The following is a 265,654-nucleotide window of genomic DNA, read 5'->3' as shown; positions in this document are numbered from 1 at the left end:
CCGCGGTGTCTACCGCGAACTTAGACTTTACCGGCGGGAGGCGGACTCCAGGAAGGTTACGCCGCGAACCGAGTCAGCCCCATCTAAGTCAACGTGGGATGTTGGGCCAACGTTGTTCTAACGTTTCCAACCGCGGCCAAACGTTCCACATGTTTTGGGGGGGTAGACTCGACGGTGATCTCAAGCGCCCTTCCCTCCACGCTGCCGGCGAAGTTTTTCCCGACACGTGGCGGAGCAGAGAGCGCCGAGCTCGCCAGGGAGTTTCGCCGCTGTCCGACCGTCATCATCACCACCACCACAGCTTCTCGTTATATCCTTGATTTATTTATGGTGACTTGCTCATATTTTCTATATTTTACACTTTTAGCGTTGCAACTTGCTTACCTGACCCTACTGGGTATGTGACAAGAAAGCTTCATAGTTAATCGGATTTATCCAGGATAAATATTATTCTGTTCGGTAGGGCAATGTTTACATTTCGACCAGGTGGCATTGTCGTTAGCGTACGTATTTGCTTTGCCATCAGAAAAAAATTCTAAGTTGAAATCCCTTTCGGGGTGGGAGGGGAGGTTTAATAAAGCAAGTATCGCTTTGTAGGACGTTAGCAGTGCTGGTCTGATTGTGACTGGCCCCGGCATGGCAATGTGGAATGTCCACAGTGCAAGTCGTTAATGGAGAATCGCCGTCACCCCATTGCTCACGACCACGGAAACGCATCACCTTTTGTGATTCTTTTATTTCAAAAGATTAAAATAACATTCGCCCTCTCCACTTTCCAACAAAAAAAAGAAAACCTGAAGGCGATGCACGGCTACCTTGAGAGGGGCATGGAAATGCAATGGATGAAAGGAGGGGACCTTGAAAAAGTTGGATTTTTCCAGCACCGTTGTGTTCATGTACCGAATAAAAAAGTGTGCCAAGAAACGAAGATACAATTTGCTCCGAACAGCAGAAACATCTGCACATGCGGACCACCAGGTTCCAGCTCTCTGAATACCCATCCTGCTCACCTACTCGTAAAAATTAAACCTTTCCCGTTATGAGACGCCTGCAAGTTGCAGCGTGGGTGTCCCGTTCACCGCCAAACCTCGGAACGCGCAACTGGCGAGCGATAATTTTAGAGAAGCATAGCGCCGCTGCTTTTCAAGACACTGCACTCACCCGCAGAGAACCGCGACACGACCGCCACTCTACGATAGCCGGCGACAAACTGTGCCACACGCCCCTTCCCGCGTGTCCTTTTACTTACGATTTCGTTCCAATGACGTAAACGCACGTCATCGAAAAAAGAAACACCGATGACGTACACATACGAGGGGAGTGCCAAATATACGCACGTACGTCATCGGGAACGGGGTGAAGCCATTAAACACATCCGAGGGGCAACCCAGACGAGTCGGTGGGCCACACGAGCATCCCTCCTTCACCTCGGTGCGGCCGCAAGCCTGACATTGTGTGTGGGCGCTAATCGGGACCCCACGCATCACCCCCCTAGCGACACGCCGAGACCAAGAGGCATCGCGAGGAAGGGCTCAACGGGACTCACGCGGCCCACAGGTCACCCACCACCAAGCCGCAGTGGTGGTTCTTAACCTGGGGTGCAAACACCTCCTGGGGGTGCGAGATGCTCTTTCTGGTGGTGTGTGAAACATGGTCAGATTTTTTCAAAAGGTAAATCATCATTAAAAACACGAATTACGCGCGGGCACGCAAGCGCAACTACTTAGTTTGATCAAACCTGTGTGTATTAACATTATACATTTGTTTTTACGATTGAGAACCAAAGGGGTGCAGGCTGCAGAAAAAGTTAAGAACCGGTGACTTAAGACGCTGGTAAAGGTGCAGCCTTCCCCCTACCTATATCACTGCTGGCAGGATAGGAGGCCTCATTGTTTTTTTAAAAATTCTTTATTAGGATAGGAGGCCCTCCGTCGTCAGAGGGAGGCTCTGGAGCACCGCCCCCCCCCCCCCCACCTTGTGGATATATTCTGGCCTACTCTTCTACTCAGGCAAGAGGTCTTGGAAGAGAAGGTAGTACACCCACACTTTACCCCACTAAAACATGGTGAATCCATTTATGCTGTTGGGTGGACAGATCTTGATGGGGGGGGGTGCAGATTTTAATAAACTCGCGCTAATCGTTTCAAACTGCCGTGCCGAGAGACTGAATCGAAGCGGCAACCTCTGGATTGAAAGTCTGGTCGATGGCCACAGCAACACGACGGGTGTGGTGGTATAGGCATGTTGCTACCAGTGAATCGCACCACGGGTACACGATGGGGAAAATCACCCACTAAAGCTGCTCAGACACGGACGAACGCAGCACAGGCAGTGCGTCAAAGGAACCCTCTGCTTATCTGAACTCGGTCGTTTCGGCTGTCACATCCGGGTAGCTTCGAGCACTGCCGCTAAAGTATATACAGACAGAAAAAGGATGCTCTAATTTACAAGTTCGGCACTGTTAAAGGCAAACAAAAGGTTCAAAACATCACGATTTATTTTTATTGTTGGTTTAAAGTTCGCAGTAAATGGATAGGAGAGCATTCTGTGACGGCGATGAGCAAGAATATTTATACACGGCACGATACTTAATTTAAGATGCGCGCGGCAGTTTCCGGGGCGGGGTAGGGCGGGGGTCAAACGGTCGCGGCAACCTCAACACGTTAAAAAACAAAACCACCTCGGGCCCCCGTGTGAACGTTCGTTCGCTCGTCGACAAGAGGTCGGAGGAGCGAGAGACCATCCCCCCCTCCCCCACCGTGTCACGGCAAGGACTCGCCGAACGCCAACGGTGGCGGTCGACGGGGGGGAAAAGCGAAGAGGGAGGAGGGGAGGGCTGCAGGCCACGAAGTCGGGCGGGAGCAGAGGCGGCGATGTGCCCCCCCCCCCCACCCTCTCCCTGATGTGCGTGGGTCCGCTTTATCTTCCTCGACTTCCGCCTGGAAAAGAAATTAAAAGATTCAGATGAGTAAAATATTAACGAAAACGATTAAAACTAAAAACAATTTTGTGTTATTGTTCCGGGTAAGGACCCGCTGAGCTATTATCGCGCTTTTTCAGAAGCGACCTGGCCACAAATGATAATGAAGCGGCTTATCACGTGGACATTTACAGCAGCCAAATACACGTTGATTCTAAAATCTGGAGGGAAAAACTGGAGGGCCCGGATAACAAAAATTCACGCCACCACGGGGAGAGACACCGCAAACTCCAAATATACAGCAGGCATCAGGGTCAGGATCGAACCCACGACCTCCTGTATACCAGGCCAGGACTAAAACTGCTCAGTAGATCGGAAACAGTGCAAGACAAACCTCAACTCATTTTAGCTTTAGTTTTATTCTAGTGTCATATACAAAAGATCCCCTCTTAACGAACACCCGTTAACGACTAATCGCTTAACGACGGGCCTCCAGAGCCCACTGTGTAGTGTACAGTAGTGTAGTATATAGTGTAGTGTATAGTGTAGAGCGTAGTGTATAGTAGTGTAGTGTATAGTGTAGTGCGTAGTGTATAGTAGTGTAGTGTAGAGCGTAGTGTATAGTGTAGTGTAGAGCGTAGTGTATAGTGTACAGCGTAGTGTAGAGTGTAGTGTAGAGCGTAGTGTAGAGCGTAGTGTATAGTGTAGAGCGTAGTGTATAGTAGTGTATAGTGTAGTGCGTAGTGTATAGTAGTGTAGTGTAGAGCGTAGTGTAGAGCGTAGTGTATAGTGTAGTGTAGAGCGTAGTGTATAGTGTAGTGTAGAGCGTAGTGTATAGTATAGTGTAGTGTATAGTGTAGAGCGTAGTGTATAGCGTAGTGTATAGTGTAGAGTATAGTAGTGTAGTGTATAGTGTAGTGTAGAGCGTAGTGTATAGTGTAGAGCGTAGTGTTTAGTAGTGTAGAGTGTAGTGTAAAGTGTAGTGTATAGTGTAGAGCGTAGTGTATAGTAGTGTAGTGTATAGTGTACAGCGTAGTGTAGAGCGTAGTGTATAGTGTAGAGCGTAGTGTATAGTGTAGTGTATAGCAGTGTAGTGCCCCCATAGAGCCCAATGTGTTCGCTTAGCGACCATTCCCCTGTTAACAATGGGCTGTTTTAGGTACAGTTATTATAAATTAAACGCATTGATTAACCATGTTTATTTTTTATACTATTGTGTTTATAATGTTGTCAGTATCTTTATGCATTAATATCCATTGTTTAACTATTAAAAAGAATGTTTTTTGGGTGACAAAGGGTTAACTTTCGATGCTATCAGAACGAATTAAGGCCTTGAACGTGCATTTCCTACACTCGCTCAACGACCAAAATCACTTAACGACCGGTTTCGTGGAACCGATAAGCGTCATTAAGAGGGGATTCTACTGCACGTGCGTACAACAATTCTCAAGATGTATCCACCATTAGGAATCGTGGGGGCAGTTGATCTCCTCCTACGGAGGTGGCAACTGGCCCCAGGAGTGCCTCATCTTCCCACAATGCAATGCGCCAGCAATATTTTCTATTTATTTAAAAATGAGTTTATTTCTTAGTCAACGCGTTTTGATTGTTAAAGGGTGTTTTGTCTGTTACTCGGGAACAACTATTAGTGTAACTTCATATGCCCGCTTAAAAAAACATGGTCGTGAAACAAGTGCAGTCTCACACTCTCATCGTCTTCCTTTCATACAGCTGATGATGCCGAGCAACGGCTACAATCTCACATTCAGGTGGTCAGCACAGATAACCGCGTCAGGAGCCAGCGGAGTAGTACATCATCGCCGTGATGCCTCCTTCCTATTTGTGGATCGGTGCACTGCGCCGTTATACGTTGTACGGCCTGTTCTGGATAACCACAGTAGCACACTACTTCAGTTTTTGAGCATCAGCTATCCGCATCTGCCATAGTTTGTGTGGATGCAGTTTAGGGTGGACCACGAGCTTCGTGGAAGATCAAACTCGGGGAATCTTCTGCGTTGGGTCTTTCACTCCGATGATGCGCTCTGCCCTATTTTGTATGCCTACGAGGAAGGGAAGTTGCCGGAAACGTCGCCTCTGATACTCTGATATACAGCAATACAGCAGTTTGCGTCGGGGATGAGTTTCCTCAAAGGTGCGACGACGAATATTGAAACGGCAATAAAAGCGATTTACGAGGTGGTAGGCGGAGGCGAAGGCTGAGAAGCGACGTGAGTGTGGGGGTCGAGGTGAAGCAAATCGGGTAGCGGTGTTAATAATCAAGCGATGGCGAATTTGAGAAACGGCGTAAAATGCGGAAGACGTAAATCGGTGTATTGCTGTATTTCTCGTTTCAGGGTTACGCAGTTAGCGACAAAGGTGCTTTGCAAAGAGAATACATCAACGGCAACAACCAGTGCCACGAAAGAGCGCTCCGAGCACACGGTTGGCGTGGTCACGGGCCTTACGCGGCGCCGACTTGCCACCGGCGTTTATTAACCTTCATCATATCAGCGCCGAAAGTGTTTATCAACGAGAGCTTCGAGCTTTCGTATTTTTTTTTAGTTCACGGCGTCTCAACAAAAGCCGTCGAGAGCACGATGGTGACTACGACGACCGTCGACCGGAGCGCGACCACGAGCGGCCAACCGAAGCCGCAACCGTTACGCACGGCCTCTTGCACGACGGGACGCGGGACGGGGACGAGTGCAGCGGCGGGTCCACACAACGGCGCAGCACTGCACCGAGCGCTGCCGCTACAACGCGAGCGAGCGTGTACAGCGCGCGCTCGCGTACGACGGACGTCGAAACTTCGCCCGTCACAACTTACCCCGGAACCCTCGGCCGCCCCCGAATCCACCGCGTCCGCCGCCACGGAAGCCTCCGCCACCGCCACCACGGCCTCGCCCGCGGAAGCCACCTGCTAGCGACGAACACGACGGGCGGAGAGGGGGGGGGGGGCGGAAACGGCAAAGCCGCGCGACGCGGTGATGATCGCATGCGGCACCCCAAAGGCACTCCGACAACGACAGCGGCTTGCGTTGCTGCTCCGGAGACCGGGAGAACGATGAGCGACGTTCGGTCGCGCCGCATTGATTTCTCACTTAACAGTGGGCCGCGTTAAGGCTGCTGCAGTCATCCACCCGGCAGCAGCTGTGATGGAGGGCCATTGCCCGGAATGTTGCCCAATTGATATATGTAATGTTCCTCTCCCTCTTATTGGATATCAGGATCTCTCCGAGTTTGTGGACATTTTTTTATCTCGTCTTAGAACTTATTCATACACTGCCGTTTATTCTGGTATTTGCGAATTCAGCAAATGGCTTTCAGTGTTTGTTGTTCCATCGCCATTGCTCACGGGACACAGTAACCACGGGACACAGTAACCACGGGACACAGTAACCACGGGACACAGTAACCACGGGACACAGTAACCATGGGACACAGTAACCATGGGACACAGTAACCATGCTAGGAGTAACAGCAGAGTGATAAGGAGGTGGACCGAGTGCCCTGTAAATGCAAATCCCCGTGCCTCCGATTATCACGGTTGGCTACGCATGGTGTGAAAGAAGTTCAACATACATACAGTCTGTTCTCCTATAACATGGCCATAGTTGCGTTCCTGAAGAACACCGCATTATGGAAAAATTGCGTTATAATAAACAATATATATTGGTTAAAGCACGGTCCGCGATAATACGCGAGATGCGTACACAGGCCGAGCAAAGACTGAGGGGCGTGGGTGGCATCTAGAAGCATCCAGCAGCATCCCGCCCTGTGTGACGTGACGCCGAGGCAGCCCTGCAAACCGCTTATTCCGACTAGCGCTGCGACGTAGTTCCGTTCACTCAATTGCGTTCTATGCAATCCGCATTATAAAAAAAAAAACACGTGTTCCCAAATACATTAAATCGTGTTATATCCAATTCACCTTACAGGAGGAACAGACTGTACACACACACACATACGAATCGTTATCATTGAGAAGCAGATCGATAAAAAAATGAAACACCACGACGCGAGTGTGAAGCGACAGTCGCCGGAGTGAAGGTCCCGACTCTCACCTCCTCCTCGGCCTCCTCCCCGACCGCCTCTGAAGCCTCGGCCACTGCCGGCACCTCCCCGCGCTCCGCGCTCGCCCCCCGGTCGCGGGAGGAAGCGCTGCAGAGGCAGCAGCTTGGCCGGATCGATGAAGAGCTATCAGAGCGAGGGGGGTGGAGGGGGAAGGGGACGACACACACACGCCGGCACGCGTCACGGCACGTCACCTGCCACAGTGGGGCGCATGCCGCCACGTGGATTCCCATAGCAGGCGCTATCGGGCATCGTCAGGGTGCCTTGGTGCCGACATGTTAACTACATCGGCCGGTATACAGGAGTTTGTGTGGTTCGATCCCGACCCTGACGCCTGTCGTATATTTGGAGTTTGCGCGCCTCTCTCCCCGTGGTTGCGTGAATTTTTCTCCGGGTCTTCCGGATTTTCCCTTCACATTTAGAATCAATGTGCATTTATAGTATTTGGGCGACATACATTTCCACGTGATAAGCCACTTCGTTGAGCTATCATTTGTGGCCAGGTCAGTGTGGCATTACCCGGTAAAATGAAAAAATAGTTTGGCACGTTCTAGTTTTGCCGCGATACGATGCAAATTTACTCGGCGTTCCGCTGATTGCGATGTCAGTTCTGTATAACTTGGTAATTGTGCACGTCACTTTTAGATGCGTACACATCATTACTGTAGTGTTGTTTTGTGCCTCGCCGTACATCCGTTTGGAAGAGTAAAGACTGCTTCAAAGTGCTCCGAGCAACTGTTCGCTCAGTGCAAGCCTGGCACGATGTCTTATATCCATTGCAAAGTTATATTTAACGCTTATAATGCACGTGCTGTAAGTTCCACCGAAATAAGTCTAAACTACGAAATTGAGGATTTTGTATAATGACACTGCCTTCGACATTACAATTTTACAAATGGTTAAAAAATACAAAAACATGCGTGTTCTAAATAAACAAAAGACCAGCTTTTCAGATCCGTACAACAATTGTGGAAAATACATGAATGAGCATGTGGGCACGACTCTCAAATGACTCAGCACGAGACGGCGCCGGAAGGATTGAACGCTCACCTTCTGAAGCTTGTTGAAGGAATTTGCCTTCATGTTCTGCGACAGTTTGACGGAGAAATACTGCAGCGCAAATTAAGGAAGACAACGACAAAGATCCCCCGTGTAGCCTTAACAGACTATTGGGGCAAGCGCTGTCAGCGAGTAACTTGCGAAGGCAGGCACGGCACACGAGGGGGTGGGTGGCCAGCACCCACGCCCGACCGCCTTTGTCTCCCCCAGTGCTGATCATTACACAGCTCCAGGTATTCATTCAAGGCCGAGTTGACCCAGGGGAGGCCCAAGACCGATGAAAATAAACCGCGATTATTGTTTGCGAGCAGGAAACGAACACGGGTCGTCGGGTTTGTGGCAGTGTGCTAACCACTGCACGATCTCTCCCCGCCGGATTAAGGAACACCACACATACACAAACATCCTCGACAGCGCACTCTGTGTTGGCTATGTGAACCACTTCGCAATGAGTCATCCACACACACAAAAATATACGGATAAGCCACTGCATGTATAGTTAAGACGGTGAGGCTCGCTTAAATGCCTTGGAACTCAAAGCGCCTTGCACCGCACATCTCATCTCAATCATTGCAATGCCCAGTTTTTTTTTTTCCTCTTTGAGCACGAGAGGTTCCTCGTTGATCGATGGCCTCTGTCCCTGTACCGGTAGCGCAAGAGCGGTCGCAGCGTGGGCCAGCGAGCGCAGGCGTCAGTCGGCCGACGGCAATGGAACACGACAAATCAAATAAAGGATACGAAATCCCGCAGCTGCCCGAAGATCTCGTCCACCTTGCCCACTTGCTCCTTGTTCTCCAGGTAGATGGGGGCGTTGAAGTAGGGCACCTTGTTCTCGTGCGTGGTGCACTTGACGACAAGGTCATCTTCACACGGGTGCATATAATGTCCCACTTCTGTTCGGGCAAAGGAAGCATTTTTGGTAAATACGCGGGGGGGGGGGGGTTGGCAGGGGGGCGAGAGCGGCAACACTTCTCCCCGATACGTAGTTAGCATAAAGATTGCAGCGCCCGAAGGAATTGTGGAATGGATGTAAATTTTGGTTGTTGTCTTTGGAGCTCGTACTGCCCGCGGCGTGGGATACGCAGCCGGGGTGGAGGGGTGGAGGTGGGGGGTGGGGGAGCAGGCATGACGACAGCACGACGCACGGCCCCGGCTAAACGCTGTGGGATACGGGTGACGTCTTTGTGCGCGGTGACGTCACCTTGCGTGTCAGCCAGCCAGGCAAACTTTTTTTCTAAAACAGCATGATTCCGTTGAGTTTATCTACGATTGTTTAATTTATGTGTGCTATTTATTTGTGTTTTCTGCCTTTGCCCGGCAGCTCGAGAGGGGTGGAGACATATGACGGAGCTTCATAACTCATTGGGCTCTTCCAGCTTTCATCAAATGTTTAATGACCACAACATTAAAAGCATGTTTAATTACAATTATGAGATATGCCTTACAATATAAGAATCAGTGCACCAGTTTAAGCCTCTCAAATAGCAGCGGAACCGAACGAACGCAAGGTTAATTTGTGTCCGTATGAACCATCGACGTACCAATAACCTCCTCGGGTGGTCCCTGGTCATAGTTGTTGAATCCTCCACGACCCCTCCCTCTGAATCCTCCACCTCCCCCTCGTCCACCAAAGCCACCGCCACCGCCTCTCCCTCGGTAGCCACCTCCACCGCCCCGGTCTCCGAAGCCCCCACGTCCTCCCCGGCCACCCTGCCATCCACGAGTTGCCATCTCGCTGACGGGAAACAAATACAAAACAGAATGGCTTTGCAACGTCACCCAGGCACACGTTTTAAGGGAGCGCGTGAGCATTTAGTGTTTTACATTTGAACGGCGGGTTAACCTCGTTAATAATCATCATCTTCAGCGAGATGGCTCCACGAAGTTGTTGCATTACGTTCCGTAGGAACCTGTTTTAAAAGAGACCATGTGCGATGGCCCTTCTTCATAGCGCATACAAATTATGTGCCACAGGAAAATTATAAGCCCTAAAAATTTTGTGGCACGTAAAATAACGTGCCATGAGGATGGTCCATTGCCCAGAACGTCGTCGGTTACGTGTTTTTCCTTTGGGGCCACAATGGCACCAATGGACTTGTTTATTTTCTTTCACGTGTTGCGCACCACACATTTCATTTCACCCAAAATGTTTAGAATGATCTTCCAGAAGACATCTCTCTTCATTTCAGAGCAGCGAGCTCATAATCTTCCTCTTCCTGGAGGGGCCACTCAATAGTGAATACCGTCTGTTCCCGATTATTAAAAAACGCTTCTTTTCAACATCGTTCTAAAGTTTAGGGCGCGTCTTTACTTTCAGGAGCGTCTTCATAGTCCAGAGCATACGCCATCAATAGGGCGCTCGCACAAATCCAACCGGTTGTTGTGAACTGAATGATGTCGACGTTGTTGCTAACAGTCGACGTGGTGGCAATGCACGCCTGGAGACCAAGCACTCTCTAGGCGAGGGTTGGTGGACCACAACGAGATTCGTGAACACCCCCCAACCTCCGCTGGCCCGCGAAGTTCATGCGGAAACGGCAGCGCAGCGTGCGGTGGGGTTTATGAAGCCGTCTGTGTGGATTTGTTTTTTTGTTGTTAGTGGCACCCCTAGGAAGCGTGCTGCTGGACTTTCTCCGGTCACCTCCCACACACAAAGCAAAAAGTTGCAATGAACGGGGGTCCCCGCTCCCTGCCCTGTTAGGTGGGGAGTGCTCTTGCCACCAACATCTGGTTAAATCTTGATTTGAAGCTTTCGTGACTGCAGGTATCCATGCTCTCCGGTTCTTTCGGTGAAGTCACGTAGATAGGGAAACATTATAAAAGACAACACGACGTCTCGGTCTTAATCCGGCAGGCTCCGTTTCACGCGACTCCGCTGGTGCAACTCGCGAGGTCAAAACAAGGGACGCCACGGTGGCCATGAGATGTTAACTACCTCGCCTGGTACGCGGGAGGTTCGTGGGTTCGATCCCGACCCTGACGCCTGCTGCTGCTGTATATTTGGAGTTTGCGTGTTTCTCTTCTCGTGGTCACGTTAATTTTTTTTGTCTCCGCGTCCTCCGTTTTTTTTTCCTCCACATTTAGAATCAACAACATGCGTTAAGAGTGTTTGGCTGCTATAGATGTCCACGTGATAAGCCACTTCGTTGAGCTATCATTTATGATGGCCAGGTCGCTTCTGAAAAGAGCTAACATAGCTCAATGGGCCTAACCTGGTAAAATAAAGTAAGTTTAGTTTAGAGTCCATACTCTTTGGTTCTTTCGGTCAAGTCACGGAGGTAGGAAAAATAAAACCTACCTAACGTGATGACCAAAGAGTACGGATTCCTGCAGTCACCAAAAGTCTTCCTGCTTTAAAGAAATCCTGATATGAATCTCGGAATCCAACTGGTCGATGGCCCGAACCATGTTTGCAGTATTACCCGGAGACGCAGAACGGAGTTCCCTTGCCTCCACTTTAATTGCTCATTTCAATTATTTGGTAATAAACCTCCCCCCGGATGCGTCGTGACCCCTGCCTGAAAACGAATCTGGGCGAGGCTTCCTGGACAAAGCCAAGGGGCATTCACGAGTCAACGTTGCGGGGCGAATAACCCCAGGAATAACAACACCAGCGGTGAGCGATGTACAGGGTGGTCCAGATGTCTTGTGATCCCACAATTAATTGACCCCAAAACTTTACTTTACCCGCCCCCCCCACCGCCTCCTCCTTTGCATATTCATTTGTTTTTCAACCTTTAACGAAAATGGTTTCTTGAGAAGTCTACGGAGTGGTCGGGTCACAAGACATCTAGACGGCATTGTACTGATTGATCATCACTGCTGGAAACACTCGACACAACTAAAGGATCCCCCCCGTATCGCCTTTAACAGACTGTAGGGGCAAGTGCTGTTAGCGAGCACCTATGAAGGCCGGCACGGCGCACGATGGGCGGTGGGTGGCCAAGCACCACCGCCCGGCCGCCTTTGTATCCCCCAATGGTAAGGTATGCACACAAGTACAGTACCCATTTATGGCCGAGTCCACCCAGGTTCCTGTTCATATTAATCATCACTGGCGTCGGTGGTGGCCGTGAGCGGGAATCGAACCCGGGCCGGGATCCCAGCTCAACTCATCTTCACCAAGCCCGCACCGAGACGCACAACAACCAAACGAATCTACGACCGGATAATCCAGCAGTGGATCGAGACTGGTTGGTATGCATTTTAATTCATTCGAGGAAAACAAATAAAGTTTAAATTGTTAAAGACGATTACAGCTCCTTAATAACGAACTCACCCACACGTGGACAGGCCCGCGTCTCCCCCACGTGCTCCCCGACTCGCGAGCTTTCGCTACCGCCGCAGCCCCCGGGGCAGCTCCGGCGCCTTTTCGCTTCTCCCCAAACCATGAGACGCACGCGGAGCTGCCCTGAGGGCGACTCGCGTTTGTCGAAGTGGAAATGGCGCGTCCTGATTGGTTCTCCCCTATGCTTCCCGTGGGGCACCGCGCGGCCACGTGTGGCAATCGAGCCTGGAGCTGGTGCCTGGACACACTGCCTGGAGCTGGTGCCTGGACACACTGCCTTGAGCTAGTGCCTGGACACACTGACTAGAGCTGGTGCCTGGACACACTGACTGGAGCTGGTGCCTGGACACACTGACTAGAGCTGGTGCCTGGGCACGCTGGAGCTGGTGCCTGGACACACTGGAGCTGGTGCCTGGACACACTGACTGGAGCTGGTGCCTGGAAACACTGACTAGAGCTGGTGCCTGGACACACTGACTGGAGCTGGTGCCTGGACACACTGACTGGAGCTGGTGCCTGGACACACTGACTAGAGCTGGTGCCTGGACACACTGACTAGAGCTGGTGCCTGGGCAGACTGCCTTGAGCTAGTGCCTGGACACACTGACTAGAGCTGGTGCCTGGGCACGCTGGAGCTGGTGCCTGGACACACTGGAGCTGGTGCCTGGACACACTGACTGGAGCTGGTGCCTGGAAACACTGACTAGAGCTGGTGCCTGGACACACTGACTGGAGCTGGTGCCTGGACACACTGACTGGAGCTGGTGCCTGGACACACTGACTAGAGCTGGTGCCTGGACACACTGACTAGAGCTGGTGCCTGGGCACACTGCCTTGAGCTAGTGCCTGGACACACTGACTAGAGCTGGTGCCTGGGCACACTGCCTTGAGCTAGTGCCTGGACACACTGACTAGAGCTGGTGCCTGGGCACACTGCCTTGAGCTAGTGCCTGGACACACTGACTGGTGCTACTGCCTGGACACACTGACTGGAGCTACTGCCTGGACACTGGAGCTCGTGCCTGGACACACTGCCTGGAGCTACTGCCTGGACACACTTAACTGGACACACAAAACACCATCTTAAAAGGCGGGGGGGGGGGGTGTCTCTCTCTAGAGCTCCCTCTATTAGAGCCCCATTCGCGAGCGTGTTCTGCACTTTGGTGACCGCTCGTGGAATTGCGTCTCGGCACGGGGGCACGCGCGCCTCACTGCCCGTGTCCACCAGGGGGCGCCAGTGCCGCTCCTACTCCCAACTTAACACACACCCCCCCACCTCCCCAGCAGAGTTCTGTTCTTGCGCCTGACGGCATTGAGAGCAGCGATGTGTTCAAGGAACTAAATGCCAATGTCGCGTGGTCTGCTCGCCACGACGACAGAGGGCCTCGGGGTGGGGCAAACGAGTTCGTGTACCAATTCCTCATGCTCTGCGGGAGATCCGAATTGACTCGTGATGAGATGCCGATCAAGAGTGGAGTCTTTGTCCCGTGACCTGATGCTCACAGCAATTTGAAAAGGGGAAACAAAAATAAAACAACAACAACAACCATACACTGATTGTGAAGACTCTTACAGTAGGAGTCCGCATTGGAATGTTTAGGCAATCAGTGGATTTGAACAGTGCTGACGTGTTTGGTGCTCGGTTTGCAGAGGGACAGACATATATTTGACCTCCCTCGCCCGATACACGATTGTATTTCTCCCGCATGGCATACGGAATTATTTCAAGGGAATCAGCCAGTCTAATGCATTTCTCGAGCCACGTTTATGTTGTTTTGCTACCTGAGCCGCGCCGACCTTCATATGCGCTCGCTAACAGCACTTGCCCCCAAAAGTATGTTAAGGCTATACGGGTGATCTTTGTCTTTGGGCGTATTTCCCCGATATCCCCCGTCTCCTGAAGCGAGAATTTTCTCCACGACCTCGCCAAACCACGAGTGACCTCTGTTTTGGCACGATCATGCTTTTTACCTTACGGCGCTGGCGACGTTCAAACTGCTGGGATAATGAAGCCTCCTGTAGCCAAGTCAAGACTCGTTCGCGTGCATCTCATCTGATGCGTTGGTTTACCGTCAAGACAAAGCAACGGACACGGTTCACGATGTTCGTCGGAGTCCCCCACCCCTCAAAGGGGCTTCAAGCCATGGGGGAAAAAACAAATGCCGAGACGCAGATTCGTGGCATTAAAAACAAATGAGTGTGAGGTTCTACTTCCCCGAACCCAAACCTTGGGGGGCAATGGATCCGCGTTCACGGCGTGCCCCACTGCCCCCCACCCCAGGGAAGCTGATGCTCCATCAGCGGTGATAGATTTTTTGCGAGCTCCAACTCCACGAATCTGGGTCTCAAACGTACCACGCGCCAAATAATAATAATAAAAACATTCTCCGGCAAAAACCTTTAATCCAGAAGCAATAAACCTAAACTCCAATCCCTAACTCACCTCTTAAACCGTAAACTCAACCTCAACCTTAACCCCTAAATCCAGCCTCCAGGTCTAACTCGAAAACCCATCCATAACTCTAAACCCTTAACCTAAACTCCATCTTCTTAGTTTTTTCGGTAAAGTCACGTTGAAGAGAAACAACAAAATAACAAAATATATATAAAACAATAAAAAATTCTCACGACGTTTCGACCATAACTCAAACGGTCATCATCAGGTGTGTCGGTTTGCATAAATTTATTTTGAAAACGGCATATTTATTTATATATATATAAATAACGTTTGCGTCACGCGCAACGATGGCAGTTTGCCAGGACTAGTCCATCTATTTTTTTGAAAAGAGGAGGGGGGAGACGAAATTTGTTTTTATGTATGCTGTCTGAAAGGCACTGTAAGCGTGAACAATCAATCAAGAACTGAAATGATTTATCAAATCTTTCCAATGATTGCTAAGATAGAATCCATCTTCTCGGTTGAAATTGTCTCTGTGTTTGTATATGTGGATAGCCTCATGAACGAATCTCTCATGGAAGCCAGATGGCTTACAAAGAACCTCCGTCTTGGAAAAGTCAATGGCATGTGAGCCTACTGAATTAGAACAATGATCTGCTACGGCCGAGGTGTTGGTCCTACCGTGTTTAAGGTCTGCTTTATGTTCACGAATGCGGTCCGAGATATGGCGTTTGGTTTCTCCAATGTAACTACTACCACAGAGGCAACTTAGTTTGTAGACACCAGGGTATTGTATGTCCGGAATCACATCTTTTACAGACGGAACCAGATCACGGATTTTATGTAATGTGTTGAAACGGACCTGGATCTTGTGTTTATTCAAGATTTTGGAGATCTTTTTTGTGATCCCAGCAATGTAGGGTAAAGTGATGGTTTTGAAAGGCTCCTCAAGAGGGTTCTTCTTCATGGTTTGAGTGATAGCTTTGCGGATTGTATAGTCGGAGTAACCATTAGCCCTAAGAGCTTGGTGTACGTGCTTGAGTTCACTGCTTATGTGTTCCTGGTCGGATATGCATTGGGCTCTATGATACAGAGTCTTGATGAGAGAATTCTTCTGTGATGGATGGTGGTGGGAATCCGGTTTCAGATAAGCATCCGTATGGGTAGCTTTCCTGTAGACAGAGTGGCTCATTGAACCATCAGGTCTCTTTTTAATTAGGACATCCAAAAAAGGTATCTTGCCATCTATTTCGACTTCCATGGTAAATCTGATGGCTGGGTGTATGGAATTGATGTGGTCGAAGAATTTGTCTAGAGCAGGCCGGCCATGTGGCCAGATGACAAAAGTGTCATCCACGTACCTCTTCCATAAGGTTGGGCGCAGAGTGGCAGTCTGGATGGCGTCAGTCTCAAATTTCTCCATGAAAATGTTAGCTATAACTGGAGAAAGGGGGGAGCCCATTGGGGTGCCCTCAGTTTGTTTGTAGAAAGTTCCATTCCAAGTGAAGTATGTATTGGTTAAACAGTGTCTCACCAGGGGGGGTACCTCAGTGTTTAGTCCTTGATGAACCAAGTCTTCAATGATTGCAATGGTGTCAGGTACAGGAACCTTGGTGAATAAGGAAACTACATCAAAACTGACAAGCAGGTCGTCTGGGGACAGGGAAATACCCTTGATTGTTGATACCAGGTGAGTAGAATTTTGTACCGCAGAGGTGGTCTTTCCAGTGAAAGGACGCAGGATTTCAGACAAAAAACGAGCTAGTTTGTAGGTGGGGGAGCTGATAGTAGAGACTATGGGACGAAGAGGTGTATCAACTTTATGTATTTTTGGTAAGCCGTATAATCTTGGTGGCCTGGCAGCAGAAGGTTTCAACGAAAACTGTTTAGATTGATCAATTAATGCGGTTGAATCAGAAATTATTTTGTTGGTTTGTGTGACGAGGCTGTTGGTGGGATCTCTTTTTATTTTTGTATAACTACCATCGTCGAGTAATTCTTTAATTTTGTTGTTGTATTCTATTTTATCCATGATAACAGTAGCATTGCCTTTGTCAGCTGAGAGAACTACAATATCATTCCTCTTTTTTAATTTATATAATTCAAAACGCTCATCTTTGCTGAGGTTGCTAGCTGGCATCTTAGCGTTTTTGAGGGTTGCAGCGATTTCAGATCTTGCTACGTCTGCAGCGATGTGACCCAGGCCCCTGAGAGCAACGTCTACTTGGGCAATTATATCATTAACTGGTATGTGTTTAGGTGTGACTGCAAAGTTTAGACCTTTAGCTAAAACGGATTTCAGACCATCGGAAATAGAACTGTTACTGCGATTAATTACGACTTTATTAACGTCTAACTTTTTGGTGTGTGGGTCCGGTCTTTTGTTTAAGAGGAGGTTAAATTTGGAAATCAGGTTTTCCTTACATTTGGTCGACATAGTAGCAGCTGAAGAGGCAGTCATATTGTCTACATGTTCCCAATCCGATGTGGACATTATTGCCGTCAATGATAAGTGTGATTTGTAGAGTGTCTTGTCTAACTGATCTAGTTCTGTGCGTATAAGTCTGATTTTTTCTGAGATAAGAGCTAAGCTAGTTTTGAAAAGAATTCGTTTCGCATTAGAAGAAGTTACAGTAGCAGAGGTGAGTGTAAATGCGATTGGTATTACCCCAGAGTCGCGGCATCTCTTCAGGAAGGTGAGAGACTCGATCAGCTGAGCTTTCTTATCCCGGAGTTTGTTGAAAGATCTTAAAGTTATGTGAAAACCCTCCCCGTAGAGGCGATTAAATTTTGATTTAAAGCTTTCGTGACTGCAGTAATTCATATTCTTAGTTTTTTCGGTAAAGTCACGTTGAAGAGAAACAACAAAATAACAAAATATATATAAAACAATAAAAAATTCTCACGACGTTTCGACCATAACTCAAACGGTCATCATCAGGTGTGTCGTAGCAGATCATTGTTCTAATTCAGTAGGCTCACATGCCATTGACTTTTCCAAGACGGAGGTTCTTTGTAAGCCATCTGGCTTCCATGAGAGATTCGTTCATGAGGCTATCCACATATACAAACACAGAGACAATTTCAACCGAGAAGATGGATTCTATCTTAGCAATCATTGGAAAGATTTGATAAATCATTTCAGTTCTTGATTGATTGTTCACGCTTACAGTGCCTTTCAGACAGCATACATAAAAACAAATTTCGTCTCCCCCCTCCTCTTTTCAAAAAAAAATAGATGGACTAGTCCTGGCAAACTGCCATCGTTGCGCGTGACGCAAACGTTATTTATATATATATAAATAAATATGCCGTTTTCAAAATAAATTTATGCAAACCGACACACCTGATGATGACCGTTTGAGTTATGGTCGAAACGTCGTGAGAATTTTTTATTGTTTTATATATATTTTGTTATTTTGTTGTTTCTCTTCAACGTGACTTTACCGAAAAAACTAAGAATATGAATTACTGCAGTCACGAAAGCTTTAAATCAAAATCTAAACTCCATCCTTAACCCCTACCTCTAACCCCTAAACCCAACTCTTAACCGTAATCCCTTACACGAAATGAACACTAAAGGACACTCCTAAAAAAATGGAGACTTGGTGAGTTTTTTTTTGTCTGTGAGTAATTACATTTATGTAAAGTATATTCACGTTAAAGAAATCGCAGCCCTTCATATTTCATCATTAGACACCCAACGGGGTCTGTGATTGGACGACAGTCTGCTCTAGGATTCCATTTTTTGCGTGTATAGTTTGCTGTCCTTCCCCCTGCACCTCCGATAAGCACGGTTGGCTACGTACGGCGCGAAAGAAGTTGAACACGTAGGAGGCTTTCGCGACCAATATCCACAATAGAGGGTTTTTTGGGTTAGCGTAAATATATAAATGTGTCGTTAAACCCGCCACCAGCCGACACAGCCAACTAGTAAGGGTTGTCACGTAAACAGAACATGCCAATTCGTCACTAGTGCAGCACACCGGTGTGTTGGAGAGCCAAGCCACCACATCTACGTCCTCTATATAAGGAACAAAACAGGTGGGTTTTCTCCCCAAATCTGGCTGTCGCCTGATGAAGCTAGTTGCAATTACTGGCGAAATGTCGTACTCAGATTGTAAATGTTATGGCGAAAGAAGTTCAACGTACGTTTAAAAGAAAAAAGCTGCCGCGACAGTAGTGCCAGTGACTCACTTTCTTCCCCCCACCCCCCTTCCTTCACACAAAGTAAAGCGTGGCCGGTGCTGCCAGGGTGGCCCTTGGCACAAGCAAATTAAGCAAAAGCTTAGGCACCCAAGCAACTCAATGGACCCCGAATTCACGAATCGCAATACACGTTAATCAAAAGCAAATGAATCGTCGCTTGAGTTGAACAGATGGGATTATGGGATGTGTAATAGAGTTACTTTTAATTCTAAGTGTGCGTAGCCAGCCATGTTTATCGGAGGTGCGGGGGAAGGACAACAAACTAAACACAAAAAGCAGTTCCCAAGAAATTAGTTTCAATCGAGATTTCAAAGTGCATAGCTTCAGTGGCTTCCTCATAAAATAATAAAAGTGGAGGGACATGTAGGGAGGGGGCATATTGTCTGCCTATATTGTCCCTGCACTGGGAGAGAACCATGCGTTTAAAGGGGGAAACACTCTATCCCAGTGGTTCGTAACCTTGGGTGCACGTATTTTTTATGGGGTGCGAGATGCCCTTTCTGGGTGTGCGAGGCACGGCCAGATTTGTATTGGAAGGCAAATAATCGAAAACACAAATGAAAGCACGGGCACGTAAGTTACAACTACTTTGTTTCGTCAAACCTATGAAGGCTGCAGTAAAGTCTTCTTGGTTCTTTCGGTAAAGTCACGTAGAAGGGAAATAATAAAATAGTAAAAAATTAAACATAATTAAATTAAAATTATCACGACGTTGCGGCCACAACACAAGCAGCCGTCTTCAGGTGAAAAAACAGAACTGTCGGAAAGACAGCGCTGCAATGAGCGCAGTTCTGTTTTTTTCACCTGAAGACGGCTGCTTGTGTTGTGGCCGAAACGTCGTGAGAATTGTATTTTATTATGTTTATTATTTTATTATTTCCCTTCTACGTGACTTTACCGAAAGAACCAAGAAGATGAATCGCTGCAGTAAAGGTTAAGAACCACCGTATAGATAGAACAGACGGGAATCCACATTCGCTATATCGCGTCCTCCTGGCGAGCCAGGTTGTGGCAGGCAACTAAACGACGCCCACGACGAAGAACCAACATCTTTGCGTGATCCACCAATCCTCGCCTCCACAGTGCTGTATTACAGGCTACGTGCAATAGCCACCCACCAGCGCCCGGCACTGTATGAGACGCACAATGTAATGTTGTTTTCGCACGGTATTTTTTTCTGCTCACGGCGCTAATTCGCCATGCTACCGAGTTTGTGAATGGCCGGAGATGCGTTGTTGGTGCCGATTAATGGCCACGCGTGAGAAGTTCTGGGCTGGGTGGGGGGCTGGGTGGGGGGGGTAATTTCAAAAGCTTTGGTGGGGGGGGGTTAACCTGGTTCTCCTCCTGTCCGTGGGAGCTCCACGCTACTCGCACCCCCCCCCCAACTCACTGCACCCCCCCCCCCAACTCACTGCCAGTTCCTAGCTCGTCCATCACGAACATCTTGGTGGAGACTGACGGGCAGTTGGTTGTGGGCCCGCGCGGTGCTGTTCAGATGACCGTGCGACGTGGAGATGCGACCGCCGACACGTGGTGGTGATGGTGGTGACGGTGATGGTGACGCATCTGCCTGAGGCGGCCGAACCAAGGCAGCCAGAGGGCCCGGTCAGGTCCGGCTGTGTCTTGATGCCAGGCCGGGCTGCACCGCCTGGGTTCAGCTACAGAGTGGTATGGCTAGCTGGGTGGAAGGCGTAGGAGCTGGGGAAGGTGTGTGGGGGGTGGAGGTGGGGTGGTCTTGTCTCGGAGTTTGGTGAGAAGACAATGTCAAATCACTTTCAGAGCGAGTGAAGAGACGGCTGCGACGGAACAGGATTATTTCCATGACGGACTGGTACGTTTCATCCCTCGGACTTTCGCATGGCGTTGCAGTGATTAAAGCATGTGGGGGTACGTGTCCTTCGTGTAAGGCGGGAGCACCGGCTGTTAACTGAACTGTATGGATGACAATTTGTTTTGATTGGACGGAGTGAAGTAATCGATTGAAGCGACAGAGTGAGTTTTCTCGCCAGTGGTGGGGTTAGGCAAACAAGCAAACGCAACAAAAGCGGAGGAATCCCAAGTAGCTTAAGGGGCCCCCGGATTCGTGGAGAGATTAAAAAAAAACTAGTGAGTAAAATATCAGCCTCGAACTCAGATCCTAATTAAAAATAAATATATAAAACGCTCACTATTTTAATATAACTATTTTAAACATCGCTGTAATGGGTCAATTAGTGTAATTATATCACAGCTGTGGTTTAACTCGGGCTGTGTTGGCAGGCAGTATGGCGCTCCGTTTCAGCCAGGATAGGCGGAAACACTTGTTCCGGGAATGATTTTGGCATTCCACGTCCGACTCGCAGCGTTATTTAACAATAATTTGCATAGTATTGTGAGAATATTGGCTACAATGCACGATTAGGAATTACGGCAACAGTATTCGCTCGCAGTCTCGAAGGGAGAACGACTCAGTCGCGTGAGAAGGCAGCAGCAGCAGCGGCCCCCTTGTATCCTAGTGGTAGTGCCTTACGCCGACAATTCTAACTGAACAATGAAGCGCTGTTAGCACCGCCACTGTTTGCTCGCGTCCCGTTCAGGCGATTGGCACTTCTCGCAGTCATCATCGTCATGGTCTATCCATAAATACGCCGCTTGATTGCAGAGGTTCACGGTTCGAATCGCAGCGGCCGCCCTGGTTATCACTGCAAGTGTATTAACCACATATATAAATAATCTACGCACCTTCTGCTTCACTCGCAGTGTGCGTTAAAGATTCACGTGGCGTCATTTGCAAAAGTCAGCATCAACGCGATGGTCCAAATTTGCCCAGCGCAAGGAGAAACACCCCCTCCACCATCCCGTGTTGTCGTCAAGGGCACGACACGGCACGGCCGTGTTCCCTAGCGCAGCTCCTCAACAGCATGGATGAGGCGAGGGTGGTGCTGGCCTCGTTGCGTCCAACGGCTGTGGATAAGTCAGCCGGTGTGAGAGCTACTAGGATCGGCCAATGGATGGCATTGTATGGAATCAAACGCCTCGGGACCCCAAGTAGCTCAAGGGGCCCTCGGGTTAATGAGAAGAATAAGTAGAAACCGCGGTGGAAGCCCTGTCATTCCGACCTTTGTCTGAATCCCTCTGCTCTCGTCTCGCTACGGCTCTCTGCTTTGTCTGCACCCCTCCCCCCACCCCCCGTCTCGCTGCGCGGACGCGATCTATCCGCGGCCGATGCATCGTCGGTCGTCTCGCGCGGAGTGTTACAGTGCATCGAGCAGCCCATGCCCCTGGAAAATCCGTTTCTGCTTTCGGGGTACCCCGGTGCGAGGCGATGCGCCCGCCACCACCAGAGACTGCCAACGGGCACGCGCAATGCCCCGCTTCTCGAAGCAAGCACCGTGTCGGACGGAGACTTTTTGTTTGTTGTATAAATAAACCGCCAGACTTAGCGTACCTCGAATCCTTTCTCATCCAGAGCTAAACCGGGAACATCTCCAATTAATGAGTGGAGGGTGGAGGGGGTAACGCGCAGGAGGCCCCAACGCAGCGATCTCACCCCACCCCGCATGGCGCTCGCGTCACAGTCAGAGGTGGGGCTTGGCAATGCGGAAACTCAGCAAAGGCTCAGGGGGCCCAAGTGGCCCAGGGAGGTTGTGGCGATGGGGAGTAGTGGTGGAGGTTAGGAGGGGGCGGGAGGTGGGGGCGCTAAGGTCGGATTCAAGACAAATATAGCCGCGGCACCAATTCCGATCCTCGGAATAAATAATATAGCTCATCGTTGTAATTGTCATCATCAACAACAGCCATGGACGATCCAGCCATGTTTGATGAAGGATGCCCCAAAGCCGCCACAACCTCTCTGAAATATAATTGTGACGGGCGCATTTTTAAATAACTGTCATCGTAATTGGCCAACTGTGATGTGGCTGTACATTGTTGTGGCCTGTCCATCGTAGAATGACTGTGGTCACGGTACGCAGCCAAATATAAGTTCTGCTTCGGGTTACGCAATGGAGCCGGCGGCGTCACTGATAATGAATCAATAATTAATAATAATGATTAATCATAATTCATCGTCCACCCCGCGTCCACACTCCTCGCACTGCTCGCGTCTGGCCCTGCGATGAGTTCGCACCTCCGATTAGCGCAGTTGGCTACGTGCGATGCGAAAGAAGTTCAAAGTACAGTAAAAAAAAGTGTCTCTGCGGTTAGAACCCCCACAACAGCACCGGACAATACGTTCCCTGGTGGCTCACAGGTTCAGAGAGACACCGGGCGCACAGCCAAATAGAATGGGTTCCACGGTGGCGAGATGTTAACTCCCTCACCTGGTATGCAGGAGATCGTGGGTTCGATCCCAACCATGACGACTGCTGCTGTATATTTGGAGTTTGCGGTGTGTCTCTCTCCCCGTGGTCGCGTAGATTTTTCTCTGGTCCTCCGGTTTCCCCCTCCCCGCCCCCCCCCCCCCCCCCCAAACATTTAGAATCAACATCACGCGTTAAGAGTATTTTGGCTGCTATGAATGTCCACAAGACGAACCACTTCGTTGAGCTGTCATGTTGTGACAGCCAGGTCGCTTCTGAAAAAGAGCTACATCGCCGCTCAGTGGGGCCTTACCTGGTCAATATAAAACAACAACAAAGTGCAGCCGCCTGGCTACACGCGCGGGCGTGATTTGCGACTTCCAAGCCGTGCTCAGGAAAATCCTAGAAGCGCACACTCAATTCTCCCTCCTGCATGTCGGCGTTTCACACACACACACACAAACAGGAGGATGTAAATCAGACAAATAAGCTGACAACACGCCTCCTCCATGTCATCAGCTGCACCGTCCTTCACCGGCATTCATTCGAGCAAGCCCCGATTCCTGCCGATGAGAGACTGCGTGTCGAAACCGGTCCAGAGTTTTTGCTCGTCTTGAATTAGTGTTGACGAAATTATGCGCACACCCAGGAGGGCGTGTGGCTGATGGATTGTGCAAGAGAATGTTTATTTATTTATTATATAGATGGAGAGACGGATCATAGGTGAAGCAGGCAACACGTTATACGGAAAACGTGTCGCTTCGAAACACAGGCCAACAGTAATGAATACGCTTCAATATACCCACAAACTCCTTGATACAACGTTAGCAACATCCATGTTGTATATATAGATGGAGAGACGGATTATGGGTGAAGCAGACATGTTGTCTGCAGACGTGTTGTCTGCTTCACCGCTTTCGTTATACGTAAAACGCGTCGCTTTAGAGAGACAGGCCAACCGTAAGAAATACGCTTCAACATACACCCACGAACTCCACGATACCACGTTCACAAAAATCTACGTCCAAAAAAGCGCATCGACCGACCGAGACCCCTCTTTTTCATCGACGGAATTCCCCCCTCCCCCCCCCAAATAAAACGTTAAAGCGAGAAAAACACACAAGCACACAGACACACACACACACGACACAGCCACGGGGTGATGAGCGGGGGGTGTTGACACCACTCCCGGAGGGAGAGTTATTAAACTTTTTGTGTCCCGGGGGGAGGTCGATCACGTGGTAACCGTTACCAAGTCGAGCGACGTCCTCTGCTGATTGAGGCTGCTCTCTGATTAGACGTGATTAGAGGCGATCAGGGGCGATTAAGGGGCCGCGTCTTCGCGTTCCCTCTCTCAGGGCGGCCCCCGGCGTTCATCCGCAGTCGAGGGCGTCGGACGAAACCCACCGAACGAGTGGCTTCATGATTATTTTTTCGTTTGTTTTTAATGATCGTCGTCATCATTGCAAATACTCTTCGACACTTTAAGCGGACCCGTTTGCTGCTGGGTTTATGGGCCGCATTCACGTGGGCGATTCGTCGGCGACTCGTTAAGGGCGAGCGAGCGAGCTCTGTAATTCGACAACCGAGCGTCGCCTTCAGCGGCCGTTCGTCTCGAGGCAATTGTTAAAGTGGCAGACGGCTGAATTACCCGCAAGTCATTACTATTTCAGCGTGCGGATTGGAACAGGTCACACGCGCGCACAAAGATAAAGAATTCCACCACCCCACCGGTATAGACTTTTTACAGACGTTTGGGACAAGTGCTGTTCGTAGCGAGTAGCAACCGATGAAGGCCGGCACGGCACACGACGAGGTGGACGGCGAGCACCGCGCCCGGCCGCCTTTGCCTCAGCTACTCGTTCGAGGCTGAGTCGACACAGGAGACGCCCGGGACCGAATCATCGATAATCGTCGCGCGCGCACGCGTGGCTTCTCCCAGTACAGGGGGCTGTTGGGGCGACCGCGCGCAAGGAGCTGGAGGTGGCTGCAGACGGGCACCGTGGGGAGGGTGGTGGCGGTGGGGACCAGGGTCAGGGTGGAGGGCTGGGACTGACAGGTGGTGTCACTTGTGACCCCCCCCACGCCACGCCAAGCCGGGAGTCCCGTGCCTAGCCACCGCGTAACGGAGAGGCGAGCAGGCGGAGTGGTAACCGCTGGGGAGTGTGGTGGTGGTGGTGGGGAAGGGGGTGGACTCCTCGGCATGACGGCTTCTCCGGCGGCACCGCGCAGCCCCGGTGCGCGTGGTCTCGCGGGGTGGCCCGAGCCGGCGGGGATCGCGCCGCCACCGCCGCCCTGCAGCAGCAGCAGCGGCGGTGGCTTCGGCGGCATCGACAGCTCCCTGTCGACGCCGGACTGCAACGCGCTGCGTGCCAAAGCGGAGCATTCGTTCTTCCTCTATTACTACTACAGGATGGAGGACGAGGCCGTGCTGGACCGAGGCGCCTTGTGCCGCAAGCACACCGTGGACGAGGAGGACGTGGAAGGTGAGCGGCGGCGCGCGTGTCCGATGAAGCGCGGTCGGCTGGGTTCGGTGCGAATGAAGTTCAGCGCACGTGTCGCGTCGTGTCCACCTTGGATCGCCGACCCAGCAGCGTGGCCTTGCTGAAAGGGGGTTGGGTTCGAGGAGGAGGTTGAGGGGGGGGGGCGTGACATGACACGGTCATTGTGAGAAAACAAATTAACTTTAAACAAGTGTGAGATGAATACAAATGAATGCGTAAAGACACGAGCTACTTGTTGACATTCGGCCACTCTGCCCGAGCGATCGCTCCGCGCTTTGTGCAGGACCACGAATCGCTGCGGCGCTCACCACTCCATTCCACCGTTCTCTTGCGTGATGTCCGTACCCCCTCCTCCAACTATTGCAGACAATTGATCATATCACCATCGAATGACTTGACATTACATGTTTTTGTTTGTCGCGTATATGTACAATCCTACAATTGTATACCAGTTCTTGAGAACTGCCTTTTTTGTGTTTAGTTTGTTGCCCTTACCCAGCACCTCCGATAAGCACCGTTTGCTACGTACGGTGGGGAAGAAGTTCATACATAGTACACAGCACATACAAGAGGGCCACCGTGCAAGTCTTCCAGAACCGTCTGCACGAAGCACACATGCCGAGCGAGTACTCTGTGCACACGCTCGTGTGCGGATTGTTTGAAGCCCATGGGTATGCGGCCAGCACGAGTCTTCTGTTATGATGGAGTTTTATTATAATTTACAGATATACAGCTATTATTGATTTTATTTTACCAGGTAAGGCCCACTGAGCTACGTAGCTCAGAAGTGACCTGGCCACAAATGATAACCCAAGGGAGTGGCTTCTCATCACGTGGAAATTTAGAGCAGCCCAAAACTGGAGGACCCAGAGAAAAATTCACGCGACCACGGTGAGAGAGAGAGAGACGCACACTCCAAATATACAGCAGCAGGCGTCAGGGTCGGGATCTAACCCACGAACCTCCTGCATAGCCAGGCGAGGTAGTTAACATCTCATAGCCACCGTGATGATGATGAGAGAGAGAGCGAGAGAAAGACACACAGACTCCAAATATACAGCAGCCGTCAGGGTCGAGATTGAACCCACGACCTCCTGCATACCAGGCGATGTAGTTAACATCTCGCCCCCTCCCCCACATATGGCCGTGTGGGTGCGGGTGGGAGGTCTGGGCATGGAGGTATGACTCGATGGGGCTGTAAAGCAGCACGTGGCTACTGCCTTCCACATTCTAAAGCTCTGTACTTATTTGTTCTATGCTGTTTTTCTGAACCCGTACGCTTAGCCACTCGGGGTTCCCCCATTTGTTCTGCTCTTCTGCTTTCGTTCATAAATGTATATACAGTATATATATATTTATTACATTCACACGATTTCACAAATGCACACAAATAGATTATTCGGGCGGGTCAGATAAACTATCCAGCTTTCCACGTGCATTGAAGCTCACTCACCCAGCCTGGCCACTTTGATTAATTCGCGATGGTGACTCGGATTACACTCCAATCGCCGTACGCATGATATATTTACGTAATTGGAATTGTAAATATTTTGTCTATTGTAATCCAGTTATTAGCTCTTAACTGTTGGTCTCAGGTGTGGAATACGTGTGAATGTAATTAGAGTGTCATTTATACAATTATTGAATTGTCTTGCTGGTTGGAGGTACGTGGACTGGGGCGGTGGAGGGAGGGGGTGGGGGGTTGGGGTGGGTTGAAGAGGGGGGTTGGGTACACGCAGAGAACAATGCTTGGATCCACTGTGTCAGAGCATGGCCTCACACTCAAAGGACATCTTATCGACGCATCATCGCCTGTAAGATAGAGTACAGGATACAACCTGATCGGGAAACTAGATGGCTCAACTCGGGATACGGGTGGCAGCCACTCAGACGCGAGCCCTGAGCTTGGTGGCAGGAAATTGCCACCTCGGTGTGAGTCACCGCCTGGATTCAACTCGGCATAATAAAAGCCAGGGATTGTCAGCGTTACGCACCTCCACTAGCGCACGAGCTTCGCCCGTCAATAGTCAGCCTATATTATTGTACAAGGGGCCGTCCATAAATGACGTCACGCACCTAGGGTGGGGGGGAGGGGGTCAGACATTTGTGACGATGTGTGACGAGGGGGAGGGGGGGGGGTTTGAGAAATGTGACGTCACATCAAAATGCGCAACTTTAAATAAATATGGACAACACGTTCTGCTTAATTAGACTTTTAAATGAATGTTTTCTCGTACAAAATCAGAGTGCAGCGCCACATTAAATACGCACTACAATGACAATAGTTTAAAGCGATTTGAAGCATGTTTTATATATATTTGGGGGGGGGGGCAGAGCTTTGTGACGTCATTTGAGGGGGGGTCTGACTTTTTGTGACGCCGTGTGACGAGGGGGGGGGGGGTCAAAATCGTCCAAAATCGCGTGACGTCATTTATGGACGTCCCCCAATATGTTTCTATGATCTTATGAACAGGTGGTATACAAGTGTATTGGAGCAAAACAAGGCGGAATGGTTGCGGACGCCTGTCCAAAATAATTCCCGGAACAGCGTTCCGGACCGCTCCGGTTGAAATTAAGCCCTGGCAACAGCACAGTGCCGAGACCAACCGGTCTGAGCTGGCTGCTGGTGCTGTACAAAATTTGGGTGACAAGTCCCCTTTGCATAATCTACTCCTTTAGCTGAGAGACATTCCGTATCTATCCCTCCTGGAATAGAGATACCCTCTTAGCTCGGAGTCAGAACCTTAAACGATCTGGACGCAGTCCCATCAGTGAGCTCCTCCGGCAGGCGAGGCTTCGTTGGCTGGGTCACGTAGCCCGCATGCCCAGCCACACCGCATGCCCAAGCAGCTTCTTCTTGGCCGGATAGAGGGAGCTGAATGAGCGCGGCACGGGTTGGAGAAGAGATGGACCGATGCTGTACAGAAGGATGTGGAGCTGAGTTGGACTTGGGGGCTGTCCATAAATGACGTCACGCACCTAGGGGGGAGGGGGGGTCAGACATTTGTGACGATGTGTGACGAGGGGGGGAGGGGTTTGAGAAATGTGACGTCACATCAAAATGCGCAACTTTAAATAAATACAGACAACACGTTCTAGTTAATTAAATATACTTTTTTAAATAAATGTTTTCTCCTACAACATCAGCGTGCAGCGCCACATTAAATACGCACTACAATGACAATAGTTTAAAGCGATTTGAAGCACGTTTTATTTTGGGGGAGGGGAGGCAGAGCTTTGTGACGTCATATTTGAGGGGAGGTCTGACTTTTTGTGACGCCGCGTGACGAGGGGGGAGGGGTCAAAAAACGTCCAAAATCACGTGACGTCATTTATGGACGGCACCCTTACCTAAGGCCGGTTACCAGCGGTTTCAAGATCGGCCTCTGTGGGGAGTGGGGGGGGGGGGCTTGTGAAGGACGCTCCTTGGGCATACTCTTTGGTTCTATTGGGTAAAGTCAAGTAGGTGAAAATAAAATAACAAAAGACGTTTCGGCCACAACACAAGCGGCCTTCATCAGGTGAAGGGACGAGACTGTCTGGAGGACAGCGCTGATGAAGGCCGCTTGTGTTGTGGCCGAAACGTCTTTTGTTATTTTATTTTCACCTACGTGACTTTACCCAATAGAACCAAAGAGTATGGATCCTAGCAGTCACGAAAGCTTTAAATCTAGAATTGAGCTCCTTGGGCAGTTGGGAGGTAGCAGTCGCTCTTCAGCAACAACGGAGGGCGGAGGAGCGGCGCTCTCAACAAACGGGCGGAGGCGCAGGGCGGAAGAAGCGCAGCGAGGTGGCGCAGTGGGGAGCGTCTGGGAAAATCCCTGTAGGCTTTACCACCTGTGTCACCACTAGGTGGCAAGAACAGGCTTCAAATGTTTCGTGGGAGGGAGAAAAAAAAAACAGACGCGGCACGTTCGTCAGCAGAACTGTGTGGCCCTCAAAGTAAAACATACGCAGGCGACGTTTCGGGTAATGCGCCTTCTTCATTGCACTTGTGCTGTGGGGAATTGCGTTGAGTTGTTGATGTTAGTGGTGTTTGTGCATCACCCTTGGGTGTGCTGCGATTGGGCGAAGCTACGATATATCGTATATCGTAAGATATCGTACATCGTAAGATATGTCGTGAGATATACGATATATCGCATGATATTATAGTTCACGATAATCGTATCGTCCGTTTTTTACAGGATGTCTTGATATCGCAATTATAGAAGGTTGCTTTATTTGTCATCAATAAATAAATACAATTTCTTGACACTACAGGATATTAGTAGCGAACAAATAAACTCAATGATTACCGCTCGTTTTAACGAGAGCATTACATTATTGCTGTGCGAAATAACTGACGGCACGGGACAATTTATGGTAAATTTGATGTCATAATTTTCGTAGTTTATGTAATTAAATGCTTTCGTATGATTGACAGCATGAGCCCTAAATGCTTTACAGATTTGTAATTAGAGTAAAATCGCAGTGGTTAGAATACTTAAGGGACGGCCAATATTGGGGAACTATTGTCGGATAACTTTTAAGCGGTCTTTACCCAATAAATAAACTAACGTTGGCCCAACATTGGTATGTAGTCAGATCAACGTTGCCCCAACGTTGGGCCAATGTCGGGACGTAGTCGGACCAACGTTGACCCAACGTTAGGCCAATATTGGGACGTAGTCGGTCCAACATTAACCCAACGTTCGGCCAACGTTGGGTCAACGTTGGCCTGTTTACTTGAGTACCCGTGAATCAAAGTACAAAGACAAGACGGTAACATGCAAAGTGCACTTGCAAAGTGACAGGCAACCGATATCCCAATAATCATCTTCGCATCGCGAAACCTTATCTCGTATCGTACCGCACCATTGCAATTGCATATCGCGGTGACCATCGGTCAAACGTATCCAAGCAGTAAGTAAGAGCATTTGATATTGTGCACTCTTATTAAGTCCAGTACATCACGAATTTGCAGTGCGTGATGGGCCCAACAATCAACAGACCGTTTAACACGTAGGCTTTCGGAACCAGTTACATCCATAATATATTCTAGATTTGAAGCTTTCGTGACTGCAAGGATTCATGCTCTTTGTTTTTTTTTTCGGTAAAGTCACGTAGGTAAAATAAAAATAAAATAAAAGAAAACAACTAAATGTTTAATTTAATTGTTTTATTTTAAAATAAAATAAGAGAAAACTACATTTTTTATTTAGTTATTTTATTTTTATTTTACCTACGTGATTTTACAAAAAAAAAACAAAGAGTATGAATCCATAATATATATTTTTTGGGGTGTTAGATCGCGTAAATATAAATGTGTCGTTAAACCCGCCACCACCCGACACAGCCAATTAGTCAGGTCGGTCACGTGAACAGAACGTGGCCAATTCGTTACTAGTTCTCAGATTGTAAATGTTATGGATTTGCTCTCCAACACACCGGTGCGCTGTACTAGTAACGAATCGACACGTTCTGCTTACGTGACAAACCTTACTAGCGCAACAGACCGTCTCGCTAGCTTTCATTCTGCACTCTCCATCTGTGGCTCACTCGAAGCTCAATGTCTCGTGAAATGGAGTGAGTTACGAGACGGATGTTGCTGATCCGCGCATTCGTTTCAGCTGGAGCTCTCCGAGGCTGAGCTCCGGAAAATATACCCCCCACCCCCCGGAGGTTCTGATGTTTTTTGGGAACATCTGGGGAAAAAAAAATATTTCACGATAAAAAGTAACCCTTCTGGTTAACACAGAGTGATCATTAAGCGTCGTTAATAAGAACACACATCACCGACTTTGTTATTGATTTCGTTAAGCCCTAGTTAATACGCGATGACTAACGCACCTCGCTTGAAGTCTACGCTAATGGCATCGCGGATTTGAGAGAGAGAGAGGTGGGGAAAAATCGTGTCAATTACCGTCGGAATCCTTCAGTGATGCAGGTGGCATTTCGCTAGTTCTGTGGCAGCATTACGCAATTTCTTCACACACAACCCCATCCCACCCCCACATAATTACGCTAAATATTTAACTGCTAATGATGGATGGACACATCTGCTTTGTTTTGACATTTATTCTAAGGCATTATTCAAGTCTCAGATAGTGCTGCCTCTTGAGCATCGGTGCCTTAAAAGGCTGAGAAACACTGACACAGAATATCCGGTCTTGTCCATCAGGTCACAGTGTCTACGTGGTCCTGTCCATCAGGTCACAGTGTCTATGTAGTCCTGTCCATCAGGTCACGGTGTTTATGTAGTATTGTCCATCAGGACACGGTGTCTATGTAGTACTGTCCATCAGGTCACAGTGTCTATGTGGTCCTGTCCATCAGGTCACAGTGTCTATGTAGTCCTGTCCATCAGGTCACGGTGTTTATGTAGTACTGTCCATCAGGTCACGGTGTCTATGTAGTACTGTCCATCAGGTCACGGTGTCTATGTGGTCCTGTCCATCAGGTCACAGTGTCTATGTAGTCCTGTCCATCAGGTCACGGTGTTTATGTAGTACTGTCCATCAGGTCACGGTGTCTATGTAGTCCTGTCCATCAGGTCACGGTGTCTATGTAGTCCTGTCCATCAGGTCACGGTGTTTATGTAGTACTGTCCATCAGGTCACAGTGTCTACGTGGTCCTGTCCATCAGGTCACGGTGTCTACGTAGTCCTGTCCATCAGGTCACAGTGTCTATGTAGTCCTGTCCATCAGGTCACGGTGTCTACGTAGTCCTGTCCATCAGGTCACAGTGTCTATGTAGTCCTGTCCATCAGGTCACGGTGTCTACGTAGTCCTGTCCATCAGGTCACAGTGTCTATGTAGTCCTGTCCATCAGGTCACGGTGTCAACGTGGTCCTGTCCATCAGGTCACAGTGTCTATGTAGTCCTGTCCATCAGGTCACAGTGTCTATGTAGTCCTGTCCATCAGGTCACAGTGTCTACGTGGTCCTGTCCATCAGGTCACGGTGTCTATGTAGTCCTGTCCATCAGGTCACGGTGTCTATGTAGTCCTGTCCATCAGGTCACAGTGTCTACGTAGTCCTGTCCATCAGGTCACGGTGTCTTCGTGGTCCTGTCCATCAGGTCACAGTGTCTATGTAGTCCTGTCCATCAGGTCACGGTGTCTACGTAGTCCTGTCCATCAGGTCACAGTGTCTATGTAGTCCTGTCCATCAGGTCACGGTGTCTACGTGGTCCTGTCCATCAGGTCACAGTGTCTATGTAGTCCTGTCCATCAGGTCACAGTGTCTATGTACTCCTGTCTATCAATTTACGGTGTCTACGTAGTCCTGTCCATCAGGTCACAGTGTCTATGTAGTCCTGTCTATCAATTCACGGTGTCTACGTAGTCCTGTCCATCAGGTCACGGTGTCTACGTAGTCCTGTCCATCAGGTCATGGTGTTTATGTAGTCCTGTCCATCAGGTCACAGTGTCTATGTAGTCCTGTCCATCAGGTCACGGTGTCTATGTAGTCCTGTCCATCAGGTCACAGTGTCTATGTAGTCCTGTCCATCAGTTCACAGTGTCCACGTAGTCCTGTCCATCAGGTCATAGTGTCTATGTAGTCCTGTCCATCAGGTCACGGTGTCTATGTAGTCCTGTCCATCAGGTCACAGTGTCTATGTAGTCCTGTCCATCAGGTCACGGTGTCTACGTAGTCCTGTCCATCAGGTCACAGTGTCTATGTAGTCCTGTCCATCAGGTCACGGTGTCTACGTAGTCCTGTCCATCAGGTCACAGTGTCTATGTAGTCCTGTCCATCAGGTCACGGTGTCAACGTGGTCCTGTCCATCAGGTCACAGTGTCTATGTAGTCCTGTCCATCAGGTCACAGTGTCTATGTAGTCCTGTCCATCAGGTCACAGTGTCTACGTGGTCCTGTCCATCAGGTCACGGTGTCTATGTAGTCCTGTCCATCAGGTCACGGTGTCTATGTAGTCCTGTCCATCAGGTCACAGTGTCTACGTAGTCCTGTCCATCAGGTCACGGTGTCTTCGTGGTCCTGTCCATCAGGTCACAGTGTCTATGTAGTCCTGTCCATCAGGTCACGGTGTCTACGTAGTCCTGTCCATCAGGTCACAGTGTCTATGTAGTCCTGTCCATCAGGTCACGGTGTCTACGTGGTCCTGTCCATCAGGTCACAGTGTCTATGTAGTCCTGTCCATCAGGTCACAGTGTCTATGTACTCCTGTCTATCAATTTACGGTGTCTACGTAGTCCTGTCCATCAGGTCACAGTGTCTATGTAGTCCTGTCTATCAATTCACGGTGTCTACGTAGTCCTGTCCATCAGGTCACGGTGTCTACGTAGTCCTGTCCATCAGGTCATGGTGTTTATGTAGTCCTGTCCATCAGGTCACAGTGTCTATGTAGTCCTGTCCATCAGGTCACGGTGTCTATGTAGTCCTGTCCATCAGGTCACAGTGTCTATGTAGTCCTGTCCATCAGTTCACAGTGTCCACGTAGTCCTGTCCATCAGGTCATAGTGTCTATGTAGTCCTGTCCATCAGGTCACGGTGTCTATGTAGTCCTGTCCATCAGGTCACAGTGTCTATGTAGTCCTGTCCATCAGGTCACGGTGTCTATGTAGTCCTGTCTATCAGGTCACGGTGTCTACGTGGTCCTGTCCATCAGGTCACGGTGTATATGGAGTCCTGCCCATTAGGTCACGGTGTCTACGTAGTCCTGTCCATCAGGTCACAGTGTCTACGTGATCCTGTCCATCAGGTCACGGTGTCTATGTAGTCCTGTCCATCAGGTCACAGTGTCTACGTGGTCCTGTCAATCAGGTCACAGTGTCTATGTAGTCCTGTCCATCAGGTCACGGTGTCTACGTAGTCCTGTCCATCAGGTCACGGTGTCTACGTAGTCCTGTCCATCAGGTCACGGTGTCTACGTAGACCTGTCCATCAGGTCACAGTGTCTACGTGGTCCTGTCCATCAGGTCACAGTGTCGACGTAGTCCTGTCCATCAGAAGAGATACAGTCAAGTGACATGGACGTAGTGAAATATGATTAATGTAAACGGTTGAGATGTGAGAAGACAGATGCAGGAAATCTAGAGATGGACCGACATTAATCGTGCGCGCGTGCGCGCGCGTGCGCGCGTGTTTGTGTATTTTGTTTTCAAATGTCAATTCGCTTGCAAAGTTGCTTCGGACTTCAATTCCACCTGATGTTCCATACACCCCGTATTTGTCTTCCTTAACCCCTGTGGGCCCTTTAACATTCTCGGAGTACGGTTGGACGGGGGGTGCCGAAGCTTACACTGGCTCTGCCAGCGAACATCGCCCATCGTCGCCACCACTGCCCCCGTCTTTCAGGTCACCACGCGGTGTACATCGGGGTGCACGTGCCCTGCGGCCAGCACAGACGACGGCGGCGCCGGCGAAGGACGAGCCGAGACGCCGACGCCTCGATCCCGGCCGTCGCCTCCGAGACGCACGCGAACGGCGTCCCGCCGACCCTCCACGGCGTGACGGCTGCCCTCGCGTCTCCCGCGCAACAGCGGCTCCATCAGCACGAGGCGGCCGCCGTGAGGACGAGCGTGACCCCGTCGCCGGAGGGTCCCGCGGGGCCTCCGCCGCTGCCATCGCCGCCGGCGCAGGCCCACGACGGCGGCGGAGTCGGCGCGGCCTTCCCCAGGAACGGTGACGTCTCGCGGCCGCTGAGCGTCTCGGAGGAGTACCGCCGGACGGGTGAGGACGGCACCGCAGCCGCGATGGGCACGTGGCAGGGGGGCGAAGGGCGGGGTCTCTCTCGGGCGTCGCTCGCGAAAGTTGTTGCCGGGTTCGCGTTGGGCGGGGATTCAATCGCGGCGCAGGGCATTGACCGTGGTAGTTATTTTGAGCTCAGGACATTACGTAAAACGTGTTCAACGATCATAATAGAGTAAGATTTGTCAAGTAAACAGAAGATTTTTTTATTGAAAGCTTTCGTGACTGCAGGGATTCATATTCTTGGTTCTTTCGGTAAAGTCACGTCGAAGGGGAACAATACAATAATACAAATATAAAACAGTACAATTCTCGCGACGTTTCAACACAAGCAATCATCATCAGGTGTGAAAACCATAGCAAGAAAATTTGCATCTTGACTTTACCGAAAGAACCAAGAATAAAAACAGAACATGCCAATTCGTTACGAGTACAGCACACGGGTGTGTGTTGGAGAGTAAATCCACAACATTTACAATTTGAGTAGTACGACGTTTCGCCAATGATTACAACTAGCATCATAAGACGACAGTCAGATTTCTGTTCAACGTTGCTCGGGTATATCAGTCACCATCTGCCGGATGAAGGGCTCCTCGAGCTGCCGCCACCACCACCACCACAACACCACGATCCACTCGGCACCTCGCACACATGCCAATTTCATCAGCTCCATCTGCCCGGCGGCGTCCCGTTATCTTCGTTATCTCCGTGTACGCCGTGCGAAGTGGTTGGTCGCTGAAGCCAACAATGGACCGCTTCGAATGCTCCTCCCGGTGCCGCGATCCATCGCCCCCCCCCGCCCCCCCCCCTAATCATCCCCCTGCCTAACCCTTGCGAAACTGCACACGAACGAATGCGCGTACGGCGCTTCGTATAACGCGCGCGGTGGCATTCTTAGTTTATCCCCACGATTGAAAATCACAGGCAACGCCGTTGTCAACGGGCAGTGCCGTTGACAACAACAACAAAAAGCCATCACGAGCACCTGCGAATCGTCGCTTTGCGCGCAAAGCGTCTTGCATATCGGTTCGGCGTCGCTGCGATCATCTGTTTATCGCACCCGCGTGTTTGTGTGTGTGTGCGCCCTGTCTCCGCACGGACGTACGGACAAAAGTGACCACCAATTCCCGCACTGGCCCACAGCGGGAATCCGCACAGGCTGAGCGGCATTATTTTTATATCTGCGTGAGTGCGTGCAGTGCAGTGCACCCATTGAGAGCCACGCACACACACACACAGAGAGGCAAGCAGTGGTGCGTGTGCGGTCGACGGTTTTAATGAAGGAAGACACTGCCTCCTGGTTTTTAATTGAGACGCCCTGGCACCATGAGAGAGAGGGAGAGTGAGAGAGAGGGGGCCACATCGAGGGCAGTGTGAGACGAGAGATGCGTTTTAATGACTGCCCCCATTCAGCTCAACGATATAAAAGTTGCTCAGAGGGGTGTGCAAGGGCCCCCTCGCTTACTACGGCAATCGCCCCGCGTCGTAGGTGCGTCGAACTGCAGCAGTGATCACCCAATGCCTTCGCCACAAGGTCAGTGACCAGGCTTGTCTCCTTCCCCTCCCTCGGCGTCTGAGTTTCTTCTTTAAAGGCCGCAAATTAGAACGGATTTGCTGAACCACGAGTTTATTATTTTAAATTGTTGTTGTTGTTGTGTTCTTATTATTCCGTCAGTTCACCTGGGAAAGTTTCAATGGGTCTCATGGCTCTTTCAGGAAGGTCCTACGAAGTCAAACAATTGTTTTATTGTAAACATGAATTTCAGTATCTTATGAAATTTAAATGTTTTTTGTTTTGTTTTTGTTATCAGAAGTATGCTCAATATTACAATTCTGGGACACATTTTACGATTCAGGCGAATATTTTCGAAAATAATGAATGCTCATGTTTTGTAAACATTGACCAACAGCACAGACCTCACGATGCGCGTCTATAGTTTGCATAACAACACACGACACCTCAAATGCACAATTAAGTGATTGTTGATTACAAAAAAACGAATGATTATAATCCATTTGTGAATCAACTGCTGGACGAAAGCCTCCCCAGGTTGCGTTAGTGATTTGGAGGCTGTTCGTCTCTACTTCACCACGCGGGTCAGCGTTGGTTGGCAAAGGCGTGAAAGGGTTGTGAGGCAGCACGAGTTCAGATGTCCCGAATGTTGGCTCTGGCTGAGAATCGAAGCCTGGTTTCCAGGCTCAGACTGCAGTATGTGCACCACCACCACCACCACAGTGCCACTGCTCCCCGCTTGCCTGTAAGCTCGGCGGTTCCTTCACCGGCACCGATGATTCCAGCGAAGCTGACTCTGCTGATGAGACACTTGTGTGGCGATACCGGCCCGGAGTTTTGGTTGTCTTGAAATCAATGCTGCTGGCATTATGCACTCCCATAAGGTTCGTGCGTCTGTCTGGTCGACGTTGTAAAAATAATGCTTTTATAATGATGATGTTATATGGAAAGACGGACACGGGAAAGGAGATGTATTATCTGCTTATTTATGTCGTAATATATATCAATAGGTTGCACTAATACTGAACGAGAGATGCTCTCTAAGAGCTCGCTCTAGCTCTGCAAAGCACCCTCTTAGTGGAGGCCTCTTCTGCCGGCAGTGGCGCGAGCGAGCCATTGCAGGGGCTGCTCCTTTACCACACTTCAGTTACAGAGGCGAAAACTCTTTATGCCCACACGATAAGGCGCCTCGCTGAGCTATCATTTGTGTGGCCACGTCGCTTCTGAGAAAGAGCCATAGAGCTCAGTTGGCCCTACCTGATAAAATAAGAAAATAGTTTTTAGTATTAGTTCACACTGGTGGTCAGTAGTGACTGGGTAGTCTGCTGGTCAGTAGTGAGTGACTGGGTGGTCAGTAGAGAGTGACTGGGTAGTCTGGTGGTTAGTAGTGAGTGACTGGGTAGTCTGGTGGTCAGTAGTGAGTGACTGGGTAGTCTGGTGGTCAGTAGTGAGTGACTGGGTAGTCTGGTGGTCAGTAGTGAGTGACTGGGTAGTATGGTGGTCAGTAGTGAGTGACTGGGTAGTCTGATGGTCAGTGGTGAGTGACTGGGTAGTCTGGTGGTCAGTAGTGAGTGACTGGGTAGTCTGCTGGTCAGTGGTGAGTGACTGGGTAGTCTGGTGATCAGTAGAGAGTGACTGGGTAGTCTGGTGGTCAGTAGTGAGTGACTAGGTAGTCTGATGGTCAGTAGTGAGTGACTGGGTAGTCTGGTGGTTAGTAGTGAGTGACTGGGTAGTCTGATGGTCAGTGGTGAGTGACTGGGTAGTCTGGTGGTCAGTAGTGAGTGACCGGCTAGTCTGGTGGTCAGTGGTGAGTGACTGGGTAGTCTGGTGGTCAGTAGAGAGTGACTGGGTAGTCTGGTGATCAGTAGTGAGTGACTGGGTAGTCTGCTGGTCAGTGGTGAGTGACTGGGTAGTCTGATGGTCAGTGGTGAGTGACTGGGTAGTCTGATGGTCAGTGGTGAGTGACTGGGTAGTCTGGTGGTCAGTGGTGAGTGACTGGGTAGTCTGGTGGTCAGTAGTGAGTGACTGGGTAGTCTGCTGGTCAGTAGTGAGTGACTGGGTAGTCTGGTGGTCAGTAGTGAGTGACTGGGTAGTCTGATGGTCAGTAGTGAGTGACTGGGTAGTCTGGTGGTCAGTAGTGAGTGACTGGGTAGTCTGATGGTCAGTAGTGAGTGACTGGGTAGTCTGGTGGTTAGTAGTGAGTGACTGGGTAGTCTGATGGTCAGTAGTGAGTGACTGGGTAGTCTGGTGGTCAGTGGTGAGTGACTGGGTAGTCTGATGGTCAGTGGTGAGTGACTGGGTAGTCTGGTGGTCAGTAGTGAGTGACTGAGTAGTCTGATGGTCAGTGGTGAGTGACTGGGTAGTCTGGTGGTCAGTGGTGAGTGACTGGGTAGTCTGATGGTCAGTGGTGAGTGACTGGGTAGTCTGATGGTCAGTGGTGAGTGACTGGGTAGTCTGATGGTCAGTGGTGAGTGACTGGGTAGTCTGGTGGTCAGTGGTGAGTGACTGGGTAGTCTGATGGTCAGTGGTGAGTGACTGGGTAGTCTGGTGGTCAGTAGTGAGTGGCTGGGCAGTCTGATGGTCAGTAGTGAGTGACTGGGTAGTCTGGTGGTCAGTAGAGAGTGACTGGGTAGTCTGGTGGTCAGTGGTGAGTGACTGGGTAGTCTGATGGTCAGTGGTGAGTGACTGGGTAGTCTGATGGTCAGTGGTGAGTGACTGGGTAGTCTGGTGGTCAGTAGTGAGTGGCTGGGCAGTCTGTGTGCTCAGTACTCAGTGATTTACTGCCAACGCTCCAGCAAGCTTGAAACACAGCTCGTGAAAAAAAGTAATAACTGTTGGGAAGTTTTGGCGGCGACATCGCTGGGATCGCTATAGACCTGAACACTCTCAGCCAGTGGCGCAGTGACGACAATTATCAGGTCAGGGGATGCCGCAGTCGGTCAGCTTGGGGCCCCCCAAATGTTTGACTTGTCTCGCACGGTGGCACCTGGGCTAGGATCCGTGTGCGGCTCCTCTTGTCTCATCACGCCGTCCTTACTCTCACGGTCTCGAACATTTAACGCTGTAGGGGCGCTCCGTCTTCGCCAATTGTTGTTGTTTGGATTTAAACTTTAGTGACTGCTATTGTTGTTGTTTGGATTTAAACTTTAGTGACTGCAGGAATTAATATTGTTTAGTTCTTTCGGTAAAGTCACGTAGATCGAAAAATTATAATAAAAAAGTGAAAACAAATAAAAAATAAAAATAAAAAATGCAAATAAAAACAAAAACCACGACGTTTCGATCGCAACACAAGCGGTCATCATCAGGAAAAGGAGGGTTAGCCTCTAAAGGCAAACTGTTTATAAAGGTTTAGAGATGGGTTGCTGTTGGGCTAAGCCCATCTCGAAACCTTTATAAACAGTTTGCCTTTAGAGGCTAACCCCCCTTTTCCTGATGATGACCGCTTGTGTTGCGATCGAAACGTCGTGGTTTCTGTTTTCATTCTCATTTACAGTTTTTCATTATTATTAACTTTATTTTATTATTATTTTTCTATCTACGTGACTTTACCGAAAGAACCAAAGAATATTGTTGTTGTTGTTGAAAAAAAAATCTCATGGTGGTTGTCAAGGGCGGCCCCAACTCGTAGCTTTGGAGGAGGGGGGGTGCGCCCGAAACGTCGTGATTTATTTTATTTTATACCTAAGTGACTTTCCCGAAAGAACCAAAGAGTATGGATTCCTGCAGTCACGAAAGCTTCAAATCAAGAAGAACAACAACAACAACAAAATCCCCGTAAGCGCCGCACAATGGAGCGCGGAATCCCGGAATGTCATTCATTCATTCATCCGCGAGGACATTGATTTGGTGTTCACGCCAGTTGTAATTTTTTTTATCAATCAAAGCACGAGGCTATCGCCAAGGCGCCGCATGTCACCGGCGTGGTCGGCGAGGAGTTACGTAATTGTTTATTTTTGTTATTAATAAAAGCCGCCGCTTTCGATTTCACTCTCCCGGTGCGGCATTTTGAAACGATGGGGGCGAGTCTCTGAAATCTCGAGCCACCACCGCCACCACCACCCAGCATCCTCCACCGCGGCCTCCGTCCACCCAGCGGTGTCGTCAGGGTCCCAGGTTGTGGAGAAATGGAACTGAGTGAGGAAGCACGGCGCTGATTGCCTTGTCTGAAATGTTGCTGCAGATCAAATTTATTTAATTGGGATTATATTCATATAGAGTAGAGATATATGTCACGGACAGACGGACTGATAAATAGACGCACTGATGAACGGACGCATTGATGAACGGACGCACTGGTGAACGGATGGACTGATGAACGGATGGACTGATGAACGGATGGACTGGTGAATCGACGAATTGATGAACGAACGCACTGATGAACGGACGCACTGATGAACGGATGCACTGATGAATCAACGCAGTGATGAACGGACGCACTGGTGAACGAATGCACTGATGAATCGATGGACTGATGAACGGACGCACTGATGAACGGACAGACGGATGAACGGACGCACTGATGAACGGATCGACTGATGAATAGTCGGACTGATGAACAGACTGACTGATGAACGGATCGACGGAGGGACGATAGACGGACAAAAAAAGAACAGCTTTATGTGTTTAGTTGATCGTCCTTTCATCGCACCTCCGATTAGCACGCTTGGCTACGTACTGTGCGAAAGAAGTTCAACATACACAGCATAGTTGGCTACGTACGGTGCGAAAGAAGTTCAACATTCGCACACGCATAGCACGATTAGTTACGTACGGGGAGATAGAAGTTCAACATATACGTAAATAATCACCCCACACTATACAACACTTAGCAGGACCCTCCTCAAAGCAAGAGAGAGAGAGAGTAACGAGACTGTGTGAGGCTTTTCTGAGTAAACAAGCGTCATGGTAAGTAAATAAGAAGGAGACTCGATTGGTAGCTCCTTCAGAGCAGAGAGAGAGAGAGTTCAATTAATTCAGTTTAATTTATTTGGTATAGCCCTGTGAGCCATTCGGCTCTTGAATCGGGTGCAACCGCAACAAACGAAAACATGAACAATAAACAACTTAAAGTGACTACGCGCAACTGTAAAATCCAGGAAAAAACAGCAAAGTCTTCCAGAAAAAGCACCCTATATCAATGCTGTGTGCAAAAATCCCAGTGGGATGCAAGTCAAACATATAACAACCATAAGACAATTTAGATTAAAGTTATCAGTCTAACTCTGTACTACAACAAACAAAATATGGCTAAACCAAAACGTTTTCGAAATCACCAAAATAAAGCTATTAAAACAATGCAACAGTGATCATAGGAACTGTGATTCAAATTTAACAATAAACGATATACATAACATGTACTACCAAACTTTTCAGCCATAGCTGGCAGCATGCGTCACTCCATAACATATTCTTGGTTCTTTCGGTAAAGTCACGTAGAAGGGAAACAATAAAATAATAAAAATATTAAAAATAAAATTCTCACGACGTTTCGATTGCAACACAAGCAATCATCATCAGGTGTGAAAACCACAACAGTAGGAGAATCAAACATTTTCAATGCACCTTTTAAGATCAGCACACTATAATGTGTGGCCACTGTATAAAACGTATCCTATTGTACTCATTATTGTACTAATTATTTGGCAATGCTGCTGCTGCTTGCGTTGGCAGTGGTACACACAAGCACAGAAAACAACAACAAACTCAAAATCAGAATAATTATTTCACAGATGTCCAATAGGCGCGGGGCAGAACAACAACAAACAGAACGAAATCACGATAGGAGTGCAAAGTACAAGAAAGATAATAAAAAAATCACTTTAAAAAAGCAACACAAACTATTTTTGTTTTTAAATCTTACACGGTCGTCAATGCATGCGGTTTTTTTTTGTATCCACGTGCTCTTAAGGAGGGCCCATCGCGCGAAACGTCGCCTATGATATATTTATTTATTTGTCTCTCCTCTTTCAAGTCCTTGCGCGGCGACGTTGATGAATGCGCTGCGGGGCGAAGGGGAGGGGGGGTCCGTACGGAACGTGCGTGCGCGTGCGTGCGCGTGCGTGCGTGCGCGTGCGTGCGCGTGCGTGCGCGCGCTCACGCACGAACGCGCGCGCGGCGCGCGCCGAACCCCGAGCCCCCCCACGTGCCTCGTGCTGCTGACGTCGGCGTGGAGGCCGTGACGACGACGTCGTTGTCCGGTGGCCGCCGATCGCATCGAGCCCGCGACGTGAAAGCGCTCACGGGTGAACAAACAGGTTACAAACCACCACCGCCGCCGTCGTCACGCATATACGTGTTGAACTTCTTTAGCGCCGTACGTGGCCAGCCGTGCTATGTGTGTGCGCGTGTTGAACTTCTTTAGCGCCGTACGTAGCCAGCCGTGCTATGTGTGTGCGCGTGTTGAACTTCTTTAGCGCCGTACGTAGCCAGCCGTGCTATGTGTGTGCGCGTGTTGAACTTCTTTAGCGCCGTACGTAGCCAGCCGTGCTATGTGTGTGCGCGTGTTGAACTTCTTTAGCGCCGTACGTAGCCAGCCGTGCTATGTGCGTGCGCGTGTTGCACTTCTTTAGCGCCGTACGTAGCAAGCCATGCTATGTGTGGGTGTGTACGTTGAAGTTGTTTCGCACAGTACGTAGACAACCGTGCTATGCGCGTACGTACGTTCAACTTCTTTCGCGCCGTACGTAGCCAGCCGTGCTAATCGGAGGTACGGGCGGAAGGACAACAAACTAAAGACACTAAAAAAGAAGTTCTAAAGTAATGAGTTTTCAATCTGGACAATTATAAAAAAAAAGTGGCACAGCTAACAGTTTCTACCTAATATCGGAAGGGAAGAGTGTTCCAGACGGCCGCAGAAGCGCATCTGACAGCGCCGCGATGCGATGCGTTGACAGCCGTCTTTGCTCGAGGGCTGAGCCAAAAGTCACCGCGGCTCAACGAGGATGAGCGGAGTTCGCCGGCAAAGGTCGCACGTCAACGCTCAACGTGCCAGCCCGGCTGCATCAGCGGCAACGCAAACCGCGCCTTGAGCGCAACGCTCTGAAACTTTTACTGGAGACGTTCGGCCAAACTTGCTTAGATCCTTGAAGGGAAGATTCCCCCCCCCCCCACACACGTCCCAGACCGATGCCAGGTCCCCCCTCGCAAAAAAATATGTTTTAACCTCAAGGGTTTAAACAAAAAAAAAGTACCTGCTCACATAAAGGTGAAATAAATAAAAATGGGGCCAAACGTTTCCCAGACGTTGGGAGCCGCTCTCGGGAGAACAACAGCGGGCGGCTCTCTGATACGTTCGTGGGTCGTACCGGCGCGATGCCCGACGTTTCGCTCCGGGTGCTGGGAGCTACTTCAGTTCCAGTGAAGTTCCCGAAGAAGCTACCAGAACGTGGGAAATAAACGTCGGACATCGCACCGCACAAACGCACGGTGCCATTATCTTCCAACCCGCATGGCTGTTGCGTGGCAATATCATTGGCCTCACAAAGCGGCCGAACAGAACAATGTATCACCTGTGTTGTTGCTGCAAGGCAAAGACACAGATCTCCCCGTATAGCCTTAACAGACTGTTGGGGTAAGTGCTGTTAGCGAGCACCTATGAAGGCCGGCACGGCACACGACGGGGTTGGGTGGCCAGCACCACGCCCGGTCGCCTTCGTCTCCCCAGTGGCGACGTTTACACACCGCACCAGGCACTCATTTGATGCCGAGTCGACCTAGGGGAGGCCCAGGACCGGTTCGGATAGTCGTAACTGGGTGTTGGCCTGTAAGGTTCGTGAGCGCAGCCGCGCCAACCACTGCGCCCACCGCTCCCCGCGTCGCTGCGTGAGGCTCATGCTTCCTGACTCTCGCCTTGGTCGTGGTGGGCAGAAATGCTGGAGGCAGACAAATCCTGGACGAAACCGGATGCTGCTGCATTGGAGTTGCTCGGGTCGATTAAAAATAAAACGAAAAATGTGTCCTGAGCTGACATTGGCTGGAGCGAGCTGGGTCCCCCCCGTGTCTCGGTCGGATTTATTTATTTTTGTCCGCGTGCGCGATGCGACTCGCGTGGGACGCAGGTAAACAACTTGGTGCGATCGCGGGGCCAAGAGCGGCGGCCTTGATTGTCGGGGAGCCGCGTGGGACTCGGCTCGCGTTAGTTCGCGTCTGTGGGTGCCACCCCGGCTCTGGCGCAAGGGTTCAGAAACGCCGTGTTCGTTAACGATCGAACGAAATTTGCGCCGAAACAAACAAACAAACAAATTGAAAAGTTGCGCAAAGATGCGCGGAGAGACGCGCGCTCGGATTTGACATTGAGAGACAGGAGAGGGAAACACGCGTGGATGGTGACATCGTCCATACGGTGAAGGAAAGTCTTCAGATGGGGCTTGGGCAGGACGCAACGCTACGAGGAGGGACGGCGATGGTGATGATGGTGATGATGATGGTGATGATGATGGTGGTGGTGGTGATGATGGTGATGATGATGATGGTGGTGATGATGATGATGGTGGTGATGGTGATGATGGTGGTGATGATGATGATGGTGGTGATGGTGATGGTGATGATAATGATGGTAATGATGATGGTGATGATAATGATGGTGATGATGGTGACTGATGAGCAAGAATAATCACGGAGGCCGCAGCCGAGGGATGGAATGCGTTCCAGAGGAACGTCGTCTGCGAGTGGTGTCCCACCGATTCCGGGGCTCTTCTTCCAATCAACCCAGACTGACAAACGTGTGGGGGGTGGGGATGTATGGCCAAACAACCGTAATAACTTACATGGTACGTGGAGGGAGAGAGAGAGAGAGGCATTCATCCAGAAGTGAATGGACAAAGTGATTAACATTTCTTATGATCATTATGATTGTTGTAGTTGATGCCAGTGCAGCAGCAGGAGCACGTGTCTGCTTCCTCGGTCGATATCGACGTGAAACAGCGTAAGGGAACACGATGCCACGGCTTGCGATCGCGTTGTTTTCGCGGGGCGGTGTGCATCGCGGCTTGCCCCCCTTGCAATCATCAACTCCGAGCGGGACGACCAACTCGGGGTTATCAATAACCACGCGGACGACCAAAACACGAATTCCATCACGAGTGCTCGCCGTCGCCTTCATTAAAATCCTGTTAATACCGAGTAATTATTACAGGGTTTTAGAGGAAGGGGGGGGGAAGTGGGGTTCGAATCAGCGTGACGCCGACAACCCAAAAAAAACGCAGATGCGGTGTTCTTTGCCATTGAGGGGCGCGTTTAAAGGCTCAGCGGTGAGCTCGGCGGCGGAGGGGGCTGCCGTTGTGTGCGATGCCGCGCGTTCTCCGGATCGTCAGGTGCTCCGGAAAGTAAAGTTTCACAAAGCTGGTCTCACAAAGACGAAGTCCACCACCCCCCCCCCCCCCCCCCCCCCGTATGGAACTTGAACAGAACTGTTGGGGCAAGTGCTGTTCGCGAGCACCAGCGAAAAGCCGGCACGGCACGCGAAGGGGCGCGGGTGGGTGGTCAGCACCATGCTTTGTCTCCCCGAGGGCCGACGTTTACACAGCGCGCCAGCTACTAATTAAAGGCTAAGTCGACCGAGGGGAGGCCCAGGACAAGATTGGCCGCGAGCGGGAATCGAGCTCGGGTTGTTGGGTTCGTAGCGCAGTGCGCTAACCGCACGTACGGACGTATTGGATTATAATTATCGGACGCACCCAACGGCTTTGGCTTAACAAACACAGGTGACGAAAGCGAGGCCGATGTAACGCTGGAGAATGTGGCGGTTTACCTGTGGCACATTTCGCGCGCACCCCCATTCGCAGTGAACACGCTTTGCCGGAGAACGGGCCGATTACGCCAGGGCCCCTCGCGAATTTGTCATCGACCTCCACTTGGCAATGTTCAGGAGGAGCTACGAGACAGGCAGAGTATGGTTTTATATGAAATGGGTCTAGGATCGTGATAATTATCACCGCATTCATCATCATCAGCTGTAATCTATCCACCATCGAATGAAAGCATCTCCAAATTATCACCACCACCACCATCCACGACCCACGTGACACAATCCATCCGGCATCTGAACATGAACCGATCGATCATCGCTCCATCTCCTCCACGGGGGGCGTCCACTTTGACGCCTTCCACCCCTTTGGCTGCCGCTCCGTTATCGCTCTTGACCATCGACACCCACCCACCCATCGCCCCCTTCTCGTTAACGACGCCTCCTCTGTCCCAGGCCGCTCACCCCTCTCCACTTTACGTTTCTTGAAGTGCGGGCGCTGTCATGAACCCTGCGCGTGTCTCTCTCTAATCCACGTGCTCCGTCCTTCTTTCCGTCTTCCCAAGTGTGCGACTCTCCACGCGTCTTCACAGTCACAGTATCCTATATAATATACTTTTTTATTGATAGTTTCTGATATTGTAAATCTTTGTTTGAGCACGTCGTCAGCAAGTTTGTTTTAGACCCTCTAAAATTGGTTTACCATATTTATGATATAACGGTAATGAATTGCACCCGCAACATTTACTGCTGTTAATATTACAACCGGGATCCTCTGTGAAAGAAAAAAGAACCCGTGCTACTCAGTCGAGACATTCGGTGGGTTAATTTAGAACGAGATGGGCTGCCGTCACAAGGACACGCGCACGCAAAACCCTCCTCCCGGTGGCTGACGACGTTGGCAAGAGCGCTTGACGCCGTGACTCAATGAGAAAGGTTGCGAATTCAAATCCCTGTTCGTGAGCCGACTTCCCATCGCATCCCTCTGGTGCCGCTAAAACGAGCATCAACATTGTGTGCGCAAGTCAACAGTCGTTTGCCTTACGGGCCCACACATCCATGGTAATGTGGAATTTCCACCGCTAGCTCGGCACCCCCAACCGACAAGAGATGAACTCCGCTGCAGGCAACGGGGAGACAACTTTGACCTTTTGACAACGGATGCCAAATCCCCATCGTGCTACACGGGCGAAGCGATCGTCGCCCGTCGGAGTTAAACTCCCATTGTTGGAGCGTCGTGGAGGGCTTCACAGTGAACCGCTGTGAATTGTTTTTAGCAATTTAATTGAACCTCGTCAACAAGTTATGCTATCTTAGACCCCGCGAGAGACCTCAACGCCAGCTTCCACAATGGGACAATTGTGGAAGCGCGCTTGAGCCGAGCCTCGTTCAGCCAAGCTGCGTGGCACCGACTGTTTAGGCCACCGCTGCTGCCGCTGCCGCTGCGTGACGGGCACAGCAATGAGAGCGGAGTGCTCGAGGTGACCTCTCCTACGTCACCAGGGTGGCGTGATGCGAACCGAGCGAAGTTTTTCGCTCGTGGATTCGCATCGCCCTGGCTACTTGGCTTAGGACACGGGCGAATTCATTTCCTTTTTTTAACCTCCTTTGGCATAGAAAGTCCTCCCCCCCAACCACCACCACTACACCCCCCCCCCCGTCTCTCTGAGTGCCGGCGCGGGGATGAAACGGTGAAATCATGATTTTTGCATAATTTGATTCTCGTTCCTCGGATGGATAACTACGTTCGTGCCCTCCGTGAGTTTGAGCGGGGGGAGGCCGCGCGCGGGGCCTCCCCCAGCTCACGGGGAAGCAGCCGTGTCAGGCCCTGCCGTTACAAACAAAAAAAAAGCCACCCTTCGAGATGTCAGCAAGACGTCTCCTCTCTTTCTCTCTCGAGTCGCGGACGGCGGGACGCGAGAGGGTTAACAAACCTGGGTACGCCGTGTCCCCCGCGCGCGCATTGTTCGTGCCGATCGCTCATTGGGGTTTGGCGTCACTTAATCACTGTCACCGAACACACAACAGCTCTGCTGTTCACACTATGGCCTTGTTATGTTCGCGTAAATCTCGCCCTTTATTGGATGTTCCCAAAACGTGGCCTGCGTGGCGAAAATCGGCCGTGGCGCTTAGTCCACTGCTGGGGCCTGCGGGGGGAGGGGGGGGGGTCGATGCATAAATCAAGTTTGCGTGCCTCCGTGTGGCCACATAAATTATGTGCTCGACAAACAACACCTTAATCATAGCATCGCGATTGTGTGATGATTTTGATTTAGGTAATAGACTCATCGCACGATTGACATTCTCAATTAAATGCTGTTGTTAGAATCATGAGCTGTTTTTTTGTTGTTTTAACGTTGACGAGGATCACAGTTTGAAGCTGACATTCGATGCAGCCCCCAATTTTTTCGCTCACGAATCCGAGGCCTCTTTGAGCTACTTGAGGCCCTACGCATTTGCTAGTTTGTTTATTCCCTGCACCACCGCTGACTAAAACCCCCTGCTCAGCACAGTGTTCTTCATTGCAAGGCCCACGGGCCACTGGCGAGCCCCTGGTGACCTGTCAGTGCGGCCCCTGACGTGGGGCCCCCGACAACACACAACACGTAACAATACCCCCCCCCCCCCCCCATCATCATCGTCGTGCTGCTGTCAAACCCCCAATGGTTTCAAATGGTGTGGCGGCCCTCACACTGATGATGTCTTGTCGCCCCTAGCAGTGGAGTGACTCTAACTGTGTGGAGCTTTGAGTGTTCTCTCCTCAATGAGAGTGGGGGTGTTCCCCTGTCTCTCCAGTTTCCTCCCACACTTGAAATGGAATTGCATAAAATATCCCAACGCTGGACCCTCTTTTGACAAAAATAAACCTTGAAACGTTCTCGGCTAAAGAGCATTATCATATTAATATTGTTGTCATTTAGACAGCTCTTGCGTCTGGAGTTTGTATTTAATTTTTTTAACCTTGGCATGCTTTGGAAACCGTCGGACCAACGTTGGGCCAACGTTCCTTGTTTGCTGGGTCTCCAGTGATCATGCAACGTTGGGCCAACGTTGATATGTAGCTAGAACCGAGGGACCAAAGTTGACCCAAATTTGGCCCAACTTTCCAGTGAACATTGCACTTTTAGCCAACGTTAGTTGAGAGATGTGAAGTCTACTGTGGTGGCGAAATGTTAATTACCTCGCCTGGCATGCAGGAGGTTATTGGTTCGATCCCGACCCTGACACATGCTGCTGTATATTTGGAGTTTGCGTGTCTCTCTCATCATCATCACAGTGGCTATGAGATGTTAACTACCTCGCCTGGTATGCAGGAGGTTATTGGTTCGATGCCGACCCTGACACCTGCTGCTGTATATTTGGAGTTTGCGTGTCTCTCTCATCATCATCACAGTGGCTATGAGATGTTAACTACCTCGCCTGGTATGCAGGAGGTTATTGGTTCGATCCCGACCCTGACGCCTGCTGCTGTATATTTGGAGTTTGCGTGTCTCTCTCATCATCATCATCATCACAGTGGCTATGAGATGTTAACTACCTCGCCTGGTATGCAGGAGGTTATTGGTTCGATCCCGACCCTGACACCTGCTGCTGTATATTTGGAGTTTGCGTGTCTCTCTCATCATCATCACAGTGGCTATGAGATGTTAACTACCTCGCCTGGTATGCAGGAGGTTATTGGTTCGATCCCGACCCTGACGCCTGCTGCTGTATATTTGGAGTTTGCGTGTCTCTCTCATCATCATCACAGTGGCTATGAGATGTTAACTACCTCGCCTGGTATGCAGGGGGTTATTGGTTCGATCCCGACCCTGACACCTGCTGCTGTATATTTTGAGCTTGCACGTTTCTCTCTCCCCGTGGTGACGTGGATTTTTATCCGGGTCCTCCGGTTTTTCCATCCGCATTTAAAATCAACATCACGCGTTTCGCGCATCTGACTGCTATACATTCGCACATGACACGCCACTTTGTCGCTTCTGAAAGAAAAAAAAGAACTGTATAGTTCTGTGGGGCCTTGCCTTGTAAAGTAAAAAAAAAACTTTAGTTGAGTGTAACGTGCACTGAGAAGAAGGTTCAAGGAGGTGGGAGTTGGTGGGAAGGTCACCCACCCACTCGGCGGTGCACAAGACGTGCGCACGTGCGCCCTGTGGAGTCACAGGGATCGAATCACGGCCCTCGGCAGTCAGTGGGCGGCGGCTCGTAACAGGGCCATTAAGGCTTCTTGCGCAGGCTCGCGGAACTTTGTTTACTCAGCAGTTCATTAGTATGCGGCGTGGCGTGCTCGCCGCGCTAACGGAACCAATACCGGCCACTTAAGGACCCCGTTAAGTGGGTGTAATTGCCAGGTATTTACAACCAACGAGCGCTATTTGGATTTTTTAAAGTTGTTTTAGTACTCGAGGGCTATATAGTTGAGGTGCCGCTTGAGTTAAAGGATCTTGAGGTGGGGGGGGGAGTTTAGGGGTCACAGTGCGAATGCCGTAAAGTCGAGCAATGCCCAGCCCGGTTGAGTCGTCAAGGTCAGAGCGGGACCCCAGCCATGCGCTGGCCAATGAGGTTCAATGTCAGGCTAAGATATGAGCTGAACGTTGGCAACACACGTGAAGCAACGTTGTTGTCCCCCCCCCCTCCCCGATAATAGACGTTGCACAAACTTTCCCGGTAGGGTCGTGGCCACCGTAGGTGACTGGAGGTCGCGATTCTCGTGCCGCATGAGCAACGAGAGAGCGGTTCGACACGGGAATCGGGCTAAGGAGCAGAGGCAGCAGACCGGGCGGAGGAGACCGGGGGTGAAATGGAAGGATGTGGCCCAATGAGATATGGACTGAGATATGGGGACAGTCGTGGATGTGATGTTAGAGAGAGAGAGATCACGTGTAGAGAGAGAGAGAGAAACATGAGAAGCCACTCCTTGCAAATAGGGAGTTTTGGCTTTGAAGATGTAAGCCTGTGGGTATCTATGTAAGTTTCTGCACCACGCAGCTGGTATGTGAATCTACAGGTCTATATGTAAGTCTGTGGGTCTCTATGTAAGTTTCTGCACCACGCAGCTGGTATGTGAATCTACAGGTCTATATGTAAGTCTGTGGGTCTCTATGTAAGTTTCTGCACCACGCAGCTGGTATGTGAATCTACAGGTCTATATGTAAGTCTCGGGGTCTCTATGTAAGTCTATGGGTCTCTATGTAAGTCTCTGCATCACGCAGCTGGTATGCCTGACCAGACTGTAGGGGCAAGTGCTGTTAGCAAAGTAGCAGTACCTATGAAGGCCGGCACGGGACACGAAGGGGGTGGGTAGCCAACGCCACGCCCGGCCGCCTTTGTCTCCCCAGTGGCGATGTTTACTACACACCGCACCAGGGTACTCTTGACGCCGAGGACCGGTTCAGAGAATCGTCACCGATTGTTGGCCGGGCGAGCGAGCCACTACACTCTCGCTCCCCCCGCACTCGCACGCGCGCGGGGTTCGGACACGCGCCGTGTTGATCCGGCGGCGGGCGGCTTGTGTCGGCGTCGGGGTGATCTTGGTCCGCGTAAAACCACGAGCCGCTTGGACGAGAGGCGAATGGGAGCGTGACGCGTAGCCTCTGCCGCGGCAGAAAAAGAACGTCGTAGAAGGTGGTGAGGTCACGCGAGACCCCCCCTCCTCCTCGCCCCCCCTCCCTCCTCGCCCCCCCCTCCTCGCCCCCCCCTCCCTCCTCGCCCCCCCCCCCCTCCTCGCCCCCCCTCCCTCCTCGCCCCCCCTCCCTCCTCGCCCCCCCCTCCCTCCTCGCCCCCCCTCCCTCCTCGCCCCCCCTCTCTCCTCGCCCCCCTCTCTCCCTCCCTCCTCGCCCCCCCTCTCTCCCTCGTTGCCCCCCCTCCCTCCTCGCCCCCCTCTCTCCCTCTCTCCTCGCCCCCCCTCCCTCCTCGCCCCCCCTCTCTCCCTCGTTGCCCCCCTCTCTCCCTCCTCGCCCCCCCTCCCTCCTCGCCCCCCTCTCCCTCCTCGCCCCCCCTCTCTCTTCGCCCCCCCTCCCTCCTCCCCCTCCCCTCTCCTCGCCCCCCTCCCTCCCCCCACCTGGGCACGAGTGGAACGCTAATCGCAGGTGGAGTGCGCTCGCACCCTGTGAAAGCCGTCAGCGGTTTAGACGAGAATGGTGATGGCTCTCGCTCGGGCCTGGACTGCACCCAGCTGGAGGTGACCGGCGCCTCGACAGCCACCGCCCGGGCGCTCGCTCGTCCGCTCGTCCGCTCGTCCGCGTCGTCACCCGCCGCGGCCTCCGTCCACCCGACCACCCCTCGTCGCTCCCTAGCCAATGACCCCACAGCAGCCGCCGTTCGCCACCGCGTGACGGCGACGTCTCCCCCACGGCGCCTGTGCCAGGCCAGGTGCACTTTTGTGGGCCACGCGATAAGTGCCGCGGGGCTCGCTGACGGGAGGTCACCGGGGCCAAGAGAGCCGGGCGCCACTTGGGGGGGGGTTGACTGACCGAGATGACCGGAGCAGATGCGTCGACCTGTTGCGGTGCCCCCCCCCCTCCTCTCGTCTCGAGCTCCACCATCTGGACGCGCAGTGGGGTCCTCACCGCCCCCCCCCCCCCCACCAAGGCACGCTCGTGGTTGTTCACGCTGCGTATCGGCGCATTTTGTCCTGCTCGCTATCCATGCTGCAGCCTGTGCCCCCCCCCCCAACACCACCCCAAACCCCCCCCCAACACCTCCCTGTCCACGGGGGGGGTCGACTAAGATGTTGTGAACCCGTGACTTCCATCCTCACATCAGTGGTGATTTTTTTTTTATATAAACGCTCAAACTCTACCGTCATCGAGGCTTAAGTGGCTCAATCTTAGCCGGAGCTGTACGGGGCTGAGCTCTGGAAAATAACCCCCCCCCGCCTTGATTCTCCCGCCGCCTACCACTCTCAAAGTAACTACTAGACTATTATACACTACAACACTATACACTACTATACACTACTACACTATACACTACTATACACTACTACACTATACACTACCATAAACTACTACACTATACACTACTACACTATACACTACCATAAACTACTACACTATACACTACTACACTATACACTACTACACTATACACTACCATAAACTACTACACTATACACTACTACACTATACACTACCATAAACTACTACACTATACACTACTACACTATACACTACTACACTATACACTACGACACAATACACTACTATTCACTACACTATACACTACTACACTATACACTACTACACTTTACACTACCATAAACTACTACACTATACACTACTATTCACTACACTATACACTACTACACTATACACTACCATAAACTACTACACTACACACTACTACACTATACACTACTATACACTATACACTACTAGACTCTAGCTCTTCCTGTGAAATTCCCAGACGTTCCAAGACCAGCCGTGCGACAGAGTCCTGCCAGCAGCGTGTCCTGAGCCGGCCCAGGGATCTAAATAACCACGATTCTGAAATAAATAAAGATTCTTATCACCGTCATCACCATCATCACCACCACCACCACTAGTCCCATCCTCTCTCGTACTCTGCAGGCCCCGTGTCATGCCACGGAAGTCGTCTGCTAACGAGTGTGTCGGGTGTCCAGAGGCTGGCCCCAGTGTGCACGTGCTCCAGCAGCCTCTTCGGGAGCTCTCAGGCGGTAATCGTCGTTGTAATTTAGTGGAGGCAGTAAACAAAAACAGAGAACGGGGAGTTCAAGCTGAAGGTACTAACAGCCCCCCGTGCGGTCCCTGTAACCGCAGCTCGTTCGCCTAAACGTCCGGCCGTTACTGCTCCTCCATGCGTTGCGGCATAAGCGAGCATTATAGTGTCCGTAAGACTTCGTTAAAGGGTTACTTTGCATTTTATAGCCTTTATCGGCGGGGCGACGGAGGGGGAATTGCAACTCGTTGTTTTACATAGCTGGGCGTGTAACTCATTCTACACAGCTCCCCCCCCCACCCCAATAAAATCTCAAGGCTTGGAGTCAAAGGGCAGAGAAGCCCTGTCACAGATGAGCCGCTGCGCTGACTTTGACTGCTGTTGGGGATCTCCTACCCAGTTTTTTTTTCTCCACTGGCTCACCCCAGCCGAGCCACTACGTTCGCCCTCACGGTACGGGGGGTAGTGGTGGGGGGTGGGGGGGGGGGTGAGCGGGGGGGGGGGGCAGTTTCCACTGGCTCACAATGTCGTGTCGGGCCGAAACCAAACCGCGCCTCGCTGGCCTCACGAGACACGGGGGCCAAGCAGGGCCAGGGCTAATGGCGCGTTCGGTGCATGTTCAGAGTGCCGAGCCGAAACCAAACCGCGCCTCGCTGGCCTCACGAGACACGGGGGCCAAGCAGGGCCAGGGCTAATGGCGCGTTCGGTGCATGTTCAGCGTGCCGGGCCGAAACCAAACCGCGCCTCGCTGGCCTCACGAGACACGGGGGCCAAGCAGGGCCAGGGCTAATGGCGCGTTCGGTGCATGTTCAGCGTGCCGGGCCGAAACCAAACCGCGCCTCGCTGGCCTCACGAGACACGGGGGCCAAGCAGGGCCAGGGCATGTTCAGCACAGCTACGAGGGCACGGAGCCGCCGACGCGGCGGTGTCATCCGCACGCGTCTCGTCACGTTCGTTGAGGGTGTGACGTCGGCAGGCACGGCTCTGCAGCGGGAAAGCAAAGAGCCGCGCCGGACTGGCTCGGCCAAGGCCTCCCGAGCGACCGCTCGGATGTTGCTCGTGGAAGACAAAGTGATTTTGCCCGGCTCGTTGCTTTGCTTGCGATTCATGGCCGTCGCTCGGATTCCCCCGTCAGCTGTCACGCGACGTACATTGGCCCTCCCGCCGCCGAGCAGATAGAGAACGGGGGGGCCTCGGTGTTGTCACGGTTACGCACAAAGGTTGTTTGTGCTCTCAGTCAAGACCGAAAAGAGACGCAAAAAAACTCCCCCCGCGACGAGACGACTCTAGGAATGTGATGAGCTATCATGTTCGGTTATTTGCAATTACTCAGGTTTTGTGTTTTTTCAAACTTGGAGCGTTGTGGTGAATTCGATTTCTTGATTGTTCCTTGCCAGTAGATCTCTTTATAACTCATCAGTGCTGCATACACACATACCAAGATTGCGTCTGATCACAATTCCGTCCTGTAGATTTGTTAATTGTGGGTGTATTTTGTACACTGGTAAAATACCTTACATCAAAAGTACCCTTTTAGAGAGAGAGAGATCATTTTACATCCCGTGACAACACATTAAAGGGGATGGCTTTTCTAGAGGTTATTACATCGAGATACGCATCTCGACACGGATGTCTGAGATCACTTCGTCGAGATGGATACATTTCTGAGATGGTTGTGCATCTCTACAACAGCTATCTGCGACAGCTGTTAACAGCAGCAGCAGCAGTCGTATCTCCATCCACACTTAATTAGCAGTACTAATTTGCAAAAAAAAAGATATACAATCTCGCATGCTTGGTGAATTTTATTTACCGCGTGCTGCGGATTATTGCGGTTGTTATTTCTCTTGTTTTATTAAGCAAAAGTTGTGAGTCCGTATTGCCAATCGTAGGTGTGCGTGCGTGCATGACACACACACAGTGTAACACAGAGAGCGTAACACACACACGCACAGAGTGACACACACACGCAGCGTTTAGACTTGCATACCTTTATTGTCAGCCACCAGTTTTTATTTTGGGCGGGGGAAGGTAGCGTCTTTACTTTCAGGAGCGTTTCATAATCCGGAGAATCCGCTCCGAGAAGATCGTCACGCTGCGACCCAGTCGATAATATAATCGGCCCTCTTGCTCATCAATGCGAGTGGACTGTATTCCTTCAAGCGTCCAGGTTATATCGTTTTTTTGTGTTGTTTAATATTTACACAACGCGTTTTTCCAGGAGACGTAACAACATCTGGTTGACGGGGGGCGGCGAAGAGTCAGTGCTCGCATGGCAATTGTCAAATCATACTTTATAAATCACACCAAGTGCCCATTGAGATTAAGACCAATTATCAAGGCGGATAAGGTTGGCCGAAAGGCAGGGATATAATCGGTGCTATTTATAGCTAATGAATTGGGGGCCTATAGGAGGAGTGACCGGTCTCTCTGCAGTGGTGAAAGGTGGCGTAAGTTAATGATTGTCCAGGTAAGCCTGGTGCTGTGTACGCAGCGTCATGGGCCATATAAACTGCGGCTTAAAAAGGGGCAGCCGCTAAAACAGCTGGGGGCTGAATCGAGCGGAGCGCGACGCGGGGGGAAGACTGCGCCTCGAACTCAAATCACAGCTGGCGGCTCCGCACACCTGACAGCAACATTTTTTTATATATATATAAACCATTTATTTCCGTTGCACTTTAACAACAAAAGAAAAAGGCTCTTTTTGTTGTTGTTTTTGTTGCAAAGACCAGGTTTTTCTCACCACCATCACCCCCACCACCTCGTACGCAGGTGTTTTGCTCAAAAATTAAGATAATTAATTACGAATGTTGCCGTCACTGTCGAACGTGTCTGTCCCGTGACTCATTAGCCAGTTGGTTCAAAACGTTGCACCATCACGGCTGACAAGAAGGGGAGGCAGCAGACACCGAGCGATTTAGCCGAAGCGGTTTTGGTCATTCGCGTTATTGAGGAGGGTTGAGGGCACCGCTTCCAACGCGGTCTCACGCGGCCAGTTTCATCCGAGGTGCGGCCGGGCAGACCCTTGGAGAGGGCTCAGGGGGTGGGCGAGACACCAAATCTTCTCTCTTGAAACAAACAAGCAAACCCCAATGTCAGAGGTCAAAGTCCCGCTGGAGGATGTGGAGAAGCAGCAGCAGCAGGAGGAGGAGGGCAGCGGCGGCGGCTACGGGCGCGGGACGAGAGAGGAGGAGGAGGCGGCGACGAGGCCTCGCGTGAGCCGCAGCATCTTCGTGTCCACAGTGACCCCGGGGGTGGAGCGCGCCCGCCTCTTCCTAAGCGACGAGGGCGATGGAGCGCCCCCGCCGCAGCTCTTCACCGAGCTGGACGAGCTGCGCCCCAGCCACGACGGCCAGGACATGGAGTGGAAGGAGACGGCCAGGTGAGTGAAACTTCGCGGTGCGCCGCGGTTGAGGGAAATTTCTCGGTGCGCCGGGGTTGACGGCAACTTCTCGGTGCGCCGCGGTTGAGGGCAACTTCTCGGTGCGCCGCGGTTGAGGGCAACTTATCGGTGCGCCGGGGTTGAAGGCAACTTCTCGGTGCGCTGGGGTTGAGGGCAACTTCTCGGTGCGCTGGGGTTGAGGGCAACTTCTCGGTGCGCTGGGGTTGAGGGCAACTTCTCGGTGCGCCGGGGTTGAGGGCAACTTCTCGGTGCGCCGGGGTTGAAGGCAACTTCTCGGTGCGCCGGGGTTGAGGGCAACTTCTCGGTGCGCCGGGGTTGAGGGAAACTTCTCGGTGCGCCGCGGTTGAGGGCAACTCCCCGGCACACGCGAATCCAACCCCTCCTCCCCCCCTCCCCCCCCCCCACTTTGCACTGAAACCACGAAGTTCAAAATGTAACCCTTGGCGCCGATTTAAATGGATGTTATCTCATGAGGGATTCTCAATCAAGGTGGCACTGGGGCACAGAGGCTCATAAAGCGAGAGGGACTACAGGCACGGAGATTTGCTTCGGAACTTCAAATCCGCGCCCCCCCCCCCCCCCCAAAATACTTAAATTTTCATTCGCCCCACCGTCACTCCCGTTTATCGGTGTTTCTTCCGCAAAAAACCCCACACAAACGGTAGTTTTTAACTCTTTATTGTCGTGTCTGTGCCGCTTGTGTAGATTTTTTTTAGTTTGTTTTACCAAGCACTGATTTATTGACCCTTAATCCTTTCGACACCCCCAGTAAAATGCCACACGCCCGCCCCACCACCACCACCACCACCCCCACCCCTCCTCTCACTTCGCCCCGTGCTGAGCGAAGTTTATCCCCCGTCGAGATGTGCGAGAGAGAGAGAGAGAGGCGGGCGTTTCTCTCCGAACCGCGAGAGTCTCATCGGTCAAACGAGTGGGCGCGGAGTGACCCTCAAGTAAAAAAACAACAACAACAATATATAGCTTTGGCAGGCGCTGGCACGCGACGCGTTTCCTGCTTCTCGACCGCAACCAAACCAGCCGTGGGCTTCGGCTGGTGACGGCTCCAGCCAAAACACCGCCCGCGTGCGTGCGCGCGCGCGCGTGCGTGCGTGGTAGTCAACATCGTGGAGAGCGGTGGCGTAGCGGTTCCCGCTCACGGCCAACACCCAGCGAAGATTATCTGAACCGGTCCTGGGCCTCCCCTAGGTCGACTCGGCATCAAATGAGTACCTGGTGCGGTGTGTAAATATCGCCGCTGTGGGGGAGACAAAGGCGGCCGGGCGTGGTGCTGGCCGCCCACCCCCTCCGTGTACCGTTACCGGCCATCATAGGTGCTCGCTAACAGCACTTGCCCCCTACAGTCTGTTAAGGCTATACGGGGGATCTTTTATCTCTGTGGTCAACATCGCCACTTGCACCCCTTGCAAACTTCAAGTTTATTGATTTAACCCGTTCAGATCTCCAAAAGAGAGAGAGAGAGAGGAGACCAGGGTAGCAGGGTCAGTTTGCAAGTTTTGACCCAGGTCGTTAAAAGCAGACGCAAAACAAGAAAAAAGGTGACGAGAATAAGGCACGAGACGGCGACGTAGCAAGAGCATTGGCAGAGCTAAGGGCAAATGAAACCGATGGGGCCCTACCGAAGGAATGCAATCGTCTGGTGACGCTGTCGCCGTCTTGTCTCTTGCATCGTCCTCGTGTGGCTGCCTTTGACGACCCCACGCGGTAGCCCACAATGCAACGCGCCAGCAACATTTTAAGGAGAGAGAATAAAAGCACCCAGTAATTACTTTTAATATGGATTAGTTTAATTGGCAATAATAGTGTGTGTGTGTGCTGGGGGGCGGTTATCAGTGAAAGGGGTTGTCCGATAATATAATAAATAGCTGACTAATAGTCTGACTATTCATATGCTTAGCTGCAAAATGTTGATCCGGAAACAAATTTTACAATGACATTCTTATCTGGCCCCATGGTGTAAAGCGCGTGCTCCAACACGTATCTCTGTGGCCTATCGCTCATTAAATGTCTCCTTTAGCAGAATCAGAACATTTTTTTATCTTCGACTGTAGGAGGAATCCGATGAGCTATGAAGCTCTTTTTTTACAGATGTCCAGTCGCGGGACAGGTTAGCAATTAACGACGACAAACAGTCCACCACAACGATAAGAGTGTACATGCGTGGTTCAGATGTATTGTGACTCCCCCCCCCCACCACAATTAATTAACCCCTAACATTTGTTTATCTTTTGCATATTGACATACATAAATAAATATTACTTTTAAAATATACTTTGTAGAGAATTAAATGTGGGTCGCAAGACATCTGGACCGCCCTGTACAAAAGAGCAAATGTAAGCAAGTCATTAAAAACAAAGTACACAAGTAGAAATTGCATAAGCACATAAGTTCCTGCCGATGTGCGCGTGCACCACTGCCAACGCAGTCCCATCAAACAATCCCGACCCGACCACCCGAACGTGAAATTGTAGCTCGCTGCAATCTACATCGGCAGCCATACGACCAGAAGAAGAAGAATAAGACGACGGACATCTGATCATGATGATGATGATCATGACGACGAGGATGACGGTGATCATGTGACGTGCTAGGTGGGTGAAGTTCGAGGAGAAGGTGGAGGCGGGAGGCGAGCGATGGAGCAAGCCCCACGTGGCAACGCTGTCGCTGCACGCGCTCTTCGAGCTGCGCTCCTGCATCCAGGTCGGGGCCGTGCTGCTCGACCTGGAGGCGCTCACGCTGCCGCACATCGTGGGTGCGTGCCCCGCCTCTGCACTACCGCCGCTGCACACCGCTGCTGCACCACCATGCACTACCGCCGCTGCACTAGCTGCTGCACCACGATGCACTACCGCCACTCCGCTTCTGCACGACGCTGCACACCGCCTCTTCACGCAGCTGCACTGCACCACACAGCCTCTGCATCATTGCTTCACCCAGTCTCTGCATTACGCTGCACAGCCCCTACACGCCGCTGCATTCGCCCGCTGCACTCGCTGGATCTTTGTCTATTGTGCGAAAGGTAAAGCACGTGCGGTGTAGGGAGTGATGAGCGCGTGTGTGTGTGTGTGTGATCTTAGCGATAGTGCAGTGGTTAAACCAGCGACTCGAGTTCGATACCCTCTCACGGTCAATACCAGTGACGATTATTATCTGAACGGGTCTTGCGCCTCCCCTAGGTCGACTCAGCCTACAATGAGTACCTGGTGCGGTGTGTAACCATCGCCACTGGGCGTTGTGCTTGGCCACCCACCCACCTCGTGCGCCGTGCCGGCCTTCACAGGGCGCAACTCGCTAACAGCACCTGGCCCCAACAGTCTGTTGAGGCTGTACGGTGTCTTTGTGCTGTGTGTGTGTGTGCGTGTGCTGCGTGCAGACCTGATGATAGGAAGCCAAATCGCGAGCGGACAGCTGCGGAGCGAGCAGAGGGACAAGGTGACCCACGCGCTGCTGCGGCGACACCGCCACCAGACCAAGAAGTCCGGGCTGCGCTCCCTCGCGGACATTGGGAAGTCGGTCTCTGGCACGAGTGAGCTAAGCCCCACCGACGCATCTCTCACCCAACCCTCCCACCCCCCCCCCCCCCCCAGTAAACGTGCCAACGTTAGGTCAACGTTGGCACGCGGTTGGAAGCGTTGGACCCGACGTCGGCCCAACGTTCCGTATCTACTGGATCTCCGGCGTCGGGCGAACGTTCGCGTGCGGTTAGGGGTCATTCATTTAGTACGTACGCATTGAGGAGGGGGGGTGGTGGTTAACCCAAATTCGTACGCTTGCGTATGGGAGGTCTATTGACAATGTACGCATAGGAAAGGAGGGGGGGGGGGTGAAGCCACAATAATAATTTGTCTACATTGGCCTTCAAATGAGTTAAATAGTCCGGCGGTGGACTATCTGTTTGCTTAAACACGTTCATATTATTAATCCGTGATCGTTTTTGCGTGGATTAAATATCGGCCGTTCTATAGGATTCGGGGGAAGGGGGGGGGGGTGCGTCAGGTGTACGTACGCAGGTGGTTGGGTGGGGGTGTAAAAAGTTCGCGTGCGTACAGGGAGGGAGGGGTCAAGTTTTGACAGATTTCTGCGTACCTACTAAATGGATGGCCCCTTGGGACCGCTGAACCAAAGTTGGCCCAACGTTAGACCGGACGTTCCAGTAAACGTGGAACGTTGGGCTAATGTTGGTTGACGTTGGGATGGTACGTTGGGACTAACGTTAGTCCAACGTTGGGCTAACGTTGGGCTAACGTTGGCAGGCGCGCACCACGTACGCAACACAGCAGCACAGCCGCACCACTCGACAACAACAACAACAAGAGTGACGTACCCTCCGCCATCCGACACAGGCAAACAGATTGAATGTGCCTCGTGGTGCAAGACGTGCCAATCGATTAAAACGTTTCTTCATCAATCCGGTTTCGCCGAAAAGAGCAAGCAAAAAAGTAAGCAAAAGTATTCCAAAGCATTCCACGTTTCCACGTTTTGCTGACAATGACAACGAGCGCCGGTCATGGGGTCAGCCGGAGCTCTGACCTCGAGTGAATGGCCACGTGACTTAATTCACAAAAGAACGCGGATTGTGAATGAGATCATCGTCTCGTTGAAAGCTCGCGGAACGAAAATGAACAGCGGCAGGCAACTTCCATTCACACGGCGCCAGAAATCGCGCAGCCCCCGAAAAAAGTCTCGAAGCTTCGAAGGATCGGAAGAGTTCTAGGGGAGGGGGAGGAGAATGGGGGGGGGGAGTGAGGGGGAGGGGTGGGGGGAGGCTGTAGATGAGTGGGGTGTGAGTTCAAGAGGGCGGGTGAGGCTCTGCGGAGGAGTAAGTCGAGCGAAGAGGGCGAGTGGGTTTGTACGGACACCGGGGTCAAGGTCACTCCTCGGGGAGGCGGCGGAGGGTTGGGATTGGGGAGGGCGCCGCTCGTGCCCACGCGTGCCCCGTGCACGCCGAGTGGCTACGTGGTGGGCGCGCCCCGCACTGCACTCGCTCACAGAGTGCCTCGTGAGCAGTCCCCACGGGCAGTGGTTGGGGAGCGGAGCGAGTAGAGCGCGTGAGCCTGGGGGGTTGGTGGCTACCACCAGTGTCCACCACGGGCAGTGTCCACCACGGGCAGTGTCCACCACGGGCAGTGTCCACGCTGGACAGTGTCTACCCTGGGCAGTGTCCACCACGAGCAGTGTCTACCACGGGCAGTGTCTACCCAGGTCAGTGTCCACCACGAGCAGTGTCTACCACGAGCAGTGTCTACCACGGGGAGTGTCGACCACGGGCAGTGTCCACCACGGGCAGTGTCTACCCTGGTCAGTGTCCACCACGGGCAGTGTCCCACCCTGGACAGTGTCTACCCTGGTCATTGTCCACCACGGGCAGTGTCCACCACGGGCAGTGTCCACCATGGGCAGTGTCCACGCTGGGCAGTGTCCACCACGGGCAGTGTCCACCACGAGCCGTGTCCACCACGGGCAGTGTCCACCACGGGCAGTGTCTACCCTGGTCAGTGTCCACCACGGGCAGTGTCCACCACGAGCAGTGTCCATCACGGGCAGTGTCCACCACGGGCAGTGTCCCACCCTGGACAGTGTCCCCCACGGGCAGTGTCCACCCTGGGCAGTGTCCACCACGGGCAGTGTCCCACCATGTGCCGTGTCCACCACGAGCAGTGTCCAACACGGGCAGTGTCTACCACGAGCAGTGTCCACCACGAGCAGTGTCCACCACGGGCAGTGTCTACCCTGGTCAGTGTCTACCCTGGTCACTGTCCATCACGGGTAGTGTCTACTCTGGTCAGTGTCCACCACGGGCAGTATCCACCACGTGCAGTGTCCACCAAACGTACTGCGTTTCCCTTTTCCCCTCAATGACACCATTTTTCCCGTAATAAATACATAAATAAAAAAGCTATCACGATGACCTTATTATCATAGATATTTGTAATCTCGAGATAAGATTATTCGAGGAAATAATTGTAAGCAATTGGCACCCAGAGTGGTACCAATAACCCCTTTTTGGGGTTCAATTGATTTCGTGTTGTTACCCCTGGCTGGCAGACGTCGTGGCTTTCTGGTGGATATCCCGGGGTTTAATGATAAACAACGCCCACAAGAGCAGGCTGGTCACCTGCTGACCGTACTCCCACACACGGCTTAGCCATTACCACGTTTATAGTTAATCACCAGCGTGAGCCCCCGCCCCTCTGTAAAACTAAACTAAACTATTTTTTTTACTTTAGCGGGTGAGGCCCACTGAGCTACACGGCTCTTTTTCAGAAGCGATCTGGCTATCACGGATGATAGCGCAACGAAGTGGCTTATTCAATCGTGTGGGAATGCATAGCTGCCAATTTACTCTAAACGCGTGATGTTCATTGTAAATGTGGAGGGGAAACCCCGGAGGACCCGGAGAAAATCCACGTGACCACAGAGAGAGAGACGCGCAAAACTCCAAATATACAACAGGCGTCAGGGTCGGGACCGAACTCACAACCTGCTGTGTACCAGGCGAGGTAGTTCACATCTCACCACAGAGAGAGAGAGACACGCAAAACTCCAAATATGCAACAGGCGTCACGGTCGAGACCGAACTCACAACCTCCTGTATACCAGGCGAGGTAGTTCACATCTCACCACAGAGAGAGAGACACGCAAAACTCCAAATATACAACAGGCGTCAGGGTCGGGACCGAGCTCACAACTTCCTGTGTACCAGGCGAGGTAGTTCACATCTCACCACAGAGAGAGACACGCAAAACTCCAAATATGCAACAGGCGTCAGGGTCGGGATCGAACTCACAACCTGCTGTGTACCAGGCGAGGTTGTTAAAATCTCACCACCGTGGCACCCCTAATTTTGCTTACAGGAGAAAAGGCAACACCAACAAACGCCCCCTCCCCACCCCCCCTGCATAATTCAGATTAACTCAGATTGCATTTAAATGTACGTAACCGTGCTTCCCCCGCTTGGTGTACGTGCAATCGCCCGAGCCGTCCGCGTTCACGGATGCCGAAGAAATCACCACGAAAAGGCCGTAAACAAGACGTCGATGATCAGCCGGGCGTACAAACGGCGTGATGCAATTGCGGCCCTAAGCCACAATTTGCTCCAAGTCTCTCTCTCAATCGGCGTCGTGATACGGCACCGCCGTAAATGTTTATTACGATGCGCGTGCAGAGTAGATCGTCTCTAATGGGGGGGGGGGGGCGGGGGGGGGGTCGCTCTCGCGTTCACGCCAACAACGGGGGGATTCTCGTGGCAAAAGGCAAAGATCCACCGTGTAACCTTTACAGACTTTTGGGGGCAAGTGCTGTTTTGGGGCAAGCACCTACTATGAAGGCCGGCGCGTCGTCACACGAGGTGGTGGGTGACCAGCATCACGTCCGGCCGCCTTTGTCTCCCGAGTGGCGATGTTTACTACACACCGCGCCAGGTACTCATTTGAGTCTGAGTCGACTTAGGGGAGGGCTCAGGACCGGGTCAGATAATCGTCACTGCTGTTAGCCCTAAGCTGGGAATCGAACTCGGCTCGCCGGCTTCGTAGCGCAGCGCGCTCACCGCTACACAAACACAGCCCGGGTCACGGAGTTGTAAAGTGCGTGGGTAGACATGTACCAACACCCACACACCCACCCCCCGACTATCCCCCCTCCACGCCCAGCGAGGAGACGTGATGATCTGGGCCATGGCACGTGGTGATACAGGGATGGCGCGTGCCGCCACACTGACAAAATAACCCCCCCCCAAACCCACCCCCCAAACACCACCCCCCCACCGCCCCCCCAAACCCACCGCACACCCCCCAAACCCCACCCTTAACCCCCCCCCCCAAACCCACCCACACCCCTCCCCAACCCCACCCCACACCCCCCCAAGAAGTGGAATGAGCCAGAGGTGCGTTGGTGGACGCACCGCAAAACCCGCGCGCTGGGACCGGCGAAGTCGTTTTTCGAACCGATTTTGTCTTGGCGTGACGCTGCGATGGCGAGTGGAGCGCAAAGGACAGATACGAAACGCAACACATTCCTCAACAACAACAACGAAAACCCAAAGAATATTAATTCCTGCAGTCACGAAAGCTTTAAGTCAATAACAATCTCCAAAAAATAACAACAACAATGAATATTCTTAGTTCTTTCGGTAAAGTCACGTTAAAGGGAAACAAAAAAATAATAAATTATATATAAAACAATAAAAAATTCTCACGACGTTTCGACCATAACACAAACGGTCGTCTTCAGGTGTGTTGGTTTGCATAAATGTATTTTTAAACGGAGCATTTATTTATTTATTTATGGAAAAAAAACGTTAGCGCCACGCGCAGCGATTTGGCAGTTTACCCAGGACTAGTCCATCTATATTCTGAAAAGAGAAGGGGGGAGACGATTTTTTTATTATGTATGCTGTCTGAAAGCCACTGTAAGCGTGAACAATCAATTAAGACCTGAAATGGTTTATCAAATCTTATATATAATTTATTATTTTGTTGTTTCCCTTTAACGTGACTTTACCGAAAGAACTAAGAATATATGAATTACTGCAGTCACGAAAGCTTTAAATCAAAACAACAATGAAGTCGAGACATTGCCTGAAATGTCACCTATCAAACCACGTGTTTTCCCCTTGTAGGGCCAATGCCACTGACGGATGTTCAAACAGAAACCGCCGCAATCATTATTGGCTTTCGTGGGTTTAATTCAAACATTTACGTATTCACGTCTAAGTTGCATTTTCCACGGTAAGCGATCCCAGACGGCTCCTCTTCCACGATGGGGCCATCATTTATTTTAAGCCGCAGAACAAACTCCCTCGGGGCACCTGGTGACCTTTGAGGGCCTGTAACTTGAATGTGACCTTCAAAGGGAAGGTGCAACTCACAGATACCACCCCCGTGTCCTCGCGTTGCCCTGCTGTAAACACGGACACCGCAGTCCCGGTCCCTGTGAGCCACGCACTTTGTCCCAGTGCCCCCCCCCTCCCCCTTGTCCCGCTGCGTCCCTCCTTGTCCCACCATGTACCCCCTTGTCCCGCAATGTCCCTCCTTGTCCCACCATGTACCCCCTTGTCCCGCAATGTCCCTCCTTGTCCCACCATGTACCCCCTTGTCCCGCATTGTCCCACCATGTACCCCCTTGTCCCGCAATGTCCCTCCTTGTCCCACCATGTTCCCCCTTGTCCCGCAATGTCCCTCCTTGTCCCACCATGTACCCCCTTGTCCCGCAATGTCCCTCCTTGTCCCACCATGTACCCCCTTGTCCCGCATTGTCCCACCATGTACCCCCTTGTCCCGCAATGTCCCTCCTTGTCCCACCATGTACCCCCTTGTCCCGCTGTGTCCCTCCTTGTCCCACCATGTACCCCCTTGTCCCGCTGTGTCCCCCCCGTGACCCCCCCCCCCCCCACCTCCTCCACCCCTGGCGTGTCCCCACTTGTCCCTCGTCCCCCCCCATCCCCTCGTGTCCCACCGATCCCCGCCGTTCCTGTAACTCATCATTAGGGATGGCGGCCCACCGCCTCCACCCCCTCAAAAGGGGCGCAAGGGGGGGGGGTGGCCACCGCTCCGCCCAACCCTTGCCACGACACTGCCCTTGCCACGACACTGCCCTTGCCACGACACATCCCTTGCCACGACACATCCCTTGCCACGACACATCCCTTGCCACGACGCCTGCTGCAATGCCCCTCACAGTGCTGCCATCCCTGGCCCCTGATCGCCCACGTGGCATCGCTTTGCCTCCCCCCAGGGTCCCACTTGCAGGGCCGTGCTGCTTGGGTTCTGCCAATCCGTGCCTCGTAAAATCCCCCAAATGCCCTCTAATTATGATTTGTTCCCCTCTTGTATATTCTGCGTTTTTATTTCTACACACACGCTATATATATCCTGTATCGTTCATTGCACTCTGTTCCCACTGTGAGATCTGACGAGGCCCTGGCTGGTGAGACTGCTGCAGAGCGTGCCTCGAGATGTGACTTCACGCTATTACGCGATGATCGACGGAGTTGATCGATGATGAAGATTGGCGATTATACAGATGGTCGATGATGATGATGATGAAATGACGTTTGTCCCCTGCTGCTTCGCGGCATCTTCACACAGGCAGCCTCAACGGCAGTCCGCGGAAATCGACAGCAGCCGGCAACGGCAGCGAAATCCTGGAGATTCCTGGGAAGGACCAGGTGGGGGCCTGCACGCACCCACCCACCCATGCACCTACGAACCCAGCCACGCACCCACCCACCCACGCACCCACCCACGCACCCAGCCACGCACCCACGCACCCAGCCACGCACGCACGCACACACGAATACACAAACCCACGCACACACCCTCCCACCCACGCAACCACGCACCCACCCACCCACGCGCCCACCCACCCACGCACCCATCCACAAATCCACCCACGCACCTACGCACGCACATACGCACACATTCCACCTGCATAGAGGAAGATACTCCACCTGGAGGTGCTGTGGCAGGGATCTCTGGCGGAGTATTTGAGGAAACTCTCCACTCGATATCACTTCACCCACATCTCTCCACCCCCTTCTTCCTCGTGTCATCTCCCACGTCACACACCAACCCCGAGCCCTCTCACTCTCTCAATGTCCCACGTCCCACCCCAACCCCGAGCCCTCTCGCTCTCTCAATGTCCCACGTCTCACCCCAACCCCGAGCCCTCTCACTCTCTTAATGTCCCACGTCTCACCCTCACCCCGAGCCCTCTCACTATCTCAATGTCCCACGTCTCACCCTCACCCCGAGCCCTCTCACTCTCTCAATGTCCCACGTCTCACCCTAACCCCGAGCTCTCTCACTCTCTCAATGTCCCACGTCTCACCACAACCCCGAGCTCTGTCACTCTCTCAATGTCCCACGTCTCACCCCAACCCCAGCCCTCTCACTCTCTCAATGTCCCACGTCTCACCCTAACCCCGAGCCCTCTCACTCTCTCAATGTCCCACGTCTCATCCTCATCCCAGCCCTCTCACACTCTCAATGTCCCACGTCTCACCCCAACCCTCTCACTCTCTCAATGTCCCACGTCTCACCCCAACCCCGAGCTCTGTCACTCTCTCAATGTCCCACGTCTCACCCTAACCCCGAGCCCTCTCACTCTCTCAATGTCCCACGTCTCACCCTAACCTCGAGCTCTGTCACTCTCTCAATGTCCCACGTCTCACCCTAACCCCGAGCCCTCTCACTCTCTCAATGTCCCACGTCTCACCCTAACCCCGAGCTCTGTCACTCTCTCAATGTCCCACGTCTCACCCTAACCCCGAGCTCTCTCACTCTCTCAATGTCCCACGTCTCACCCTAACCCCGAGCCCTCTCACTCTCTCAATGTCCCATGTCTCACCCTAACCCCGAGCTCTGTCACTCTCTCAATGTCCCACGTCTCACACTCACCCCGAGCCCTCTCACTCTCTCAATGTCCCACGTCTCACCCTAACCCGAGCCCTCTCACTCTGTCAATGTCCCACGTCTCACACTCAACCCCGAGCCCTCTCACTCTGTCAATGTCCCACGTCTCACCCCAACCCCAGCCCTCTCACTCTCTCAATGTCCCACGTCTCACCCTAACCCGAGCCCTCTCACTCTCTCAATGTCCCACGTCTCACACTCAACCCCGAGCCCTCTCACTCTGTCAATGTCCCACGTCTCACACTCAACCCCGAGCCCTCTCACTCTCTCAATGTTCCACATCTCACCCTCACCCCGAGCCCTCTCACTCTCTCAATGTCCCACGTCTCACCCTAACCCGAGCCCTCTCACTCTCTCAATGTCCCACGTCTCACACTCAACCCCGAGCCCTCTCACTCTCTCAATGTCCCACGTCTCACCCTAACCCCGAGCTCTGTCACTCTCTCAATGTCCCACGTCTCACCCTAACCCCGAGCCCTCTCACTCTCTCAATGTCCCACGTCTCACCCTAACCCCGAGCTTTGTCACTCTCTCAATGTCCCACGTCTCACCCTAACCCCGAGCTCTCTCACTCTCTCAATGTCCCACGTCTCACCCTAACCCCGAGCCCTCTCACTCTCTCAATGTTCCACGTCTCACCCTAACCCCGAGCTCTGTCACTCTCTCAATGTCCCACGTTTCACACTCACCCCGAGCCCTCTCACACTCTCAATGTCCCATGTCTCGCCCTAACCCGAGCCCTCTCACTCTGTCAATGTCCCACGTCTCACACTCAACCCCGAGCCCTCTCACTCTGTCAATGTCCCACGTCTCACCCCAACCCCAGCCCTCTCACTCTCTCAATGTCCCACGTCTCACCCTAACCCGAGCCCTCTCACTCTCTCAATGTCCCACATCTCACACTCAACCCCGAGCCCTCTCACTCTCTCAATGTCCCACGTCTCACCCTCACCCCGAGCCCTCTCACTCTCTCAATGTCCCACGTCTCACCCTCACCCCGAGCCCTCTCACTCTCTCAATGTCCCACGTCTCACCCTAACCCCGAGCTCTGTCACTCTCTCAATGTCCCACGTCTCACCCTAACCCCGAGCTCTGTCACTCTCTCAATGTCCCACGTCTCACCCTAACCCCGAGCCCTCTCACTCTCTCAATGTCCCACGTCTCACCCTAACCCCGAGCCCTCTCACTCTCTCAATGTTCCACGTCTCACCCTAACCCCGAGCTCTGTCACTCTCTCAATGTCCCACGTCTCACACTCACCCCGAGCCCTCTCACACTCTCAATGTCCCACGTCTCACCCTAACCCGAGCCCTCTCACTCTCTCAATGTCCCACATCTCACACTCAACCCCGAGCCCTCTCACTCTCTCAATGTTCCACATCGCACCCTCACCCCGAGCCCTCTCACTCTCTCAATGTCCCACGTCTCACCCTAACCCGAGCCCTCTCACTCTCTCAATGTCCCACGTCTCACACTCAACCCCGAGCCCTCTCACTCTCTCAATGTCCCACATCTCACCCTAACCCCGAGCTCTGTCACTCTCTCAATGTCCCACGTCTCACCCTCACCCCGAGCCCTCTCACTCTCTCAATGTCCCACGTCTCACCCTAACCCCGAGCCCTCTCACTCTCTCAATGTCCCACGTTTCACCCTAACCCGAGCCCTCTCACTCTCTCAATGTCCCACGTCTCACACTCAACCCCGAGCCCTCTCACTCTCTCAATGTCCCACGTCTCACCCTAACCCCAGCCCTCTCACTCTCTCAATGTCCCACGTCTCACCCCAACCCCAGCCCTCTCACTCTCTCAATGTCCCACGTCTCACCCCAACCCCAGCCCTCTCACTCTCTCAATGTCCCACGTCTCACCCCAACCCCGAGCCCTCTCACTCTCTCATTGTCCCACGTCTCACACTCAACCCCGAGCCCTCTCACTCTCTCAATGTCCCACGTCTCACCCCAACCCCGAGCCCTCTCACTCTCTCAATGTCCCACGTCTCACCCCAACCCCGAGCCCTCTCACTCTCTCAATGTCCCACGTCTCACCCCAACCCCGAGCCCTCTCACTCTCTCATTGTCCCACGTCTCACACTCAACCCCGAGCCCTCTCACTCTCTCAATGTCCCACGTCTCACCCCAACCCCGAGCCCTCTCACTCTCTCAATGTCTCACGTCTCACCCTCACCCCGAGCCCTCTCACTCTCTCAATCTCCCATGGTCTCGGCCGGAACTTGTTTTTTTTACTCAATCTCATTTTAAAAAAATGAGATTAATCGGTTCTGTATTGTTACTGAAAAAACATGAACTAAAACACATTTTACATATTTTTGTAAATTTTCATTAGATATATACACGCCTCCACCCTTCCCTTCCTTCCCTTCCTCCCCACCTCCACGGATTTCCATGCCCACACCACCGGGACATTCACGCGTCGCTGGCCGCTGGTGGTGGCAGTCGCAGCAGTAGCAGCGACGATCACAACGCAGCTGCCAATCTCTGCGCGTTAATCGCCCCAGCACTGGATGGACGATCTCCCCCTGTTAATTACAACGAGAGTGATGATGGCGATGGCGATGATGGCGATGACGATGATGATGATTACAGGCACTCCTCTAATGACGAACGAGTTGGGTTCCAGAGGTCTATTCGTAAGTTGATTTGTTCGTAAGTCCAATTTTATTCCTGTCGATTCCAAGCACGTTGTACGGCGTGCACACAAACACGGTGGATGGCTTTAAAGGTTCTACAATGTAGATGCCACTGGTTCTTCACGTCCTGCAGATGTAGACGCCACTGGTTCTTCATGTTCTACAGATGTAGATGCCATTGGTTCTTCACGTTCTGTAGATGTAGACGCCACTGGTTCTTCACGTCCTGCAGATGTAGATGCCACTGGTTCTTCACGTCCTGCAGATGTAGATGCCACTGGTTCTTCACGTCCTGCAGATGTAGATGCCACTGGTTCTTCACGTCCTGCAGATGTAGATGCCACTGGTTCTTCACGTTCTGCAGATGTAGATGCCACTGGTTCTTCACGTTTTTCAGATGTAGATGCCACTGGTTCTTCATGTTCTGTAGACATAGATGCCACTGGTTCTTCACGTTCTGCAGATGTAGATGCCACTGGTTCTTCACGTTCTGCAGATGTAGATGCCACTGGTTCTTCATGTTCTGCAGATGTAGATGCCACTGGTTCTTCACGTTCTGCAGATGTAGATGCCACTGGTTCTTCACGTTCTGCAGATGTAGGTGCCACTGGTTCTTCACGTTCTGCAGATGTAGATCTCAATGGTTCTTCATGTTCTGTAGACGTAGATGCCACTGGTTATTCACGTCCTGAAGATGTAGATGCCGCTGGTTCTTCATGTTCTGTAGATGACACTGGTTCTTCACGTTCTGCAGATGTAGATGCCACTGGTTCTTCACGTTCTGCAGATGTAGATGCCACTGGTTCTTCATGTTCTGTAGACGTAGATGCCACTTGTTCTTCACGTCCTGCAGATGTAGATGCCATTGGTTCTTCATGTTCTGCAGATGTAGATGCCACTGGTTCTTCACGTTCTGCAGGTGTAGATGCCACTGGTTCTTCACGTTCTGCAGATGTAGGTGCCACTGGTTCTTCACGTTCTGCAGATATAGATGCCACTGGTTCTTCACGTCCTGAAGATGTAGATGCCACTGGTTCTTCATGTTCTGTAGACGTAGATGCCACTGGTTCTTCACGTCCTGCAGATGTAGACGCCACCACCGCCATCTATTGCGTGGCGGTTGAACTTACGACTCTCGATCCGAACAGGAAACTTGGACATACGGACCAGGTTTGTTCGTACTCTCTGAAAGTTCCTAAATAGAATGGTCACAAGTAGAGGAGTCCCTGCATATTAATGAACACAACGAACGCTCCCTGTGCCCGCCGCTGCAGATGAAAAACCGGTTCATCAAGAAGATTTCGCGCGACGCCGAGGCCTCCAACATCCTGGTGGGTGAGGTCGACTTCCTGGAGGCGCCTTTCGTGGCGTTCGTTCGGCTCCAGACGGCCACGACTCTCGGAGGGCTCACAGAGGTGCCCGTGCCCACCAGGTGAGACTCACAGAGGTGCCCGTGCCCACCAGGTAAGACTCACAGAGGTGCCCGTGCCCACCAGGTGAGACTCACAGAGGTGCCCGTGCCCACCAGGTGAGACTCACAGAGGTCCTCATTCCCCACCAGGTGAGACTCACAGACGTGCGCGTCACCCACCAGGTGAGACTCACAGAGGTGCTCGTCCCTCACCAGGTGAGACTCACAGAGGTGCTCGTCCCCCACCAGGTGAGACTCACAGAGGTGCTCGTCTCTCACCAGGTGAGACTCACAGAGGTGCTCATTCCCCACCAGGTGAGACTCACAGAGGTGCCCGTGCCCACCAGGTGAGACTCACAGAGGTACCCGTGCCCACCAGGTAAGACTCACAGAGGTGCCCGTGCCCACCAGGTGAGACTCACAGAGGTGCCCGTGCCCACCAGGTGAGACTCACAGAGGTGCCCGTGCCCACCAGGTGAGACTTACAGAGGTGCTCGTCTCCCACGAGGTGAATCCGAGCGGTGTTATTTGTTTGTTGTACGCATGCACGTTGAACTTCTTTCGCACAGTATGTAGCCAACCGTGCTCATCGTAGGTGCGAGGGACGGACAACGTGTGTCTGTGCGCTGTGGGGAGCGGTGGTGCAGCCGTTAGCGCTACGCTGCGCTACAAACCATGGTTACCCGGGTTCAATTCCCCCTCACGGCCAACACCAGTGGCGATTATCTGAACCGGTTCTGGGCCTCCCCTAGGGCGACTCAGCCTCAATTGAGTACCTGGTGCGGTGTGTAAACACCGCCCTTGAGGAGACAAAGGCGGCCACCCACCCTCTCGTGTGCCGTGCCGGTGCTGTTCGCTAACGGCACTTGCCCCGACAGTCCGTTAAGGCTACACGGCAGAGGATCTTTGTCTTTGTTTCGTGCTGCGCGTCGATTGAACGCGGGACGGCATCGCTGCGCTGAAGACGTTTTGCCAGACACGCGGTGCGGTGCGGTGATGTTCCCGCCTTTGTCCCCCCGTGTCAGGTTCCTGTTCGTGCTCATGGGACCCAAAGGCAGGGCCAAGGAATACCACGAGATCGGCAGGGCCATGGCCACGCTCATGTCCGACGAGGTGAGCGATCCCGCCGCTCGCGCGCGTTCGTGAAGCGGAACGGGCCGCGCGCGGGGGCCGTCTGCGGGCGAAGCGAGACGCAGCGTGGGGGGGGGGATGGGGGGGTCTGGATTTTGCTGACGGCAAGTGTGAGTGCATAGCTGTGTGTGTGTGCGCGTTGTGGGTGCCATCGAGTGGAGGGAATTAATTGAACGAGTCAATGGGTGGCTTTATTGAATGAGCTGGTGGCTTGGTGAATGAGCGGACGGGTGGGATGGGTGACCGGGTGGGCTGGCGAGTGAGTGGGTGCGCGAGTGGGTGCGCGAGTGGGTGAGCGAGTGGGTGAGCGAGTGGGTGAGCGAGTGGGTGAGCGAGTGGGTGAGCGAGTGGGTGAGCGAGTGGGTGAGCGAGTGGGTGAGCGAGTGGGTGAGCGAGTGGGTGAGCGAGTGAACGTGGCCGCTCTCCGCGCCATCCTCACCCTCCCCGCCCACTCCCAGCTGTTCCACGACGTGGTGTACAAGGCTCGTGACCGCAAGGACCTCCTCCTCGGCATCGACGAGTTCCTCGACGAGGTGATCGTGCTGCCCCCCGGGGAGTGGGACCCCACCATCCGTATCGAGCCCCCCAAGAACATCCCCTCTCCCGAGAAACGGTGACTGCCACACGGCCATGCAAACTCACCTACCCGCTCGCTCACTCACCTGCCGACTCACTCACCTGCCGACTCACTCACCTGCCGACTCACTCAACTGCCCACTCGCCTACCCGCTCATTCGCCGACCAGACCTTTCGCCTACCCGCTCACTCATTTGACCACTCACCTACCAGCTCACTCACCTTGTTGCTCGTTCACTCACCTGCCCACTCACCTATCAGCTCACTCACGTGCCCACTCGTCTACCCATTCGCTCACTCACCTATCCACTCGCTCTCCTACATCACTCACTCATTCACCTTCACTAACTCGCCTGCTAACTTACCTATCTGCTCACTCATTTACACCGTTCGCTCACTCACCTGACCACTCACACACCTGGCTACTCATCTATCCACTCACCTACCTGCCCACCCACCTACTTGCCCACTCGTCTGCTCGCATAATCACTCACTTACCCATTTGCTCGCTCACTCGTTTGCACACTCACTCACTCGCTGACTCACCAACTCACTCACTCACCGACCCACACACTCACTGTCAACCACTCGCTCGTGCGTCCACGCACTTACTACTCACTTGCTCACTCACTCACCGACATCCCACAGAAACATTCACTATCAGAGGCCTCACTCGTGTGTGTGTGATGTGTGTGTTGTTGTGAGTGTGTGTGATGTGTGTGTTGTTGTGAGTGTGCGTGATGTGTGTGTTGTTGTGAGTGTGTGATGTGTGTGGTGTATGTGTGTGTTGTGTGTGTGTGGTATGTGTGTGTTGTGTGTGTGTGGTGTGTGGTATGTGTGTGTTGTGTGTGTGTGGTGTGTGGTATGTGTGTGTTGTGTGTGTGTGGTGTGTGGTATGTGTGTGTTGTGTGTGTGTGGTGTGTGTTGTGTGTGTTGTGTGTGTGTGGTGTGTGGTATGTGTGTGTTGTGTGTGTGTGGTGTGTGGTATGTGTGTGTTGTGTGTGTGTGGTGTGTGTGATGTGTGTGTTGTGTCTGTGTGGTGTGTGTGATGTGTGTGTTGTTGTGAGTGTGTGGTGTGTGTGATGTTGTTGTGTGTGGTGTATGTGTGTTGTTGTTGTGTGTGGTGTATGTGTGTGTTGTTGTGAGTGTGTGGTGTATGGTGTATGTGTGTGTTGTTGTGAGTGTGTGGTGTATGGTGTATGTGTGTGTTGTTGTGAGTGTGTGGTGTATGGTGTATGTGTGTGTGTTGTGAGTGTGTGGTGTATGGTGTATGTGTGTGTGTTGTGAGTGTATGGTGTATGTGTGTGTTGTGAGTGTGTGGTGTATGGTGTATGTGTGTGTGTTGTGAGTGTGTGGTGTATGGTGTATGTGTGTGTGGTGTATGGTGTATGTGTGTGTGTTGTGAGTGTGGTGTATGTGTGTGTTGTTGTGAGTGTGTGGTGTATGTGTGTGTTGTTGTGAGTGTGTGGTGTATGTGTGTGTTGTTGTGAGTGTGTGGTGTATGTGTGTGTTGTGAGTGTGTGGTGTATGTGTGTGTTGTTGTTGTGTGTGATGTGTGTGTGATGTGTGTGGTGTGTGTGGTGTGTGTGTGTGGTGTGTGATGTGTGTTGTTGTGTGCGGTGTGTGGTGTGTGTGATGTGTGTGTTGATGTGTGTGGTGTGTGTGTGTGGTGTATGTGTGTGTTGTGTGTGTGTGGTGTGTGGTATGTGTGTGTTGTTGTGTCTGTGTGGTGTGTGTGATGTGTGTGTTGTTGTGAGTGTGTGGTGTGTGTGATGTGTGTGTTGTTGTGAGTGTGTGGTGTGTGTGTTGTTGTGTCTGTGTGGTGTGTGTGATGTGTGTGTTGTTGTGTCTGTGTAGTGTGTGTGATGTGTGTGTTGTGAGTGTGTGATGTGTGTTGTGAGTGTGTGGTGTATGGTGTATGTGTGTGGTGTATGGTGTATGTGTGTGTTGTGAGTGTGGTGTATGTGTGTGTTGTTGTGAGTGTAGTGTATGTGTGTGTTGTTGTGAGTGTGTGGTGTATGTGTGTGTTGTTGTGAGTGTGTGGTGTATGTGTGTGTTGTGAGTGTGTGGTGTATGTGTGTGTTGTGAGTGTGTGGTGTATGTGTGTGTTGTGTGTGTGTGGTGTGTGTGTGTGATGTGTGTGTTGTTGTGAGTGTGTGGTGTGTGTGGAGTGTGTTGTTGTGTGGTGTGTATGTGTGTGTTGTTGTGAGTGTGTGGTGTATGTGTGTGTTGTTGTGAGTGTGTGGTGTATGGTGTATGTGTGTGTTGTTGTGAGTGTGTGGTGTATGGTGTATGTGTGTTGTTGTGAGTGTGTGGTGTATGGTGTATGTGTGTGTGTTGTGAGTGTGTGGTGTATGGTGTATGTGTGTGTGGTGTATGGTGTATGTGTGTGTTGTGAGTGTGGTGTATGTGTGTGTTGTTGTGAGTGTGGTGTATGTGTGTGTTGTTGTGAGTGTGTGGTGTATGTGTGTGTTGTTGTGTGTGTGTGATGTGTGTGGTGTGTGTGTGTGATGTGTGTGGTGTGTGTGTGATTGGTGTGTGTGTGTGATGTGTGTGGTGTGTGTGTGTGTGATGTGTGTGGTGTGTGTGTGTGTTGTTGTGTGTTGTTGTGTGCGGTGTGGTGTATGTGTGTGCGGTGTGTGTGTGTGTGGTGTGTGTGTGATGTGTGTGTGTTGTTGTGTGCGGTGTGGCTGGAGAACTGTGGCACAGCGGTTAGCGCACCTCCCTTCGAACCCGGTCACCCGAGTTCGATTCCCGGACACGGCCAACAACGGTGACGAATTTTTTAACCGTACGTGGGCCTCCCCTAGGTCGACTCTGCCTTAAATGAGTACCTGGCGCAGTGTGTGTGTAAAACATCTCCACTGGGGAGATGAGGGCGGCAGGGGGTGTTGCTGGCCACCCATCCAGTCGTGTGCCGTGTTGGCCTTCATAGGTGCTCGCCAACAGCACTTGCCCCGATAGTCTGATCGGGCTAAACGGGGGTGATCTTTGTCAACACGGAGGGAGAGGGGGGGCAGGGGGGGAGAGGGGGGGTAGGGGGGGCAGGGGGGGCAGGGGGGGGAGAGGGGGGGCAGGGGGGGGAGAGGGGGGGTAGGGGGGCGAGAGGGGGGGTAGGGGGGCGAGAGGGGGGTAGGGGGGGGCAGGGGGGCGAGAGGGGGGGTAGGGGGGGCAGGGGGGGTAGGGGGGGAGAGGGGGGGTAGGGGGGCGAGAGGGGGGGGGGCTACCATTGTCCTTGTGTTTGGTGTGGCTGGGAGCGCCGCCACCCCTAACGCGCCTCCCCTTGAACCACCGTGACCCCTGGCAGGCGACGTCGACGGAGAGACCGCTACCTGCGACACCTGCACGGGCCTGAGGAAGGGTTCGTGAGAGGCCACGGGGGACAGTCGCTTGGCTTCTGTAAACTGTCCTGGCGGTGTCGGTTGCTTTCAGGAGGTGTGGGTTCTCGGTGGCGGTGGTGGCGTCGTGGTGGTGGCGGGTGCGGTGATGCGGCAAGGGGGCGGCGTCCCGTCAAGCCGAGACGGACGCCTCGCGGCGCGCTTCTTGAAAGCGGTGTTCGTGTTGCTTAACCGCCCTTCCCTCCTCCCCTGCTGGACTAACGCATGTGGCGGCGGTGGCGGCGGTGGCCGTGGTGCTGGTGGAGGAGGGGGGTGGCGAGTTTGGTGTTTCGTTGGAGAGCTTTTATTTGTTCTGACGCGGAACTCTTTTGTCTCTGCAAGGTTGGTGTTTTTTTGGTTTTCCCTTGGGAATTTGCGCTTCCCCCCCCCCTTTGTTGTTGTTGTTGTTGACGTGCGTGTGTGCGTGCACGCGCACGTACACACACGTGAAACCGTCCTGTGACAACCGCCGTCGTGGTCGACCCGCCGTGCGCGAGGGGACGCGACTCCACGGTTTGTTGTCACTCTGGCGGCTCATCGTTGACCCGACCATCGCCGTGCGGCGGAAGGTCGTCACCGGACCGCGCGGTAGACGGCAAAGGCGCAGCCCCTCCAATTGCCCTCTCGAGGCGCCGCTGGTGGAAGGGGGTCCTCCACTCCGAGCGCGCTCTAGGCAACTCCCTCCTCGAGGGTGTTTTTGGCCCAGGCATCTCGGAAGGGGCGGGGGTCGCCCACGCTTTACCCCACCGCACGCGACACCCCGCCGTTGAGACCGCACGCACGCACACACGTGTGTGTGTGTGTGTATACACACACACACGTGTGTGTGTATATACACAACACGCGCACGTGTGTGTGTGTGTATACACACACACACACACGCACGTGAACTCCCGTAACAACAGCCGTCTTTTGTCGACCCGCCGTGCGAGGAAACGCGACACCACATTTGTCACTCTCGTTCGTCGTTTACCCGACACGGCGGAGTGCGTCCCGGTCAAACGGAACGAGGAGAGTTGGCGGCAAACGCCGGCGGCGGTGGTGGGGGGTGGTGGCGGTTTCGCGTCGTCCCGGCGAGCGAACGTTTTGTGCGTCTCTCGCGCGTGCAGGAAGTCGCAACATTCCCTGGCGGAGGTGACGCGGATGAACGGGAGCAGCGGCGGCGGCGGTCACGGGGGAGGAGGAGGGGGAGGGGGAGGTCACGGCGGCGGCGGCGCTGGAGGTCACGGTGAAGCTCCGGGAGGTCACGGCAGCCACGGAGACGAACTGGAGAAGACCGGCAGGTGAGAGGCGCCCGCGAGGTTCGCGGTTCGAATCCATTGGGCCGCCGTGGTTATAACAACCGTGAGTGATGACCGCAGTGTGACCTGGGCACCTGGCTTGCAATCTGGCGCAAGTCTGCCGGCAGCAGGAGGCGTCGGGGACGTGGGGGGGGGGCATGGTCGCTGCTGTTGCTGCTGTGTGCGTGACGTCCGATCGAGTGCTCTGCGGTGTCATTTCCGAATTTGGCAAAAAAATGAAACTGATCGTTATTCTTTTGATAATCCGTGACCGTGACGCCGGTCTCGCGAACGACACCACGGGATCTTTGTTGACGTCCGCGGCGTTCGCCAGGTGGAGGGTGGCGCAGAGTGATGACCGGTGGGCTGGTGGTGGGGTGGGGTGCTCTGTGCCTCGGGCAGATTCTTTGGGGGGCTCTTCAAGGACATCAGGAGGAAGCTGCCGTGGTACATGAGCGACTTCTGCGACGCCTTCAACATCCAGTCACTGTCGGCCATCATCTTCCTCTACCTCGCCACCATCACCAACGCCATCACCTTCGGGGGCCTCTTGGGAGACGCCACCGAGAACATGCAGGTTCGGCACGCACGCTCGCACGCACACCACAGACGCCGACGCCACAAGCCAACACGTACACAAACCAACACACACCGACACACACGTACACACCGACACACACCGACACACACGTACACACCGACACACACCGACACCTCCAGACACACCGACAGACACCGACAGACACCGACAGACACGTACACACCGACAGACACGTACACACCGACACACACCGACACACACTGACACCGACAGACACCAACACACACCGACAGACACGTACACACCGACACACACCGACAGACACGTACACACACCGACATGCACCGACACCGACAGACACGTACACACCGACACACACCGACACATACCGACACCTCCAGACACGTACACACCGACACACACTGACACCGACACACACGTACACACCGACACACACACGTACACACCGACACACACCGACACACACTGACACCTCCAGACACGTACACACCGACACACACTGACACGTGCTGCGTGTGCCGTCCCCCCGGCAGGGCGTGCTCGAGAGCTTCCTGGGCACGGCGATCGCGGGCGGCGTCTTCTGCCTCTTCGCGGGGCAGCCGCTCACCATCCTGAGCAGCACGGGGCCCGTGCTCGTCTTCGAGAGGCTCCTCTTCAACTTCAGCAAGTGAGCTGGGCCGTGTGCACGTGTGTGGGAGGTGCGTGAGTCTGGGGGTGCGTGAGTCTGGGGGTGCGTGAGTCTGGGGGTGCGTGAGTCTGGGGTGCGTGAGTCTGGGGTGCGTGAGTCTGGGGGTGCGTGAGTTTGGGGGTGCGTGAGTCTGGGGGCGTGTGAGTCTGGGGGTGCGTGAGTCTGGGGGTGCGTGAGTCTGGGGTGCGTGAGTCTGGGGGTGCGTGAGTCTGGGGGTGCGTGAGTCTGGGGTGCGTGAGTCTGGGGGTGCGTGAGTCTGGGGGTGCGTGAGTCTGGGGGTGCGTGAGTCTGGGGGTGAGTGAGTCTGGGGGCGTGTGAGTCTGGGGGCGCGTGAGTCTGGGGGTGCGTGAGTCTGGGGGTGCGTGAGTCTGGGGGTGCGTGAGTCTGGGGGTGCGTGAGTCTGGGGGTGCGTGAGTCTGGGGGTGCGTGAGTCTGGGGGTGAGTGAGTCTGGGGGCGTGTGAGTCTGGGGGCGCGTGAGTCTGGGGGTGCGTGAGTCTGGGGGTGCGTGAGTCTGGGGGTGCGTGAGTCTGGGGTGCGTGAGTCTGGGGGTGCGTGAGTCTGGGGGTGCGTGAGTCTGGGGGTGCGTGAGTCTGGGGGTGCGTGAGTCTGGGGGTGAGTGAGTCTGGGGGTGCGTGAGTCTGGGGTGCGTGAGTCTGGGGGTAGGTTGCGCGAGTCTGCATTGCCCATGGCTGATGATGACGAGAACCTTTTTGAGTATTCGTGGCGTGAACAATTCGCCTGTGCGAGAGGGAAACACGAGGAATCCACGGACGCGATGGGACAAAATAAACAGCGCAAATTGCACGCGCGTGAGGCTGGATGTCGGGGGGAGGGGGGGGTAATCCGGAGGCTTCCCAAAAATGAAATTTATTGGGGGACGAACAAAAACTGAATAATCGAAGGGAAACGGCGAATGACAAAACCCCGCGTGCCGTGAAGGCGTCGACGGCGCCCCCTACTGGTGGCGAGCGGGGACGCCGAGGACCCTTGGACCGCTCCTGTAAGATAAATAAATAAAATTCGTTGAAACGTTTATTGCGTTTTATTTAGAATGTTAACGCACGCGTGGACCGAGGTTAATAACGATAATGACGTTTGCAACGCGCCAGATTTTGCAGGTAAGTCATCAACTGAAGAGGCGTGGCTGGCAAGCTCCTGCAGGGCTGCTCGAAAGCCCTGGACCCAGGCAGCGATAGACAGAGGCCTTTAGATGTTTACTGAAAGTCCGATTGCCTTTGATGTTGCGGATGTGCAAAGAAGATAAATATGTAGTGTAGTGTGTAGTAGTGTAGTGTGTAGTAGTGTAGTGTATAGTTGTGTGTAGTAGTGTGGTGTATAGTAGTGTAGTGTATAGTGTAGTGTATAGTAGTGTATATTTCGATTTAAAGCTTTCGTGACTGCAAGGATTCATCTTCTTTGGTTCCTTCGGTAAAGTAACGTAGAATGAGAATAAAATAATAAAATAACACAAAATAATAAAATAACACAATAAAATTCTCACGACGTTTATTCTCATTCTACGTGACTTTACCGAAAGAACCAAAGAAGATAGTAGTGTATAGTTGTGTGTAGTAGTGTAGTGTATAGTGTAGTGTATAGTTGTGTGTAGTAGTGTAGTGTATAGTGTAGTGTATAGTTGTGTGTAGTAGTGTAGCATGTAGTAGTGCAGTGTATAGTGCAGTGTGTAGTAGTGTATAGTTGTGTGTAGTAGTGTAGCGTGTAGTGTAGTGTGTATAGTGTAGTCAGTTTAAAGTAGTGAATTATTTGTCTTTTGTCAACGTGACACTTTTTTTGCTGATTGGCCATGTCGGGTGGTAGAGGGTTACGACACATTTATAAATAACGCGATCTAACCCAAAAACCTTTATTATGAATATAGTGTAATGTATAGTGTAGTGTATAGTGTAGTGTATAGTGTAGTGTATAGTGTAGTGTATAGTGTAGTGTATAGTGTAGTGTATAGTGTAGTGTATAGTGTAGTGTATAGTGACGTGCAATCTCCCTCTCACGCCGCTGCTGGTGGAAGGGGCCTCCACTGGAGCGAGCTCTCGACAGCGCCCTCTAGAGGGTGTTGTGGGTGCGCCAGTCTGGGGGGGAGGGACCCCTCCTGGCTGGACCAGACATCTTGGCGGAGCTGGATCGCATAGGGGGCCGTCCATAAATGACGTCACGCACATGGGGGGGGGTCTGACATTTGTGACGATGTGTGACGACGGGAGGGGGGGGGGTTAGAAATGTGACGTCACATCAAAATGCGCAACTTTAAATAAATATAGACAACACGTTCTACTTAATTAAATAGACTTTTTAATAAATGTTTTCTCCTACAACATCAGAGTGCAGCGCCACATTAAATACGCACTACAATGACAATAGTTTAAGGCGATTTGAAGCGTGTTTTTTTTTGGGGGGGAGGGGGGGCAGAGCTTTGTGACGTCATATTTGAGGGGGGGGGGTCTGACTTTTTGTGACGTCGTGTGACGAAGGGGGGGGTGGGTCAAAAATCTTCCAAAATCGCGTGACGTCATTTATGGACGGCCCCTAGGCAAGTAAGAAGTTTAATTCTGGTTTAACATAAGAGGGGCAGGCGGGGGGGGGGGGTGTGCTATATCCGTGTGTATGTTTAACTTCTTTCGCACTGTACGCAGCCAATCGTGCGAACCGGAGGTGCGATTAGCGCGGGCGGTAAGCATGGATAAAGATAGCTCAAGTGATCCAAATAAGTTTCGATTTAAAGCTTTCGTGACTGCAAGGATTCATCTTCTTTGGTTATTTCGGTAAAGTCACGTAGAATGAGAATAAAATAATAAATTGATAAAAGTGCCACTCCAGCGCTGTCCTACCAGACAGTCTCGTCCCTTCACCTGATGAAGGCCGCTTGTGTTGTGGCTGAAACGTCGTGAGAATATTATTGTGTTATTTTATTTTATCAATTTATTATTTTATTCTCATTCTACGTGACTTTACCGAAAGAACCAAAGAAGATGATCCAAATAAGCTTAACACGTAGGCTTTCGCGACCAATATAATCAATAATAGTTTTCTTTGGGGTTGGATCGTGTAAATATATTAACGCGATCTAACACAAAGAAACCTCTTATGGATGATCCGAATGAAACTATTAATAATAGCGATGACCACGTTGCGGCTACGTCTGCAGAGACAACAGCTTCGACTACCTGGAGTTCCGCCTGTGGATCGGCCTGTGGTCGGCATTCTTCTGCCTCGTCCTCGTCGCCACCGACGCCTCGTTCCTCGTCAAGTACTTCACGCGCTTCACCGAGGAGGGCTTCTCGGCGCTCATCTCCTTCATCTTCATCTACGACGCCTTCAAGAAGATGCTCAAGCTGGCCGACTACTACCCCATCGACCCCGACTACAGGCCCGAGTACGTCACCTCCTACGGCTGTACCTGCCTGCCACCAGTGCCAGGTGAGGTGGCCTGCCCCCTCCTCCCTCTCTCCTACATCCTCTCTCTCCCCCCCATCAGGTATCACCCTCCTCCTCCTCATCATTCCTTCTCCTGGTCACTCGGCAAACCAGTCACATGGCCACATGGTTACCGGGTCACAGGGTTACAGGGTCAAAATGGCTAAATGGTCACAGGGTCACACACCGCTACATTGCTATAGGGTCACATGGTCACACGTCCACATGGCTACAGGGTCACATGGCCGCACGGTTACAGGGCCCCCGCGTGACACCACATGGTGCTGGGGTGTAAGTGGTTGATGCTGTTGAGTGCCTGCGGACTCAACGACCCTCGTCACCTGCCATCGTCACCTGCCCCCTAACACCAGTTTCGAGTGATATCTGAAACAGCCCAGAACTGGTGCAGACATACACACCCACCACTGGTTTAGCTGTGGCCGGAAAATCAAACTCGGGTCGCTGGGTTCATGGTGCTGTGTGCGAGCCACTGCGCAACTGGTTAATGGACATTGTTTATCCAGGAGCTCCGGTTTACGCCGACAAGTGAACAGAATAAGAATCTAGTAATAGGTTTTACCCTTTTAACTGGCACAAAAACTGACACCTTTGTTCAAGGCATCATGTTTGCAATAACCACAACACAAGCAGTCAAAATGCAAACAAAAGAGACAACTCTGATAATAATATGCACTGTCCTTGAATTTGATTGGTCCACACCCGAGACGGCTTTTCTTAGAGCCTAGTCTCCACTGGTGTTGGACCAAAAGATGCCAAAAGGCGTACAACTCAAAAACAGCGCAAAGGAGGTCTCATAAAAGAATAAGAATATTTATTTGTCCTGGAGAAATCTGATGAGCTATAAAGCACCTCATGGAAAAAAAACAGTCCTACTATTCGGTGTGGCCTTTTGGGTATAATAGCAAATACATCTCAACAAATGCTATCGACGACGACGATGATATTAATGTGAGTAATATGAATTGAAGGCTGACAGAGATAAGATATTTGCCATTCGAAATGTATTGCTATAGAAGGACACTGCATCGAGGCTGGACCCAAAGAGTGACCAGTGTAGAGGTTAGATAAAGATCGCACGTAGACGAAGATCTGATTGCAGGCGGTGATGAGAAGGGAACTGGCACCTGTGGGATAGACAACAACAGGGAAATTAAAAGCGTGTTATTCTGGCACCCATTAAGAGATTGTGGTCACTACTTGAGTAAAATTGGCACAAGACAGAGGAGAGTGGAAACAAACGATGGAAGGTGCAGTGGACGCCTACGGGCTATCTGCCCATGGACCGCGACGACGCCGACGATGATGATGACTTGACGAGGCGACTGCCGAGTTGCCGGGCGAGGAGCATGTGGCTACGACAACAACAACAACAACAACGACGACAACGACGGCAACAACCGCCACCGTTGACCGTGACGCTCGTACCGCGCTCTGTGCCGCAGGGAACGCCACGGCTCTCGCAAACGACTCGGCCGCCACGACGCCCTACGACCTCGGCTACGCTCTCAACGTCACCCTGGTAATGTTAGAAATAAAAAAGATGTAAGAAAAAATGTTACAGATTTTTTTTGTTGTGTGCGTTATCATCATTCTTACTATTAATTAAAAAAAAAACATTTTTGTATTTATTTTTGCGGCGCTCGGATATAACGCAATCGAGCAAACAGAACTACGCCAAAGGGGGACCTTTTTTACAGTATCAAAGAGTGAAAAATTAAGAACAGGTTTTACCATTTCTGGCAATAAAACAGCAGGTGTTAAGATGTTCAAACACCAAAAAGTACTGCAATAACCACACACGGTACTTGTGGTGAACATGCAAACAAACATGCTCTGATTATAATATATGATGCGTTGCCTTTGGAACTGATTGGTCCACACCAGAGTCAGCCTCGTCTCACCACCAGTGTCAGACCATAGAACACGAAAAGGCGGACAGCACAAGGACAATGCACGATCAGAGTATATATATCTCGGGGTGAGCAGCTACAAAAGGGACCTTGTAGCCAGTATCAAAGTATGAAAAATAAGAATGGGGGTTTACCCTTTCTGGCAATGATGAAACAGAATCACGTCGCAGCGAGAGTAGGAATGAGCGGTTGTACGGCTGCCTCGGCGTAGCATCGCACAAGGCGGGGATGCTGCTGGATGCTTCTAGATGATACCCACCACCACGCGCCTCGGTCTTTGTTCAGCCTGCGTGTGCATCTCGCGCATTATCGCTCGCTGCGCTTTATCCTATATTATATTTTGTTTATTACGAGCTTTACTAGCCGGCTTCGCCTGGGACTTGGATTCTTGTCTTGGATTAATACATGGCCTACGCGGAGGGTTGGGGGGGGGGGGGGTGCGTGACGTCAGCAGGCATGCTGCGTGACGCTGCCACGTGCAGGTGACATCACAGAGATGTGACGTCACAGCTCGCTTGCCGTGCAAAATCTATGCATTATTGCGCCCCACCCCCCCCCCCCCCCCAAAAAAATACAAAAGTACATTGTTTTAATTTTTGCATAGTATACAGTCTGGAAAGTACCCACATGGCAAATTTCAAGTTTGTTGCATGTCGGGAAGTACGCTAAACATTTTGAACAGACACACATATTCACAAATTTCCCTTTAATATATATAGATAATGCGATTATTTCCTCACAACGCGGTGTTCTTCAGGAATGCAACTACCGCCGCATGATTGGAGAACGGAGACTGTACGCACAAAAAAAGTTTAACGATTTACAAATCTATCTTTTTTTTGTTTCCGACTCTCCGAAAAACCTCGACCGCGGGGACAGCCGCTGTTGGCGAACGCGACGTCGATGGCCGACGTGGATTGGGCCCACCTGGGCAAGAAAGCCTGCCTGAGGCTCGGGGGCTCGCTGTCCGGGCCCTCGTGCAAGTACGTGCCCGACATCTCGCTCACCTCCTTCATCCTCTTCCTGGGCACCTACTCCTGCTCCATGTCGCTCAAGAAGTTCAAGACCAGTCGCTACTTCCCGACCAAGGTACCCGCCCGCCGCCGGGGGAGACGGGGGGTGGTGTTGGTGGGGGGCGGGGGTGGGGTTGCTCAGCAGCGTATCAACTCGTAACCGTTACAACAGCGCCTGTTCGTTGCTGGGCCGCTTGGCTTTTCGTGGTCCCGTGTGCTCGGCAACTGTCGTGATGAAAAAAAAAACGAACGATTAATTCTCGTTTCTAGTTTAGTTTAATTTTTGCTTCTACTGCTGCGTTCCAAGCTTCACGCTCGTTCGTTGCGGGCGGGAGTTGCGCGTGGCCGAGGTGGGGGGGGGGGGGGGGAGCGACGGCGTCGTTCGGCGGGCGTGCGGTTTTGCCGTGGCTGCCTCCCGTTTGCTCCTCGCGCAATGGAGACGCCGAGCTCCGTCTCGCCCCCGCCACGGTCACCGCCGCGTTACGGCACGGCGGCTCCTGCGATCGCGACGATGATACGATAATGATGACGATGTTGATGATGATAACACCATGATGTCCGATTCATCGAGCCCAGAATTATTGCAGCGAGTCCCCAACGCAAGATGGGGTGTGGGAGGGGGGAGGAGCAACGGGCAATAAATAAATGCTGGATTGCCAGCGATGCCCACATTAATCCCGAAGGATTAATTTTATTTAAAAAAAAAAATCTGCCCGTCGGTGAGCGCTGGGGAACGCAGATAAAAGTCGCTCAGCTGTGGGAGGGCTGCCGTGCGACCTCCACCAGGGTCGGCGTTCGGCCGTCGGAGCAGCCGATAGCGACGTCGGTGAATCGGTCCTCGTCGTTCCTTGCCCTGCCCTCACCTCCCATGTTCCTCCCCCGCTCCCCCCGCTCCCCTTGCTCCCCTGCTTCCTCCCCCGCTCCCCCAACGCCAGATCCGAAATCTCGTGAGCGATTTTGCCATCGTGCTGGCCATCCTGATCTTCTGTGGCGTGGACGCCATGGTGGGCGTGGACACGCCAAAGCTCATTGTCCCCAAGGAGTTCAAGGTGACCCTTTGACCTGCGACCGCTCGGTCCGAGACTCTGAACTCGGCTCCGTCCACGTCTGCTGGCTGTGCGTCTCCTCCGCGCGGCCTACGTGGGAGGGTGGAGGGGGGCGCTGGCGGGCAGCGTGGATCTCGCCCTCCATCTCTCCCGAGCGCCCGACCCTCGCGCGTTGCCTCCGTCGCTGCGCTCAGCGCTTCGTTTCTCGCTCGAGATTCTTTCCCTTCTCGCAACTCTGCTCGAGGTCGCTCAGTCTGTGTCGGGCACTTACGCGCGAGCGCAAGAGATGACGCCTGTCCACAGTAACCCGATTGTTGTTATTATTATTGCACCCTATAATTCTACCAATGGGTTGACAGTAGAATCCCCTCTTAACGACGCTAATTGGTTCCACGCAACCGGTCGTTGATTGATTTTGGTCGTTGAGCGAGTGTAGGAAATACACGATAAAGGCTTTATTCGTTTTGATAGCATCGAAAGTTAACCCTTTGTCACCCAAAAAACATACTTTATAATACTTAAACAATGGATATTAATACATAAAGATACTAACAACATTATAAAAACATGTTAAAAGAAACATGTTTCTTAACTCCCTCGCCTGGTATGAAGGAGGTCGTGGGTACGATCCCGACCCTGACACCTGTATTTAGTATTTGGAGTTTGCGTGCCTCTCCCCGTGGTCGCGTGGATTTTTCTCCGAGTCCTCCGGTTTTTGCCTCCACATTTAGAACCGAAGCGCGTTTAGAGAATTTGGCTGCTATAAATTTCCACGTGATGATAAGCCACTTCGTTGAGCTATCATTAGTGACAGCCAGGCCACTTCGTTGAGCTATCATCTGTAGCCAGGTCACTTCTGAAGAAGAGCGCCACAGGTCAGTGGGCCTTACCTGGTGAAATAAAAAAGCTTAGTTTACCAGAGAGAGCTTTCGTTTGGCTCGTGTCCAATATTCACTGGGATGACGAACATCATGCTCCGCCTACGCCGGTTTATAATAAATTACAAGTCGGTTGTTGTTGTTGTTGTCGTTGCTGCTGCGCTCTGACCGCTTGTCCCCGATGTCCCCCGCGGTGCGTAGCCAACGAGCCCGCTGCGCGGATGGTTCGTGAAGCCGTTCGGCGGCAACCCCTGGTGGGTGTACATCATCTCGTCGGTGCCCGCGTTGCTCGTCACCATCCTCATCTTCATGGACCAGCAGATCACGGGTGTCATCATCAACCGCAAGGAGAACAAGCTGAAGGCACGTGGCGGGGGGGGGGGAGACGCGGTGGGGGAGACGCGGGGGGGGGGACGCAGGGGATGACGTGGGGGAGAGCCACGGGGGTAGGAGAGGAGGGAGACGTGGGGGGGTGGGGGGGGGGAGACGCGTGCCTCTGCCACGTAACGTCCGTGCAGCGGTTATTGGCGCCATGCGCTCTGAACCCCAGTTCGATTCCCGGCTAACATCAGTGGTCCTGCGTGGGTGCGGCCGTGCAGAAGGGGGCGGGGTACCACCTGGACCTGTTCTGGGTGGCGGTGCTCATGGCGCTGTGCTCCTTCATGGGGCTGCCCTGGTACGTGGCCGCCACCGTCCTCTCCATCGCCCACATCGACAGCCTCAAGATGGAGACCGAGACCTCGGCACCTGGCGAGCAGCCCAAGTTCCTCGGAGTGCGGTACGCCCAGTCGCCCCTCCTCACCCTCACCCATGCTCACCCATCCTCACCCATCCGCACACTCACCCATCCTCACCCTCACCCATCCTCACCCTCACCCATCCTCACCCATCCACACACTCACCCATCCTCACCCATCCACACACTCACCCATCCTCACCCTCACCCATCCTCACCCGCCCTCACCCATCCTCACCCTCACCCATCCTCACCCATCCTCACTCTCGCCCAGCTAGCCTCACTCACGCGGCCGTGCACGAGCGAGCCGCGGCACAGCAGGAGACATAACTCGTGACGATTACCGATGAAGCTCACTCACTGATGTAGCTCACTCACTGATGAAGCTCACTCACTGATGAAGCTCACTCACTGATGAAGCTCACTCACTGATGTAGCTCACTCACTGATGTAGCTCACTCACTGATGTAGCTCACTCACTGATGAAGCTCACTCACTGATGGAACTCACTCACTGATGACGCTCACTCACTGATGAAGCTCATTCACTGATGTAGCTCACTCACTGATGAAGCTCACTGATGTAGCTCACTGATGTAGCTCATGCACTGATTAAGCTCACTAACTGGTGTAGCTCACTCACTGATGGAGCTCACTCACTGATGACGCTCACTCACTGATGAAGCTCATTCACTGATGTAGCTCACTCACTGATGACGCTCACTAACTGGTGAAGCTCACTCACTGATGGAGCTCACTCACTGATGACACTCACTCACTGATGAAGCTCACTTACTGATGTAGCTCACTGATGTAGCTCATTCACTGATGAAGCTCACTAACTGGTGAAGCTCACTCACTGATGAAGCTCACTCACTGATGAAGCTCACTCACTGATGGAGCTCACTCACTGATGACACTCACTCACTGATGAAGCTCACTTACTGATGTAGCTCACTGATGTAGCTCATTCACTGATGAAGCTCACTAACTGGTGAAGCTCACTCACTGATGAAGCTCACTCACTGATGAAGCTCACTCACTGATGAAGCTCACTCACTGATGGAGCTCACTCACTGATGACGCTCACTCACTGATGGAGCTCACTCACTGATGACGCTCACTCACTGATGAAGCTCACTCACTGATGGAGCTCACTCACTGATGAAGCTCACTCACTGATGTAGCTCACTGATGAAGCTCACTCACTGATGAAGCTCACTTACTGATGAAGCTCACTCACTGATGTAGCTCACTGATGAAGCTCACTGATGAAGCTCACTCACTGATGTAGCTCACTGATGAAGCTCACTCACTGATGAAGCTCACTCACTGATGTAGCTCACTGATGAAGCTCACTTACTGATGAAGCTCACTCACTGATGTAGCTCACTGATGAAGCTCACTCACTGATGAAGCTCACTCACTGATGTAGCTCACTCACTGATGAAGCTCACTCACTGATGTAGCTCACTCACTGATGAAGCTCACTCACTGATGAAGCTCACTCACTGATGAAGCTCACTCACTGATGAAGCTCACTCACTGATGTAGCTCACTGATGTAGCTCACTCACTGATGAAGCTCACTCACTGATGTAGCTCACTCACTGATGAAGCTCACTCACTGATGAAGCTCACTCACTGGTGTAGCTCACTCACTGATGTAGCTCACTCACTGATGAAGCTGACTCACTGATGTAGCTCACTCACTGATGAAGCTCACTGATGTAGCTCACTCACTGATGAAGCTCACTCACTGATCTAGCTCACTCACTGATGTAGCTCACTCACTGATGAAGCTCACTCACTGATGTAGCTCACTGATGTAGCTCACTCACTGATGAAGCTCACTCACTGATGAAGCTCACTCCCTGATGAAGCTCACTCCCTGATGAAGCTCACTCACTGATGTAGCTCACTCACTGATGAAGCTCACTCACTGATGTAGCTCTCTAACTGATGTAGCTCACTAACTGATGTAGCTCACTAACCCACTGTTATGCGCAGTGAGCAGAGGGTCACTGGGGTTGTCGTCTTCCTGCTCACGGGGGTCTCCGTCTTCATGGCTCCAATCCTCAAGGTACCAGCAGCAGCGCCGGATTAAGCTAGTGCGGGGCCTGTAGCATATGTTATAAAGGGTCCCTAAATTAAAAAAAAAAACACCGCACAAATATTAAAACACGAATGTTTTACTTGCACAGTAAAGTAATTGTATTTTTTCATTTGCTATATAGCCAGATAATACGACAAATCGTTAACCTGAAACACCCAGTCGTTCATAAAAGTTGAAGGCAGTATAGTACTATAGTAATAGAGCAAGTGCAGAATCACTGAACCAGAATTGATAGCTTGAAAGCATTAAGCGTGGGGCCCTTGAAAGTGCGGGGCCCGTAGCCACAGATGTAGCTACTACAGGTGTAGCTACTACCACTGTACATGTGTAGCTACTACACATGTAGCTACTCGTGCTACATGTGTAGCAACTTTTGCTACCGGGAAAATCCGGCACTGACCAGCAGCACTTCCGCGTAGCCTCGCCGCGTCCTGAGGAGCACCTCCGAATAAGGGAGCATCCTCCCAAATCTCGTGTTACCACCCGGCACACGACAGTGGAATCCTGTGCCTCTGTTTTGCCGCTGTATATAAATTAAACGATAAACCATTAAAAAAAATGTAATTTACCAGGCAAGGCCCCACCGAGCTATGTAGCTCTCTTTTCAGAAGGGACCTGGCCCAACTTGATAAGCCGCTTCCGTTGAGCTACCTTGTGGTAATTGATAGCAGCCCTACATGTGGAGGGAAAAAGCGGAGGACCCGGAGACAAATCCACGCAACCATGGGGAGAACATGGCAGCCCGTATATGCGTCCGGAGCGGTGGTGCAACGGTTAGCGTGCCACACTACGAACCCCGGCGACCCCAGTTCAATTCCCTCTGTGCCAACACGGGTGACGGTCATCCGAACCGATCCTTGGCTTCCCATGTCGACTCGGTCTCAGATGAGCCCCTGGTGCGGTGTGTGAACATCGCCACTGGGGAGACAAAGGCGGCCGGGGGCGTGGTGCTGGCCTCCCACCTCCTCGTGTGCAGCGCAGGCCTTCAACGGTGCTCGCTGACGGCACTTGCGCCTGCAGTCTTTTAAGCCTATCGGGGGGAATCTTTGCCGGTAGTGGTTTAACGCACCGGCGCGCGATTCCCACTCGTGGTCAACATCGGTGGCGAATAATGTGAACCGGTCCCGGGCCTCCCGCAGGTAGATTCGGCCACGAACGAGTACGCGGTGCGGTGTCTAAACATCCCCCTCCCTCGTCCCTCCAAAGCATGGCGTGTGGACCCTGTGTGACCGTGGGGGGGGACCCCGTGTGACTGTGGGGGGGGGGGGACCCCGTGTGACCTTGGGGGGGGGACCCCGTGTGACCGTTGGGGGGGGGACCCCGTGTGACCGTGTGGGGGGGGGGGGAACCCCGTGTGACCTTGGGGGGGGGACCCCGTGTGACCTTGGGGGGGGGACCCCGTGTGACCGTGGGGGGGGGCACCCCGTGTGACCATGGGGGGGGGGGGGGGGGACCCCGTGTGACCCCGTGTGACCGTATCTCGTTGTGTTGCCCCTCCCCAAGTTCATCCCGATGCCCGTCCTCTACGGAGTCTTCCTCTACATGGGAGTGGCGTCTCTCAACGGAGTCCAGGTTCGTTGGCTCTCCGAGGATGTGCAGCCGCACGTGGGTGCCGGCGTGAGTCGGCGCTCACGGGAAAGCCCAGGGCAGTCTCTCTTTCCCACGAGAGAGATGGCAGTGCATCTACCCCCCTTCCCCCTCCTCCCTCCTGTTGTGACAGCCGGAGAATACCTGGGTGACAGAGACAAACGCGGTCATGCTGTCCCCCCCCACCCCCGCCACCTGTGAGCTCCACCTGTGTTTTTAAGTCGACCAAATTCGACTGGCAAACCCTCGTGGTATCTGTGGTGATTTACGCGATAACAACACGGGCTATTTGGTGATGCTGCAGCTGGCGGCGATGCACAGAGACAATTGACGAAGCTCAACGCATTCACCAAAAGCGCTGTGGCCTTCGCCGAAAGCGAGCGTTTAATACGAAATATTTCAGGCAATGTCCCCTGACCAGTGGTCCTGATAATTATCCGATTCGCTGCGGTTTCAATACCGTTTCCGCGCTATGTTTAGGTTCGGTTTGTTGTCCTTCCCCCCCCCCCCCCCCCGCACCTCCGGTTGGCTACGCACGGTGCCGAAAGAAGTTCAGACGTGTGGTTCCCATGCAGGTCTCCATATGAATCAACGTGTCCCCGCTGGCTCCTCGCACGTTTCACCAAGGGAGTCGATGGCACTGTTGCCCGCTTCAATGCGACTTTACTCTTACGCTCCCATCCCACCTCGTCGCTGGCATGTCTCTCCTTCGTTAAGATCGTAGAGCGTATAATGGCGCAGTGCCCCGATCCATAAGTGACGATGATGCCACTGCTCCGCCAACTCCTGTCCGCGGTTGTCTGGGTTTGACCACCTGAACGTGAAGTTGTAGCCGTTGCTCTGCAGCTGCGTCAGCAGCTGTACACAAAGAAGTCTACATCCTGCACCCCGCACGCTGCCCTCTCTGCCCAACACCATCACCACCACGCGCCCCTTCCCCCCCTGTCTGTCCCCGTCCCCGAAGTTCATGGACCGGATAAAGCTCTTCCTGATGCCTGCCAAGCACCAGCCGGACTTCATCTACCTGCGGCACGTCCCTCTGCGCCGGGTCCATCTCTTCTCCTTCGTCCAGATCCTGTGCCTCACGGTGCTGTGGATCCTCAAGTCCACCGTCGCTGCCATCATCTTCCCCGTCATGGTACGGCGATCACCTCGCGACCGCCGCGTCGCCCGTGAGCCACGAGGGGCCCCGGGGAACGCGGGGCCCCTCGTGTGTGGCCGAAGTATTGCAAACGAGTGCGGGGCGGGGGTGGGGGGGTGTTCCTGTTCCGCAGGGATGTTTTAACATCGCCAGTGGGGAGACAAAGGCGGTCGGGCGTGGTGCTGGCCACCCCCCACCACCTCGTGTGCCGTGCCGGTCTCTCACAGGTGCTCGCGAATAGCACTTTCCCCAGCAGTCCGTATGTTGGAGTTCGTGCCGTACACAGCCAACCGCGCAATACGAGGGGGGGGGGGGGTGGTCTTTGTGTATGTGTGTGTATATGGAGGGGGCTAAACGGGCACGGTACGGGCTAGAGAAGACATGGACAGATGTGGCGGTTACAGAAGGAATGTGGAGCTGGTTGGACTTGCCGATGACCGGTAGCCAGCGGTGTCAGGGTCGGCCTCTGTGGAGGAGGTTCGTGAAGGACGCGATTGTTGATTAGGAGGCAGTCGCCCTGGGCACCCCACCCCCCCCCCCCCCCCTCGTGTGCCGCGCGTGCCCCAAGAGTTGTTCAAGGCTACAAGGGGGGGACGGGGGGGGCGGGGGGATCTTTGTCTGCGTTTGCCCTGCGTGGGCTCTCACCGAGACGTGCGTGCACCCCTCTGCTAGATCCTGGCCCTGGTGGCCGTGCGCAAGGGCATGGACTACATCCTGTCTCAGCACGACCTGGGCTGGCTGGACGACGTCATGCCCGAGAAGGACAAGAAGAAGAAGGAGGACAAAGAGAAGAAGAAGAAGAAGAGCAGCAAGCCGGGCGAGGACAGCGACGACGACGAGGAGGAGGTGAGCTGTGGGGGACACCGATCCTGCAGGAGTGCAGCTCCGTTTGCTTGGTGCTTGTTTTTACTTGGTGCTTGTTTTTACTTGGGTGTGGAGCTCTACGGGCTTAAAGCAGACAAGGGGAGTTCAGCCCACGGGTCGTTAGCCCACGGGTCGTTATCCCCGGGAATCTGACCTCCGGCGTCTCTCCCCTAACGCCAAAGGCAGCGAATCGTCTTCGCCTGACAGCTACCACCACCCCCCCCCCCCACCCCCTCCTGTCGGCAGCAGGCGCAGCCCGGCGGGACGGAGGCGGAAGAGTCGGTGGTGAAGATCCAACTCGAGACTGCAGAGCTGCAGCCCTTCCTGCGGCAGCAAGGTAGGCTGGGACGACGGGCTCGCAGCGCACGCACGCACGCAGGCCCAAACTGGCACCTCTGTGGTCACAGGGTGGGTTTCGATTCGAGACTTGGTCATCTCCGCTTGGGATGTTGGTCATATTCCCCCGTTTCCTCCCATAGTTGCTAACAACAACAATACACAGCGTCACTGGTGACTTAACTTTCGTGACTGCAGGAATTCATATTCTTTGGTTCTTTCGGTAAAGTCACGTAGATGGATAGTGGCTATCAACGGTACCCATGGTTGAGGCTGGATTATGGACCGGGCCAGTACCCTGGGGGCCTCAGACTGCCAGGGGGGGCCTCCAAGCCTCAGGCTGCCAGGGCCCTCAGTGCGCACAGTGCAAGCTGACCACGAGGCCCCTGGATGATTATAGCGTGAGCTCACCACTTGGGTCCCTGGGCCCCTACGCACTTAAATCGTGAGTTGACAACTAGGGCCCCCGGGCCCCTGGGTGCTCACATCGTGAGTTGACCACTAGGGCCCCCGGGCCCCTGGGTGCTCAGTGTGAGTTGACCACTAGGGCCCCCGGGCCCCTCAGTGCACACATCGAGCGTAACACCTCGGGGCCCCTTGGTACATAGTGCATGCTTAAAACGAGAGCCTCTTGGAGAGTGCAGTGCTTCTGTACAACTGAGCCACTGGTTGGCATGCTACAATACGCTGTGACATGATACAATATTCACCAACAAGTCAGTTAATTCTGCTTAACAGGACAGTTTGAAGGGCGTCATTATGGCAAGCCGTTCGTTATTTGACTTGCCGTCACAAGCTATCCCTTTATTTTCGCTAGCTGCCCATTTTCCCTAGCTAGCTGCCCATATGATTCAGATTATTAGCAGAAATTAGTTAGCTAGCTGCCATTTTTTTGCCAGCCAGCTGCCCTTATAACCAAATTATCTGCACTAAAAAGCCAGCAAGTGAGACCGAGGGCTCGTCGTTTGTTGAGAGCTTAGTTAGCCGTTGACAAACAAGTTATTAAAATTTCGATTTAAAGCTTTCGTGACTGCAAGGATTCATCTTCTTTGGTTCTTTCCGTAAAGTCACGTAGAATGAGAATAAAATAATAAATTGATGAGACTGTCCTGACCAGACTCTCTGGTAGGACAGTCTCGTCCCTTCACCTGATGAAGGCCGCTTGTGTTGTGGCCGAAACGTCGTGAGAATATTATTGTGTTATTTTATTTTATCAATTTATTATTTTATTCTCATTCTACGTGACTTTACCGAAAGAACCAAAGAAGAAGTTATTAAAAATACACCGCGATTTTGTGAAACATTAAAAAAATATGCCAAAAGCCATATTTTTTCATACACTAACGCATATATAAGAGACCCAATCCATACTTAAAGATTAAGGAAAACCCCATTTCTTTTTTTCCCATAGACTGTGTACTTTTAGATCCACGTAAGTAGATAATGCTAACGTTGACATGCAAATTGCCTACCTCTGGAGCAGTTGGGCAATTCACAAGAATCAAATCAGCATTATGGCAAAGCACTTCCAGTGACATTAAGTCAGTGCTTATTGAAAGAGGAGCAGTCCCCTTCCAAAACCGCAGTGAAAAATACCCAGCTTCAGTCCGAGATAGAGCGCTTGGTGGAAAGACTAGAAGTTTCAACTTCTGAACTGTATATTGCCAAATGGGCAGAAGGTTTCTCGACAGTGGCTACTATACTCACCCTCAACAGGTTGTGTGCACTGTTCTGCATGCAAACTGTTCTCCAGCAAGCTCGATGGCTTTGGTGACTGTCAGCACTCTGAAAGAATAGGGGAACACGAAATGAGTGCAGAACACAGATCATGCGTGCTTGCCTTGCACCAGCGGACAAAGGGCAATGCTATAGATGCAGCAACTTGATGGGGAACTTAAAGACTGGAGGAACATTTTGAAAAGAGTTGTAGCAGTGATAAAGTTATTGGGTGAAAGAGGGCTTGCGTTTAGGGGAGATGGTGAACGGTTTGAGTCAACCCATAACGGTTATTTCCTTGGCATCCGAGAATTGCTATCACAATCTGATCCATTCTTAGCTTAACATATTAAACAGTGTCCTATTTGTCATCGACAATGTGAACAACTCATTGAGCTAATGGGTCAGAAAACTCGCCAAACCATAGCAGACGAGATTCAGTAATTGTGGACTCCACCCTGATGACGAACGCTTGTGTTGCGATCGAAATGTCGTAGTTTTTTTCTTATATTTTTGTTATTTTCTTTGAACCTATCTACGTGACTTTACCGAAAGAGCCAAAGAATATGAATTCCTGCAGTCACGAAAGCTTTAAGTGGTGCCATAGTGGAAAAGGTAAATGCACTTTCCGCTGCATAGCCATCAGAGCTGGACGTGAACTTAGCCAACGAACTCATCCAATTCAAGTCCTTCATGTCTGACTCTGAGGGTGAGAAGTGCCCAACTAAATTGCTTGAGACGTTGCAGGGCACTTAATCTGCAGTCAGTGTGTTCCCCAATGTTTTCGTGGCACTTCGGATTTTTCTAACTTTGCCGGCGACAAACTGCCAGGGTGAGCGGACATTTTCCCTTTTAGGCAGAATAAAGAATGAGCTGTGGGAGTAGCGCGTTACCAGACACGTCTCAGCTCATTGTCACTTGTGTCAGTAGAGTCAGAACTTGTCAGACAGCGAGATGTTGACGATCTAGTGGATGATTTTGCAAGGAGGAAGGCAAGAAAGACACCAATATAGGAAAGCGGGGGGGGGGGGGCCTCCAAAAGACACGTGACCAGGGGCCTCACGGGACCATGATCCGGCCCTGCCCATGGCCCACCCAAAACCACTTCCACTGTACAAACCATGGCAGCGGATGCCCGACGATGCACAAAATATTAAAAACTCTCCAGTAGCGGTGTGCCACTGTGGTCGTCCAGAACAGACCGCAGCAACGTATGACGACGCAGCGATCCGTACACAAATGCGAAGGAGACATCACGGCCGATACAGACACAAACGCTGCCGCCGCTCCTGACGCGGTCGTCCGGCTTGACCGCCTCAATGTGAAATTGTAGTCGTTGCTCTGCATGAGCGGCCGCAGGACAAGTAGAAGAAGATTGGGCACGATCTTCTCTCGAATTGCCGACCCATTCTAGTCGGCCAGTCGCGCCAGGCGGCGAGCGGCGACCGGGCACAGCCACGGCAGACGTCTTTTTGTCTCCCCCTCCCAAGGTGACGACGCCCCCACAATCACGGAGCGCCACACCACGTGTTGATGCGGCGGCGCACACGAGCCACTCCGGGACAGGTGAGGCCCGGAGGCTGCCCCCCAAACCCACACACCCCCACACCCCGACCGGGGGAATGCGGGGGTTGCTGTAGGCTTGGAGGTGACGGCACACAGGCACACAGCAACACCACAAATGGGTTGAGGATCTACATCGCGCGGAGATGTACGAGCGTTGCTCACTCGCATTCAGGTTTTTTTTCCTCCTCCGCATCCTCCCAATTACCCCTGCACACGACGCCAAACACCGCTTAAAATGGAGTTAGGCAAGTAGCCCAACAGCGGCATCTTCCTTGAAAATGCGCCTCGAGACTCGGCGAAGATTGTTCTGTAAATCAAAAGGGAATTCGTGTCATTTTTAACGTATTCTCCGGATGATAAGATGCTCCGGACAAAGTAAGACGGCACCCCAAGGTTGCAAAAGTCTGATCGCTCACACACAGCTACCTTATCACCCCCCCGCCCCACCACCACCATCATTTTATCTTTAAAAAATAAAGGGGGGGGGGGTGCATGTGGGGGGTGAAGAAACGTCTTTGAATGCGGAGAATGCGGTTTTCACAATGATTAACTCTGCGATGCTGGTGTGTGTGTGCTTCTTCCACAGGTAGTGTTCGTGCTGACGTGGCCACTCCGTCTCCTCCGCCACGCCGCCACCCGCGCGCCTCTCCCCCCCCCTCCCCGAAAACGACTGAAACGCGCTGCGCTTTAAGATACGGCTGTAATAAGCGAAAGTGCTGAAGCCAAGTCAATATAACCCCGTCGTTAAAACGCAGTCATTAATGTAAACGGAGACGATCGTTGTTCGCTAACACACACGGCCGTCGGAGTTTGGTGGAATTACGCGACGGACGTTTGGCGGAGAGATAAGCGCGCGGCGGCCGCGTTGGCCAACGCCACGCGCAACAAGATCCCTCGGCCGCACCATGCTGCTTCAGCTGCTTCAGCTGCAGCAGCTGCAGCAGCTGCTCAGGCCCTGCTGCTGCAACCATCTCACATCAGCTCCGACAGAGCCACCTACGCAACGTTGTACTTTTGCGTTTCAATTCTTCCTCCACGTGGCTATTTCCACGCCCCCCCCCACCCCGAGGAAGAGCCACGAGTTTCTGCGTACACTTTGGGAGAACCAAGCATTTCTACGCGAAGATTGGTGCTCGTGCGTGTGTTCGACGGCAGAGAAACGTTGCCGATTTTTTTTTGTTTTCCCTCTTTCCTGGGTCGTGCGATTTCTGCCGCAAACGCTGCGGTGAGTCGAGGAGCAGCGCGGCGCGTAGACGTTCGGGCGACGTTCAGGCGACGTTCGGGCGACGTTCCCACGCGATTACGTCGGCAAACGGCATTCGCCCTCCGAAGGAGGATGCGGTGCACACATTCGCCTTTAGGTACCGGCGACTTTATTTATTTACACTTAAAAAATAAATCATTCGCTCCGTTGTAGAACTGATTATATTTAAAAAAATATATATAGAATTTTTAGTTTAAAAAAATAAGCGGAAGTGCAGTTTGAAATGTTGCGTGCTCTGTTCGAAGAAAAAAAATGTGTTTTAAACAGTGCACCGTAAACCTGTAGAGCCATTCTTATTTTAGAATATTCACTTGAATTCACGAATCGCGCGCTAAGCATATTTTTATATCGGCTTAACGAAAACTTTTTTAGTCGTAAGCGAAATGATAACTTTAACACCACCAATTAAAATTTGCACACTGTAATACTATATACTCAAAAGTAGTCTGAATAAAATACACACTATAACGTCAGTTAAACCAGTGGCACTTCACATCAGTGTAAACACGTCATAGGCTTTCGCAACTCATGTTACATAATTTTTTTTAGGTCAGATGGCTTAAGTAAAATGTGTGTCTTACACCCTCCTCCACCTGACACAGACAATTAAGTTGTCACGTGAACAACCGTGCGACGTTACAACTGCTTCAGCAGCACAATGATCAGTGGTGTTGGGACAGCAATCTAACAACATTGAACAATTTTCACATTTCTAATGGAAACTTTAGCAGGTAGAGGCCACTGTGCTACGAGGTCTGTTTCAGGGGCAAGTTGGGTCACACACGATATCATCAGTCATCACACGTGGGAATTCATTGTCGTAATCAAAGTAAACTGAATACATACATGTTTCTGAATGTGGAGGGCAAAACCGGAGGACCCAGACAAAAACCCACGTGACCACAGCCAGAGAACATTCCAAATATACAACCGTCTTGCATAGCAGGCGAGGGAGATAACATATGCGTGGATTGCGAACGACACAGCTGGTGCTGCTGAACCACAAATAAATTTGCAGATTGATCGGCACGTGACCACTTTATGAATTGGCTATGTCGGGTGGTGGAGGGTGTACGCCACACACTTTACTTACCGCGGCCATCCGACCTAGACACCGATTATGAAATTTCCATCGGGGTTTATTTTCAGTGGCGCTCTGCGTGCCCCGAGTGGCCGGCTCGACGATGCACGCGCTCATTTCACGGTGCTCACTGGGTTCACGGTGGCGCAACAACGCTGCCAATCTTACGGGGAGTCGGGGGGGGGGGCAGACCTGGGATGAGAGGTGGGGGGGGGGCTTGTCGCCTCCCAACCCCCCTGCGAGACCTCGCCCTGGCCATGCCATGTGTACCGTGACAGACGGCCCAACTGTGCAACTGTAATAGTGGCACCGCTGGGCATAAAAGCAAACTAAAAAAACCGAAATAATTCCTCCACTGGGTCCCCACCCCCCTCCCCCTAATGGGGCCCGGGCACCGGCAGTGCACCGTTGCACGTGTGCCGTGCACAGCAGAGCGAGGGCAGGAAACGTGTTCACGCGGGATGACCTCGCCGCGTCAGTTGGGGCGGCGAGGACGTTCCAATCTTGACGTTCCGATGGGGCTGCAAGTCCCCCCCCCACCCACCCCGGTTCTTAAGTAGTTGTGGACTCCTCCGTGGGGGGGTGGGGGGGCGAGCGCAGACCGCGACGCGGGGGGGGGGGGGTGCTTACCGAACAAAAGGACGGCAGAGCGAACCGGAGGAGGCGCCACACTTGAATGGCGCAGCGTGCGCGCCCGAGCCGTGGTTGGTTGGCGTGGAACCGTCTCGGGATATCGCCGCTTGTTAAACACCGGTGACAAACAGAACAAATGGATTTCAAAATGACAGGTATTAGATTGTTTTTTTTTTCCATTTAACTTGTTGGAAAAACTGCGTATAAGAATAAAGAATTTAACAGTGCTTACACATTGTACATTGGCATTATATTTCTCTGCAGGTGAAATCAAATGGGTAAAAGGTGCGCCCCCTTGCAATTGCTTGCTCTCAAAGCCACTGCTGGCGGAAGTGGGCGATGGAATCAAACCGGTGACCTCCGTTTTGCAAGTCCAGTGGACTGACCATTTCATGACACTGCTGCGGTAGCTCCCACCCACACTATGTAGACCGTACTTGTGCCACGCTACACCACCAGTGTCACACGAGCAACAGCAGTGTCCCGCGCTACACCGCCAGCGTCGCAATAGCAACGCCAGCGTCCCATGGAACACACCGACAGCGTCGTGCGTCGCGTTCCACGGCGAAACTGCGGCGGTGGTGGTGGTGTGCCACGCGCAAAAAGGAAACACCAAGTGCGCAAACCTGAAGAGCAGCTCAACGTTTTTAATATTAGGATATGGAGGAGGAAAATAAAAAGTATACCCATCACTGCAACAGCCAGCATCCCACGCACGTGAAGGGAACAACAATGTGCAGGAACGCAGTTAACATAGTGGACTAAAAAGTACTGCCGAGTACTCAGAAGAGCAGGGATGAGATGGGGAACATCCAGTTTAAATGCTTTCAAGATTTGGAAATTCTGCGCTGCTGCAAAAAGTCGACCTTTCAAGAAATATTACAGGAGGGGGCGGGGGGGGGGTGTACACATTTCTACAGCGAACCATATCTTGAGTGCATGAAATAAATAAAAAAAATACAGACACCCACAATAACTCAGCATATTAGGAATGATTACAGTTCTCTTAATTAATTCCAATCAATTACCTTCTCAATTCATTACAATACAATTTCATATATTACGTATAATCCTCAGTCAAACCCATTTAATAATTATTAGAATAATAAAAAAAATACGCTATGAAATAATGACGATAAATGAACACTAAGTACAAAACAAATAAAGGAGAGTGATGTAACAGGGATTTGGAGCTCCGATTGGGGGGTTGTAGTCGTGTCCTACGCGCTTTGCACTCCCATCCCCCGAGACTACCTCCAGGACACGCGTTTCACTCCACAACTGGCACCATCTGCACCCCGCCCCCCCCCCCCAGGCGCGTAATCTTTTTCACGTCCGAGGTGGCAACCACGATCCGCCCCTAAACGTGGAACGTCGTCGGGAGCAGAGTCGGGGGGCCAGCGTTGGGCCAATCACACGACGACGTTGGCATGGTTTTACCGGGACTACCACCCCCATCTCTCCCCAGCATTTTACCAACAACTCATCCTGTTCCTTAATATTGTAATGGTTATTTTCAAACCAAACTGAAATAGTTACGCACGCAATGGGCGAGCATTGCACTGCGAGGGCCACTCGTCAGCTACACGGGAGGGGACATCGTTAAACAAAAAACAGCCACCAAATCCATTCTAATAGTTTGGCAAAAAAAATAGAAAAAAAATTACTAAATTCTGTATTTTTTTTATTTTATTGGCAGGCAGTAAGGTAATTATATTTCATCCAACAACAGGCTGCCTGGTTGAAGAAAAAAACACAATGACAAAGGCCTTGGGCTAAATACAACAATTTACACGGCAATACACACAACAAAAATACACTTACAAAATGAAGATAAAAACACCAACCGCTCCAACCCCTGAAGGATATCGACACTTCCGATTTAGAAAGAAATAAAATACATACAAGCGAAAATACAGGCAGAAAAAGACTAAAAGCTTATCCCTGATCTTCCTTGTGTTTTTCTTCGAAAGAAAATGAGTTCAAGTCACAAAACAAGAAAGGCAGGCAACCCCTTGACCGTAACAAACTTGAAGTTCATGCCTACACATGATCCTTGTCCTGTTTCAAACTCTGAAGCTGTATCAAGTTTACGAGGGATGGTTCGAGTTCTGCTCCGAATCTTCACGATTATAGCCAATGAACGGCTGCATGACAGGCCTCGGGCCACACACCCACAGGCCTCGGGCCACACACCCACAGGCCTCGGGCCACACACCCACAGGCCTCGGGCCACACACCCACAGGCCTCGCCAGATACCCACACAGGCACAGCCAGAGACCGACAAAAGCAGACCCAATAAGAGGCAAAGCTGACCAGACACAAACCACACCAGGCCTCATCTGAGACCCAAAGAGATCTCGCACACCAGAACCAGGAGACCTCACCACGCCCACAGATCTCACTAGGCAGCACCAGACCTCACCAGAGGACCAGGGGGGGGGGGCCCTAACCAGAGCCACAAACGATGGACGCCGACGACAACCTGACCTCAAGTGTTCCTGGGCAACTGCTGTATTCCAACAATCACATGCCGATCTCTCCTGAAAAAGCACAGCCACACCTCGCGCTATAGACTTGAGAGTTGAGGTATTTCATTCGCCGCTCGCAGTCTCTCCCTGCACGTCGTTTTAGCACACTGCGATCGGCTCCACGAGTCGAAATCTGTTATACAAAAAAAAGTGTTTGCTTTTATGTTATTCTTTAATAACTGCAGGAAGTTAGCACCATGTTTGTCAGGACACTCAAAAGTTATCTGAAAATGACTTCAACTTTTTTCAATTAGGAATTTTTTTGAAGTATTTTTTGTACAGTTTTTTTTCCCGTGTTAAAAGCAAAATGTCAGGAGGGCCAGAGCCGATTTTGCGAGAGCCTTTTTTTTTGCCCAATGAAAAGTTGCATAAACGCTTGAACCTCACCGAGGCTCTCCTTTCCTGTTTCACCTGCAGATTCTCGAGATAGCGGGGAGGGGGGGGAGTTCCTGCCTCAAGGAAACCAGCAACTATTCATCGCGATGGATAAATGCTTCAGTTTTAAAAAAGAGGGACCCCTTCCAAAAGATTCACAGAGTTGCTTAACTCACCACCCCTCGTCGTTTCCGACGATAGCATGATGCACATTTTTCGTAAATGTCTATTTTTACCACGTATTTAGAATTAAACATTCGTTCATTCTCGATAACGAATACAGTATGTGTGTTCAACTCAGGTGTGGAGAGAGCCAGAGAGTAAGTTGAACAATTACATCTTTCTATACAGTAGTCTGCAGATCCTGCAGTGGGGGGAAGAGAGGGAGGGAGGTTGCTTTTGAGCGGCAACGGAAGTAGCGCCCGACACAGATGACGAGACGTGCCAAATCGCACTCCCGCAAAAAAAAATTTCGCTTAGCGTTTTCAAGTTGTTACTTAAAATCAAGTGGAGAAAGTGCTTTCTTTAACAGAAAATTGTAAATTTACAATGGTAACCGGTTAAAGAATAATCGTCATTCTTATTATTATAAAGACAACTTGTCTAACAAATGCATCACTACCCTGTAAAAAAAAATCGTAAAAAAACACAAACGACACACGACAGAAGGCAGGAGCTCAATCGGCACTGCCTCTTACCCCCCCCGGCGGGGAAGGAAAGGGGGCTTGGGGGGGGGCACCCCCCCACGCTGACCACCAGTGCCGCCACTCTCACGCACCCCGCCCCCCCCCACCAACTGAACGTAAATTAAAATCGCTTTGTAATGAACGCAGTTCTTCTAGACAGTGTCGCGTAACTCCTCAAGTCAAAGTCCCTGTGATGTTGAGCACCAATAGCATCCAGCAAACTCGAGAAATCTTAGAAAATCCCAATACACGCTTTGCTTGTAACGCACACATGCACGCACAACACCCTAAATTAGCAACGTGTACGTGCCTGTTTTGCTTCAAAATCGTAAAATCCCTCGACAAAACATAGTTACAAAAAAAATCACAATACCATTATTACACGCAATTTTACATGTGTAAAAAAAACTCCACCTCACCGACGACAAAAAAGGAGTCTTCTAGGCTAAAGGTAAAACACGCACGCAAACCGCACACCCAATAAAAATGCACCGGATTGATGTAAACCAACTTCAAAAGTGACCGATCAGCACCAGTTTTGTCGCGTCACACTTTGCGATGACCGTTGACCGGTAGACGTCAATCGCCGTCGCCTACAGTAAATAAAAAAAATCATGAAAACAGACGCTTGGCAATCTCGGCCGATGATGATGATGCCGACGGTGACGACGGAGAGGTGAAGTAACACCCGCGGTTGACAGAGGTGGGGGGGGGGTAAGCGGGAGCCTGAACCTCGGAGGCACGAGGCAGCACCAGGGGCATGGGGGGGTTGGCAGCAATCGATGGGAGCGCACGGCCCCCCCCACCGCCTTCCCCCCCCCCCCCCAACACGGCTACACCCAACGCCTCGCTTGCATAGAACCACGAAAACGCGGCATTCCCGACTCCGCACGAGCACCGGCAAACGTAGCACCCCGTCCACGCCGTAACCCTCGGCCCCGTTAAGCACCGCTGCGTGGAACCGGGTTTAAAATGTCAACTCCGATGTGTGTTTTTAAGACATTTCACGTTTAAAGCAGGCCTTAATATTGGTTGCAGTTGTAGAATTTGTTCCGTTTCGTTCACTGGCAACAGCGTAACTTTGCGATTCAAAACGGGCGGTCGAAATAGATCGTCTGCTTACAGGAGAGGGGGAGATACTTTGCTAGAAGCCAAATCTTGTACCTGGCAGGCATGACCAGGAAGAGCCCCACTCTCTCTTTCTCTCATCACCCAGCAACCAGCTCCTAAATCCATCCACCAGCAGCGACGCCACCGCTCGCAACGGCAGCTTTGTAGGCGCAGCCACCACCACCATCACCAACAACACCCGTGGCCTCATTCGCATTCCCCACAGCATCTGTCTGCGTTTAATTGCTGGTGTATGTTTAAAAGGTATTGTTGTTTTGTAATTGGGACCGTACAGTAGTAAGTTTGCAATTATACACGTTTCCCAGTGAGTTTTTGGTGGAGGTTGTTAATCAGCTGGTGCGATTATTTCACGCCGGGTTTGTAATCTGCCGCGACGGAATCGTTGCATATCTTTCAGGAAGCCTGCGTGAGGGACGCTAAATGACCCAGATGGAGTCGCGAGACTTGAGGCTGCGGATGGCTCTTCCCAGGCCGCCTTCGCCTGCAAGGATTTCACTATTTTTCTCCCGTAATTCCGAAACATTTCCTCCACCCCACTCCACCCCTGCATTGTGGCGAAAGCCCAAAGTGAGAAGGCGTCTCCTCGATGTAAAAGAAACCGAATGTAAAAAATACATTAAAAAAACGCACAAAGCACCCGTGACGCGGTGACACCATCCCTCAGAAATAAAACACATTTTAAGTTTTTTTTACATTTTAAACAAATTTTGTTTTGTTTTGCACGACGCGTGCCAATGAGTTTCGTTGTTAGCTGCCGTTCCGAAGTCGATGTCGACTCCAGGCTAAAGCTGCCATTTTACGTTTTGCAAGAGATTCAGTTTTACAACCAGTAATTCAATACTTGTACAGCAAACCTGTGAGAAACTTGAGAGAATGTTTTTTTGTGTGTGTTTGTGCACGTGTGTATTTTTGTTTATCCTCTTAGATAAAAAAAAACGGCGACGAATCTGACGAGCCGGCGCGGACATCGGTGAAACTCGAGCGGACGCGTGCCGCCAGGGGGTGCCCCCCGCGGTGCCCCCCACACACCGCTCACACGAAGTGAGAGTAGTTCCCGGAGAGGTGCGTGCAGGGCTTGGAGTGCGCCGTCGTGACGGAGCAGGTGGCGTGCGAGAGCGCGCGCAGCGTGGGGATCCCCTCCTTGATCGCGTACGAGATCGGCGGCAAGTCCAGGAAGTCCATTACGTTTTCCTTCACCTCGGCCACCTTGGCCCTCTTCGCCGCCGCCGCCGACGACAACGAGGATGGGGAGGGCGCCCGGCTGACGGGGGTCTCGGCGGACGGTGCCGCCGGCACGTCGCCGGCGCCGCCGCCGCCCTCGGCCGCCAGGTGGTTGGCCGACTCCAGCTCGGCCATCTCCGCCGCTTCGCGTTTGGCTTTTTTGTCGGCCATCTTGGCCTCCCATAGTGCAAGGCCGTGCCGCGGCACATTGAGGCTCTTGTGCTGGTAAAAGACCAGGGAGATGCGTGTCGGGTGGCGGCGGTTCGGCTTCCTGAGCGGCGTTGTGGCGTGCAGCTCGCGTTTGGCGCACTCGATGAGCACCGAGCCGTGCGCGGGAGCGATGGCCACGCCGCCAATTTCCCGATCCAAAAAATTATGCTCGCTGTCCGACCACACCTCCTCCTGGTCGTCCTGGTGAGCGGCGCCCATCTGGGAGGCGGCACCCTGCGCTGCGTGCGCGCCGTCGCCCATTTTCTGGTGGCAGCCCTCGGCGACGCCCAATCCCTTGATGACCCCGTTGACCCTCTTCGTCGGTGCGGCCTCGTCCCTGCCGACCTTGAGCGGCGAGGACGCCACGTGGGGGGGCGGCGGCGGCGGCGGCAGCTCCGTCGTCGCGCCCTGCGGCTGCTGCAGGTGGTAGCCGCCGCCGGGCGCGTGGTGCGGGTGGTGCGAGTGGTGGGAATGCGGAGACGACGCCAGCTGCCCAGCCCACGGGGACACCGACGGGTGGTACGCCGCGGCTGCCGCGGCCGCCAGGTAGGCCTGCGCCCTCTCGTCGCCCAGGTCGTAGCCGCCCATCGCCGCCCTGGTCGGATCCTCGGCGTAGTGGGGCGAGACGGCGAACGGGGCGGCGCCGTAGAAAGCGGCGCCCTGGTACCCGTGGTAGCCCGGGGACGGCGCGGACGCTGCCGCGGGATAGGGGTAGTGCTGGTGCATGAGCGTGTGGATGGGCGGCAGGGTGGGCCGCGCCCCCATGAGCTGCGCTTGGTGGTGGGCGTGGTGGTACGAGGGGTGGTACGGAGGCAGGGCCGGGTCCGGCTGCGGCGACGGGTAGAGCCCCGCGTGCGGGTAGGGCGGTGTGGCCGGCGTGCCTTGGTAGTGCGGAGAGGCCAGCGCCGAGTGCGGGCTGGGCACCGGCGTGTGCGCGCCATAGCGCAGCGCGGCGTACTGCCCCAAGGGGTCCACCGCCGCGTGGTACAGGGGAGGCGTCACCGCCGCCAGCTGCTGAGGACCGTTGCCTGAATCGGACACCGCGGAGAAACAAATCGCCCTCAGCACTCAAGACTCACGGCCGCCAAACGGAGCCTCGGCGTGGTGATGAATCGACCCACCTAGTTTAGACCGCTTCGTCTCATCCACACCATCTTAAAACACTACACTGCAGGTCCCCCCCCACCAACACACTCATCGATTCCTCCACACATGCCGAGGAGACGTCTACATTACGGTTTCATCTCATCCACAAAGTATCCAAAATACCACATTTTACACAGGGTCACATCACTATCTCTTCCTGATTTTCTCGCGAATGCCCAACTTTGGACATTCCCTCCCCTCGTTTCTGTTCCCACATTCGCAGAACATCCAATTCAAGAAAAGTTTGAACTCCGGATCGACTCCGCATACAGCACACGTCAACTCGTTGGGGAATGAGGTGTGGGCAGATTATGTGAAAAGGAGATATGCGAACATCCGTAGATGACAGCTTACGCCGCGCGCAAATTGGTTACCTGACAATTACAAAAGCGCAAACTGCTTTCCACGCGGAGAAACGCAATCCTGCGGGCACTGGGTGTGGGCGGTCAATCGGTCAGGGCGGCGACGGTCGGGGATACGCGACGTTGCACCGTGTTTGTAAAGGGGAGAGGGTGTTGCAAACCAGAGAGGGCGGCCAACTGCAGCTGCTGCTGGATCTGGGAGTGGTGCTGCGGCGACGTGAAGGACTGCGCGTCGGCCATGCCGCCGCCATGCTTGGAGCCTCTTCCCGGCGTGGCCTGCGACCTTTCCGCCCTCGCGTCTCCCCCCGCCGCACCGGGAAGGCCGTGCGGCTGGACCGGCGATGCCGTCGTCGCCGTCGTCGCCGCCGCGGCCGCCGCTGCTGCGGCCGCCGCAGCTGCGGCCGCCGCTTGCTGCTTCTCTGCGGCGGCTCGCTTCGCCTCCGCTTTCTTTCTGCGACCGGACTTGACGGGCTCGGCGAGCATGCGGACCTCGCGCGGGAACGATCTCAGCACCTGCAATGGCGAGGCAGATGCGCACGCGCCAGGTATGTTACCCGTATGTTACCAGTGTGTGACCGTTGTTACCCGTTTGCTACCGTTGTTACCTGTTACTACCACCTGTGCACATCACTACGACCTGTGCACGTTACTACCACCTGTACACGTCACTACCACCTGTGCATGTTACTACCACCTGTGCATGTTACTACCACCTGTACACGTTACTACCACCTGTGCACGTCACTACCACCTGTGCATGTTACTACCACCTGTGCATGTTACTACCACCTGTACACGTTATTACCACCTGTACACGTCACTACCACCTGTGCACGTTACTACCACCTGTGCACGTTACTACCACCTGTGCACGTTACTACCACCTGTACACGTTACTACCACCTGTACACGTTACTACCACCTGTACACGTTACTACCACCTGTACACGTTACTACCACCTGTACACGTTACTACCACCTGTGCACGTTACTACCACCTGTACACGTTACTACCACCTGTACACGTCACTACCACCTGTGCACGTCACTACCACCTGTACACGTTACTACCACCTGTACACGTTACTACCACCTGTACACGTTACTACCACCTGTACACGTCACTACCACCTGTACACGTTATTACCACCTGTACACGTTATTACCACCTGTACACGTTACTACCACCTGTACACGTTACTACCACCTGTGCACGTCACTACCACCTGTGCACGTCACTACCACCTGTGCACGTTACCGCTATGTCACCGTCTTTACCTGTATGGCTCCAGTGCGAATGCGCTCGTCCAGGCTGTGGGGATCGCCGTGCTCGTCCAGCTCCGCCAGCTTGTAGAGCGGCAGCACGTGCAGCTGCTCGTCCTCCGGCACCACGCCGATCACCCGGTTGTCCTCCTTGGTCAGCGTGCAGACCTGTTGGCGTCGCGGGCACCGCAGGGCGTATGTGGCGATGTGCGTGGCGTTGTGTGTGGCGTGTGTGTATTACAAATAAAGACGCTAAAGCGCGCCCGTCCGGTTGACGGAGGACAAAAGGAACGCGCGCAAGCCAGCGGCACTTGACCCAAATATTGGAAATTTTAGAAATTCAATCAAGTTACACAACTGGAAAAAAACACACACCAGCGTCACCCGCCCCACCCTCCCATGAAACTACCACAATTCTACGATTGTCTGTGAAACGGCACTTTTGGGATAGTAGCCTTGCGCTGTAAGAATCGTGCAAATACAAATAGCAAGGTGGTCAGGATTGCTTTTACGGGGGGGGGGGGGGGGGGGTAGGGAGGATTGGGGGCGGTGGGGGTGACGCCGCCGGGAGTGGCAAGCGTACCACGGTGCTGCCGTTGGGCATGTTGTGCTGGTCGCGGTGAGCGTGGGCGCAGAAGTCGACGCAGGCCGTGACGCCCGAGAAGGGCCGCCCATCCTGCAAGCCGAGGCGGCAGTCGGGGGCGGATACCTCGTGCTCCACCTAACCAGCAGAGGGCGGCAGTGGTGTGTCGGCGTCGCGCCATGCCTTGCCGTATAAACGAAAGCTCCGATTGACCGATAGCGGTTAAAGGAGGGGGGGGGCGTGCAAAAAATCAGTGGGGGGGGGTGGACGGGGGGAGCCCCGACGTGGTCGACGTTAAACAAACGTTGAACAAATGTTGAAGGCTCAAGGGGAGGAGTAACGGTCACATCTGCTCTTGTCTATCGTGCACTCCGCCACAACTCTCACGCCCCGTGTACACGAGTAACGGCTGCGAAGTCCGTCGCCTGATCACTCTCTCGTTTTTGCACCAACATTTTTGACCCGACCAGGAAGATTTAGCGTTAGCGGGGCTGAGCCGTCGGCAGGGGGAAGGTCTCGGCCCCCTCCAGGGCCACCAACCCCCCACCCCCTTCCTCCACTGCTGCGGAGATATTTTTTTCAAACAATGGTTTTGTACAAAATCATTTGATCGGACTTCCTCCACGCTTGCTCATCCAGGTGTCGCTGCCTCCTTGAGGTCACTCAAAGTAATTTCCAACTTCATGAGCATCGAAGTGGTGCTCATCTTCTGTTTACAGCCCTGAACCATTGGTGTAGATAGGGGACGAGTCTACCCATAGGCCAACCACTGTTTGACTTTCCCAAAACGTGGTACTCGTTTTATCACCTTTAGGAGGACAATGGGCTGAGTCAACCCCCCAACCTGGATTTGAACTCGCGACCTTCCGATGTGTGAATTCACACGTTTCCCGTGTGCGTGTGTGCGCGTGACAAGGCTGCATTGGCTGGGTCATGTAGCCCGTATGCCCAGTCACCACATGCCCAAGCAGCTTCTGTTTGGCCGCATAGAGGGGGCTAAACAGGCACGACTGGAACCAGCGGTCCTCAAGATCGGCCTCTATGGAGGAGGCTCGTGAAGGACGCTACTGGGTAGTTAGAGGCAGTCGCCCTCCAGTAATAATGGACGGCAGAGGAACGACGCTCACAACAATGAGTGGAGCGCTGGGTGGCTAAAATATAGCACAGTAGGGGGTACAGCTGGTGCATCGGCCGGTTATTTCAGTCAGCCAACCCATGGCACCTGGGTCTGTCCCGAGACCTCCTGTCAGCGAGCCTTCGACACTTCACGTGGCCTCAAAGTGCACCTGGCCTGTGAGAGGCACCGTGGTGACGTCACCGTCACTTAGTGGCGAATGGCGGGTATTGGTGTGCGTGTGGGTGGCATGTGCAATACCTGGTTAGTGTAAGCGTCTGGGGCCAGCTGCTTGTACACCGGCCCCACACGGGTTGCCAGCTCCTGCAGGTAAGACTCCAGCTTCTCCTCCTATCGCCACAAAACACAGACCCCGGTGACCCACCCACGCCGACGCAGCTCGGCCTTCTTTTGCGAATGACAACAAGGGACCCTTTCAACGTCCGCTGTGCAAGCAGACGGTGCTTACATTTACGGTTTATGCACCCCGCAGCGTTAGAATCGGGGCAGCCGCTGGATTCAAACCGCGAACCGCCGCGACAAGCGGCGAACGCGCCACGGGCTGGGTCACATCACCGCGCCTGCGACCGGACGCAGGGCCAACAAAAAAAAACGCAGAGCGCCACAGCCCCCAGGGGGACGACGGGTGCTGGCACACGCACCTCCTTGGAACTGTCATCTCCGTTAAGCTTGAACTTGCGCGGGTACTTGCTGCGCGCAAACTTGCAGCCATTGTAGTACATGCTCCAGGAGCAGCCGAACGAGAAGGAGGCTCCGCAAGTCTCGGTGTCCAGGCCCTGGCAGGCGCAGGTTCGGCTACGGGCGGGGCCACGCGGAGGGGCAGACGCGACGAGTCCACACGAACCCACGCGCACGCACACACACACACGTGGGCACACGCGCACAACGAGCAACGAGACTCAAGTCAGTTTGTGGTGCCCAGCAGCGTCAGTTTGGTCAAACGTTTGTTTATTTAATCACCGTCGTAGTACGATTCGTAAATAGATTTTTGGGTTAGGCCACATCATAATCTGGTCACATTTATGTTGCAAGACCCTCCACCATCTGATGCAGCCGAGCAAATCGAAAAAGCAACTAATAGATGGTTATCGAATTGCTCTTAGGTCAACGCTCTTTGCAAATGAGACTTCTACACCTCCTGGTCCCTCTCTCTCTTCGAGTTCTCACCTGGGGTAAAACAAAATTATTAAAACTTGGGGAACTTTTAAGCAACGCGCGTTGCGTGACGATCGGTCTCACTCTTCGTTGAGGCTGCACCGCCGGCAGGTGGGCACGCCGTAGTTGTTGAGCGTCGAGGTGAGCTCGTTGTAGAGGAGGTCGGCGAGCCCCCGGTTCACGCCCTCCCACGCCATGATGGCCATGACGATGACGGCGTTCTCGCACCGGTGCCCGGCGCGCTCGCGCACGATGCACAGCAGCTTCTCCTCCTCGCTGGCACGCCGCAGGACCTGCCAGGCCCCCCCCCCCGCGCCACAGCCACCGCTCACTTACACAGGCCCCTTGCAGTGCACCGACGCTTGCTAATATACATACCTGCCACACTAGGCGCAGGACTTGGCAGGCCAGCGGTGTGATGGCACTCACGAATATAGACACATTGGTTGACATGTCGGATGATCCAAAACGGTTTTGTTTTGGATTGATTTTGAAATACAACGCGATACGAAGTGATGTCACTTTAATGATGTCATGTCCATGTTTCCCCCCGTTAATAGTGCTATCTATGCGATGACGCTTTGGCTTAAATTGTTAAGCTTTACAAAACATTTGCACTGGTATTATTGTTTTACGGATGACATTCTCTTTGGTTCTTTCGGTAAAGTCACATAGTAGGTATAAAATAAAATACATTTATTTGAATTAATTTATTTTATACCTACGTGACTTCACCGAATAAAATAAATTAAATCAAATAAATTTATTTTATTTTATACCTACTACGTGACTTTACCGAAAGAACCAAAGAGTATGGATCCCTGCAGTCAGGAAAACTTCAAATCTAGATTTTACTGATGACACTTCATGCAAACAATATATATGTTTTCAATTACTAAAGATTATCATCTAAGTTCGACAAAATACACTTAAAACTTAAGCAACACATCGCATGTCTCTCACTCTTCGATTGGCAAATAAATTCAATTGCCAAATCAAACCCTTAAAAAAATGCACCCTAGGGGGCGCAGTGGGGCAACCCTGAAGACGTTTTCACTAGCAATGAAAAAGCTCTGGGACTCTGCGTGCGCAATTCCGCGCAAGAAACTGCCGGAAGAGGTTTGTGTGTGCGAATACGCACGGCATACAGGAGGTCGTGGGTTGAATCCCAACCACGACGCTTGTAAATTTGGAGTTTGCATGTTCTCCCCGTGGTCGAGTGGATTTTTCTCTGGGTCCTGCGGTTGTTCTCTCCACATTTAGAAACATCCGATCAGTGTATTTGGATGCTTTGAATTTCCAGGTGATAAGCCACTTCGTTGAGCTATCATTTGTGGGCAGGTCGCTTCTGAAAAAGGAGCTTTATAGCTCAGTGGGCATTTATCTGGTAAAATGAAAATAATACATAGTTTATAAATAGTTTTATAGTTCACTCACCCACTTGGCGATGGGGCAGCCCTGGGAGCTTTTGCCTTCCTTCCCAGTGTACACCACCTTCTCTATCCGCACGGCTTTGCCCTTCTCACCGAACCTGCAGTGAGAACCGGCCATGTTCCCCAAACAGAAGTGCATTAGACGGTACCTGGCCACCGATGTGTTTCAAAATGGCAACTCAATCAATCCACCTCTATATTTTACACCGTTATTTGGAAATCCTGCTGCTGTCGCGACAGCCGTGGTGTACAAAAGCACAATTAACAAAAAAAATAACAACCTCACATTCACCTATATATAGCACCACGGTCTTGAAAAGGAAAATATATAGTGGGCGCAGTTGTAACACTGAGCCTCATAGCAACAAGGATCTGGGATTGATCCCCGACGCGGGCACCGTCTCTGCGTGCAGTTGGTACGTTCTTCTGCCCGTTCTGCGTGGGATTCCTCCGTGCTCTCCGGGTTCCTCCCATAGCTAAAAATAATCCCATGCAATGTAACTGGTGTGGGGCCAAAACATCCCAAATTCCACGGGACCATCGAGTGAGGCCCCCCGCACGGCTCTGACGCGCCGGTGGAAAAAAAAGGGGGGTAATTGGTGGGCCCGTACAAACACCGCGTGAGGCTTTGTGCCACTGACCTAGTCTCCATGAGGTGGCGTACGGCTGCCACCGTTGGGCCGGCTCCCAGGTGCGTGTAGTAGGGCCCTTCGTCCTTCTCGACGATTTGATCTGAAACATCGCGCATCGTCACACCGCGCTCAGATATTCGCCACACAGATTTCAACCATATACAACACCCCTCACCCACCCTCCTTTTTCTTAAACCATGCTCAATGCGTACTCCTTGAAATTAAATGTTTAAATACTCATTAGGTGTCTGAAAACACCTTAATATATAGGGGATGGCAGTGCTTGGGCAATTGTTACCTTCCCGTTTATCTGTGGCTCCACAACATTATAAGATGGAATTTGCATGAACGACGACGTTATGTATATAAAACAATCAAACCCAGCCATGCTTCCAGTCCCATACATATTTCCACACCCATATTTGCCGGGAGTATTTATGACCTTTGACCGACACACTAGAAAGGCAGCTTCAACCCTCCCATCATTTCACCATCACTGACACCCCCCACTACACCCCAGCCCCTCCACTACCCCCACCCCCTGCCCCGGGCCGACCACCCACATGTTCTTGACCCAATGTATACATGTACGGGGGACCGAGTTAACACCAGGCAGTGAAGCACAGGATCAAACTCGTAATGGGAGTATGTGTCAAAAAAGTTGAGATAATTTAACGACAGTTCCGTCAGCGGCACCAGACGGATGGGTTTGGTTGTACCGCCCGCAGACGGGAGTTCGCTGATCATGGTGTCCGCGAAGGATCGTACGGGGAAATTAATTCCATGAACTGGCCAGGTGGCTCAGCCGCAGAGCGAGCGGCTCGCAATCTGAAGGTCGCAGGTTCAAATCCTGGTTGGGGGTTGACTCATTCCATCACCTCTCCAGGGGGTCGATAAAATAAGAAGCCACTTTGTGGAGAATTCAACAGTGGTTGGCCCTCTGGAGAGACTCAACCAGAGCACAGAAGTGTGGAATTTCCACCACTGGCTCTGGGCTGTTAATGGGCGATATGAGCACCAATGCCTACATGCTCATTTCGCCTACCAACGCGGGATGGGGCGAACACAGTCCGGTGTGGGATGGCGTTCCTCACGTCCGGAGTCGGAGCGCATCAGCAACTGTCGTACGGACAACTGCCCAGATCGCAAAGAGCACAACGGGGCCTGAAATGGAGCCCTTGTGGAACACCACGCGCACTGCATACGCGAGCTCGATTAAAATTCTGAATTCTTCACAAGACCCAACGGGATACATAAGAAACATGCAATGGCATCCATTTATGGGCCTTCCCTAGATGCTCCAATAACTGGAAAGGCAAGGCAATGATGTCAAAGGCTGCAGAAACTACCTAAAATGGACAGTGTGGTAATTGTCTCTCGTAGGCCATGAGTCCAGACCAGATATTTTATCTGTCGGTAATACCTGAGGTGGCATAAAGTGATTGATGTGGCCAAAGTGAATTATGTGAACGCCACAATTAACATTATCCATCTTATGTGGTACTTAATCTCTACTCTGGCACGTGACCTACTTGTCCATATTCACAAGTATAACACTGTTCATGTTAACCAGAGCGGCCTGCGGAAGGTGGTGGTGTGGCTATAACCAGAGTGAAGTGTTTTAGATTTTAGCTTTGAAGATAAGCCAGCAGCCACACTTTGGACGTAAATGACAGATGACAAATCAGGCCATAGTCATTAACACAGCTTGATGCCAGAGGTGGCTTCTTGAATAATGGATATCCTCCGGCTGATTTAAAAGCACCTGCGAAAGCCAACGGCACCGTGGAAGGTTTGCTGATTGGCACCAGTTTAATTGGTGACAGGTCATTTAACACGGGTGGCAGGAAGGAAATTAGCTACGAATCAGCAGGGCTTGTAAACTTTTCAGGCCTTTTTTTGTTACTTTTCAGGAAGGTTGAGCAATTTCTGTGTCTGCGTGCTCCTGTGTCTGTTCAATCCCTACTGGATCTGTGCTGTCTCTGCTGTGAATGTCTGCTGTGTTCATGTCTTGTTTTGTCGATAGAGGGCACTGTGTGGAAATAACTGCCTTAAGAGCCACAGCTTCACCTTTACGCTAAGGAGATGGGTGTGTGCCCCGTGCCCACCTTCATCAGTGCTTGCTGACAGCACTTGCCCTAACAGTCCGTGAAAGTTATACTGGGGATCTTTGTCTTTGTGCCCCGAAACACACAATTCATCGTTAACCCCCCACCTCTGGAACTGCTTGGCTCCGGGCCAGATTCAGATTTCTTGAGGACAGAATGCCATGGGGTTTGGTCATGGCTCGGCTCGGATATGCCAATGGAAAAGAGGTATACGGCGGTCCAGCTATTATCTGCCATCGTCATTACACTCCACGATTTATGAATGCACGTGGTAGCTAAAAGGGACACTAATGGTTTCAGCCTGTGAACACATAGGTGTGTGTGCGGGGGTATGTGCGTTTGTGGGGAGAGGTGGTGCAGTGGTTAGCACGCAGCGCTACGAACCCGGCGACCCGAGTTGGATTCCTGCTCACGGCCAACACCCCGATTATCTGAATCGGTCCTGCACCTTCTCTAGGTCGACTCGGCCTCAAATCAGAACGTGGCGCTGTGTGTAAACATCGCCATTGGGGAGACAAAGGTGGCCGGGCGTAGTTGCTGGCCACTCAACCCCTCGTGTGCTGTGCCGGCCTTAATTAGGTGCTCGATAACAGCACTTGCCCCAGCAGTCTATTAATCCATTACGGGGTATCTTTGCCTTTGTGCGTTTGTGCACGTGTGCGAGCGTGCGTGCCTGTATGCGTGCGCACACGCGGCACGCGTGCGAACACGTTGTGCATACGCGCGCACGCACACAGAGAGAGGCTGGGCCTTGTCAAGCACCCAACTCTCCGTGGCGCGGCGCCCCGGGTGGGCGGCGTCGACCGAGTGACACACTTGGAGCCGTTCGCTCGCAGCGGCGGCAGCGCCAGAGAGAGACGCCGCGCGTCAGCAACGGACGACCGCCTACACTATACAGGCCCCAACTGCTCACACGGGTCCGGCACCCCACCCCCCCTGCCCTACCCTTGCAGGATCCTCCTGTGCCACCGTGGCCTTACGGGCCCCCTCGCCAGAGTCTACACTATCGTGGCCCTGTACGCCAAACCATTTTTTTTCATTTTACCAAGTAAAGGCCCCCACTGAGCTATGCATATCTTTTTCATAAGCGAACCTGGACCCAAACGAAGTGGCTTATTGAGTGAAAATGTACAGCAGCAGCCAAATACTCTGAAAGTATGTTTCCAAATGTTTAGGGAAAAGAAGCGGAAGACCTTGAGACGCCGACTCCTCCTGTGGACGGTGAGACTGACGCGGAAAGAGACGCTGCTGCTCGCAAGGTGCCCGCCGCCGTGTGAGCGCACGCTTTACTCCGTTTCTCCCACGGCGTCCCGTACTCACCCACGCAGCTGCACGGAGGAAAGTCCACCTGGCCCTTCTTGGTGGGCGTGTCCAGGATATTTTTGGTCGGCGTGTCCAGGTACTTGAGCGGGGATTCCAGGAAGCTGCTGAGGATGGATGGCGGCTGCTTGGCCGGAGTCGAGTTTCCCGACAGCGTGGCCCCCTTGTCCTCCTCCCCGTCCATCCCCACGGACGCGGCCAGGGTGGACAGCACCGTGATGGGCCCCGTGCTCTCCACCTTCACCTGGAGGCTCTGCCTCTGCAGGTAGGCCGCCAGGTGGGCTTTCACGGTCGAGGATGACGGCACGGACGACGACGGCGGCAGCGAAGATGACGACGGGGACGAAAAGGAAGCGCGCGTCGAACTGTGCGTCCCCAAATCGTTGCTCGCTCGGTGGCACATTTCGGCTGGCGTGGGTTCGGTTTTCAAACGCATGTTGTGCGGCATTGGCGTCTGGTTAGCCGGGAGATCGGCGGATGCGCGAACAGAGCCTGGGCGAGACGACTGTGGGTGGGAGACGTCCATCCGTTGCTGCTGCTGGTGCTGCTGCCGCTGCGACAAATGGTCCGACGACTCGGGGTCCTCGGCGATCTTTATCTCGAGCTGCCGGATGATCTCCTTCAGGTCGTCGTTGTTCGGTTCGTGCATGGAGGACTGCTGCTCTTTTCGGCTCGACATCGGCGAACCACTGCGAATAACTCTGTGCCCCAAGTCGTGGCCACTCGCACCTCGACTGGAGAAGCAAATCACTCCGTTGTCCGGCTGGGATGTTTTCATGGACGAGCCTCGTTTATCCTGCTGCTCTCCCGGCCCAGATGTTTGCTGAAAACCAATGCTGTTGCTGCGAGACAGGCCGCTTTTGTAACTTGAACTATGTTGCCCCTTGAGTGCTGCCTTGTCCCTGTGTCCCTGCGCGGGGTGCTCCTTCGACTGCATCTGTTGCAGACGATGCTGCTCGCTCCCGAGCACTTTCTGGAACAGCCCTTCCTCCCCGCCCTGCATGTGCTGCTGCAGAAGCCTCTCCAGCGCCTTCTGTTCCACCTCCGAGTGTTTGTACGGCTGCATCTGCTGCGGCATTGGCTGTTGGAAATGCATCTGCTTCTTGCTGCCATAGTATTGCCTGGCGGCCTGTGTGTCGGAAGCGTGCGCAAGCAGGGACAGGCTGCCCCGGGGATCCTGCGAACCTTCGCAGTGCTGCCCGTGCTGCCCGTAGCGCTCGCTCGCCGCCTGCGCCGCCGCCGAGTTCTTCGCGTCGCGCTCACCGTGCTGCGGGCGGGCGTGCATCACGTGCTGTCCCCCCTGAGGCTGCAGATGCGACTGCAGGATGCCGTGCTCCTCCGCTGGGTCGCTCGAGTTGCGTCGGGTTGTAATAGCACCTTGGAGAGTCCCTGATCGTTCGGCGTCGAGTCCCATAAACGTACGATGGCTTTTACCTTTGTCGGCGTCGAAGCACACGGACGCCACGTGATTCATAATGACGGAGCGGGCGCTGCTCTGGTTGCTGGTGGTCGCTTGCTCCGAGCACCTTTGTTTCGAGGCATCGCCTCGCAGCACCTCTTCGGACAGCTCTGAGAAGGGGCGGCCGCTCTGCTCCGAGTCTCCCTCCGCTCCCATCGACAGCGGCTGCCCGTGATAGGAAGCGACCGCCGGCTGGTGCAGGTCATTACGGGGCACGGGGGCGTCGTCTTCTTTGGCAACAGCGGCGGCTCCGTCGGAGGCCTGGCTGTGGGCACTCTGCTGCCACTTGCACTGCTGTGATTGGGCATCCTGAAGCAACTGCTGCTGCTGCAGAAGCAGTTGATTGTGTTGATGATGCGAATACTGCTGTGCCAGCTCATGGCTCTGCAAGAACTGCTGATGCTGCTCATGTCTCGTCTGCTGATTCTGCTGCGCCTGCTGCTGGTGCTGTGAAAGCTGCTGCTCTTGAGCAAGATGTTGGCTGTGAAGTTGCGAGTGCAGCTCTTGCTGATGGTTCATCAAGCTGTGATTCGGTTGCACCAGGAGGGGTGCGATGTGCGCATCGTTTAGAATTTTCTGTTGTAGGAGCGACTGCCCCTGCGGCGGCTGCCCGTGCATGGGCGCCAGCGCTTGGGACTGCTGCTGCTGGTGATTTTGCGCAGCCGCACCGTGCTGCGCCGATTTCTGCGAGTACTGTGCAGAAGCCTGGGCCTGCAGATGCTGCTTGTGCTTTTCCGCCGCTGCCGCCTCTTGATTCTGCTGCAGAGGCCCGGGCCACAACTCCGCCAACGTCTGCCTGGACGTGCCAACGCCGTTGCTCGCTTGCGAAGGAGACGCCGCTGCCGCTGCCGCCGCCTTCGCCGCCTTCGCCGCCTTGCCCGCTCGGCCCTTGCCTGCCGACTGCTTGGTCGCGGCGCCGGCCAACTGGGCTCCCGTGCCGTTGGACAACTCGGCGAGCGCCTTCACCGCCGTCGCCTGCTCGGGGCTCATCTGCTGCTGCAGGGCAAAGTCGAGGAAGCTCTGAAAGAAACCGGAGAGGTGAGCGTTTGGCCCTTTTTTGTTTTTGCTGCCGGCGAGCGCCAAGGCGGGAGAGCTGCACCTCTCCGCCGACACGCTGCCGCCAGACGCCGCCGCGGAGTTTCCGACGCCGCCGTTGCCGAGCGAAGCCTGGGCTGAGGGGCCCGGCGCGGCTCCGCTCGGCTCTGGAGTGGAGCAGCTGCCGCCAGCCTCGGGAGACCGCTCGCAGTCGTTCCCGCTCTCGGCGGCCGTCGTTAAATCGGGGCAGTCCGGGCCTTTGCAGTCGCAGTTTTCGGGCTTCCTCTCCGAGCACGCGGTGGCTTTGCAGTATCCCTGCTGGGCCGAGGCTGCTTCCGACAGGAAGAGCAGGGGGTTCGTGACGATGGGGCTGGGCGCCCGCTTGGCACTCTCATCCGGGCTGGGCGGGTACTCGCCCGTTCCGCCGTTCACCGCGGCGGCCTCGCCGCCTTCCGCCGCCAACGCGAGGCTGTCGGCCAACCTCAGCAGGTCCAGCTCCACGTCCTCCAACCGTGGCTTTTTGCTCGGCGGTATCGCCTGCGGGCACGAACCGTTTATGTGCCGCTTCACGCCATGGCAATTCTGTTCCGGCTCTGCGGGCTGCCCGTTCTCCACCACCACCTCCTTGCCCTGAGTGGAATCGTCCTGAGAGGAATCGTCCTGAGAGTTGTTCTCGTGCGGCAGGCCGTTGGGAGGCGGGGGCGCCGTCGGGGATGGCGAGCGAGAAGGGGCGGCGAGCGACGGCTCCTGGCCGGGTTTTGCGGCGGCGGTGGCGGCTGGCGGCGTGGAATCTTCAGCGTCACGGGCGCCATCGCTGGACTGCCCAGCGGGGTCCGGAGGTCGTGACTTCCTCGAGCCATTGACGGCCTTGCTCCTTGCAGCTGCCTACAAAAACACACCACAGACACGCACACACACACGTTGTAGATGTGCGGCCAAGCCAGAAAACACTGACAAATTATTGAAATATTAAAACGTTCCTAATTCGGCGACCCGAGTTGACTCTTGGTTGCGACTAATACCGTCGGTGGGCGATGTGTAAACCAAGTGCTGGGGGGCTCCACCTTCACCAACCCCCACGAACCAGTGTGGAGAAGTATAATCCAACAACCTCTATGACCGACACAGCGGAACGGGTCGAGGGGACATCCACCGAGGAGATGGAGCGATGAAATCAGCTCATCTGCAGGTGCTGGGTGGATGATTACATCGAAGGAGCAGGAGAGGCCTTTACCCAGCGGTGGTATTTATGGAGTACAGTTACTGTGTCGTGTTTCACAATGCAAACTAAAAAACATATATATAAAAAAAATGTTTGCCAGAGAAGGCCCCACTGAGCTATGTAGCTCTTTTTCGGAAGCTACCTGGTCGCATGTGACAGCTCAACAAAGTGGCCTAACACGTGGAAATGTATAGCAGCCCAAGTCTAAACGCATGTTTCTAAAATGTGGAGGGAAAAACCGGACTCCCCGGAGAAAAATACATGTGAGCACGGGGAGACCATGCAAACTCCAAATATACAGGCGTCAGGGTCAGGATCCATGACCTCCTGCATATCAGGCGAGGTAGTTAACATCTCATCACGCAAGTAATACCAGCGGAGAAGCAAGGCGAATGAAATTAAATGGCAGCACAGCTGGCAGAAGCAACGAGAACATGGTGGCGCACACGGTGAGTTCGGTCCGACTGTCAACCACCACGCTCCCACCGTAATCCACCAAACTCGGCAGCCTCACATGACCATCAACCACCACAACCACAGGGGCTCTCTCGCTCTGCAATGGCGCACGCGTCCACAAGGCCGCAGAGTCTAAACATCTCTCGGCTCGGTCATTAGACAATGCCGGCACCACCAACGTGGGTCACGAGACGCCTCTCGCAACTAAAATCCGGACACCACGACTAAGCGTTGGTAGGCCGGGATGATTGTGCAAAGCCGATTCTGCATCCCCCGGATTACAAGGCACATTTTGCGTTCCTCCGTATTTCAAAGCATTAGCTGGGGGGGGTTCCGTGTTATAATCCAGAGAATATGGTATTCTTCTCATATTTTAATCATTGCAATGAAATTGAAAGTTAAATTTGTTCCGACATCCCCACCCTTCCCACATCCACCCCAAAAGCGCAAGTTAATAAACAAGACACGAATTAACTAAACCTCTTTCCAGAAAGCTAATTTACAAAGAAATTTAAGTGGATGCCAAGTTCTCCCCACCCCCCACGCCGCCACCCCCACCCCCGGGCTCCCATCTGATGTCGGGGACAGCCAGTAAACTCAAGGAGATTCAATTCACACGCCGCTTGCGTCACAAGAATCGCGAGCACGGAGCAACACAATCGGACAAAAGCCCGGTCTAGACGGTGCACATTACAGCGCCGCGGGATGCATACTGAGCCAACGTTGTGCGCGGGAGACGTGACGACGCTCACTGCGAGAGGGCGCTGGGCCCCGGCCACCTGATCGGGGCTCCTGCCCGCCCCCCACCCTCGCAAGGTTCTGGAGAATATCCCTTCTCTCCCGAACGATGCGGGGGGGGGGGGGGCTGGCTCTTCCCACCTAAAAATGTCCCTTTCTCGCTCGCACTCAAATACTTTCAGCCTATTCATATTCTTGGTTCTTTCGGTAAAGTCATGTTGAAGGGAAACAATAATATATATAAAACAATGAAATTCTCACGACGTTTCGACTGTAACACAAGCAGTCATCATCAGGTGTGAAAAAAACCTGATGATGACTGCTTGTGTTGCAGTCGAAACGTCGTGAGAATTGTATTGTTTTAATATATATTTTATTATTTTATTGTTTCCCTTAAACGTGTATATATTTTATTATTTTATTGTTTCCCTTCAACGTGACTTTACCGAAAAAACCAAGAATATGAATCACTGCATTCACGAAAGCTTTAAATCAAAATTTACTTTCACCCTCTTCTCTTGCAAAAGTGGCTTCCGTAGACCGTCAAAACCCTGGTGTTGCTAAAACAATGCACCTGCTGAAAATCCATCTCAAAGCAGCACCCCCCCCCATCCCCCCCCCCGCTGCTTACTGCCAAATTTTACGAATTAATTACACAAGGTCCACTACAACCTCAACCCACTGTTTTCTTACCGGGAATTGTGATCCTACTCGCTGGGCTCGGGGTTGGCTGCCACCTGATTGGAGCACCCTGTCCCATCACACGTCCAACCCAGCGCAACCGGTTTTTCGCCCCCCCCCCATCCCTTAACCACAACAATCACGTCTGCATGGCTACCTCCTGTCCTGCGAAGATATTCCCAGCATCCGCCTCAAGACACCGGTCCTTAAATGCAAATAAAGAATTATTTACAAACTGCCTAGTTTAAAATCTATAAACATGGATATCACTCCCACCTAAACTGCCCTGTCCATTACACACCTGACCTACCCATCGCATCTAGTTTCCATAGTCCATCTAATACAAGCCCTGCTCAACAAATACACCTTCTGCAAACTCCTTCTCAAAGCCCCCTGGGGCAATATGGACATTATTGCCCAAGTACACAAAGTCCACTACCCACCTCAATCTTCTCTCCCTCCAACTGGGGACTCGTGATCAGACTGCAGGAGCCACTTTTGGTCTACACCCTCAAGCGCCAGGGCCGCACTCTCTACGTCTTCGGAGGCTGAGTGCCCATCTATCGCGCACTAAACCAACCCAAAGGCTCTTTTCATAGCCACCCACCTCTTCTAAACTGCTTGTGCGCCAGTGTTACCAAACCGTTCACGAAATAAACACTTTCTAAATGGGGCACATGTCCTGGGTTGTTGCGCGCCAATTCCTCCTGAGCGTGGACCGGGCTCTTCTCGTGGAATCGCAGCCGCGTGCGCGCTCTGCTCAGGAGTCGCGAGGGACGCGCGGTGGCTCGGGGTGCCGTCTGCTGCTGCTCTGTGCTCGGTTAAGATGTTTTCTTGTTCATGTTTTTTGTTTGTTGCGGTTGCACCAGATTCAAGAGCCGAATGGCTCGCAGGGCTATACCAAATAAATGAAACTGAAACGTTTCTCATGAATGCTAATAGCCTCATCTTAGGATAGCTCGCATCTTCTTCAGACCCTGGCAGTGTCTGGCCTAAATGCCTAAAAAAACTACCAAAATAGCTGCACGCCCCAAGCCAGAAAAGCTGTATCATGTGCCTACTCAAAGTTCTGCATGTTCATCTAACCCCCTGTTATTGACTTCAGGAATTATATTTTTTGACTCTGCAAACTCCGATCTGTGGTTTTAGTGACTACGTTAGGCAAGCACGGTCCATACTATTCCACTGCCTCCTTGTCTTTGTGTACCCGCAGGCCTCCGAGTCGCAACTCCCAAGTCGTTAAGCAGCCGACCAAAATCTCACCTGGGATGCAGTAGCGGCCACAAAAATTTAGTGCGCACTTAGATCTGGCAGGGAGGGGGGGCTTCATGAGATTTGATCTTTGTGGTAGGACAGTAGATAGGGAGAATGATTATCTGGATTTACTTTGTAGAGCTTGAGCAAGATTATAACTTTTGTGTGGCCGATGGGGGTGGGGAGGGATTTTCTCCCAAGTGCTTTTCTACCTGGATCTTTATCCTGTTTACCAAAGATTCTGGCAAATTACCTTGCCCCCCCCCGCCCCCACTAATCTGTGATACAGTGTATAATTACACTGTACATATATATTATTGTAATAATTGCTGCAGAAAGCAACTCGCACATAAAAGTACAAATGTGACCGTCAGATGTTAGAAACGTAAATATAAATAATAATAAAAACACAAGCACGAGGTTCAGGAAGCTCTTGGCACAGCCCTCTCTCTGCACGCGAGCCACCCTGACTAAGGAGACACTTAAGACGACATTACCGACAAACGGGACCACCCCTTTCCACACACACCACCCCCACCACAACATTGGTATGTTTACAGTGAAGGCCTAACAAAGCTGTCGCCGCCCTTCCTCGTCTGCATGAAACTGTGATTTACAATTGACAACAATGGCACCAACAAAAGCAGGGAGTTTTACCCGTCTCTCTGCGTGATCCGCCAACCCTCAGCCCCGACGCGTGAAAACCTGTTTCTGGTACAGATTTCTGTATTTGGCATGAGCAGGGTCGCCCCCCCCCCCCCCCAAATAAACATGGAACGTTGTTGGGCCAACGGTTCCAACCCACACGGCCAACGTTGGCACGTTCGCTGGATCAGGGCCACCGACAGCATCGCTCGTCTGCACGGTGGAAGCTACTTTCGTCTTCGGTTCAAACACAAAAATAATCCATGCGTCGCTGCGCCAGAGCGGGGCGGGAGGTGGGGGGGGGGGTATCTCGGCGGGCTGTTTACCAGCCGCGGCGTCCGCGACGCACGGGAGTGAAAGAGTCGATTCATTTCTCGCATCGGGTGCCCGCCGCCGCAAACGTCCGCTGCGCTCAAGACTACGACACAGCGATCGCGCGATTCATCCAGCGTGTGGTTTGTGTGTACGTCCACGCGCGTGAATGTTTATTCACGTGTACGCTGGATTCACATTCATGTGTAGCAGGTTTGTCCAAACTGCTTCCGCGCACGTGTGTACACGCCGCACACGGAGGCTTGCATAATGACCATAAATGACTTCATTCAAAACAAGGTGAGCCGAGCTACAACCAGGGGCGTCTGCAGCAATGTAAACAAATGTGTAACAATTGGCAATCTCTTGAGAAGTTTGTTGCACTTTACAACAGAGTAGAAAGTCAAATGGAATGTCTCCTAAAAACTACCACCACCTTTGCCACAATCACCACTGCGCCACCACCAACACACAACCACTGCTCACTCCTTTACAAGTAAAAACAAAGCGGGGCGAGTTTGGCGCATGCGGCACCACACGGAGTCGATGAACCCGGCTGTGAAAATCCGGCAACAAAACTTGAGCTGCCGATTGCTCCGGTATCAGCAGGCCGTTCAGAGTCGCTGTGTGTTTTTAAATGTCACGGCCAAGAGACAGCGGGCGGGCGGGCGAGCGAGAGAAGCGAGTGGGGTGTGACCGCGGGGACGAGCGGGGCCCGACGGCGCTCTCCCTCCCCCAGTCACGGTGACCTTGACGCGCCGGCCGCCTGCCGCCGCCGGGCGCAACTGTCACTGCCGCGAGGCTTCTCGACACCGCGAGCCACTCGCACGCACGCAGCAGTGGCAGCAACAACAACAGGCTTCACTCCCAGCAGTGGGTGTGACCACACCGCAGGGGGTGCGGGGGGGATAGGGGGTAGAGGGGGTGGGAGTGTGGGGACGGGGATGGTGAAAGAAGGGGGTTGGGGGGAGGAGGGATTGGGGGGGGGGATGGGCAGTCAGCAGGCATGGGGGGGGGGATGCACATGGACCAGGCTCTGCGCTATGTTTCTGCGGCGATGACACTGCATCAATGCGGTAGAAAAATGAACGACTGTCGGTGTCGCAAACGATGGGCGCCGGATATAATGATTTAAAGCGTAAAGCATGCAGACGTAAAAAGTAAAAAGAAATTAAACACGCACAAGGAAGCAGCCTTACCCAACGCGGCAATGCAAACATTGCCTCCCCTCAAACGAGGCGAGCGGGTTTCAAAGCGACGGCACTTTGCACTGTGCCCTCCCGCGGTGGTGGTGGTGGGGGGAAACACTCGTTTCTCATTCGCGAAGAGGACGAGGGTCGCCACCCGTCCCCCTGGTTTTCCCAGGATCGTCCCCCTCTCGTTAACGTGGCTGCCCGTCTTGGAAACATCCGCGAGTTTTTCCCCGGGACGCTATTGCGAGATCTTCGACCCAAGTTGCGTCCCACCTTTTTAGTACTTTATCAGGGAGCCGGGCAAGCCTGAAGTGGACACCTTCCCCCCCTCGGCAAGGTTCGACCTGACGGCAAAACAGAAAATTAAACGTCGGGCGATTTCCTCACACGAGGAAAACGTGCTCACTTTAAAAGTCAGCTGCAATTGCCACATGTGGCTTGTGAATCTTTGAAGCACAAAAACTGTGTGGAAAGTCAGCTGCTCCACCCTGGCACAAAAAAATGGGAAGGCCTGCCGCATGTCTCATGACAACAGCCCGACTTATCGACATGAACACCGATTTTCTCCCGGTTGTGTGTTCTATCCAATTCGTTATCCTACTTACCAACGCATTCTGATAGGAACGCGAGAGACCACAACTACAAGCAGCTCGGGACAACGGACCGGATGGGCCGGTCCGAAAGGAGGAGCACGAGGGGCCAGAGGTATTCCTCCCCCTCACCCGTCTCCCGGCCTGACCCACTCCCATGCCCTGCACCATGCGAGAGATTCCGATTTGTCCCAGTTCTTATTTTACACGCAAGCCATCAGAGGCTCACTCCCCCCACCACGCCCACTCCCCTAGGCTATGTGCCACAGCTACCACAAGCCCCCCCCCCCACTATGCAATCTGTTTAATTTGAGCCGTAATCCGAGAGACGCGGCAATAAGCTGGTCAGCCGATTAAAAAAAATACCATATGGAGCATTGCTGTGCCCCTCTTGTTTGAAAACCATATCATCATCGCCCGACGACACAGACGTGAATGATCGGAAGTGATGAAGCCTCGTTCGTCGGCAATCTGAGAGAGGTGTTTTTGTTGATGTTGGAATTGAGTTGAGGTGGAATATTGGGAGGAAACGACCTGGCGCGACAAGGGGCGCAGGGATCTATTTGCCACCGGCGGAGGGAGATTAGGTAACGAAACGCGGCTGAAATCACAACCTCGCGCACGCGCGCAAAACACGTGACTTGGCTCGCGCGTGTCAATTGTAAGCACACGCATGACCTGGCACTCAAATAACATACGGCCACACGCGCTGCTACGCAGCGGAGGGGGGGAAGGAAGGCTCGTCGGCCGACCACGAGTCGCCCCTCACGCCGACCGCGATTCAGGTACGACGGACAGATACCAACTTCAGCCAGTCTCGGATCATCGGCTCAGGTGGCAGAACGAGTGACTTACAATAGACTCACCTTCCGCCACAGGCAGGAATGCGGAATTTCCATCACTGGCTCAGCTGTAAAACAGGACACGAGCACCATGCCTCAATCCTTCGTCTGCCCAATACCACTGCAATGTACGCGAGCAGAATTTCTGCGACGAGGCGACGTTGGTGCAAGTTTATCAATTGCCAACGAACCATCAAAGCCGGGTGACCACTCTCGCCGGCCAGCCACGTGGGGTGCGACGCGGTTGGCCACACGGTCACGACGTGCAGGCGTGAGTGCTGCAATCTGGTTACAAGTCCTCGATTTTTATTTGTCGTTTACATTGCCTGCGATGGTGATGACAGAGAGGAACACTCCGAAGGAACCTGGGAGAATCTCCTCTGTGTTCACACGACAAGTCACACGTGGGATGCCGGGCCCCAACACCGACCACCCGTGCGCCGAGCTCCTGCTGCAGAGGCCCATCACCGCTAAGCTTCTCAACGCCTAACAGATGTCTGTCACTCTCCCTCTGCCACCCCTCCCAAGCACCATCCCCCACTCAACGTTGTGGATGGTAAACAGGAGTGAACACGGCGCAACCGAAGAGCAACAAGACTGAAAACACCTACATGTAACCGTGAGTCAATGCCCATCAAACATTAATGCAAAGTCAACATGAAAGCTATACAAAGCAATAAAACTCAACTGTGACACCAGCAGGGCAGCCTTGTCCGAAATGTTTACTTCTGAAGGGTATTTAAACAAGCTTAGCCGTCTGTCAAGCATTCTAACGGCCTTGGCAGTTGACGGACCTTTAAGACTCGGAAGCGGCCAGAGCTCGAGAAAATCAGAGCAGTTTCTGCAGTGGTCGACGTGAAATGCAGTTCCGGCTCCTCGCCGAGCTATTTTCTCAACGAGCGGAACGTGCAAGGCACGGCTGGGTTAACGCAGCCGTTCCCGTCCACGCGAGAGGCATAAGGCGCGGCTACCCTACCCGCCGGTAACGGCCGAGTGCAGATGTCCGTCGTTCGCCGAATGCGCCGAGCTCAAAATCGTTGGGTCATGCTCCACGGTGTCCATCCCAGGCCCTGCGGCCCTCAATTAAAGCGGCTCTCTGGTGGAAATGAGTCGAACGCAAACTCAAAGCTGTCGCGTGTTTTTCCCTTCCTTGATGGTGGGGTGGGGGTCGTTCTGCAAGGAAACGATAAGGGCGAATAACAACGCAAACGGAACAGTGTGGCCAGCCTGCTCAACATTCCCCTTTCACAACAAAATCAGGAAGTGACTCGGGGTGGTCTCAAACGTTGCGCAGCATTTCCCTGCATTTCACCCACTCCTCCCCCTCTCCCCACCGGTGTGAGCAAAGAAACATCGGTCATTAAAAGCAAATCCCGTGGAGCAATCGAACTATAATAGTAATTTAGGAAAATATAAAAAAGATGGTGTTGGGAGAATCCCACACAAGGGTGCCCACTCATTGGGGCCGCATACGAAGCGGATTGTAACGACAGGTTCAAGGGCGGTGGGAACGGCGCACAAAGCGCACGTTTGAGAAACCTTCAACTGTGCCGGGCAGGGCTGCTTGGGCGAGAGTTGCACCGGTCAGCTGTGTCCATACATTCCCGAAGCGACCAGTAGCAACCCCTCCTCGCTCATGCGCGCACACGCACGCACACATATGGAACACCATGCCCACAACAACACGGCTTATAAATAGCCAAACTTGTTTCGACAAGCCGGGCCTGCGGCGCCTGTTGCTGCAAGCGCCTGTTGCAGCGCGCCCCTGCCCCCTCCTTCAGCAAACACCCCGTTGTGAAACGCTTCGTTTGTACCGGGCCCTGACGACTCCCCTCCCCCCCCCTACACGTGGCCACGTGTTTTTTCCTTAAGTCCTTTTAAAAATACAACTCGACCGTGACGCGACCCGCACAGGTGCGGCGCGGTCCACCTCACCGCCGCGGCCAGCGCACAACGGTTCCAGGATCTGCCTCGTTCCTATCCGCGGCTTCCGGCTGTCGCAGCCCACGATGGGCGAGCCCGATGCGAACATTCTTGCACAGTGGGAACCGAATGCGGCTCTCACCAGGTGAGCGGGGGGCTCACCTGGTGAGCGGGGGGCTCACCTGGTGAGCGGGGGGATGAGCAGGTGAGCGGGGCTCACCAGGTGAACGGGAGGGCTCACCAGGTGAGCAGGAGGATTACAGCGTTACGTAGGGGTAAGTAGATGCAGCGCACAGGTGGAATCTCAATACATGCTCATTCTGTGTACACCACCACCAGCACCCGCTCCTCCGTTCTTAAAATAATTTGACACCATGTAGTCACCCCACTTTCAAATAGTAAGATAAAAACAAATGTAAAAAGTTAGCAAAGTTTGTCTTCTGTTTATATCGCCAGTTCGCCGTTTTTAAAGCCAGATTTAAATGAGGCACAGCGTTGGCCAATATCGTGGAACATGACGTCACAATGTCACATCTTTGTGTACCAATCTCAAGTCACTCGCGCAGACTTTATTTCAGCAAGCGAGGCCCCATTGAGCAAAGCAGCTCTCTTAGCGCTCCAACGGCGACAACCTCGGCCCAAGACCATCGGGCAGTGGCGGCAGTCACAGGCCATTGCAGCGTGTTGGCAATGTGCAAACGAACGAGCGTTAAAAGTAAAATTATTTAGGCAAAACTCACGCCAGAACTTACTGTAAACAGCATAAACGAGAAGAAACTCCCTTTCGGTGCGCGCGTGCCGACAGCCGCCAACTAAACAAAATGTTCACCGCGTTTGCCGGATCGGTTTTGCAAATCGTTTCCGACCCGCGAGTTTGGTTTCGTCAAAATAGGTTTGCGAAGGAGGCACGGGGGACACGGAGTCTGCAGCGAGCGAACGCGCCAAGACAAACGCGCAAAAACGCTCGGGCGAGCGCGCGATCTCGGGGCGGCGCAACCACCAACCGGGCGTGCGGCGCTCCCCTCGCTCGCAGTCGTCACCACCGTCCGTGGCGGAAGGGCTTCCCCGGTCTCACGCCGCCCACACGGGGAGATTCCCTACGTAACCGCTTGCTTCCGAGCCCTGCCAGCCAATCGCACGCTCGCCGTCGCTCACCTCGCTCGCCCGGCCTGCAAGCCTCACCCACGTCACTGACACACTGCTGAGTAAGGGGTCCTTCGCGCGCGGGCGATCCGACTGTGTGCGAGTATGAACTTTTTTCGTACCGTACGTAGCCAAGCGTGCTAATTGGAGGGCCGTGGCGCTTGTTAGCGAGTTATTGACGATGAAAAATAATATTTACACCCATGCACATTTTTTTTACGCTTTTTTTGCATTCTGACCACAAGTATTGTGGTTAATGCAGACATGATTCCTTGTAAAAGGTTTCAGTTTGGTGTCTTAACATCTTAACACAGCTGTTTTGTTGCCAGAGAAAAGGGGAAACCCTATTCTCAAATATAGGATCTCTTGCACGATTTCAATGCACGTTGAAAAAAGACCTCTCCCTCTAGCTCTCCATCTTGTCTCTTTAGTCTTTTCTCCGATTACTTTGATCGTTTCCTCCTTTATTACGCCCGGCGCTCCCGTGGTCCACTGTGTAAGGGTGCCTTATTCATCTAATTATCACGCAATTCGGTTAACGGTGGGTTTTATTCGGCAAACCGTGGGTTTTATTGCCAACGCTGTTGCATGCCCGGCACGATAGGCCCCCCCCCGGCGAGCCTCGCAGCCTCCCAACCCCCCCAACGGGGGCCCCCCGCGTTCCTCTCCACAAAAACAAACCATTGCATCGCATTTGTTTGGGCAATGGGTTGCGCGTGTGCGAGCCGTTGAGCGTGCAGCAGTACACGCGTGCGCGGTGCCCGGTGGACACACACTGCTGGTGCACGCTCCTCGCGCTCTGCTGGCCTGGCGTGCGCGTGGTGCATGCTGCGGCGAACGTTACTGGACATGCGTAACAAAACAAAAGAATGAGGAGCTTCGTGGCCGTTCAGATTCCTCCAGCGTTAAAGAGCAGTCGGCGTTTGCGCGCCCGGTTCGCACGGCGCGTCATGGGTGCACGCAATACGAGACTCGCTTCGTTGTGGTCACGCTGCACCGGCAGCTCTGTTTGTAGCACAGATAGAAGAGAGAAAAAAAAAACACTCGTAGCGTAGAGTCTAGCTTCTCTGCAATGAAGTAGGGCAATCACCTGAAACGTCTGCCCATTTTTTTTTTATTCTCTGTGCGCACGCACGTGTGCGCTCATCTACGAAAGTTAAATCCTATTATACGAATCGTACGACATTTATATTAACCGCCATGCACGCATTACGTGAGAACCCTATACGGGAAAAAAAAAACACACGCGCAGCTTAGATAAATAAACTAAAAGGGACCAAGTGTGGCAGTGGAATGATATTATTGCCTTAGAATCCTTTCCACCAAGCAAAAGCATACCGGTGATTATGAACATCATACGAAGGTAAACTTTGCTGTGCGCTTACCTGCGTTTGTCCGAATTCACGTAGGACCGAGTCATTATCGAATTCTTCCCAAAAGCGCGACCGCGCCACCAGCTGCCATTCAACAATCGTACGATCGCAGCCACAGTCGGAACGGTTGCTCACTCCGCGATGAATCGCAGGCGTGGGTAGGGCCCGGCGGAGGTGGCGTGCGAGCATATATATGCACGTTAGCACGTGCGTGTGGTGGGAAAGGGGTTAATGTTCCATCGCCGAGCCAAGTGGAGCCGCGCGGGCGGGCGGGCGGAGGGGCAGCTTCTCCGCTCGACGTTTCCTCGAAAGCAAAGGGAGGGGAGGCGCGCCGCTGACGTCACGCGGCGTAAGCGTAGACGCGCAAGCACGTGCGCGGCACGGGCCGCAGACGAGGACGGAGCGGTAGATCCTGGAGCGCAAGCGGGTTCTCCCCCCTCCCCCCCCCCCACCGCTGTACTACCCCCCACGTTGGGGGGGGGGGGGGGCATGGTTCATCCGCTCGCCGTTCCGCTCCAAGGCGAGGGCGGCACTCGAACAGTCGCCCTTGCACAACGCACCGTCAGCGTTTCGCGGCGCGCCGACGGAACAACACGGGGGGATGTTTGCGCGTTTTTTTGAGGAATTATATTGTTTTCGGTGTTTCTTTCAGCGCTTAAGTTGGGTAATTTTGCCGACGACTGCAAAACGGAGGAGCAGAAAATAAAAAAGTGTCAAGATTTTCCATAGGAGAGGCACCTTTATATACGCCAAGAAGGCAGTGGGGGGAGGGGGTTGCCACCTGTCCTGATTTTTCCAGAATCGTGCAGGTGGGTCTCCAGGGGAATCTGAAAATCTAAGTCTTGCCCTGACATTAAAAGCCGCCGTTTGTCAGTTGCATAATAATAACAATGACACTGCAACCACTCAACACAATGCCTTTAACATCCAGTTGTCCCTTCTGCCGGTATCGATATCCTTATTCCTCCGATGTCCCGTTGTCTTTATCTCAGTGGTGGTAATCCTACGCAGCACTTTGGTGGTCAAGGAGGTTGGGGAGGAGGGAAGGTCTCCGAGCACTGCCATGGCGATTCGTAACCACGCACGATTGCCATGGAATAATTGCCGGGGAGAAGTTGCCAGGAGACGCGGCAAGGCGGCGCCTGAAGACCTCGCAGAGCGACGCTACGGCGCGGCCAGCCCGATTATCCGGGCCTCACACGTCTCGTGCTGAAGTGAGAAAACCACAGGCTCCCCCCACCCCTCACCATCCCCCACCGCTTGAAGGTCCTTCAGCGTGCGTAGATGCGCATCGGTGAACGAGGCGCGTCTCCCGTACGTTTCGGCCAATGCCGAGCCTTGTGTTTCGCGATGGCGGGGAAGATCAATCATGGGAGGCATCGGTCACTGCCGGCCGTGCACGCTCCAGTCCGTGCGAGTCCAGCCCTGGCGTGCGGAGCGGCAGAATCACATCATTGACAAGTTACGTCATTTACGGTCGTCACGGTAACGACCCGATCGGCACGGGCTGAGAAGCTTTGCAAGGACTTGCGACAAGCATTGAACTAAACATGCTTAAAATAAACTCTCATCGTTTCAATACACCGGGTGGCAATACGTAGCTTGAAAGTCAAGATGGACTGTTATATAAAATAATGTATTTTAATATTATATTTAGTCTCTCTACGTGCCATATCCTCGTATCAATAAGAAAACCAATGCAATATTTCACAATTCTTCGCTATCAACGCTGGCAGAACCGACAGCTTTGTCGTCTTCTGCCTGCTAACGGAGAATTAAAAAAAAAACGCTTTTGTCCGCGAATTGTGCAGCACGACGCTGTCGAGGCAAAGGCTCCCCCCCGCCCAACCCGAACCACCACCCCCCTACCACGTTTAACCGTGCGCGGCTGCATCGATTCCCCGCGTCCGCAGCTGCAGCCGCCCCACCGCAGCCCCTGCAGCAGAGCACAGCCGCCCTCCCCCGGCACGGGCAGCCATTTTGTTGCAGCTCTCAGTGACAGCTCAGCCACTGCAGCTGTTGCCACCATTTTCTCTTTTCCCTTTCAGCGGAATGACACGATTTGTCGGCCGGCCCATCTAATGTGAGCGAGCGCACCTTTCTCCTCTCTCTCTCTCTGCCTGTTGACCTTCCCTCATTTCCCCTCCCTCCCACGTACAGCTAGCCGCCGCCAGCGGCGTCCCCTGATCTCAGCGGCGGGCGTAGCCGTGCCCCTGCTCGCCGTCTCTCGGACTCGCGCCCGCACTGGACGAGCCGGGCTCGCGCTTACGACGCATGCACGGGTTGCTGCAGCAAGTACCGAGCACAGGGCCAACACCCCCCCAACCACCACCACCCCCCGCTGAGCTCCTAATCCCAGACTATTTTGGATAAAAACCCGCCGAAGCCGGCGGCGTATTCCAACGCCTGCGCCGTGCGTCGGGACGGTCGGATACAAAATCCGCACGTGTGTATATATATATGTCACGCGGGCGCCGTCGCGCCTTGCGGAATCACGCATCAAAACGCTCTCCTCCGTGTGCGCGTCGTTTGAAAGAGCGGTCCAGAAGCAGAGTGCTTTTCGCATAAGAGGACTCGAGTTCGTGCGTGCGGTTGTAAGCGAGATACACTCCCCCCCCCCCCCCCCCACAGTGCGCAGCACACTGGGAACAATGGGCTCTGGGTCGATAAAATTGCAAGGCTAAAAAGAGGGGCCACGATAAAATATGCATTGCAAGTAATACCCCACAAATAGCAGCCGGTTGATAAGTGTTATAAAGAAAACGTTTGTTCCCAAGCCACATGCCGCATTGTACGTTCGTGCACAATGCTCACGTCGTGCGAAAGTTGCCACCTCAGACAGAACAACACCAGGACAGATAATGGGAAGAGGATGAGAGGAGCGCTGCACGTGGATGCGTCATGGCGTATCATTATTACGTGACCGAAATAGAAACAAAAAGTGACTTATCATGTCAATGGAAGGCTTTAAAGAGATTGCACAGGGCAGTGGGGAAGCTACCTCAAAGAGAAAGGGCGATCCTGGGAAAACCAGAACAGGTGGCAACCCTACGCTGTTGCTGCCGTTTAATTCTGACCGGTGCGTAAGCACATTTAAGCGCTCTCATAGACATGGTAATGATGCCGCGTTGTCCGAGTGCACTCGGGTGGACTCGAGCGGGTTGGTGACCATCAGCTTACCCAGGCCCTCTCCATGCCTCCCTATCGTACAGCCATGCTCTGATCTATAAACACATTACACTCTGATCTAGCCAGTGCGCAAATTATTCAACGTGCTGTCGCCTATTATAACAACAAAAAATCCCTCCTTTTAAGGCAGTGTTGTTGACGAATACGTTAACTGTTTATTTTTATTCATCAACTACACCTTCAGTTGTGTAGCTTAGCGATTAGCCGTTCAGAATTTTAGGCCTTTGGGGCCTTTGCTCTGCAACCCGAGATGTAAACAAAGATCCTCTCTGCAAACATCAACGGCTGCCACCCGACAACCCTCGTGGTCACGGCGGAGCACGACCGTGTTGTTCACACGATCCCGCGGTGCCAACCTTGGGGTGGCGGGGAACGACAGCGCACGCACGGTGCCAGTTCGGCCACGTGCCACGTCCACGGCAAATAAAAACACCACACAGCGCCGACGGTGCCCGACGGCTCCACCAAGAGAACGGCCGAACCTCGAGATACGTCCGTGCGATCTTACCGATGATGGTATTAGAAGCATGGACAACAGATGCGTGGATGGAATTAATAATCAAATAGAATCCTGATTTTATGAATGGCTTTCATAACGGACGGTGAAATGTTGTACGGAAAGGAAATTAACGCCCAACACGTGCACACGGACCAAGCGAGAGCCACGGCACAAGGGGCTGCCTTGCGTGCGTGCGGCAAAACCCGCGCAAGGCAGGGCCAACGCGACGGCCCGAACCTGCAGTTGTGATGCACGACAGACGGTGACGCGCGCCGCTGCAGAGGCCCGTATCTGCTAAGCAGGCTTTAAGCCGCGCTGCAATGACGGCGACGTCACTGCTGCTGCCTTCTGCAAAATGACAAAGCTGTTGCCATACTCGGTGCAAACGCTCGCGCTAAAATCAAACGGCGAGGGTGGAGGGAGGGGGCAGGACGCGTTGCGAGGAGGGATAATAATGGCTGACGAATGGAACCGGAGAGAGGAAAGGCAGCCGAGGAAGGGAATGCGATCGAGAGGAGGACCCGCCACGGAGAGGGAGCGGGTGATATCGGCTCGCGGAGCAGGAGCGAGATGGAAAACGTCCTAGAAATACGGCGACGGCTATGGAAGGAATTCAAGTAGCAGTCAATGGTTTACGATTAATATCATAATTGCTAATGTGCCTAGTCCCATGAAGTCATCACGAATAACCACATTTGTCCAGGCCCTTCCCATGCTTCCCATCGGAGAGAATTGCTCTGATCTATCAAGTGCGCAAATGATTCAATGTGCCGTCGCCTATTCTAAAAAAAAAAATCCTTTCATAAAACGCGACAAAAACGAGCACAAAGCTATAAAACGCAGGAGGCTTCTCTACAAAACGGGACTAAAATTTGTTCAAGAAGTACGAACTGCTGTGCGCGGACGCGAGTGGCCAGGTTGGGCAGAGAACTTGTGCCCCCCCCCCCCCCAGCGCTGGGGGGGGGGGTGGGCACGTTGCCCTGCACCCAGGAGGAATGCGGAACCCATGCCGGCTTTAAAACCCACAACCGGCAAGCTTTCCTTGTTGTTATTTCAGCAGTCACACGCACGATACGCACAAACGCAGAGAGAGAGACCCAGAGCAATCACGAACCAAGACAGGAGTCGAACTTAAGTATTTTGCGTTGAATAACAGCTAGGCTTCGGCAAGGTAAAAGGTAAAAACAACGAGCCTACCTTTACCCTATCTTTTACCTTACCACAATACAATCACTCTACCCTACCTTTTACCCTTCAGCAGGTAAGGTAAAAGGTCAAAAGCAACGAGCCTACCTTTACCCTACCTTTTACCCTTACCCCATACAAATTACCCGATTACAGGGCAATTACTGGTCTACCACACATGAAAAAGGTTTATAACAGGTAAATGCTAGGTAGAGCGCTTTATTCATATAAAATACTCTCGATTATTCCAATTTTACACGCTTTCTTTAAACTCACTCTGTTTTTGTTGCCGTTGTTGTCTCCTCAAATCTTGTAACTCAATTTTAACCCACTTCCCAATGTGGTTTCGACTGCAAACTTGGTATACTTATGTCTTACTGATGACAATACTACATTCTATCATTAAAAATACAATTATTTTTAAACAGATTTTTCATGTTATGTTTCGGCTTGGGTCTAATTGTCCACTGTCAACTGACCTTGGCTGTAATTGGCCACGGTCCCTTATGTTGTGGCAAGCTTCGGGGCCACTACCTGGAGTCGTGGGAGTTCTGCTATTACTTGTACGGTACATTTCATTAAAGCGTGTTTTTAAAAAAGTAAAAAAAAAATATTACTTATTAAATGGAGGCCACGGACTGCGCCACGGAGCTTTTAGCGGTAAACAAGGCACCGTATTTACCGGGTAATGCTTAGCGCTACCTTTACCCTCCCGGGTAATTCTTCCGAGCTACCTTTACCCTACCCTTTACCTTTTACCCCTTGGCGTGTCGACACCGTTACCCTTTACCTTCACCCTTTAACCCGGTAAAAAAGGTAAATTACCTTACCTTGCCGAGGCCTAATCGCAGCAGCCTGACGTGAAATGAAATGCTTCGCTTTAAAAATGGAGGGATCCACTTTTTATTTATTGCTAACGCTTCACAGCGGGTAAACACCGCGAGATGAAATGCGCCGTATGCACAGGTGCCCTGCAGGGATTGGCCAAACGAGCAGACGCAGATGAAACCGCTCCATCAGTAATGGTGCCGCAGCAGAGGAAGGAAAAAAACATCATCACACACAACACGGTGATCACAACAAAAGCGACCGAAATATAAAAACCGCCGCTGCTGCTGCAAATATCGTACAAAGCCCCCCCGGGTCCCGGCGTTCAGCACTTCTTGCCTTACCCTGAACGCGCTGGCGCTAACCGCGCGGACGGCGACAGTGCGCGGCGATCCGCTCCGCACCACGCAGCGGAGTCACGCGAGCGCTGCGCTGAGCATGAGGAGCGAAAGGGCAAACGAGCGAGCGAGCGTTGCCTTCCTCCTCCTAGCGACGCAAAACGTCTCCTCCACCCGGCATCCCACCCCGACGTCGCCACCTCCGTCTTCATCGTTCGCTCGGCGACCACGGCTCGACTGCGAGAGTGCGGCGGGGTGACATGGCCCGAGCGGTGATGGGACGCGGACGGCAGAGGAGGGGCCAGCGCGGAGCCACGTGGACGCCGGCACGTGGTGGCGTCGCGCGCCGCCGCTGCCCCGGCCGGAGCTAGCCGTGTGAACGAGCGCCGCGTTGGCGCACGTGGCCGGTTGAGGCCGCTCGATTCGCACGGGGCGCGATCGCCCCCCCCGTCGCTACCGCCTCCGCGCCACCGGCAGCGGGTGGCCGCCACATCTCCACGTTTCCCTGGAGCTGCCCCCCCCCCAAACTTTGTCGAGTGGGCGCAAGCGCCGAGAGCTTTAAACGTGACGGGCACGCGTGTGCGTGCCAAAAAAAAAACCAAAGCGCTATTTTTAAACGCGGACGCCATTACCGGTACACCGCATGAGTTGAAAGGAGTCAAGTAGAAGTCAAGTTCGGCGGGTTTGATTTGTCGCACTTGCATTACCACATTTGCAAATAAATCCCCGTGCATTCCGTTCGAATCCCAGGGAGAGCATCGCCACCGTGAGAAAAGTGACAAACGAAATCGTTAATTGAGAACACCGCGACGACGCTTGCAAAGCACCCCGTCGTGCATTTCGCATGCTTGGTGCATGCGAAATGCACGACCGAATTCAATGGCTCAACACGGTTCGTGCAAAGACATAGGGGTGCTTGTGCCTCACATGCACGAGGCGTGCATGCCTTAACGGCTGGACTGCTAAACCTTTGCACCGCAGCGCTGCTTTAGAACAGCTGGTGTGGCAAGGCTTGCAGTTCGCCGTGGTGGTGGTTGTTGCGAGATAACTCGGCCCTCCTCTTCCTCCACCATGGCTCGTGCTCCCTCCACCCTCCCTCACCGCCCCCTCCCCACACCCGCCGCCGACTCCCTTCAACAGCAGCCATTTTGTTTGACCGCAGAGCTGAGCGCAGCCTCCATTTTCTGTCTCTTGCTCCTAATCAATCAATCTCCTCTCCTGGCTTACACCCACACACGCGTGCATACAAACACGCACGCTGCCAGCCATGCAGCAAGGAGGGCCCATGCATGCAACAGTCCGGTGTTATTCTGGTTTTTATCAACGTAGTTATTCATGTTTATGCCAGAGCTATTTCTTCATAGTTTTATTAAAACAAAGTGTTTAGTTGTGTCTGTGAAGGAGGCAAAGCAGACTATAGCTTTGGTTTGACCTTTAAAACCCAATAAGAGCCACAATTTCACATTACGAATTTGTCCGGCCCGAGCTTGTAAGTATAGAAAGTAATGTTTCCAAATAAGTCTGCCAAGTTTTTATCGCGCTGAGTGTCAGGAAGGATACGAACGAGTCATTTCAGACTAATGAATTGCAAATACAGGCAGCTGATGACACTTAGGTGTAGGAGAAAAAGAAAAGAAACCGATAAATTTTGACCATTTTGAGAGCGAAGGAATCATTTTAACTGCAGACGTTTTGCTCTCACGCATAAGCGAATGTCGACGAAATTAAGGGCGTTAAATATATGTATTATAAATGAAGGGCGCTATATATTTTATAAATGAAGGAGGCTATATGTATTTTTATTAAAGAGGCGCGCGCGCACCGTGGCTGAAATGCGCGCCGCCAAGTTATACCAACTCATCACATTCCGAGCGGCACCTACGTCACCGCCGCAAGGCATTGTGGGACGCGTGTTTGCAAACACGGGCACGTGGGCCGCATGAGCGCCTCGCCAAGGACCAGCTCCTGTGTGCGCACGCTCGCAATCACGCGCCCGAGCGTGCAAGCGCCCTCAACTCGGTTGGGGCAAGAAGTTGACAAACACAAAACGTTGCATCGCACGACTTGCGTGACACGCACCGGGAAAACCCTGTACGTGTGCCGTTCCTTTAATGTTTGTTAGCAGGCAGAATTGAAATTGTGCCCGTGTTATTTGCATGATAATTATTTAGGCGATAATTTCTTCAACTCCGACACGCCGCCGCTTTCATTCGAGTGCAATTCCACGGTCCTCTCGGTGGAGCCTACGTCACCGCTAATCCGACGGGAATTGTGTTTTTAAAGTGCCGGCACGGGAGGGTAATTTAACAGGCGGCGCTAAACCGCGCCGCTCGCTCACAGCGTTGGTGTCGCACCTCCACAAATGCGCCAGCGTGGGGGGGAGGCGGGGGCTCTGTGGGACTCTGCGAAGACAAAAGGGGGTCTGGAAGTCTGGATCACAGTCTTCCCAACTGCAATCTTCGTACGAGTGCCTGGCCTCACACCACCGACTCCGCGTGGCAAAGGGGGATGCCACAGGTTCCACTACAATCTCTAAAAGCAAACACAGGCGGCTCCTTCCATCGTAAGGTTGTGAGGAGCGTATATACACGACCCAATAAGAACACATTCGAATTTAATCGGAGGCTTTTAACAATCAGTCAAACCAAGGTAACGTGCCAACGTTGGCATGTGGGTGGAACCGTTGGGCCAACGATGGCCCAACGCTCCATGTTTGCTGGGAAATACGTCTCCTTCACACATCTGTATATCCGCCTCAAAATGAAAAGTCTTTTACTTTGCACAAACCATTAACGCCCTTCTGGGAGTGCATAATTTTAGTCGCATTGATTAAGTACAAGAAAAGCTCTGGACAGGTTTCGACACAGCATCTCATCAGCAGCCAGTCTTGCTCGAATCAACGCTTGCAAACTGCAAGATGTTATTCGAGGCAAGGACCCTTCTATCAACGTGTGCCACACAACCCACTCATTTAACGAAGCGGACAAACAAGTCAACGGTAAACAGCTTGAAAAACAAGACTCCGTGAAAACTCGCACCGGTGTGACATCGCAAATGCAATCACGACCGCCGGTAACGGTCACGAGCGGCGGTCTTACCAGAGATCCCCGAGCAACGCTTCCCCACCCCGCCAGCGCAGCCCCTGCCTCTCCTCCACAGTGACTGGCCCCCCATCCTCCTCTACACTGTGACCTTGCCTTCTCGTCATCCTCCTGCTCATCCTCACAGTGATGTACCCCTCTCCGAAACAGTGAACCGCACTCTCCACCACCTCCTCAGTGAAATGCCCCTCTCCTCACAATGACATGCTATCTTCACCTCCTCAGTAATCCGCACTCTCTTCTCTTCCACCCTCCTTACATTGGCATGCCCCATTATCATCAGTGACCGGCCTCCATCTCGCGGTTCCGATTAAACATCAAAGAATGTATATATGGTCAAATAAGAGACAAAGTGTGATTAGGCCTGTCAAAACATTTACAACGGCGCTGTTAACGCGTCGGACGGACAGTGCGACGATCCGTCTGTCGCCGCTGTTGACGCCCGAGAGACGGGTTTCCCAAAAAACTCCTGGAAGCTCCCCCCAAAAGGGTCGATTAAATGCAAAGTTGCGGCGCTCAACAAATTCGAAGGCGGCCAAACTCCCACCAGAAGTCTCGCGCTCAACCACGTGGACGCGCTCACGTACCACACACGCTTGTTACGCGCTTGCGCAGACCCGGGGGTTTGTAAACACCGTCACCACGTGCGCGGGCGCCACGTGCCGCAGACCACGTGTCCGTGGCCACACGGCGCCGGAACCCTGCGCCGGACCCCGACCGCGCCGGCTGCACCAAACATGCCGAGTCCACTGGAGAGCCGCTCTACATTCGGTTACACGTGCCCGTCGACATTGCCACTTCCAACCGTCGTGCGTTTTTCGTCATTCTTTCGCCCCGTCCGCATAGACATAACCAATGACTCAAAGAGGAAGTAACGTTGCCTCCAGTTAAACTCCAATGCGGAGGAGCCAACTAAGACACCTGAGCTTTGAGCTTTCGCCACGGTGTAGCCAGGTTCTAGACATGCAGTCGTTCGTGTCCCAGGTCCAGAGTTGAAACGAAACCAACCGTGACGGGCGGCCCTGCCGGCCGCGTGTCACGACCCCCCCCCCCTTCCAAAAAACTCCAGGTGTAGCATCTGTCGGGCAGGTAATCAAGCGATAATAAAAGCAAGACGTCCCACCGCCACCTTCTTAATCCTTGCTGCCCCACCACCGGAACAAATGAGGTTTAAGCAATTGCGATTTCGGGTGAAGCTTTCAAAAGCGCGCTACTCGGCACCTGTAAAACACAGCGGGGCAGTGCCAGGTTGAAAGGGGTGGGCCCGGAGCCCCCTTAATTAGACCCCTGTGCCTCTAAGCAGGAAAAGAAGATCTCTGCTTCGCTTGACCACGTTTGTTCGGAGTATGAAGACACGTTGAGCTTTGACGCTGTTATCAAAGTTCGGGCCTATCTGGTTAAGAGCACAGCACGAACTGCGACTAGTTCTGTCCTAGGCTGGCCCTTCCACAAACCAGCAGCGCAAGAGGCTTGGGGAACGTAAAGGTGCGGCGCTTGCTCGCGAACCTGTGCGAGGAAAGAAGCAGAAAGAAGTAAAAAGAGAAGTGTTGTGGCCTGCAGTGTGGTGACAAACTGGGCGATTGAGCGGGAGGGCGAGTTAGTCCGTCAGCGAGCAGGTGATTGAGCGGGCGAGCAGGGGGCGAACAAGCAGCGTGGACGAGACGTAACAGTAAGTGTCTGGTAGTCGCGAGTCCTCAACAGGGGTGGGGGAATGCACGAAGGTCAATGTGGTGTTTACCGTAGGTTAGATTGTCGTCCCCACGCCGTTCGGCAACAACTACACCACTGTCCACAACAAAATAACCATCAAGAGGAAACACGCGATGGTCAACTCACGAAAGGAGGTGCAGGATTATCACCTGGAGTTGGGTTTTGACATCGCAATCTGACATTTTAGAACCTGTTAACCATCAATACAAGATGGGAATGGAGGCAGTGAAACCTCCAGCTTCGAAGAGGAAAAATCCAGGCAGGAAGGGAAATCTTCTAGCGCGGTCGCCCAAATCTCGCGCACGTGAGTTTTTCTCGCGTGCGCGCGCGGCTCGATGCCGGAGACACGGGCGGGTGACACCAGCCTCCCCCCCCCTCCCCAAAGGGGTAGCGGCAGCGCCAGTGTCCACCCAGCAAATGCATAAACGCACATGACCAAACACACCGTCATGTGACACACACGCACCGTCACGTGACACGTGCACCAAACACGCCGCCACGTGACATACAGGAACCAAACACACCGCCACGTGACACACGTGCCAAACACTGCCACGTGACACTCAACACGCTGCCACGTGATACGCAACACTGTCATGTGACATGGGCACCAAACACACCGTCACGTGACACACACACACACACCAAAACACACTACCACGTGACACGTGCCAAGCACTGCCACATGACACGCGCACCAAACACACCGTCACGTGACACACACACACCAAAACACACTACCACGTGACACGTGCCAAGCACTGCCACATGACACACGCACCAAACACACCGTCACGTGACACGTGCACCAAACATTCACACGACACACGCACACACACACTCATGACGTCTATACACGACCGCGTGACACTAAACCTAAACATTCATCCTATAAGGCTTTTAAGAAGATCTGGAGGCCCGAGGCACGCCAACTCGTGCGTACGTACACGGGAGGCTGATATGGCACGTCGACGCGCAATCGTTTCTCTTGCTCCCCCACCCAATCGCCCCCCCCCCTCCTCCTATCCACTCTGCCTGGACAATAACAGCAAGGGCCTGCTGTCAGGTGTAAGGGAGTTGACTGGGCACGACACGCACACGAAAGCACACGCACAAACACACGTGCGAATGTTGCGATTTTTATGATGTGCTACATTCGCCCGAACCTGGAGTAGGGGCAGGAGGATGGAGAGAAGGAGCAGGGCTGCTGCCAATTACATTTTCCTAGAAAAACCTCAGCCTTTGTTTGCTGCCTAATATCTAACTCTCCCCTACAGAATCATTAAAGGGGGTAGGCGGGTGGGGCCAGGTTGTCTTTCTTGAACCAAACAAATATTTCTTACTCACCGCCCACAACCCCCCCCCCCCCTCTGCTCCCCCACACTACACGTTCCTCTGTACAGCACAAAGAGGGGCTTGCATATTCATGCAACTGCAATCAGCTTCAGTTTTAGCTCAGCCCCCCCCCCTGCCCCACCCATCGCCCTCCCTCCCACCACCGCCGTCCGCTTGCCCCTGCCCAGCCCCCACAAACAACAAATAAATCTCTTCTTCCATACGAGCCCACACCTCCTTGTGGCCTCAACACGGAGGACCTCCCGCCATCCAGAGAGCACCCCATTCACATTCACCAGGTGTTAGAATAAGAGGCACCGACAAACACTCCCACTGTGCTCAGCAGTCTCTTGAAACACCGACAGGGTTCATATTCGAAACGTCGTGAGAATTTTTTATTTTTTTTATTGTTTTATATATATTTTGTTATTTTGTTGTTTCTCTTCAACGTGACTTTACCGAAAAAACTAAGAATATGAATTACTGCAGTCACGAAAGCTTTAAATCAAAATTTAAAAACCGACAGGGTTTCTTGCGATTCGGAGCCGACACCTCCTGAACGCGTTTATAAACACGTCTTCCTTTAAATGTATAAAATAGCCAGGCTGCCCCCTCCCCCGCCCCCAACCAGCCTCGGCTCCCTTCTCACAAGCGACGGCGTCCATCCCGAGATGCGATAGCAAAGGAGGAGCGGCGAAGCGATAACTGGGCTTAACAAAGTTTGCACGTCCCCCCCCCCACCCCCCCCCCAATGACCTCTCGGCATCCGTGCATCACGACCAAATAAACGCCGTTACGGGTCGGATAAAACACGATCCCTTGGGCGACGGCGACGCATGTATGAATTAGTGATGCGCGAATCGCAAGCATCCTACAGCCGTACTCATTGGCGCGGACGCAAGTTAAACAGGAACCAGCGCGGGGTTTCTGCGCCGTTCCGAAACGCTGCTTTGAAAAAGACGAGAATTAATCCCCATTATTATTGCCTTCCAGTTATCAAAACCCGAGGCTCATACCTCAGGGTCAGCCAAATTAAATATTAATCTGACCATGGTGACCTTTTGAACCCAAGAGCAATCGCATTTACACTCCCAAGGCAGTGGAAAACAAAGCAATGGCAGTTGGATTGTAAAGAAAAGACAAGCAGAGCTCCCCCCCCCCACCCCCCCCCACTAAAAACCAGTGCTGGCCCCCTTGCGCTTTTGCGTTAAATCTCGCACAGGGCGAGACACCGAGGTGCGCCCTGCGCAGCGCTGCGGGGAACACGTGAACCTCGCCGCCGGGTAGCCACAAAACGCACGCACAGGGGACTTCAGCGGGTGACAGCACGCGCACGTCACTCACGCGACGGCGCTCGGCGCCTCTGGACAATTCCCTTTAAGAGCAAGCTTTAAAGCACCAGGAACGCCGTTCGGACGGCTCGGATGACGTTGGGCGAGGCCATTATTACGCCGATTCTGCGTTAAACAATTTCACAATTTGCCCCTTCAGTAAAACGGCAGCCACCGGCGGGAATGTGGAGAAGAGCGCGCCAGCCGGTGCCGTCCCCTCGCCCCGAGGTTCACTTCCACGAGGCTCAGCTCCTCTCGGCACTTCCCGCTCGTTGCGCAAGTGCCGTTCCGGCAAGGAGCTGGAACCACGTGCGCCAGCGAGCGAGCGCAAGGAGCGCTGACGAAACTTTTGCGGCGCGGGCACGCGTGGTGCGGAAGCCATCGAGAAAGTGGGTTACCGGCACACCTCTTGCGATAGCACGGGGGTCATAATAAACTTGCAGTACGACCTAGCAGCCAGCCAAGCGCCGTGGGTTTGTGGCATTCACACACCGCGGTGGCGGCTCACACGATGGTCAAACGTCGCGCCTTGAACCGAGCGTACGCGCGTGGAGTCGCAACCCATCAGAGTTGGAAACGGATGGCACCGGCTCAAATTGATAGGAGCATATAAAAAGCACGCTCAAAACATCTGTGCAAACATCAGCAGCTGTCAGATAAGTGGCAAATGACAAACACTCGGCGGGGGGGGGGAGGCAGGGTTAGGAAAAACATATTCAAGGCGACCAAGCGTCACAAACTGCAACCCTGGATGCCGCAGGCTGAGAAAGTGTCCCACAAAACCAACACTCTTGCGGCCTCAACTTGTCACTCAAATGTCACACGAATTCAACTGTCACAATGCCCACATTATGTCATACCGCGCACATCCAAAAGTGCCACACAAACCACGCCATGCTGCCCCGACCAAAAATGTGCCAACAAAGACAAAACTGTGAAAAACTAAACCTGGGCAGCATCGCGACTTTAAAATCCCCAACGAGAGCCGACGTTACATTGCTGGCTCGCGCTTGCACGGCAGTTCACACCAAGAGCGCAGAGCGGTTCGCAGAGCTCCTCCCGGCAGCCGCCGCGGTGGTCATTTCGATAGAGAACTGGAATTCACTGCCCACGCGGCCCATCTCTCCTCGCCAAATGAGACTTTCCACTGCTCGACGAGAGCGGAATAATCCCACCCGACACAATCAACTGTCCTGCAGTGCAGCCCCGACTCGGTCAGCCATGTTGGAATGCATTTTTCTCAACACAAAGGCTCCCACAAGCAAAAAAAACCGATCCCCTCGCCCAGCAGTGGAGACGAGACTGTGGCGGCGGCCGGTCGCGACTCTTTTGTCGAACGATGACGAAAACGGCAGGAAAGAATTCCCCCCCCCCCCCCGCCACTTACTTTTGCGCGACGCCGCCTCATGTCAGGATCTTCGGCGCGGCCGCCTCCTTCTCGCTCGCTCCTCCGCGCACCTCTCCTCCCGTGGCCTCTCTCTCCGTTTTACTCTCCGTCTCTTCGCTTCTTTCTCTCTCTTCTCAGCTCCCCCCCCCCCCACTACTCTCTCTCTCTCTCTGCCCCTGCTCTCCCGTCAGTGCTAGAAAGCAGCCATCTTACTTCCCCCCCCCCCCGTCTCCGAGCCGGTCGCACAGTGCGCGCGTTCCCTCTCTCGCGGCGGGCGTTACGCGCGCGAGGTGACGCACGCACGCTCGCGCGCGTGCACCCCAGAGCTGTCCACAACTAGCCGCGTAGTCCGCAAGCAGTAGTGGCAGCAGCAGCGGCAGCAGCAGGCCCCCTTCGCAATTTATTCTCGACGCATTCCACGGTCGCGGCGTGCACTCACGACGAGTACTCGCATTTGCATGCGAGCGGCCGGGGCCGGCTCCGACGACTACGTATTTCCAGGATATTCGGTTCGCTCAGAGCCCAACAACTCGTGGCTACACCAGCACCCTGCTCTCGCTCTGCCCGCGCCTGCTAAACTGCAAATTACCCTGCCTCGACAGCCCAGGCTCCGTCTCTGCCCGAAACCTTTTTTAGGAAACAAAGGAGGTGGCTGCCGACTGCCCCCCACCCACCCTACAATCCCCCTCTATTCCCCCCCCCCTTCCCCCTCCTCAGTCAAACCCTCCATATAACCCACACCGCAAGCCGACCCTCCCCCCACCCCCAGGCACAGATCCCTCCACCCCTAACCCCACACCCAACCCGCGCACCATCCCCCAAAACCCCAATCCACACAACCCCCAGGCGCAGTGCTGGGGATAAGACCTGCCACGGATCACATGCGAGGCACATGGATGCTAAAGACAAAATCGTGACTTGTTGTTTAAAGGGGACGCCCCTCAATCTCCCGGCACCGACGTTCGCTCCCGCGAGTTAATCGCACCCCCCCCATCCCCAACCAATGTCCCAATCGAAAAACACAAAATGCTCAACTCTGCGGAACATTGTTCTTTAAACAAGGAGCAGAATTCACCTCAAATGTGTGATCATTATTATCCCTAGGGAGGATGAATACTTACAACAGTACACAAAAAACGCCAAACAATTAACTGTCCCCCCGCTGTATCTCCTACACAGCAGGTACTACCCCCAGTAAACACGGAGCATTATGGAGCCCGTGCCTCTCTATGCTGGCCAAACGTAGCCGGTGTCTCTCCAGGAGTGGTGGTTTGGAATCGGGAGCTAAACAAGCAAAGACAGAAGTAGTAAGAGAAGACTCACGGCCTCTCTCTCTCCAAGCGGCGAGCTTGAAGGGCTCAATCCACTCAATGACAAGCGACACGCGAGTCAGTGCCTACGCTGAGCTCAGCGGATATTTCGGTCCGACAAAATTTAGCTGAGAAAAAGACCCTCGGTGACATCACTGGCCAAGAGGCCGCCTTTGACGGGAGGCGTGGGAAGCAGCAGACCACATGCGCGCATGTCCCGTACCAGGTCTGTTTCACAGGCAAAGAGAGAGATCCCCCCCGTGTAGCCTTCACAGGCTCTTGGGGCGAGTGTTGTGAGCGAGTAGCACCTATGAAGGCCGGCACGGCGCAGGAGGGGGTGGCCAGCACCATCCCTGGTCGCCTTTGTCTCCCCAGTGGTGATGTTTTACACACCGCACCAGGTACTCGTGATGCTGAAGGCCCACCTTCACAAACACCTCTGAAACATGCGTATTGCTGAAATTCTCCGTAGGCCCATTATGCAATTCATCACCTTTCTATGAGACTCACCCCTTTAAAAACCGCATCGCTGATAGAGCCGTGCTCAACAGGATCAGGACTGACTCGTCTGTTTTGCCTCGAGCAGAGGGCTGGAAATGCTGAAGAGAGCTCCGTAAAAAGGGTTGTCTGGTCGTCTTTGCAAAGGAATCGCGAGACTTATTAAATGTCGGGCCAAGCTTAAGGGTTGCCACCCGGGGACAGGCGCCGCACGCTTGCTTCCGCGAGCGCTGCTCGACCCACGAAGCAACAAGCACGCGGCAACAGCTCATTCATCAGCGGGAGTGCCCGGGCACGTGGTACCGCACTCCCAATGCCAAACGCGCGGACCAATCGCGCGCAAGCCGCCCGCCGAAGTGCGCTTGATACCAACATACGTCGGCGGTGCACCCGCTCGCTCTCCAGGTGAAGCGAAAGTGTTCGCAGGCTGATAAATGAATTCCGTTTTTTCAGAGGAATTTTATATCCACAACTTGCCGAGCTGGAGCGCGTTCGCCGCCTGTCCCGGATGCATGCAGTCCGAGCCCAGCGGACACCCTGGTTAACACCCCGGGTGAATTAACCATAAATGCTGCAATGTAGTGGACGTAAAGTTTCGGTCTTGCAATTACATTTGAACAGAAATTTGCAAAATGTCAAAATTACGTGCCAAACTCCCTAAGGTCACTAATTTGGTAAAGCCACATTGCAACATCGCCTCCTACTGTGAAACTACTATAAGCTATACCCGTCTGTGAAGCGTAGTGCCTTCGTGAAAACCCTGCACTATAACAATGGCGCGAAGAACAAAGATGTACTCGTGATTATTCTTCCATGAATTTAAAACATCTTGTGCGGCACTGCCATTGACCAAATGCACCAAAGTCCCAACACATACACACCATGCGTGATAAAATCCGGATTTTGTATGCCGTAGGCAAAGGGGATACACGCTCCCACAACCCAATCCCCCCCCCAAGCCCCTCACCCCACTGCTGTGGGGATGGCCCATAACTCAAGACATCACATATGAATCCCAAATGACATATAGCCTACACAGACTGTTGGGAAAAGTGATATTAAAGAGCACCTATGAAGGCCAATACAACGCACGAGTCGGTGAGTGGTCAGCACCACGCCCGGCCACCTTTGTCTCCCCAGTGCTGATGTATTTTACACACCGCACCAGAAACCCACGAAAGGCTGAGTCGATCCAGGGAAGGCCCGGGACCAGTTCAGCTATTCGTCAATGGTGTTGGCCGTGATCGGGAACCGAACTCAAAGTTGCGCAGCGCGCTAACCGCTACACCCGTCGCTCCCCAAGCGCGCGCACGCAACACACGCACACGTGCCGTGTTTATGATGATGGAGCGAGGTTGCGGTCTGGCTTTCTGTAGTTTATATCTATGCAGTGCCTAGGCTATAGCTCAGAAAACCAACAAACCGTGACACAAAGCAAACAAGGGCGTTGATTATACGAGTAATCAACTAACACATGGTGATAACGTCATTCATCCAGCAAAAGATCAGTCCCAAAAAAAAAATTCAAGAGGGTGATGCATTGGGGATGTCGAGCCAATTCTCATGCAAGTGAATCGAAGTAAACGGTCAAATTGGAGCCCTGCAATAGGCCAACTGTCTTGCAAGAGGGTATTTGACCTCCTCTTTCACACTGGCAATATGTATTGGAAGAGGTAGAAGTACCAACATTTACGCCACCACACGCCAACTACCGATGGACTGACTCACTGATTCTCAAGATGCAGAGGTTGTAACAATCAAAGCTTTGCGCAGATGGATTAAAACATCAATTGCTGTACTACTTCCTCTCCATATTGCAGTCCAAGCACACACCACCCTCGTATTTCCAGGCCATCACCTATTCAAGTACCAACCAAAGCCCAAACCTGCTTAGCTTCTAAAATCTGACAAGGAGGAGCATGTTTATAATTACTTGGTAGTTAGGCCAATCATAGTGTATAAACATTACAATCATAATCTCTGTGCAGGCACGCGAGTTGAAATACATCTGCTGTAATTTCCGCTTTTTTTTGTTTTCTCCATAAATATTTTTGCCATTAGATGTTGATGCACGGTGTTATATAAATTACAAATATTAAAAATCACTCCATGAACCCAACATCGGCATGCTACTCTCACACCCCGCCTTGATGTCGTTTCATCTTGGATTGGTTCAAACTACTCTAGCTAAATATTGCCAAAACAGAATTCCTTATTGGCAAAACAGGCACTCAGACGATTATTCAAACAAATAACCTGACACCAATCTCCTGCCTGGATCCCTGTTCTGACGAACATTCTGTCACCAAATATCCGCAGAGACACGCAAACTGCAAAAGGGAGTTCACATGTTTTCTTGCCAACGACAACCACCTACCCATCATCAATTAAGACCTCAAGAATGTACCTCCCCCGCTCACTCAAGTTCTGATCCCCCTTCTGGGATCGCGCTGCCACCATCCTAGAATCTCACCCAGAATCGGAAGAATGCCGGCAAATAGAATGGAACAAACGTGGACGTCCACAAACACCTCAATCGAAACCCAAACATCCCACTCCTCCTGGCTTTGACATTATTCCTAGATGACGCTGGAGCAACCATCAACCGCATAAGAACATAAATAGGCCAACGTGCACATCTTCTTCATCAATGTAAAATTTGGACACTCCTACCTCTCTCTCTCCTCTCATCTGACTCAACTCCCTTCCACACGCTCTTCATTCCTCCACCCACTCATCTCCCTCTCTCGTCCAGGAGTCGGCAACAAAGATCAGCAATGCATGTGAATACGAGACGGTCCTTAAAGAGTCACATGTGGCTCAAAAGCCGCATGTTGCCAAACCCTGCTCTCCATTCCCTTCTACGTATTGTCCGTCCAGCAACTCAGGGCTTTCTAACGAAACCTTTGCTCAGAGGGAGGTCGCTCATTCTCTTTTGCTGCCCCCATAAGCTGGAACTCACTTTCTCCAGCCATCTGTGCCGTTGGCTCCCTGCTGTGATTCAGGTCTGGGCTAAAGACATTCCTTTCTCCTCACGCCTTTGACTGACTGCCTCTATTCAATAAATGCCCACCGTTCCTCTGCAGCATCTCAAGATATGGTCACATTTATAAGTTGCACAAATCCAAATTGTATCGTATTACAATGTATGGCCCTTTGTCAATCCTCTGCGAGATTAAGGTTTCCCTATGCCTTGTTGGTTACGGGGGTTGTTTGACCTTACTTCACCATGCTGGTTAGTGCGGGTAAAGAGGGCGCCCAGGAGGTCAGATATCACGTGCCAGTAACGTTAGCCGTGGTTAGGAATGAACGGAGCTCGCAGAGTTCATTGCACAGTGCGCGCCAACACAACGTGCCACCGCTCTGTTCCAAACTGTATTAAATATCAGTCAAGATGGAACAAAATAGCCGGATTAAACAAACTAAAAATTATCTCCAAAGACGCAAGTCCTCCCGGAAACTTCAGCCTCATTAACGTATTCTCTGGTTTGTAAGTCACGCTTTAAGTCTCTGTATTTTAAAGCAAAGGTCGCGGGTGCAACTTTTAAGCCATGTAACACGCAGTCTTCCGGAAGCTTTAATCAAGGTGTTCAAATTACTTTTCTGGAACACGGTTCCTTCATAGCATAGCGATACGTGACCACCTAGATGACGGAAGAAGCCAACGGCCGTCCAGAATCATCTACCAGAAGACATATCTGCCCCAAATAAAAGCGGCATATTCATAAATCATGTTCCAGAAAACTGCTCTCCAAAGCAATACTGTATTCTCCCGATTAAAAGATAGTATTTGGTGGTATCCACAGGCGTATGCAGCCAACCGTGCTACTTGAAAGGTGTGGGTGAAGAATTAAACACAAAAAGCAGTTCTAATCAAAGGTGCGGGGGAAGGACAACAAAACGTAAAACGTAGTTCTAAAGAAATAAGTTACCTTTGTAATTCGGAGAAGACGGTATATGCATATACACACGTAAATCATGTCCCATTGTAAGGTAGTGTTCATTTACGAATGTGGCGAGCGTATTCATGCTTAAAACTCCAAGGGTAAGTTACGTCAACCCGCTTTGCGCACGCGGAGCGCCCACGGGTCACAGCAAAGGCACGCGCGCAGAGGGGTCGGGGGGGGGGCTGACTGACGAGGACCAGCCACCCCAACTCTCACCTGTGAGCAGCGTCAGCCAGTCGCGCTTGTGAGCCGCACGCAACCTGCCTGGTCCTGCTCGTCTCCCGCACAGCTCCGGCCTCTGCAACCACAGACTGGAACAAAACAAAAAAGCTTCATTTCTGATTGCGTTTAACCGAGAGCGTGTGCGTTTTTTTTTAACCAGATCCTATCCAACTCGTAACGTTTTACTGTCGTGCGCGTGCTGGGTCACAGTGGCAAAGCCTGCGCGATAATTAAGGAGTTTTATCCAGAAATGTTTGATGTAACTCGTTGAACCTTGTACAGCGTGCAGAGGAGATGATTCTCATAATATTAAGACGTGATATAAATCCAGTTGTTATTTATCACCGAACTGCACCTGTAGAGTCAAGGTTCAGCTCCGCAATTTCTTGCTCGTGCCACTGCTGGTTACCGACAGCTCCCTGGTGGAAGCCATTGTGGCCTACTCTTCCACCACGTCCAGACGTATTGGATGTCCCGACACTTTCTCACTCGCGCAAATTACCAGATCTCATACCTCCATCTCCGGCTGTTACCGATTTACCCACCACATCGCCGGGTGGCATATCTTCGGCTGGCATATGCCAGTAATCCAGCACACCGTGAAGAAAACGCTTGGATAGCAGAGATTCGCGGCACTCCCAAACCTGCTGGGCCACGAGGTGGTAAGTACATTGCAGTACAGCAAGTGGGTTCATCAATTTGTTTGCGTCGGGCCGAGAAGTGATGTCCCCTCGGATACGCGGTGGGGTTTCTCCGGGTGTTACCGGACTCATCTCTCAAGACACTAAACACTCGTTTAAAGGAATCGGGCCAAACATCCTAGGGCAGGGTCCTCCTGGCAAACAGTCTTGGGACTCGGCAAGGCCTTCCTGGGTAAGTAAATGTTATTATTATTCAACTTATTATCATTAGGTTTCCCAGGGGTGAAAGGCAATGGAGGGTCACACAAAAAAATGTAACTGGTATTGCGTTAAAGTTTGTTGCCCTTCCCCTGCACCTCCGATAAGCAAGGTTGCCTACGTAGGGTGCGAAAGAAGTTCAACAAACATCGAACAAACATTCCATAGCTGCAAATCACACGTTTGGGTTTACAAACAGGAAAAATCGCTCCCCCCTACTGCGAAACACATAAGCCATTTTGTTGAGCTATAATGTGTGGCCAGGTCGCTTCTAAAGAAGAGCTATTATGAGCTCAATGGGTCTTACCATGGCAGGACCCTCCTGAAAATTAATCTCGCAACTCCGTGAGGCTCCGCCTGCAAGTTGCCGCGACAGTCATTTTTGTTTACGATACGATATTAACTTTCATAGTGACGATTACCACGTTAGTTTCCCATTACGATTGCAAATGCGTTTTTGCAAAACTTTGTTCGTGCAGGATTTTCGTTTTCTCGCGACAAGTTGTATTTGTTCCCATTGCTATTTCCGTCATTTGCTGCGTTTCATCCGTTTTTCCCATTTTGGGTGAGCCGAGGTGTACGCTTGCAAAATGAGCCTCTATCCCGGTCCCCAACGTTCTCACCCGGCTTACAAAACGATATATACAGGTAGTCCCCGACTTACGACGGAGATGCGTTACGACGACCCCATCGTAAGTCGAAAATATCGTAAGTCGGAGATGGCCTTGCCTACGCAGGCGTCTTAAAGAATGGTGATAATTTAGCAAAACAGGGAAATTTACAGTACCGTACTGTATAAACTATATACTGTATGTATTTTTTATTACAATACTGTATTGCACAGTAACATTTTAAGTAAAGAACAAGGTATACATTCTTAGCCTACCTATATGAACTGCAATTTCATAGAAAGTTTTTTTTTCAGGAAACAATCCTATCTGCGATTAAAAAAAAACTTTTAACATGCATTGACCGTATGTGTCGTATCGTGGTAACCCTAAAATTAAATCGCTAAAGCTACGTATCATACATGCACTGAACGTATCGTAACGTATCATATTCTACTGTGCTCACCAAGATTCTGTCCGTCGTGTGCATACTTGAACGATGTTAGGTTGCTGATGGCTACACATTAACTTAGTTGTCGGAAGAGGAGGATGGCGATGATAAAGTACAGTTATCGTACCTCGTACGCGCGAAATTAAATACAAATATTTTACAATGTTGTCATATCGCTATCGCCATCGTAAGATCGAAATATTGCAAGTCGGGGACTACCTGTATTTCAACTGGACAAATATCGTCGTATTCTTAGCTCTTTCGGTAAAGTCACGTTGAGCTAAGAATATGAATTAGCTAAGAATATGAATTACTGCAGTCACGAAAGCTTTAAATAAAAAAATATCGTCGTATCGCGCGATATAGCGTATATCGTAGAGGAAGTCTCACTGTTGAATTGTGGCGCAGCATCGCCCCCTGGTGGTATCCACACAACACAAAGACAAATATACCCCCCGCATAGCCTTGAACAGACCCCGTGGGGGGCAAATGTTATTTGCGAGCACCTATTAAAAACTCCACATGAAACGGGTGGGGTGGGAAACACCACGCACGGCCGCCTTTATCTCTCCCAGGTACAGCACTCGTTTAATGACCTAGGAGGGGCCCCCCAAATGCCCCCCCCTTGTTCAGATATTCGTCAGCGCGGACATCTCTAACCCCCCCCCCAAATTAAAGCGGCATATTCATAATCACATTCCGGAAGACTGTTCTCCAAAGCAACACTATTCTCCCGATTATAAAGACACTAAATTTTTTTTTTGGGGGGGGGGGGGTGGGGGGGCAAAACGACGCCAACATTTGGGGTACATCTTTTTGTACGCGTGTAGAAATTCTTTCACACACCGTACCGTATAGCCGACCGTGCTAATTGAACTCGCCGTGAGCTATAAACACTCCGCCACGTGTTTTTTTTACAGCATAGGCTAGGGCCGCAGGCCTGAGGATGGAAAGATAAAGCAGACAATGCCTCGCAACACGCGTTATCTCATATTCTTAGCTCTTTCGGTAAAGTCACGTTGAAGGGAAACAATAAAATATATATTTTAAAAAAGCATACATGTCAACCCATACCGGTTTACCTGTATTCCTGAACAGGGACAATTTTTATTTAAAGCTTTCGTGACTGCAGTAATTAATATTCTTAGTTCTTTCGGTAAAGTCACGTGACGACCGTTTGTGTTATGGTCGAAACGTCGTGAGATTTTTTATTATATATATTATTATTTTATTGTTTCCCTTCAACGTGACTTTACCGAAAGAACTAAGACTAGGGACAATTTTGTTTTCAGGTTCATAGGGCGTACAGCCGTTTCAATAGGGGGCAAACATTTTGTCGTCTGTTCGTGTTTTCTCCCTTGTGATGGGACTTTGTAGGATGAATGTTGAGATTTATAAGTGGGCACGGGGTGACCAATAAGGTCTGAACTGGTCTGTAGTAAGATAGGGCACTGATAAGGGGTTGACATGGTATGCAAAAGTATTCTTTACAAACACCATTGTGGGTTATTGGGAGTGCATAGTTCCAGAAGTCTCCACCGACGACGCTCGTGATTTTTTTTGGGCGCAAAACGGAACCATCAACGATGATCATCATCATCACCCAAGTCGCCCTTGAACCTCCTCCGCAGCCCGCAGTCTGCTGATGAGTCAGTGAATGTCGAAGTTTTGCTTGTGTTCAGGGCCGATGCCGTAATGTGTGCGGCTGTATGGGGCTCACATTGTACTACTCCTGGCTCTGCAGTGAGTGTGGAGTCTGTTGAATGTTCTCCCACAAGTTCTGCATAGGATTGTCCTCCGTTCTCCATACCAAAGTGTAAAAACAACTTCATAGCCAAACATCGAACCCATTGCGAGCTGACGAAATCGCCACGGTGGCTCGATGTCAACTACCTCGCCTGGTATACAGGAGGTCGTGGGTACGATCCAGACCCTGACGACTGCTGCTGTATATTTGGAGTTTACGTGTCTCTCATCATCATCACTGTGGCTATGAAATGTTAACTACCTCGCCTGGTATGCAGGAGGTTCGTGGGTACGACCCCGACCCTGACGCCTGCTGCTGTATATTTGGAGTTTGCAGTGCTTCTCATCATCACGGTGGCTATGAGATGTTAACTACCTCGCCTGGTATGCAGGAGGTTGTGGATTCGATCCCGACCCTGACGCCTGCTGCTGCTGTATATTTGAAGTTTGCGGTGTCTCTCTCACCGCAAACCCCCTCCACATTTAAAATCAACATCACGCGTCCAAGAGGAGTAATTAGGCTGCTCTAAATGTCCACGCGATGAGCCACAACTTCGCTGAGCTACCCTTTGTGGGCAAGGTCACCACCGTCTGGGAAATAAAACTGCTACATTTGCTCAATGGGCTTTACCTGGTAACATAGGGGAAAAATAAATTGTTTACCCACAAGTTACTCAATTGGCATTACAGTACAAAGACAACAGAATCAGCAACAACATCGCTTCAACCCGGGACCGCGAACACTTTTAACACCGCATGTGCCGTAAATAATAACAATAACCGATTGTAAATGTTGCGTATTTGATTGATCTCAAACAGACCGATGTTTGCTGTGCTAGTAACGAATTACGTGACAAACCTTCCAAAATTGTCCGTGTCGGGTGGTGGAGGGTTTAACGACACATTTATATATTTATACGCGCTCTTCCCCCCCCCCCCCAAATGAAACCCCCTGTATTACGGATACTACGACCTGCTTGGAACACGTTGAGTTAGGAGACCACGAGAGAATGAGCCACGTGGTTAATGAACCGAACCTGCACATCATGTCCCAGCCCAGGTTCCTCGAGCCTCGTGGATGGCCGCTCGGTCCCCTCCCTCCGCTGGGCCCCCTCCCTCCGCTGGGCCCCCTCCCTCCGCTGGGCCCCCTTGTTGTTGTTGGGGGGGGGGGGGGTTTGAGGGGTCCAAGATGTGTTGGGTCTCCGTGGTCCCGGGATCCAGCTGCTCGTAGCAGCGGTACCTCGGGTGAGTGATCCGGGGGGAAGAGGGGGTCTGGGGCTAGGGTGAGGGGTCTAGGGTGAGGGGTGAGGGGCCTGGGGTGAGGGGTCTGGGTGAGGGGTCTGGGGTGAGGGGTCTGGGTGAGGGGTCTGGGGTGAGGGGTTCGGGGTGAGGGTCTGGGGTGAGGGTCCCGGCGAGGGGACTAGGGTGAGGGGTCTGGGTGAGGGGTCTGGGGTGAGGGTCCCGGCGAGGGGACTAGGGTGATGGGTCTGGGGTGAGGGGTCTGGGGTGAGGGGTCTGGGGTGAGGGGTCTGGGTGAGGGGTCTGGGGTGAGGGGTCTGGGTGAGGGGTCTGGTGTGAGGGGTCTGGGTGAGGGGTCTGGGGTGAGGGGTCTGGGTGAGGGGTCTGGGGTGAGGGGTATGGGTGAGGGTCCCGGCGAGGGGTCTGGGGTGAGGGGTCTAGGGTGAGGGGTCTGGGTGAGGGTCCCGGCGAGGGGTCTAGGGTGAGGGGTCTAGGGTGAGGGGTCTGGGGTGAGGGGTCTGGGGTGAGGGGTCCGGGGTGAGGGTCCCGGCGAGGGGACTAGGGTGATGGGTCTGGGGTGAGGGGTCTGGGGTGAGGGGTCTGGGGTGAGGGGTCTGGGTGAGGGGTCTGGGGTGAGGGGTCTGGGGTGAGGGGTCTGGGTGAGGGGTCTGGGGTGAGGGGTCTGGGGTGAGGGGTCTGGGTGAGGGGTCTGGGGTGAGGGGTCTGGGTGAGGGGTCTGGGTGAGGGGTATGGGTGAGGGGTCTGGGTGAGGGTCCCGGCGAGGGGTCTGGGGTGAGGGGTCTAGGGTGAGGGGTCTGGGTGAGGGTCCCGGCGAGGGGTCTAGGGTGAGGGGTCTAGGGTGAGGGGTCTGGGGTGAGGGGTCTGGGGTGAGGGGTCTGGGGTGAGGGGTCTGGGGTGAGGGGTCTGGGGTGAGGGGTCTGGGGTGAGGGGTCCGGAGTGAGGGTCCCGGCGAGGGGACCGCCGCCCCGCGCTCCCCTCTGCGTGTGACGCAGCTTCAACGGGGATCTCGCTCCTCCATCGCCCCGGGTCCGCGGCCACCTCCCACCCCGCCGCCTCGCTCCGCTACTATTTACATCGCCATTAACATTATATTTACCATTGACGTTGACGACAAATAGTTGTTAATGTTGTTATTATTATTACACAAGCTGCTGCTGCTGTTGTTGTCGCCGCGGGAGAGAGGCGCCACGAGCTGGGCGAGGAGGCGGCGGCGGCGGCCGCGCCAACGCAGCGACACCCAGAGGCGCGTGCGGGGATGGCTGATGGGGGTGGAGGTGGTGATGGGGGTGGGGGTGGTGATGGGGGTGGTGATGGTGATGGGGGTGGTGATGGGGGTGGTGGTGGGGGTGGTGATGGTGATGGGGGTGGTGATGGGTGATGGGGGTGGGGGTGGTGATGGTGATGGGGGTGGTGATGGTGATGGGGGTGGAGGTGGTGATGGGGGTGGGGGTGGTGATGGGGGTGGTGATGGGGGTGGTGATGGGGGTGGTGATGGGGGTGGTGATGGTGATGGGGGTGGTGATGGGGGTGGTGGTGGGGGTGGTGATGGTGATGGGGGTGGTGATGGGTGATGGGGGTGGGGGTGGTGATGGTGATGGGGGTGGTGATGGCTGATGGGGGTGGTGATGGTGATGGGGGTGGTGATGGTGATGGGGGTGGTGATGGTGATGGGGGTGGTGATGGGTGATGGGGGTGGGGGTGGTGATGGTGATGGGGGTGGTGATGGGGGTGGTGATGGTGATGGGGGTGGGGGTGGTGATGGGGGTGGGGGTGGTGATGGGTGATGGGGGTGGGGGTGGTGATGGTGATGGGGTTGGGGGTGGTGATGGGGGTGGTGGTGGGGGTGGTGATGGGGGTGGTGATGGGGGTGGGGGTGGTGATGGGGGTGGGGGTGGTGATGGTGATGGGGGTGGTGATGGTGATGGGGGTGGTGATGGGGGTGGTGGTGGGGGTGGTGATGGTGATGGGGGTGGGGGTGGTGATGGGTGATGGGGGTGGTGATGGGGGTGGTGGTGGGGGTGGTGATGGTGATGGGGGTGGGGGTGGTGATGGGGGTGGTGATGGTGATGGGGGTGGTGATGGGGGTGGGGGTGGTGATGGGTGATGGGGGTGGTGATGGGTGATGGGGGTGGTGATGGTGATGGGGGTGGTGATGGTGATGGGGGTGGTGATGGGGGTGGTGATGGGTGATGGGGGTGGGGGTGGTGATGGGGGTGGTGATGGGTGATGGGGGTGGTGATGGGTGATGGGGGTGGGGGTGGTGATGGTGATGGGGGTGGGGGTGGGTGATGGGGGTGGTGATGGGGGTGGGGGTGGTGATGGGGGTGGGTGATGGGGGTGGTGATGGGGGTGGTGATGGGTGATGGGGGTGATGGGTGATGGGGGTGGGGGTGGTGATGGGGGTGGTGATGGGGGTGGTGATGGCTGATGGGGGTGGGGGTGGTGATGGGGGTGGTGATGGGTGATGGGGGTGGTGATGGGTGATGGGGGTGGTGATGGGGGTGGGGGTGGTGATGGTGATGGGGGTGGTGATGATGTGGGTGGTGATGGTGATGGGGGTGGTGATGGGGGTGGTGATGGGGGTGGTGATGGCTGATGGGGGTGGTGATGGTGATGGGGGTGGTGATGGCTGATGGGGGTGGTGATGGTGATGGGGGTGGTGATGGGGGTGGTGATGGTGATGGGGGTGGGGGTGGTGATGGGGGTGGTGATGGGGGTGGGGGTGGTGATGGGGGTGGTGATGGGGGTGGTGATGGGGGTGGTGATGGGGGTGGTGATGGGGGTGATGGGGGTGATGGGGGTGGGGGTGGTGATGGCTGATGGGGGTGGTGATGGCTGATGGGGGTGGTGATGGGGGTGATGGGGGTGATGGTGATGGGGGTGGTGATGGGGGTGGTGATGGTGATGGGGGTGGTGATGGGTGATGGGGGTGGGGGTTGTGATGGGGGTGGTGATGGTGATGGGTGATGGGGGTGGTGATGGGGGTGGTGATGGGGGTGGTGATGGTGATGGGGGTGGTGATGGTCATGGGGGTGGTGATGGGGGTGGTGATGGTGATGGGGGTGGTGATGGCTGATGGGGGTGGTGATGGGGGTGGTGATGGTGATGGGGGTGGTGATGGCTGATGGGGGTGGTGATGGGGGTGGTGATGGGGGTGGTGATGGTGATGGGTGATGGGGGTGGTGATGGGGGTGGTGATGGGGGTGGTGATGGTGATGGGGGTGGTGATGGTGATGGGGGTGGTGATGGGGGTGGTGATGGTGATGGGGGTGGTGATGGCTGATGGGGGTGGTGATGGCTGATGGGGGTGGTGATGGGGGTGGTGATGGGGGTGGTGATGGGGGTGGTGATGGGGGTGGTGATGGTGATGGGGGTGGTGATGGCTGATGGGGGTGGTGATGGGGGTGGTGATGGTGATGGGTGATGGGGGTGGTGATGGGGGTGGTGATGGGGGTGGTGATGGGGGTGGTGATGGTGATGGGGGTGGTGATGGGGGTGGTGATGGGGGTGGTGATGGGGGTGGTGATGGCTGATGGGGGTGGTGATGGGGGTGGTGATGGGGGTGGTGATGGCTGATGGGGGTGGTGATGGGGGTGGTGATGGGTGATGAGGGTGGTGATGGGGGTGGTGATGGCTGATGGGAGGGGATGTGGGGGATGGAGGATGGCGATGAGTGGATGGTGAAGGATAATTGCGATGGGGGGGTCATTGAAGGCGATTGGTGATGGTCGGTAGTGGTTATGTCGATGGGGGATGGTGATGGGGTGATTTTTTCTTGCTGTGGTTTTCCCACCTGATGATGATGATTGCTTGTGTTGCAATCGAAACGTCGTGATTTGTTTTATTTTAATTTATTTCTACCTACGTGACTTTGCCGAAAAAAAAACATAGCGTATGGATTCCTGCAGTCACGAAAGCTTCAAATCAAGATCGCTAGAGATTCAGGTTTGGGTGCTTTTGAATCGATCACAGCTATTTCCAGGGTTAAAATGCAACGTTCCTTTAAGTCTCGAGCAGCTGATACATATTGTACTGAACAACCTTATGGCTAAACATTGTATTTGGGGTTCGATTATATATGCGTAACTTAATTATCCATCCACCTCCCGACAGAACAAATCATCAAATGTGCTGAATGTTGAAAGGCCCAACAATTTGAACAAATTTGTCCGACGTTTCGCTGGAGATCACACCCATCATCATCAGGCGTGAAATTGCTTCCCGCTGTGGAGTCATTCAGCAGGTGCCGCGATGTCCGGAACAGCCGTGCAAGGTGAACAACTTTGATCATCGAGGGGCTATTGATTGTGATTGGCAGGTTATGGATTAGTGACATAAGGTGATTATATGCTATCGGTAATTATATTAAGGCGTGCTATTGTGTTCGCAATGAAGCGGGCGTATTAATGCTACTGTGGTCCTACTTTAGCGTTAAATACGTATTGTACCTACACGGCGACATTACAGCGACACTATCTAACCCAAAATAAACGTAATTGTGAGTGAACGTTGGGGTCGTGAAAGCCTACATACGTATACAGTATAAACAAGAGATCACACCCAGTATAAACAAGAGATCACACCCATTCATCTGTGGGGTACAGTTATGCATATTCAGCTCCCCTGAGATACTGGGCACAAACTGGTCTTAATAAACCCGAGAACGTATCCTAATGTGAGTGTTTTACAAAGATTGTGTTAACTCGTTCCTCCAAAATAAATGATAACTGCTTGCTTGGTGGCAGTGATGGATTTACTGGCGCTGGTTGTGTTGGTAGTGCTGGTGGTAGCGATGGATTTGCTAGTGCTGGTTGTGTTGGTAGTGCTGGTGGTAGTGATGGATTTATTGGTGCTGGTTGTGTTGGTAGCGCTGGTGGTAGCGATGGATTTACTGATGCTTGTTGTGTTGGTAGTGATGGATTTGCTGGTGCTGGTTGTGTTGGTAGCGCTGGTGGTAGCGATGGATTTGCTGATGCTGGTTGTGTTGGTAGTGATATTGGTGGTAGTGATGGATTTGCTGGTGCTGGTTGTGTTGGTAGTGCTGGTGGTAGCGATGGATTTGCTAGTGCTGGTAGTGTTGGTAGTGCTGGTGGTAGTGATGGATTTACTGATGCTTGTTGTGTTGGTAGTGATGGATTTGCTGGTGCTGGTTGTGTTGGTAGCGCTGGTGGTAGCGATGGATTTGCTGATGCTGGTTGTGTTGGCAGTGCTGGTTGTGTTGGCAGTGCTGGTGGTAGTGATGGATTTGTTGATGCTGGTTGTGTTGGTAGTGATATTGGTGGTAGTGATGGATTTGCTGGTGCTGGTTGTGTTGGTAGTGCTGGTGGTAGTGAATAATTTACTGGTGCTGGTTGTGATGGTAGTGATATAGGTGGTAGTGATGGATTTGCATACCTGTCAACCCATACGATTTACCCGTATTCTTGTGCAAGGAAATTGAGTTGTAAGGTTCATACGGCGTACAGCCGTTTTAATAGGGCAACATTGTGTCTGTGTTTCTCCCTTGTGATGGGACTTTGTAGGTCGAACGTTGAGATTTATAAGGGCACGGGTGACCAATAAGGTCTGAATTGGTATGTAATAAAGTAAGCACTGATAAGGTGTTGACAGGTATGGATTTCCTGATGGTAGTTATGTTGGCAGTGCTAGTGATGGATTTGTTGATGGAGACTCGTAAAAATTATACACTGTTAAATAAACTTTATTGACAACACCTTTCCCTTTCTCACCATGACAAAATCATATATTACATCACCAATTGATAAAAATCGTTAAATAATCTGCAAGTGTTCTCGAGGAATGACCTGTGGCAGTGTAACTGTGCTGCCTCGGGTCCACGTGAACCCTACCGGTCATCTCCATCGGCGTGTTCATGGTAATTCACCAAGTCAACGGTTTCATCACAGAGGTCAGCAGGGGGTCACGGAAATGGTGAATTTGAACGAAGCCCTCACTGCAATCTTGGAAATTCCTTTAGAAACATTAGATTGGGCGCTTCCTTTATTTCCTTGAAGAACTGCCATACATCACGCGTATGGAATTACCGATTTCTAGACCGTGGTTATGGGGGGAGGGTGGGAGGGGCTGTCCCGATGCAAACCAGACATCCCTGCATTTCAATGTATTTGAACCAGTTATATCATAGTCTATTCAAAGAGGGGGGAAAAAACAAATAACCTAAATTAGCCACTGGGTTAAATTAAATGTTTAACTTCTGAGCAGCGATTCATTTTTTTGTTCACAAATACATTTTCTTTTCAAAACAGGAATATGCTTTGCTGCACCACGTTCCAAGACGTGTCCACAAATAGTTACATTGTTTTTCCCCGCACCTCGGCCGTGATTTTTTTTTTACGACAAACGTCTGCGACGAAATCGCGGCCTTAACGACGTTGACGGATGTGGAGACGCGTCCTCTCGTGCAAAACCACGTGCTCGCGGACGCCCCAGCTCGGTCTCCAGCCGAGACTCGGTTAGCCAGTCCTGCTGTCTCTCAACACCTGTGCACATCGCCACCCTTGTGAAAACGCAATTAAACCTGCTACCACCCGTGCATGATCCACGGAGTCTTGACATTCTTGACGGGGCCCGTCTTCCGTATGATTTGAACCGTCTTCCAGCACCACCTGGAGTAACATCCTTCTGCCACTCCTACCTGCTCAGGTAGTGCCACTTGTCCACTGTGCAGAAGAAAGGACACGGGATCACATTAGATGTAAAAAATACGCTCGCGTCGATGTTCGCCAGCTCTGTGATTGCTGGTTTTCTTTTTTTTTTAAGCCAGCGTGGCCAAATCGGAGAGCGCTCGTTGGAAAGTGCAATGAATCGCGAACGCGTGAGAGTGAATTAAAACGTAGACAGGGAAAACATCTTACCTTCGACTGGGATGCTTTTGGGAGCACCAAGGGGAGGGTTCTGTTGGAGACAAATGGAACATCGATGAGACTAATTATGATAATTTTGAACCTGTACTAATACCCCGCCGCTCCAAAGTATTTGCTCACCTCGAGAGAATGACTCGGGAGCCGTGAGTAACCACAGACAAACGAGAAGGCAGCAGCAGCGAGGCGGTGAGAAGCCGGCGCTACCAATAATTGCCCAAGCTCTGAGGTTCTGAATATATTTTAAGGATGTTGTCTAGCAATTAATGAGCGTTTGCATGTGGTCGGAAACTGGAGCACCCGGAGAAAACCCGCGTGTGCGAGGGGGTAACACTGTCCGATCCAGATGGAACAGATCGAGATTAGTCCACATTTTTGCTGGACTCTCCTCTGGCGAGCCAGGGTACGGCACCTCAACGCCCACGGGAAGGGAGCTTCACAACATTCGTGTGATCCATCAACCCTTCCTCTGATCGTTACTAATCGGCGTGTTTTCTGATGCAATTAGTTTTTTGTTAAATATACTACTGTTGTTATTGTTATTGAAACATTGAGCTGCCTCAGTGGGGTAAAGGGTTACCACACTGGCATTGTAATCCAGAGGTCGCCAGTTTGACTTCAACTTCCAGTGCAGTTTAAACACTCAAATCCCCCCCTTCCCACTGCCTCTGTCCACCCAGCGGTATAAATGCGTTCACCGCGGTCAGTTGATCGGCCAGCCGGTCGCGTGCGGTGCGGGCAAAGTGTGGGTACGCCCACCTTTAGAGTTCCGGTAGAGTTCGCTCTAGCAACGGAGGCCCTTCACCACAGAAGTGGCAAGAGAGAGAGCAATTGAAGGGCCGCACCTTTGCCCCATCGTAAAATAAAGAAACGACGGCTCGGCCGACGCCAAAGTTCGTTCGACGCGGAGGTGGTCACGCGGTGCGACTCACAGCCTGCAGTGCGGCCTGCGCCGTCTTCTGGTCGCGCTTGAAGGGGCTTCCGTCCACGCTGGTGTTGGTGCTGGGTGGGAAGGGAGGGCGGGAGGGATGGAAGGGGGGCGGGCCGTCGTTATCACGGAAACAACCTCCTTCCGGCGTCGTCACCAGGCACGCAATGATGAACCGATCCACCGATTACGATTGGACCTTCCGCTCGTCATTCACTTAGAAGCACCAACATCACGCACCAGGTCGCGCTCGCAAACCGCAGGAAGGCGTGACTCCCGTAACTCCTTGCGTGCACGTCACACGACCACCTCATTTGTGTGTACAATGCCCCTCAGCCTTGTCTAAACCACCAACTCAGTCTCAGTTCTGTCAAAAGACAGGTGAGTGTATTTAGATGTTGTCTTTCCCCCGCACCTCCGATTAGCACGGTTGGCTACATACGGTGCGGAAGAAGTTCAACATACATACACGAAAACTTGCATCTAATCTTTTGTACGAACTAGAAACACAAAAAAAGCGCAAAAAATACACATACAAGTACAAATGAACCCACTTGCTGTACTGCGTAGATAGTGACCTCAACGCCCATGGGTAGGGAGGGAGTTTACAGGAATGTGCGTGTGATCCCACCAACCCCCGCGACTTTCACATTGCTGGACTACAGGCCACGTGCAGCATAAGCCACCAGCGCCCGGCTGCGACTGCATTGCTCACTCACCAGTCCAGCTGGCCCGGGCTGGTGGCTCCGGTGATGAGGGATCGCCAGTAGCGGTGTGTAGACTGTAGGACCTCCTCCGCAAACTCCTGTGAGACAAACGTTCAGGGAAACACGGCGAGCTTTTCCCATCTGTCCTCTCGTTCCCGGTTTGACTCGCAATTGGCGGCGATCGGTGGCGTCGGTCGCATGACGAGCCAAAAGCGTGCGTTCAGACCTTTCACAAGAGTAGTGCAACCTTTCGCGTTGGAGAACGGCTCGCGAAATTGGATATTTCAGAGCTACCACCGGGATCCCTTCAAGTGATCTCTGGTGCACACGCAGTAGAGGGCAGCACTTGCTCTGCATATGACAGTGACGTCCTTCAAATGACCGTCAAACTGATTAAGGTATGATTTTATTCCCCGAACTGGAATTTAGCCGAATTAACTGCTGAACAATGGTTTTAATATGATGGTTTTTATTTGTGTAGTCATTGGCTACTGGGCTGAGACCATTGGCTCGCTGCTCTTGAGGACCCAGTTTTGAACCCGTGACCTCGGCGGTGCCAGATCAGCGCTCTGACCTCTGAGGCACTTGGCCACCTTGAACGTTCTACCACCTCGGCTGGGATTTTCGCTTTTGGGCAACACCATACTTTCATCTTTTGGAACTCGACATTGCGACGTGCAACTTGCAACTGAATCGCTTAAATGTAGTCGTCTCTTTCACCAATTGCGAGCAAATGCACCAACCGGTTGTTCACAGGAGAGGCAGACTCTACTCGAAAGCATTGATCCGTTCAGCGGCTTATAGTGATGAAATTCGTTGTGCGCGCTGCTACGATCGGTCGTGACGCTCCTGAATTTTACGCAGTTTGATTTCCTCATTGAGCAACTACTCGCTCTGATGCAGACAAAATAGTTGCTGGCAATGATCAAGTTGAGCAAGCTCAAGAGCGACTACGGTTGTGCAGCTGACCGCCCCGGCTAAACAGTCAAAACGATTCGCTTGGGTACCTTATCTTTGAATTTGCCGTCGAACGCGAAGCAGTTTTCCGGTTTGCCCTCGGGAATCTTGTAAACCCGGAACCAGTTGCGCGTGGCGTCCAGGTATCCGGGCCGCAGCCTCTCCACGTCCGCCAGCGCTGGGGTCCATCGTCGCCATCGGCAGAGTCACGCGCGCGTCGATTCGTCAAAAACGTAGCCGCTTCACGCGTCGTGCGTAACTTACAGGTACTGTTGGCATGTAAAAAACTACGCAGGGGAGCAGGCGAGGGGCTTACAGTTGATGTTGTTAAACTCCGGGTCGTCGGCGTTGATGACGATGACCTTCCAGTCCGTCTCCCCTTCGTCGATGAGCGCCAGCACCCCCAGCGCCTTCACGCTCACCACCTCGCCACGGTTGCACACCTGCGCCACCACACACACACGGGGCACCGAGTCATACGTGCAATCGAGCGACACGCCACTATCCCCGCCTCCACAGTGCTGGATTACTCGGAAGAAGGTCGTGCATACTCTGCATTACAAGATGCATTTTTCTCCCCACTGTGTTTTAGAGAAAAAGATTGCTGCGTGGAGGGAGGGTTTATAGTAATATAATAATTGATAATAATTCCAATGTATAATGCGCATTCCATCCTAGGGTCCCAGTGTGCAATGCATGAAAAGCAGGAAACAAAAACAGCGCCAAACTAAAGAGGCAAGGCCACTTTAAAGAGATGGGGTTTGCAAAGCAAGCTTAAGAATATCTACCGACTCCGATTGCCTGATTTCAAGTGGCAAGGCATTCCATAGCTTGGGTGCAATGCTAACAAAAGCCCGGCCACCAAAAGAGCACAACCTAGACTGGGGGATGCTGAGCAGTTGGGGATCAGACGATCTTAAGGACCTTGATGAAATATAAAATGTATTAGTTCCTACAGGTAATGTGGGGCGAGCCCTTTTAAAGCCTTTTTGATTAACAGCGGTATCTTAAAATCCTCTAGAAATTTGACTGGTATCTAATGAAGAGATAATGGGACTGGTGTAATGTGCTCACGGAATGGTGTACGTGGTGTAAGCACTCGAGCAGCTGCATTCTGAACAAGCTGTCCTATGCCCAGTACTTTGCTCGGAATTCTAACCAGTGAGGCGTTGAGGTAGTCAAGTCGGTACAACACAAAAGCATGGACTAATCTCTCCAAGTCAGCAGGTGACGGGAAGCGATGCATTCTGGTAATATTTCTTAGGTGGAAAAAGGGCATTTTAACCACCTTAGATATGTGCCTCAAAGGACAATGACCGGTCAAACTGAACACCAAGGTTTATATGACGTCCCGTGTGGGAATGACATCGTGACCATCAATCAACAAACGAGGCGAACCAATTTTAGAAAGATGCAGAGGGGAGCCGATAAATACGGCTTCGGTCTTGTCGGCATTTAGTTGAAAAAAGTTTTGGCGCAACCATGAATTAGCCACTGTTAGTGATGCAGATAGCGCAGAAGAAGCTGTTGCATTGTCTGGTCATAACCGGATATAAATTTTGAGTATCATCTGCAAAGAAATGGTAGGATAAGCCAAGATGTAAGGGCAAAAAATATTCAATGGTGCCATGTAGATGCTAAAAAGTGATTGGCCAAACACAAATCCCTGCAGAACACCACAAAGAACCGGTCTAAATTGGTGACTTCATCCGGTAGTTGCGTGTGTGTGTGTGTACATGACCAGATTTGCATACATTTTTTTGACACCTAGTACGTATCTGGGGTGCGCCTTAATTTTCGGAGAGTCTTATAATCCTGAGAATACAGCAACACAGCCCAGGGAGGTAGGGACAGCTCACCCGCAAGCCGATGTCGCACACGTCCACTGGATCATTGTCTCCGCAGCAGCCCGTGTCCGCGTCTTTATGTGACGGATCCTCCCATGTCTACACACACACAAAGACAAAGACCCCCATGTAGCCTGCAAGGTATGTCGGGGAAAGTGCTGTGAAGGGGCTTGTAACTGCAGCCGGTGTCCGCCTCCTCATGGAATGGGTCTTCCATGTCTTACACACACAAAGGCAAATATCCCCATGTAGCCCACAATGATTGTTGAGGCAAGTGCTGTGAAGGGGCTGGTATCTGGAGCTGGTGTCTGCATCATTATGTGACGGGTACTCCCTTGTCTTACACAAAGGCAAAGATCCTCATTTAGCCTACAAGGATTGTCGGGGCAAGTTCCACGAAGGGGCCGGTGCACCACCAACCCAAGTGCACCGAGGCTAGGCCAGGCAAGCGTGGTCACTGGGGGGGGCGCGCAGCACCTGCGGAATGGCGCCGTAGTTCCAGATGTAGCCCTTGTAGGGGAAGACGTTGGCGGTGAAGCGCAGCTTGCCCTTCTTCACGTCCTGCTTGATGGGGTTCAGCGGGAGCTTCGTGGCGATCTACGCAGCGCAGCGCGAGCAGTGAGCCGAGCGTACCCGGCGGGTTCCCCCCGTCCCCCGCCCCCCGTCCCCTGCCCCCCGCCCCCCGACGCGCTCGTTACACGACGGCACCGCTCGCGCGCACAGCTCAACAGCAGAAGAGGCACCACTCGCCAGCACGGTTGGGTCAATGAGTCCCTTGGCTATAGAAGAGGCGGTACTCCGCACAATTGGGTGAGAGAACTAATGAGCGAGTGAGTCATTCAGCTGTTGATGAGGCAGTACTTTGCACAATTAGGGTGGATGAGCAAGAAGATAAGTGAGTCAGTGAGTCACGCAGCTGTAGAAGGGGGTAGTACGATGCATAATTTGGTGAGTGAATGAATGAGTACATAAAAACTCGCATGCAAAATAACTGCAGGTGGCCAATCATTACTCAGCGCTCGTGTGCGTGCAGCTCTGTCATGTGGCTCTCGGTTATACGAAGACGTGGCTCTTACGTTAGGAAGTTTAGCCACCCACGGTGGACAGCCTATGAATAATATACAGTCTGGTGAATCGAATTCTCAACACGGGTGGAGGAAACGAGCAGGTGAAGTTTCAGGAAGCAGCATCCACGGCAGTAGTGATGGCGGAGTGATAAAGGCGAAGGCGAAGGAGGCGACCGCGGGCGAATTAACCGTTGGGTAGGTGCCGTTTGCTTCACGGTGGCCGTTACAGGTCCTGTGCCGCATATTCGAAGAAGAGCCGCCATTGTGTGTTGGCGTTGACGGTCCAAACTTTTGAGCAACTTTGAAAATTTAACACCGCAGATTACTCAATTGGAAATCCCAGAGCGATTGTCGCCCCCCCCCTACTGCGGGAAAACTTATCAGGACTCCAAGAAAACCCGAAAAAGTCTCGAGACTCAGTGAGGCTTTCCCGGGTATGGAAGTGTAATGATAAAATAATTCATAATAATAATAAAAAAAGTACCGCTCGTTCACACGAGGAATGACGAGTGCAACGTCGTTCGAGTGGGCCAGGCGAGAGGTGACAAAAGGACACGGCGTGGCGTCGCGGCCAACGGGACGGTGACGCGCGGTGCCCTCTGTGGTGCCCTTGGGAGAGAGCGCCGGCGGTATTTTCCTGCCGTCGTTTGTGTTGTGAGCGGATCGCATGGGGCAGGTGGTGGCCTTCGCTAACCCGAGCCAGCCGGGGCCTTCGCCCGCCAAAAACCGCCAGGTTCACATTTGAACGGGTTTACGGCCAGGGCCAGGCACAGCCACGTGTCGTGTCTAAGAATTTCCACTTGTACGCTGGCGGTGCGGTCTAGAAGCAGAGAGTACCGGTCATTGCACCGCGATAGTGGAACGAAAACTCTCAAGATGTTATCGGCGCACGAAGCACGCGGCGCCGAACGTTACGCAACTAAAATGACAACGCGAAAAGTTATTTTATAATTCCATCATCATAACCGTCAATCCACTGTTGGATGAAGGCCTCCCCCCAGCAAGCCGTCGCCACCTCTCACGACCCCTGGTATGCGATATTGCACCCAGCTCCTGCGCGATAACCGATTGAACCGTGTCATCTCCGCGGTGGGGTTCCTCTTGGACACGTTTCAAACCCGCGGCTGCCACTCCATTATTATTCCTGATCCTCGGCCAGAACAATGTTCTTTAATCACAACAAACACCCACCTCCATTTTGGCGTTGGACCAGCGAGGGATCTCGACCACCATGTTGTAGAGTTTCTGTTTGGGAGATAGAGGTGGACACGGGGACACGGGGACATGGAGAGACAGGGACACGGGGACACGGGGAGACATCGGGTAAATCCAAGCTACGGTTGCTACCTCTACGTATTCAGAGTGAAGCAGTCGGTTTGATCGATGATCCAGAACTCACTGATTCGCTCCAGTCACTCGCTCATTTACAGGCGGCCAGTCGTGTCCGTATCGTTCTTCTATCACTACTACCACCATGGTTGCTGTTCCCGTGAACTTCATTTGTTTATTGCTCCATCCTGCCACACTAATGCCCGTTTGTGGGCCAGGTTCCTAAAGTCACCTTATGCTGCACAGGGACAGCTGCCACTGGGGGTGCTCTTTTAAAATGTGTTGAGGTCAAAATGTGATGTAGAGCGCTCTGAGATGCCCCCCGTGGACAGGGCCGGGCGGTAAAATCATAAACAAATCACCGTCATTGGCAACCCTGGATATGCTAGCCTGGTGGAGAGGGGGGTACATTTGGTTGAGTGGAGAGCGTGGGGAGCGTGAGGTGTGGTGCGGGGACCCCAAGGGGATCCAAGGGGAACCCACCTGCTTGGGGTCCGCGTAGAGAGGGATGTCGTGGAAGGGCGAGATGAGTTGACCCTGAGCATTCCCTGTGGGGGAGACCGGGGAGCGCACGGGACGTTAGCGACACTTTGGGGTGCGGGGATTTGGGTGACTGAATGAGTCACTCAGCTGTAGTAAGAGATGGGTGAATGAGTGAATGAACGATTCACTCGGCTGTGGAAGAGGCAGTCCTCTGCAGCTGGGCGAATGAATGACTTAGTGAATGATTCACTTGGTTGCAGAAGAATTAGGGGAATGAGTGAATGAACGATTCACTCAGCTGTGGAAGAGGCAGTCCTCTGCAGCTGGGCGAATGAATGACTTAGTGAAGGATTCACTCGGCCGCAGAAGAGTTGGGTGAAGGAGCGAGTGAATGAATGATTGAACGGACGAATCACTCAGCTGTAGAAGAGGCGGTACTCGGGAGAGTTTGGTTCGCCGCGTTCCTCCGTCCCGTATGCTCTGGAGGCCGCGAGGGGGGCCAGTCCCCTGTGTGGACCCCGCTTCATCCCGGCCAGAGCCAGGCCCCGTGCAGGGGTCCGTGCCGTCAGCACCGCGAGCGGCTTCCACCACATCTCTCCTGCGGTCAGTCGGGGGCGCTACGCATCAGCAAAATGCTACGAAAGATCTCCCCGCGTAGCTCAAAGTGTGGAAGGCGGGGGAGGAGGGATATTAATGATAATGATGATTCATTATAACAATAACACTAGCGCTACTATACAACAAGTGTTCTTCGTTGCAAGGCTCCCCGAGGGGCCCTGGTGAGCCTTTAGTGCGACCAGCGACAATACAGAAGCACAAGCTGGCAACAACCCACACGGTTTAACCCCCGCATTATTGTGCAGGGACATTGAGTTTTCAGGTCCATACGGCGCTACAGCCGTTTCACTACGGGCAAAAACAACCAGTGGTCTATTTGTGTCTGTGTTTCTCCCTTGTGATGGGACTATGTAGGATGAACGTTGAGATTTATAAGGGGCACGGGGTGACCAATAAGGTCTGAATTGGTCTGTAATCATGTAGGGCGCTGATAAGGGGTTGTTGACAGGTTTGTAGTGGTGAGTACTAGTGGTGAGTGTAGTGGTGAGTGTACTTGTGGTGAGTGTACTTGTGGTAATCGTCTATTTGTTTGTGTTTCTCCCTTGTGATGGGGCTTTGGAGGATGAATGTTGAGATTTATAAGTGGCACGGGGTGACCAATAAGGTATTATTGTTCTGAAGTAATGTAGGGCACTGATAAGGGGTTGACAGGTTTGTAATTGTGTAGTGTATAGTGTAGTGTATAGTGTAGTGTATGGTGTAGTATACTCTTTGTATGGATCCTTGCAGTCACGAAAGCTTCAAATCTAGTATGGTGTAGTGTATGGTGTAGTGTATGGTGTAGTGTATGGTGTAGTGTATGGTGTAGTGTATAGGATGAACGTTGAGATTTATAAGGGTCACGAGGTGACCAATAAGATCTGTATTGTTCTGTAGTAATGTAGGGCACTGATAAGGGGTTGACATGTAATTGACACATTAGACCCCTTATCATGCTAGTGTCAAACTCCCCAATGGTTTCGAAATGCGTGGCGCCTCTCACACTGACCGATGTCGAATCGGCAAAGTCGCTCCCCACTCTAATCCAAATGCTAATTATATATTAAAAAAAGAATTATAAGATCCAATTAACATCACTCATTCATCAGGCGTTACATATATTGTCTCTCGGCTGTCTGGTGTCTAACCGCATCGCTTCAGACATCTGCACCACTCACTATACAAGACAGTTTACATCCTACAGTATACGGTCTATACATAATACACTATAGTTTGCAAACACTATAATCTACATACAATACAGTATATACTATCTACACATAATACAGTAATGCACACACGACAGTCTATACAGTCTACACGCACAAATCTCGTAGACACCCCAGGCTTCACATGCAGGATATTAGCACAGTACAGTCCATGTCACTGCAGTCAACACGCTACATTCTACTACACGTGACCACGGTGACCTGTGTACAGTGCATTACAGTGTTCACACGTGCGAGTGGACGAGCGGCTACACAGCAGACCAGGCACAGCGCAGCACAAGACACACGGCACAAGACACACAGCACAAAAGACATACAGCACAAGACACACAGCACATGACACACAGCACATGACACACAGCACAAGACACACAGCACAAAAGACATACAGCACAAAAGACATACAGCACAAGACACACAGCACAAGACACACAGCACATGACACACAGCACAACAGCACAAGACACACAGCACAAGACACAGCACAAGACACACAGCACATGACACACCACAAGACACAGCACATGACACACAGCACAAGACACAGCACAAGACACACAGCACAAGACACACAGCACATGACACACAGCACAACACACACAGCGGAGACAGCAGAGTACAGCAGACACAGCAGAGGAGACAACAGTACAGCAGACAGCACAGCAGACACAGCAGAGGAGACAACAGTACAGCAGACAGCACAGCAGACACAGTGGAGGAGACAGCCGACTCAGCAGAGCACAGCAGACACAGCAGGGGAGACAACAGCACGACACACACATCAGTCTAGGCAGAGCAGGCGGTGTGGAGACAGCAGTGGACGCACGGTAGGCAAGTGTTGTTATGTACCACACCGATGTGGAAAAGCCTCAAGACTGTAACAGCGCACAGGGACAGAGCGGTGAGGCTCTGACAGGTAACGCGTGAGACAAACTCACCGGAGTAGTGTGTGAGACTGGGTAGAGTGAGAGACTAGGCAGTGTGACTAGGCAGTGAGACTAGGCAGTGTGATCCCCCAGTCGCCAGCCGTCCGTGTGGCTATCGGAAGTTGAGCTACGCCGCTTTCTCTCTTCTGTGCCACACGTGGGTGCGCTCGCCAAGGACGCTCGCTCCTGATTGGCTACGCGCGCCCCCCCCCCGCGTCAGCCAACCCCGGACTCCACCAATCAGCAGTCGTGGAAGCGGCACCCTCGCCCCACCCCCACTGGGGCAATGTTTACGCTCTGACGTTCCCTATCCCCCCCCATAAACAAATCATTCTAGGGGGCGGGGGTAAGTCCCCGTTATGCGTCGTTTCGTTATAAGTCGCAACTTCCAGCCCCTAACCCCGACGTATATCGGGGGGACCCTGTGTATTGTATAATTGTGTAAGTCGCAACTTTCCAGCCCCTAACCCCGACGTATATCGGGGGGATCCTGTGTCTTATATAATTGTATAAGTCGCAACTTTCCAGCCCCTAACCCCGACGTATATCGGGGGGACCCTGTATATTCTATAATTGTGAACTTAGGACCCGTATATTAGAAAGTGTGTGTCCTCGCCTGTAAACATTCGGCACTGCGCAAGCATTGATGCGAGCAAGTCCGACTGCTGATGAGACACTGCGTGTCGAAGCCGACCTAGAGTATTTTTGTTAGCTTGTGCTGAATCAATGCTGCTGACATTACGTGCTCCCAGAGCACCGTGGGGGGCCGATGGGTTGTGTTATATATTTATTATTTTTCATGTGGCGATACAAAGGGGCCGTCCATAAATGACGTCACGCGATTTTGGACGATTTTTGACCCCCCTTCGTCACACGACGTCACAAAAAGTCAGACCCCCACTCAAATATGACGTCACAAAGCTCTGCCCCCCCCTCCCCAAAATAAAACATGCTTCAAATCGCTTTAAACTATTGTCATTGTTGTGCGTATTTAATGTGGCGCTGCAATCTGATGTTGTAGGAGAAAACATTTATTAAAAAGTCTATTTAGTTAAGTAGAACGTGTTGTCTATATTTATTTAAAGTTGCGCATTTTGATGTGACGTCACATTTCTCACCTCCCCCCCCCCCCTCGTCACACATCGTCACAAATGTCTGACCCCCCCCCCCCCAGGTGTGTGACGTCATTTATGGACGGCCCCACATTATGTACGTGCAGACCTATAGTCTGCGTTTCGATATTGTTACATACTCCACGAGGACAGCTGATGATTACATTTCGCCTTGCAATTAAGCGGCTTAGGTAGCCGTCTGGAGGCTAACGGTGCGTCACTCCGCAAAATCCTACACACTCGGTGAAGATTGGGCCGCGTGTGGAGTTTATGAGAGGGACAGACAGCCCCGACACGTGTAGTTCGTGCGTGTGTGTTGCGTGCTCACGGCCAACACCCAGTGACGATTATCTGAACCGGTCCTGGGCCTCCCCTAGGTCGACTCAGCCTCAAATGAGTACCTGGTGCGGTGTGTAAACATCGTCACTGGGGAAACAAAGGCGGTCGGGCGTGGTGCTGGACACCCACTCCCTCGTGTGCCGTTCCGGCCTTCATAGGTGCTCGCTAACAGCACTTGCCCCTACAGTCTCTTCAGGCTATACGGGGGATCTTTGTCTTTGTTGTGTGAAACCGATGCCAAGGCACTCCGATCACTCCCGCAGCAGCTGCCAACCGTGTTCAGTCGTAATGATGGGATTTGCCTGATTGATTTTCTGCCTTGCCCAGGCAATAACCATCACAGAGAACCAGGGGGTGGCCTCCTTCCCAAGAGTTACCGACTAACGGGCACTTCGCAAGCAGGCCTTTAGCGGGCGTTGAGAGACCTTTGATGTTTAATGATATGAAAAGTAAGTGGGCTTGGGCAAGACAGGTATTGGCCAGAGGGCATAATGGGCCGGAGGGCATGATAGGCCAGAGGGCATGATGGGCCAGAGGGCATGATGGCCAGAGGGCATGATGGGCCAGAGGGCATGATGGCCAGAGGGCATGATGGGCCGGAGGGCATGATGGGCCAGAGGGCATGATGGCAAGAGGGCATGATGGGCCAGAGGGCATGATGGGCCAGAGGGCATGATGGCAAGAGGGCATGATGGGCCAGCGGTCGAGACTGAGGATATGGAGTGGCAGCCAAAGGAGGTAACTCGTCCCGGGAGAATGTCCACCGCTCGCAGAGATTTTTACCCAGCAAAACAATGAACGTTGGGCCGACGTTGGTCCAACGGTTTCAACCACATGCCACCGTTGGCTCAACGTTCGCATTTTTACTGGGTAAGCGCCACGAGTGGGGGGTTGGTTTGGCAGGGACTGGCGATTGAGCTGTCCAGCATGCGATGTCAGGGTCACGTGTCACGCGCAATGCAAACCTGTCATATCATGTGCCGTGTCATGTGACCGTCACGCATCTTGTAAGCTTGTACCATCACGTGTCACTTGTCGTGTCACCTCCGTCCCCATCGGCACGTGCCATGCGTGTCGTGTCACGTAGCCCTGTTCCATCCCACGCCAGGTGTCTGCATCGCTTGTCACGCGTCACGCAAGCCTATCCCATTGCATGCCACGTGTCACGTAACCGTATGCCGTCACAGGTAATGCACGGCGTGCCACCCTGTCCCATCACATGCCAACGCGTCGCACGTAACTCCGATGCACGTGCGTCGGGTAGAATGCACGTGAGCTGCTGAGTGTTCACGGTGGCGGGAAGGCCGCTCGCTCTGCGCCCAGGGTTTATTTTTTGAGAACGAAACCGCACAACGTCACCCAATGAATCAGCCAATCACTCGCCTAGTCACTCACTCAGTTAATCACTCAGTCAATTACTCGCTTGGCCACTCAATGAATCACTCACTCAGTCACTCATTCAATGTTTCACTCACTCAGTCATTCATTCAATGTTTCACTCACTCAGTCACTCATTCAATGTTTCACTCACTCAGTCACTCATTCAATGTTTCACTCACTCAGTGACTCGGTCATAGCGTCACTGACTGAATCACTCACTCAAGTCTCTTACTCACGCACCCACTCATTCACTCAATCGCTCCCCATGCGCTGTGCGGCGGCGAACCCGTCACGCGGACGCGAGTGGCGAATGCTGTGGTAACGAGTAACACTGGGCAACGTAGAGTAACGTGGAGTAACGCAGAGTAACGCCGGGTAACGCCGTATAGCGTCGTAAGCTCACGAGTGAAAATTCCACGCCCAGGGACCGGGAAAAACTCGCCGCTCCTCCTCGCCGGGTGTGTGGGAAACCCAACGGACATCCCCACCAGGGACCCCCACAGAGATCCCCACAGAGACCCCCACCAGGGACCCCCACAGAGACTCCCACCAGGGACCCCCACAGAGACCCCCACAGAGACCCCCACAGAGACCCCCAACAGAGACCCCCACAGAGACCCCCACAGAGACCCCCAACAGGGACCCACACAGAGACCCCCACAGAGACCCCCACCAGGGACCCCCACAGAGACCCCCACAGAGACCCCCACAGGGACCCCCAACAGGGACCCCCACAGAGACCCCCACAGAGACCCCCAACAGGGACCCCCACAGAGACCCCCACAGAGACCCCCAACAGGGACCCCCACAGAGACCCCCACAGAGACCCCCACAGGGACCCCCAACAGGGACCCCCACAGAGACCCCCACAGAGACCCCCAACAGGGACCCCCACAGAGACCCCCACAGAGACCCCCACCAGGGACCCCCACAGAGACCCCCACAGAGACCCCCGCAGGGACCCCCAACAGGGACCCCCACAGAGACCCCCACAGAGACCCCCAACAGGGACCCCCACAGAGACCCCCACAGAGACCCCCCACATAGTCCCCCACAGAGACCCCCACAGGGACCCCCACAGAGACCCCCACCAGGGACCCCCCACAGAGACCCCCACAGAGACCCCCCACAGAGATCCCAGGCGAAAGACTCGAGCAGAAACCCCCAACAGGATCCTACGATGGACCCCAACCGTGGCCACAGGAGGGACCTCAACAGGGAACCAACAGGGACCAGAGCTAGGACGCCCTCACGGACCCCAGCAGGGCACCCCAACAGAGGTCAAAGCGAGGTCCCCTACGACGGCAGCGAGCCCAGCAGCGAACTCGGGTGGGCCGGAGGGCCCCGGTGGGGTCCGATAGCGATCATCATTCAAGGCCGCGAGAAAACAAAAGCGGCCGGTGCCGGCTTCGCCTGTAGCTTCACGTGACCGGACGTGAATCAACGACTCTCGTGTACGCGCACGACATTCGCGCGTACACGCGAAGTTTTGTACGCAGACGACCTTACGTACGACAACCTTCGTTACGTTTCCAGGAGCCTTCCCATGCACACGTAATGTCCACGTATTCATACGCATATTTAAATGTATTTGTGATCTGCATATACAGAGGACGTCCACACGTACACACGATGTTGACGTGTACACACGACCTTCACATGAACACATCATATACATAGGACCTTTATATGTGCAATGCGCTTCTCATGTACGTTTGCCCATTTACACATGATCTTCACATGTACACGTGGCCTTCATGTGTACATGACATATAAAGAGGGCCTTCCCATGCATACACGACCTTCATATAAAGAGGCCTTTCACATGCACACATGGCCGTCACATGTACACGCGACCTTCATCTGTGCAGATCATATACAGAGGAACCTTCACGTGTGCAGATGAATTTCGTATTTGCCCACAGCTTTCGGATAAACGAAATCCCTGTGACCAAATTAAGTCGACGGCCACTGCAAGTGGGCAACCCAGAGATCCGATCTCAATCCAGAAGGTGGCGATGCTGAGGCTGTCAGAGTGGTCCTTGAAGGTGCCTCTGTCATGTTCGCAACAACCACACCATCTAGCGCAGGGTCGGCAACAAAAACAACAAGAAGATGATTTTTTTTTAGAATTCGGTGAATAGGAGACGGTGGCCTCTTAAATAAATAACGGTCACGAAGCAGTCCCTTAACGAGCCGCATGCCAAATTTTGATTTAAAGCTTTCGTGACTGCAGTAATTCATATTCTTAGTTTTTTCGGTAAAGTCACGTTGAAGAGATACACCCCTTCGTCCCATAGTCTCTACTATCGGCTCCCCCACCTACAAACTAGCTCGTTTTTTGTCTGAAATCCTGCGTCCTTTTACTGGAAAGACCACCTCTGCGGTACAAAATTCTACTCATCTGGTATCGACAATCAAGGGTATTTCCCTGTCCCCAGACGACCTGCTTGTCAGTTTTGATGTAGTTTCCTTATTCACCAAGGTTCCTGTACCTGACACCATTGCAATCATTGAAGACTTGGTTCATCAAGGACTAAACACTGAGGTACCCCCCCTGGTGAGACACTGTTTAACCAATACACACTTCACTTGGAATGGAACTTTCTACAAACAAACTGAGGGCACCCCAATGGGCTCCCCCCTTTCTCCAGTTATAGCTAACATTTTCATGAAGAAATTTGAGACTGACGCCATCCAGACTGCCACTCTGCGCCCAACCTTATGGAAGAGGTACGTGGATGACACTTTTGTCATCTGGCCACATGGCCGGCCTGCTCTAGACCAATTCTTCGACCACATCAATTCCATACACCCAGCCATCAGATTTACCATGGAAGTCGAAATAGATGGCAAGATACCTTTTTTGGATGTTCTAATTAAAAAGAGACCTGATGGTTCAATGAGCCACTCTGTCTACAGGAAAGCTACCCATACGGATGCTTATCTGAAACCGGATTCCCACCACCATCCATCACAGAAGAATTCTCTCATCAAGACTCTGTATCATAGAGCCCAATGCATATCCGACCAGGAACACATAAGCAGTGAACTCAAGCACGTACACCAAGCTCTTAGGGCTAATGGTTACTCCCACTATACAATCCGCAAAGCTATCACTCAAACCATGAAGAAGAACCCTCTTCAAAACCATCACTTTACCCTACATTGCTGGGATCACAAAAAAGATCTCCAAAATCTTGAATAAACACAAGATCCAGGTCCGTTTCAACACATTACATAAAATCCGTGATCTGGTTCCGTCTGTAAAAGATGTGATTCCGGACATACAATACCCTGGTGTCTACAAACTAAGTTGCCTCTGTGGTAGTAGTTACATTGGAGAAACCAAACGCCATGTCTCGGACCGCATTCGTGAACACAAAGCAGACCTTAAACACGGTAGGACCAACACCTCGGCCGTGGCAGATCATTGTTCTAATTCAGTAGGCTCACATGCCATTGACTTTTCCAAGACAGAGGTTCTTTGTAAGCCATCTGGCTTCCATGAGAGATTCGTTCATGAGGCTATCCACATATACAAGCACAGAGACAATTTCAACCGAGAAGATGGATTCTATCTTAGCAATCATTGGAAAGATTTGATAAACCATTTCGGGTCTTAATTGATTGTTCACGCTTACAGTGGCTTTCAGACAGCATACATTATAAAAAATTTCGTCTCCCCCCTCCTCTTTTCAGAATATAGATGGACTAGTCCTGGGTAAACTGCCAAATCGTTGCGCGTGGCGCTAACGTTTTTTTTTATTATAAATAAATAAATGCGCCGTTTAAAAATAAATGTATGCGAACCAACACACCTGAAGACGACCGTTTGAGTTATGGTCGAAACGTCGTGAGAATTTTTTATTGTTTTATATATATTTTATTATTTTGTTGTTTCTCTTCAACGTGACTTTACCGAAAAAACTAAGAATATGAGCCGCATGCCGTTCGGGAGCCGCATGTTGCCGACCCCTGATCGACGGCGAGGCGTGGTGGCATCAATGTCATCGGCCGTGACGACCTCGTGACCGCATGACCTTGACCTCGCCAATTCACCATATGTACATAGTGGGGTCAAACGGTCGCGTCCGTGAGACGATTTCCGTGGTACCTGTCCACGGATTGCGAGGTGGCCAGGAGGAGATGGCAACACCAGCAGCGAAATTCTGACATCCATCTGTGTGGCGCTTTGAGCGTTAACCCATTACACATAAGATGTGTTGTTTGCTGGGTTCTCCGGTTTCTTACCGCGTGAAATCAAATGTTCATCAATGGAATCTGGCCAAAGATCCCGGTGCAGCAGGGAGATCAATGCGGTACAGGCGCAGCCCTGCAATTCGTCACTCGCGCCACTGCTGGCGAAAGGGGTCTCCAACCCCGGCAGCGCTTGACAGCGCCTCTAGACGGGATTTTTGGCTTAATATTCCACGTTGTCCAGCCACGTCTCGGAAGAGGTGGGAGTACGTACCCACACTTTATGCCACCGAAACACGCGGATCCGGCCAATTGATCTAACTGTGGTGTTACCCAGAAACACTTGCCGGGTGGGCAATGTGGCAGAGCCCTCTTTAAAACGTCTCCTGAGACTTGGCAAGGCTTTTCTGAATAAAGGACCTTGATACTGTTATTATTATTGTGGTGGTGGTGGTGGCTGGCGCCATTTGACCGCTAGGGTTAGAGTTAGGTGTCCGGTTGTTTATTTTATTTAATACCGGGGGGGACGGCGGGGAGTGGTGGGTCCACCTGCGTGGTGTACCACGCAGCATCGATGTTCACTAATTTTATTTTTGCGTGGGCTGCCTTCTCTTCATCTTCCTCCTCCTTCTCCTCCTCGTCGCGCACACCTCCACAGGGAGGTATTTACACGATGCGTGCCCACTCACTCCCACACACACGCGCGCACGTGTGTGTGTGGGAGTGACAGTTTTACCCGTAATACACGCGGCGTCTGCATCACAGCCGATCGTTAATGATCTCACGCGTGCCGAATCATTCGCAAAAAAAAGCAACATCGATCTCCAACTTGCAAATGAATGCCCATTTGCAAACCGAAGCATCCAGAGAAAAACCACGCGTGCGAGGGGGCAGCACTCTATTCCGTACAGAGGGGGACAGGCGGAGTCCACATTTGTGCTGTACTGCCTTCTCCTGGCGAGCCAGGGTACGGCTCATCCTTCACCTCGACGCCCACGGTTAGAAAGGGAGTTTCACAACGTTTGTGTGCAGTGATCCACCAACCCCCGCTGCTGCCTCTTCACAGGGCAGGATGACAACACCAACAACGTTCACCGCCTCCACCACCACCACCACCGTGGAACCCCGCTGATGAGTCCGGTGACCACAAATCCCCTCCCTCATTCCAGGATGTTTAGCAGAGTACTCCCGGTGGGCTCCGGCGAGGAGGATGACGCCGAGGTGTGCGGCGCTGGGCGCGCCGGTGCCGGGACGCGCCGCGCGGGGGCCGCGGGGGCCGGTGCGTCGCTCGCCGAGACGACCAGGCCCGGCGCGGGCAGCAGGCCCGTCGGACCCACGAACGCGTGCAGGGGGCCCGCGTGCCGCTGCTGCTGCTGCTGCTGCTCGTGGGCCGCCTGTGCGCGGGCGACGCGCTGCTGCGGGCACGTGTCCCTGGGGTCGGGCCGCGCGGCGCACAGCTGCAGCTTGAAGGCCGCTTGGAAGCCGCGGCGGAAATTCTCGTTGAAGTATCCGTACACGATGGGGTTGACGCTGCTGTTGAAGAACGCCAGCCAGTGCGCCACGGGGTACACGTACATGTTGAGGAAGGCCAGGTCCCAGGGCGACAGGTTCGCGTAGTCGACGAGCATCATGACGGTCCACAGCGGCAGCCAGGACAGCATGAAGAGCATGGCGACGATGATGAGCATCTTGATGACCTTGACACGACGGCGCGTCACCCCCGTAGCCTGCCGCCCGTTGGCTCGCTCGGCAGCCTTCTCCCCGTGGCCTCCTCCGTCGTGACCCTCGTGGTCGTCCCCGCCGCCGCCGCCGCCACGCGACGGGGCCGCGGCCGACGCGGCCGCCGCGGCCGACGCCGAAAGGGAGCAGAGGCGGAACCCGATGCGCGCGTACATGAGCAGTATAAGGGCCAGGGGCGCCAGGTAGACGTTGGCGAACAGCACCGTGGTGTAAGCCTTGCGCATGCGGGGGTCTGGCCAGGCCTCCCAGCACTGGTGGAGCGGGTGGGTGTCGTTGCTGCCGTCGCTGTAGACCATGTAGTGGCCGCGGCTCACCTCGGCCGTGAGCATGAGCGCCGAGGGGCACATGATGGAGAGGGCGAGCGCCCAGATGACGAGGATGGTGAAGAGCGCGTGGGAGATGCGCAGCTTTCGCTTGAACGGGTAGACGATGCAGCGGAACCTGCAAGGGTCGCGCCCGTTACGCACGGCGCGAGGTGCTCGCCACAAATGAACCGCGGCGCCTCGCTGATCTCGTCAGGGAGCGTAAAGCATCACGCGAACTCCGATCATTGTGCAGCAGCAGCAACAGCAGCAACAGCAGCAGCAGCAGCAACAGCAGCAACAGCAGCAACAGCAGCAGCAGCAACAACAGCAGCAGCAGCGGCGGCGGCGGTGGCTTTTGGCTCATCCGTCGAAAAAAAAGACGGCTGTCACCGCATCGCGCGGCGCTTTCAGATGCGCTTCTGCGGCCGTCTGGAACGCTCTCTGCTTCCGATATTATGAAGCCACTGGGGGCTACGCACTTTTAAGTCATCTAGATTGACAAACTCATTTCTCTACAACTGCTTCTTTACGTGTACTTTGTTGTCCTTACCCCGCATCTCTGGTTAACGCGTTTGGCTACGTACAGTGCGAAAGAAGTTCCATTTACATACGACCTGCGAACGGCGTGGTGGTGAGGAGGACGAGGAAGGAGGAGGACGAGGAAGGAAGAGGCGCAAAGAGGAGGTGTGGGGGGTTAACGGGCGCAGAGACGCGCGCGGGCGTGATGACGTGAGGAGGAGGTGGTGTGAGTCGGTGGTGTGAGGTGATGGTGGCGTTAGGGGGAGGTGGTGTGAGTAGGTGGTGTGAGTAGGTGGTGTGAGGAGGAGGAGGGGTGAAATTGTACGAGGAGGTGTAGGGTGGTGTAGAGGGGTGTGAGTAAGAGATCTGAGGTGGTGATGTAAGCGTGAGGTGGTGTGAAGATGGGGATGCGAGGAGGTGGTCTTAGGAAGAGATATAAGAAGGTGGTGGTGGCGGTTTGAGGAGGTGTTCGTGGTGGAGGTGTGAGGAGGAGGAGGATGATGAAGGCGTTGGTTCTGTGAGGTGTTTTGAGGTTTCATCTTGCAACAACGTGTTCATAATTATTATAAAATGAATCATAGCCAGTTGTGAGGAGTGGAGGTGTTCGTGACGGCGCTCACCTGTCCACCGCTATGGCCACCAGGGTGAAGACCGACGCGGACACGGAGGTGCCCTGCACCAGGCCGCTCATTTTACAAACCACGACCCCAAACGGCCACCCTGCGCGGGGTCACGGGGGGGGGGGTCACACAGAGTCACGGGGTCACACAGAGTCACGGGGTCAGAGTCACGGGGTCATACAGAGTCATGGGGTCATACATAGTTACGGGGTCACACATAGTCACGGGGTCAGAGTCACGGGGTCAGAGTCACGGGGCATCACACATAGTCACGGGGCCAGAGTCACGGGGTCACACAGAGTCACGGGGTCACACAGAGTCACGGGGTCACACAGAGTCACGGGTTCAGAGTCACGGGGCATCACACAAAGTCACGGGGGTCGTAGCGCAGCACCCTGCGAACCGCCATACCACCGCTCCCCACTGGCGCATGTAGTCACGCACTCACGTAGTCACTCACGTAGTCACTCACGTAGTCACTCACATAGTCACTCACGTAGTCACTCACACAGTCACTTACGTAGTCACTCACACAGTCACTCACGTAGTCACTCACGTAGTCACTCACACAGTCACTCACGTAGTCACACACGTAGTCACTCACACAGTCACTCACGTAGTCACTCACGTAGTCACTCACACAGTCACTCACGTAGTCACTCACGTAGTCACTCACACAGTCACTCACGTAGTCACTCACACAGTCACTCACGTAGTCACTCACGTAGTCACTCACACAGTAACTCACGTAGTCACTCACACAGTCACTCACGTAGTCACTCACGTAGTCACTCACACAGTCACTCACGTAGTCACTCACGTAGTCACTCACACAGTCACTCACGTAGTCACACACGTAGTCACTCACACAGTCACTCACACAGTCACTCATGTCGTAACGCACGCACTCACACAGTCACTCACGTAGTCACACACGTAGTCATGCACGCGGTCACTCACGTAGTCACTCACGTAGTCACTCACACAGTCACTCACGTAGTCACTCACGTAGTCACTCACACAGTCACTCACGTAGTCACTCACAAAGTCACTCACGTAGTCGCTCACACAGTCACTCACGTAGTCACTCACACAGTCACTCACGTAGTCACTGACGTAGTCACACACGTAGTCACTCACACAGTCACTCACGTAGTCACTCACATAGTCACTCACTTAGTCACTCACGTAGTCACTCACACAGTCACTCACGTCGTAACAAACGCACTCACACAGTCATGCACGCGGTCACTCACGTAGTCACACACGTAGTCACTCACACAGTCACTCATGTAGTCACTCACGTAGTCACTCACACAGTCACTCACGTAGTCACTCACGTAGTCACTCACACAGTCACTCACGTAGTCACTCACGTAGTCACTCACACAGTCACTCACGTAGTCACCAACGTAGTCACTCACACAGTCACTCACGTAGTCACTCACACAGTCACTCACACAGTCACTCACGTAGTCACACACGTAGTCACTCACACAGTCACTCACGTAGTCACTCACACAGTCACTCACGTAGTCACTCACGTAGTCACTCACACAGTCACTCACGTAGCCACTCACGAAGTCGCTCACGTAGTCACTCACACAGTCACTCACGTAGTCGCTCACACAGTCACTCACGTAGTCACTCACACAGTCACTCACGTAGTCGCTCACACAGTCACTCACGTAGTCGCTCACACAGTCACTCACGTAGTCACTCACACAGTCACTCACGTCGTAACGCACGCACTCACACAGTCACTCACGTAGTCACACACGTAGTCACCACGTAGTCACTCATGTAGTCACTCCCACAGTCACTCACGTAGTCACTCACACAGTCACTCACGTAGTCACTCACACAGTCACTCACGTAGTCACACGTAGTCACCACGTAGTCACTCACACCGTCACTCACGTCGTAACACACGCACTCATAGTCACTCACGTAGTCACTCACACAGTCACTCACGTAGTCACTCACGTAGTCACTCACACAGTCACTTACGTAGTCACACAGTCACTCACGTAGTCACTCACACAGTCACTCACGTCGTAACGCACGTAGTCACCACGTAGTCACTCACGTAGTCACTCACACAGTCACTCACGTAGTCACTCACACAGTCACTCACGTAGTCACTCACACAGTCACTCACGTAGTCACTCACACAGTCACTCACGTCGTAACGCACGCACTCACACAGTCACTCACGTAGTCACTCACACAGTCACTCACGTAGTCACTCACGTAGTCACTCACACAGTCACTCACGTAGTCACTCACACAGTCACACACGTAGTCACTCACGTAGTCACTCACGTAGTCACTCACACAGTCACTCACGTAGTCACTCACACAGTCACACATGTAGTCACTCACGTAGTCACTCACACAGTCACTCACGTAGTCACTCACGTAGTCACTCACACAGTCACTCACGTAGTCACTCACACAGTCACTCACACAGTCACTCACGTAGTCACACACGTAGTCACTCACACAGTCACTCACGTAGTCACTCACACAGTCACACACGTAGTCACTCACGTAGTCACTCACACAGTCACACACGTAGCCACTCACGTAGTCACTCACACAGTCACTCACGTAGTCACTCACGTAGTCACTCACACAGTCACTCACGTAGTCACTCACACAGTCACTCACACAGTCACTCACGTAGTCACACACGTAGTCACTCACACAGTCACTCACGTAGTCACACACGTAGTCACCACGTAGTCACTCACACAGTCACTCACGTAGTCACGTAGTCACTCACACAGTCACTCACGTAGTCACTCACGTAGTCACTCACACAATCACTCACGTAGTCACTCACGTAGTCACTCACACAATCACTCACGTAGTCACACACGTAGTCACACACGTAGTCACTCACAGTCACTCACGTAGTCACTCACACAGTCACACACGTAGTCACTCACGTAGTCACTCACACAGTCACTCACGTAGTCACTCACGTAGTCACTCACACAATCACTCACGTAGTCACACACGTAGTCGCGTACGCACTCACGTTGTCACTCATGCAACCACGCACTCACACAGTCATGCACGCGGTCACTCACGTAGTCACACAGTCACTCACGTAGTCACACACGTAGTCACACACGTAGTCACTCACGCACTCACTCACGCACTCAACGCAGCCACGCACCCGTGATGAGGTTGTCCACCAGCGTGATGGGCATGCAGAAGATGCCGACGAGCAGGTCGCTGACGGCCAGGTTGAGGATGAACAGGTTGGTGACCGTCCGCATACGTCTGCTCTGCAGCACCACGTAGCACACGAGGCCGTTGCCGATCATGCAGAGCAGGAAGATGAAGAGGTAAGCGATGAGGTAGACGGCGGCCGTGGGGGGCGCGTGCTGGTAGAAGGTGTAGAAAGTGGCGTTGGTGGCGCTGAAGGAGGGGGGGAGCTGCCGGTCCCCCTCCGTGCGGTTCGGCGGCTCGAGATGCGCGGGGTCCATGGCTCCACTAGGGGGGGCTCCTGGCGCATCCCCCCCGCGAGCCCATGCGCGACGCTGTGGGGGTGGTAAGTGGGTGGTGGGGAGGGAGGGGGGTGTATAGGGACGACATCATCACGGCCAGGTCAGCAAGGACTGGGATGTGGGGTCAGTGTCACCAGGAAACCCCGACCACGTGTTCGGTAGGAACACAGATGAGGGTCCGGGACCAGGTCCTGTGGGAAGGCGGCAACGCGGAATTGAAGTCAGAATCTTGATGTGGACTGGAGGAATCCGATGAGCTATGAAGCTCTTTTTCACGGATATTTTTTTCTTTCCTCCAGGGAGCCGGGCCAGGTCCGCAGGGGACACGGCGCGGTGAACATTTCCCTTCATCGGCGATGATTGAGATGGCGAGGAGAAAAGGCGATTTTGTTCTGAGCGTTCCCCGCCGCTCAGGGCTTTGAGAATACAACCCCAGCGCGTCGTGAATACGAGTGGCAGAGCGAGTAGTGAATGTGAGAAGTGAATGTGAGTAGTGAATGTGAGTGGCAGAGCGAGTAGTGAATGTGAGTGGCAGAGCGAGTCGTGAATGTGAGTAGTGAATGCAAGTGGCAGAGCGAGTAGTGAATGTGAGTAGTGAATGTGAGTAGTGAATGTGAGTGGCAGAGCGAGTAGTGAATGTGAGTAGTGATTGTGAGTAGTGAATGTGAGTAGTGAATGTGAGTGGCAGAGCTAGTAGTGAATGTGAGTAGTGAATGTGAGTAGTGAATGTGAGTGGCAGAGCGAGTAGTGAATGTGAGTAGTGATTGTGAGTAGTGAATGTGAGTAGTGAATGTGAGTGGCAGAGCTAGTAGTGAATGTGAGTAGTGAATGTGAGTAGTGAATGTGAGTAGTGAATGCGAGTGGCAGAGCGAGTCGTGATTGTGAGTAGTGAATGTGAGTGGCAGAGCGAGTAGTGAATGTGAGTAGTGAATGTGAGTAGTGAATGCGAGTGGCAGAGCGAGTAGTGAATGTGAGTAGTGAATGTGAGTAGTGAATGTGAGTAGTGAATGTGAGTAGTGAATGTGAGTGGCAGAGCGAGTAGTTAATGTGAGTAGTGAATGTGAGTAGTGAATGCGAGTGGCAGAGCGAGTAGTGAATGTGAGTAGTGAATGTGAGTGGCAGAGCGAGTAGTGAATGTGAGAAGTGAATGTGAGAAGTGAATGTGAGTAGTGAATGTGAGTAGCAGAGCGAGTAGTGAATGTGAGTAGTGAATGTGAGTAGTGAATGCGAGTGGCAAAGCGAGTAGTGAATGTGAGTAGTGAATGCGAGTGGCAGAGCGAGTAGTGAATGTGAGCAGTGAATGTGAGAAGTGAATGTGAGTAGTGAATGTGAGTAGTGAATGTGAGTGGCAGAGCGAGTCGTGAATGTGAGTGGCAGAGCGAGTCGTGAATGTGAGTCGTGAATGTGAGTGGCAGAGCGAGTCGTGAATGTGAATCCTGCACGCACCTGCTGCGCTGGTATCCGACGCTCTCTCTGTCACAGCCGCTGCGCTCTCCTCTCTCCCCAACTCCGTCTCTCGCCCCGACGCGAACCTCCCCATTCACTCATAGCCCGGCTCGGCTCGGCTCACCCCGGCTCAGCTTAGCTCACCCTGGCTCGGCTCGGCTCACCCCGGCTCGGTTAGGCTCACCCCGGCTCGGTTAGGCTCACCCTGACCCGACTCGGCTCACCCCGGCTCGGCTCACCCTCGACTCGGCTCGGCTCGTCCTGGCTCTGCTCGCCCCGGCTTGGCTCGGGTCAGCTCAGCCCGGCTCGGCTCACCCCGGGCTTGGCTCGGCGCGGCTCACCACGACCCTGGCTCGGCACGGCTCGAGCCAGGGTCGTCGGGAGAGAGAGACAGAGAGACAGAGAGAGACAGAGACAGAGGGAGACAGAGAGAGACAGAGACACAGAGAGATACAGAGAGAGACAGAGAGAGACAGAGAGAGATGGAGAGACAGAGAGACAGAGAGAGAGACAGAGAGACAGAGAGAGACAGAGAGAGAGACAGAGAGAGACAGAGAGAGACAGAGAGAGAGACAGAGACAGAGAGAGACAGAGACAGAGACAGAGAGACAGAGAGAGAGACAGAGAGACAGAGAGAGAGAGACAGAGAGAGAGACAGAGAGAGACAGAGAGACAAAGAGAGACAGAGAGAGACAGAGAGAGAGACAGAGACAGAGAGAGACAGAGACAGAGAGAGACAGAGAGAGACAGAGACAGAGAGAGTCAGAGAGAGACAGAGACAGAGAGATAGACAGAGACAGAGAGAGATGGAGAGTGCTGCCCGGTCGGTCGGGCGCCGAGTGCAGACTGAGTGAGCGCGACAACACGCGTCTGCTTTATACATCCACGAGACAAAGACAAAACCTCCCGTATAACCTTGGCATACTCTTGGGGGCAAGTGCTGTTAGCGAGCACCTATGAAGCCAAACACGGCACACGAGTGGGTGGGTGGCATCACACCCGACCGCCTTTGTCTCCCCAGTGATAATATTTAGACTCCGTACCGGGTACTCATTTGAGGCCGAGTTGACCAATGTATACACACATATGTGTGTACAAAGACAAAGATCCCCCGTATATCCTGAACAGACGTCTGGAGCAAGTGCTGTTTGCGAGCACCTATTAAGGTACAGCGAACAAGCGGGTGGGTGACTAGCACCACACTCGGCCGCCTTTGTCTTCCCAGTGGCGATGTTTACACACGGCACCCGGTATTCATTGGAGGCTGAGTCGACCTAGGGGAGGCCCAGAACTGGTGCAGATAATCGTCACCGGTGTTGGTGGCCGTGAGCGAGAATCGAACTCGGGTCTCCGGGTTCATAGCGCTCCCCAAACAAACACAAAGATCCCCCGTATAGCCTTAACAGACTGTCGGGACAAGTGCTGTTAGCGAGCAGCACCTATGAAGGCCGGAACGGCACACGAGGGGGTGGGTGGCCAGCACCAAGCGCTCGACCGCCTTTGTCTCCCCAGTGGCGATGTTTACTACACACCGCACCGGGCACTCATTTGAGGCTGAGTCGACCTAGGAGAGAAGGCCCAGAACCGGTTCAGACAATCGTCATTGGCGTTGGCCGTGAGTGGGAATCGAACCCGGGTCGCTGGGTTCATAGCGCAGCGCGCTAACCGCTACACTACCGCTCCCCAAACACACAAACAAACACGCAAAAGCAAACACACAAACAAGCACACACACAAACACACAAACACACACACAAACACACACAAACACACAAACACACACACAAACACACACACAAACACACAAACAAACACGCAAACGCAAACACACAAACACAAACACGCAAACACACAAACACACAAACAAACACACAAACACAAAAACAGATACACACACAAACACACAAACAAACACACAAACAAACAAACACATACACAAAAACACACACAAACAAACACACAAACACAAAAACAGACACAAACAAACACACAAACACACAAACAAACACACACAAACACACACACAAACACACACAAACAAACACACACACACAAACACACACCAACACACACCAACACACACCAACACACACCAACACACACAAACACACACACACGGGCGCGACTGCTGGAGCCTCCGTTGACCCGAAGAGGGCGCATCTCGACCAGCCATGAGTGGGGTCAGCCTTGGACCCCCCCCCCCCACTGCAGGGGTGGGGTCAGCTCTGGACCCCCCCCCCCCCCCCCCCCATTGCACGCGCTGCCGCTGCGTCCCGAGCGCTCGCAGATCGCCGCCTTCCAGAAACTGAACGCCACCGCGGGGCTTCCTTGGAGGCCGCTGTTGGCTGAGCCCCTGGATTGTAACGTCGACGTCCGTACAGTGACGGATCTGCGCCTTGCTGCAGAGTGTCTCTCGGTGTGTGTTTGCATGCATGCTGAACTTCTTTCGCACCGCACGTAGTCAACCTGCTCGCTCCATCCACTCGCTCCCCCCCTCCGCTCCCTCCCCTCGCTCCCTCCCCCCGCTCCCTCCCCTCGCTCCCTCCCCCCGCTCCCCCCGCTCCATCCCCCGCTCCCTCCCCCCGCTCCCTCCCCCCGCTCCCTCCCCCCGCTCCCTCCCCTCGCTCCCTCCCCCGCTCCCTCCCCCCGCTCCCTCCCCCTCGCTCCCTCGCTCCCTCCCCCCCCCGCTCCCTCCCCCCGCTCCCTCCCCCCGCTCGCTCCCTCCCCCACGCTCCCTCCCCCCGCTCCCTCCCCCCGCTCCCTCCCCCTGCTCGCTCCCTCCCCTCGCTCCCTCCCCCCCGCATGAATCTTGATTTGAAGCTTTCGTGACTGCAGGAATCCACACTCTTTGGTTCTTTGCTAAAGTCCACGTGGGTATAAAATAAAATAAATCACCACGTTTCGATCGCAACACAAGCAATCATCGTCCGGTGGGAAAACCACAGTAATAATTTTATTTTGCTGAAGTGGAAGAGAGATGCCGTGGTAAGAGGTTATATAGGTCAGAGAGGGGGGAGGGGCAAGAGGGGAGAGAGATGGGGGGGGGGCTGCTTATTTTATACCTACGTGACTTTACCGAAATAACCAAAGAGTTTACACCCCGCATGAGTTGTCATATCGTCCCACCCACCGTCCCCACTCCCTTTTCAACAAAGGCACGCTCAAAGGTTTCCGACTGAACTCACCGCCCAGTTCACCAGCACTCAACTCACCAATACTAACATTCACCAGGCAGCTCACTAGCAACAGCGCTACCGTGTCGCACACCACCACCACCACCAACCACCATACCACTAGCAGCACCACCACCACCAAACCACCAGCACCACCACCACCACCCGAAGCAATAATCGTGGCTCTTTAATATTTAAAATCCATTACCGCTGTCGTCACAGCGAAGCCCATCTTGGGGGCAACACGGCCCCGTGGCATGAGTAGTCATAATAATAATAACAGCATTCAAAATAACATTACCCTTCCTTCATCCGGGATACATTTCATGGAATATTTTCCGTACCCCTCCCCACCCCCCAAGCGTAGGTCCATCGGTTCCAATTACATGCCAACGTTAGCCCATCGTTCGACTAACGTTGGTTCAATGGTTTCAACCACATGCCAACGTTAGCCCATCGTTCGACTAACGTTGGTTCAATGGTTTCAACCACATGCCAACGTTAGCCCAACGTTCGACTAACGTTGGTTCAATGGTTTCAACCACATGCCAACGTTAGCCCAACGTTCGACTAACGTTGGTTCAATGGTTTCAACCACATGCCAACGTTAGCCCAACGTTCGACTAACGTTGGTTCAATGGTTTCAACCACATGCCAACGTTAAGCCAAACGTTCGACTAACGTTGGTTCAATGGTTTCAACCACATGCCAACGTTAAGCCCAACGTTCGACTAACGTTGGTTCAATGGTTTCAACCACATGCCAACGTTAGCCCAACGTTCGACTAACGTTGGTTCAATGGTTTCAACCACATGCCAACGTTAGCCCAACGTTCGACTAACGTTGGTTCAATGGTTTCAACCACATGCCAACGTTAAGCCAAACGTTCGACTAACGTTGGTTCAATGGTTTCAACCACATGCCAACGTTAAGCCCAACGTTCGACTAACGTTGGTTCAGTGGTTTCAACCACATGACAACGTTAGCCCAACGTTGGCTCAACGTTGCATGTTTACTGGAACTCCCTCTCCACCAACACCACCACCACCGACCACCACGCTCCACACCCGCTCCGTGGGCTCCCCAGCCTGGCCGCATCTTATCGCAAAACTTCTACACGGGAGAGAGAGAGGTGGGGTGGTGGAGTCTTATCTCTCTCTGCGGGGCTTCCAACCCTCGGGTCCCCCATCGCTTCGCTATTGTTCGTGTCTGACCCCCATCTTTTCAGCGCAATATCCCTCGGGAGGGTTCATCTGTTACAAGCACGAACATCAATCGTTTCATCATGACCCAGGGCAATGGTGGAGCCAGGATTTTCAGGTGGGGGGGTGGGGGGGGGCAACCCCTCCAGCAATTAAAAATGATAGAGGAGTTGTTTAGTAAGTAAGGACTTGACCCTTGCTTGTTACTCGACGCGTGTGCGGCGATGGCGCAGCCATCGATCGAGGGTCGAATTCGAACCGCGTTGTGTGATCGGCAACGCGCTCGCTGAAGGTGAATGCCTTCAGGGAAGTCGTGTACTGTCTACGCAACTGCGCACAATTCTGAGTCACTTATAACCGCTTTGCCGTTACTTATTGCCAATTATGGACTCAGACTATTGTCCTATCATCTCATATAGTCCCTGGCACGTAATAATATGCTACACAATGGCAGTGGGGGTCGCAAAATCCCGATTTATTTCTAATAAACCACAATGATCCGATCGAAATTAGGGATTTCGATCGGATCATTGGGGGGAGCACGTGCCACCCCCCCCCCACTGGCTCCGCCAGTGACCCAGAGCGACGCGTGGCGGCATGGATACCGTGCAGGGGAGATGCAGAACGTCTGCTCCACGTTACGGTGACAGCACACATTAATACACCACGTGAAACGCGCGCCTTACAGAAAACACACTCGTACACACCGTGAACCAATTGCCGTACTAACACGGCATTGCCTGGAGGAGTGGACACTTGCTTTTTCTGTGTATTGTGGTCTTAGTATAACTTGGGGGGTGTTGGGGGGTGTTGGGAGCAGTGGTCTCGATTGGGGGGGGGGGGGGCATCAGTTCCAAAACAATCTTGAGAACCACCGCCGCAGACTCAGTGTTGGCGGCTGTAGACCCTGAGTCCATCCGCCAAAAACACATCCTCTTATCTGTACCACGCAGGGCGGTGAATATTCACATCGATTTGTTTTTATGGAACAGTTTTTATCTGCAAAATCTCCGAGTGTGTGATAGCACGTGTACAGAGCAATGTAATTACGCGGGGGCACTGGGGAACGTTCAAGAGCGAATATCGGTTGGGGGGGGGGAGGGGTGGAGACTAAAACTAATTTTATAGAGAACATTGAAACGACCGCGGAATATGAAAAGAAATAGCAAGTGTGTACGTGTACATATATAAAGACAAAGATCCCCCGTATAGCTATAACAGACTGTTGAGGCAAGTGCTATTAGCGAGCACCTATGAATGCTGGCACGGCACATGAGGGGGTGGGTGACCAGCACCATACCCGGCAATGTTTTTACTCCGCCCTAGTTATTCGTTTTGAGCTGAGTGGACCTAATGGAAGCCCAGGACCGGTTTAGATAATTGTCCCTGGTGTTGGCCGTGATCGGGAATCGAACTCGGGTTGCCGGTTTCGCAGTGCAAAGCAGGCAATTCAGCCACACACAATCTGTGTACAATCTCAGCACATCATTGGTGATTAAACGCAAGCAAAACTCAAGACCGGTTTCGACATTCAGCCAATTTGGAAGCCAGCCAGCAAAACTTGTTTTTCTCATGGTAAGCAGACATAACGTCTCCTTCCAATATCCGTCCTTTCACTTAACAAGAAAAAAAGTGACTTTTACATATCTGATCGGCTACATGACGTGTTGATTTTTTTTTAAATCAAAACCAAAACTCTGGACCAGTTTCAACCTCCAGTATCTCATCAGCAGCAGTCAGGCTTGAATTGGACCCATGCTGGCGAACTGCCAGACGTTTATAGGCAAATACACAACACAGAGTAGTCATCAGCGTCCTTGTGGTGCAAAATATTCGTCGAGCAGGCAATAAACCTCCTTCGCACCATAGCTGTCCCTGCGCGTGTAAAATTTACAGGGTAACACTAATATGGGACTATCGTTTTTAATGGAAAGAATAAACGGATAATACTACACTGTAACATGATAACAAATGTAATGTTAATAGCTTCATAAAGTCAAAGAGTCTCCCACGTTTTCGCCATCGTTGTCAACACGTGGCCTGGGATCTTCCCCAGGCGGTCTCCAGGGCCCGGTATTGTTGCAAATTCTCACAAGTGTTAAAACATTTTTAAAGCACCCTGTATAATATGTAGTTTTAAACATCCCATCAGCCACACATACGGCCTTGTGGGAGTGCATATTTTCAGCTGCATCGGATCATTCGTTACAAGTGTCAACCAATGCGTAAACGTGAACCCCTCCCTTCCCCCCAGTGAGTCTCCGCACAGGCAGCGACGATTCCTGTTCATCCATTCATTCATCCATTCATTCATTATTATTCATCACACTCGGTCCGTGGAAAGAAGCCATCGGCCCGAGAAATGGTGACTAATGAGATGACCCAGTCGCTGGCCAAAGAAATGTGCTAATAATTCTGGGTTGGTGGCTTGTTATCTCCGCCTCGTCTATGCGCGCTATTTCTTAGGTGACGCTTTTCGAATGCATTTTTTTCTTATTATTCTTCTTCTTCTTACGGACTTGTAAATGGCCTGACTTCTGCCTCCGGCGAATTGTGTTATTTGCTCGTAATAAATGACGGTGCTAATTTTGCACGGCCGCCTTTGTCACCATAGTGGAGATGTTTACACACCGCACCAGGTACTCATTTGAGGCTGAGTCGACCTAGGGGAGGTCCAGGACCGGTTCAGATAATCGTCACTGGGTGCTCGCCGTGAGCGGGATTCGAACCTGGGTCGCCGGGTTCGTAGCACAGCGCACTAACCGCTACACTACCGCTCCCCCACACATACACACACACGTTCGTGAACTTTATAAGTAGAGGTGAAGTCCCAATGAGGCCACATTTACTTGCTGAAGGACGACCACAGCTCGCCACTGGTGCATCACCACCACCATCAGTCACCAATCGTCAAACGCCAGGGTTTTCCAAACTCCAGTCTTCGCGTCTTTCCGCGTGTCCTTCACAGGGGGGGGAAATATTGAATCGGCAACGTTTCGGCCAATGATCTTTCTTCATAGCACACGATCAAATCAAATCATCTAATTAATGCAGGTTACGTAGTCGAGTCCGCATGATGTCCCTCTCCCCCAGGCGAACTGCAACACGGGGACAGCAGGTCGCCTAAATGGACGACCAAAAGAATACAGTTCGGAGACGACGATGGGCAGACGCTCTGCGTTTGTCTCCTGTCCGCACGAGAAGTGCAACAGGTAAGCACCGGGAGGTTTGTGAAACGTCAACGACGATTTTATTTCAAAGTGTCGCTCCGAGGAGAGGGACGGGGTGGGCTGGCTACACTTAAGACGGCATTCCGATAGTCTCAGGAACGACACGATCGTCTCAGGAACGACACGATCGTCTCAGGAACGACACGATAGTCTCAGGAACGACACGACAGTCTCAGGAACGACACGATCGTCTCAGGAACGACACGACAGTCTCAGGAACGACACGATCGTCTCAGGAACGACACGATCGTTTCAGGAACGACACGACAGTCTCAGGAACGACACGATCGTCTCAGGAACGACACGATAGTCTCAGGAACGACACGATCGTCTCAGGAACGACACGATCGTCTCAGGAACGACACGATCGTCTCAGGAACGACACGATCGTCTCAGGAAAGTGCCTCGCTGCTCACGGACAACCGTGGTGTCACGAGCAGGCGAGGCGGTTCTGGTGCCAAAGTAACTCCCGGAAGAGCGGATTGTTCCGGACTTGCCGTGTTGTGCAGTGGAGCACCACTGATTCTGAACAACAAGACCAACAACAACAATAATAACAACCCCCCCCCCCAATATCAACAACTCTTGATTGAAACGCCGTGCTTCAAAAACAATAAATTAATTGGCGTTAATTGCGCTAATGACCGCTTCGCTGCGCGAGGCACGCACGCGCGCGCGCTCCGTCACTCGCAATTGACGGCGCAACTCGCAGATGTTGCGTGTCGGACGTGGGCGAGGGGAGGAGGGTGAGGAAGGGGGCCGGGGCTCGTTTCTTGATGGCTCAATTGGCTCTCGAATGACTCCTCTCGGCTCTCCACTCCTCTTCCTCTCCTCCCTTGGGCTGCGCAAAACAAACACGAGGCGCCGCGTCCTCCTCCCCGCCTCTCTCTCCCCCCGTCTTCCTCCCTGCACCACGCGGCGTTTAATCGTGGATTACGAGGCCCCCCCTCCATCCCCCTCCACCCCCCTCCACCCCGCCCCCCCCCCCGACGGAGCATTGATGAACTCCACCGCTCAGCTGTGGAGAGACGCCGCCGCTCATCGCTTCTCGATTTCCCGATTGGGGTGGTGGGTTGAGGGCTGTGGCGGGCTGGGGTAGGGGTGGGGGTTTGAGGGCTGTGGGGGTGGGGGCAGGAGTGGGGGTTGGTGCTGATGATAATTGCCCCGTCGGTGGGAAGGCACGCTGGGTGATTGAGGCGATACAAATCCGAGCCAATCTGCCACACGCAGCGGAGCCACACACAGCCACCCCTAAGTGGTGCTGCCGGACGCGTCGCTGATTTCTCCCCCCCCCCCCCCCCCACGTTACACGGTTCCTTAATTCGTGCCGACGCGGCGGCGTTTTTGTTAGCAAATGGGCCCTGATTTGGGTCGTGAATTGCGAGGGGCCATTCTGATCCCACGGCAATCACGCCGTCCCTCTCCGAGCCGCGTCTGCGCTGCTGCGCGTGGCTGCCCCCTGTCCCGCCACTGCTGTGGAGGCATCAGCGAGGGTTAGTGGATCACCGCTCTCTTCCCGTGGGCGAACGAGGAGGTTGGAGCCGTAACCCGTCTGGGTCTGCAGCGAAAATGTGGCCTCCACCTGTTCCTTCCGGATTGGATTAGATTGGTGTTCTAGCGCTAATTTTCAGAGGGGAGGGGGGGGGTGACCCAATTTCACCGATAAGACATCATCAGCGTGAGGGCCGCCACGCCATTTGAAACCATTGGGGGGTTTGACAGCAGCAGCAGCACGACGACGATGATGGAGGGTGTTTTTCACCATTTGTGTATTCATCTTCTTTGGTTCTTTCGGTAAAGTCACGTAAAATGAGAATGAAATAATAAAATAACACAATAAAATTCTCACGACGTTTCGGCCACAACGCAAGTGGCCGTCTTCAGGTGAAAGGAACAGACCTATCGGGACGACAGAGCTTCAATGAACGATGTTAAGATTCGTAGCGACTTTTAAGCTGGTTGGGAGAAGTGAGGCCCTTGACAAAAGGGGGTTTGCATATCAAATAGCTGAGGGATTAGCTTGTGACTGGTCACGGAAATAGCTATGTTAAAGTCAAAACCTACACATCCACAGAGGCAACTAGTAATTTAGCATTGAAATAGCTAAGGGATTAGCTTGTGACTGGTCACAGAAATAGATGTTAAAGTAAAGGCCTATACATCCACAGAGCTTCAATGAACGCTGTTAAGATTCGTAGCGACTTTAAGTCTGGTTGGGAGAAGTGAGGCCCTTGACAAAAGGGGGTTTGCATATCAAATAGCTGAGGGATTAGCTTGTGACTGGTCACGGAAATGGCTATGTTAAAGTCAAAACCTACACATCCACAGAGGCAACTAGTAATATAGCATTGAAATAGCTAAGGGATTAGCTTGTGACTGGTCACAGAAATAGATGTTAAAGTCAAAGCCTACACATCCACAGAGGCACCTCGTACATGGACGCCAAAGGGGGCTGCAACAACTCAACTTTCGTACAGTAATCCGATGTGAAAAAAACCTAATTCTAAATTACATCAATATAATAAATGTACTCAATATATTCTTCAATAAGCTGAGCTATTAACATTAACTGGGTATACACTACACTATATAATGAATACCATATAGTAATCCAATAAAAACTAGAATATAAACTACCTCAATGTTATATCACAATGTTATATGGTGAAAAAACGGGTGGATTCTTACCTTCCACTTCAGCACCACGGACAGCTACGAGCCCCGTTCAGACGGACGAGTCCATCCATGGTCGGAGCGGAGGAGGAAGGAGGGGAGAAACAGCTGCGAGGCGCTGTTATACTCCATGTTATAAACCATACCATTAACCGTGGTGTGAGAGGTATTAAGAGTCAGTGCCAGCGAAAGAGCTGTGGTCTGAAGGTCCTCGTAAAATACAATTAATTCAGAACCGAAATGGTTTAAAACATCTTTCCAATGGTTGCTAAGCCAGAATCCATCTTCTCGGTTGAAATTGTCTCTGTGTTTGTATATGTGGATGGCCTCATGAACGAATCTCTCATGGTAGCCGGTTGGTTTGCAAAGAACCTCTGTCTTGGAGAAGTCAATGTCATGTGAGCCCACTGAATTATAACAGTGATCCGCCACGGCAGAGGAGTTCGTTCTGCCGTGTTTCAAGTCTGCTTTATGTTCGCGGATGCGGTCCGAGATGTGTCGTTTGGTTTCTCCAATATAGCTACTACCACAGAGGCACTTTAGTTTATAAACGCCCGGATACTGTATGCCTGGAACAGCATCTTTTACAGATGGAACCAGATCACGGATTTTATGTACTGTGTTGAATCGGACCTGGATCTTGTGTTTATTCAGGATTTGTCGTGGGCCGCACTAAAGGCCCACCAGGGGCCCATCAGCGGCCAGCGGCCCGCGGGGCCTTGCGATGAAGAACACTGGGATAGAGCGTTCCCCCCTCGCACACGTCATTATTTTTTTTGTTTCTCGGTGAATCACGGGGAGGAGAGATGTAGAGAGGTGGCGCGAGCGACGAGCATCGCGAGACGCGGGATGGCCCCCGTGGCCCCGCCTCATTGATCTCTCGCAGATGCCCGACCCCGGGTTGTTAATTTGAATAATTTGATATGAAAATAACAAAAATAAAATCCTGAACATATGCGAAACAAAATACAGCAATTAACCTCGCGACCCGCCGAATTATATCTGCAAGGCGATTCGTGTAGTCGTGCTAATAATAATAATGATAACAATCATCATCAGCAGCGGCGTGATCAAGCGCCACGCTTTAAATACATCTGTGGACGTGCGCGCGCGTGTGTGTTGTCTACGTGTACACGTGCGTGTGTTTGTGTACACGTGTGTGTGTGTGTGTGGACGTGTGTGTGTGTGGACGTGTTCGCTGCAATAGTTATGAACTCATTTGCAAATTTGGTCACACATGCATTATTCAGTGCTTCATTTAGCTGCACTAAAACTAAGGCGGATGGGAGTAGGAGGAAGGGGGGTGGCGGAGGAGGTGGAGGGGGGCGGAGGAGGAGGGGGACGAATGAGGTGTAGGAGAGAGGGAGGGATGAGGCGGAGGAGGGGGAGGAGGAGGTTTGAACCGACGTTGCAATCCCCATGCCAACACACGACCGAAGAGAGCGAGCACCAGTAATTCCCCCTCGATATATATTATTCAACCGATTAGAGAAAACACATTTGCCATCGGTTTGCAGTGCGAATCTGTGACAATCAATGGAGGGGGTGGGTGGGTGTTGTGGGTGAGGTTTTTCCACGTGCTGTTGGTTTTGCGACTGGGGCCCCCAGGGGAAATCGGGCCCCGGGTTTCCTGAGCGCGGCGTGGGGTGGTCAAACGTCGTCTCAGTGTCGTTTGGCCGACCGTTCCCTGCTGTTTGCCGAATGGGGGCAGACGACGAGGAGAATTGATGAAGCGATCGCCATGGGTGGGATTGACTAGATGCCGTTGCAAGCTGCGTGGAGCGCGATGTTCGTCTGTAAATCGAGATGCGACGTTTCACTCGCAGCAACAGCCGCACAATGAAAACGAACCGGTGCTCAGTGCGGTGCGAAAGAAGTCCAACACGCGGCACGCACGCACACGCATACAAAATTACTGCTTCAGCGACGGCGTCGACCACGGCCACACGGCAGCCACAGCAACGGCTGCAGCAGGGAAAGTCGCACGCGGCGGCACTTTAAGGGCCGCAGTGGCGGCTCTTGAAATTCGAAGAAAAAAGTGGCCTTTCTTGTTATTTTAGTTCCCGAGCGCTGACCATGGACGTCCAGTTTACCATGGAAGTCCAGTTCACCATGGAAATCCAGTTCACCATGGACGTCCAGTTCACCATGGAAGTCCAGTTCACCATGGACGTCCAGTTCACCATGGAAGCCCAGTTTACCATGGAAGTCCAGTTCACCATGGAATTCCAGTTTACCATGGAAGTCCATTAAACCATGGAAGCCCAGTTTACCATGGAATTCCAGTTTACAATGGAAGTTCAGTTCAACATTGAAGTCCAGTTTACCATGGAAGTCCGGTTCACCATGGAAGTCCAGTTCACCATGGAAGTCCAGTTCACCATGGACGTCCAGTTCAACATGGAAGTCCAGTTTACCGTGGAAGTCCGGTTCACCATGGAAGCCCAGTTTACCGTAGAATTCCAGTTTACCATGGAAGTCCATTTCACCATGGAAGCCCAGTTTACCATGGAATTCCAGTTCACCATGGAATTCCAGTTTACCATGGCAGTCCATTTCAGCATGGAAGCCCAGTTTATCATGGAATTCCAGTTCACCATGGAATTCCAGTTCACCATGGAAGTCCAGTTCAACTTGGAAGTCCAGTTCTCCATGGACGTCCAGTTCACCATGGAAGCCCAGTTTACCATGGAAGTCCAGTTCACCATGGAAGCCCAGTTTCCCATGGAATTCCAGTTTACCATGGAAGTCCAGTTTACCATGCAAGCGAAGTTTACCATGGAATTCCAGTTTACCATGGAAGTCCAGTTCACCATGGAAGTCCAGTTCACCATGGAAGTCCAGTTCACCATGGAAGTCCAGATTACCATGAAAGTTCAGTTCACCATGGAAGTCCAGTTTACCATGGAAGTCAAGTTCACCATGGACGTCCAGTTCACCATGGAAGTCCAGTTCACCATGGAAGTCAAGTTCACCATGGACGTCCAGTTCACCATGGAAGTCCAGTTCACCATGGATGTCCAGTTCAACATGGAAGTACAGTTCACCATGGAGGCCCAGTTCACCATGGAAGTCCAGTTCACCATGGAAGTCAAGTTCACCATGGACGTCCAGTTCACCATGGAAGTCCAGTTCACCATTCAGTTCAACATGGAAGTACAGTTCACCATGGAAGTCCAGTTTACCATGGAAGTCAAGTTCACCATGGACGTCCAGTTCACCATGGAAGTCCAGTTCACCATGAACGTCCAGTTCACCATGGAAGCCCAGTTTACCATGGAATTCCAGTTTACAATGGAAGTCCAGTTCAACATGGAATTCCAGTTTACCATGGAAGTCCATTTCACCATGGAAGCCCAGTTTACCATGGAATTCCAGTTTACAATGGAAGTCCAGTTCAACATGGAATTCCAGTTCAACATGGAAGTCCAGTTTACCATGGAAGTCCAGTTCACCATGGAAGTCCAGTTCACCATGGAATTCCAGTTTACCATGGACGTCGATTTCACCATGGAAGCCCAGTTTACCATGGAATTCCAGTTTACCATGGAAGTCCATTTCACCATGGAAGCCCAGTTTATCATGGAATTCCAGTTCACCATGGAATTCCAGTTCACCATGGAAGTCCAGTTCAACTTGGAAGTCCAGTTCTCCATGGACGTCCAGTTCACCATGGAAGCCCAGTTTACCATGGAAGTCCAGTTCACCATGGAAGCCCAGTTTCCCATGGAATTCCAGTTTACCATGGAAGTCCAGTTTACCATGGAAGCGCAGTTTACCATGGAATTCCAGTTTACCATGGAAGTCCAGTTCACCATGGAAGTCCAGTTCACCATGGAAGTCCAGTTCACCATGGATGTCCAGATTACCATGGAAGTTCAGTTCACCATGGAAGTCCAGTTTACCATGGAAGTCAAGTTCACCATGGACGTCCAGTTCACCATGGAAGTCCAGTTCACCATGGAGGTCAAGTTCACCATGGACGTCCAGTTCACCATGGAAGTCCAGTTCACCATGGATGTCCAGTTCAACATGGAAGTACAGTTCACCATGGAGGCCCAGTTCACCATGGAAGTCCAGTTCACCATGGAAGTCAAGTTCACCATGGACGTCCAGTTCACCATGGAAGTCCAGTTCACCATTCAGTTCAACATGGAAGTACAGTTCACCATGGAAGTCCAGTTTACCATGGAAGTCAAGTTCACCATGGACGTCCAGTTCACCATGGAAGTCCAGTTCACCATGGACGTCCAGTTCACCATGGAAGCCCAGTTTACCATGGAATTCCAGTTTACAATGGAAGTCCAGTTCAACATGGAATTCCAGTTTACCATGGAAGTCCATTTCACCATGGAAGCCCAGTTTACCATGGAATTCCAGTTTACAATGGAAGTCCAGTTCAACATGGAATTCCAGTTCAACATGGAAGTCCAGTTTACCATGGAAGTCCAGTTCACCATGGAAGTCCAGTTCACCATGGAAGTCCAGTTTACCATGGACGTCCATTTCACCATGGAAGCCCAGTTTACCATGGAATTCCAGTTTACAATGGAAGTCCAGTTCAACATGGAAGTCCAGTTTACCATGGAAGTCCAGTTCACCATGGAAGTCCAGTTCACCATGGAATTCCAGTTTACCATGGAAGTCCATTTCACCATGGAAGCCCAGTTTACCATGAAATTCCAGTTTACCATGGAAGTCCAGTTCACCATGGAAGCCCAGTTTACCATGGAAGTCCAGTTTACCATGGAAGCCCAGATTACCCTGGAAGTCCGGTTCACCATGGACGTCCAGTTCACCATGGACGTCCAGTTTACTATGGAAGTCCAGTTCACCATGGACGTCCAGTTTACCATGGAAGTCCAGTTCACCATGGACGTCCAGTTCACCATGGAAGCCCAGGTTAACATGGAAGTCCAGTTCACCATGGAATTCCAGTTTTCCATGGAAGTCCAGTTTACAATGGAAGTCCAGTTCAACATGGAAGTCCAGTTTACCAGGGAATTCCAGTTCACCATGGACGTCCAGTTCACCATGGAAGCCCAGTTTACCATGGAAGTCCAGTTTACCGTGGAAGTCCAGTTCACCATGGAAGTCCAGATTCCCATGGAATTCCAGTTTACCATGGAAGTCCAGTTTACCATGGAAGCCCAGTTTACCATGGAATTCCAGTTTACCATGGAAGTCCAGTTCACCATGGAAGTCCAGATTACCATGGACGTCCAGTTCACCATGGAAGTCCATTTCACCATGGAAGTCCAGATTACCATGGAAGTCCAGTTCACCATGGAAGTCCAGTTCACCATGGACATCGAGTTCACCATGGAAGTCCAGTTCACCATGGACGTCCAGTTTACCATGGAAGTCCAGTTCACCATGGAAGTCCAGTTCACCATGGACGTCCAGTTCATCATGGAAGTCCAGTTCACCATGGACGTCCAGTTCAACATGGAAGTCCAGTTCACCATGGAAGCCCAGTTCACCATGGAAGTCCAGTTCACCATGGAAGTCCAGATTACCATGGAAGTCCAGTTCACCATGGACGTCCAGTTCACCATGGAAGTCCAGTTTACCATGGACGTCCAGTTTACCATGGAAGTCCAGTTCACCATGGAAGTCCAGTTCACCATGGAAATCCAGTTCACCATGGATGTCCAGTTCACTATGGAAGTCAAGTTCACCATGGACGTCCAGTTCACCATGGAAGCCCAGTTTACCATGGACGTCCAGTTTACCATGGAAGTCCAATTCACCATGGAAATCCAGTTCACCATGGACGTCCAGTTCACCATGGAAGTCCAGTTCACCATGGACGTCCAGTTCACCATGGAAGCCCAGTTTACCATGGAAGTCCAGTTCACCATGGAATTCCAGTTTACCATGGAAGTCCATTTCACCATGGAAGCCCAGTTTACCATGGAATTCCAGTTTACAATGGAAGTCCAGTTCAACATTGAAGTCCAGTTTACCATGGAAGTCCGCTTCACCATGGAAGTCCAGTTCACCATGGACGTCCAGTTCACCATGGAAGTCCAGTTCACCATGGAAGTCCAGTTCACCATGGAAATCCAGTTCACCATGGATGTCCAGTTCACCATGGAAGTCAAGTTCACCATGGACGTCCAGTTCACCATGGAAGCCCAGTTTACCATGGACGTCCAGTTTACCATGGAAGTCCAGTTCACCATGGAAATCCAGTTCACCATGGACGTCCAGTTCACCATGGAAGTCCAGTTCACCATGGACGTCCAGTTCACCATGGAAGCCCAGTTTACCATGGAAGTCCAGTTCACCATGGAATTCCAGTTTACCATGGAAGTCCATTTCACCATGGAAGCCCAGTTTACCATGGAATTCCAGTTTACAATGGAAGTCCAGTCTAACATTGAAGTCCAGTTTACCATGGAAGTCCGGTTCACCATGGAAGTCCAGTTCACCATGGAAGTCCAGTTCACCATGGACGTCCAGTTCAACATGGAAGTCCAGTTTACCGTGGAAGTCCGGTTCACCATGGAAGCCCAGTTTACCGTAGAATTCCAGTTTAGCATGGAAGTCCATTTCACCATGGAAGCCCAGTTTACCATGGAATTCCAGTTCACCATGGAATTCCAGTTTACCATGGAAGTCCATTTCACCATGGAAGCCCAGTTTATCATGGAATTCCAGTTCACCATGGAATTCCAGTTCACCATGGAAGTCCAGTTCAACTTGGAAGTCCAGTTCTCCATGGACGTCCAGTTCACCATGGAAGCCCAGTTTACCATGGAAGTCCAGTTCACCATGGAAGCCCAGTTTCCCATGGAATTCCAGTTTACCATGGAAGTCCAGTTTACCATGGAAGCGCAGTTTACCATGGAATTCCAGTTTACCATGGAAGTCCAGTTCACCATGGAAGTCCAGTTCACCATGGAAGTCCAGATTACCATGGAAGTTCAGTTCACCATGGAAGTCCAGTTTACCATGGAAGTCAAGTTCACCATGGACGTCCAGTTCACCATGGAAGTCCAGTTCACCATGGAAGTCAAGTTCACCATGGACGTCCAGTTCACCATGGAAGTCCAGTTCACCATGGATGTCCAGTTCAACATGGAAGTACAGTTCACCATGGAGGCCCAGTTCACCATGGAAGTCCAGTTCACCATGGAAGTCAAGTTCACCATGGACGTCCAGTTCACCATGGAAGTCCAGTTCACCATTCAGTTCAACATGGAAGTACAGTTCACCATGGAAGTCCAGTTTACCATGGAAGTCAAGTTCACCATGGACGTCCAGTTCACCATGGAAGTCCAGTTCACCATGGACGTCCAGTTCACCATGGAAGCCCAGTTTACCATGGAATTCCAGTTTACAATGGAAGTCCAGTTCAACATGGAATTCCAGTTTACCATGGAAGTCCATTTCACCATGGAAGCCCAGTTTACCATGGAATTCCAGTTTACAATGGAAGTCCAGTTCAACATGGAATTCCAGTTCAACATGGAAGTCCAGTTTACCATGGAAGTCCAGTTCACCATGGAAGTCCAGTTCACCATGGAATTCCAGTTTACCATGGACGTCCATTTCACCATGGAGGCCCAGTTTACCATGGAATTCCAGTTTACAATGGAAGTCCAGTTCAACATGGAAGTCCAGTTTACCATGGAAGTCCAGTTCACCATGGAAGTCCAGTTCACCATGGAATTCCAGTTTACCATGGAAGTCCATTTCACCATGGAAGCCCAGTTTACCATGAAATTCCAGTTTACCATGGAAGTCCAGTTCACCATGGAAGCCCAGTTTACCATGGAAGTCCAGTTTACCATGGAAGCCCAGATTACCCTGGAAGTCCGGTTCACCATGGACGTCCAGTTCACCATGGACGTCCAGTTTACCATGGAAGTCCAGTTCACCATGGACGTCCAGTTTACCATGGAAGTCCAGTTCACCATGGACGTCCAGTTCACCATGGAAGCCCAGGTTAACATGGAAGTCCAGTTCACCATGGAATTCCAGTTTTCCATGGAAGTCCAGTTTACAATGGAAGTCCAGTTCAACATGGAAGTCCAGTTTACCAGGGAATTCCAGTTGACCATGGACGTCCAGTTCACCATGGAAGCCCAGTTTACCATGGAAGTCCAGTTTACCATGGAAGTCCAGTTCACCATGGAAGTCCAGATTCCCATGGAATTCCAGTTTACCATGGAAGTCCAGTTTACCATGGAAGCCCAGTTTACCATGGAATTCCAGTTTACCATGGAAGTCCAGTTCACCATGGAAGTCCAGATTACCATGGACGTCCAGTTCACCATGGAAGTCCATTTCACCATGGAAGTCCAGATTACCATGGAAGTCCAGTTCACCATGGAAGTCCAGTTCACCATGGACATCGAGTTCACCATGGAAGTCCAGTTCACCATGGACGTCCAGTTTACCATGGAAGTCCAGTTCACCATGGAAGTCCAGTTCACCATGGACGTCCAGTTCATCATGGAAGTCCAGTTCACCATGGACGTCCAGTTCAACATGGAAGTCCAGTTCACCATGGAAGCCCAGTTCACCATGGATGTCCAGTTCACCATGGAAGCCCAGTTCACCATGGAAGTCCAGTTCACCATGGAATTCCAGTTTACCATGGAAGTCCATTTCACCATGGAAGCCCAGTTTACCATGGAATTCCAGTTTACAATGGAAGTCCAGTTCAACATTGAAGTCCAGTTTACCATGGAAGTCCGGTTCACCATGGAAGTCCAGTTCACCATGGAAGTCCAGTTCACCATGGAAGTCCAGTTTACCGTGGAAGTCCGGTTCACCATGGAAGCCCAGTTTACCGTAGAATTCCAGTTTACCATGGAAGTCCATTTCACCATGGAAGCCCAGTTTACCATGGAATTCCAGTTCACCATGGAATTCCAGTTCACCATGGAAGTCCAGTTCAACTTGGAAGTCCAGTTCTCCATGGACGTCCAGTTCACCATGGAAGGCCAGTTTACCATGGAAGTCCAGTTCACCATGGAAGCCCAGTTTCCCATGGAATTCCAGTTTACCATGGAAGTCCAGTTTACCATGGAAGCACAGTTTACCATGGAAGTCCAGTTCACCATGGAAGTCCAGTTCACCATGGAAGTCCAGATTACCATGGAAGTTCAGTTCACCATGGAAGTCCAGTTTACCATGGAAGTCAAGTTCACCATGGACGTCCAGTTCTCCATGGAAGTCCAGTTCACCATGGAAGTCAAGTTCACCATGGATGTCCAGTTCACCATGGAAGCCCAGTTTACCATGGACGTCCAGTTTACCATGGAAGTCCAGTTCACCATGGAAATCCAGTTCACCATGGACGTCCAGTTCACCATGGAAGTCCAGTTCACCATGGACGTCCAGTTCACCATGGAAGCCCAGTTTACCATGGAAGTCCAGTTCACCATGGAATTCCAGTTTACCATGGAAGTCCATTTCACCATGGAAGCCCAGTTTACCATGGAATTCCAGTTTACAATGGAAGTCCAGTTCAACATTGAAGTCCAGTTTACCATGGAAGTCCGGTTCACCATGGAAGTCCAGTTCACCATGGAAGTCCAGTTCACCATGGACGTCCAGTTCAACATGGAAGTCCAGTTTACCGTGGAAGTCCGGTTCACCATGGAAGCCCAGTTTACCGTAGAATTCCAGTTTACCATGGAAGTCCATTTCACCATGGAAGCCCAGTTTACCATGGAATTCCAGTTCACCATGGAATTCCAGTTTACCATGGAAGTCCATTTCACCATGGAAGATCAGTTTATCATGGAATTCCAGTTCACCATGGAATTCCAGTTCACCATGGAAGTCCAGTTCAACTTGGAAGTCCAGTTCTCCATGGACGTCCAGTTCACCATGGAAGCCCAGTTTACCATGGAAGTCCAGTTCACCATGGAAGCCCAGTTTCCCATGGAATTCCAGTTTACCATGGAAGTCCAGTTTACCATGGAAGCGCAGTTTACCATGGAATTCCAGTTTACCATGGAAGTCCAGTTCACCATGGAAGTCCAGTTCACCATGGAAGTCCAGATTACCATGGAAGTTCAGTTCACCATGGAAGTCCAGTTTACCATGGAAGTCAAGTTCACCATGGACGTCCAGTTCACCATGGAAGTCCAGTTCACCATGGAAGTCAAGTTCACCATGGACGTCCAGTTCACCATGGAAGTCCAGTTCACCATGGATGTCCAGTTCAACATGGAAGTACAGTTCACCATGGAGGCCCAGTTCACCATGGAAGTCCAGTTCACCATGGAAGTCAAGTTCACCATGGACGTCCAGTTCACCATGGAAGTCCAGTTCACCATTCAGTTCAACATGGAAGTACAGTTCACCATGGAAGTCCAGTTTACCATGGAAGTCAAGTTCACCATGGACGTCCAGTTCACCATGGAAGTCCAGTTCACCATGGACGTCCAGTTCACCATGGAAGCCCAGTTTACCATGGAATTCCAGTTTACAATGGAAGTCCAGTTCAACATGGAATTCCAGTTTACCATGGAAGTCCATTTCACCATGGAAGCCCAGTTTACCATGGAATTCCAGTTTACAATGGAAGTCCAGTTCAACATGGAATTCCAGTTCAACATGGAAGTCCAGTTTACCATGGAAGTCCAGTTCACCATGGAAGTCCAGTTCACCATGGAATTCCAGTTTACCATGGACGTCCATTTCACCATGGAGGCCCAGTTTACCATGGAATTCCAGTTTACAATGGAAGTCCAGTTCAACATGGAAGTCCAGTTTACCATGGAAGTCCAGTTCACCATGGAAGTCCAGTTCACCATGGAATTCCAGTTTACCATGGAAGTCCATTTCACCATGGAAGCCCAGTTTACCATGAAATTCCAGTTTACCATGGAAGTCCAGTTCACCATGGAAGCCCAGTTTACCATGGAAGTCCAGTTTACCATGGAAGCCCAGATTACCCTGGAAGTCCGGTTCACCATGGACGTCCAGTTCACCATGGACGTCCAGTTTACCATGGAAGTCCAGTTCACCATGGACGTCCAGTTTACCATGGAAGTCCAGTTCACCATGGACGTCCAGTTCACCATGGAAGCCCAGGTTAACATGGAAGTCCAGTTCACCATGGAATTCCAGTTTTCCATGGAAGTCCAGTTTACAATGGAAGTCCAGTTCAACATGGAAGTCCAGTTTACCAGGGAATTCCAGTTGACCATGGACGTCCAGTTCACCATGGAAGCCCAGTTTACCATGGAAGTCCAGTTTACCATGGAAGTCCAGTTCACCATGGAAGTCCAGATTCCCATGGAATTCCAGTTTACCATGGAAGTCCAGTTTACCATGGAAGCCCAGTTTACCATGGAATTCCAGTTTACCATGGAAGTCCAGTTCACCATGGAAGTCCAGATTACCATGGACGTCCAGTTCACCATGGAAGTCCATTTCACCATGGAAGTCCAGATTACCATGGAAGTCCAGTTCACCATGGAAGTCCAGTTCACCATGGACATCGAGTTCACCATGGAAGTCCAGTTCACCATGGACGTCCAGTTTACCATGGAAGTCCAGTTCACCATGGAAGTCCAGTTCACCATGGACGTCCAGTTCATCATGGAAGTCCAGTTCACCATGGACGTCCAGTTCAACATGGAAGTCCAGTTCACCATGGAAGCCCAGTTCACCATGGATGTCCAGTTCACCATGGAAGCCCAGTTCACCATGGAAGTCCAGTTCACCATGGAATTCCAGTTTACCATGGAAGTCCATTTCACCATGGAAGCCCAGTTTACCATGGAATTCCAGTTTACAATGGAAGTCCAGTTCAACATTGAAGTCCAGTTTACCATGGAAGTCCGGTTCACCATGGAAGTCCAGTTCACCATGGAAGTCCAGTTCACCATGGACGTCCAGTTCAACATGGAAGTCCAGTTTACCGTGGAAGTCCGGTTCACCATGGAAGCCCAGTTTACCGTAGAATTCCAGTTTACCATGGAAGTCCATTTCACCATGGAAGCCCAGTTTACCATGGAATTCCAGTTCACCATGGAATTCCAGTTCACCATGGAAGTCCAGTTCAACTTGGAAGTCCAGTTCTCCATGGACGTCCAGTTCACCATGGAAGGCCAGTTTACCATGGAAGTCCAGTTCACCATGGAAGCCCAGTTTCCCATGGAATTCCAGTTTACCATGGAAGTCCAGTTTACCATGGAAGCGCAGTTTACCATGGAAGTCCAGTTCACCATGGAAGTCCAGTTCACCATGGAAGTCCAGATTACCATGGAAGTTCAGTTCACCATGGAAGTCCAGTTTACCATGGAAGTCAAGTTCACCATGGACGTCCAGTTCTCCATGGAAGTCCAGTTCACCATGGAAGTCAAGTTCACCATGGATGTCCAGTTCACCATGGAAGCCCAGTTTACCATGGACGTCCAGTTTACCATGGAAGTCCAGTTCACCATGGAAATCCAGTTCACCATGGACGTCCAGTTCACCATGGAAGTCCAGTTCACCATGGACGTCCAGTTCACCATGGAAGCCCAGTTTACCATGGAAGTCCAGTTCACCATGGAATTCCAGTTTACCATGGAAGTCCATTTCACCATGGAAGCCCAGTTTACCATGGAATTCCAGTTTACAATGGAAGTCCAGTTCAACATTGAAGTCCAGTTTACCATGGAAGTCCGGTTCACCATGGAAGTCCAGTTCACCATGGAAGTCCAGTTCACCATGGACGTCCAGTTCAACATGGAAGTCCAGTTTACCGTGGAAGTCCGGTTCACCATGGAAGCCCAGTTTACCGTAGAATTCCAGTTTACCATGGAAGTCCATTTCACCATGGAAGCCCAGTTTACCATGGAATTCCAGTTCACCATGGAATTCCAGTTTACCATGGAAGTCCATTTCACCATGGAAGCCCAGTTTATCATGGAATTCCAGTTCACCATGGAATTCCAGTTCACCATGGAAGTCCAGTTCAACTTGGAAGTCCAGTTCTCCATGGACGTCCAGTTCACCATGGAAGCCCAGTTTACCATGGAAGTCCAGTTCACCATGGAAGCCCAGTTTCCCATGGAATTCCAGTTTACCATGGAAGTCCAGTTTACCATGGAAGCGCAGTTTACCATGGAATTCCAGTTTACCATGGAAGTCCAGTTCACCATGGAAGTCCAGTTCACCATGGAAGTCCAGATTACCATGGAAGTTCAGTTCACCATGGAAGTCCAGTTTACCATGGAAGTCAAGTTCACCATGGACGTCCAGTTCACCATGGAAGTCCAGTTCACCATGGAAGTCAAGTTCACCATGGACGTCCAGTTCACCATGGAAGTCCAGTTCACCATGGATGTCCAGTTCAACATGGAAGTACAGTTCACCATGGAGGCCCAGTTCACCATGGAAGTCCAGTTCACCATGGAAGTCAAGTTCACCATGGACGTCCAGTTCACCATGGAAGTCCAGTTCACCATTCAGTTCAACATGGAAGTACAGTTCACCATGGAAGTCCAGTTTACCATGGAAGTCAAGTTCACCATGGACGTCCAGTTCACCATGGAAGTCCAGTTCACCATGGACGTCCAGTTCACCATGGAAGCCCAGTTTACCATGGAATTCCAGTTTACAATGGAAGTCCAGTTCAACATGGAATTCCAGTTTACCATGGAAGTCCATTTCACCATGGAAGCCCAGTTTACCATGGAATTCCAGTTTACAATGGAAGTCCAGTTCAACATGGAATTCCAGTTCAACATGGAAGTCCAGTTTACCATGGAAGTCCAGTTCACCATGGAAGTCCAGTTCACCATGGAATTCCAGTTTACCATGGACGTCCATTTCACCATGGAGGCCCAGTTTACCATGGAATTCCAGTTTACAATGGAAGTCCAGTTCAACATGGAAGTCCAGTTTACCATGGAAGTCCAGTTCACCATGGAAGTCCAGTTCACCATGGAATTCCAGTTTACCATGGAAGTCCATTTCACCATGGAAGCCCAGTTTACCATGAAATTCCAGTTTACCATGGAAGTCCAGTTCACCATGGAAGCCCAGTTTACCATGGAAGTCCACTTTACCATGGAAGCCCAGATTACCCTGGAAGTCTGGTTCACCATGGACGTCCAGTTCACCATGGACGTCCAGTTTACCATGGAAGTCCAGTTCACCATGGACGTCCAGTTTACCATGGAATTCCAGTTTTCCATGGAAGTCCAGTTTACAATGGAAGTCCAGTTCAACATGGAAGCCCAGTTTACCAGGGAATTCCAGTTGACCATGGACGTCCAGTTTACCATGGAAGCCCAGTTTACCATGGAAGTCCAGTTTACCATGGAAGTCCAGTTCACCATGGAAGTCCAGATTCCCATGGAATTCCAGTTTACCATGGAAGTCCAGTTTACCATGGAAGCCCAGTTTACCATGGAATTCCAGTTTACCATGGAAGTCCAGTTCACCATGGAAGTCCAGATTACCATGGACGTCCAGTTCACCATGGAAGTCCATTTCACCATGGAAGTCCAGATTACCATGGAAGTCCAGTTCACCATGGAAGTCCAGTTCACCATGGACATCGAGTTCACCATGGAAGTCCAGTTCACCATGGACGTCCAGTTTACCATGGAAGTCCAGTTCACCATGGAAGTCCAGTTCACCATGGACGTCCAGTTCATCATGGAAGTCCAGTTCACCATGGACGTCCAGTTCAACATGGAAGTCCAGTTCACCATGGAAGCCCAGTTCACCATGGAAGTCCAGTTCACCATGGAAGCCCAGTTCACCATGGAAGTCCAGTTCACCATGGAATTCCAGTTTACCATGGAAGTCCATTTCACCATGGAAGCCCAGTTTACCATGGAATTCCAGTTTACAATGGAAGTCCAGTTCAACATTGAAGTCCAGTTTACCATGGAAGTCCGGTTCACCATGGAAGTCCAGTTCACCATGGAAGTCCAGTTCACCATGGAAGTCCAGTTTACCGTGGAAGTCCGGTTCACCATGGAAGCCCAGTTTACCGTAGAATTCCAGTTTACCATGGAAGTCCATTTCACCATGGAAGTCCAGATTACCATGGACGTCCAGTTCACCATGGAAGTCCATTTCACCATGGAAGTCCAGATTACCATGGAAGTCCAGCTCACCATGGAAGTCCAGTTCACCATGGACATCGAGTTCACCATGGAAGTCCAGTTCACCATGGACGTCCAGTTTACCATGGAAGTCCAGTTCACCATGGACGTCCAGTTCATCATGGAAGTCCAGTTCACCATGGACGTCCAGTTCAACATGGAAGTCCAGTTCACCATGGAAGCCCAGTTCACCATGGATGTCCAGTTCACCATGGAAGCCCAGTTTACCATGGAATTCCAGTTTACCATGGAAGTCCATTTCACCATGGAAGCCCAGTTTACCATGGAATTCCAGTTTACAATGGAAGTCCAGTTCAACATTGAAGTCCAGTTTACCATGGAAGTCCGGTTCACCATGGAAGTCCAGTTCACCATGGAAGTCCAGTTCACCATGGACGTCCAGTTCAACATGGAAGTCCAGTTTACCGTGGAAGTCCGGTTCACCATGGAAGCCCAGTTTACCGTAGAATTCCAGTTTACCATGGAAGTCCATTTCACCATGGAAGCCCAGTTTACCATGGAATTCCAGTTCACCATGGAATTCCAGTTCACCATGGAAGTCCAGTTCAACTTGGAAGTCCAGTTCTCCATGGACGTCCAGTTCACCATGGAAGGCCAGTTTACCATGGAAGTCCAGTTCACCATGGAAGCCCAGTTTCCCATGGAATTCCAGTTTACCATGGAAGTCCAGTTTACCATGGAAGCGCAGTTTACCATGGAAGTCCAGTTCACCATGGAAGTCCAGTTCACCATGGAAGTCCAGATTACCATGGAAGTTCAGTTCACCATGGAAGTCCAGTTTACCATGGAAGTCAAGTTCACCATGGACGTCCAGTTCTCCATGGAAGTCCAGTTCACCATGGAAGTCAAGTTCACCATGGATGTCCAGTTCACCATGGAAGCCCAGTTTACCATGGAATTCCAGTTTACCATGGAAGTCCATTTCACCATGGAAGCCCAGTTTACCATGGAATTCCAGTTTACAATGGAAGTCCAGTTCAACATTGAAGTCCAGTTTACCATGGAAGTCCGGTTCACCATGGAAGTCCAGTTCACCATGGAAGTCCAGTTCACCATGGACGTCCAGTTCAACATGGAAGTCCAGTTTACCGTGGAAGTCCGGTTCACCATGGAAGCCCAGTTTACCGTAGAATTCCAGTTTACCATGGAAGTCCATTTCACCATGGAAGCCCAGTTTACCATGGAATTCCAGTTCACCATGGAATTCCAGTTCACCATGGAAGTCCAGTTCAACTTGGAAGTCCAGTTCTCCATGGACGTCCAGTTCACCATGGAAGGCCAGTTTACCATGGAAGTCCAGTTCACCATGGAAGCCCAGTTTCCCATGGAATTCCAGTTTACCATGGAAGTCCAGTTTACCATGGACGCGCAGTTTACCATGGAAGTCCAGTTCACCATGGAAGTCCAGTTCACCATGGAAGTCCAGATTACCATGGAAGTTCAGTTCACCATGGAAGTCCAGTTTACCATGGAAGTCAAGTTCACCATGGACGTCCAGTTCTCCATGGAAGTCCAGTTCACCATGGAAGTCAAGTTCACCATGGATGTCCAGTTCACCATGGAAGCCCAGTTTACCATGGACGTCCAGTTTACCATGGAAGTCCAGTTCACCATGGAAATCCAGTTCACCATGGACGTCCAGTTCACCATGGAAGTCCAGTTCACCATGGACGTCCAGTTCACCATGGAAGCCCAGTTTACCATGGAAGTCCAGTTCAACATGGAATTCCAGTTTACCATGGAAGTCCATTTCACCATGGAAGCCCAGTTTACCATGGAATTCCAGTTTACAATGGAATTCCAGTTCAACATTGAAGTCCAGTTTACCATGGAAGTCCGGTTCACCATGGAAGTCCAGTTCACCATGGAAGTCCAGTTCACCATGGACGTCCAGTTCAACATGGAAGCCCAGTTTACCGTGGAAGTCCGGTTCACCATGGAAGCCCAGTTTACCGTAGAATTCCAGTTTACCATGGAAGTCCATTTCACCATGGAAGCCCAGTTTACCATGGAATTCCAGTTCACCATGGAATTCCAGTTTACCATGGAAGTCCATTTCACCATGGAAGCCCAGTTTATCATGGAATTCCAGTTCACCATGGAATTCCAGTTCACCATGGAAGTCCAGTTCAACTTGGAAGTCCAGTTCTCCATGGACGTCCAGTTCACCATGGAAGCCCAGTTTACCATGGAAGTCCAGTTCACCATGGAAGCCCAGTTTCCCATGGAATTCCAGTTTACCATGGAAGTCCAGTTTACCATGGAAGCGCAGTTTACCATGGAATTCCAGTTTACCATGGAAGTCCAGTTCACCATGGAAGTCCAGTTCACCATGGAAGTCCAGATTACCATGGAAGTTCAGTTCACCATGGAAGTCCAGTTTACCATGGAAGTCAAGTTCACCATGGACGTCCAGTTCACCATGGAAGTCCAGTTCACCATGGAAGTCAAGTTCACCATGGACGTCCAGTTCACCATGGAAGTCCAGTTCACCATGGATGTCCAGTTCAACATGGAAGTACAGTTCACCATGGAGGCCCAGTTCACCATGGAAGTCCAGTTCACCATGGAAGTCAAGTTCACCATGGACGTCCAGTTCACCATGGAAGTCCAGTTCACCATTCAGTTCAACATGGAAGTCCAGTTCACCATGGAAGTCCAGTTTACCATGGAAGTCAAGTTCACCATGGACGTCCAGTTCACCATGGAAGTCCAGTTCACCATGGACGTCCAGTTCACCATGGAAGCCCAGTTTACCATGGAATTCCAGTTTACAATGGAAGTCCAGTTCAACATGGAATTCCAGTTTACCATGGAAGTCCATTTCACCATGGAAGCCCAGTTTACCATGGAATTCCAGTTTACAATGGAAGTCCAGTTCAACATGGAATTCCAGTTCAACATGGAAGTCCAGTTTACCATGGAAGTCCAGTTCACCATGGAAGTCCAGTTCACCATGGAATTCCAGTTTACCATGGACGTCCATTTCACCATGGAGGCCCAGTTTACCATGGAATTCCAGTTTACAATGGAAGTCCAGTTCAACATGGAAGTCCAGTTTACCATGGAAGTCCAGTTCACCATGGAAGTCCAGTTCACCATGGAATTCCAGTTTACCATGGAAGTCCATTTCACCATGGAAGCCCAGTTTACCATGAAATTCCAGTTTACCATGGAAGTCCAGTTCACCATGGAAGCCCAGTTTACCATGGAAGTCCAGTTTACCATGGAAGCCCAGATTACCCTGGAAGTCCGGTTCACCATGGACGTCCAGTTCACCATGGACGTCCAGTTTACCATGGAAGTCCAGTTCACCATGGACGTCCAGTTTACCATGGAAGTCCAGTTCACCATGGACGTCCAGTTCACCATGGAAGCCCAGGTTAACATGGAAGTCCAGTTCATCATGGAATTCCAGTTTTCCATGGAAGTCCAGTTTACAATGGAAGTCCAGTTCAACATGGAAGTCCAGTTTACCAGGGAATTCCAGTTGACCATGGACGTCCAGTTTACCATGGAAGCCCAGTTTACCATGGAAGTCCAGTTTACCATGGAAGTCCAGTTCACCATGGAAGTCCAGATTCCCATGGAATTCCAGTTTACCATGGAAGTCCAGTTTACCATGGAAGCCCAGTTTACCATGGAATTCCAGTTTACCATGGAAGTCCAGTTCACCATGGAAGTCCAGATTACCATGGACGTCCAGTTCACCATGGAAGTCCATTTCACCATGGAAGTCCAGATTACCATGGAAGTCCAGTTCACCATGGAAGTCCAGTTCACCATGGACATCGAGTTCACCATGGAAGTCCAGTTCACCATGGACGTCCAGTTTACCATGGAAGTCCAGTTCACCATGGAAGTCCAGTTCACCATGGACGTCCAGTTCATCATGGAAGTCCAGTTCACCATGGACGTCCAGTTCAACATGGAAGTCCAGTTCACCATGGAAGCCCAGTTCACCATGGAAGTCCAGTTCACCATGGAAGCCCAGTTCACCATGGAAGTCCAGTTCACCATGGAATTCCAGTTTACCATGGAAGTCCATTTCACCATGGAAGCCCAGTTTACCATGGAATTCCAGTTTACAATGGAAGTCCAGTTCAACATTGAAGTCCAGTTTACCATGGAAGTCCGGTTCACCATGGAAGTCCAGTTCACCATGGAAGTCCAGTTCACCATGGACGTCCAGTTCAACATGGAAGTCCAGTTTACCGTGGAAGTCCGGTTCACCATGGAAGCCCAGTTTACCGTAGAATTCCAGTTTACCATGGAAGTCCATTTCACCATGGAAGCCCAGTTTACCATGGAATTCCAGTTCACCATGGAATTCCAGTTCACCATGGAATTCCAGTTCACCATGGAAGTCCAGTTCAACTTGGAAGTCCAGTTCTCCATGGACGTCCAGTTCACCATGGAAGGCCAGTTTACCATGGAAGTCCAGTTCACCATGGAAGCCCAGTTTCCCATGGAATTCCAGTTTACCATGGAAGTCCAGTTTACCATGGAAACGCAGTTTACCATGGAAGTCCAGTTCACCATGGAAGTCCAGTTCACCATGGAAGTCCAGATTACCATGGAAGTTCAGTTCACCATGGAAGTCCAGTTTACCATGGAAGTCAAGTTCACCATGGACGTCCAGTTCTCCATGGAAGTCCAGTTCACCATGGAAGTCAAGTTCACCATGGATGTCCAGTTCACCATGGAAGTCCAGTTCACCATGGATGTCCAGTTCAACATGGAAGTACAGTTCACCATGGAGGCCCAGTTCACCATGGAAGTCCAGTTCACCATGGAAGTCAAGTTCACCATGGACGTCCAGTTCACCATGGAAGTCCAGTTCACCATCCAGTTCAACATGGAAGTACAGTTCACCATGGAAGTCCAGTTTACCATGGAAGTCAAGTTCACCATGGACGTCCAGTTCACCATGGAAGTCCAGTTCACCATGGACGTCCAGTTCACCATGGAAGCCCAGTTTACCATGGAATTCCAGTTTACAATGGAAGTCCAGTTCAACATGGAATTCCAGTTTACCATGGAAGTCCATTTCACCATGGAAGCCCAGTTTACCATGGAATTCCAGTTTACAATGGAAGTCCAGTTCAACATGGAATTCCAGTTCAACATGGAAGTCCAGTTTACCATGGAAGTCCAGTTCACCATGGAAGTCCAGTTCACCATGGAATTCCAGTTTACCATGGACGTCCATTTCACCATGGAAGCCCAGTTTACCATGGAATTCCAGTTTACAATGGAAGTCCAGTTCAACATGGAAGTCCAGTTTACCATGGAAGTCCAGTTCACCATGGAAGTCCAGTTCACCATGAAATTCCAGTTTACCATGGAAGTCCATTTCACCATGGAAGCCCAGTTTACCATGAAATTCCAGTTTACCATGGAAGTCCAGTTCACCATGGAAGCCCAGTTTACCATGGAAGTCCAGTTTACCATGGAAGCCCAGATTACCCTGGATGTCCGGTTCACCATGGACGTCCAGTTCACCATGGACGTCCAGTTTACCATGGAAGTCCAGTTCACCATGGACGTCCAGTTTACCATGGAAGTCCAGTTCACCATGGACGTCCAGTTCACCATGGAAGCCCAGGTTAACATGGAAGTCCAGTTTACCATGGAAGTCCAGTTCACCATGGAAGTCCAGATTCCCATGGAATTCCAGTTTACCATGGAAGTCCAGTTTACCATGGAAGCCCAGTTTACCATGGAATTCCAGTTTTCCATGGAAGTCCAGTTCACCATGGAAGTCCAGATCACCATGGACGTCCAGTTCACCATGGAAGTCCATTTCACCATGGAAGTCCAGATTACCATGGAAGTCTAGTTCACCATGGAAGTCCAGTTCACCATGGACGTCCAGTTCAACATGGAAGTCCAGTTCACCATGGAAGCCCAGTTCACCATGGAAGTCCAGTTCACCATGGAAGCCCAGTTCACCATGGAAGTCCAGTTCACCATGGAAGTCCAGTTCACCATGGACGTCCAGTTCAACATGGAAGTCCAGTTCACCATGGAAGTCCAGTTCACCATGGATGTCCAGTTCAACATGGAAGTACAGTTCACCATGGAGGCCCAGTTCACCATGGAAGTCCAGTTCACCATGGAAGTCAAGTTCACCATGGACGTCCAGTTCACCATGGAAGTCCAGTTCACCATCCAGTTCAACATGGAAGTACAGTTCACCATGGAAGTCCAGTTTACCATGGAAGTCAAGTTCACCATGGACGTCCAGTTCACCATGGAAGTCCAGTTCACCATGGACGTCCAGTTCACCATGGAAGCCCAGTTTACCATGGAATTCCAGTTTACAATGGAAGTCCAGTTCAACATGGAATTCCAGTTTACCATGGAAGTCCATTTCACCATGGAAGCCCAGTTTACCATGGAATTCCAGTTTACAATGGAAGTCCAGTTCAACATGGAATTCCAGTTCAACATGGAAGTCCAGTTTACCATGGAAGTCCAGTTCACCATGGAAGTCCAGTTCACCATGGAATTCCAGTTTACCATGGACGTCCATTTCACCATGGAAGCCCAGTTTACCATGGAATTCCAGTTTACAATGGAAGTCCAGTTCAACATGGAAGTCCAGTTTACCATGGAAGTCCAGTTCACCATGGAAGTCCAGTTCACCATGAAATTCCAGTTTACCATGGAAGTCCATTTCACCATGGAAGCCCAGTTTACCATGAAATTCCAGTTTACCATGGAAGTCCAGTTCACCATGGAAGCCCAGTTTACCATGGAAGTCCAGTTTACCATGGAAGCCCAGATTACCCTGGATGTCCGGTTCACCATGGACGTCCAGTTCACCATGGACGTCCAGTTTACCATGGAAGTCCAGTTCACCATGGACGTCCAGTTTACCATGGAAGTCCAGTTCACCATGGACGTCCAGTTCACCATGGAAGCCCAGGTTAACATGGAAGTCCAGTTTACCATGGAAGTCCAGTTCACCATGGAAGTCCAGATTCCCATGGAATTCCAGTTTACCATGGAAGTCCAGTTTACCATGGAAGCCCAGTTTACCATGGAATTCCAGTTTTCCATGGAAGTCCAGTTCACCATGGAAGTCCAGATCACCATGGACGTCCAGTTCACCATGGAAGTCCATTTCACCATGGAAGTCCAGATTACCATGGAAGTCTAGTTCACCATGGAAGTCCAGTTCACCATGGACGTCCAGTTCAACATGGAAGTCCAGTTCACCATGGAAGCCCAGTTCACCATGGAAGTCCAGTTCACCATGGAAGCCCAGTTCACCATGGAAGTCCAGTTCACCATGGAAGTCCAGTTCACCATGGACGTCCAGTTCAACATGGAAGTCCAGTTTACCGTGGAAGTCCGGTTCACCATGGAAGCCCAGTTTACCATAGAATTCCAGTTTACCATGGAAGTCCATTTCACCATGGAAGCCCAGTTTACCATGGAATTCCAGTTCACCATGGAATTCCAGTTCACCATGAAAGTCCAGTTCAACTTGGAAGTCCAGTTCTCCATGGACGTCCAGTTCACCATGGAAGGCCAGTTTACCATGGAAGTCCAGTTCACCATGGAAGCCCAGTTTCCCATGGAATTCCAGTTTACCATGGAAGTCCAGTTTACCATGGAAGCGCAGTTTACCATGGAAGTCCAGTTCACCATGGAAGTCCAGTTCACCATGGAAGTCCAGATTACCATGGAAGTTCAGTTCACCATGGAAGTCCAGTTTACCATGGAATTCCAGTTTACCATGGAAGTCCATTTCACCATGGAAGCCCAGTTTACCATGAAATTCCAGTTTACCATGGAAGTCCAGTTCACCATGGAAGCCCAGTTTACCATGGAAGTCCAGTTTACCATGGAAGCCCAGATTACCCTGGAAGTCCGGTTCACCATGGACGTCCAGTTCACCATGGACGTCCAGTTTACCATGGAAGTCCAGTTCACCATGGACGTCCAGTTTACCATGGAAGTCCAGTTCACCATGGACGTCCAGTTCACCATGGAAGCCCAGGTTAACATGGAAGTCCAGTTCACCATGGAATTCCAGTTTTCCATGGAAGTCCAGTTTACAATGGAAGTCCAGTTCAACATGGAAGTCCAGTTTACCAGGGAATTCCAGTTGACCATGGACGTCCAGTTCACCATGGAAGCCCAGTTTACCATGGAAGTCCAGTTTACCATGGAAGTCCAGTTCACCATGGAAGTCCAGATTCCCATGGAATTCCAGTTTACCATGGAAGTCCAGTTTACCATGGAAGCCCAGTTTACCATGGAATTCCAGTTTACCATGGAAGTCCAGTTCACCATGGAAGTCCAGATTACCATGGACGTCCAGTTCACCATGGAAGTCCATTTCACCATGGAAGTCCAGATTACCATGGAAGTCCAGTTCACCATGGAAGTCCAGTTCACCATGGACATCGAGTTCACCATGGAAGTCCAGTTCACCATGGACGTCCAGTTTACCATGGAAGTCCAGTTCACCATGGAAGTCCAGTTCACCATGGACGTCCAGTTCATCATGGAAGTCCAGTTCACCATGGACGTCCAGTTCAACATGGAAGTCCAGTTCACCATGGAAGCCCAGTTCACCATGGATGTCCAGTTCACCATGGAAGCCCAGTTCACCATGGAAGTCCAGTTCACCATGGAATTCCAGTTTACCATGGAAGTCCATTTCACCATGGAAGCCCAGTTTACCATGGAATTCCAGTTTACAATGGAAGTCCAGTTCAACATTGAAGTCCAGTTTACCATGGAAGTCCGGTTCACCATGGAAGTCCAGTTCACCATGGAAGTCCAGTTCACCATGGACGTCCAGTTCAACATGGAAGTCCAGTTTACCGTGGAAGTCCGGTTCACCATGGAAGCCCAGTTTACCGTAGAATTCCAGTTTACCATGGAAGTCCATTTCACCATGGAAGCCCAGTTTACCATGGAATTCCAGTTCACCATGGAATTCCAGTTCACCATGGAAGTCCAGTTCAACTTGGAAGTCCAGTTCTCCATGGACGTCCAGTTCACCATGGAAGGCCAGTTTACCATGGAAGTCCAGTTCACCATGGAAGCCCAGTTTCCCATGGAATTCCAGTTTACCATGGAAGTCCAGTTTACCATGGAAGCGCAGTTTACCATGGAAGTCCAGTTCACCATGGAAGTCCAGTTCACCATGGAAGTCCAGATTACCATGGAAGTTCAGTTCACCATGGAAGTCCAGTTTACCATGGAAGTCAAGTTCACCATGGACGTCCAGTTCTCCATGGAAGTCCAGTTCACCATGGAAGTCAAGTTCACCATGGATGTCCAGTTCACCATGGAAGCCCAGTTTACCATGGACGTCCAGTTTACCATGGAAGTCCAGTTCACCATGGAAATCCAGTTCACCATGGACGTCCAGTTCACCATGGAAGTCCAGTTCACCATGGACGTCCAGTTCACCATGGAAGCCCAGTTTACCATGGAAGTCCAGTTCACCATGGAATTCCAGTTTACCATGGAAGTCCATTTCACCATGGAAGCCCAGTTTACCATCGAATTCCAGTTTACAATGGAAGTCCAGTTCAACATTGAAGTCCAGTTTACCATGGAAGTCCGGTTCACCATGGAAGTCCAGTTCACCATGGAAGTCCAGTTCACCATGGACGTCCAGTTCAACATGGAAGTCCAGTTTACCGTGGAAGTCCGGTTCACCATGGAAGCCCAGTTTACCGTAGAATTCCAGTTTACCATGGAAGTCCATTTCACCATGGAAGCCCAGTTTACCATGGAATTCCAGTTCACCATGGAATTCCAGTTTACCATGGAAGTCCATTTCACCATGGAAGCCCAGTTTATCATGGAATTCCAGTTCACCATGGAATTCCAGTTCACCATGGACGTCCAGTTCACCATGGACGTCCAGTTTACCATGGAAGTCCAGTTCACCATGGACGTCCAGTTTACCATGGAAGTCCAGTTCACCATGGACGTCCAGTTCACCATGGAAGCCCAGGTTAACATGGAAGTCCAGTTCACCATGGAATTCCAGTTTTCCATGGAAGTCCAGTTTACAATGGAAGTCCAGTTCAACATGGAAGCCCAGTTTACCAGGGAATTCCAGTTGACCATGGACGTCCAGTTTACCATGGAAGCCCAGTTTACCATGGAAGTCCAGTTTACCATGGAAGTCCAGTTCACCATGGAAGTCCAGATTCCCATGGAATTCCAGTTTACCATGGAAGTCCAGTTTACCATGGAAGCCCAGTTTACCATGGAATTCCAGTTTACCATGGAAGTCCAGTTCACCATGGAAGTCCAGATTACCATGGACGTCCAGTTCACCATGGAAGTCCATTTCACCATGGAAGTCCAGATTACCATGGAAGTCCAGTTCACCATGGAAGTCCAGTTCACCATGGACATCGAGTTCACCATGGAAGTCCAGTTCACCATGGACGTCCAGTTTACCATGGAAGTCCAGTTCACCATGGAAGTCCAGTTCACCATGGACGTCCAGTTCATCATGGAAGTCCAGTTCACCATGGACGTCCAGTTCAACATGGAAGTCCAGTTCACCATGGAAGCCCAGTTCACCATGGAAGTCCAGTTCACCATGGAAGCCCAGTTCACCATGGAAGTCCAGTTCACCATGGAATTCCAGTTTACCATGGAAGTCCATTTCACCATGGAAGCCCAGTTTACCATGGAATTCCAGTTTACAATGGAAGTCCAGTTCAACATTGAAGTCCAGTTTACCATGGAAGTCCGGTTCACCATGGAAGTCCAGTTCACCATGGAAGTCCAGTTCACCATGGAAGTCCAGTTTACCGTGGAAGTCCGGTTCACCATGGAAGCCCAGTTTACCGTAGAATTCCAGTTTACCATGGAAGTCCATTTCACCATGGAAGTCCAGATTACCATGGACGTCCAGTTCACCATGGAAGTCCATTTCACCATGGAAGTCCAGATTACCATGGAAGTCCAGCTCACCATGGAAGTCCAGTTCACCATGGACATCGAGTTCACCATGGAAGTCCAGTTCACCATGGACGTCCAGTTTACCATGGAAGTCCAGTTCACCATGGAAGTCCAGTTCACCATGGACGTCCAGTTCATCATGGAAGTCCAGTTCACCATGGACGTCCAGTTCAACATGGAAGTCCAGTTCACCATGGAAGCCCAGTTCACCATGGATGTCCAGTTCACCATGGAAGCCCAGTTTACCATGGAATTCCAGTTTACCATGGAAGTCCATTTCACCATGGAAGCCCAGTTTACCATGGAATTCCAGTTTACAATGGAAGTCCAGTTCAACATTGAAGTCCAGTTTACCATGGAAGTCCGGTTCACCATGGAAGTCCAGTTCACCATGGAAGTCCAGTTCACCATGGACGTCCAGTTCAACATGGAAGTCCAGTTTACCGTGGAAGTCCGGTTCACCATGGAAGCCCAGTTTACCGTAGAATTCCAGTTTACCATGGAAGTCCATTTCACCATGGAAGCCCAGTTTACCATGGAATTCCAGTTCACCATGGAATTCCAGTTCACCATGGAAGTCCAGTTCAACTTGGAAGTCCAGTTCTCCATGGACGTCCAGTTCACCATGGAAGGCCAGTTTACCATGGAAGTCCAGTTCACCATGGAAGCCCAGTTTCCCATGGAATTCCAGTTTACCATGGAAGTCCAGTTTACCATGGAAGCGCAGTTTACCATGGAAGTCCAGTTCACCATGGAAGTCCAGTTCACCATGGAAGTCCAGATTACCATGGAAGTTCAGTTCACCATGGAAGTCCAGTTTACCATGGAAGTCAAGTTCACCATGGACGTCCAGTTCTCCATGGAAGTCCAGTTCACCATGGAAGTCAAGTTCACCATGGATGTCCAGTTCACCATGGAAGCCCAGTTTACCATGGACGTCCAGTTTACCATGGAAGTCCAGTTCACCATGGAAATCCAGTTCACCATGGACGTCCAGTTCACCATGGAAGTCCAGTTCACCATGGACGTCCAGTTCACCATGGAAGCCCAGTTTTCCATGGAAGTCCAGTTCACCATGGAATTCCAGTTTACCATGGAAGTCCATTTCACCATGGAAGCCCAGTTTACCATGGAATTCCAGTTTACAATGGAATTCCAGTTCAACATTGAAGTCCAGTTTACCATGGAAGTCCGGTTCACCATGGAAGTCCAGTTCACCATGGAAGTCCAGTTCACCATGGACGTCCAGTTCAACATGGAAGTCCAGTTTACCATGGAAGTCCGGTTCACCATGGAAGCCCAGTTTACCGTAGAATTCCAGTTTACCATGGAAGTCCATTTCACCATGGAAGCCCAGTTTACCATGGAATTCCAGTTCACCATGGAATTCCAGTTTACCATGGAAGTCCATTTCACCATGGAAGCCCAGTTTATCATGGAATTCCAGTTCACCATGGAATTCCAGTTCACCATGGAAGTCCAGTTCAACTTGGAAGTCCAGTTCTCCATGGACGTCCAGTTCACCATGGAAGCCCAGTTTACCATGGAAGTCCAGTTCACCATGGAAGCCCAGTTTCCCATGGAATTCCAGTTTACCATGGAAGTCCAGTTTACCATGGAAGCGCAGTTTACCATGGAATTCCAGTTTACCATGGAAGTCCAGTTCACCATGGAAGTCCAGTTCACCATGGAAGTCCAGATTACCATGGAAGTTCAGTTCACCATGGAAGTCCAGTTTACCATGGAAGTCAAGTTCACCATGGACGTCCAGTTCACCATGGAAGTCCAGTTCACCATGGAAGTCAAGTTCACCATGGACGTCCAGTTCACCATGGAAGTCCAGTTCACCATGGATGTCCAGTTCAACATGGAAGTACAGTTCACCATGGAGGCCCAGTTCACCATGGAAGTCCAGTTCACCATGGAAGTCAAGTTCATCATGGACGTCCAGTTCACCATGGAAGTCCAGTTCACCATTCAGTTCAACATGGAAGTACAGTTCACCATGGAAGTCCAGTTTACCATGGAAGTCAAGTTCACCATGGACGTCCAGTTCACCATGGAAGTCCAGTTCACCATGGACGTCCAGTTCACCATGGAAGCCCAGTTTACCATGGAATTCCAGTTTACAATGGAAGTCCAGTTCAACTTGGAATTCCAGTTTACCATGGAAGTCCATTTCACCATGGAAGCCCAGTTTACCATGGAATTCCAGTTTACAATGGAAGTCCAGTTCAACATGGAATTCCAGTTCAACATGGAAGTCCAGTTTACCATGGAAGTCCAGTTCACCATGGAAGTCCAGTTCACCATGGAATTCCAGTTTACCATGGACGTCCATTTCACCATGGAGGCCCAGTTTACCATGGAATTCCAGTTTACAATGGAAGTCCAGTTCAACATGGAAGTCCAGTTTACCATGGAAGTCCAGTTCACCATGGAAGTCCAGTTCACCATGGAATTCCAGTTTACCATGGAAGTCCATTTCACCATGGAAGCCCAGTTTACCATGAAATTCCAGTTTACCATGGAAGTCCAGTTCACCATGGAAGCCCAGTTTACCATGGAAGTCCAGTTTACCATGGAAGCCCAGATTACCCTGGAAGTCCGGTTCACCATGGACGTCCAGTTCACCATGGACGTCCAGTTTACCATGGAAGTCCAGTTCACCATGGACGTCCAGTTTACCATGGAAGTCCAGTTCACCATGGACGTCCAGTTCACCATGGAAGCCCAGGTTAACATGGAAGTCCAGTTCATCATGGAATTCCAGTTTTCCATGGAAGTCCAGTTTACAATGGAAGTCCAGTTCAACATGGAAGTCCAGTTTACCAGGGAATTCCAGTTGACCATGGACGTCCAGTTTACCATGGAAGCCCAGTTTACCATGGAAGTCCAGTTTACCATGGAAGTCCAGTTCACCATGGAAGTCCAGATTCCCATGGAATTCCAGTTTACCATGGAAGTCCAGTTTACCATGGAAGCCCAGTTTACCATGGAATTCCAGTTTACCATGGAAGTCCAGTTCACCATGGAAGTCCAGATTACCATGGACGTCCAGTTCACCATGGAAGTCCATTTCACCATGGAAGTCCAGATTACCATGGAAGTCCAGTTCACCATGGAAGTCCAGTTCACCATGGACATCGAGTTCACCATGGAAGTCCAGTTCACCATGGACGTCCAGTTTACCATGGAAGTCCAGTTCACCATGGAAGTCCAGTTCACCATCGACGTCCAGTTCATCATGGAAGTCCAGTTCACCATGGACGTCCAGTTCAACATGGAAGTCCAGTTCACCATGGAAGCCCAGTTCACCATGGAAGTCCAGTTCACCATGGAAGCCCAGTTCACCATGGAAGTCCAGTTCACCATGGAATTCCAGTTTACCATGGAAGTCCATTTCACCATGGAAGCCCAGTTTACCATGGAATTCCAGTTTACAATGGAAGTCCAGTTCAACATTGAAGTCCAGTTTACCATGGAAGTCCGGTTCACCATGGAAGTCCAGTTCACCATGGAAGTCCAGTTCACCATGGACGTCCAGTTCAACATGGAAGTCCAGTTTACCGTGGAAGTCCGGTTCACCATGGAAGCCCAGTTTACCGTAGAATTCCAGTTTACCATGGAAGTCCATTTCACCATGGAAGCCCAGTTTACCATGGAATTCCAGTTCACCATGGAATTCCAGTTCACCATGGAATTCCAGTTCACCATGGAAGTCCAGTTCAACTTGGAAGTCCAGTTCTCCATGGACGTCCAGTTCACCATGGAAGGCCAGTTTACCATGGAAGTCCAGTTCACCATGGAAGCCCAGTTTCCCATGGAATTCCAGTTTACCATGGAAGTCCAGTTTACCATGGAAGCGCAGTTTACCATGGAAGTCCAGTTCACCATGGAAGTCCAGTTCACCATGGAAGTCCAGATTACCATGGAAGTTCAGTTCACCATGGAAGTCCAGTTTACCATGGAAGTCAAGTTCACCATGGACGTCCAGTTCTCCATGGAAGTCCAGTTCACCATGGAAGTCAAGTTCACCATGGATGTCCAGTTCACCATGGAAGTCCAGTTCACCATGGATGTCCAGTTCAACATGGAAGTACAGTTCACCATGGAGGCCCAGTTCACCATGGAAGTCCAGTTCACCATGGAAGTCAAGTTCACCATGGACGTCCAGTTCACCATGGAAGTCCAGTTCACCATCCAGTTCAACATGGAAGTACAGTTCACCATGGAAGTCCAGTTTACCATGGAAGTCAAGTTCACCATGGACGTCCAGTTCACCATGGAAGTCCAGTTCACCATGGACGTCCAGTTCACCATGGAAGCCCAGTTTACCATGGAATTCCAGTTTACAATGGAAGTCCAGTTCAACATGGAATTCCAGTTTACCATGGAAGTCCATTTCACCATGGAAGCCCAGTTTACCATGGAATTCCAGTTTACAATGGAAGTCCAGTTCAACATGGAATTCCAGTTCAACATGGAAGTCCAGTTTACCATGGAAGTCCAGTTCACCATGGAAGTCCAGTTCACCATGGAATTCCAGTTTACCATGGACGTCCATTTCACCATGGAAGCCCAGTTTACCATGGAATTCCAGTTTACAATGGAAGTCCAGTTCAACATGGAAGTCCAGTTTACCATGGAAGTCCAGTTCACCATGGAAGTCCAGTTCACCATGGAATTCCAGTTTACCATGGAAGTCCATTTCACCATGGAAGCCCAGTTTACCATGAAATTCCAGTTTACCATGGAAGTCCAGTTCACCATGGAAGCCCAGTTTACCATGGAAGTCCAGTTTACCATGGAAGCCCAGATTACCCTGGATGTCCGGTTCACCATGGACGTCCAGTTCACCATGGACGTCCAGTTTACCATGGAAGTCCAGTTCACCATGGACGTCCAGTTTACCATGGAAGTCCAGTTCACCATGGACGTCCAGTTCACCATGGAAGCCCAGGTTAACATGGAAGTCCAGTTCACCATGGAATTCCAGTTTTCCATGGAAGTCCAGTTTACAATGGAAGTCCTGTTCAACATGGAAGTCCAGTTTACCAGGGAATTCCAGTTCACCATGGACGTCCAGTTCACCATGGAAGCCCAGTTTACCATGGAAGTCCAGTTTACCATGGAAGTCCAGTTCACCATGGAAGTCCAGATTCCCATGGAATTCCAGTTTACCATGGAAGTCCAGTTTACCATGGAAGCCCAGTTTACCATGGAATTCCAGTTTTCCATGGAAGTCCAGTTCACCATGGAAGTCCAGATCACCATGGACGTCCAGTTCACCATGGAAGTCCATTTCACCATGGAAGTCCAGATTACCATGGAAGTCTAGTTCACCATGGAAGTCCAGTTCACCATGGACGTCCAGTTCAACATGGAAGTCCAGTTCACCATGGAAGCCCAGTTCACCATGGAAGTCCAGTTCACCATGGAAGCCCAGTTCACCATGGAAGTCCAGTTCACCATGGAAGTCCAGTTCACCATGGACGTCCAGTTCAACATGGAAGTCCAGTTTACCGTGGAAGTCCGGTTCACCATGGAAGCCCAGTTTACCATAGAATTCCAGTTTACCATGGAAGTCCATTTCACCATGGAAGCCCAGTTTACCATGGAATTCCAGTTCACCATGGAATTCCAGTTCACCATGGAAGTCCAGTTCAACTTGGAAGTCCAGTTCTCCATGGACGTCCAGTTCACCATGGAAGGCCAGTTTACCATGGAAGTCCAGTTCACCATGGAAGCCCAGTTTCCCATGGAATTCCAGTTTACCATGGAAGTCCAGTTTACCATGGAAGCGCAGTTTACCATGGAAGTCCAGTTCACCATGGAAGTCCAGTTCACCATGGAAGTCCAGATTACCATGGAAGTTCAGTTCACCATGGAAGTCCAGTTTACCATGGAAGTCAAGTTCACCATGGACGTCCAGTTCTCCATGGAAGTCCAGTTCACCATGGATGTCCAGTTCAACATGGAAGTACAGTTCACCATGGAGGCCCAGTTCACCATGGAAGTCCAGTTCACCATGGAAGTCAAGTTCACCATGGACGTCCAGTTTACCATGGAAGTCCAGTTCACCATGGAAGTCCAGTTCACCATGGAAGTCCAGATTACCATGGAAGTTCAGTTCACCATGGAAGTCCAGTTTACCATGGAAGTCAAGTTCACCATGGACGTCCAGTTCTCCATGGAAGTCCAGTTCACCATGGATGTCCAGTTCAACATGGAAGTACAGTTCACCATGGAGGCCCAGTTCACCATGGAAGTCCAGTTCACCATGGAAGTCAAGTTCACCATGGACGTCCAGTTCACCATGGAAGTCCAGTTCACCATCCAGTTCAACATGGAAGTACAGTTCACCATGGAAGTCCAGTTTACCATGGAAGTCAAGTTCACCATGGACGTCCAGTTCACCATGGAAGTCCAGTTCACCATGGACGTCCAGTTCACCATGGAAGCCCAGTTTACCATGGAATTCCAGTTTACAATGGAAGTCCAGTTCAACATGGAATTCCAGTTTACCATGGAAGTCCATTTTACCATGGAAGCCCAGTTTACCATGGAATTCCAGTTTACAATGGAAGTCCAGTTCAACATGGAATTCCAGTTCAACATGGAAGTCCAGTTTACCATGGAAGTCCAGTTCACCATGGAAGTCCAGTTCACCATGGAATTCCAGTTTACCATGGACGTCCATTTCACCATGGAAGCACAGTTTACCATGGAATTCCAGTTTACAATGGAAGTCCAGTTCAACATGGAAGTCCAGTTTACCATGGAAGTCCAGTTCACCATGGAAGTCCAGTTCACCATGGAATTCCAGTTCACCATGGAATTCCAGTTTTCCATGGAAGTCCAGTTTACAATGGAAGTCCAGTTCAACATGGAAGTCCAGTTTACCAGGGAATTCCAGTTCACCATGAACGTCCAGTTCACCATGGAAGCCCAGTTTACCATGGAAGTCCAGTTTACCATGGAAGTCCAGTTCACCATGGAAGTCCAGATTCCCATGGAATTCCAGTTTACCATGGAAGTCCAGTTTACCATGGAAGCCCAGTTTACCATGGAAGTCCAGTTCACCATGGAAGTCCAGATCACCATGGACGTCCAGTTCACCATGGAAGTCCATTTCACCATGGAAGTCCAGATTACCATGGAAGTCTAGTTCACCATGGAAGTCCAGTTCACCATGGACATCGAGTTCACCATGGAAGTCCAGTTCACCATGGACGTCCAGTTTACCATGGAAGTCCAGTTCACCATGGAAGTCCAGTTCACCATGGACGTCCAGTTCATCATGGAAGTCCAGTTGACCATGGACGTCCAGTTCAACATGGAAGTCCAGTTCACCATGGAAGCCCAGTTCACCATGGAAGTCCAGTTCACCATGGAAGCCCAGTTCACCATGGAAGTCCAGTTCACCATGGAAGTCCAGTTTACCATGGAAGTCCATTTCACCATGGAAGTCCAGTTTACAATGGAAGTCCAGTTTACCATGGAAGTCCAGTTTACCAAAGAAGTCCATTCCACCATGGAAGCCCAGTTTATCATGGAATTCCAGTTGACCATGGAATTCCAGTTCACCATGGAAGTCCAGATCAACTTGGAAGTCCAGTTCTACATGGACGTCCAGTTCACCATGGAAGCCCAGTTTACCATGGAAGTCCAGTTCACCATGGAAGCCCAGTTTCCCATGGAATTCCAGTTAACCATGGAAGTCCAGTTTACCATGGAAGCGCAGTTTACCATGGAATTCCAGTTCACCATGGACGTCCAGTTCACCATGGAAGCCCAGTTTACCATGGAAGTCCAGTTTACCATGGAAGTCCAGTTCACATGGAAGTCCAGTTCACCATGGAAGCCCAGTTTACCATTGAAGTCCAGTTCACCATGGAAGCCCAGTTTCCTATGGAATTCCAGTTTACCATGGAAGTCCCGTTTACCATGGAAGCCCAGTTCACCATGGAAGTCCAGAGTACCATGGAAGTCCAGTTCACCATGGAAGTCCAGAGTACCATGGAAGTCCAGTTCACCATGGAAGTCCAGTTCACCATGGACGTCCAGTTCACCATGGAAGTCGAGTTCACCATAGACATCCAGTTCACCAGGGAAGCCCAGTTTACCATGGAAGTCCAGTTCACCATGGAATTCCAGTTTACCATGGAAGTCCATTTCACCATGGAAGCCCAGTTTACCATGGAATTCCAGTTTACAATGGAAGTCCAGTTCACCATAGAAGTCCAGTTCACCATAGAATTCCAGTTTACCATGGAAGTCGATTTCACCATGGAAGTCCAGTTCACCATGGAATTCCAGTTTACCATAGAATTCCAGTTTACCATGGAAGTCCATTTCACCATGGAAGCCCAGTTAACCATGGAATTCCAGTTTACCATGGAAGTCCAGTTCACCATGGAAGTCCAGTTCACCTCGACGTCCAGTTTACCATGGAAGTCCAGTTCACCATGGAAGTCCAGTTTACCAGGGAATTCCAGTTTACCATGGAAGTCCAGTTCACATGGAAGTCCAGTTCACCATGGACGTCCAGTTCACCATGGAAGCCCAGTTTACCATGGAAGTCCAGTTTACCATGGAAGTCCAGTTCACCATGGAAGTCCAGTTCACCATGGAAGCCCAGTTTACCATTGAAGTCCAGTTCACGATGGAAACCCAGTTTCCTATGGAATTCTAGTTTACCATGGAAGTCCCGTTTACCATGGAAGCCCAGTTCACCATGGAAGCCTAGTTTACCATGGAATTCCAGTTTACATGGAAGTCCAGTTCACCATGGAAGTCCAGTTTACCATGGAAGTCTAGTTCACCATGGAAGTCCAGTTCACCATGGACGTCCAGTTCACCATGGAAGCCCAGTTTACCATGGAAGTCCAGTTTACCATGGAAGTCCAGTTCACCATGGAAGTCCAGTTCAGCATGGAAGCGCAGTTTACCATGGAAGTCCAGTTCACCATGGAAGCCCAGTTTCCTATGGAATTCCAGTTTACCATGGAAGTCCCGTTTACCATGGAAGCCCAGTTCACCATGGAAGTCCAGTTCACCATGGAAGTCCAGAGTACCATGGAAGTCCAGTTCACCATGGACGTCCAGTTCACCATGGACGTCCAGTTCACCATGGACGTCCAGTTCACCATGGAAGCCCAGTTTACCATGGAAGTCCAGTTCACCATGGAATTCCAGTTTTTCCATGGAAGTCCATTCCACCATGGAAGCCCAGTTTACCATGGAATTCCAGTTTACCATGGAAGTCTAGTTCACCATGGAAGTCCAGTTCACCATGGACGTCCAGTTTACCATGGAAGTCTAGTTCACCATGGAAGTCCAGTTCACCATGGACGTCCAGTTCACCATGGAAGCCAAGTTTACCATGGAAGTCCAGTTTACCATGGAAGTCCAGTTCACCATGGAAGTCCAGTTCAGCATGGAAGCGCAGTTTACCATGGAAGTCCAGTTCACCATGGAAGCCCAGTTTCCTATGGAATTCCAGTTTACCATGGAAGTCCCGTTTACCATGGAAGCCCAGTTCACCATGGAAGTCCAGTTCACCATGGAAGTCCAGAGTACCATGGAAGTCCAGTTCACCATGGAAGTCCAGTTCACCATGGACGTCCAGTTCACCATGGACGTCCAGTTCACCATGGACGTCCAGTTCACCATGGAAGCCCAGTTTACCATGGAAGTCCAGTTCACCATGGAATTCCAGTTTTTCCATGGAAGTCCATTCCACCATGGAAGCCCAGTTTACCATGGAATTCCAGTTTACCATGGAAGTCCAGTTTACCATGGAAACCCAGTTTACCATAGAATTCCAGTTTACCATGGAAGTCCAGTTCACCATGCACGTCCAGTTTACCATGGACTTCCAGTTCACCATGGAAATAGAGTTCACCATGGACGTCCAGTTCACCATGGAAGCCCAGTTTACCATGGAAGTCCAGTTTACCATGGAAGTCCAGTTCACCATGGAAGTCCAGTTCACCATGGAATTCCAGTTTACCATAGAATTCCAGTTCACCATGGACGTCCAGTTCACCATGGAAGCCCAGGTTAACATGGAAGTCCAGTTCACCATGGAATTCCAGTTTTCCATGGAAGTCCAGTTTACAATGGAAGTCCAGTTCAACATGGAAGTCCAGTTCACCATGGAAGTCCAGTTCACCATGGAAGCCCAGTTTACCATTGAAGTCCAGTTCACCATGGAAACCCAGTTTCCTATGGAATTCTAGTTTACCATGGAAGTCCCGTTTACCATGGAAGCCCAGTTCACCATGGAAGCCCAGTTTACCATGGAATTCCAGTTTACCATGGAAGTCCAGTTCACCATGGAAGTCCAGTTCACCATGGACGTCCAGTTCACCATGGAAGTCCAGTTTACCATGGAAGTCCAGTTCACCATGGAAGTCCAGTTCACCATGGACGTCCAGTTCACCATGGAAGCCCAGTTTACCATGGAAGTCCAGTTTACCATGGAAGTCCAGTTCACCATGGAAGTCCAGTTCAGCATGGAAGCGCAGTTTACCATGGAAGTCCAGTTCACCATGGAAGCCCAGTTTCCTATGGAATTCCAGTTTACCATGGAAGTCCCGTTTACCATGGAAGCCCAGTTCACCATGGAAGTCCAGTTCACCATGGAAGTCCAGAGTACCATGGAAGTCCAGTTCACCATGGAAGTCCAGTTCACCATGGACGTCCAGTTCACCATGGACGTCCAGTTCACCATGGAAGCCCAGTTTACCATGGAAGTCCAGTTCACCATGGAATTCCAGTTTTTCCATGGAAGTCCATTCCACCATGGAAGCCCAGTTTACCATGGAATTCCAGTTTACCATGGAAGTCCAGTTTACCATGGAAACCCAGTTTACCATGGAATTCCAGTTTACCATGGAAGTCCAGTTCACCATGCACGTCCAGTTTACCATGGACTTCCAGTTCACCATGGAAATAGAGTTCACCATGGACGTCCAGTTCACCATGGAAGCCCAGTTTACCATGGAAGTCCAGTTTACCATGGAAGTCCAGTTCACCATGGAAGTCCAGTTCACCATGGAAGTCCAGATCACCATGGACGTCCAGTTCACCATGGAAGTCCATTTCACCATGGAAGTCCAGATTACCATGGAAGTCTAGTTCACCATGGAAGTCCAGTTCACCATGGACATCGAGTTCACCATGGAAGTCCAGTTCATCATGGACGTCCAGTTTACCATGGAAGTCCAGTTCACCATGGAAGTCCAGTTCACCATGGACGTCCAGTTCATCATGGAAGGCCAGTTGACCATGGACGTCCAGTTCAACATGGAAGTCCAGTTCACCATGGAAGCCCAGTTCACCATGGAAGTCCAGTTCACCATGGAAGCCCAGTTCACCATGGAAGTCCAGTTCACCATGGAAGTCCAGTTGACCATGGAAGCCAAGTTTACCATGGAAGTCCAGTTCACTATGGAATTCCAGTTTACCATGGAAGTCCATTTCACCATGGAAGCCCAGTTTACCATGGAATTCCAGTTTACAATGGAAGTCCAGTTCACCATAGAAGTCCAGTTCACCATGGAATTCCAGTTTACCATGGAAGTCCATTTCACCATGGAAGTCCAGTTTACAATGGAAGTCCAGTTTACCATGGAAGTCCAGTTTACCAAAGAAGTCCATTTCACCATGGAAGCCCAGTTTACCATGGAATTCCAGTTCACCATGGAATTCCAGTTTACCATGGAAGTCCATTCCACCATGGAAGCCCAGTTTATCATGGAATTCCAGTTGACCATGGAATTCCAGTTCACCATGGAAGTCCAGATCAACTTGGAAGTCCAGTTCTACATGGACGTCCAGTTCACCATGGAAGCCCAGTTTACCATGGAAGTCCAGTTCACCATGGAAGCCCAGTTTCCCATGGAATTCCAGTTAACCATGGAAGTCCAGTTTACCATGGAAGCGCAGTTTACCATGGAATTCCAGTTCACCATGGACGTCCAGTTCACCATGGAAGCCCAGTTTACCATGGAAGTCCAGTTTACCATGGAAGTCCAGTTCACATGGAAGTCCAGTTCACCATGGAAGCCCAGTTTACCATTGAAGTCCAGTTCACCATGGAAGCCCAGTTTCCTATGGAATTCCAGTTTACCATGGAAGTCCCGTTTACCATGGAAGCCCAGTTCACCATGGAAGTCCAGAGTACCATGGAAGTCCAGTTCACCATGGAAGTCCAGAGTTAATATGGAAGTCCAGTTCACCATGGAAGTCCAGTTCACCATGGACGTCCAGTTCACCATGGAAGTCGAGTTCACCATAGACATCCAGTTCACCAGGGAAGCCCAGTTTACCATGGAAGTCCAGTTCACCATGGAATTCCAGTTTACCATGGAAGTCCATTTCACCATGGAAGCCCAGTTTACCATGGAATTCCAGTTTACAATGGAAGTCCAGTTCACCATAGAAGTCCAGTTCACCATAGAATTCCAGTTTACCATGGAAGTCGATTTCACCATGGAAGTCCAGTTCACCATGGAATTCCAGTTTACCATAGAATTCCAGTTTACCATGGAAGTCCATTTCACCATGGAAGCCCAGTTAACCATGGAATTCCAGTTTACCATGGAAGTCCAGTTCACCATGGAAGTCCAGTTCACCTCGACGTCCAGTTTACCATGGAAGTCCAGTTCACCATGGAAGTCCAGTTTACCAGGGAATTCCAGTTTACCATGGAAGTCCAGTTCACATGGAAGTCCAGTTCACCATGGACGTCCAGTTCACCATGGAAGCCCAGTTTACCATGGAAGTCCAGTTTACCATGGAAGTCCAGTTCACCATGGAAGTCCAGTTCACCATGGAAGCCCAGTTTACCATTGAAGTCCAGTTCACGATGGAAACCCAGTTTCCTATGGAATTCTAGTTTACCATGGAAGTCCCGTTTACCATGGAAGCCCAGTTCACCATGGAAGCCCAGTTTACCATGGAATTCCAGTTTACATGGAAGTCCAGTTCACCATGGAAGTCCAGTTTACCATGGAAGTCTAGTTCACCATGGAAGTCCAGTTCACCATGGACGTCCAGTTCACCATGGAAGCCCAGTTTACCATGGAAGTCCAGTTTACCATGGAAGTCCAGTTCACCATGGAAGTCCAGTTCAGCATGGAAGCGCAGTTTACCATGGAAGTCCAGTTCACCATGGAAGCCCAGTTTCCTATGGAATTCCAGTTTACCATGGAAGTCCCGTTTACCATGGAAGCCCAGTTCACCATGGAAGTCCAGTTCACCATGGAAGTCCAGAGTACCATGGAAGTCCAGTTCACCATGGAAGTCCAGTTCACCATGGACGTCCAGTTCACCATGGACGTCCAGTTCACCATGGACGTCCAGTTCACCATGGAAGCCCAGTTTACCATGGAAGTCCAGTTCACCATGGAATTCCAGTTTTTCCATGGAAGTCCATTCCACCATGGAAGCCCAGTTTACCATGGAATTCCAGTTTACCATGGAAGTCTAGTTCACCATGGAAGTCCAGTTCACCATGGACGTCCAGTTTACCATGGAAGTCTAGTTCACCATGGAAGTCCAGTTCACCATGGACGTCCAGTTCACCATGGAAGCCCAGTTTACCATGGAAGTCCAGTTTACCATGGAAGTCCAGTTCACCATGGAAGTCCAGTTCAGCATGGAAGCGCAGTTTACCATGGAAGTCCAGTTCACCATGGAAGCCCAGTTTCCTATGGAATTCCAGTTTACCATGGAAGTCCCGTTTACCATGGAAGCCCAGTTCACCATGGAAGTCCAGTTCACCATGGAAGTCCAGAGTACCATGGAAGTCCAGTTCACCATGGAAGTCCAGTTCACCATGGACGTCCAGTTCACCATGGAAGTCGAGTTCACCACAGACGTCCAGTTCACCAGGGAAGCCCAGTTTACCATGGAAGTCCAGTTCACCATGGAATTCCAGTTTACCATGGAAGTCCATTTCACCATGGAAGCCCAGTTTACCATGGAATTCCAGTTTACAATGGAAGTCCAGTTCACCATAGAAGTCCAGTTCACCATAGAATTCCAGTTTACCATGGAATTCCAGTTTACCATGGAAGTCCAGTTCACCATGGAAGTCCAGTTCACCTCGACGTCCAGTTTACCATGGAATTCCAGTTCACCATGGAAGTCCAGTTTACCAGGGAATTCCAGTTTACCATGGAAGTCCAGTTCACATGGAAGTCCAGTTCACCATGGACGTCCAGTTCACCATGGAAGCCCAGTTTCCTATGGAATTCTAGTTTACCATGGAAGTCCCGTTTACCATGGAAGCCCAGTTCACCATGGAAGCCCAGTTTACCATGGAATTCCAGTTTACCATGGAAGTCCAGTTCACCATGGAAGTCCAGTTTACCATGGAAGTCCAGTTCACCATGGAAGTCCAGTTCACCATGGACGTCCAGTTCACCATGGAAGCCCAGTTTACCATGGAAGTCCAGTTTACCATGGAAGTCCAGTTCACCATGGAAGTCCAGTTCAGCATGGAAGCGCAGTTTACCATGGAAGTCCAGTTCACCATGGAAGCCCAGTTTCCTATGGAATTCCAGTTTACCATGGAAGTCCCGTTTACCATGGAAGCCCAGTTCACCATGGAAGTCCAGTTCACCATGGAAGTCCAGAGTACCATGGAAGTCCAGTTCACCATGGACGTCCAGTTCACCATGGACGTCCAGTTCACCATGGACGTCCAGTTCACCATGGAAGCCCAGTTTACCATGGAAGTCCAGTTCACCATGGAATTCCAGTTTTTCCATGGAAGTCCATTCCACCATGGAAGCCCAGTTTACCATGGAATTCCAGTTTACCATGGAAGTCCAGTTTACCATGGAAACCCAGTTTACCATGGAATTCCAGTTTACCATGGAAGTCCAGTTAACCATGGAAGTCCAGTTTACCAGGGAATTACAGTTTACCATGGAAGTCCAGTTCACCATGGACGTCCAGTTCACCATGGAAACACAGTTTACCATGGAAGTCCAGTTCACCATGGACGTCCAGTTCACCATGGACGTCCAGTTCACCATGGAAGCCCAGTTTCCTATGGAATTCTAGTTTACCATGGAAGTCCCGTTTACCATGGAAGCCCAGTTCACCATGGAAGCCCAGTTTACCATGGAATTCCAGTTTACCATGGAAGTCCAGTTCACCATGGAAGTCCAGTTTACCATGGAAGTCCAGTTCACCATGGAAGTCCAGTTCACCATGGACGTCCAGTTCACCATGGAAACCCAGTTTACCATGGAAGTCCAGTTCACCATGGACGTCCAGTTCACCATGGACGTCCAGTTCACCATGGAAGCCCAGTTTCCTATGGAATTCTAGTTTACCATGGAAGTCCCGTTTACCATGGAAGCCCAGTTCACCATGGAAGCCCAGTTTACCATGGAATTCCAGTTTACCATGGAAGTCCAGTTCACCATGGAAGTCCAGTTTACCATGGAAGTCCAGTTCACCATGGAAGTCCAGTTCACCATGGACGTCCAGTTCACCATGGAAGCCCAGTTTACCATGGAAGTCCAGTTTACCATGGAAGTCCAGTTCACCATGGAAGTCCAGTTCAGCATGGAAGCGCAGTTTACCATGGAAGTCCAGTTCACCATGGAAGCCCAGTTTCCTATGGAATTCCAGTTTACCATGGAAGTCCCGTTTACCATGGAAGCCCAGTTCACCATGGAAGTCCAGTTCACCATGGAAGTCCAGAGTACCATGGAAGTCCAGTTCACCATGGACGTCCAGTTCACCATGGACGTCCAGTTCACCATGGACGTCCAGTTCACCATGGAAGCCCAGTTTACCATGGAAGTCCAGTTCACCATGGAATTCCAGTTTTTCCATGGAAGTCCATTCCACCATGGAAGCCCAGTTTACCATGGAATTCCAGTTTACCATGGAAGTCCAGTTTACCATGGAAACCCAGTTTACCATGGAATTCCAGTTTACCATGGAAGTCCAGTTAACCATGGAAGTCCAGTTTACCAGGGAATTACAGTTTACCATGGAAGTCCAGTTCACCATGGACGTCCAGTTCACCATGGAAACCCAGTTTACCATGGAAGTCCAGTTCACCATGGACGTCCAGTTCACCATGGACGTCCAGTTCACCATGGAAACCCAGTTTACCATGTAAGTCCAGTTCACCATGGAATTCCAGTTTACCATGGAAGTCCATTTCACCATGGAGGCCCAGTTTACCATGGAATTCCAGTTTACAATGGAAGTCCAGTTCACCATGGAAGTCTAGTTCACCATGGAATTCCAGTTTACCATGGAAGTCCATTTCACCATGGAAGTCCAGTTTACAATGGAAGTCCAGTTTACCATGGAAGCCCAGTTTACCATGGAATTCCAGTTTACCATGGAAGTCCAGTTTATCATGGAAGCCCAGTTTACCATGGAATTCCAGTTTACCATGGAAGTCCAGTTTGCCATGGAAGCCCAGTTTACCATTGAATTCCAGTTTACCATGGAAGTCCAGTTTACCATGGAAGCCCAGTTTACCATGGAATTCCAGTTTACCATGGAAGTCCAGTTTACCATGGAAGCCCAGTTTACCATGGAATTCCAGTTTACCATGGAAGTCCAGTTTACCATGGAAAACCAGTTTACCATGGAATTCCAGTTTACCATGGAAGTCCAGTTCACCATGCACGTCCAGTTTACGATGGACGTCCAGTTCACCATGGAAATAGAGTTCACCATGGACGTCCAGTTCACCATGGAAGCCCAGTTTACCATGGAAGTCCAGTTTACCATGGAAGTCCAGTTCACCATGCACGTCCAGTTTACCATGGACGTCCAGTTCACCATGGAAATAGAGTTCACCATGGACGTCCAGTTCACCATGGACGTCCAGTTCACCATGGAAGCCCAGTTTACCATGGAAGTCTAGTTCACCATGGAATTCCAGTTTACCATGGAAGTCCATTTCACCATGGAAGTCCAGTTTACAATGGAAGTCCAGTTTACCATGGAAGCCCAGTTTACCATGGAATTCCAGTTTACCATGGAAGTCCAGTTTATCATGGAAGCCCAGTTTACCATGGAATTCCAGTTTACCATGGAAGTCCAGTTTGCCATGGAAGCCCAGTTTACCATTGAATTCCAGTTTACCATGGAAGTCCAGTTTACCATGGAAGCCCAGTTTACCATGGAATTCCAGTTTACCATGGAAGTCCAGTTTACCATGGAAGCCCAGTTTACCATGGAATTCCAGTTTACCATGGAAGTCCAGTTTACCATGGAAAACCAGTTTACCATGGAATTCCAGTTTACCATGGAAGTCCAGTTCACCATGCACGTCCAGTTTACGATGGACGTCCAGTTCACCATGGAAATAGAGTTCACCATGGACGTCCAGTTCACCATGGAAGCCCAGTTTACCATGGAAGTCCAGTTTACCATGGAAGTCCAGTTCACCATGCACGTCCAGTTTACCATGGACGTCCAGTTCACCATGGAAATAGAGTTCACCATGGACGTCCAGTTCACCATGGACGTCCAGTTCACCATGGAAGCCCAGTTTACCATGGAAGTCCAGTTCACCATGGAATTCCAGTTTAACATGGAAGTCCATTTCACCATGGAAGTCCAGTTTACCATGGAAACCCAGTTTACCATGGAATTCCAGTTTACCATGGAAGTCCAGTTCACCATGCACGTCCAGTTTACCATGGACGTCCAGTTCACCATGGAAATAGAGTTCACCATGGACGTCCAGTTCACCATGGAAGCCCAGTTTACCATGGAAGTCCAGTTTACCATGGAAGTCCATTTCACCATGGAAGTCCAGTTCACCATGGAATTCCAGTTTACCATAGAATTCCAGTTTACCATGGAAGTCCATTTCACCATGGAAGCCCAGTTTACCATGGAATTCCAGTTTACCATGGAAGTCCAGTTCACCATGGAAGTCCAGTTCACCTCGACGTCCAGTTTACCATGGAAGTCCAGTTCACCATGGAAGTCCAGTTTACCAGGGAATTCCAGTTTACCATGGAAGTCCAGTTTACCATGGAAACCCAGTTTACCATGGAATTCCAGTTTACCATGGAAGTCCAGTTCACCATGCACGTCCAGCTTACCATGGACTTCCAGTTCACCATGGAAATAGAGTTCACCATGGACGTCCAGTTCACCATGGAAGCCCAGTTTACCATGGAAGTCCAGTTTACCATGGAAGTCCAGTTCACGATGGAAACCCAGTTTCCTATGGAATTCTAGTTTACCATGGAAGTCCCGTTTACCATGGAAGCCCAGTTCACCATGGAAGCCCAGTTTACCATGGAATTCCAGTTTACATGGAAGTCCAGTTCACCATGGAAGTCCAGTTTACCATGGAAGTCTAGTTCACCATGGAAGTCCAGTTCACCATGGACGTCCAGTTCACCATGGAAGCCCAGTTTACCATGGAAGTCCAGTTTACCATGGAAGTCCAGTTCACCATGGAAGTCCAGTTCAGCATGGAAGCGCAGTTTACCATGGAAGTCCAGTTCACCATGGAAGCCCAGTTTCCTATGGAATTCCAGTTTACCATGGAAGTCCCGTTTACCATGGAAGCCCAGTTCACCATGGAAGTCCAGTTCACCATGGAAGTCCAGAGTACCATGGAAGTCCAGTTCACCATGGAAGTCCAGTTCACCATGGACGTCCAGTTCACCATGGACGTCCAGTTCACCATGGACGTCCAGTTCACCATGGAAGCCCAGTTTACCATGAAAGTCCAGTTCACCATGGAATTCCAGTTTTTCCATGGAAGTCCATTCCACCATGGAAGCCCAGTTTACCATGGAATTCCAGTTTACCATGGAAGTCTAGTTCACCATGGAAGTCCAGTTCACCATGGACGTCCAGTTTACCATGGAAGTCTAGTTCACCATGGAAGTCCAGTTCACCATGGACGTCCAGTTCACCATGGAAGCCCAGTTTACCATGGAAGTCCAGTTTACCATGGAAGTCCAGTTCACCATGGAAGTCCAGTTCAGCATGGAAGCGCAGTTTACCATGGAAGTCCAGTTCACCATGGAAGCCCAGTTTCCTATGGAATTCCAGTTTACCATGGAAGTCCCGTTTACCATGGAAGCCCAGTTCACCATGGAAGTCCAGTTCACCATGGAAGTCCAGAGTACCATGGAAGTCCAGTTCACCATGGAAGTCCAGTTCACCATGGACGTCCAGTTCACCATGGAAGTCGAGTTCACCACAGACGTCCAGTTCACCAGGGAAGCCCAGTTTACCATGGAAGTCCAGTTCACCATGGAATTCCAGTTTACCATGGAAGTCCATTTCACCATGGAAGCCCAGTTTACCATGGAATTCCAGTTTACAATGGAAGTCCAGTTCACCATAGAAGTCCAGTTCACCATAGAATTCCAGTTTACCATGGAATTCCAGTTTACCATGGAAGTCCAGTTCACCATGGAAGTCCAGTTCACCTCGACGTCCAGTTTACCATGGAATTCCAGTTCACCATGGAAGTCCAGTTTACCAGGGAATTCCAGTTTACCATGGAAGTCCAGTTCACATGGAAGTCCAGTTCACCATGGACGTCCAGTTCACCATGGAAGCCCAGTTTCCTATGGAATTCTAGTTTACCATGGAAGTCCCGTTTACCATGGAAGCCCAGTTCACCATGGAAGCCCAGTTTACCATGGAATTCCAGTTTACCATGGAAGTCCAGTTCACCATGGAAGTCCAGTTTACCATGGAAGTCCAGTTCACCATGGAAGTCCAGTTCACCATGGACGTCCAGTTCACCATGGAAGCCCAGTTTACCATGGAAGTCCAGTTTACCATGGAAGTCCAGTTCACCATGGAAGTCCAGTTCAGCATGGAAGCGCAGTTTACCATGGAAGTCCAGTTCACCATGGAAGCCCAGTTTCCTATGGAATTCCAGTTTACCATGGAAGTCCCGTTTACCATGGAAGCCCAGTTCACCATGGAAGTCCAGTTCACCATGGAAGTCCAGAGTACCATGGAAGTCCAGTTCACCATGGACGTCCAGTTCACCATGGACGTCCAGTTCACCATGGACGTCCAGTTCACCATGGAAGCCCAGTTTACCATGGAAGTCCAGTTCACCATGGAATTCCAGTTTTTCCATGGAAGTCCATTCCACCATGGAAGCCCAGTTTACCATGGAATTCCAGTTTACCATGGAAGTCCAGTTTACCATGGAAACCCAGTTTACCATGGAATTCCAGTTTACCATGGAAGTCCAGTTAACCATGGAAGTCCAGTTTACCAGGGAATTACAGTTTACCATGGAAGTCCAGTTCACCATGGACGTCCAGTTCACCATGGAAACCCAGTTTACCATGGAAGTCCAGTTCACCATGGACGTCCAGTTCACCATGGACGTCCAGTTCACCATGGAAGCCCAGTTTCCTATGGAATTCTAGTTTACCATGGAAGTCCCGTTTACCATGGAAGCCCAGTTCACCATGGAAGCCCAGTTTACCATGGAATTCCAGTTTACCATGGAAGTCCAGTTCACCATGGAAGTCCAGTTCACCATGGACGTCCAGTTCACCATGGAAACCCAGTTTACCATGGAAGTCCAGTTCACCATGGACGTCCAGTTCACCATGGACGTCCAGTTCACCATGGAAGCCCAGTTTCCTATGGAATTCTAGTTTACCATGGAAGTCTCGTTTACCATGGAAGCCCAGTTCACCATGGAAGCCCAGTTTACCATGGAATTCCAGTTTACCATGGAAGTCCAGTTCACCATGGAAGTCCAGTTTACCATGGAAGTCCAGTTCACCATGGAAGTCCAGTTCACCATGGACGTCCAGTTCACCATGGAAGCCCAGTTTACCATGGAAGTCCAGTTTACCATGGAAGTCCAGTTCACCATGGAAGTCCAGTTCAGCATGGAAGCGCAGTTTACCATGGAAGTCCAGTTCACCATGGAAGCCCAGTTTCCTATGGAATTCCAGTTTACCATGGAAGTCCCGTTTACCATGGAAGCCCAGTTCACCATGGAAGTCCAGTTCACCATGGAAGTCCAGAGTACCATGGAAGTCCAGTTCACCATGGACGTCCAGTTCACCATGGACGTCCAGTTCACCATGGACGTCTAGTTCACCATGGAAGCCCAGTTTACCATGGAAGTCCAGTTCACCATGGAATTCCAGTTTTTCCATGGAAGTCCATTCCACCATGGAAGCCCAGTTTACCATGGAATTCCAGTTTACCATGGAAGTCCAGTTTACCATGGAAACCCAGTTTACCATGGAAGTCCAGTTCACCATGCACGTCCAGTTTACCATGGACGTCCAGTTCACCATGGAAATAGAGTTCACCATGGACGTCCAGTTCACCATGGACGTCCAGTTCACCATGGAAGCCCAGTTTACCATGGAAGTCCAGTTCACCATGGAATTCCAGTTTAACATGGAAGTCCATTTCACCATGGAAGTCCAGTTTACCATGGAAACCCAGTTTACCATGGAATTCCAGTTTACCATGGAAGTCCAGTTCACCATGCACGTCCAGTTTACCATGGACGTCCAGTTCACCATGGAAATAGAGTTCACCATGGACGTCCAGTTCACCATGGAAGCCCAGTTTACCATGGAAGTCCAGTTTACCATGGAAGTCCATTTCACCATGGAAGTCCAGTTCACCATGGAATTCCAGTTTACCATAGAATTCCAGTTTACCATGGAAGTCCATTTCACCATGGAAGCCCAGTTTACCATGGAATTCCAGTTTACCATGGAAGTCCAGTTCACCATGGAAGTCCAGTTCACCTCGACGTCCAGTTTACCATGGAAGTCCAGTTCACCATGGAAGTCCAGTTTACCAGGGAATTCCAGTTTACCATGGAAGTCCAGTTTTCCATGGAAACCCAGTTTACCATGGAATTCCAGTTTACCATGGAAGTCCAGTTCACCATGCACGTCCAGCTTACCATGGACTTCCAGTTCACCATGGAAATAGAGTTCACCATGGACGTCCAGTTCACCATGGAAGCCCAGTTTACCATGGAAGTCCAGTTTACCATGGAAGTCCAGTTCACCATGGAAGTCCAGTTCACCATGGAAGCCCAGTTTACCATTGAAGTCCAGTTCACGATGGAAACCCAGTTTCCTATGGAATTCTAGTTTACCATGGAAGTCCCGTTTACCATGGAAGCCCAGTTCACCATGGAAGCCCAGTTTACCATGGAATTCCAGTTTACATGGAAGTCCAGTTCACCATGGAAGTCCAGTTTACCATGGAAGTCTAGTTCACCATGGAAGTCCAGTTCACCATGGACGTCCAGTTCACCATGGAAGCCCAGTTTACCATGGAAGTCCAGTTTACCATGGAAGTCCAGTTCACCATGGAAGTCCAGTTCAGCATGGAAGCGCAGTTTACCATGGAAGTCCAGTTCACCATGGAAGCCCAGTTTCCTATGGAATTCCAGTTTACCATGGAAGTCCCGTTTACCATGGAAGCCCAGTTCACCATGGAAGTCCAGTTCACCATGGAAGTCCAGAGTACCATGGAAGTCCAGTTCACCATGGAAGTCCAGTTCACCATGGACGTCCAGTTCACCATGGACGTCCAGTTCACCATGGACGTCCAGTTCACCATGGAAGCCCAGTTTACCATGGAAGTCCAGTTCACCATGGAATTCCAGTTTTTCCATGGAAGTCCATTCCACCATGGAAGCCCAGTTTACCATGGAATTCCAGTTTACCATGGAAGTCTAGTTCACCATGGAAGTCCAGTTCACCATGGACGTCCAGTTTACCATGGAAGTCTAGTTCACCATGGAAGTCCAGTTCACCATGGACGTCCAGTTCACCATGGAAGCCCAGTTTACCATGGAAGTCCAGTTTACCATGGAAGTCCAGTTCACCATGGAAGTCCAGTTCAGCATGGAAGCGCAGTTTACCATGGAAGTCCAGTTCACCATGGAAGCCCAGTTTCCTATGGAATTCCAGTTTACCATGGAAGTCCCGTTTACCATGGAAGCCCAGTTCACCATGGAAGTCCAGTTCACCATGGAAGTCCAGAGTACCATGGAAGTCCAGTTCACCATGGAAGTCCAGTTCACCATGGACGTCCAGTTCACCATGGAAGTCGAGTTCACCACAGACGTCCAGTTCACCAGGGAAGCCCAGTTTACCATGGAAGTCCAGTTCACCATGGAATTCCAGTTTACCATGGAAGTCCATTTCACCATGGAAGCCCAGTTTACCATGGAATTCCAGTTTACAATGGAAGTCCAGTTCACCATAGAAGTCCAGTTCACCATAGAATTCCAGTTTACCATGGAATTCCAGTTTACCATGGAAGTCCCGTTTACCATGGAAGCCCAGTTCACCATGGAAGCCCAGTTTACCATGGAATTCCAGTTTACCATGGAAGTCCAGTTCACCATGGAAGTCCAGTTTACCATGGAAGTCCAGTTCACCATGGAAGTCCAGTTCACCATGGACGTCCAGTTCACCATGGAAGCCCAGTTTACCATGGAAGTCCAGTTTACCATGGAAGTCCAGTTCACCATGGAAGTCCAGTTCAGCATGGAAGCGCAGTTTACCATGGAAGTCCAGTTCACCATGGAAGCCCAGTTTCCTATGGAATTCCAGTTTACCATGGAAGTCCCGTTTACCATGGAAGCCCAGTTCACCATGGAAGTCCAGTTCACCATGGAAGTCCAGAGTACCATGGAAGTCCAGTTCACCATGGACGTCCAGTTCACCATGGACGTCCAGTTCACCATGGACGTCCAGTTCACCATGGAAGCCCAGTTTACCATGGAAGTCCAGTTCACCATGGAATTCCAGTTTTTCCATGGAAGTCCATTCCACCATGGAAGCCCAGTTTACCATGGAATTCCAGTTTACCATGGAAGTCCAGTTTACCATGGAAACCCAGTTTACCATGGAATTCCAGTTTACCATGGAAGTCCAGTTAACCATGGAAGTCCAGTTTACCAGGGAATTACAGTTTACCATGGAAGTCCAGTTCACCATGGACGTCCAGTTCACCATGGAAACCCAGTTTACCATGGAAGTCCAGTTCACCATGGACGTCCAGTTCACCATGGACGTCCAGTTCACCATGGAAGCCCAGTTTCCTATGGAATTCTAGTTTACCATGGAAGTCCCGTTTACCATGGAAGCCCAGTTCACCATGGAAGCCCAGTTTACCATGGAATTCCAGTTTACCATGGAAGTCCAGTTCACCATGGAAGTCCAGTTTACCATGGAAGTCCAGTTCACCATGGAAGTCCAGTTCACCATGGACGTCAAGTTCACCATGGAAACCCAGTTTACCATGGAAGTCCAGTTCACCATGGACGTCCAGTTCACCATGGACGTCCAGTTCACCATGGAAGCCCAGTTTCCTATGGAATTCTAGTTTACCATGGAAGTCCCGTTTACCATGGAAGCCCAGTTCACCATGGAAGCCCAGTTTACCATGGAATTCCAGTTTACCATGGAAGTCCAGTTCACCATGGACGTCCAGTTCACCATGGAAGCCCAGTTTACCATGGAAGTCCAGTTTACCATGGAAGTCCAGTTCACCATGGAAGTCCAGTTCAGCATGGAAGCGCAGTTTACCATGGAAGTCCAGTTCACCATGGAAGCCCAGTTTCCTATGGAATTCCAGTTTACCATGGAAGTCCCGTTTACCATGGAAGCCCAGTTCACCATGGAAGTCCAGTTCACCATGGAAGTCCAGAGTACCATGGAAGTCCAGTTCACCATGGACGTCCAGTTCACCATGGACGTCCAGTTCACCATGGAAGTCCAGTTCACCATGGAATTCCAGTTTTTCCATGGAAGTCCATTCCACCATGGAAGCCCAGTTTACCATGGAATTCCAGTTTACCATGGAAGTCCAGTTTACCATGGAAACCCAGTTTACCATGGAATTCCAGTTTACCATGGAAGTCCAGTTAACCATGGAAGTCCAGTTTACCAGGGAATTACAGTTTACCATGGAAGTCCAGTTCACCATGGACGTCCAGTTCACCATGGAAACCCAGTTTACCATGGAAGTCCAGTTCACCATGGACGTCCAGTTCACCATGGACGTCCAGTTCACCATGGAAACCCAGTTTACCATGGAAGTCCAGTTCACCATGGAATTCCAGTTTACCATGGAAGTCCATTTCACCATGGAGGCCCAGTTTACCATGGAATTCCAGTTTACAATGGAAGTCCAGTTCACCATGGAAGTCTAGTTCACCATGGAATTCCAGTTTACCATGGAAGTCCATTTCACCATGGAAGTCCAGTTTACAATGGAAGTCCAGTTTACCATGGAAGCCCAGTTTACCATGGAATTCCAGTTTACCATGGAAGTCCAGTTTATCATGGAAGCCCAGTTTACCATGGAATTCCAGTTTACCATGGAAGTCCAGTTTGCCATGGAAGCCCAGTTTACCATTGAATTCCAGTTTACCATGGAAGTCCAGTTTACCATGGAAGCCCAGTTTACCATGGAATTCCAGTTTACCATGGAAGTCCAGTTTACCATGGAAGCCCAGTTTACCATGGAATTCCAGTTTACCATGGAAGTCCAGTTTACCATGGAAAACCAGTTTACCATGGAATTCCAGTTTACCATGGAAGTCCAGTTCACCATGCACGTCCAGTTTACGATGGACGTCCAGTTCACCATGGAAATAGAGTTCACCATGGACGTCCAGTTCACCATGGAAGCCCAGTTTACCATGGAAGTCCAGTTTACCATGGAAGTCCAGTTCACCATGCACGTCCAGTTTACCATGGACGTCCGTTCACCATGGAAATAGAGTTCACCATGGACGTCCAGTTCACCATGGACGTCCAGTTCACCATGGAAGCCCAGTTTACCATGGAAGTCCAGTTCACCATGGAATTCCAGTTTAACATGGAAGTCCATTTCACCATGGAAGTCCAGTTTACCATGGAAACCCAGTTTACCATGGAATTCCAGTTTACCATGGAAGTCCAGTTCACCATGCACGTCCAGTTTACCATGGACGTCCAGTTCACCATGGAAATAGAGTTCACCATGGACGTCCAGTTCACCATAGAAGCCCAGTTTACCATGGAAGTCCAGTTTACCATGGAAGTCCATTTCACCATGGAAGTCCAGTTCACCATGGAATTCCAGTTTACCATAGAATTCCAGTTTACCATGGAAGTCCATTTCACCATGGAAGCCCAGTTTACCATGGAATTCCAGTTTACCATGGAAGTCCAGTTCACCATGGAAGTCCAGTTCACCTCGACGTCCAGTTTACCATGGAAGTCCAGTTCACCATGGAAGTCCAGTTTACCAGGGAATTCCAGTTTACCATGGAAGTCCAGTTTACCATGGAAACCCAGTTTACCATGGAATTCCAGTTTACCATGGAAGTCCAGTTCACCATGCACGTCCAGCTTACCATGGACTTCCAGTTCACCATGGAAATAGAGTTCACCATGGACGTCCAGTTCACCATGGAAGCCCAGTTTACCATGGAAGTCCAGTTTACCATGGAAGTCCAGTTCACCATGGAAGTCCAGTTCACCATGGAATTCCAGTTTACCATAGAATTCCAGTTTACCATGGAAGTCCATTTCACCATGGAAGCCCAGATTACCATGGAATTCCAGTTTACCATGGAAGTCCAGTTCACCATGTAAGTCCAGTTCACAATGGACGTCCAGTTTAACATGGAAGCCCAGTTTACCATGGAATTCCAGTTTACCATGGAAGTCCAGTTCACCATGGAATTCTTGTTTACCATAGAATTCCAGTTTACCATGGAAGTCCATTTCACCATGGAAGCCCAGTTTACCATGGAATTCCAGTTTACCATGGTAGTCCAGTTCACCATGGAAGTCCACTTTACCAGGGAATTCCAGTTTACCATGGAAGTCCAGTTCACCATGGAAGTCCCGTTTACCATGGAAGTCCAGTTCACCATGGAAGTCCAGAGTTCCATGGAAGTCCAGTTCACCATGGAAGTCCAGTTCACCATGGACGTCCAGTTTACCATGGATGTCCATTTCACCATGGAAGTCCAGTTTACAATGGAAGTCCAGTTTACCATGGAAGCCCAGTTTACCATGGAAGTCCAGTTCACCATGGAACCCCAGTTTACCATGGAAGTCCAGTTTACCATGGAAGCCCAGTTTTCCATGGAATTGCAGTTTACCATGGAAGTCCAGTTTACCATGGAAGCCCAGTTTACCATGGAATTCCAGTTTACCATGGAAGTCCAGTTTATCATGGAAGCCCAGTTTACCATGGAATTCCAGTTTACCATGGAAGTCCAGTACACCATGGAAGTCCAGTTCACCATGGAATTCCAGTTTACCATGGAAGTCCATTTCACCATGGAAGTCCAGTTTACATTGGAAGTCCAGTTTACCATGAAAGTCCAGTTTACCATGGAAGTCCAGTTCACCATGGAAGCCCAGTTTACCATGGAAGTCCAGTTTGCCATGGAAGCCCAGTTTACCATGGAATTCCAGTTTACCATGGAAGTCCAGTTTACCATGGAAGCCCAGTTTACCATGTAATTCCAATTTACCATGGAAGTCCAGTTTACCATGGAAGCCCAGTTTACCATGGAATTCCAGTTTACCATGGAAGTCCAGTTTACCATGGAAACCCAGTTTACCATGGAATTCCAGTTTACCATGGAAGTCCAGTTCACCATGGAAGTCCAGTTTACCAGGGAATTCCAGTTTACCATGGAAGTCCAGTTCACCATGGAATTCCAGTTTACCATGGAAGTCCAGTTTACCATGGAAACCCAGTTTACCATGGAATTCCAGTTTACCATGGAAGTCCAGTTCACCATGCACGTCCAGCTTACCATGGACTTCCAGTTCACCATGGAAATAGAGTTCACCATGGACGTCCAGTTCACCATGGAAGCCCAGTTTACCATGGAAGTCCAGTTTACCATGGAAGTTCAGTTCACCATGGAAGTCCAGTTCACCATGGAATTCCAGTTTACCATAGAATTCCAGTTTACCATGGAAGTCCATTTCACCATGGAAGCCCAGATTACCATGGAATTCCAGTTTACCATGGAAGTCCAGTTCACCATGTAGGTCCAGTTCACCATGGACGTCCAGTTTACCATGGAAGCCCAGTTTACCATGGAATTCCAGTTTACCATGGAAGTCCAGTTCACCATGGAATTCTTGTTTACCATAGAATTCCAGTTTACCATGGAAGTCCATTTCACCATGGAAGCCCAGTTTACCATGGAATTCCAGTTTACCATGGAAGTCCAGTTCACCATGGAAGTCCACTTTACCAGGGAATTCCAGTTTACCATGGAAGTCCAGTTCACCATGGAAGTCCCGTTTACCATGGAAGTCCAGTTCACCATGGAAGTCCAGAGTTCCATGGAAGTCCAGTTCACCATGGAAGTCCAGTTCACCATGGACGTCCAGTTTACCATGGATGTCCATTTCACCATGGAAGTCCAGTTTACAATGGAAGTCCAGTTTACCATGGAAGCCCAGTTTACCATGGAAGTCCAGTTCACCATGGAACCCCAGTTTACCATGGAAGTCCAGTTTACCATGGAAGCCCAGTTTTCCATGGAATTGCAGTTTACCATGGAAGTCCAGTTTACCATGGAAGCCCAGTTTACCATGGAATTCCAGTTTACCATGGAAGTCCAGTTTATCATGGAAGCCCAGTTTACCATGGAATTCCAGTTTACCATGGAAGTCCAGTTCACCATGGAAGTCCAGTTCACCATGGAATTCCAGTTTACGATGGAAGTCCATTTCACCATGGAAGTCCAGTTTACATTGGAAGTCCAGTTTACCATGAAAGTCCAGTTTACCATGGAAGTCCAGTTCACCATGGAAGCCCAGTTTACCATGGAAGTCCAGTTTGCCATGGAAGCCCAGGTTACCATGGAATTCCAGTTTACCATGGAAGTCCAGTTTACCATGGAAGCCCAGTTTACCATGTAATTCCAATTTACCATGGAAGTCCAGTTTACCATGGAAGCCCAGTTTACCATGGAATTCCAGTTTACCATGGAAGTCCAGTTTACCATGGAAACCCAGTTTACCATGGAATTCCAGTTTACCAAGGAAGTCCAGTTCACCATGGAAGTCCAGTTTACCAGGGAATTCCAGTTTACCATGGAAGTCCAGTTCACCATGGAAGTCCCGTTTACCATGGAAGTCCAGTTCACCATGGAAGTCCATAGTTCCATGGATGTCCAGTTCACCATGGAAGTCCAGTTCACCATGGACGTCCAGTTCACCATGCACGTCCAGTTCACCATGGAAGTCCAGTTCACCATAGACGTCCAGTTCACCATGGAAGCCCAGTTTACAATGGAAGTCCAGTTCACCATGGAATTCCAGTTTACCATGGAAGTCCATTTCACCATGGAAGCCCAGTTTACCATGGAATTCCAGTTTACAATGGAAGTCCAGTTCACCATAGAAGTCCAGTTTACCATGCAATTCCAGTTTACCATGGATGTCCATTTCACCATGGAAGTCCAGTTTACAATGGAAGTCCAGTTTACCATGGAAGTCCAGTTTACCATGGAAGTCCAGTTCACCATGGAACCCCAGTTTACCATGGAAGTCCAGTTTACCATGGAAGCACAGTTTTCCATGGAATTGCAGTTTACCATGGAAGTCCAGTTTACCATGGAAGCCCAGTTTACCATGGAATTCCAGTTTACCATGGAAGTCCAGTTTATCATGGAAGCCCAGTTTACCATGGAATTCCAGTTTACCATGGAAGTCCAGTTTGCCATGGAAGCCCAGTTTACCATTGAATTCCAGTTTACCATGGAAGTCCAGTTTACCATGGAAGCCTAGTTTACCATGGAAGTCCAGTTTACCATGGAAGCCCAGTTTACCATGGAATTCCAGTTTACCATGGAAGTCCAGTTTACCATGGAAACCCAGTTTACCATGGAATTCCAGTTTACCATGGAAGTCCAGTTCACCATGCACGTCCAGTTTACGATGGACGTCCAGTTCACCATGGAAATAGAGTTCACCATGGACGTCCAGTTCACCATGGAAGCCCAGTTTACCATGGAAGTCCAGTTTACCATGGAAGTCCAGTTCACCATGGAAGTCCAGTTCACGATGGAATTCCAGTTTACCATAGAATTCCAGTTTACCATGGAAGTCCATTTCACCATGGAAGCCCAGTTTACCATGGAATTCCAGTTTACCATGGAAGTCCAGTTCACCATGGAAGTCCAGTTCACCATGGAATTCCAGTTTACCATAGAATTCCAGTTTACCATGGAAGTCCATTTCACCATGGATGCCCAGTTTACCATGGAATTCCAGTTTACCATGGAAGTCCAGTTCACCATGGAAGTCCAGTTTACCAGGGAATTCCAGTTTACCATGGAAGTCCAGTTCACCATGGACGTCCAGTTCACCATGGAAGCCCAGTTTACCATGGAATTCCAGTTTACAATGGAAGTCCAGTTCACCATGGAAGTCCAGTTCACCATGGAATTCCAGTTTACCATGGAAGTCCATTTCACCATGGAAGTCCAGTTTACAATGGAAGTCCAGTTTACCATGGAAGTCCAGTTTACCATGGAAGTCCAGTTCACCATGGAAGCCCAGTTTACCATGGAATTCCAGTTCACCATGGAATTCCAGTTTACCATGGAAGTCCATTTCACCATGGAAGCCCAGTTTATCATGGAATTCCAGTTGACCATGGAATTCCAGTTCACCATGGAAGTCCAGATCAACTTGGAAGTCCAGTTCTACATGGACGTCCAGTTCACCATGGAAGCCCAGTTTACCATGGAAGTCCAGTTCACCATGGAAGCCCAGTTTCCCATGGAATTCCAGTTTACCATGGAAGTCCAGTTTACCATGGAAGCGCAGTTTACCATGGAATTCCAGTTCACCATGGACGTCCAGTTCACCATGGAAGCCCAGTTTACCATGGAAGTCCAGTTTACCATGGAAGTCCAGTTCACATGGAAGTCCAGTTCACCATGGAAGCCCAGTTTACCATTGAAGTCCAGTTCACCATGGAAGCCCAGTTTCCTATGGAATTCCAGTTTACCATGGAAGTCCCGTTTACCATGGAAGCCCAGTTCACCATGGAAGTCCAGAGTACCATGGAAGTCCAGTTCACCATGGAAGTCCAGAGTACCATGGAAGTCCAGTTCACCATGGAAGTCCAGTTCACCATGGACGTCCAGTTCACCATGGAAGTCGAGTTCACCATAGACGTCCAGTTCACCAGGGAAGCCCAGTTTACCATGGAAGTCCAGTTCACCATGGAATTCCAGTTTACCATGGAAGTCCATTTCACCATGGAAGCCCAGTTTACCATGGAATTCCAGTTTACAATGGAAGTCCAGTTCACCATAGAAGTCCAGTTCACCATAGAATTCCAGTTTACCATGGAAGTCCATTTCACCATGGAAGTCCAGTTCACCATGGAATTCCAGTTTACCATAGAATTCCAGTTTACCATGGAAGTCCATTTCACCATGGAAGCCCAGTTAACCATGGAATTCCAGTTTACCATGGAAGTCCAGTTCACCATGGAAGTCCAGTTCACCTCGACGTCCAGTTTACCATGGAAGTCCAGTTCACCATGGAAGTCCAGTTTACCAGGGAATTCCAGTTTACCATGGAAGTCCAGTTCACATGGAAGTCCAGTTCACCATGGACGTCCAGTTCACCATGGAAGCCCAGTTTACCATGGAAGTCCAGTTTACCATGGAAGTCCAGTTCACCATGGAAGTCCAGTTCACCATGGAAGCCCAGTTTACCATTGAAGTCCAGTTCACCATGGAAACCCAGTTTCCTATGGAATTCTAGTTTACCATGGAAGTCCCGTTTACCATGGAAGCCCAGTTCACCATGGAAGCCCAGTTTACCATGGAATTCCAGTTTACCATGGAAGTCCAGTTCACCATGGAAGTCCAGTTTACCATGGAAGTCCAGTTCACCATGGAAGTCCAGTTCACCATGGACGTCCAGTTCACCATGGAAGCCCAGTTTACCATGGAAGTCCAGTTTACCATGGAAGTCCAGTTCACCATGGAAGTCCAGTTCAGCATGGAAGCGCAGTTTACCATGGAAGTCCAGTTCACCATGGAAGCCCAGTTTCCTATGGAATTCCAGTTTACCATGGAAGTCCCGTTTACCATGGAAGCCCAGTTCACCATGGAAGTCCAGTTCACCATGGAAGTCCAGAGTACCATGGAAGTCCAGTTCACCATGGAAGTCCAGTTCACCATGGACGTCCAGTTCACCATTTTACGTCCAGTTCACCATGGACGTCCAGTTCACCATGGAAGCCCAGTTTACCATGGAAGTCCAGTTCACCATGGAATTCCAGTTTTTCCATGGAAGTCCATTCCACCATGGAAGCCCAGTTTACCATGGAATTCCAGTTTACCATGGAAGTCCAGTTTACCATGGAAACCCAGTTTACCGTGGAATTCCAGTTTACCATGGAAGTCCAGTTCACCATGCACGTCCAGTTTACCATGGACTTCCAGTTCACCATGGAAATAGAGTTCACCATGGACGTCCAGTTCACCATGGAAGCCCAGTTTACCATGGAAGTCCAGTTTACCATGGAAGTCCAGTTCACCATGGAAGTCCAGTTCACCATGGAATTCCAGTTTACCATAGAATTCCAGTTTACCATGGAAGTCCATTTCACCATGGAAGCCCAGATTACCATGGAATTCCAGTTTACCATGGAAGTCCAGTTCACCATGGAAGTCCAGTTCACCATGGACGTCCAGTTTACCATGGAAGCCCAGTTTACCATGGAATTCCAGTTTAACATGGAAGTCCAGTTCATCATGGAATTCTTGTTTACCATAGAATTCCAGTTTACCATGGAAGTCCATTTCACCATGGAAGCCCAGTTTACCATGGAATTCCAGTTTACCATGGAAGTCCAGTTAACCATGGAAGTCCAGTTTACCAGGGAATTCCAGTTTACCATGGAAGTCCAGTTCACCATGGAAGTCCCGTTTACCATGGAAGTCCAGTTCACCATGGAAGTCCAGAGTTCCATGGAAGTCCAGTTCACCATGGAAGTCCAGTTCACCATGGACGTCCAGTTCACCATGGACGTCCAGTTCACCATGGAAGTCCAGTTCACCATAGACGTCCAGTTCACCATGGAAGCCCAGTTTACCATGGAAGTCCAGATCACCATGGAATTCCAGTTTACCATGGAAGTCCATTTCACCATGAAAGCCCAGTTTACCATGGAATTCCAGTTTACAATGGAAGTCCAGTTCACCATAGAAGTCCAGTTCACCATGCAATTCCAGTTTACCATGGATGTCCATTTCACCATGGAAGTCCAGTTTACAATGGAAGTCCAGTTTACCATGGAAGTCCAGTTTACCATGGAAGTCCAGTTCACCATGGAAGCACAGTTTACCATGGAAGTCCAGTTTACCATGGAAGCCAAGTTTTCCATGGAATTGCAGTTTACCATGGAAGTCCATTTTTCCATGGAAGCCCAGTTTACCATGGAATTCCAGTTTACCATGGAAGTCCAGTTTATCATGGAAGCCCAGTTTACCATGGAATTCCAGTTTACCATGGAAGTCCAGTTTGCCATGGAAGCCCAGTTTACCATGGAAGTCCAGTTTACCATGGAAGCCCAGTTTACCATGGAATTCCAGTTTACCATGGAAGTCCAGTTCAACATGGAAGTCCAGTTCACCATGGAAGCCCAGTTTATCATGGAAGTCCAGTTTACCATGGAAGCCCAGTTTACCATGGAAGTCCAGTTCACCATGGAAGTCCAGTTCACCATGGACGTCCAGTTCACCATGGAAGCCCAGTTTACCATGGAAGTCCAGTTTACCATGGAAGTCCAGTTCACCATGGAAGCCCAGTTTACCATGGAAGTCCAGTTTACCATGGAAGTCCATTTCACCATGGAAGCCCAGTTTACCATGGAATTCCAGTTTACCATGGAAGTCCAGTTCACCATGGAAGTCCAGTTCACCATGGACGTCCAGTTCACCATGGAATTCCAGTTCACCATGGAATTCCAGTTTACCATAGAATTCCAGTTTACCATGGAAGTCAATTTCACCATGGAAGCACAGTTTACCATGGAATTCCAGTTTACCATGGAAGTCCAGTTCACCATGGAAGTCCAGTTTACCAGGGAATTCCAGTTTACCATGGAAATCAAGTTCACCATGGAAGTCCAGTTCACCATGGACGTCCAGTTCACCATGGAAGCCCAGTTTACCATGGAAGTCCAGTTTACCATGGAAGTCCAGTTTACCATGGAAGCCCAGTTTACCATGGAATTCCAGTTTACCATGGAAGTCCAGTTTACCATGGAAGCCCAGTTTACCAGGGAATTCCAGTTTACCATGGAAGTCCAGTTTACGATGGAAACCCAGTTTACCATGGAATTCCAGTTTACCATGGAAGTCCAGTTCACCATGCACGTCCAGTTTACGATGGACGTCCAGTTCACCATGGAAATAGAGTTCACCATGGACGTCCAGTTCACCATGGAAGCCCAGCTTACCATGGAAGTCCAGTTTACCATGGAAGTCCAGTTCACCATGGAAGTCCAGTTCACCATGGAATTCCAGTTTACCATAGAATTCCAGTTTACCATGGAAGTCCATTTCACCATGGAAGCCCAGTTTACCATGGAATTCCAGTTTACCATGGAAGTCCAGTTCACCATGGAAGTCCAGTTCACCAGGGACGTCCAGTTTTCCATGGAAGCCCAGTTTACCATGGAATTCCAGTTTACCATGGAAGTCCAGTTCACCATGGAAGTCCAGTTCACCATGGAATTCCAGTTTACCATGGAAGTCCATTTCACCATGGATGCCCAGTTTACCATGGAATTCCAGTTTACCATGGAAGTCCAGTTCACCATGGAAGTCCAGTTTACCAGGGAATTCCAGTTTACCATGGAAGTCCAGTTAACCATGGAAGTCCAGTTCACCATGGACGTCCAGTTCACCATGGACGTCCAGTTCACCATGGAAGCCCAGTTTACCATGGAAGTCCAGTTCACCATGGAATTCCAGTTTACCATGGAAGTCCATTTCACCATGGAAGCCCAGTTTACCATGGAATTCCAGTTTACCATGGAAGTCCAGTTTACCATGGAAACCCAGTTTACCATGGAATTCCAGTTTACCATGCACGTCCAGTTCACCATGGAAATAGAGTTCACCATGGACGTCCAGTTCACCATGGAAACCCAGTTTACCATGGAAGTCCAGTTTACCATGGAAGTCCAGTTCACCATGGAAGTCCAGTTCACCATGGAAGTCCAGTTCACCATGGACGTCCAGTTCACCATGGAAGCCCAGTTTACCATGGAAGTCCAGTTCACCATGGAATTCCAGTTTACCATGGAAGTCCATTTCACCATGGAAGCCCAGTTTACCATGGAATTCCAGTTTACCATGGAAGTCCAGTTTACCATGGAAACCCAGTTTACCATGGAATTCCAGTTTACCATGGACGTCCAGTTCACCATGGAAATAGAGTTCACCATGGACGTCCAGTTCACCATGGAAGCCCAGTTTACCATGGAAGTCCAGTTCACCATGGAAGTCCAGTTCACCATGGAATTCCCGCCATGGAATTCCAGTTTACAATGGAAGTCCAGTTCACCATGGAAGCCCAGTTTACCATGGAAGTCCAGTTTACCATGGAAGTCTATTTCACCATGGAAGCCCAGTTTACCATGGAAGTCCAGTTTACCATGGAAGTCCATTTCACCATGGACGTCCAGTTCACCATGGAAGCCCAGTTTACCATGGAATTCCAGTTTACAATGGAAGTCCAGTTCACCATGGAAGTCCAGTTCACCATGGAATTCCAGTTTACCATGGAAGTCCATTTCACCATGGAAGTCCAGTTTACAATGGAAGTCCAGTTTACCATGGAAGTCCAGTTTACCATGGAAGTCCAGTTCACCATGGAAGCCCAGTTTACCATGGAAGTCCAGTTTACCATGGAAGCCCAGTTTTCCATGGAATTGCAGTTTACCATGGAAGTCCAGTTTACCATGGAAGCCCAGTTTACCATGGAAGCCCAGTTTACCATGGAATTCCAGTTTACCATGGAAGTCCAGTTTGCCATGGAAGCCCAGTTTACCATTGAATTCCAGTTTACCATGGAAGTCCAGTTTACCATGGAAGCCCAGTTTACCATGGAAGTCCAGTTTACCATGGAAGCCCAGTTTACCATGGAATACCAGTATACCATGGAAGTCCAGTTTACCATGGAAACCCAGTTTACCATGGAATTCCAGTTTACCATGGAAGTCCAGTTCACCATGCACGTCCAGTTTACGATGGACGTCCAGTTCACCATGGAAATAGAGTTCACCATGGACGTCCAGTTCACCATGGAAGCCCAGTTTACCATGGAAGTCCAGTTTACCATGGAAGTCCAGTTCACCATGGAAGTCCAGTTCACCATGGAATTCCAGTTTACCATAGAATTCCAGTTTACCATGGAAGTCCATTTCACCATGGAAGCCCAGTTTACCATGGAATTCCAGTTTACCATGGAAGTCCAGTTCACCATGGAAGTCCAGTTCACCATGGACGTCCAGTTTTCCATGGAAGCCCAGTTTACTATGGAATTCCAGTTTACCATGGAAGTCCAGTTCACCATGGAAGTCCAGTTCACCATGGAATTCCAGTTTACCATAGAATTCCAGTTTACCATGGAAGTCCAGTTCACCATGGAAGTCCAGTTTACCAGGGAATTCCAGTTTACCATGGAAGTCCAGTTCACCATGGACGTCCAGTTCACCATGGACGTCCAGTTCACCATGGAAGCCCAGTTTACCATGGAAGTCCAGTTCACCATGGAATTCCAGTTTACCATGGAAGTCCATTTCACAATGGAAGCCCAGTTTACCATGGAATTCCAGTTTACCATGGAAGTCCATTTTACCATGGAAACCCAGTTTACCATGGAATTCCAGTTTACCATG

The 265,654-nt window shown here is 51.4% G+C and overlaps 6 protein-coding genes and 1 long non-coding RNA gene across 13 annotated transcripts; 2 read left to right on the top strand and 5 right to left on the bottom strand.

Annotated features, from left to right (window-relative positions):
• Positions 1 to 718: 718 nt before the first annotated feature.
• GAR1 (GAR1 ribonucleoprotein) lies at positions 719 to 12,490 on the bottom strand. Of its 2 annotated transcripts, none has more exons than XM_032969076.2 (7): positions 12,333 to 12,490; positions 9,595 to 9,788; positions 8,792 to 8,946; positions 8,045 to 8,104; positions 6,985 to 7,117; positions 5,748 to 5,840; positions 719 to 2,939 (listed from the first exon to the last, which is right to left on the bottom strand). In XM_032969076.2, the coding sequence occupies exons 2-7, from the start codon at positions 9,782 to 9,784 to the stop codon at positions 2,920 to 2,922; spliced, it is 651 nt and encodes a 216-aa protein (XP_032824967.2). In that variant the 5' UTR covers positions 9,785 to 9,788; positions 12,333 to 12,490; the 3' UTR covers positions 719 to 2,919. The 2 variants fall into 2 exon arrangements, with proteins under 2 accessions (XP_032824967.2, XP_032824968.2); XM_032969077.2 differs by having other exon boundaries at positions 5,748 to 5,837.
• Positions 12,491 to 23,895: 11,405 nt separating this feature from the next.
• On the bottom strand, positions 23,896 to 27,395 carry LOC142930553 (uncharacterized). The gene is made up of 2 exons (XR_012946507.1): positions 26,041 to 27,395; positions 23,896 to 25,832 (listed from the first exon to the last, which is right to left on the bottom strand). It is a non-coding gene; the product is annotated as an uncharacterized LOC142930553 (long non-coding RNA).
• Positions 24,605 to 36,218, top strand: LOC116950891 (uncharacterized). The gene is made up of 2 exons (XM_032969038.2): positions 24,605 to 25,714; positions 35,034 to 36,218. Exons 1-2 carry the CDS (start codon positions 25,432 to 25,434, stop codon positions 35,603 to 35,605), a joined length of 855 nt encoding a protein of 284 aa, XP_032824929.2. The 5' UTR covers positions 24,605 to 25,431; the 3' UTR covers positions 35,606 to 36,218.
• A 585-nt stretch (positions 36,219 to 36,803) lies between these two features.
• LOC116950890 (electrogenic sodium bicarbonate cotransporter 1-like) lies at positions 36,804 to 102,431 on the top strand. Of its 2 annotated transcripts, none has more exons than XM_032969036.2 (24): positions 36,804 to 36,960; positions 57,605 to 57,743; positions 60,374 to 60,534; positions 61,156 to 61,308; positions 67,868 to 67,947; positions 73,114 to 73,271; positions 74,276 to 74,363; positions 74,840 to 74,994; positions 79,444 to 79,617; positions 80,017 to 80,191; positions 80,710 to 80,843; positions 84,026 to 84,297; positions 85,758 to 85,834; positions 87,105 to 87,314; positions 88,174 to 88,287; positions 89,364 to 89,525; positions 89,762 to 89,940; positions 91,907 to 91,979; positions 93,516 to 93,584; positions 94,564 to 94,737; positions 95,413 to 95,586; positions 95,854 to 95,941; positions 99,147 to 99,222; positions 99,809 to 102,431. In XM_032969036.2, exons 1-23 carry the CDS (start codon positions 36,822 to 36,824, stop codon positions 99,188 to 99,190), a joined length of 3,192 nt encoding a protein of 1,063 aa, XP_032824927.2. In that variant the 5' UTR covers positions 36,804 to 36,821; the 3' UTR covers positions 99,191 to 99,222; positions 99,809 to 102,431. The 2 variants fall into 2 exon arrangements, with proteins under 2 accessions (XP_032824927.2, XP_032824926.2); XM_032969035.2 differs by having other exon boundaries at positions 36,806 to 36,960; positions 95,851 to 95,941.
• Positions 102,432 to 102,827: 396 nt separating this feature from the next.
• Positions 102,828 to 161,452, bottom strand: LOC116950889 (uncharacterized). Of its 5 annotated transcripts, none has more exons than XM_032969031.2 (13): positions 159,980 to 161,452; positions 155,233 to 155,882; positions 135,616 to 135,783; positions 119,493 to 122,871; positions 116,074 to 116,164; positions 115,437 to 115,530; positions 114,084 to 114,292; positions 113,486 to 113,639; positions 113,085 to 113,174; positions 111,710 to 111,847; positions 111,142 to 111,294; positions 110,025 to 110,376; positions 102,828 to 109,383 (listed from the first exon to the last, which is right to left on the bottom strand). In XM_032969031.2, the coding sequence occupies exons 3-13, from the start codon at positions 135,736 to 135,738 to the stop codon at positions 107,957 to 107,959; spliced, it is 6,210 nt and encodes a 2,069-aa protein (XP_032824922.2). In that variant the 5' UTR covers positions 135,739 to 135,783; positions 155,233 to 155,882; positions 159,980 to 161,452; the 3' UTR covers positions 102,828 to 107,956. The 5 variants fall into 5 exon arrangements, with proteins under 5 accessions (XP_032824922.2, XP_032824923.2, XP_032824924.2 ...); XM_032969032.2 differs by having other exon boundaries at positions 155,233 to 155,327; XM_032969033.2 differs by lacking the exon at positions 159,980 to 161,452 and having other exon boundaries at positions 155,233 to 155,327; positions 155,784 to 159,890.
• Positions 161,453 to 165,881: 4,429 nt separating this feature from the next.
• On the bottom strand, positions 165,882 to 177,330 carry LOC116950959 (inorganic pyrophosphatase-like). Its single transcript, XM_032969174.2, has 12 exons — positions 177,166 to 177,330; positions 174,823 to 174,999; positions 174,402 to 174,466; positions 173,781 to 173,834; positions 172,000 to 172,119; positions 171,535 to 171,621; positions 169,992 to 170,118; positions 169,726 to 169,853; positions 168,731 to 168,816; positions 168,016 to 168,085; positions 167,078 to 167,117; positions 165,882 to 166,882 (listed from the first exon to the last, which is right to left on the bottom strand). Exons 2-12 carry the CDS (start codon positions 174,992 to 174,994, stop codon positions 166,854 to 166,856), a joined length of 978 nt encoding a protein of 325 aa, XP_032825065.2. The 5' UTR covers positions 174,995 to 174,999; positions 177,166 to 177,330; the 3' UTR covers positions 165,882 to 166,853.
• A 4,222-nt stretch (positions 177,331 to 181,552) lies between these two features.
• LOC116951023 (neuropeptide FF receptor 1) lies at positions 181,553 to 194,536 on the bottom strand. The gene is made up of 4 exons (XM_032969293.2): positions 192,336 to 194,536; positions 190,556 to 190,922; positions 187,369 to 187,468; positions 181,553 to 186,365 (listed from the first exon to the last, which is right to left on the bottom strand). Exons 2-4 carry the CDS (start codon positions 190,866 to 190,868, stop codon positions 185,345 to 185,347), a joined length of 1,434 nt encoding a protein of 477 aa, XP_032825184.2. The 5' UTR covers positions 190,869 to 190,922; positions 192,336 to 194,536; the 3' UTR covers positions 181,553 to 185,344.
• Between the last annotated feature and the right edge of the window lie 71,118 nt (positions 194,537 to 265,654).

Source organism: Petromyzon marinus, chromosome 41 (genome assembly GCF_048934315.1).
Source record: "Petromyzon marinus isolate PM22_M1 ecotype Great Lakes invasive population chromosome 41, UKy_Petmar_22M1.pri1.0, whole genome shotgun sequence".
Lineage (NCBI taxonomy): Eukaryota > Metazoa > Chordata > Hyperoartia > Petromyzontiformes > Petromyzontidae > Petromyzon > Petromyzon marinus.
The sequence above is the reverse complement of the archived record's forward strand: the minus strand, read 5'-3'. Positions and strand labels throughout refer to the sequence as shown.

What these genes read in the sequence shown, in the direction of transcription:
- GAR1 (XM_032969076.2), bottom strand. Translation starts at nt 9,784, where the DNA reads ATGGCAACTCGTGGATGGCAGGGTGGCCGGGGAGGACGTGGGGGCTTC. An exon ending in GGGAGGAGGCCGAGGAGGAG is followed by an intron (nt 5,841 to 6,984) that starts GTGAGAGTCGGG and finishes GTTCGTCGCTAG; the next exon opens with CAGGTGGCTTCCGCGGGCGA. An exon ending in GGGCGGCCGAGGGTTCCGGG is followed by an intron (nt 2,940 to 5,747) that starts GTAAGTTGTGAC and finishes TTTCTTTTCCAG; the next exon opens with GCGGAAGTCGAGGAAGATAA.
- LOC116950891 (XM_032969038.2), top strand. Translation starts at nt 25,432, where the DNA reads ATGACGGCTTCTCCGGCGGCACCGCGCAGCCCCGGTGCGCGTGGTCTC. An exon ending in GGACGAGGAGGACGTGGAAG is followed by an intron (nt 25,715 to 35,033) that starts GTGAGCGGCGGC and finishes CCCGTCTTTCAG; the next exon opens with GTCACCACGCGGTGTACATC.
- LOC116950890 (XM_032969035.2), top strand. Translation starts at nt 36,822, where the DNA reads ATGACTGCCCCCATTCAGCTCAACGATATAAAAGTTGCTCAGAGGGGT. An exon ending in CCACGCTCATGTCCGACGAG is followed by an intron (nt 74,364 to 74,839) that starts GTGAGCGATCCC and finishes GCCCACTCCCAG; the next exon opens with CTGTTCCACGACGTGGTGTA. An exon ending in GCCCTTCCTGCGGCAGCAAG is followed by an intron (nt 95,942 to 99,146) that starts GTAGGCTGGGAC and finishes CCCCCTCCCAAG; the next exon opens with GTGACGACGCCCCCACAATC.
- LOC116950889 (XM_032969031.2), bottom strand. Translation starts at nt 135,738, where the DNA reads ATGCCTCCCATGATTGATCTTCCCCGCCATCGCGAAACACAAGGCTCG. An exon ending in CGGTGCAGCCTCAACGAAGA is followed by an intron (nt 113,640 to 114,083) that starts GTGAGACCGATC and finishes CCCCGCCCGTAG; the next exon opens with CCGAACCTGCGCCTGCCAGG. An exon ending in TGCCCAACGGCAGCACCGTG is followed by an intron (nt 111,295 to 111,709) that starts GTACGCTTGCCA and finishes CGACGCCAACAG; the next exon opens with GTCTGCACGCTGACCAAGGA.
- LOC116950959 (XM_032969174.2), bottom strand. Translation starts at nt 174,994, where the DNA reads ATGTGGTGGAAGCCGCTCGCGGTGCTGACGGCACGGACCCCTGCACGG. An exon ending in GGAGTTTAACAACATCAACT is followed by an intron (nt 169,854 to 169,991) that starts GTAAGCCCCTCG and finishes GATGGACCCCAG; the next exon opens with CGCTGGCGGACGTGGAGAGG. An exon ending in ACGGCAAATTCAAAGATAAG is followed by an intron (nt 168,817 to 169,725) that starts GTACCCAAGCGA and finishes TTTGTCTCACAG; the next exon opens with GAGTTTGCGGAGGAGGTCCT.
- LOC116951023 (XM_032969293.2), bottom strand. Translation starts at nt 190,868, where the DNA reads ATGGACCCCGCGCATCTCGAGCCGCCGAACCGCACGGAGGGGGACCGG. An exon ending in GGTGGACAACCTCATCACGG is followed by an intron (nt 187,469 to 190,555) that starts GTGCGTGGCTGC and finishes GACCCCGCGCAG; the next exon opens with GGTGGCCGTTTGGGGTCGTG. An exon ending in GTGGCCATAGCGGTGGACAG is followed by an intron (nt 186,366 to 187,368) that starts GTGAGCGCCGTC and finishes CGACCCTTGCAG; the next exon opens with GTTCCGCTGCATCGTCTACC.